Raw genomic sequence first — 276,789 nt, forward strand, 5'->3', positions numbered from 1 at the left:
ATAACAATGGGGTTTCTGGGGGTCATTTCACTGAGTGATCAAATATCTCCAGATGACCTTGCCTCAAACTTTAGCCCTGTGCTTTGAACTGGACCCCACACACTTTCTGTGACACATCATAACACAGCCCTTGCAGACTGTACCTCGCTCTTGCCAGGGCATTGGTCAGCAGGAAATGCAACATTTTGAAGTGGAAGTTGTCTCAATATTCCTGTTGGGAATGCCCGACCACACGCATGGTATCATTGAACATGCTGTGGAGGCCATCCATTGTGAAGGCCATGGTTGCATTGTTATGGTCTGGAGACAAAGGGGACTCAGGGGGTCCCGGCCTCTGCCACTCAGGTGCAGCCTTTACCCAAACCTCAGCAAACTTCTTGTTCTGCTCAAACTCAGAGCGGTTGAGGGCCGGCAATGCCACGGTCATGGCAGGGCCACAGCGGCGGTACTTGTCATCAAAGGAGTCGGGGGCCATGTCCAGGGGGATCACATTGACAGCTGTGGGGGCCATGGCCAATGCCAGCAGTGCCAGGGTTGTAGCCAGGGGGGCCATGGAGAGGAGAGGCTGCAGGGACCAGTGTGGACACTGGAGGACACAGAAGGGACATGGGGGAGACATGGGGAGGGTTCCTTAAGGAAGGAATGGACAGGGGAGTGGGGTCAGCAGAGGTGTGGGGTCAGGGGGAAGGGAGGCACTCCTGGCCAGCAGACCCCTGGACATGTTCAGGGTCCCTGAGCCCAAATCTTTGGGTTACTTATGCCTCCCCAATGTCCCCCAGCCCCGTGGGGACCTCAATCCCAATCCCACAGTATCATGGCCCCCCCCATAACCTAAATCCTACTCCCATGAATTCAAGTCCCCTCAGCCCCGGCAGAATCCCAACCCAAACCCTGGGGTCACTCCCTGAGCCCCCCAGTGTCATCCTTGGCCCATCCCCAGACTCCACTCGCCTTCTCCAATTTCTTTGGTGTCACCCCAGGACATCAACCCAAATCCAGGCATCACCCTCTGCCCCAAAGTGTCTGCCAGCACCCCCATGACCCCAATCCGCCCACATCATCCTGTGTCCCCCCTCATTTTCCCCCACCGCCCCCCATTACCCCAATCCCAGACTTGTGATTCCCCCAGTGTCCACCCATGTCCGCAATGCCAATCCCTCACTCCCGTGTGCCCCACAGAGTCCCCCATGAGTCCCCCCACCACAATACCAATATCGGCCGAAGTGAAGCTCCCTGATGGAAATGGAGATAGCAGAAATCTGAATTCTTAATCAGCTCTGACTCCCAGCGGATCTCTCCTGGTCCTGCACATCAGGGGGGACTTTGCCATGGGGTATTTATCCACCATATTTATAAATATTCATTAAAATGTGTCACTTATCTAATACAGAAACTGTACTTTTCCTGTAAATCATTTCCATTGTTCCACCTCCTCCTACAGGTCTTTTATTGTCCTGGAGAGTCATAAAAATGGGGCTTCTGGGGCTCTTTTTCACCAAATACTGTGACACCAAAGGGACTGTTCCTGGAACAATTTCTTTGCACAGATGCTGTTGTTTCCTGTTACAGAACTTGCCAAAACCCCACTGGAATTCCCTTTATCTGTTTCTCCATGGGTTCTAGCTGTGATTTTCATCTTGTGTGCTCACCTCTCCCTCCTTTTATCATTTCTGCCAGTTTGTCTTCAGGCTCTGTCCAGCACCTTCAGGGGAAGGGAAGATATCCATTCTCTCTGGTATTTGTCATTTTGTGACAGAAATGCTCCAGTCCTGTCATCATCCATGCTGCCTTCCAGGATCTCCAGGTCTTTCCTGTTCTGAGGAGCCCAGAATGGGCAAGAGCACTGGGCAGAGCTGCACATGACACTGAGGAGAACTGGACATGGCACTGGGCTGAACTAGACATGGCACTGCGCAGAGCTGGACATGGCACTGGACAGAACTAGAAATAGACCTGGGAAGAGGTCAACACAGCCATGAGCATAGCTGGAAATGGCTCTGGACAGAGTTGGGCACAACACTCCTGATGTGCCTCACTGGGCAGGGATAGGGACACGATCACTATCTGACTTCCTGGCCTCACTTATCTGAGTGTCCTCCAAATCCCACCTGGCCCCAGGCCATATGGCCAGCTCCATTGGTCACCCAGCAGCACCCTCAGGTCATTCCCCAGATCTGATCCAGCAGGTCACCACCAGCCAGGCAGGGCATGGTGCCAATTTGAGCTAAAAACCAGCCTTAACCCCCAGCCCCAAATTGACAACTGAGGCTGAAGTACTAGACCTGGGAATGGCCATCCATCACCTGACCCTGGCAATGCCCAGTCCCCTCTCAGACAGAAATTCTTCTCCTCTGTTCATACTTGGAATGAAATATGTGTGAAGTTCCTCCCTCAGGAAGGGGATGCTCCCCAGCAGTCCTCCTCAATGGTGCGAGAAAGAGACGTTCCCACAAGTGTTGGTATGGGGAGTGACAAGGAGCCCTGCTTAGGAATTGTCACTGTTGTCTGGCTCTATAAGAATCTTCATGGAATCATTTTGGTAGAATTATTTAATGGAGTTGTTTTGATAGAATCATTTAATAGATTTGATTTGACAGAATAATTTAATAGAATTTGAATTGACCAAAATGAAACTTCTGGCCACACTGTGCCAGGAACTGGACATCATGCACACCCGGAACATGAGGTGACACTGCCCATTCTGAGCATGCCTCAGTGTCACCAGTGCCTGGGTCAGCAGTAAATGTGGCGTTTTGAAGTGGAAGTTTTTCCGATATTCCTGGCTGAAGCGCCCGGCCACAATCACGGCTGCGTGGAAGTGCTTGTAAATGTCCTTTGTTGTGGACATCTTGACAGCAATGGCCTGGGGATGCCAGAGGGGACAAAGGGGACACAGGAGAGCCCTGCTTGTGCCATTCAGCCTCAACCTTCACCCAAGTCTGGGTGAAGAGAGGATTCACCTGGAACTCAGAGTGGCTGAGGTCCGGCAATGCCGCGATAATGGCAGGGCCGCAGCCCCAGTACTGGTCATTGAAGGAGTCCTGGGCCATGTAGTGGGATTGGGATTGGGTCCCCAGGGGGGTGGGAGATGTTGGAGAGGCGTAAGTAACCCCAGGATTTGGGATCAGGGACCCCAGACATGCCTAGGGGTCTGCAGGCCAGGAGTGCCTCCCTTCCCTCTGGGCTGACCCCACTCCCCTGCCCAGTCCCTCATTAAGGAATCCTCCCCATGTCCCCTCTGTGTCCCCTCTGTGTCCCCCAGTGTCCCACCCTGGTCCTTGTGGCCTTTCCTCTCCATGGCCCCCCTGGCTCAGACCCTGGCACTGCTGGCAATGGCCATGGCCACCACGGCTGTCAATGTGATCCCCCTGGACATGGCCCAAGACTACTTTGATGACCAGTACCGAGGCTGTGGCCCTGCCATGAAGGCAGCATTGCCGGCCCTCAACCGCTCTGAGTTTGAGCAGAACAAGAAGTTTGCTGAGGTTTGGGTAAAGGCTGCAGCCAAGGTGCAGAATCAGGGCCCCCTGAGTCCCCTCTGTCTCCAGACCAGGCCACTGCCATCATGGCCTTTGCAACATATAATCTGTCCAGCATGTTCAGTGAGGCCGTGCTTGTGGCTGGGGGTTCCAGCCAGGAATATTGAGACAACTTCCACTTCAAAACGCTGCATTTCCTGCTGACCGACGCTGTGGCCACACTGAGGGATGCTCAGAACGGGCAGTGTCGGGACGTGTTCCTGAAGGTGTGCGATACCTGGTTCGAGGCACAGAGTGGTGGGTATTTTTTGCAATACACGGGCAAAAGCAAGAAAAGGAGTGAGAAGTGTGGATACCCAAGATGAATGTGGATGGAATAATTCCTGGAGAAAGAGATAAAGGAGCTCCAGTGAGGGTCTTTCGCAACTTCTGGACCAAAGAAGGAGCAGTGCCTGCAAAAAGCAGAAGTTGCAGGAAAGGTCATCTGGCATATTGGGGCATTCAGTGAAAACCACACCCAGAAACCCCTTTGGGTGACCATCCAGTACCAAAAAAAGGACTTCCAGAAAGAGGCAGAACCATGCAAATTATTTCCAGAGAAAGTGATGGATCTGCATTATCTAAGAAGCCCCTTCTAATGAATATTTGTAATTGTGGTGGATGAATACCCCTTGTCAAAGTCCCCCCTGACCTGCAGGACCAGGAGAGATCTGTAGTGAGTGCCAGCTGAGAAAGAATTCTGGCTTTTTGATACCTGCAGTTCCTTCAGGGAGTTCGCTCTGGCTGATTTTGGTATCAGGAGCTGGGGGGACTCCAGGGGACACTTGGAGGGAGGGAGAGGGGACATTGACATGGGCCTGGGGCCCTGGGGGTTACTGGGGGGACCCTGGGGGAGAATGTGATGAGGGTTTGGAATCCTGGCGGAAGCTGGGGGACACTGGGGGACATGGGACTGGGGTTCACAGGGCTCTGGGGTACAGCAGAGGGGAACTGGAGGTGTGACTGGGCCATGGGAGGGCTAAAGGACACTGCAGGGGGCAGGGGGTGATCCCTGCATTTGGGTTGGGGTCCTGGGGTGTATCGTTTCCAACACTCCCAAAAGGGACACCAGACTTGGAATGGGATTGGGGTCTGGGGGTGGACTGAGAGGGACAAATAGGGTGTCAGGTGACCCCAGATTTGGGTTGGGGTCCTGGGGGGGCTGAGGGGACACCAGGGGAATTGCTCAAAACTCTGGGAGTGGAATTAAGGTCTCTGGGGCAACTGGAGGACACTGGAGCATCGAGGAGTGATCCCAGGATTTGGGATCAGGGTCCCAGGACATCTCCAGGGGTCTCCTGGCCAGGGCTGCCCTCGTCCCTGGGCTGACACCCCTGTCCCTCTCCAGTCCCTCCCCAGAGAAGCCTCCCCATGTCCCCCTATGTCCCTCAGCATCCCCTGTGTCCCCCCGTGTCCACCTGTCCTCTGTGTCCCCTCTGTGTCCCACAGTGTCCCACACTGGCCACTGTGGCCTCTCTTCTCCAGGGCCCCCCTGGCTCACACCCTGGCACTGCTGGCAATGACCGTGGCCACTGCGGCCATCAAGGTAGTGCCCCTGGACATGGCCCAGAACTCCTTTGATGACCAGTACCTCAACTGTGGCCCTGCCATGACTGAGGCCTTGCCAGCCCTCAATGACTCTGAGTTCAAGAACTCAGAGAACAAGGAGTTTTCCCAGGCCTGGGTGAAGGCCATGGCCGAGTAGCAGAAGCGGGGCTCCTCTTCATCCCCTCTGTCTCCAGCCCAGGCCTTCGCCCTCATGGCCTACAAAATGAAGGATGTGTATAGGGAGTTCAATGAAGCCCTGCGCACAGCTGGACGCTCCTGCCAGGAATGCCGGTACAACTTCCACTTCAAAACGCTGCATTTCCTGCTGACCCAGGCCCTCCAGAGGCTGAGATGCCCTAATAAATGTCTCGATGTGTTCCGTGGGGTGAGGACAGACCAGTTCAATGTGACACTTGGCGAGAAAGTCGGCTTCAGTCAATTCACTTTTTCGTCGCCGGACAGAACGGTGGCCCAGCATTATGGGACAGACACAATGTTTGAGGTGCACACGTGCCACGGCGCCGACATCCAGAAATTCTTCTTCAATCAAAGTGAGAAGGAGGTGCTGATCCCGCCCTTCAAGACCTTTGTGGTCACCAAAGTCACCAGGGAAGGGAAGAAGGTGCAGATTGAGCTTTGCTCCACCGGGAACTCCAGCAATTACAACTGCGAGTGGCTGCGAGGTGACATCTTGGGAACAACCTGGGGGCATGGGGACACTCAGTGAGGGTTGGGGACAAGGACACACAGTGCTGTGGACACCCATGACCTGGAGGGGACAGGGACACACACTGTGGCTGGGAGGCAGGACACCCAAAGCTGGGGACAAGTTCAGGGACAGCATTGTTTGGACACCAGGGTTGGGGACACCCAGTGCCAGGTGAGGGGGACAGGGATATCCAGTGCTGGGGCTGGGGGGACAAGGTATATGGTATATGGCTGGGTAGTGGCGAAATGGGCCTTGTTATGGCCCTCTCTGACACCACACCCTCAGGGTCCCCCACCACCTCTGTCCCTCCCGCCATGGCCCTCCTGATGCCCCTCTGACCCTCCCACCCCATGATCTCCCTGACCCCTCTCTTTGTCCCCACAGGTGGGAGCCTCCCCAGGAACTCCCCCCACCTTGGGGGTCTTCTCCTGGCCACCGTGGCCATGGCAGTGGCCATTGGAACCCTCTAAGCCACGAGGCCAGAAAGGTCACTGTGGTCCTGGGGGCCACTGTGGTCATCATGGTCACAAAGGCCACCAGGACCCCCAGAGAAATGAGGCCACCATGGTTACTGAGACCATTATGGCCACTCTGGTCACTTTGTCGACTGTGACCACTGTGGCCATGATTGCCACCATGGCCACCATGGTCACTGTAACAAGGCGTCCATCCAGGGGAAGGCCCTCCGAGAGCTGCCCAGCAAGGGAGCAATGCCAGGGCAGCAGGACCAGCATGAGGGGGGCTGCCTCACCTGATGCATCAATAAATTGCCACTTGCTCATCTGCTGTATAAAACATGTATCAAAAACTTGATCCTTGCTCTCCTGGCATATCAAATGTTTATCAGAAATTTGATCCTTGCTTGCCTGGTGTATTAAAAGTTTAACAAAATTTGCTGCTGGCTCGCCTGTATCCACTACAGGTCCTTTAATCCCTTTCCTGCAGGTCACCTCATTACCTAAAATAAAGCTGTCCCTGGAATTTTTGGTAGAGGCAACTTAAAGCTTTATTTTTCAAACTTTGATCTTCAAAGAGGTGCTGGAGAAATGTTCCTCCCTTTTTCCTGAAATGGGAAATGTTTCCCTTTTTCACTGCAGATGCTCAGAATGGACCTGGAGGGGCTGGAGCATGTCCAGGGAAGGGATGGAGCCGTGGAAGGGTCTAAAGCACCAGGAAGGGCTGAGAAAGCTGGTGAGAGCTGCTCAGTGCAATGTAAAAAGATGAATAATTAGTTTGGAGCCTGTTCCAAAGTTTCTGATTTGTGGTAACACTTCAGAAGAAGCATTGGGAGGAAACAAATAAAAACAAACAGAATGAAGAAGGATGAAAAATAAAATAGAGAATCGAGGACAGAGGAAACACCATCCATTTATTGATGAAAAAAACCTTGATGTTAGCTCAGGAAACTCTTTTTTCTTTCAAAGCATGGATTTTCCTTCTTTACTTGCTCATCTCCTGGAACTCGCTGCGCCGTTGTAGTTTGGGAATTGTCCACCGGAGGGCAGCAGCGAGCATGGGAAATCAGTGGCACTACACATGCGTCACCCCCAGCTGCAGTTCCGGGTGCCAACAGCAGGCAGCAGCACGAGCTGCTGGCTCTGCCAAGCGCCCACAGCTTCATCTCAGCCCCAGGGGCTCTGCAATGGTTTGGGATGGAGCAACCCTAACGTATTGACCCCACTCATTCCAACATCCCCTGGATCCCTCCTGGTCTTAGGCCACATGGCCAGCTCCACTGGTCACCCACCAGCACCCCCAGGTCCTTCTCCACAGCTGCTCCAGCAGGTCAGCCCCAGCCAGGACTGACACTGGGGACTGTCCCTACCCAGGGGCAGGATCTGCCCTTGCCCTCTTGAACCTTCCAAATTCCAGCCTTTAAGGTCCCTCTGAACTGGAGGATGTGACAGGATGCTCTGCCTGGAATGTGGCCAAGGGACAATGCCCCATTTGTGGCCATTGGGGCTGCATTGAGAGGGATCTTGTTCTGATTTTGGTGCTGAATTGGGCTAAAACCAGCCCAAATCACCGATCTCAAATTGACAAATGAGTGTAAACCTCCAGAGCTGGGCATGGCTGTCCATCATCGGACTCTGGGAATGTCCAGTCCCCTCTCAGACAGAGATTCTTCTCCCCTATTCCTGCTTGAAATTAAAGGTGCTTCTGGTTCCTCCCTCGGGAAGGGGATGCTCCTCAAAAGTCCTACTTGACACTGAGAGAAAGAGATGTGCCCATAAGTGTTGGTGTGGGGGGTGACATGGAGCCGTGCTTAGGAATTGACACTTTTTGCTGGCTTTGTCAGAATTCTTTAATGGAATTGCTATGATTGAATTATTTAATAGAATTGCTTTGCACAATGACCTTGGTGCACACAGTAGTCACAGTGGCTGTGGTAGCCTTGTTACAGGGAGTCTTGGTGATCGTGGAGGCCGTGGTCACCACAGTGACCATGGTGACCTCAGTGACCTTGGTGGCCTAGAGCTCAGAAGATCTCAGTGGCCTATGCCAGGTGTGTGATGGCCAGGAAGAATCCTCATTGGTGACAAGGTGCCCTGGGGACGTTCCCACCGGGGGGACAAAGAGGGATTTAATGGGAGATCATATGGGGAGTGAGGGGGTCAGGAATGGCCAAAATGGGGGGCTAGGGGTGGCAGGAGAGACGGGGACCATAAGATGACAGGTGACAGGATGTCGTGGGTAGGGGGGTAGAGAGGCTAGGTAGGTCAGCAGGGTCATGGTGGGCTTAGGGAGGAAAGGGGTCAGAGGTAGATAGGGGGTGCCATGGGGGTGACAGGGGTTCAGGGAGTGTTGTTCAGGGTCGTTGCCCACCTATGTCCAGCACACAGGGCTCATCCCAACAGCACTGTTTAGCAGGGAGGGACAGGGTTAGTACGTGCGGGGCCCAGTCTCTGCCCTCCCCTGGCAGGGGTGTTCCAGTCCTTGTCCCTTCCCAGAAGTGGGAATCCCCATCCCTGTGCCCTGTCATGGATGTTCTTGCCCTCATGCCCACAATGGCTGCCCCCAAATTTGATGTCACCAGGACTGGATGTCCTCCCCAGACACACAGTGGGGGCCCTTGTCCACCATACCCAGTCAGTATCATTGTCCCCTGAGCCTTATCATGGGTGGCCACAGTGGGTACCCCCATTACCCCAGGCTGTCCCCTGCGGTGTCAACTCACAGCCACGCGCAGTTGTATTTGCTGAAAATCCCGGCGGAGTCGAGACTGATCATTGTCTGCTGCCCATTCTGGATGACTTTGGTGACCTTGAAGATCTCGAATGGTGGGATCAGCACCTCTCTCTCCCTTGGATACAGGGAGAACTGCTGGATGTCCACACCATGGCATGTGCGCACTTCAAAAATTGTGACTCTCCCAAATCGCAGAGCAACCTCTTTACGCAGCGACGTTGATGTGAAGTGACCAAAACCGACCCTCTGGCCTTGCCGCGCTTGGAAACGAATGTCAGGTACACCCCGGAACACACGGTAACACTGCCAGTTCTGAGCCTGCCTCAGTGTCACCAGGGCCTGGTTCAGTAGGAAATGCAGAGTTTTGAAGTGGAAGTTGTTCCGGTATGCCTGGAGGGAGCGCCCGGCTGCACGCGTGGCTGCATTGAAGTCCTTGTAAATGTCACTCATTGAGTTGGCCATGACAGCAACGGCCTGGGCTGGGTCTGCCAGAGGGGACACATGGGAGCCCCGCTTGCGCCACTCAGCCCCAGCCTTCAACCAGCTCATGGCAAAGAGACGATTCTTCTGAAACTCAAATCTCTGGAGAGCCGGAAATTCCTTTGTCATGGCAGGGCCACAGCCCCGGTACTGGTCATCGAAGGAGTCCTGGGCCATATCCAGGGGAACCACCTTGATGGCCACAGTGGCCACGGTTGTTGCCAGCAGTGCCAGGGTGTGAGCCAGGAGGGCCATGGCAGCAAATGGCCACCAAGAGCACTGTGGGAAACTGGGGGACAAAGAGAGACACACTGAGGGGACACTGAGGTGGCACCAGGGTACATGGGAAATGTTCCTCTATGAGGGGCAGGGGAGGGGAACTGGGGTCAGCCTGGAGCAGGGCTGAGGGACAGCTCAGGCCAGAAGACCCGTGGACACATCCTGGACTGCTGATCCCAAATCCTGAGGTTATTCCTGGAATACCCAGTGTCCCTCAGAACCCCAAGACATCAATCCCACTCCCAAGGTCCCATGTCCCCTACAAGTGGTGTCCCCCTAATGACCCCCAGGAACTTGATCCAAATTCTTGGGTAACTCCCTGCCCACCCAGCAGTGTCCCCATGACCCCAATCCCACTCTGACAATGCACCCCCTGGACCTGACATTTATGTGCCCCGCAGTGTCATCCCTGTGTCCACACCCCACAACCCCACTCCCAGCCCCATCTCCCTTCCCCCCTAGTGTCACTCCAGACCCTCTGCAGTTCCTCAGCCCAAACCCGGGGAACCATCTCTGACATCCCCAGGGTCACCTCAGTGCTCCACCAGACCCCAGTCCGAATCCCAGTCCTGTGTTTAGCCTTCTGAGGTCCCCCCAGTGCTCCGAAGGAACTCAAGCCCTCTCCCACAGATCTTTACACCACTTCTGACCCCCAAGCACTCAGGAACCTCTCCCAAATTCCTAAAGCCACTCCCTCACCCACCCCAGCGTCCTCCTCAGCCCTCTGCCACACCCCAGTAAAGGTCCCAGTCCTGTGACAATTTTGGTGCCACCCCCGGACCCCAACCCAAATCTGGGGATCAACCCCTGTCTCCACAACCTTCCGCTGGAGCCCCCCATGGCCCCACTCTGCAACCCCAGTCCTGTGTCCCTTCCACAAGGTTTTGCTGGAGTCCCCCCAGTCCCTGATACCGAAATCAGCAAGAGTGAACTCCCTGATGGAACTGGAGGTATCAGAAAGCCGGAATTCTTGATCAGCTCGGACTCACAGCAGATCTCTCCTGGTCCGGCAGCTCAAGGACGACTTTACCATGGGGTATTTATCCACCACAATTATAAATATTAATTACAATCAGCTTCTTATCTCATACAGAAACAGCATTTTCTTAAGAAATAATTTGCATGGCTCCACCTTTCTCTGGAAGTTCTTTTATGGTACTGGAGGGCCATAAAAATGGGGTCTCTGGGGGCCATTTTCACTGAGTACCCCAATATGCCAGATGACCTCACCTGGAACATTTGCTTTTTGCAGGTGCTGCTCCTCTTGTGTTGCCGAAAAGCCCTCACTGGATTTCCCTTTACCTGTTTCTTCACGAGCTCCAGCTGCATTCACCCTCTGTATCCACCCATTTTCATCCTTTTCATGCTTTTGCCAGTCAGTCTTTAAGCTCTATCCAGTGCCTTCAGGGGCATTTTATTTCTATCAACTGACACTTCAGGTGACCTGTGGGGTGCTTTTCCAAACAACTCAATCAGGCACGATTGGCACAGCTGCTTGTGGGCCGGGGCAGAGACTGTGCTCCTCATTCAAGATGCCAGGAAATCCATTTTGGGCAAAAGTTTGTGGTAAATATTCTGCTCACCACAACTGCAAGAAGATGTGGAACAAGGGGTTGAGCTCGATGTGTTCCAAAAAGCTCTGGAATTGGCAGCAAGAAAAAGAGCAAACATTGGAACTCACTTGCCATCTGCTTTGAGCGTTGCTCATGCCCATGGAGCCATATGGGAAGAAAGAAGTCAATTAAAAGCACACCAATCTCCGATTAAATATAAGGAACAAATATTGTCCCTTCTTGATTCCATCTAGCTGCCCAAAGAAGTGGCTGTGCTACAATCCAGGGCACACCAGGTTGGGAATTGACAAATCCCTGTGGGAAATAGACTTGCATTAAACCTGCAAGAGATGTTCTGCAACAAATCACCCTGGTATTAATTCCTGAGAAAGGAATTTCCTCCCCAGAGGTGAGGCCTGGATAGAGTTGGGCAGATTGAAAATTGGCTTATTTAAAAGCCCAGTATAAAGAGGGTGGTTACCCCCCGTCACCTCCACATTTATTCTGCATGTCCACATGTTTACATAATTTTCTTGCTTTTGCCAATCAGTCATGAAACTCTACCCAGCACCTTCAGGGGAACTGAAACTTTCTATTCTTTCTGTTATTTCTCACTGGCCCAGCACCCTAATCCTGCTACCACTGTCCCACATGCCCCCACTGCCCACCAGTCCCACTCCCCACTGCTCACTGAGTTGCTGCCACACCTCAGATATCAATTGGTGTCCCCTACCAGATGACATCCCAGTAGACATCTTGAGCCTAGAGGTGATCTCTTGGGGATGATCACCTCTGTGACTTCCCTGGTCTTGTTGGTGTGACAGGAGAACTTCTGGACCCCCCAAGAAGGGATCCCCCAACACCAGGAGATACCTGACCCCATGTTGGCATGGTAGCTCAGAAATTTCATTTGCCAGTTATCATTGCCACCACTTTTAATGAAGAGATGGGATTTCCATTGGGCTAAGAAGGATTTATTGCTCAGATAACCATCAGTCTCAGAGACCATGGGATTTTAGAGGAGCAGGCAGTCAGCCATAACACAAAGTAGTCACAAGTTCTTTGTTGCAAGACACTATATACCTTTCTAATCTAAAGGACATTTATTTTGCTTTTCTAACCTATCACCTGTACTCATTTCCACTGCACTGCAGATATTTTTACCCACTGGGATTCTAACTCACATGCACACCTTTGCTATTACAACTCACAAACTCTTCACTTACTCTATGCAATCATATTTCTGTACTATAGATCCTTCACCATCTTACTCAATACAGTTTCTTACTTACTTAAGGAATATTCTAACTCACAACTATAGAAACATAAATTTAGGACTTTTCTACTTAATGCCTGTGTACTTTATTCTTACATCAATTCAAGCTCCTTACACGGCTGCAGATCAAATCCTCCTGAATGCGTGGAAGTTTCCATCTTTCCATTTCCCACAGCCAGTAATCCCTGGGAGTGTTTCCTTTTTCAGTGATGCCTGGAGTTGATGGTTTTGAATTCACAGGGTTCTTTTGAAAACATATTGAGCATTGCTCTGTAACAGACCTGAGAGTTTTGTCCTATGGGACACTGAGGATTTGAGGCCACAGACTGATCCCCATCACATCAATTCCCCAGAGCTTTGCTGGTACTTTTCTCCTTTACAAATTGCAGCATCAGTTGGGGAGGGCCAGAACTGCTTATGGGGAGTTACCTCTCACCCACCTAACCACCCAGCCTCCCTCTTTATTGTGGGCTTTCAGATAAGCAGCCAATTTTCCATCTGCCCAACTCTATCCAGGCCTCACCTCTGGCAGTGAAATTCCTTTCTCAGGAATTAACACCAGGATGCTTTGTCACAGAATCTCTTGTGTAGCTTTAATGCAAATCTATTTCCCACAGGAATTTGTCAATCCCCAAGCTGGCTTGCCCTGGATTGTAGTACGGCCACTTCTTTGGGCAGCTGAGTGGTATCAAGGAGGGACAATAATTCTTGTTTATATTTAATTGGAGATCTCTGTGCTGTTAATTGATTTCTTTCTTTCCATATGGCTCCATGGGCATAAGTAATGCTCAAAGCAGATGGCAAGTGAGTTTCTATGTTTGCTCTTTTTCTCACAATTCCAGAGCTCTTTGTAAGACACCGAGTTCCGCTCCTTGTTCCACATCTTCTTGCATGGTGAGCAGAGTATATACCATAAAATTTTGTCACAAGTTGGGTTTCCTCACATCTTGTATGAGGAGCACAGTCGCTGTTGCAGCCCACATTCATCTGGGCCAATCCTGGCTGATGTTGTTTTGAAAAGCACCCCACAGGTGCCCTGAAGTCTCCCCCACAAAGGAGGTCCCAGAATGATCTTTGATTTGGACTCCTGAGGAAGGACAGGCATTTGGTAACTCAAAGATGGCCCTGAGGTCAACATCTCTCATGTGATTTCCAGAATTTAACAAAACCCTTTGAGCTTTTTGTGCACCAACAACAGCACCAGGCCCTGAGAGTCCTGGCTCCAAAGGTGGGGGAGACTTCAAGAGACCTGTGTGGTGCTTTTACAAACAATTCAATATGAGCCAGGAGAGGCACAGATGCCTGTGAGCTGTAGAGGCAACTATTCTTCTCATCCAAGAGGCCAGGAAATCCAATTTGGGGCAAAAGTTTATGGGGGTCTCGAACTTCTCCTGCCACACCAACAATGCCACAGATGTCACCCAGGTACTCCCTCAAGAGATCATCACCAGGATCAAGGTACCTACCAGGATGCCTGTTAGTATCTGAGGTGTGACAACAACTCAGTGAGCAGTGGGGACTGGGACTGAGGGGAGCTGGGGGAAGGTGGGACATTGGGATTTGCGTCATGAAGGGTAAGCAATAAGAGGGAGAATAGAAAGTTTAAGTTCTGCTGAAGGTGCTGGATAAGCTTTAAAGATGAATGAGCAAAAAAACATAAAAGGATGTAGAAGTGTGTACACAGAAGAGCAAAACCTGTGGAGAAAGCGATAAGGGAACTGGAGTGAGGGATTTATGGCAAGTTCTGTAACACAGAAGGACCAATGCCAGCCTAAAGTGAAAGTCTGAGACAAGGTCATCTGAGATATTGGGGTGCTCAGGGAAAACCACACCTTGAAACCCCATTTTTATGACTCTCTGGCACAATAAAAATTATTTCCTAAAGGAGGCAGAGCCATGCAGATTATTTATGGGAAATGTGCTGGTTTCTGTATTAGCTAAGCAGCCCATTTTAATGAATATTCATAATTTTGCTGGATAAATTCCCTGTGGGAAATTCCCCCGTGGCCTGCAGGACCAGGAGAGATCTGCTGTGATTCTGAGCTGGAAAAGATATCCGGCTTTCTGACACCTCCATTTCCATCAGGGAGTTCACTCTTGCTGATTTTGGTATCAGGGGCTGGGGGACCTCTGGGGACACTTGGGTGGGGAAACAGGACTGTGGGATTGGGTTTGTGGTGCTTCGGGGATACTGGGGGAGTCACAGGACTGGGATTGGGGTCATGGGGTGCTCTGGGGGTAAGTAAGGGTAGGACACAAGATGGTGGGAGTGGGATTGGGGTGAAGGGGGGACTGGGAGGCACTGTGGGGGCAGGGGGTGATGCCTGGATTTGGGTTGAGGTCTTGGGGTGACACTGAATAAACTGGGGTCTGGGAGTGACATTTTGATCTGGGGACGAGCCAAGGAAGACACTAGGGGGCTCAGGGAGTGACCCCACGATTTGGATCAGGGCTGTGGGGGATGTTGAAGGGACTCGAAATCATAGGAGTCCAGTTGGTCTTCTGGTGGGGCAGGAGGACGTGGCACTGTAGGATTGGGATTGGGGTCCCGGGGGGTCTGGGGGGCATTGGGGAGGCCTAAGTAACCCAGAAGTTGGGATCAGGGACCCCAGACATGCCCAGGGGTCTGCTGGCAAGAAGTGCCTCCCTTCCTCCTGGGCTGACCCCACTTCCCTATGCCAGTCCCTCACGGATGAACCCTCCCCGTGTCTCCCCCATGTCCCCTCTGTGTCCCATAGTGTCCCAACTGGTCCCTGTGGCGTCTCCCATCCATGGTCCCTCTGGCTCACACCCTGGCACTCCTGGCAATGTCCATGGCCACCTTGGGTGTCACAGAGGTACCCATGGACATGGCCCCAAATTCCTTTGATGATCAGTAGAAGGACTGCAGCACTACCATGACCACAGAGTTGCCGGCCCTTAACAGCTCTGAATTCCAGAAGAATCAACTGTTTGCCCAGGTCTGGGTTAAGGCAGAAGCCGAGTGGCAGAGGCAGGGGTCCCTGGGTCCCCTCTGTTGTACCCACCCCAGGCCATTGCCCTCGTGGCCTACACAATGGATGACCTGTACAGCATGTTCAACAATGCCGTGCGCACAGCTGGAAGCTCCAGCCAGCAATACCGGAACAACTTTGACTTCAAAACAGTGCATTTCCTCCTGACCCACGCTATGGTGACCCTGAAGGGCACTCAGAGACCTCAGAGACAAAATTTTCCAGAGATACCTGGGCGGGTGTGGGGGGTTCATTTCATTGCACAGGAGGGCAACACCGTCTGATTCGGTCAATTCATGTCGACGTCGGTGAGCAGACCATGCTCCCAGTGCACGGAGAAGGGCACCATACTCTTGGCGAGCACGTGCCTCGGCATGGAAATCCAGGGATTGTCCTACTATCCTAGTCAAAATGATTTCCTGATCCCTCCATTCGAAACTTTCGAGGTCATTGGAGCTGCCTGGGACGGGAGTATGCGATCTACTGTGCTGGAACCCACTGGGACCAAAAGCAACTATGACTGCGAGTGGCTGAAAGGTGACATCACAGGGGACAGCCTGGGGGATAGGGATATCCACTGTGGGCATGGCGACAGCCATGATAAGGCACAGGGAATGATGAGATTCACTGGGGATGGAGGACAGCGACACTCACTGTGTGTCTGTGGGGAGGACACCCCATGCTGGGACATGAAATATGGGGACATCCATTGTGGGCACGGGGACAGGAATGCCAAAATCACAACACAGGGACGGGGACCCCCACATCTGGAAGGGGACAGGGACGTGGACACCCCTGCCAGGGGATGACAGGGAGAGGTACACAACCAGGAATCTCCCCATTCCGACCCTGTCTCTCCCCACCAAAGGCAGAGCTGTGGGGATGGGCCCAGTGTGATGTATTTGGGTGGGCTGGAACCCCTCATGGCAATCCCTGAAAACCCTGTCACCCCTTGCCACCCACCATAGCACCCCCTGACTCCCTCTGACCCCTGTTACCTCTAAGCTCACCATGACACCCCTGACCTCCCTGGTGCCTGTAGCCCCTTGTGCCCCCTCCAACACCCTGTCACCTGTCAACTCATGGCCCTCATCTCTCCTGTCACCCATAGCCCCCCATTGTCATCCCCCTGACCCCCTCACTCCCTCCATGATCCCCCTGATGTCCCTCTCTTTCTCCCTCAGGTGGAAGTGTCCCCAGGGCCACCTTCCACCTCAGAGGACTCCTCCTCGCCACCACAGCCCTGGCAGTGGCCACCAAGATCCCCTGAGCCACAAGCCCTTACCTTGGCTTTTAAGGTCACTGGTTTCACTGTGGCAAGCATGGCCACCATGGCACCAAGGTCACTGTCATCACTGTGGCCTCCCTGATTACCAAGACTACCAGGACCCCTAGAGAAACGAGGCCACCAAAGCTATGAAGGCCACCACAGCCACTCCGGCCACCATGGTCACAATAACCACCAAGGTCACTGTGGCCACCATGATCACCTAGAATCCTTCAGCCACGGGGCTACCACAGCCACCGTGGCTACCAATACCATTTTGCAATGCAATTGTATTTAAAAATTCAATCAAAAGAATTCTAAGAAATAAATCTAACAAAGCCAGCAAAAAGTGACAATTCTTAAGCAGGGCTTGATGTCACGCCCCACAACAACACTTGTGTCTCTTTCTCTCAACCTCGAGGAAAATCCTTAGGGAGCATCCCCTTCCTGAGGGAGGAACCTCACACACGTTTCATTCCAAGCAGGAATAGGGAAGAGGAATCCTTGTCTGAGAGGGGACTGGATGTTCCCAGGGTCAATGATGGATGGCCAGGCTCAGCTCTGACACTTCACCTTCAGTTGTCAATTCGTGGTTGGTGATTTGGGCTGGTTTTAGCCCAATTCAGCACCCAAATTAGAACAAAAACCCTCTCAGTGCAGCCCTGATAGCCACAAATGGGGCATTGTCCCTTGGCCACATTCCAGGCAAAGCATCCTGTCAGATCCTGCAGTTCAGGGAGACCTTAAAGGTTGGAAGCTGGGAGGTTCAAGAGTGAAGGGCAGGCCCTGTCCCTGAGGACAGTCCCAGGTTCCAGTCCAGGCTGGGGTTGACCTCCTGAAGCAGCTCTGGAGAAGGACATGAGGGTGCTGGTGAGTGACCCATGGAACTGGCTTGATGTCCTGGGGCCAGGAAGGATCCAGGGGGGCATCAGGAGGTGCGGGGCCAGGAGGTGAGAGAGTGTTTGTGCCCCTCTGCCCTGTCTAGGGCGGTACATCCAGAATGCTGTGTCCAGCTTTGTCCAGTGCTGTGTCCAACTCTGGGCTGCTCTGGACCCAATTCCGTGCTCAGGGATGACATTGCCTGAGCTGGGAGGGGGGCCCAGGCTCCCACTCTGGGTCCTTCCAGCCTCACCCATTCTGGGATTTTGGGATTCGGGCAGTTGTGGTTCAGGAATTGTCCACCGGAGGGCAGAAGCGAGCGCAGGAAATCAGCGGCACAGTGCATGCGCCGCTTCCAGCTGCAGTTCCAGGTGCCAACAGCAGGCGGCAGCACAAGCTGCTGGTGCTGCTGAGCGCCTGCCCCGCCCCATCCCAGCCCCGGGGGCTCTGCAATAGTTTGGGATGGAGCGCCCTGACGTATTGACCCCACTCTTTACTGCATCCCCTGGATCCCTCCTGGTCCCAGGCCACATGGCCAGCTCCACTGGTCACCCACCAACATCCTCAGGTCCTGCTCCACAGCTGCTCCAGCAGGTCAACCCCAGCTAGAGATGTCAGTGGGGACTGCCTCCTCTCAGACAGAGATTCCTCTCCCCTCTTCCTGCTTCAAATGAAATGTGTGTGAGGTTTCTCCCTCAGGAAGTGGATGCTCCCCAAAGATCCTCCTCGAGGCTGAGAGAAAGAGACATTCCCATGAGGGTTGTTGTGGGGAGTGACACTGAGCCCTGCATAAGAATTGTCAGTTTTTTGCTGGCTTTGTCAGAATTGTTTAATGGCATTGTTTTGATAGAATATTTTAATAGAATTGCTTTGCAAAATGGTATTGGTACCCACGGTGGCTGTGGTAGCCTTGAGGCTAAAGGATTCTAGATGATCATGGTGGTCACAGTGGCCTTGGTGGTTATAGTGACCATGGAGGCCAGAGTGGCTGTGGTGGCCGCAGTGCCACAGTGACAATGACCACAGTGACCTCATGGTGGCAATAGTGGCCAAGGTGGCCATAGTGGCAGTGGTGGCCTTGGCCTTGTTTCTCTAGGGGTCATGGTGGTCTTGGTGATCATGGTGACCACAGTGTTGACAGTGATCTTGGTGATCATAGTGGCCACGGTTGCCGCAGTGACCACATTGACCTTGGAGCCCGTGGTGGTTTCATGGCTCAGAGGATCCCAGTGGCTACTGCCAGGGCTGTGGTGGCCAGGAGGAGTCCTCCAAGTTGGAAGGAAGCCCTGGGGATGCTCTCACACATCAAAACTATGATCAATAACTTATCACCCTCTATCACAAATCCTCTTCTGAACCATAGTTGCTAACGTCCTCATCCTAACCTGAGTGGGCAGCCAACCAGTAGAACACCCATTCATCATTATCGGCCAGCAGCCTCATTCACCTACTTCACAATCTTTCTAGTTTTATTCCCCCTTGTGGCCGCCCTAGAAAACAAACTACTCACATTCCAATTAACTCTAACAATTTATAAAAACATTGGTCTTGTAAGCCAAAGATTGAAGAATAAACCCCTTCCTAGAGTAACCCTAATGTTACCCCACTACTTCAGGAAAAAGGACTCAAACCTTCATCTCCAATTCCCAAAGCTGGCATTTTAAGCCAAACTACATCCTGACCCCTCCGCTAAACAGCCCAATTGCCCCTCGAGATAACCCACACACAAGCTCCCAGCACCACAAACAAAGTCAACAACAACCCTCACCCCCCAATTAAAAACAATCCCACCCCTCTGAATAAACAGAGCCACCCCACTAAAATCCAACCAAATACACAACAGACTCCCATTATTCACCGTCCCTTTGTCCACTAATAGTCCCAACACATCCCCAATAGCAAGCCCCACCACAACAACCAAACCTATCCAAAAACTGAAACCAACAACCCCACAACCAGCTCAAACTTCAGGATAACAACACTGAATTAACCAACACCACAAACATCCCCCCTCAATAAACCATAACAAGCACCAAAGATACCAAAGAAACCCCCAAATTCACTAATTAACCCCACCCTGCAACAGCCGCTACAACCAACCCTAACACACCATAAGAAGGAGATGGATTAGACACAACCGCCAAACCCCCTAAAACAAAACATGGTGGCCAGAGTGTCTGTGGTGGCCTCAGTGCCATGGTGACAATGGTGGCCACAGTGACCTCATGGCAGCAACAGCTGCCAAGGTGGCCAGAGTGGCAGTGGTGGCCTTGGTAGCCTTGGTGGTCTTGTTTCTCTAGGGGTCATGGTGGTGTTGGTGATCGTGGTGGCCACAGTGTCCTTGGAGGCCGTGGTGGTCTCAAGGCTCAGAGAATCCCGGTGGCCACTGCCAAGGCAGTGGTAGCCAGGATGAGTCCTCCAAAGTTGAAGGGAGCCCTGGGCATGCTGCCACCTGGGGAACAAAGAGAGGGACATCAGGGGGATCATGGGGGAGTGAGGGGGTGGGGGAGGACCATAATGAGGGATTAGGGGTGACAGGAGAGATGGGGGCCATGAGGTGACAGGTGACAAGCTACCGGCACCAAGGAGGTCAGGGGAGTCATGGTGGGCTTAGGGATGACAGGGGTAAGGGAAGTCAGGGGATGCTGTGGGTGGTGACAGGGGGTGTCAGGGTGTTTAGTGTGTTTTCTTTATCTGTCATGTTCACTGTTTAATTTCTGGTTCTGTAATCCCTCTGTATTTTCCTCCCCCTGTCTTTAGAGTGACATAGACTTGCTTTTTCATCATTATTCAGTTTAGTTAAGTACCTAGCAAAAACTAACAGTAAGTTTAGGACTGTCTTTTGTCCTTGGGTGTGTGTGGCAGCCATCTCGACATCTTCATCCCCTTTGGGGGAGGCACAGGATCGGAATGGGGACATCCCTGTCTCTGTTTCTCTCCCTGTTGTCTCCTGGCTGGGGTTTCCCTGTCCCCTCCTAGATGTGGGGATCCCCATCCTGGTGCCCTGTCATGGGTGTTCCTGTCCCTGTGTCCACAATGGGTGTCCCCAAACTTGGTGTCCCCAGCACGGGGTGTTCCTGTCCTCAAACTCTCAGTGAGTGTCCCCACCCCCTGTGCCCCTGTCACGGGTGTCCCCTGTCCACAGTGGGACTCCCCAGCACTGGGTGTCACAGTCCCCCCACCCCCTGTGAGTGTCCCCAGCACTGGGTGTCCCTGTCCTTTTTCCCAGCAGTGGGTGCTCCTATTCCCACAAACACAGTGTCCCTGTCCCCCATTCCCAGTGAGTGTCATTGTCCCTGTGCCTTCTTATGGGCCACAGTGGGTGTCCCCATCACCCCAGGCTGTCACCTGTGGTGTCGCCGTTCACCCACTCGCAGTTGTATTTGCTGGTGAGATTTTTGGTGCGCAGATGAATCCTCGTCCTGTCTACTTCCTGCCAGACTTCAGTGACCTCGAAGCTCTCAAAGGGTGAGATCAGCACCTTCTTCTCGTCAGGATACTTGGAGAATTCCTTGATTCCCACCCCGTTGCACGTGTGCACCTGGAACACCGTGGCATTCCCAAATATCTTGTCTGTTGTTTCACTCTCTGACGCCGACATGAATTGACCGAAACGGACGATGTCACCGGGCTTTCCCTTGAACTGGTACCTGCTCACCCCCCAGTATATGACGTGACACTGTGGTCCTCTAATGACCCTCAGTGTCGTCCAGGCCTGGGTCAGCAGGAAATGCAGTGTTTTGAAGTGGAAATTGTCCCGGTATTCCTGGCGAGAGCGCCCGGCTCTACGCACGGCTGCGTTGAACTCTCTGTAGAGGTCATCCATTGTGAAGGCCATGATGGCGATGGCCTGGACTGGAGATGACAGAGGGGACAGGGGGCACCCCCGACTCTGCCACTCCGCTGTGGCCTTAGTCCAGGTCCGGGCAAAGAGAAGGTTCTTCTGAAACTCGGAGCTGTTGAGGGCCGGCAACTTTGCATTCATGGCAGGGACACAGTCCTTGTACTGGTCATCGAAGGAGTCCCAGGCCATGTCCAGGGTCACCACCTCAACAGCTGTGGTGGCCATGGCCATTGCCAGCAGTGCCAGGGTCTGAGCCAGGACAGCCATAGAGTGGAGAGGCCACAGGGACCAGGGTGGAACACTGGGGGACACAGAGGGGACACAGAGGAGACAAAGGGAGGGTTCCTTAGTGAGGGACTGGGGAGGGAAGTGGGGTCAACCCAGGGGGAAGGGAGACACTGCTGGCCAGCAGACCCCTGGGCATGTCTGGGGTCCCTGATCCCCAATCCCGTGGTTACTTATGCCTCCCCAATGTCCCCCAGACCCAGGGACACTCATTCCAATCCCACAGTACCATGTCCTCCTGGCCCCCCAGAAGCCCAATCCTACTCCCATGACTACAAGTCCCCTCAGCCCCAGCAGGACCCAAATCGTGGGGTCACTCCCTGAGACCCCCAGTGTCCCCCTCGGCTGGTCCCCAGACCCCAATCCCACTCCCATTCCCCAATTTCTTCAGTGTCACCCGAGAACATCAACCCAAATCCAGGCATCACTCCCTGCCCACACAGTGTCTCCCAGCTCCCCCCATGACCCCAATCCCTCTCCCACCATCCTGTGTCCCCCCTCATTTTCCCCCAGAGCCCCCCATTACCCCAATCCCAGACCTGTGACTCCCCAGTGTCCCCCCATGTGCGCAATCCCAATTGCTCAGTCCCACGTCCCCCCCAAGTGTCCCCAGGTGTCCCCTCAGCCCTGATACCAAAATCAGCCGGAGTGAACTCCCCGATGGAATTGCAGGTATCAAAAAGCTGGAATTCTTGATCAGCTCAGACTCACAGTGGATCTCTGCTGGTCCTGCAGGTCACGGGGGACTTTGCCACAGGGTCTTCATCCACCACAATTGCAAATGTTCGTTATAATGTGTCCCTCACCAAGTACAGAAACAGCAACTTTCCTAGCAATAATTTGCATGGCTCCACCTCTTTCTTGAATTCCTTTTATGGTCCTGGAGAGTCCTAAAAATGAGTTTTCTCAGTGTGGTTTTCACTGAGTGCCCCAATATGCCAGATGATCTCATCTTGATCTTTAATTTTCGGCAGGCACTGTTGCTCCTTCTGTGTTACAGAATTTGTCAAAAACCTTTCATTGTAGTGCCCTTTATCTCTTTCTCCACATTATAACATTCTCCCATTATAAGATGAGGTTCCTTTGCTCATCTGTGTACACACTTCTACATCAGTTTTTTTTTTTTTTGCTACTTCTTCTTTACGCCCTATGCAGCACTTTCAGGAGAACTGAAACTTTCTTTTCTCTCTCTTATTGCTCAGCCTCCATGACCCCAATCCCACAGTCCCATGTTCCTCCAGTTCTTCCCAGTCCCACTTCCCACTGCTCACTGAGTTGCTGTCACACCTCAGACACCAATTGGGGTTCCCTATCAGATGACATCCCTGTAGGCACCTTGAACTTGGGGATGATTTCTTGGGGCAGTGTCTGGGTGACTTTCCTGGCCTCGTTGTTGTGGCAGGAGAAGTTTTGGACGTCCAAAAAAGGGATGCACCAACACCAGGAGATACCTGAGCCCATGTTGGTGTGGTAGCTCAGAAAATCCATCTGCCAGTAATCTCCAGGAGTGTTTCCTCTTTCAGTGATGCCTGGAGGTGATGGTTTGGAATTCAAAGGAACCTCTCATGCAGTTTTAATGCAAGTCTATTTCCCACAGGGATTTGTCAATCCCCAAGCTGGTGTGCCCCATATTGTATTACAGCCACTTCTTTGGGCAGCTCAGCTCAGCTCAGTCACCCAGGCATTCCCCCAAGAGATCATCCCCAGGCTGAAGGTGCCTAAAGGGATGTCTGTTGAGGGATTGTTGCAGGAAAATGGACACTGTGCCCAATCCAGCCTTTAAGGGGTCTGAGTAGAACTTCACAGTGTCTCCGATAGCCCAAAAACAGGAAGAGGCTACTCAGGAGAAAAACAAGTCCAGGATGTGAGGCGCGCTAAGAAGACGGAGCAAAAAACCACAGCAGACTGCCTGAAGGCAAAACAATAAACCACAGTGAGATGCATGAAGAAAGAAGACTAACCAATCAGCTGAAGGCTTGAGACGCGTGCACAGATTGGCTGAACCAATCATGGATTAGCTTGAGGTGCGTGAACAGTAGAACAAAGCATAAATACAGTTTGTTCTTGTAATAAATTTGACTTCACTTGATCATATTGATCATGGCGTGATGTCCCATTGCTGATCCTCTGCTGATGTCATCTGATAAAGGACCCCAACTGGTATCTGAGGTGTGACTGCAACTCAGTGAGCAGTGGGGAGTGGGACTGGGGGCAAGGGGGGACATGGGATGGTGGGATTGGGGTCGTGGAGAGAGAATAGAAAGTTTTAGATGCCTTAATGGTGCTGGATAGAGCTCAAAGATGAACGGACAAAAACCAAAAAAGGATGCAGAAGTGTGGACATAGCAGGGCAAAGGTTGCTGGAACCTGTGGAGAAACAGATAAAGGGAACTCCACTGAGTGGTTTTTTGGCAAGTTCTGTAACACAGAAGGAGCAGCGCCTGCCCAAAGCAAAATTTTGAGGCAAGGTGATCTGGGATATTGGGGCACTCAGTGAAAACCACACTGAGAAAACCCCTTTTTTATTATTCTCCAGCACAATAAAAATTCTTTCTTAGAAGAGGCAGAGCCATGCAGATTATTTACGGGAAAAATGCTGGTTTCTATATTAGATAAAGGACACAATTTCAGGTATATTTATAATTATGATGGATACATACTCCATGGTAAGGTCCTCCCTGACCTGCAGGACCAGGAGAGCTCCCCTGTGAGTCCAAGCTGGGAAATAATTCTGGCTTTCTGATACCTCCGGTTCCATCAGGGAGCTTCACTCCGGCTGGATTTGGTGTCAAGGACTGGGGACCCTTGGGGAGGAACATGGGACTGAGGGATTGGGGTCTGGTGTGGCCCTGGGGGTGTCACAGGACAGGGACTGGGGTCCCTGGGGCTGTCCATGGGCCAGTGATGGGAGACACAGGACCATGGGAGTGGCAGTGGGGTACTGGGAGACACTTGGGGGGCACGTGGGACTGGATCAGGGTCCAGGGGTCACCAGGGTGGTCAAGGGACTGAGAGTGAGTTTTAGGTAAGGGGAGAAGGGGACAGGGACAAGTGGGACCCATTGGGGACCCTAAACCTTGGGCCAGGGTCCTGGGGCACATGGGGTCACTGGGAGGGGTACAAGGGATTGGGAGAGGGATTGGGGTAATGGAGGCACTGGGAAAGACCGGGAGGGGGGGCCACACAGTGCTATAGGAGTGGAACTGGGAGTCTGTGGGGTCACTGGGGTTACTGGGGAGAGCATCAGGAAGTGACCCCAGGATGTGAGTCAGGGTCCTGCAGGGAGGCTGACAAGACACCTTGAGGAGGGATATAGGACTGTGGGAGTGGGATTCGGAGCTGGGGGATCTGGGGGGCACTGGGCCATCCAGGAGTGACCCCAGGATTTGGAATCAGGTTTCAAAAAATGTGCAGGGGTCTCCTGGCCAGGGCTGCCCTCCATTCTCCCTGGGCTGATCCCACCGTCCCTCCCCAGCCACTCACCAAGGAAGCCACCCCATGTCCCACAGAGTCCCCTCTCTCTGTCCCATTAGTGTTCCCTCAGCATCCCCAGTGTCCTCCTTGTGTCATACAGTCTGTATTTTGTGTCCCCTCAATTTCCCGCAGTGTCCCACGCTGGTGCCTGTGGCCTCTCTTCTCCATGCCCCCCCGGCTCACACCCCGGCACTGCTGGCAATGGCCATGGCCATGGCGGACATGGCTGAGTACAGGGGAAATGGGCCTTGTTATGGCCCCCTCTGACACCACACCCTCAGGGTCCCCCACCACCTCTGTCCCTCCTGCCATGGCCCTCCTGATGCCCCCCTGACCCTCCCACTCCATGATCTCCCTGACCCCTCTCTTTGTCCCCACAGGTGGGAGCCTCCCCAGGAACTCCCCCCACCTTGGGGGTCTTCTCCTGGCCACTGTGGCCATGGCAGTGGCCATTGGAACCCTCTAAGCCACGAGGTCAGAAAGGTCACTGTGGTCTTGGGGGCCACTGTGGTCACCATGGTCACAAAGGCCACCAGGACCCCCAGAGAAATGAGGCCACCAAGGCTACTGAGGCCATTATGGCCACTCTGGTCACTTTGTCGACTGTGACCACTGTGGGCATGATTGCCACCGTAGCCACCATGGTCACTGTAACAAGGCGTCCATCCAGGGGAAGGCCCTCCGAGAGCTGCCCAGCAAGGGAGCAATGCCAGGGCAGCAGGACCGGCATGAGGGGGGCTGCCTCACCTGATGCATCAATAAATTGCCACTTGCTCATCTGCTGTATAAAATATGTATCAAAAACTTGATCCTTGCTCTCCTGGCATATCAAATGTTTATCAGAAATTTGATCCTTGCTTGCCTGGTGTATTAAAAGTTTAACAAAATTTGCTGCTGGCTCGCCTGTATCCACTACAGGTCCTTTAATCCCTTTCCTGCAGGTCACCTCATTACCTAAAATAAAGCTGTCCCTGGAATTTTTGGTAGAGGCAACTTAAAGCTTTATTTTTTAAACTTTGATCTTCAAAGAGGTGCTGGAGAAATGTTCCTCCCTTTTTTCTGAAATGGGAAATGTTTCGCTTTTTCACTGCAGATTCTCAGAATGGACCTGGAGGATCTGGAGCATGTCCAAGGAAGGGATAGAGGACCAGGAAGGGTCTAGAGCACCAGGAAGGGCTGAGAAAGCTGGTGAGAGCTGCTCAGTGCAATTGAAAAAGGATGAATAATTAGTTTGGAACCTGTTCCAAAGTTTCTGATTTGTGATAACACTTCAGAAGAAGCATTGGGAGGAAACAAATAAAAACAAACAGAATGAAGAAGGATGAAAAATAAAATAGAGAAACGGGGACGGCGGTAACACCATCCATTTATTGCTGAAAAAAACCTTGATGTTTCGCTCAGGAAACTCTTTTTTCTTTCAAATCAGGGGTTTTCGTTCTGCACTTGCTCATCTCCTGGAACTGGCCATGCAGTTGTAGTTTGGAAAATGTCCACCGGAGGGCAGCAGCGAGCGCGGGAAATCAGCGACCCTGCGCTGCTCCCAGCTGCAGTTCCAGGTGCCAACAGCAGGCGGCAGCACGAGCTGCTGCTGCTGCCGAGCGCCCGCCCCGCCCCATCCCGGCCCCAGGGGGCTCTGCAATGGTTTGGGATGGAGGGACCCTGGTGTATTGCCCCCACTCTTTCCAACATCCCCAGATCCCTCCTGGCCCCAGGCCACATGGCCAGCTGCACTGGTCACCCACCAGCATCCTCAGGTCCTTCTCCACAGGTGCTCCTGCAGGTCCCACCCAGCCTGGAGTGGCACTGGGGACTGTCCCTACCCAGGGGTAGGATCTGCCCTTGCCTTCTTGAACCTCCCAATTTCAAGCCTTAAGGCCCTCTGAACTGGAGGCTGTGACAGGATGCTCCATCTGGAATGCGGCCAAGGGACAATGCCCCATTTGTGGCCGTCAGGGCTGCATTGAGGGAGGTGCTGATTTTGGTGCTGAATTGGGCTAAAACCAGCCCAAATCACCAACCCAGAATTGATAACTAAGGCTGAAGCACCAGAGCTGGGCCTGGCCATCCATCAGCTGACTGTGGGAGTGTGCAGTCCCCTCTCAGACAGAGATTCCTCTCCCCACTTCCTGCTTAAAATGAAATATGTGTGACATTCCTCCCTCGGGAAGGGGATGCTCCCAAAGGATCCTCCTCAAGGCAGAGAGAAAGAGACATTCCCATAAGTGCTGGTGTGGGGAGTGACATTGAGCCTTGCCTAGGAATTGTCAGATTTTTGCTTGCTTTATCAGAATTCTTTAATGGCATTGTTTTGATTGAATATTGTAATAGAATGTCTTTGCAAAATGATATTGGTAGCCATGGTGGTTGTGGTTGCCTTACGGCTGAGAGATTCTAGGTGATCATGGTGGCCACAGTGGCCTTGGTGGTTATAGTGACCATGGAGGCCAGAGTGGCTGTGGTGGCCGCAGTGCCACAGTGATAATGACCACAATGACCTCATGGTGGCAATAGTGGCCAAGGTGGCCATAGTGGCAGTGGTGGCCTTGGTAGCCTTGGTGGTGTTGTTTCTCTAGGGGCCCTGGTAGCACTGGTGATCAGGGTGGCCACAGTGACCTTGGTGATCATGGTGGCCACGGTTGCCACAGTGACCACATTGACCTTGGAGCCCGTGGTGGTTTCATGGCTCAGAGGATCCCAGTGGCTACTGCCAGGGCTGTGGTGGCCAGGAGGAGTCCTCCAAGTTGGAAGGAAGCCCTGGGGATGCTCTCACACATCAAAACTATGATCAATAACTTATCACCCTCTATCACAAATCATATTCTGAACCCTAGTTGCTAACATCCTCATCCTAACCTGAGTGGGCAGCCAACCAGTAGAACACCCACTCATCATTATCGGCCCACAGCCTCATTCACCTACTTCACAATCTTTCTAGTTTTATTCCCCCTTGTGGCCGCCCTAGAAAACAAGCTACTCACACTCCAATTAACTCTAGCAATTTATAAAAACATTGGACTTGTAAGCCAAAGATTGAAGAATAAACCCCTTCCTAGAGTAACCCTAATGTTACCCCACTACTTCAGGAAAAAGGACTCAAACCTTCATCTCCACTTCCCAAAGCTGGCATTTTAAGCCAAACTACATCCTGACCCCTCCGCTAAACAGCCCAATTGCCCCTCGAGATAACCCACACAAGCTCCCAGCACCACAAACAAAGTCAACAACAACCCTCACCCCCCAATTAAAAACAATCCCACCCCTCTGAATAAACAGAGCCACCCCACTAAAATCCAACCAAATACACAACAGACCCCCATTATTCACCATCCCTTTGTCCACTAATAGTCCCAACACATCCCCAATAGCAAGCCCCACCACAACAACCAAACCTATCCAAAAACTGAAACCAACAACCCCACAACCAGCCCGAACTTCAGGATAACAACACTGAATAAACCAACACAACCAACATCCCCCCTCAATAAACCATAACAAGCACCAAAGATACCAAAGAAACCCCCAAATTCACTAATTAACCCCACCCTGCAACAGCCGCTACAACCGACCCTAACACCCCATAATAAGGAGATGGATTAGACACAACCGCCAACCCCCCTAAAACAAAACATGGTGGCCAGAGTGTCTGTGGTGGCCTCAGTGCCACAGTGACAATGGTGGCCACAGTGACCTCATGGCGGCAACAGCTGCCAAGGTGGCCAGAGTGGCAGTGGTGGCCTTGGTAGCCAATGGTGGTCTTGTTTCTCTAGGGGTCATGGTGGTCTTGGTGATCAAGGTGGCCACTTGGAGTGATCTTGGAGGCCGTGGTGGTCTCAAGGCTCAGAGGATCCCGGTGGCCACTGCCAGGGCTGTGGTGGCCAGGATGAGTCCTCCAAAGTTGAAGGGAGCCCTGGGCGTGCTGCCACCTGGGGAACAAAGAGAGGGACATCAGGGGGATCATGGGGGAGTGAGGGGGTGGGGGAGGACCATAATGAGGGATTAGGGGTGACAGGAGAGATGGGGGCCATGAGGTGACAGGTGACAAGCTACCGGCACCAGGGAGGTCAGGGGAGTCATGGTGGGCTTAGGGATGACAGGGGTAGGGGAAGTCAGGGGATGCTGTGGGTGGTGACAGGGGGTGTCAGGGTGTTGTAGTGTGTTTTCTTTATCTGTCATGTTCACTGTTTAATTTCTGGTTCTGTAATCCCTCTGTATTTTCCTCCCCCTGTCTTTAGAGTGACATAGACTTGCTTTTTCATCATTATTCAGTTTAGTTAAGTACCTAGCAAAAACTAACAGTAAGTTTAGGACTGTCTTTTGTCCTTGGGTGTGTGTGGCAGCCATCTCGACATCTTCATCCCCTCTGGTGGGGAGGCACAGGATCAGAATGGGGACATCCCTGTCTCTGTTTCTCTCCCTGTTGTCTCCTGGCTGGGGTTTCCCTGTCCCCTCCTAGATGTGGGGATCCCCATCCTGGTGCCCTGTCATGGGTGTTCATGTCCCTGTGTCCACAATGGGTGTCCCCAAACTTGGTGTCCCCAGCACGGGGTGTTCCTGTCCTCAAACTCTCAGTGAGTGTCCCCACCCCCTGTGCCCTGTCATGGGTGTCCCCTGTCCACAGTGGGACTCCCCAGCACTGGGTGTCACAGTCCCCCCAACCCCTGTGAGTGTCCCCAGCACTGGGTATCCCTGTCCTTGTTCCCAGCAGTGGGTGCTCCTATTCCCACAAACACAGTGTCCCTGTCCCCCATTCCCAGTGAGTGTCATTGTCCCTGTGCCTTCTTATGGGCCACAGTGGGTGTCCCCATCGCCCCAGGCTGTCACCTGTGGTGTCGCCGTTCACCCACTCGCAGTTGTATTTGCTGGTGAGATTTTTGGTGCGCAGATGAATCCTCGTCCTGTCTACTTCCTGCCAGACTTCAGTGACCTCGAAGCTCTCAAAGGGTGAGATCAGCACCTTCTTCTCGTCAGGATACTTGGAGAATTCCTTGATTCCCACCCCGTTGCACGTGTGCACCTGGAACACCGTGGCATTCCCAAATATCTTGTCTGTTGTTTCACTCTCTGACGCCGACATGAATTGACCGAAACGGACGATGTCACCGGGCTTTCCCTTGAACTGGTACCTGCTCACCCCCCAGTATATGACGTGACACTGTGGTCCTCTAATGACCCTCAGTGTCGTCCAGGCCTGGGTCAGCAGGAAATGCAGTGTTTTGAAGTGGAAATTGTCCCGGTATTCCTGGCGAGAGCGCCCGGCTCTACGCACAGCTGCGTTGAACTCTCTGTAGAGGTCATCCATTGTGAAGGCCATGATGGCGATGGCCTGGACTGGAGATGACAGAGGGGACAGGGGGCACCCCCGACTCTGCCACTCCGCTGTGGCCTTAGTCCAGGTCCGGGCAAAGAGAAGGTTCTTCTGAAACTCGGAGCTGTTGAGGGCCGGCAACTTTGCATTCATGGCAGGGACACAGTCCTTGTACTGGTCATCGAAGGAGTCCCAGGCCATGTCCAGGGTCACCACCTCAACAGCTGTGGTGGCCATGGCCATTGCCAGCAGTGCCAGGGTCTGAGCCAGGACAGCCATAGAGTGGAGAGGCCACAGGGACCAGGGTGGAACACTGGGGGACACAGAGGGGACACAGAGGAGACAAAGGGAGGGTTCCTTAGTGAGGGACTGGGGAGGGAAGTGGGGTCAACCCAGGGGGAAGGGAGACACTGCTGGCCAGCAGACCCCTGGGCATGTCTGGGGTCCCTGATCCCCAATCCCGTGGTTACTTATGCCTCCCCAATGTCCCCCAGACCCAGGGACGCTCATTCCAATCCCACAGTACCATGTCCTCCTGGCCCCCCAGAAGCCCAATCCTACTCCCATGACTACAAGTCCCCTCAGCCCCAGCAGGACCCAAATCGTGGGGTCACTCCCTGAGACCCCCAGTGTCCCCCTCGGCTGGTCCCCAGACCCCAATCCCACTCCCATTCCCCAATTTCTTCAGTGTCACCCGAGAACATCAACCCAAATCCAGGCATCACTCCCTGCCCACACAGTGTCTCCCAGCTCCCCCCATGACCCCAATCCCTCTCCCACCATCCTGTGTCCCCCCTCATTTTCCCCCAGAGCCCCCCATTACCCCAATCCCAGACTTGTGACTCCCCAGTGTCCCCCCATGTGCGCAATCCCAATTGCTCAGTCCCATGTCCCCCCCAAGTGTCCCCAGGTGTCCCCTCAGCCCTGATACCAAAATCAGCCGGAGTGAACTCCCCGATGGAATTGCAGGTATCAAAAAGCTGGAATTCTTGATCAGCTCAGACTCACAGTGGATCTCTGCTGGTCCTGCAGGTCACGGGGGACTTTGCCACAGGGTCTTCATCCACCACAATTGCAAATGTTCGTTATAATGTGTCCCTCACCAAGTACAGAAACAGCAACTTTCCTAGCAATAATTTGCATGGCTCCACCTCTTTCTTGAATTCCTTTTATGGTCCTGGAGAGTCCTAAAAATGAGTTTTCTCAGTGTGGTTTTCACTGAGTGCCCCAATATGCCAGATGATCTCATCTTGATCTTTAATTTTCGGCAGGCACTGTTGCTCCTTCTGTGTTACAGAATTTGTCAAAAACCTTTCATTGTAGTGCCCTTTATCTCTTTCTCCACATTATAACATTCTCCCATTATAAGATGAGGTTCCTTTGCTCATCTGTGTACACACTTCTACATCAGTTTTTTTTTTTTTTTGCTACTTCTTCTTTACGCCCTATGCAGCACTTTCAGGAGAACTGAAACTTTCTTTTCTCTCTCTTATTGCTCAGCCTCCATGACCCCAATCCCACAGTCCCATGTTCCTCCAGTTCTTCCCAGTCCCACTTCCCACTGCTCACTGAGTTGCTGTCACACCTCAGACACCAATTGGGGTTCCCTATCAGATGACATCCCTGTAGGCACCTTGAACTTGGGGATGATTTCTTGGGGCAGTGTCTGGGTGACTTTCCTGGCCTCGTTGTTGTGGCAGGAGAAGTTTTGGACGTCCAAAAAAGGGATGCACCAACACCAGGAGATACCTGAGCCCATGTTGGTGTGGTAGCTCAGAAAATACATCTGCCAGTAATCTCCAGGAGTGTTTCCTCTTTCAGTGATGCCTGGAGGTGATGGTTTGGAATTCAAAGGAACCTCTCATGCAGTTTTAATGCAAGTCTATTTCCCACAGGGATTTGTCAATCCCCAAGCTGGTGTGCCCCATATTGTATTACAGCCACTTCTTTGGGCAGCTCAGCTCAGCTCAGTCACCCAGGCACTGCCCCAAGAGATCATGCCCAGGCTGAAGGTGCTACAGGGATGTCTGTTGAGGGATTGTTGCAGGAAAACGGACACTGTGCCCAATCCAGCCTTTAAGGGGTCTGAGTAGAACTTCACAGTGTCTCCGATAGCTCAAAAACAGGAAGAGGCTACTCAGGAGAAAAACAAGTCCAGGATGTGAGGCGCGCTAAGAAGACGGAGCAAAAAACCACAGCAGACTGCCTGAAGGCAAAACAATAAACCACAGTGAGATGCATGAAGAAAGAAGACTAACCAATCAGCTGAAGGCTTGAGACGCGTGCACAGATAGGCTGAACCAATCATGGATTAGCTTGAGGTGCGTGAACAGTAGAACAAAGCATAAATACAGTTTGTTCTTGTAATAAATTTGACTTCACTTGATCATATTGATCATGGCGTGATGTCCCATTGCTGATCCTCTGCTGATGTCATCTGATAAAGGACCCCAGCTGGTATCTGAGCTGTGACTGCAACTCAGTGAGCAGTGGGGAGTGGGACTGGGGGCAAGGGGGGACATGGGATGGTGGGATTGGGGTCGTGGAGAGAGAATAGAAAGTTTTAGATGCCTTAATGGTGCTGGATAGAGCTCAAAGATGAACGGACAAAAACCAAAAAAGGATGTAGAAGTGTGGACATAGCAGGGCAAAGGTTGCTGGAACCTGTGGAGAAACAGATAAAGGGAACTCCACTGAGTGGTTTTTTGGCAAGTTCTGTAACACAGAAGGAGCAGCGCCTGCCCAAAGCAAAATTTTGAGGCAAGGTGATCTGGGATATTGCAGCACTCAGTGAAAACCACACTGAGAAAACCCCTTTTTTATTATTCTCCAGCACAATAAAAATTCTTTCTTAGAAGAGGCAGAGCCATGCAGATTATTTACGGGAAAAATGCTGGTTTCTATATTAGATAAAGGACACAATTTCAGGTATATTTATAATTATGATGGATACATACTCCATGGTAAGGTCCTCCCTGACCTGCAGGACCAGGAGAGCTCCCCTGTGAGTCCAAGCTGGGAAATAATTCTGGCTTTCTGATACCTCCGGTTCCATCAGGGAGCTTCACTCCGGCTGGATTTGGTGTCAAGGACTGGGGACCCTTGGGGAGGAACATGGGACTGAGGGATTGGGGTCTGGTGTGGCCCTGGGGGTGTCACAGGACAGGGACTGGGGTCCCTGGGGCTGTCCATGGGCCAGTGATGGGAGACACAGGACCATGGGAGTGGCAGTGGGGTACTGGGAGACACTTGGGGGGCACACGGGACTGGATCAGGGTCCAGGGGTCACCAGGGTGGTCAAGGGACTGAGAGTGAGTTTTAGGTAAGGGGAGAAGGGGACAGGGACAAGTGGGACCCATTGGGGACCCTAAACCTTGGGCCAGGGTCCTGGGGCACATGGGGTCACTGGGAGGGGTACAAGGGATTGGGAGAGGGATTGGGGTAATGGAGGCACTGGGAAAGACCGGGAGGGGGGGCCACACAGTGCTATAGGAGTGGAACTGGGAGTCTGTGGGGTCACTGGGGTTACTGGGGAGAGCATCAGGAAGTGACCCCAGGATGTGAGTCAGGGTCCTGCAGGGAGGCTGACAAGACACCTTGAGGAGGGATATAGGACTGTGGGAGTGGGATTCGGAGCTGGGGGGTCTGGGGGGCACTGGGCCATCCAGGAGTGACCCCAGGATTTGGAATCAGGTTTCAAAAAATGTGCAGGGGTCTCCTGGCCAGGGCTGCCCTCCATTCTCCCTGGGCTGATCCCACCGTCCCTCCCCAGCCACTCACCAAGGAAGCCACCCCATGTCCCACAGAGTCCCCTCTCTCTGTCCCATTAGTGTTCCCTCAGCATCCCCAGTGTCCTCCTTGTGTCATACAGTCTGTATTTTGTGTCCCCTCAATTTCCCGCAGTGTCCCACGCTGGTGCCTGTGGCCTCTCTTCTCCATGCCCCCCCCGGCTCACACCCTGGCACTGCTGGCAATGGCCATGGCCATGGCGGACATGGCTGAGTACAGGGGAAATGGGCCTTGTTATGGCCCCCTCTGACACTACACTCTCAGGGCCCCCCACCATCTCTGTCCCTCCCGCCATGGCCCTCCTGATGCCCCCCTGACCCTCTCATCCCATGATCCCCCTGACCCCTCTCTTTGTCCCCACAGGTGGGAGCCTCCCCAGGAACTCCCCCCACCTTGGGGGGCTTCTCCTGGCTACCGTGGCCATGGCAGTGGCCATTGGAACCCTCTAAGCCACGAGGCCAGCAAGGTCACTGTGTTCTTGGAAATCGCTGTGGAAAGCCACCAGGACGAAGGCCACCAGGACCCCCAGAGAAACAGAGGTCACCAAGACTACCGAGTACGTTACGGCCATTATGATCTCTTTCTTCATTGAGATCGCTGTGACTGATAATTTTACTAGGGTCATTTTGGCCACTTTGGTCATTATTGTCATTGCGGCCTCCGTGGTCAATGTACCAAGGCGTCGATCCAGGAAATGCCCCATCAAGAGGGAGCAATGACAGGGCAGCAGGCCCAGCATGAGGGGGCTGGAATATCCAGGACAGTGCGGGACAGCACAGACAGCAGAGATTGGGCAGCGCCTGGGGCCATTTGGGCACCTCCCGATAGAGGGGTTTGGGAGTGGCAATGTCAGGGCCACCTCCTAGCGCTCCTTGGCTGCCTTGCCTGATGTAGCATCAAATTGCTGCTTATTCACCTGGTGCATCAAAATGTATCAAAACCTTAATCCTTGCTCACCTGGTGCATCAAATGTTTATCATAAATTTGATCCTTGCTTGCATGGTGAATCAAAAGTTAACCAAAATTTGCTGCTGACTCACCTGGTGTATCTGCTACCAGCTCTTTAAACGCCTCTCCTGCAGGGTGCCTCATTTCCTAAAATAAAGCAGTTCCTGGAATTTTCATTACAGCTTTATTTTTCAAAGCTTGATCTACGAAGAGGTGCTGGAGAAATGTTCCTCCCTTTTTCCTTGTTCACTGTAGTCCCTCAGAAAGAACCTGGAGGGGCTGGAGCATGTCCAGGGAAGGGATGGAGCTGCGGAAATGTGTGGAGCACCAGGAAGGGCTGAGGGAGCTGGTGGGGGCTGCTCAGTGCAATTAAAAAAGGATGAACGATCAGTCTGGGGTCAGTTCCAAAGTTCCTGATTTGTGGTAACACTTCAGAGGAAGCATTGGGAGAAAAAAAAAAAAAAAGAAAACAGAATGAAGAAAGATGAAAAATAAAATGGAGAAATGGGGACAGAGGCAGCACCACCCATTTATTGATGGAAAAAACCCTGATGTTTCACTCAGGAAACTCTTTTTCCTTTCAAATCAGGGATTTTCCCTCTTTACCCGCTCATCCCCTGGAGTTGTGGTTCGGGAATTGTCCACAGGAGGGCAGCAGCGAGCGCGGGAAATCAGCAGCACTGCGCATGCGCTGCCCCCAGCTGCAGTTCCGGGTGCCAACAGCAGGCGGCAGCACGAGCTGCTGGCGCTGCCGAGCGCCCGCCCCATCCCGGCCCCGGGGGCTCTGCAATGGTTTGGGATGGAGCGACCTTAAAGTTCATCCGGTGCCAGCCCTGCCATGGGCAGGGACACCTTCCCCTGGGCCAGGCTGCTCCAGGACCTGCCCAGTCTGGCCTGGGACACGGCCAGGGATGAGGCAGCCAGAGCTTCTCTGGGCAGCCTGTGCCAGGGCATCACCACCATCACAGGGATAGATTCTTTCCCAATATCCCATCTTTCTCTGCCCTGTGGCACTGGGGAGCCATTCTCCCTTGTCCTGTCCCTCCATGCCCTTGTCCAAAGTCTGTCCCCAGCTCTCCTGGAGCTCCTTTAGCCAGTGGAAGAAGCTTTGGTGTTTTCATGGATACTTCTCCAGGCTGAACATTCCCAGCTGTCTCCACTGCAGAAGGGCTTCACCCCTCGAAGCACCTCCGTGGCCTCCTCTGGACTCACTTCAGCAGCTCCACATCTCCTCTGTGCTGTGGCCCAGAGCTGGCAGAGTGATCCGAGTGGGAACCTCTCAAGGGCTCAATGCCTGCCCCACTCCCACCCCAGAACCAACACCCCGCAGGGAAGCACCCGAAAGGCTCTTGGACTCTGGACTTGGCCTCTGGCAGCGTCACTGGCCCAGCAGCAGCTCCTGGCTGCAGCCCCAGTTCCTCCCCTGGCACCGTGGGCACGGGGCCAGCCAGGGCAGGAGGCAGCCCCGGGGCCAGTGGGACACAGAGCCAGTCAGGACACGGGACACCGGAACAAGGGGACAGCCAGGACAGCCCCGGGGCTGTGGGACACAGGGACAGCAAGGACAGCCCCGGGGACAGCAGGACATGGGGCCAGCCAGGACAGCCCCGGGGACAGCAGGACAAGGGGACAGCCAGAACAGGAGGCAGCCCTGGGGCCTGTGGGACATGGGGACAACCAGGGCAGCCCCGGGGACAGTAGGACATGGGGACAGCCAGGGCAGCCCCGGGGCTGTGAGACAGGGGGACACGGGGACAGCCAGAGCAGCCCCGGGGCTGTGGGACATGGGGACAACCAGGACAGGAGGCACACCCAGGGTTATGGGACACGGCGACAGCCAGGACAGCCCCGAGGCTGTGGGACAGGGGGACACGGGGACAGCCAGAGCAGCCCCGGGGCTGTGGGACATGGGGTCAACCAGGACAGGAGGCACACCCAGGGTTATGGGACACGGGGACAGCCAGGACAGCCCCAGGGCCGTGGGACACCGGGCCAGCCCCGGGGATCCTGTGTGTGACACTCACGTGGCCTCGGGGGTGGGACAGGGACAGCAGCAGCACGACAGGTGCTGGGGAGGGGCTTCCAGAAATAAACAAACCGCAGGGTGGATCCGGAGGGCAGCAGAGAGGAGAAGCTGCCAGGGCAGCTCTGCTCCGTCAGGGGCGGCCCAGAGCCAGAAAATCAGGAAGGCTCTGCTCTGGAAATCAGGGACAGGGGACAGAGAGGGACAGGAGACAGAGAGGGACAGGGAATGGAGAGGGAGCCCTGGGACAGGGACAGGGGACAGAGAGGGACAGGGGACAGGGAGGGAGCTGGGGAGCACCGGGAGAGGGACAGGGGACAGAGAGGGACAGGGGACAAAGAGGGAGCCCGGGAGAGGGACAGGGAACAGAGAGGGACAGGGGACAGAGAGGGACCTGGGGACAGAGAGGGACCTGGGCAGTCCTGGGAGAGGAACAGGGGACAGACAGGCAGCCCTGGGACAGGAAAGACTTGATCTGGACCCCCAGGAACAGAGCAGTGGGATGTGGAGTCCCAGGAACAGACAGGTGGGAGATGGATCTGGGGTGCTGCACCCCACACACTGCTCTGTGAGCTCAGAAATGCCATCAGTCCCCAACGAGCAGCACCTGCTTGCCAAGCTCCTCCCGAGCTTATCAGGAGCACAGTCTGCTCCCAGGAATTCCTGCTGCATGGATAACAAGCTCCTCCTTTAAAAAAACGGCCTTGGGAACTTATTTTTCTTGCCTGAACAACAACACAAGCGGAACATTTTCTCTGTGGAACTTCCAGAGATCTCCCGGCCTGAATTGCAGCCAAGATGGAAAACGGCCATGACCAAAGTCCACCCTCTCTCCTGTGACCTGCAAACGCTTCCTGGGAGCCTTGGAGCTCCTCTGCCCCTGGGCTGTGCCTGGCATTCCCTGGGAGAGGCCTCACCTTCGCTGAGCTGGGAGCCTGGGCTGCTCCCCCGGCCCTTGGGGCTCAGCCCTGCAGAGGAGCAGAGGCACCGACCCTTCCCTGAGCCCTTCCCTGAGCCCTTCCCGAGCTCCCAGGGCATTTCTCACAGGTGTAACCCTGTTCCTGCCCCTATGCATCCCCCATGTCCTTCCCAAGTTCCCAGGGCATTTCTCACAGGTGTGACCCTGTCCCTGTGCATCCCCTGAGCCCTTCCCAAGCTTCTGGGGCATTTCCCACAGTGTAACCCTGTCCCTGTGCCCTTCCCTGAGCTCCCAGGGCATTTCTCACAGTGTAACCCTGTCCCTGTGCCCTTCCCTGAGCTCCCAGGGCATTTCCCACAGTGTAACCCTGTCCCTGTGCCCTTCCCTGAGCTCCCGCGGCATTTCTCACAGTGTAACCCTGTCCCTGTGCATACCCCGTGCCCTCCTGTGCCCCTGCCTGCTGCCTGCTCCTCAGCTCTCTGTTTGGGCTGTGACTTCTGGGATGTTTCCCTGGGATCCTTCACCCTTTAGATCTAGGTGAGTCAGACCAGGGTGATTTTAGCTTTAGATTTTTGTCTCTGTGTGCTTTAACCACTGAGTGAGCTTTGCTCACAAACCTTGTCAGGCTTTTGCCTTTATTTCAAACCTCCTTTTGCTGGTGCCACCTTAAAACCCTTAAAAGCTGCTCTTAAAACTCTCAAACAGGAGAGGCCTGGGAGCAGCAGAGGAAGAGCAGGGAATGCTTCCCGAGGGAGAATGTGCAGACAGAAATACTGGCCAGGGCTGGAGCTGCCAAACAGAGTGCCAGGAGCTGCCAGGATGGACTGGGCATCAAGGAATCATGGAATGGTTGGGTTGGATGGAAAAGCCTCTGAGCCCAGCAGGTCCAGCACTGCTCATGGCACTGCCCAGGCCACCCCAGAGCATGTCCCCAAATGCCACATACACACATCTGTTAATCCCCCCAGGGATGGGGACTCCAGCCCTGCCTGGGGCAGCAGTGCCAGGGCTCCACAGCCCCTTCCAGGAAGGAATTTCCCCAGTATCCACCCTAAACCTCCCCTCAGCCTCAGGAAACAGGACCCAACCTCACCTGGCTGCCTCCTCTGGTCCTGCTGGGGTTCACCCTGAGCCTTCTGTCCCCAGGCTGTCCTCAGCCCTGGTGGCACCCGACCCCAGCTGGAACGTGGTGGGGACAGCAGGACACCCTGCGATGGAGCCAGAGCCGTGGGAGATGAACAAGACAATTTATTAACAGCAGGACCAGGATGGGGCCTCGGCCACGCGGGGAGGGCAGGGGGGGTCTGGGGGTGCCACAGGCGGGGCTGTGGCACGGGGGTGGGGACAGGCAGGTGGCAATGGGCAGGGCTGGTGGTTTGGGGGGTCTCAGAGTGTCTCCACATGAGGACAGTGGCTCAGAGCAGGAGGGTGCCACAGGCTCAGGGTCTGGGGACAGACAGGGACAGTGGCTCGAGGGGTTCTGGTGGTACACCCACGTGGGAACGGTGCCTCGGGGATGGCTGGAGGTGCCACAGGAATGTGGCACGGGGGGCCTGGGGTGGGGACAGGCAGGGACAGTGGCCCCGGGGGTCTGCAGTGCTGCTGGCACTGCCCCTGCCTGCGCAGCTGGAGTGGTGACAGGGAGGGGACAGGACAGGACAGAGGGGGTTCCAAAGTGCTTCCAGTCCGCGTTCAACGCAACGGGGTGGGGTAGGGGAGGAAAATCGTATTCACAGCAGGGAGGAGCAGGGGGCCGGGGGGGCCGTGGCAGCCCCGCACCAGCGAGCCCCCGCGGGGCAGGAACCGCCGGGGAACGCGATGAGAACGGCGACAAAACCGGCTACGGGGAGGGGATCCCGACCGGGGCGGGGCCGCGGCGAGCGGCGGGGCTGGGAGGGGGCGGCGGCTACTCCTTGGCCCTGCCGATGATGGCGAGGATGTAGAGGAAGATGTTGATGATGTCGGTGTAGAGGTTGAGCGCGGCGAAGATGTACTCCTCGGGGCTCAGCGCCAGCTGCTTGTTGCCCAGGATCAGCTGCGTGTCCACCGCCAGGAACTGCGGGACGGGGCACAACAGGTCCCATAAATCCCCCAATCCCAAACCAGCCAGGCACAGCCTGCACCCTCCACCCTGCGTGTCCACCATCAGGAACTGTGGGACGGGGCAGTGTGGGGCAGGAGGAACCAGTGGATCCCACAGGTGTCCTCCACCCCAAACCAGCCAGACACCCCAAGCACACCCTGAGTGTCCACTGCCAGGGACGGGGCAGTGTCAGGGGAGGGAGGAACAGACAGGTCCCATAAATCCCCTCCACCCCAAACCAGCCAGGTACCCCAAGCACACTCTGCGTGTCCACCGCCAGGAACTGCAGGACGGGGCAGTGTCAGGGGAGGGAGGAACCAGCAGGTCCCATAAATCCCCCAATCCCAAACCAGCCAGGCACACCCTGCACCATCCACCCCAAGGACACCCTGCGTGTCCACCTCCAGGAACAGCAGGATGGGGCAGTGTCAGGGGTGGGAGGAACCAACGGGTCCCATAAATACCCCAACCCTAAACCAGCCAAGCACACCCTGCACGCTTCACCCTGAGCACACCCTGTGTGTCCACCACCAGGGACTGTGGAACAGAGCACTGTGGGGAGCAAGAGGAACCACCAGGTCCTATAAATCCCTCCCACCACAAACCAGCCAAGCACACCCTGCTTGTCCACCTCCAGGAACTGCGGAATGGGGCAGTGTCAGGGGCAGGAGGAACCAACAAGTCCCATAAATCCCCCAATCCCAAATCAACCAGGCACCCCAAGCACACCCTGTGTGTCCCCACGGAGCCAGAGCACCCAGGGGTGCTGGTGGCACTGCCCCCCCCCAGCATCTGGGGGTCCCAGCCCCCCGACTCACGCAGGTGAAGAGCAGGGCCCCCAGCGAGGCGTAGACGATGTCCACGATGCGGTTCCGGATGAAGATGCAGAGGATGGAGAAGAGCACGAGCACCACCAGGCAGATGATGAGCACGCCCCGGCACGAGGTGAAGTCGTACTTGGTCTGTGGGGAGGGGGATTGGGGAGGGTCAGAGCCCGGGTGGAGCCCCCAGAGCCCGCAGGGAACTGGGGAGGGCTGTACACCCCATCTGGGGTCCAAAGGCCCATGAGAGGAGATCCCACAGCCCCCCAGGAGCCCAGAGAGAGTCACTGGGGTGCTTCCCCCCCAGTTTGGAGCCCCCCAGGCAGGAGCAGGGGCAGCCCTGGCGCTGACCTGCAGGGAGAAGATGACCACGGTGAAGCAGACGACGACGGTGATGCCGACAGCCATGATGACAGCCTCGGTGTCGTAGAAGCTGGCGATCATCCCCACCATGTAGGACAGGCTGACAGTCAGGATGGACTGGCAAGGCAAAGAGGGAACCCATCAGGCCTGTGTGCCCAGCCTGGCACCCACAAACATGCCATGTGCCCCTTGGGTCAGCATCCCCCAACCTTCTGTGTGCCCCTGGCTTGGAATCCCCAAATCTGCCCCAACACCTCCATGGAGCAGCACCCCAAATATGCCCCCTCATCCTGGCATCTCTAAACCTGCTGTGTGCTCCTGGCTCAGCACCCCTAAACCCACCCCATCGTGGCACCCCCAAACCTTCCATGTGCCCCCAACCCAGCATCCTTAAACCCTCTGTGTGCTCCTGGCTCAGAAACCCCAATGCCCCACTATGGCACCCCCAAACCTTCCCCGTGCCCCAATCCCAGCACCCTTAAACCCTCTGTGTGCTCCTGGCTCAGCACCCCCAAACCTGCCCTGTCACCCCACCAGCTCCAAATCTGCCCCAAAACCTCCATGGTGCAGCACCCCAAATCTGCCCCCTCAGCCTGGCACCTCCAAACCTGCCGTGTGCTCCCTGGCCTAGCACTCCCAAACCCATCCCACCAAGTGCCCCCACCATGGCACCCCCAAACCTTCCACGTGCCCCCTGACTCAGCGTCTCCCAACCCTTTGTGTGCCCCTCGCTCAGCACCCCTATACCCACCCCCACCATAGCACCCCAAACCTTCCATGTGCTCCCAACCCAGCACCCTTAAACCCTCTGTGTGTTCCTAGCTCAGCACCCCCAAACCTGCCCCACCAATTGCCCCCACTGTGGCACCCCTAAACCTTCCGTGGACCCCCAACCCAGCATCCTTAAACCCTCTGTGTGCTCCTGGCTCAGAAACCCCAATACCCCACTATGGCACCCCCAAACCTTCCCCGTGCCCCAATCCCAGCACCCTTAAACCTTCTGTGTGCCCCTGGCTCAGCATCCCCAAACCCACCATGGCACCCCCAAACCCTCCATGCGCCCCCAGCCCAGCACCCTTATCCCCTGCCATGCCGTGCCCCTGGCCCAGGATGCCCCCACTCCCCACGCCCATCCAGCCGTGCCCCCAGCCCACCAGGGACACGAGGTTCCAGGGGTGCTTGCGGCGGAAGTCGCCGCAGCAGCTGAGGACGATGAGGGAGATGAAGAACACGGCGTAGGACACGTAGTACGTCCACACGTTGCGCTGCACGAAGCCCCGCACGCCTTTGACGAAGGTGAAGACGGTCACGAAGGCGAAGGTGACGGTCAGCTGCAGCGTGAGCACCAGGAACACCTGGGGACAGGGGGCAGGGTCACGGGGGGGTCCCCCAATGCCCTGCACCCCGCCCCGAGCCCCCCGTGTCCCACCTTGCGGATGAAGGCCTGCCGGATGCTCTTGTCGTCCCAGTGCGCCGACGGGAAGTCCTGGTTGTCATAGTAGGAGGGGGGCCCGTCCTCGTGGTAGGTGCTGTGCAGGGGGGCTGTGGGGAGGGGGCACACTGCTTGGGAGGGTCCCAGGAGCCACGGGGAGTGTCCCCCAAAGCCAGGTGTCACAGCTGGCATGGCTCTGGGCAATGTCCCCCCTCCCAGGGTCACAGCCAGTGCTGTCCCCAGTGGGCACAGTTCCCCAGGATCTGTTGGGAAGGAGCCACAGGGAGTGGAGCTCTGTGTCCCCCAAAGCCAGCTGTCACAGCTGGCACGGCTCTGGGCATGCCAGCACCATCCCTGGTGGGCATGGTCCCCCAGGACATGTGGGACAGCAGCTAGGAGCTACAGGGAGTGCCCCACAAAGCCATGGGTCACAGCTGGCATGGCTCTGGGCAGTGTCACCCCCATCCCAGGGTCCATCCCCAGTGGGCACAGTCCCCCAGATTCTGTGGGACAGCAGCCAGGATGCATGGGGAGTGGAGCTCTGTGCCCCCCAACGCCAGGTGTCACAGCTGGCATGGCTCTGGGCAGTGTCCCCTCTCCCAGAGTCACTGTCCCTGGTGGGCACAGACCCCCAGCTGCCCCCCAGGACATGTGGGACAGCAGCCAGGAGCCACAGAGGGGTCCCTGCTGCCCCACTTGAGCCCCCTGAGCTGCCAGACCACCCCCCCCAAGTCTGCACTGCTCCCCATCCAAGAGAGCCCCCCAGGGATTCCCTCAGTGCCCAAACCCACAGGCTGCCCTGCACACCTGAACCCCCAGCCTCAGACAGGAGCCCAGGTGTGTCACACACCCCCGTGTGACAGCCAGGAGGGTCCCCCACCCAGGGGGACCAAACCCAGGGGCTGCCCTGCCCCCTGAACCCCCAGCCTCAGACAGGAGCCCAGGTGTGTCACACATCCCCGTGTGACAGCCGGGAGGGTCCCCCAGCCCATTTGCAGCCCCCCACCCCCCTTTTCCCGGTACTTACAGTCCTGGTCTCCGGGCACCATGGGCTGGGGCTGGGCATAGGGCGGCTGCCCATAGGGGCCCTGGGGGTAGGGCCCGGGCGGGGGGTACGGCCCGGGGGGGTACGGCCCGGCGGGGGGGTACGGCCCCGGTGGCGGGTACGGCCCCGGCCCCTGCGTGAAGCCCGGCTGCGGGTAGGGCGTGGGGCCAAACTGGGGCTGGGGGTACGGGGCCACAGGGTACGGGGGCTGCGGGTACGCTGGGGGGACCGCGGGCGGCTGCTGGCCCCCGAAACCGTCGTTCGTCACCAGGAAACTCTTCTCGTGGGACATGGTGGCGCGCAGGCTGCGGCCGCCTTGGTGCTGTGGGGGAGACAGGGGGTTAGAGATGGTGGCATCGTCCCCCATGGCTGTCACCCACCTCCTCATCACCCCTCACAGCCTTCGTCCCCTCATCTTCGTCCCCCCCAGTACAGCCATCAGCCCCTCATGGCTGTCCCCCCACAGCCATCACTCTGTCCTCAGTAGCCACACAGGGCCTCCTTCCTCATCACCCCTCCATGGCCATCATCGGCCCCCCATGGCCATCAAACCCCCCATGGCCATCACCCTCCCAACTGCTGTCACCCTGTTCCTCATCACCCCCATGGCCATCAGCCCCCCAAGGCCATCAAACCCCACATGGCCATCACCCCTCCATGGCCATCATCAGCCTGCCATGGCCATCACCCTCCACCCTGGGGGTCCCATGTGGAAGATGGCCTGGGATGGGGGTCTCTACTCAGGGACACCCAGGATGGGGGTCTCTCACTCGTGGGATGCTCCAGGATGGGGGTCCCTCACTCGGGGACACCTGGGATGGGGTTCCCTTCCTCGGGGGGTGCCTCAGATGGGGGTCCCTTACTCAGGGATGCCCAGGGATGGGGGTCCCTCACTTGGAAGATGCCTCAGGATGGGATTCCCACACTCGGGGGTTGCCCAGGATGGGGCTCTCTCACTCAGAAATGCCCCTGGGATGGGGGTCCCGCACTCAAAGATGCCTGGGATGGGGGTCCCTCACTCAGGGGATGCCCGGGGATGGGGGTCCCACACTCGGGGGATGCCCGGGGATGGGGGTCTCTCACTCAAGGTTGCCCTGGATTGGGGGTCCCTCACTCAGGGAATGCTCCAGTATTGGGGTGACCACTCAGGGGATGCTGGGGATGGGGGTCCCTCACTCGGGAGATGCCCTGGGATGGGGGTCCCTCACTCGGGGATGCCTCGGGGTGGGGGTCCCTCACTCAGGGATGCCCAGAATGGGGGTCCCCGCCATGGGGGGCTCCCATCCCGCTCCCCCCGCCCCCGTGCCCGCACAAGATGGCGGCGGTGAGGCCGTTGCCATGGCAACAGCCCCGGGGCTGGGATCGCTGTGCGGGACCGGGTGCGGGTCGGGGGCCGCGGGTCGGAGGCCGCGGGTCGGAGTGCGGGGCTGGGATCGCCATGCGGGACCAGTTCCCGCCGCGATTACCGGCAGCGGTGCGGGGGAGCCCCGGCGCTGCTTCACTGCCCCCTTGGGCCGTCACCGGGAGCGGCGGCGTCCTGCCAGGCCCGTACCCAGGCCGCGGCCCCACCGCATCGAGCCGGGCGGGCTCCACCGCAGCCCCGGGGCCGCCCCCGCTCCCGGAGCCCGGTTACAAAACCGGGCGGTGCGGGAGGGGCCGCTGCGCCCTACGCGGGGATCGCGCACTCGGCGGTGCGGTACCGGCACCGGTACCCGCGCGGGCTCGCTGCCGGTGCCGCAGCCTGGCAGGCGGCGGTGCCCAAGCGGTTCCGCCGCTGTTCCGGTGCCGCAGCGGCCCCGGCCCGGCCAACGGGCAGCGCCGGCCGGTGGCGCAACCACGGCGGCCGCGTGACGGCCCCGCGCCCCGGGCGGGCGGGCGGGCGACGGGACGGGGGGGGCCCGGCCCTGCGGCGCCGCGGGGGCGGCACCGACACCGGGCGGGGGGCGCATTTCGGGCCTCGGCATTCCTGGGGTGTATGGGGCACGGGATACTCCCTGAAAGGGGTCAGGGGCCGCGGCGCGCACCCCACACGGAGGCACGGGGGGCACCCCGAGCGGGGCTATGGGGTGCGGGCGCTGTGGGCTCGCAGGGTGCGGGGGGTGAACGCACCCGGATTGCGGGGATGCGGGGGGGCCGCATCACGGGGTGCGGGGGTGCCCGCAGCACGGCGTGCGGGGGACGCGGGGGAGCCGGCAGCACGGCGTGCGGGGGGCGCAGGGATGCCCACAGCCCGGCGGGCGGGGTTGCGGGGGTGCAGGTGCTCCCGCATCACGGGTTGCGGGGGTGCCGCCGCCCCCCCCGGTTCTCTCCGAGTCCCGTAAGCCGCTTTGCCCTGACGCTCGGTAAAGCCCCGGCGCGGCCTATTTACGGCAGCAGCGAGCCTAATCCCCGAGCGCTGCCGCGGGGGGAGCGGCCCGGAGACCCCCGCCGTGCCCGCGGCCGCGGGGTCCCGCTCGGCCCCGCTACCCCCGCCTCGCTACCCCCCCGCCTCGCACCGAACCCGTGCGCTGCGGACTGCGGCAGCGGGAAGCGGCGGAGGGAACCGCGCTCGGGGGCTCCTCCGGAGCCTCCGCACCCTCCGCTCGCCGCCGGTACCCCTCACCCGAGCCCCGGACCCCCCGATCCCTCCGCGCCCCCCGCTCACCGGCCGGGCCGAGCTGCGCGGGGTCCGCTCGCTGCGCGCCGGGCGGGGCGGGGCCTGCACGGGGCGGGGCTTTGCAGGGGGCGGGGACTGGGCGGGGCCCGGCCCGCTAATGCTGCGTAGGCCACAGAAGCTGATGAGGGGCGGGGCCTATTTGGGGGCGGGGCCATGGGGCCGTGCAGCAGAGCGCCCGCTGGTGGCGGCAGCGCGCACTCGGCGCGGGCGGCCCCGGCCCCGCCGCGTCACGCGTGGGGACGGTCACGCGCCCGCGGTGACGCGCAGGGGACGGCCACGTGTCACCCTCTCACCCCTGGGGATGGCCCGTGCGCCTATATCATTCTTGTGTACATCTTGGGGCTTATTCCGTGTCCCCTTATCGCTTCTGGGATCAGTCCCGTTTCCCCTGGTCACGCGTGGGGACGGTTACGCGCCCGCGGTGACACGCGAGGGGCGGCCACGTGTCCCCGTGTCCCCCTGGGGATGGCCCGTACGCCTACGTCATTCTCATGTACTTCTGTGGGGCTTATTCCGTGTCCCCTTGTCATGTCTGGGGTCAGTTCTGTGTCCCCTGGTCACTCGTGGGGCTGGTCACAAGTCCCCCAGTAACGCACAAGGGACAGCCAAGTGTCCCCCTGCCACCCTTGGGGCTGGCCCATGTGCCCACGTCATTCTCGTGTAACTCTGTGGGGCTTTTTTGGTGTCCCCTTGTCCCCTCTGGGGTCAGTTCTGTGCCCCCAGGTCACTCCTGGGGACGGTCACGTGCCCGCGGTGACACGTGAGGGACAGCCACATGTCCCCCTGTCACCCCTGGGGATGGCCCGTGCGCCTATGCCATTCTCGTGTACCTCTATGGGGCTTATTCCATGTCCCTTTGTTGCATCTGGGGTCAGTTCCGTGTCCCCTGGTCACTCGTGGGGACGGTCACGGATCCCTCGGTCAGGCATGAGGGACAGCCACGTGTCCCCCTGTCACCCCTGGGTATGGCCTGTGCACCTACGTCATTCTCATGTACTTCTGTGGGGCTTTTCTGGTGTCCCCTTGTCATGTCTGGGGTCAGTTCCATGTCCCCTGGTCACTCGTGGGGCTGCTCACGGATCCCTCGGTCACACACGAGGGACAGCCACATGTCCCCCTTTCACCCCTGGTCACTCAGGATGGCCAGTCACTTGTCCCCCTGTCACCCCTGGGGATGGCCCATGTGCCTACGCCATTCTTGTGTAACTCTGTGGGGGCTTATTCCGTGTCCCTTTGTTGCATCTGGGGTCAGTTCCGTGTCCCCTGGTCACTCGTGGGGACGGTCACGGATCCCTCGGTCAGGCATGAGGGACAGCCACGTGTCCTCCTGTCACCCTGAGGATGGCCCATGTGCCTACGTCATTCTCGTGTACCTCTGTGGGGCTTTTGCCGTGTTACCTTGTCACCTCTGGGGTCAGTTCCGTGTCCCCGGTCACTCGTGGGGCCTGTCACGCACAAGGAACAGTCACTTGTCACCCGTGGTGCTCCTCCCGTGTCCCGCGTGTGGCCAGTCCCGCAGTCGCCAGTCCCCCTCTGCAGGACGGCTCCGCGTCCCCGCGTCCCGCGTGGGGGCTGTCCCGTGTCCCCACCCCGGTCCCGCCCCCCGCCCTTCCCCTTCCCGTTTTGGTCCCGTTTCGGTTTCTGTTCTCGGCCGGGGCGGAGCCTCGCAGCGTCCGGTGCGTGGGGGGCCCTGCCCCGCGGGGTGTGGGGGGACCCTGCCGGGGGGTGTGGGACCTCCATGGGGCTGGGGGGTCCCGGGCGATCGGGGGGTCCCGATCCGGTGCGGGGTGTGGGGGGACCCTTCCGGGGGGTGTGGGACCCCCACGGGGCTGGGGAGGTGCGCGGCGATCGAGGGGTCCCGCCCTGGGGCGGGGGTCCCGGGGCTAAAGGGGGGTCCCGCCCCGGGGACGCGGGGCCGAGGGGACCCTCGCTCCGGGGAGGGGCACGAACGGGGAGTTTGGGGAGGGGGCTTGGGGTCACGGGGCGTCCCAGCGGGTTGGGGGGGGAGGGGGCGTAAAGGACCCCAGCCCCACACGTGTGTGTGGCCCAGGATGGCCGGGGGGGTGCTGGAGGTGAGGGGGGTGCCCCCCGACGCCCCCGAGGAGCTGCTGGTGCTGTACTTCGAGAGCCGGCGGCGCTCGGGCGGGGGGCCCGTGCAGAGCTGCCAGCGCCTCGGGCCCCTCCTCTTCCTCACCTTCGAAGACCCCCAGGGTAAGCTTGGGCAGGGGGGCGTGTCCCGGTTCAGCTGGGAGCTCTGGGGTGGGATTTGGGGGTCCCGGTCCCACAGGGAGCACTGGGGGGGGATTTGGGGGTCCCGGTCCCACAGGGAGCACTGGGGTGGGATTTGGAGGTCTCAGTTGCAATGGAAGCGCTGGGGTGGGATTTGGGGATCTCGGTTCCACTGGAAGCACTGGGATGGAGTGTGTAACCATCCCAGTCCTACTGGGAGCTCTGGGAGGGGATTTGGGGGTTTCAGTCCTCCTGGGATCATTGGGGTGGTATTTGGCGTTCCCAGTTGCACTGGGAGCACTGGGATAGGGTTCCCAGTTGCACTGGGAGCACTGGGATAGGGTTCCCAGCCCCACTGGGAGCACTGGGATGGGCTGTGGGGTTCCCAGCCCCACTGGGAGCATTGGGGTGGGGTGTGGGGGTTCCCAGCCCCGCTGGTATGGGGTGTGGGGGTTCCCAGCCCCACTGGGATAACATGTGGGGGTTCCCAGCCCCACTGGGATGGGGTGTTGGGGTTCCCAGCCCCACTGGGATAAGATGTGGGGGATCCCAGCCCTACTGAGATGGGCTGTGGGGGTTCCCAGTCCCACTGGGAGCACTGGGATAGGGTGTTGGGGTTCCCAGCCCCACTGGGATAACATGTGGGGGTTCCCAGCCCCACTGAGATGGGGTGTGGGGGTTCCCAGTCCCACTGGGATGGGCTGAGGGGTTCCCAGCCCCGCTGGGAGCACTGGTGAGCGGTGCTGTGCCCCCGGGGGTCGCAGGGGTGCTGGGTGAGCCCCCAGTGACCCTGCCTTCCCTCCCCAGACGCACAGAACGTGTTGGCCCACGGCAGCCACAGGCTCGGGGGGGCCGAGCTGGGGGTGCGCCCGGCCCCCCCCTGGGACCCCTCCCACCTGCTACTGCGGGGTCTGGAGCCCGGGACCCCCCCCGAGCACCTGGGGACCCTGCTGGGGGTGTCCCCTGGCACTGTCACCCTGTGCCAGGGCTCGGTGCCCGGCTGGAGCCTGCTGCGGCTGCAGGAGCCCCTGAGCCCCCCAGGTGGGACTGGGGACACTGGGGGGCACCAGGGTGGCATTTTGGGGTGCAGGTTCTGCTGGGTGTCCTGGTGCCAGGGGTGGGAGTGTTGGGGGGCTTGAATGCTAATGGGCTGGGGGGTCTGTGGGACACACCAGGGTGGCATTTTGGGGCATGGGTTCTGCTGGGCGCCCTGGTGCCAGGGATGGGAGTATTGGGGGCAGGGGGCTGATGGGCTGGGGGGTCTGGGGGTGACACCGGGGTGGTGTTTTGGGGTATGGGATCTGCCAGGTGCCCTGGTGCCAGGGGTGGGAGTGTTGAGTGGGCTGATGATCTTGGGGGGACACCAGGATGGCATTTTGGGGCGCGGGTTCTGCCAGGTGCCCAAACTCTGGGCATGACAGCACCATGGGGGCGGTGGCCCGGCCATGGTGGCGGGGGTGGCACAGCCATGGTGGGAGTGGTGACACGGCCATGGTGGGGGAGGTGGCATGGCCATGGTGGGGGCAGTAGCCCAGCAATGGTGATGGCAGTGGCAGGGCCATATTGGGGGCGGTGGCGCAGCCATGGTGGGGGCAGTGACATGGCCATGGTGGGGGCGGTGGCACAGCCATGGAGATGCGGTAGCATGGCCATAGTGGGGGCGGTGGCACAGCCACGGTGAGGGCAGTGGCACGGCCATGGTGGGGATGGTGGCAGGGCCATGGTGGGGGCGGTGGCACGGCCATGGTGCAAGCGGTGGCACGGCTGTGGTGGGGGTGGTGGCACAGCCGTGGTGGGAGCAGTGACATGGCCATGGGGATGCGGTGGCACAGCCATGGTGGGGGCGATGGCATGGCCATGGCAGGGACAGTGGCATGGCCACGGTTGAGGCAGTGACATGGCCATGGGGGCGCGGTGGCACAGCCATGGTGGGGGCGATGGCATAGCCACAGTGGGGGCATGGTGTCACGGCCATGGGGACGCGGTGGCACAGCCATGGTGTGGGCGATGACATGGCCACGGTGGGGGCGGTGGCACGGCCATGGTGGAGGTGGTGACATGGCCATGGGGATGCAGTGGCACAGCCACGGTGGGAGCAGTGGCAGGGCCATGGTGGGGGCACGGTGGCACGGCCATGGAGACGCGGTGGCACGGCCATGGTGGGGGCGATGGCACGGCCATGGGGATGCGGTGCCAGCGCTGCCCGTGCCCCAGAGTTGGCATCGGCGGAGCAGCGGGCACGGCGGCAGGGACTGGCATTGCTGCGGGTACCACGGAGCCCCGCGGTGCGGGTGAGGGCATTGGGGACGGTGCTGGGCCGGGACCTGCTCGAGCTCTACTTTGAGAACCGGCGCAGCGACGGCGGCCGCGTCAGCGACGTGCGGGTGCTGCCAGGGGGGCACGGGGCCATCGTCACCTTCCAGGAGCCGGCAGGTGAGGGCATGGTGCCAGGGAGCCAGGGCTGATTGCACAGGGACAGGGTGATCATGGGCGCATGGAAATGGGGTGCCAAGGTGCCTTTGGTGCGGGAACAGGGTGGTGAGGTGGGCACACTGGCACACTGCACAGGAGCAGGGTGATAATGGGTGCATGGGAATGAGGTGCCAAGGTGGGCACAGTGCTCTCAGTATGGAATGGGGTGGTGAGGGGGCATGGTGCCCTTGGTGTGGGAACAGGGTAGTGAGGTGGGCATGGTGCCATTTGCACAGGAACAGGTGATCATGGATGCATGGGAATGGGGTGCCAAGGTGGGCACGATGCCCTTGGTGTGGAAAGAGATGGTGAGGTGGGCACAGTGCCCTTGGTGCAGTAATGGGGTGCCAAGGTGGGCATGGTGTTCGTCGTGTGGGAACAGAGTGGTGAGATGGGCACGGTGCCATTTGCACAGGAACTGGGTGATGGTGGGGGCATGGGAATGGGGTGCCAAGGTGGGCATGGTGCCATTGGTCTAGGAACAGGATGGTGAGGTGGGTACAGTACCCTTGATGTGGAATGGGATGGTGAGGTGGGCACAGTGCTGTTTGCTCAGGAGCAGGGTGATCATGGGTGGATGGGAATGGTGTGCCAAAGTGGGCATGGTGCCCTCAGTGTGAAATGGGGTGCCAAGGTGGGCACAGTGCTCTCAGTGCTGGAACAGGGTGGTGAGGTGGGTACGGTGCCATTTTCCCAGGAACAGGGTGATCATGCGTGTATGGGAATGGGATGCCAAGGTGGGCACATTGCCCTCAGTGTGGAAAGGGTTGGTGAGGTGGGCATGGTGCCCTTGGTATGGAATGGGGTGGTGAGGTGGGCATGGTGCCATTTGCTCACGGACAGGGTGATCATGTGTGCATGGGAATGGGGTGGTGCCAAGGTGCTCGTGGTGCCCTTGGTGCGGGAACAGAGTCCCAAGGTGGGCACGGTGCCCTTGGTGCAGGAACAGCGTGGTGAAGTGGTCACAGTGCCATTTGCAAAGGAACAGGGTGATCATGGGTGGATGGGAATGGGATGCCAAGGTGGGCACGGTGCCCTTGGTGTGGAGTGGGGTGCCAAGGAGGGCACGGTGCCATTTTCACAGAAACAGGGTGATCATGGGGACATGGGAATGGGGTGCCAAGGTGGGCACAGTGCTCTTGGTGAGGGAACAGAGTGGTGAGGTGGGCATGGTGCCATTTGCACAGGAACAGGGTGATCGTGGGGACATGGGAAGGGGGTGCCAAGGTGGGCACAGTGCCATTTGCACAGGAACAGGGTGATGGGTACGTGGGAAAGGGGTGCCAAGGTGGGCACGGTGCCATTTGCAGAGGAACAGGGTGATCATGGGGACATGGTAACGGGGTGCCAAGGTTGGCATGGTGCCATTTGCACAGGAACAGGGTGATCATGGGGACATGGTAAAGGGGTGCCAAGGTGGGCACGGCGCCATTTGCACAGGAATGGGGTGATCATGGGGACATGGGAAGGGGGTGCCAAGGTGGGCACAGTGCCATTTGCAGAGGAACAGGGTTATCATGGGGACATGGGAAGGGGGTGCCAAGGTGGGCACAGCGCCATTTGCACAGGAACGGGGTGATCACAGGAGCACAGGGAGCCGCTCTGTGCCACCAGCTGCCCGTCCCTTTGTCCCCGCAGCCGCAGAGCGGGTGCTGCAGAGGCCACACTGCCTGCAGGACACGGTGCTGGAGCTCACCCCCCACTTTCCCTTCCTGGAGCTGCTGGAGGAGAACACGGACGTGCCCCCGGACGCTGTCCCTGCTCCGGACAGAGCCTCTCCTCCTGACACGGAGCCCCTGCTGGTCAGGGAGCCCTTGCTGGACACAGATTGCCCGCCGGACTCAGTGCCAACCTCAGACCCTGCTGTGGCACACACGAACCCCACACCGGACACAGCGCCAGCGCCAACAGTGCCAACGTCACACCCGGCGCCGGGGCAGCCCCCAGCCACCTTCCCCAGCAGGGACAAGGACACAGAGGGGCTCGGGGCCGTGCCCAGCCAGGCCCGGCCCCCCAGGCCCGTGTCGGTGGTGGTGCCAGAGCCGGTGTCAGCAGTGTCGGTGCAGGACGAGGCACTGGTGCCAGCGGAGCCGGGAGCCGTGCGCTACCTGCAGCAGCACTACCAGGACGTGCTCAGCAGCGTCCCCGAAGTGTCCCTGCTGCCACTGGAGGGGGGGGACATCTCTGGCTTCCGGGTGAGCTGCAGGCAGGAGCAGGAGAAGTTGTGGAATTCACAGAATGACTAGGTTGGAAGAGACCTTAAAGAGCATCGAGTGCAGGGGTGTGGGCAGGTACAGGCAGGTGAAGGTGGGTACAGGCAAGTGCAGACAGGTGTGGGCAGGTACAGGCATTTGTGGGCAGGTACAGGCAGGTGCAGACATGTGTGGGCAGGTACAGGTAGGTGAAGGCAGGTACAGGCAAGTGCAGACAGGTGTGGGCAGGTACAGGCAGGTGCAGACATGTGTGGGCAGGTACAGGTAGGTGCAGGGAGATGTGGGCAGGTGCAGGCAGCAGTGCATGGAGGTGTGGGTAGGTACAGGCAGGTGAAGGCAGGTACAGGCAAGTGCAGACAGGTGTGGGCAGGTACAGGCAGGTGTGGGCAGGTACAGACAGGTGCAGGGAGATGTGGCCAGGTGCAGACAGCAGTACAGGGAGGTGCAGGTAGGTGTGGGCAGGTACAGGTAGGTGAAGGCAGGTACAGGCAGGTGCAGACAGGTGTGGGCAGGTACAGGCAGGTGCAGACATGTGTGGGCAGGTACAGGTAGGTGTGGGCAGGTGCAGGCAGGTGTAGGCAGAGGTGTGAGCAGGTGCAAGCAGGTGCGGGCAGCAGTGCAGGGAGGTACAGGTAGGTGCAGGCAGGTACAGGTGCAGACAGGGGTGTGGGCAGGTGCCGGCAGCAGTTCAAGGAGGTGCAGGCAGGTACAGACAGGTGCAGGCAGGTGTGGGCAGTGCAGGCAGGTGCAGACCAGTGTGGGCAGGTGCAGGCAGCAGAGCAGGGAGGTACAGGTAGGTGCAGGCAGGTATAGACAGGTGCAGGCAGGTGTGGGCAGGTGCAGACAGGTGCAGGCAGCAGTGCAGGCAGGTGCGGGCAGGTGCAGGCAAATATGGGCAGGGGTCTCTACTGCACCCCCACCTCCTCATGCTCACAACACATCCTTGTGCCAACGGCTGCCAGCCCCGTGGTGCTGCCCACACCGCCTGCAGGTGAGTGGGGAGCTGGGCAGGCCCTGGTGCCCAGGTGCCGACCCTTTGCCCCTCTGCTGACAGGTGAGCGGGGAGCTTGGCCGGTGCCAGGCCATGGCGGATTTCCTGCAGAGCCTGCTGGACTCTGTGGCCTCGCACCCCACAACCCTGCGCTTTCCCGGCGTTGCCCGCTTCCTGCGGGACCCGGCTGGGCAGAGCCTGCTGCAGCAGCTGGAGAGCCGCTTCCAGTGCGTCATCCAGCTGGACAGTGAACCCTGGAGCCCTCCAGATCCCCAGGTGCAGCCTCGTGGGGAGGGAGGGGTCTGGCAAGTGGGTGCCGTTGTGCTGGTCCCTGCTGTGCCACAGCAGCGTTGGCGATGCCACCCTTGATCCCCACAGCTGCAGCTGGAGGAGCTGCTGCCCCCAAGCAGGGAGCCTTGGCCACGCTCCTGGCACCAGGACCTGCCTGAGGGCCACAATGCCGCTGCTGATGGCGATGGGGATGGGGGTGACCATGGCTTCCATTCCAGCGCAGGTGAGGGGCGAGGGTGACACTTTGGTGCCCGCTCTGCGGGTGCTGCGGTGGGATGAGGAGGCCACAGGTGCTGCTCCTCCCCAGGACATGGTGGTGGGGCCTCATGGCTGACACCCCGCTGCTCCCACAGAGGAGATCAAGGAGTTGCTGGCAGCACTGCGCCCGAGCGACACCGATGGCCGTGGCAGCCCCGGCCCGTGGCCTGACACCCTCCCTGGTGACGAGTGGGATCCCAACGCCGCGTTCATCTGTGCAGCCGGTGGTGATGGTGCCAAGGAGCTGCTGTCGGACCCCGGCGTGGAGGAGGAGGAGGAGGAAGAGGAGGTGCAGATGGCCCTGGCCATCCAGTTCTCCATGGACCACGCGAGGCACGAGCAGGAGGAGCTGGCGCGCGCCACCGCTCTGTCCCTGAGCTCCTACAGCCGTGAGCAGGAGCAGGAGCAGGCCCAGGAGGATGCCAGCCTGCTGGCCGCACGGGAGGCCTCGCTGGAGGAGGCGCTGCTGGCGGCGGACACGGCACGGGTGACGCTGTTCTGCTCCTCCGAGCAGGACGCCTCGGCGGTGGCACGGGAGCTGGAGCGGGCACTGGCGGGGCGGCTGCGGGCGCAGGACGTGGCGAGCGAGCGGCTGCGGGCGCTGCCAGCTGCCGGGCGCTGCGCGCTGGCGCTGCTGCGGTGCCGGCACACCGTGCAGCTCAGTCTGCGCGGTGACACCGCCACGCTGCGCGGCTTCGCCGAGTACACGGCCCTGGCTGCCCAAGAGCTCGCCTTGCTGCTCCACCGTCTGCCACCGCCGGGGCACGGTGCCACCGCTGACCCCACTGCCGCCGCTGCTGCCGCGCACTGGGTGCGCTGGGACCCCTCTGGCACCGCTGTCCCCTATGCCCCCGAGGCAGCAGCGCTGCTGGAGCAGGCCTGGTCGCGCCAGGAGCGCCGGCTGGATCTGGTGCTGGATGGGCGGCCCTTCACTGTGGATTTGGAGCGCATGGAGGAGTTTGACATCGGCAGCGCCCGCGCCGTGCCCGTCTGCCGCAGCCAGCCCCCGCTGGACAGCGCCTTCTTCCTGCTCGGTGCGTGTGGGTGCCATGGGGCCAGCCGTGCCTCTCGCTGTGCCCACACTCACCAGGGCTTTATCCGTGTATGGCAGGGCCAGAGGTGGCTGGGCTGGAGGAGGAGGTGCGGCTGATGGTGCTGGCTGAGGACTCGGAGGAGTTCGCCGACACGGTGCGCCACTTCTGCAGCACTCTGGAGGAGCTGCACAGCCAGATCAGCATCGTGCAGGTGGGGCTGGGCACGGGGGACCCCCAGGGTGTCCCCGTGGCGCAGCAGTGACACGGTGGTGCCCAACAGGTGCAGAAGCTGATCCATCCAGTGCTGTACAAGCAGTACCAGCTGAAGAAGGGCAGCGTGAAGCGCGCCTGTGCCGCCGGCACCGTCGTGGAGCGCGTCCTCTTCCACGGCACCACCAAGGCCTCCAGCTGCGAGATCTGCCTGCACGGCTTCAACCGCAGCTTCTGCGGGAAGAATGGTGAGCGCCAGGCACATGGGGGGTGACCAAGGGTGCCCTTGGTGCGGGAACAGGGCACCAAGGGGGGGCATGGTGTCATTGGCATGGGAACAGGGCACCAAGGCAGGGCATGGTGCCATCAGCATGGGAACAGGGCACCAAGGGGGGACATGGTGTCATTGGCATGGGAACAGGGCACCAAGGAGGGGCATGGTGCCATCAGCATGGGAACAGGGCACCAAGGGGGGCACGGTGTCATTGGCATGGGAACAGGGCACCAAGGGGGGTCATGGTGCCATCAGCATGGGAGCAGGGCACTAAGGGGGGACATGGTGTCATTGGCATGGCAACAGGGCACCAAGGCAGGGCATGGTGCCATCAGCATGGGAACAGGGCACCAAGGGGGGGCACGATGTCATTGGCATGGGAACAGGGCACCAAGGCAGGGCATGGTGCCATCAGCATGGGAACAGGGCACCAAGGGGGGACATGGTGTCATTGGCATGGGAACAGGGCACCAAGGGGGGCACGGTGTCATATTGGCATGGGTACAGGGTGTCCATGTGGGCATGATGCTGACAGCACCATGAGAACAGGGCACTGGGTGCCATTGGCATGGGAGTGGGGTGCCAAGGTGGGCACGGTGCCATTGGTGTAGGAACGGGGTGGAGAGGTGGGCACAGTGCCATTTGCACAAGAACAGGGTGATAATGGGTGCGTGGGAAGGGGGTGGTGGCCAAGGTGGTGGTGCCAAGGTGGGCATGGTGCCATTTGCACGGGAACAGGGTGCTCATGGGTACATGGGAATGGGATGCCAAGGTATGCACGGTGCCATTGGTGTAGGAATGGGATGGTGAAATGGGCACATTTGCACAGGAACAGGGTGATCACAGGGTGATCACAGGTGCATGGGAATGGGGTGCCAAGGTGGGTATGGCACCCTTGGTGTGGAATGGGTGGTGAGATGGGCACAGTGCCATTTGCATTGTAACAGGGTGATCATGGGGGCATGGGAATGGGGTGCCAAGTTGGGCACGGTGCCCTCAGTGTGGAATGGGGTGGTGAGGTGGGCACAGTGCCCTTGGCGTGGAATGGGGTGGTGGGGTGAGCACAGTGCCATTTGCACAGGAACAGGGTGATCACAGGTGCATGGGAAGGGGTTTCCAAGGTGGGCACGGTGCCCTCAGTGCGGAATAGGGTGCCAATGTGGCCCCAGGGTGCCGATGTGCTCCCAGTGCCACCGGCACACCCCCCGTGCCCCAGCTGATGCCCGTCCTGCAGCCACGCTCTACGGCCGCGGCGTTTACTTCGCGGTGCGCGCGGCGATCTCGGCGCGGGACCGCTACTCCCCGCCCAGCGCCGGCGGCACCAAGTTCATCTTCATGGCCAAGGTGCTGACCGGGGAGTTCACGGCCGGGCGGCGGGGGCTGCGGGCACCCCCTCCGCGCGAGGGCTCCGGGGCGCCCCAGCGCTACCACAGCGTGGTGGATGACCCGCGGCAGCCCGACATCTTCGTCATCTTCAACGACACCCAGGCCTACCCGCAGTACCTCATCACCTGCCGCAGCCGCCACGGGGGCCCCCTCTGAGCCCCCCGGCAGGGGCTCTGCTGCAACGACCCCTTTTTATCCTCTCGGCGTCCCCTGGCACTGGTGCCAAGGTGGGGGTTACGGTGTCTGGGGGCTCAAGGTGTGCAGGGATGTTCCTGCCCTGTCCAGGAGCTCACAGTGGGGGGATCCTCACTTGGGGACACTCCTGGGCACCCTCGTGCCAGGGCAGCAGGTGGGCAGGAGGACTTTGGGTCACCTGTGTGACACCAGTGAAATTTAGAATAAAACTGAAAATAAAATTTGGAATTTTTAATCAATTGGAGTCTTTTGCATGGCTGGGATTGAGGGGGGACTGGGAGAGAGGAGGGGAAGTTCCAGACCCAACTGGGAGCATTGGAATAGGGGGAATGTCTCAGTCCCAACTGGGAGCACTGGCATTGGGGTGGATGGGGTCCCAGATCCAACTGGGAGCACTGGGAGTGGGGTCAGGCAGGAGCCTGGCTGTGTGTGGGTGCTGTGTCCCCCAGTGAGGTGGCTGTGCGGGGTGGTGGCTCTGGGCCACCCCAGGGCTGGACCTGGCCACTCCCGCACCTCTGCCTGTTCCCTGCACCCTTCTTGCTCCTCACCTGCTCCCTGCCTGCACCTACCTGTATCCTGCTCCCCACCTGCACCTCTGCCTGTTCCCTGCACCCTGCCTGCTCCTCACCTGCTCCCTGCTTCCTCCCTCCTCCCTGCCTCTTTCCTACCTGCTCCCTGCTCCCCACCTGCACCTCTCCCTGTTCCCTGCACCCTTCCTGTTCCCCACCTGCCCCCTGCCTCCTCTCTACCTGCATCCTGCTCCTCACCTGCTCCCTGCCTGCTCCCCACACCTGCATCCTGCTCCCTGCCTGCTCCCTGCTTCCTCCCTGCTCCCTGCTCCTCACCTGCACCTCTGCCTGTTCCCTGCACCCTTCCTGCTTCCCACCTGCACCCTGCCCCCTCCCCACCTGCTCCCCACCTTCCTTACCGCCTCTCTACCTGCATCGTGCTCCCTGCTTCCTCCCTGCTCCCCACCTGCTTCCTACCTGCATCCATCCTGCTCCTCACCTGCTCTCTCCCTGCTCCCTGCCTGTTCCTCTGTCCCCCTGCACCCCAAGCTGTGCTGGGGGGACCCCGGTGCCCACTCTGTGGATTTGGGCAGAGCCCCCGCCGTGGGCAGTGCTGCCAGCACTGCTGCCCACCGGGTAAGACCCTCCAGCAGGCAGCGGCAGGGTGAGGCGGGCGTGCCCAGTGTGCCCTGTTGCCCTCTGAGATGCCCCAGGTGGGTGAGGGCAGGGCTGGGGGTCTTGGTGACCCCCGCGCCCCTTTGGGGACCCCACACGGGCTGGGCACAAGGTTGACACCAGCGGCACAAGGGAGTGGACACAAGGGTGACACCAGCGGCACAAAAGAGTGGGCACAAGGGTGACACCGGCGGCACAAAAGAGTGGGCACAAGGGTGACACCAGCGGCCCCGGGCCCGCGGGCACAGGCGGCTCCCGGGCAGGGTGCGGTGGCACCGCGCCGGCGTGTGCCAGCCCCGCTGACGTGTGCCAGCGCTGGGATCCCGGCGGGCACCGTGCCAGCCGTGCCAGCCCCGCGCACGTGGCGCCAGCCCCGCTCCCCGCGGAGCGCTGGCGGATGGAGGTGAGAGCCCGGAGGGTCGGGGGTGCGGGAGGGGTCCTCGCCGCACGCCCACCCCCTCTGCAGAGTCCGGTGCCCCGCGCCCCGCGGGTGCCCCGGGCGGGGAGTGCCCGGCGCTGCCGGTGCCAAGCGTGCCGGACCTTTGTCCCCTGACGCCGAGGGGCCCGCGGGGCCCAGCGCGGCTGAAAAGGGCCCTTTGTCCGGCTCTGGCCGGGGGATTCGCTCCCTGCGCCCGTGCCGGCACCGGCACATGACCGCGGAAGGAGCGGCTGCGCCAGCACCGGATCCGGACGGACGGAGCGAGCGGCAGCCCCGGTACGGCCGCAGCGGGAGCGGGCGGGGGTCTGAGCCTTGTCCCCCTCACGGCAGGTACCACGGAGGGGACAGAGGGACCGGGACAGGATCCCGACCTCGGCGCTGCCCCGGTGTCGGATCCCGGGGGTCCTCACGCCTCCCCGCTCCGGGGGGCTCGGGGGTCTCTGAGCCCCGTGGGGTGGGTGCGGTGGTGCTGGGGTTGTCGGGGTCAGTTCGGCACGCGATGGCCCCGATGGGGCTGGGGGTCGGGGGGGCTGTGCACGCCAGCAACTGGATGTGGCAGGGGGCACCGGGGGTCTCTGTAGCTCCCGAGGCCCCCCTAGTGCATATGTGTGTGTGTTTGTGCACAGGTGTGTTCTCTGTGCACACTGCGGTGCTTGAACCTGGGCGTGACTGCAGCCGCCGGGGCTGGACACACCCGTGTCCACCCGTGTCCACCACACCCTGGTGTGCTCACGCACTGGGGGGCTGCACACACGCCTGCTCTCCGCTCCAGCTCCTTTTCCCGGTAGCGGCTCCGGTTCCTGGCACCAGCTCCTGGTACCAGCTCCTGCTCCTGGTTCCAGCTCCAGCCCCTGGTTCCAGCTCCTTTTTCTGGTTCCAGCGCCTTTTTCTGGTACCAGCTCCTGTTCCTGGTTCCAGCTCCAGCTCTCGGCACCAGCTCCGGGACCTGGCAACAGCTCTGGCTCCCAGCACCAGCTCTGGATCAAGGCACCGGTTCCCAGCCCCGGTTCCCAGCGCTGATCCCCGTCCCTAATCCCATCTCCCCACAGAGGATCCGCAGCTCCCCAGCCTCCCCAGCCATCCTGCTGCAGCGCTGGAGGCTGGAGCCGCGCTCTGTTGTCCGGCCAGAAGAGAGGCTGCTGGCCGGCAGGGTGTGAGCACCGTGCCAGGGCCGTGCCAGAACCGTGCCAGGGCCGTGCCAAGGCTCCCATCTCAGCCCTCCGGCACCGCGCTCCCCTGGGCTCTGAATGCGGCAGCCGGCCGCCGTCAGACGTGCCGCTGATGGGCCAGCGCTGTGCCGGGGATGCGGCCGCGCTGTGCCAGTGCTGGGCCGGTTCTGGGCCTGTTCTGGGCAGGTGTTGAGCCGGTTCTGGGCCGGTGCTGGGCCGGTTCTGGGCAGGTGTTGAGCCGGTTCTGGGCCGGTGCTGGGCAGGTGCTGGGCCGGTGTTGAGCCGGTGCTGGGCCAGTGCCGGGCCAGTGCTGGGCCCACAGTTGAGCGCCCAGCGGGCCGGGCGGTGCCGAGCGGCTGCGGGACTTCCCTGCGGGAGCGCGGGGCGGGACCGGCTCGGCCGGGAGCGCTGGGCGGGGTTCGCCCTCTCCACACTGGTTGCGGCGGTGAGGGTTAACCCTCTCCGCATTCGGTGTGCTGGTCACAGCCACCCTCTCCGGACTGGGTGTACTGGGTGTACTGGTCAGTTAACCCCTGCCTGCCCGGGGAACTGGGAGCGCTGGTCGGGGTTAACCCGCTCCATTCTGGATGTACTGGGGAGAGTTAATCCTCTGCGGATTCGGTGTGCAGGGGAGGGTTAACCTGCTCCGTACGGAGTGTACTGGGTGCGCTGGTCACAGTTAACCCGTGCCATGCTGGCTGTACTGGGTGCGCTGGTCACAGTTAACCCGTGCCATACTGGCTGTACTGGGAGCGCTGGTCACAATTAACCCGTGCTGTGCTGGCTATACTGGGAGCACTGGTCACAGTGAACCCGTGCCGTGCTGGCTGTACTGGGAACGCTGGTCAGGGTTAGCCCCCAGCTCTGGCTGTACTGGGAGCACTGGTCAGGGTTAGCTCCAGGTTCTGGTTGTACTGGGAGCACTGGTCAGGGTCAGCCCCTGGTTCTGTCTGTACTGGGAGCACTGGTCATGGGTGGTCCTTGGTTCTGGCTGTACTGGAAGCACTGGCCGGTGCTGTCCCCTGGTTCTGGCTGAACTGGGAGCACTGGTCGGGGTTGGCGCCCGGTGCTGGCTGTACTGGGAGCACTGGTGAGAATTGCCGCCTGGCTCTGGCTGTACTGGGAGCACTGGCCGGTGCTGTCCCCTGGTTCTGGCTGTACTGGGAGCACTGGCCGGGGTTGGTCCTCCATTCTGGCTGTACTGGGAGCACTGGTCGGCGTTAATCCGTCCCGCGCCGGGTGCCGGGGGTGCCTCCCCCGCGGGGTGCACGGCTGTGGAGGGTGGGGCGCTGCGATAAGGCGCCCCCCGCTGCCCGCCCCCCGCTCCGCCCCTGCCGCGAAGCCGGAGCCGGAGCCGGTGCCGGCGCGGGCGGAGCCCCCGGGGCCATTTTCCCCCGGAGCCCCCGCGCTACCGGTGCCGGTGCTCCCCGCCGGTGCCGCACCCCCTCCGGAGCCCTCCCGGTGCCGGCGCCGTTTCCCCCCCCCCCCCGGTCATGCTCCCCCGGCGCGTCTTGGCGGAGATCGTGGCGCTCGGTGAGTCCCCGCGCGTGGGACCCTCTCGCCCACTCCCCCGTGGGGCCGGGAGCGGCGGGGGTGAGGGGGGATTGCGGGATGCTGCGGGGCTGACGCAGGGCTGGAGGGGAGGGGGGCTGCGGCGTGGAGGGTGGTGCGGGAGGGCTGTGCTGGGGGCTCGAGGGGTGTTTGGGTGCTCAGACCCGAGTCTGGGGGCGCGGGGGTCCCTGTGATCCCCCTGCAGTGCGGGGAGGCGGCGCCAGGCCTGGGGTGGAGGGGCTGCTCGGGGGATGTGGGCGATGGAGCCGCTGACTCAGGCTTGGCACCGCGCTGTGCCCCACGCCCGCCCCCGCGTGCTCCCCCTCACTTTGCCCCCTACGCCCGCCCCACAGCTCTTCCCCACGCCCACCCCACTGCCGGGGGTGCCGGTGACGTCCGTGGATCTGGGGGTGTCGGTGATGCCCGATGGGTCTGGGGGTGCCGGTGATGCCGGTGGGTCTGGGTGCGCCGGTGATACCCATGAGTCTGGGAGTGCCGGCGATGTCGGTGGGTCTGGGGGTGCCGCTGATGCCCGTGGATCTGGGGGTGCCGCTGATGCCCGATGGGTCTGGGGGTTCCGATGATGCCCGTGGGTCTGGGGGGTGCCCATGATGCCCCATGGGTCTGGGGGCGCCGGTGATGCCGAGGGTCTGGGGGTGCCGGTGATGCCCTGGGTCTGGCGGTGCTAGGGATGCTGTGGGTCTGGGGGCGCCGGTGATGTCGGTCACTCCGGGGTCCCAGGGCGCCGGGAGGGCCGAGCGCTGTGGTGTCGGTGATGCCGGTAGGTCCCGGTGCTGGGCCCGGTGGTGCCAGGCCCGGTGACTTTCCGGGGTTCGGAGCTTCTGCAAATGGCGCCTGGGCCGCGGCAAACGCCCGGTGCTGCCGTGCTCCCCCGGGGAACGAGCCCGAGCCGGTGCCGGGGCTGCGGCGGCGCCGGGGCTGCGGTGGCATAGCGGAGGCGCCGGGATCGCGGAGGTGTCGGGATGCTGGGGGCAGGATCACGGAGATGCCGGCGGAGCGGAGGCAGCGGGATGGCGGAGGTGCCGGGATGGCGGGGGCGGGATCACGGAGGTGCCGGGATGATGGAGGCGGGATGGCGGAGGTGCCGGCATGGAGGGGGCAGGATCACGGAGGTGCCGGCATCACGGAGCCATCGCTGCCGGCAGCCTCCGTCCGCTCTCCTGGGAGCGCTCCCGGCACCGAGGGGCTGCAGCTGGTACCGACCCCGCGGGCCGCCCGAACCGCGGCCGAGCCCCGGCCGAACCCCGCAGCCGCTCTGAGACACGGAGCCGGCCTGGCCCGGTGCACCGGTGCGGTCTCGTCTCCCACGCCTTCGGTCCGGCTGCTCTACCCGTGTGCGCCCCGGCTGCGGCGGCACCGCGGGCGGTTCTACGGGCGAGTTCCCGGTGCCGAGCCAGCCATCGCCGCCGCTCCCTGCCCATCCCTTCGCCGCGGTGGCCCCGTGGGGACCGTGTCCTTAGCGACAGCGCCCTGCACGGCCCGGCTTGGCACGGACCCCTCTTCCCCGGGGCTGTCCCGAGGGGTTCCGGTGATTCCACCGGGCGCTGCACCGGGAGCCGCCGGTGCTGCGGTTCCGGTGTCCCTAGCACCGCCTCTCTACCGCAGAAGCCGGAGTCGGCGGTGCCGGGGGTCTCTGAAGCGAGAGGGGAGCGGTGACGATGCCGGGGGTCCCTGGTGCCCGGTGCCCGGGGTCTCTGAAGGGAGAGAGGGAAGAATGACGATGCTGGGGGTCCGTGGTGCCCGGTGCCGGGGGTCCCTGAAGGGAGAAGGAAGGAGGTGGCAATGCCGAGGGTCCCTGGTGCCCGGTACCGGGGGTCCCTGAAGGGAGAAGGAAGGAGGTGGTGATGCCGAGGGTCTCTGGTGCTCTGGTACTGGGGGTCCCTGAAGCCAGAGAGGGGGCAGTGGCAGTGTGGGGGCCCCTGGTGCCCGGTGCCAGGGGTCCCTCAGCGAGAGAGGGGGGCAGTGGTGATGCCGGGGGTCCCTGGTGCTCTTGTGCTGGGGGTCCCTGAAGCGAGAAGGGGGGCCAGTGGTAATGCCAGAGGTCCCTGGTGCCCGGTGCCGGGGGCCCCTGAAGCGAGAGGGAAAGAGGTGGACGTGCAGGGAGTCCCTGAAGCAAGAAAGGAGGTGGCAATGCCGGGGGTCCCTGGTGCTCTGGTACCGGGGGTCCCTGAAGCGAGAGAGGGGGGCAGTGGCAGTGTGGGGGCCCCTGGTGCCTGGTACCGGGGGTCCCTGAAAGGAGAAGGAAGGAGGTGGAAGTTCCGAGCGTCCCTGGTGCCCGGTACCGGGGGCTCCTGAAGGGAGAAGGGGGGGTAGTGATGACGCCGGGGGTCCCTGAAGCGAGAGGGAAAGAGGTGGACGTGCCGGGGGTCCCTGGTGCCCGGTGCCGAGGGATCCCGGAAAGGAGAAGGAAGGAGGTGGCGGTACCGGGGGTCCCTGAAACGAGAGGGGACAGTGGCGATACCGGGGGTCCCTGGTGCCCCGGTACCAGGGATCCCTGAAGGGAGAGGAGAGCGGTGGCGATGCCAGGGGTCCCTGGTGCCCGGTGCCCGGAGGTCCCTGAAGCAAGATGTAAGGAAGTGGCAATGCCGGGGGTCCCTGGTGCCCCGGTACCGGGGGTCCCTGGAGCGAGAGGGAAAGAGATGACAGTGCCAGAGGTCCCTGGTGCCCTGGTACCGGGGGTCCCTAGCGTAAGAAGGTGGTGGTGCCGGGGGTCCCTAGGGTTTGAAGGCGGTGGTTCCGGTACTGGGGGTCCCTGAAGCGAGAGGGCAGTGGCGATGCCAGGGCTCCCTGGTGCCCAGTGCTGGGGGTCCCCAGCATACGAAAGTGGCCGTCCCGGTACCGGGGCTCCCTAGCGTTCGAAGGCGGTGGTCCCGCTACCAGGGTTCCCTGGTGCCCGGTGCCGGGGGTCCCTAGCATACGAATGCGGTGGTCTCGGTGCCAGGGTGCCCGGTGCCGGGGGTCCGTAGCGTCCGAACGCCGTGGTCCCAGTACCAGGGGTCTCTGACGCCGTCCCTCTGTCGCAGGAGCCGGGGTCGGCGGCGATGGCGGAGGAGAGCTCGAGTGGCAGCAGCGGCTCGCCCGGCGCCGGGGACACGCTGCCCTGGAACCTGGGCAAGCACCAGCGCTCCCAGCGCGCCAAGGCGGCCGCGGGCAACGGGACGGTGCTGGACCCCGCCGAGAGAGCCGTCATCCGCATCGCAGGTACGGCCCGGGGGCGGGAGCGCGTCCGGGGGGCCGGGGCGTGTCGAGGGGGTCGGGCCGTGTCGGGGGGCTCGGAACGAGCCGCTGTGGGGGGCCGGGGGGAGGGATGTGTCCGGGTCTCTGGGACGTGACCCGGTGCTCAGCGGGATGGAGGGGTCGGCCGTGTTTGGAGGCCCGTGGGGGTCCCACGGGGGTCCGGCCGTGTCGAGGGGGGCTCGGAATGAGCCGCTGAGCTGGGGGGTGAGGGTCGGGATGTGTCCCGACTCTGGGACGTGAGCCGGTGCTCAGGGGGATGGAGGGGTCGGCGGTGTCTGGAGGCCCGGGGGGCGATGCCGTGGGGGTCCCACGGGGGTCGGGCCGTGTCGGGGGGCTCGGAATGAGCCGCTGTGGGGTGGTGGGGGTCGGGATGTGTCCGGGGCTTTGGGACGTGACCCGGTGCTCAGGGGGATGGAGGGGTCGGCGGTGTCTGGAGGCCCGGGGGGCGATGCCGTGGGGGTCCCACGGGGGTCGGGACATCGAGGGGTGACACAACGCTGGGAGCTGTGCTGAGGTCGGGGCAGTGAAGCCGCGATGGGGGATGCCGTGCCGAGCTGTGCCGTGCGTGCCGAGCTGTGCCGTGCCGTGCCGGGCCGTCCCCGTACAGCTGCCAGCGCATCCCCATAAAATGCTCAGCGTTTCCCTCCCATAGAGCGCTCAGCCCCCCCGCGGCACAGAGCCCTCCCCCCGGCTATTTCCGTTCCACCTCCCTGTCCTTCCCCGCCTCCCTCCCTCCCCGCCCCCCCCCCCCCACCCCCCCGCGCTGTCCCCGCTCGAGTTTCGGGGCATTAATGTCTATTTTTAGGGATGACGATGCCCCGTCCCATGGGGCCGGTGTGTGTGTCCCCCCCGCCTCAGCTCGCCCACGGCCGGGATTGAGCTCCGAGGGGGGCGGGGGGTGTTGGGGGCCGCGGTGGGGCCGTACCCCTCAGGTGGCACTGGGACACGGAGCTTTGAAAATCCCTCGGTTTTTAAAAATCCGGGGGCCGTGATGTCCCTGTCCCCGCCAGCCGGAGGGGACGCGGGGGTCTCTGAGAGGGGCTGAGCTTTCAGCAGGGGAGGGGGCGCCGGGTTTGCCCCATGAGCGAGGGTGGGGAGGTCGGGATGAGAATCGGGGGGGTCCCTGTGCCGGCTGTGGGGTGCACCGGGTACCCCCAGCCCATCCTTCACCACCTGTGAACCCAGCCCCACATTGTTCCCTATCACCTGCGACCCCAGCCCCACACTGTCCCCTATCACCTGCGACCCCTGTCCCTTATCACCTGCCACCCCTGTCCCTTATCACCGACCCCTCGCGCTCCTCTGGGCACCCGTGGGTGTCCCACGAACGGGGTCAGCACTATCGGGGTTCGGGCAGTGCCACATCCCCAGCACCGAGTGACCCTTTTGGGGGGCTTGGGGGACTTTCCTTTCCCCGTGCCCCGTGGGGTGCCCTGGCCCGTGGGGTGCCCTGCCCCACGGTGCCGTGCCCGTGGGTCGGTGCCGTGTCCGTGGGTCGGTGCCGTGCCCGTGGGCGCCGTTTCCGCGCTTCGGGGCGGTGTCCGGCGGTTCCTTTAAAGGGCTGGGCGGGGGCACGCCCCGTCCCCAGTCCCGTCCCCTGTGCCGTCCCCTGTGCCGTCCCCTGTCCCGTGCCCCTGCCCGGCCGCGGGGTGCGGGGCCGCCGAGCCGCCGGACACGCCGGACACCCCGGGCACGCCGGACCCCGGCCGCGGCCCCCGCCCTCGCCCCCCCCAAATCCGCCCCCCGCCGCCATGGCCGCCGCCGGGCCCCCTCCCGAGCCCGAGGAGCAGGACTTCATCCAGGCCTACGAGGACGTGCGGGAGCGCTACAAGGGTACGGGACCCCCGCCCCAGTCGGGCCGGCCGGGGGGCGCCGCGGGGCGCCGGCCGCGGGAGGGGCCCCGGGGCAGCGCGGCCGCTCATTCCCATAATTGGGCACGGCGGGCACCGCCAGCCCCGGCACGGCCGGGGGGGCCGGCCCGGGGGGGCTGGGGGGGCCGGGGGACACGGCCCGGCAGCGCCGACCCCACGGGGACCCCCCGGTCACTGCCCTCGCCGGGGCTCGGGGGGCTGGGGGGGCTCTGCCCGCGACCCCCGGAGCGACCGGAGGGGGTCGGGGGCGGCGTGGAGGGGCGGGGGGTCCGTCGGAATGTTCTGGGGACAGAGGGGCTGCCGGGGGGCTGGGGGGGCGCGGAAGGGATACTCAGGGTGGTCGGGGTGCGGAGGCGAGGGGCACGCCGGTGATTGGTGGTGGCATCGGTGACATCGGTGGCATCGGTGGCATTGGTGGCACTGGTGACATCGGTGGCATCTCGGGGTGCGAGCCCCGCGCCGGGAGGTGGCTCTGGCCCCGGCCGTGCCCCCGGTGCCTGCCCGTGGCCGAGGGCGCCCCGGTGTCGCGGCGTGGGGCGGCAGCGGCCGCGGCCATGCCCTTACATGGGAGCGGTGCTGCGTGCGGGGGGAGCCCCCCCGGGCCGAGCCGGGGGTCCCAGCTGTCCCCGCTGCGGGGTCCCGGCCATAGGGGGGTCTGGCTGCTCCCCCAGAGGGGCATCCCGGTGTTGGGGTGCTGGGAACGGCCTGCGGTCCCTGTCTGTGTCACCAGCAGCTGTGGCACTGTCCCGATGTCCCCCGGCTGAGGGACCCTGGGGCACTTGGTGCTGTCAGGAGCGGCTCGGCGCGTCCGAGCCTGGCAGATCTCAGCACGGCCCGGGTGCCACCGGCAGGGGTGGCACAGGGTTTGGCAGCTGCTGGCAGGGGTTTATTGTCACCATGCAGTCCCACCTCCCTGGGCAGGTGTTCACTGTCACCGTGCTGTGCCACCTCTCCAGGTGCTGGCAGGTGTTCATTGTCACCGTGCTGTGCCACCTCTCCAGGTGCTGGCAGGTGTTCATTGTCACCGTGCTGTGCCACCTCTCCAGGTGCTGGCAGGTGTTCATTGTCACCGTGCTGTCCCATCTCTCCAGGTGCTGGCAGGTGTTCATTGTCACCGTGCTGTGCCACCTCAATGGGTGCTGGAAGGTTCAGTGCTGTAGGTCCTGGGCCAGGTGTTTGCTGTCACCGTGTCACCTCACCTTGCCAGGTGCTGGGTAGTTTGATATCACTGTGTGACCCCACCTTGCTCAGTGGTGGGGTTTGGACATGGCTGGAGTTGGTGTCGCTCCTCAGTGAGTGCCAGAGGGTTTGGTGTCACTGCACAGAGGATTTGGTGTCACTGAACAGTGTCACCTCACTGGGTGCCATCAGGGCACCTAGATTGGGGGTCCCTGTGCCCCCTTGCCAGCTGCTGGTAGGTTTGGTGTCACCGTGTGAACCCACCTTGCTCTGTGCCAGGTTTTGGACACGGGCTGGGCTTGATGTCACCATGCAGTCACTCCTCAGAGAGTGGCAGAGGGTTTGGTGTCACCGTGTGACCCCACCTTGCTTGGTGCCAGGGTTTGGTGCTGTTGTACACGAGCTGTGCTCAGTGTCACTCCTCAGAGGGTGGCAGAGGGCTTGGCATCACTGCACAGAGGGTTTGGTGTCACTGCACTGTCCCACCTCACTGGGTACCAGCAGGGGACCAAGATTGGGGGTCCCTGTGCCTCCTTGCCAGGTGCTGGCAGGTTTGTTGCCCTGGCCAGGGCTGGCCGCGGATGCCCGATGGCTCAGTGGCCCGAGGGCAGTTTGTCTGCAGGGCGGGTGATGTCAGGGCTGAGCCAGCACAGCCGGGCAGGGTGACGCAGCGGCGGTGACACAGCGGGGTGGGCACGGAGCCCATCGGGGCTGCTGATCCCTGCCAGCGGCTGGCACGTGCCATCCCCGAGGCCCAGAGCCCAGGGGACCCAGCAGCCGCGCTGCCAGGGACTCTGCCACGCGTGGGGCAGGGCTGGAGGAGCTGTGGTGGCCCAGGCGTGGGGCTGGGGGCACCGAGGGTGCTGGGATCCCAAAGTGAAATGGGTGCCAAGCACCTCGTGCCCCCTTTATTGGAGCCATTAATGTGGCACAGGGCCTGGTGGGCACTGAAGCCAGGCTGGAGGACCCTGTCTCCACTGCCATCATCACCACTGTCATTGTCACGTTGTCACGTTGTCACATTGTCACCAGGCCTGGCACGGTGTTCATGCACTGTCACCTGTGAGGGACAGCTGGGCCCTGGGACCCCCCGGCCCTTCACCAGGGTTTGGGGTGGGGACCATGCCAGGGTGCCTGGGATGGCTGGGGGTCACAGGGGCCATGCCACAGTGCAGTGGCCGTGCCACAGTCCTTCCCAGTGTCCCTGGGAGTGACAGTGGCCCAGTGGCAGCACTATGGTGACCATGCCACAGTCCCTCCTGATGTCCCTGGGGCTTGGATGCTTGCCAGTGTCCTCAGTGTGATGGCCACAGTGTGGTGGCCATGCCACAGCCCCTCCAGGTGTCCCCGGGGCTGGCTGGTGGCCACAGCGTGGTGGCCATGCCACAGTCCTTGGTGTCCCCTGGACTGGCTGGTGACCACAGTGTGATCACTGTGCTGGGTTCCTCCCCATGTCCCCAGGGATTGCCGGTGGCCACAGTGTGGTGGCCATGCCACAGCCCCTTTTGATGTCCCCAGGGCTGGCTGGTGGCCACACTGTGGTGGCTGGGCTGGGTCCCTTCTGATGTCCCCAGGGCTGGCTGGTGGCCACAGTGTGGTGGCCATGCCACAGTCCTTGGTGTCCCCAGGGCTGGCTGGTGGTCACGATGTGGTGGCTGTGCCACAGCCCCTTTTGATGTCCCCAGGGCTGGCTGGTGGCCACAGTGTGGTGGCCATACCACAGTCCTTGGTGTCCCCAGGGCTGGCTGGTGGCCACAGTGTGGTGGCCATACCACAGTCCTTGGTGTCCCCAGGGCTGGCTGGTGGCCACAGTGTGGTGGCCATACCACAGTCCTTGGTGTCCCCAGGGCTGGCTGGTGGCCACAGTGTGGTGGCCATACCACAGTCCTTGGTGTCCCCAGGGCTGGCTGGTGGCCACAGTGTGGTGGCCATACCACAGTCCCTCCTGGTGTCCCCAGGGCTGGCTGGTGGCCACAGTGTGGTGGCCATACCACAGTCCTTGGTGTCCTCAGGGCTGGCTGGTGGCCACAGTGTGGTGGCCATGCCACAGCCCCTCCTGGTGTCCCCAGGGCTGGCTGGTGTCCCCAGTGCAGTGGCCATTCCTGGCTGGCTTTGGGGCTGGTGTGGTCATGCAGAGCTGAGCCTGAGGCCTGGCTGGCCCTGGACCGTGGTGCCAGTGCCAGCTGGGGAGGTCCCCTGACCCCTCAGGGACAGACCCCCACCCAACACTGCTGGTAGGGCTGGACTGAGACCCCCCCACACCTCGGGGATGGCCCCACTCGGGGGGAACTGGGGGGCTGTACTGGGGCTGGGCATGGGGGGCACAGTGTGTGCTGGGTGGGAGGGGGTCTGTGCTGTGCTGTGGGGGGGATCTAGGGGGTGGGAACACACTGGTGTGGAGGGGGGTTTGTGCTGGGGGGGTCTGGGAGGTCGGAGCACACTGGTGGGGAGGGGTCTGTGCTGTGCTGAGGGGGGGTCTGTGCCGTGCTTGTGGGAGTCAGGGGGCTGTGCTGAGGGGGCTGTGCTGATGAGAGGGGGGGTCTCTGCTGTGCTGGGGGGGTCAGGGGTCTGTGCTGGGGGGGGGCTGTGCTGATGAGAGGGGGGTCTCTGCTGTGCTGGGGGGGTCAGGGGTCTGTGCTGGGGGGGGGGCTGTGCTGATGAGAGGGGGGGTCTCTGCTGTGCTGGGGGGGTCAGGGGTCTGTGCTGGGGGGGGCTGTGCTGTTATTGATGGGGAGGGTCTCTGCCGTGCCGTGCCGAGGGGGCCGCGCTGCCGGGACTCCGTGCCGTGCCGTGCCGCGCCGCGCCCGGGGGGCTGCGGGGCCGGTCCCATCCGCCGGAGGGGGGGGGCGGTGTCGGTGCCGCAGGGGCGGGGGGCTGCGGCGGCGGGGCGGGGCGGGGCGGGGCCGCGGCCGGGGGGGCGGGACGGACCCGCCCCGGGGCTGCGGGACCGGCCGGCAGCGTGCGGGAGTGCGGGCGGCCATGGAGGGGGCGCGGGGCATCCACCACGAGATCGCCTCCCTCAAAGGTACCGGCAAAGGGGGCACCGGGAGCGCTCCCGGGCCAGGCCCGCGGGCACCGGCGGCGATTCGGCGTCCCGGGGAGGGCTCCGCGTCCCGCGGGGGTGGGGGCCGCGTCCCGGGGAGCTCCGCATCCCTCCCGTGCCAATGGCGCAGCGCGGGCAGGAGGGCGGGGGTCAGCGGGGACGCCCCGGCATCGCCGGCACCGCTCGGAGTTCCTCGGTGCCGCCGGGCCCCTGGCCGAGTTACCGAGCCGCGCTGCGGAGCCGGAGCGCTGGGCCGTGAGTAACGGGCACCGGCGGGTGCCGGTCACGGGGCCGCTGCGGCCGCCGGGCCCCGTGGCACCGCAGCAGCGGGCACAGAGCCACCGCCGCCAGCCGCCGAACGGAGCCCGGCCAGGGTGGGCATGGACCCGGCCAGAGATGGGATGGAGGCCGGGAAAGTCGCCATGGAGCCCGGCAGCCTCGGGGTGAAGTCGGGGAGGGTCGGACACCGGCGGGGGTCGTGATGGATCTCGGGTGGGTGGGGTTGGGATGGATCTCGGCCGGGTGGGGACGATCCCGGCAAGGCTCGGGATGGACCCCGGCGGGCTCAGGGCGCCCAGCCGCTGTGGCGATGCCGCAGGGCCCAGAGAAAGGATCCCGGGTCGTGTCCCCTCCGGCAGAGCCCGGGCTGCGGCCAGGCTGATTTACGGTGGGAAGCGTCCCAGGGATCCCCGCTGGCGCCGGGACCCCCGCCGGCACCGGCCTCATTATGAGCCGGCCGCTGGCCGCGCTGCCCTCCGCAAACAGCCGCCGCTTTGTTCCGCTGGGCACGGGGAGCCCGGCGGCCCCGCCAGACCCCGGCACTGGCACCGGCACCGCCGCTGGCACCGGCACCGGGACGGCAGCGCCGGGCCCGTGGCCAGAAGCCGCTGCCGCAAGCGCTGCCCGCCCCACATTTGGGGAACTGCCCGAGGCTTCCATGGGGTAGGGGTGAGGAGCACATGGGGCGCGCAGGAGCGGGACTGTGGGGTGCCCCAGCCCCCCGTGCTGACCCCGAGCTGCGAGGCGGCGAGCGCAGCTGCGGGGCCGATGCGGGACGGCTCCTCCCGGTGGGTGCGGGGTTCGGCGCGCCCTGCCCGGCGCGGGGACAGCGGCGGGACGCTGGCGGTGGCCCCGCTGTCACATCGCGTTGGATCACGGCGGGCGGCGGGCGCTGACGCGGCACTTCCCGGAGGGAGGCAGGCGGGGAGCCGCCGGCGCGGCCGTGACCCCGCTGCGGGCCGGGGGTGCGGGGCCGCGCCTGGGGGGGACACGCTCCTGCTGTCCCCGTCACTTCCCTAGAGATGCCCCCAGTGCTTCCTCCATCGCAGGCGCCAGCACTCCCCCATTGCTGCTCCCCATCATTTCTCATCTCTGCCCCCTTTATCCCCATCTCCGCCCCCATCACTTCCCTAGAGATGCACCCAGTGCTTCCTCCATTGCAGGCATCACCACTCCCCCATTGCTGCTCCCCATTTCTCCTGTCTGCCCTGCTTTGTCCCCATCCCTTTCCCCCTTTATCCCCATCCCTGCCTCCAGCATTCCCCTAGAGATGCCTCCAGTGCCTCCCCCATCGCAGGAGCCAGCACTCCCCCACTGCTGCTCCCAATAATTTCTCATCTCTGCTCCCCTTTATCCCCACCCCTGTCCTCCATCACTCCCCTATTGCTGCGCCTCATTTCTCCTGTCTGCCCCCCTTTGTCCCCATCCCTTTCCCCCTTTATCCCCATCCCTGCCTCCAGCATTCCCCTAGAGATGCCTCCAGTGCCTCCCCCATCGCAAGAGCCAGCACTCCCCCATTGCTGCCCCCCGTAATTTCTCATCTCTGCCCCCCTTTATCCCCATCCTTGTCCCCGTCACTTCCCTATAAATGCCCCCAGTGCCTCCCCCATCTCAGGCACCACCACTGCCCCATTGCTGCTCCCCATAATTTCTCATCTTTGCCCCCCTTTATCCCCATCCCTGCCCACATCACTCCCACATCGCTGGTCCCCATTTCTCCTCTCTGCCCCCCTTTATCCCCATCCCTGCCCCCCATCACTCCCTCTCACTCCATCCTCCTCGCCCCTGACATCAATCCCACCCCACCGGGGTTCCGGGGTGCTGTGGGCCTCTTTGGGTGGAGCAAGCGGAGGTGGGGCTCAGGCCACTGATGCTCTCCCAAGGGGTTCCCTTTGAGGGGCTCTGGGCACCCCAGTGCTCCCAGTGCTCCCAGTGCTCCCAGTGCCGCTGCACCAGCTGTGCTGGGGCCCCGGTGATGGGGGCTCTCGCAATGCCCAGCTCTGCCACCCGGCTCTGCCCTCGGGCATGGGGAAGTTGTGCAAGTCCTGGTGGGGCCCCCGGAGATGCCAGTGCGTGCACATCAGCCCAGCGGGTTTGGGATCCCCGGGGCAGCTCTGGGGCGGGCACCCCGCAGGCAGCAGCCCCCCATGCCTGGGTCGCTGCTCCCCACCAGTGAATCCCAGTAAATCCCAGTGAATCCCATCAGCACGGACCAAGGTGCTGTGGGGGTGTCCCTCCATCCCCCAAAGCTGCAGCCCCCCATGCCTGGGTCGCTGCTCCCCACCAGTGAATCCCAGTAAATCCCAGTGAATCCCATCAGCACGGACCAAGGTGCTGTGGGGGTGTCCCTCCATCCCCCAAAGCTGCAGCCCCCCATGCCTGGGTCGCTGCTCCCCACCAGTGAATCCCAGTAAATCCCAGTGAATCCCAGTGAATCCCGTCGGCAGGGACAGGGGTGCCGTGGGGGTGTCCCTCCATCCCCCCAAGGCTGCCGGGGGGCTCCTGCTGCAGCCTCGCAGCATCATCCCTGTGCCCCGACCTCTCTCTGCCTGTCCAGGGGTGCTGAGGGATCCCGTGGGGGGTTTCTCCCCTTTTGGGGTCTGTGAGCCTGGGACCCCCCGGCGTGGGGGACAGCCTGGCACCCCAGTTCCTCCTGCTCTGCGATGGGGGTGCCACCCCACACCCCCTCACACAGAACCCGGAGAGGAGAGGTCTCCGGTGCCCTCCCACCCCCACGGCGGTGCTGGGGGTCCCGCTGCCGTGCCGGGGTCCCGCTGCCGTGCCGGTGGCCGTGCCGGTGGCCGTGCTGGTGTCCCCGCCGCGCCGGTGCGGGTTGTCGGGCGGTGCTCGGTGCCGGGGGGCTCGGGGGAGTGGCAGCTGCCTCTCGTTCGTCCCCACCTGCCACCCGGAGGGCGTGGCGCGGCGCAGCTGTGCCACCGCCGGGGCTGTGCCACTGCTGGGGCTGTGTCACTGCCGGGGGGTCCCCCTGGGGAAGCCGGGACAAACAGGGGCAGGAGCGGAGCAAATATTGACGTGGCAGGATGTGGCTGCCGAGCCCTGCCCGTGCCCGTGCCCGCGCCCCTGCCCGCACCCCACCCGTGCCCGTGCACCTGCTCGTCCCCCTGCAGCCCGTGGCTGTGCCCGCAGCCCGTGGTTCTCCCTGCAGCCCGGGATGCTCGGAGGGGCCGTGCCCGGCCCAGAGCCTCCCTCCTCCCAGGGACCCCGGCTCTCGGTCCTCTTCGAGCTCGGGAGCCCCCGGGCTCAGGGAGCCCCTCCCGAGCTCAGAGACCCCCGCATCTCGGTGTCCCCCTCCCTCTGCAGGATCCCCCCGGCTCAGGGACACCCCCCGGCTCGGTGTCCCCCTCCCGGTTCAGGGTCCCCCGGGCACTCCCCGGGGCCGGTCCCGGGGCGGGGGCGGGGCGGAACCCGCGGGGGTTCCCACGCAGGAACCGGCCCGGTGGGTCGGGGCGGGGGGGGGAAGGGGGAGGCGGCTCCGGCCGTGCCCCCCCCGGGAGGGAGCCGGGGCCGGGGAGGGGCCGCTGGTGAGTCAGGGCTGGGCCTGGGGCCCCCCCCGACCCCCCCGGCCGGGGGTGGAGCCGCAGCCGCTCCCGCCGCGCCGGCAGCCAGCGCCGCTCCGTGTCGGATCGCGCCGGGACGTGCCGGGCCATACGGGGCTGTACCGGACCGCGCTGGGCCGTGCCGGGCCGTACCGGGCCGAACCGGACCGTGCCGGGCTGGGCTGGAGCACCTGAGCCGTGTGGGACCGTGCTGGGCCGTACCGGACCATAGTGAGCTGGGCCGTGCCGGGCCATACCGGGCTGTGCCGGGCCGTACTGGGCTGTGCTGGGGCAGCGTGGGCTGTGCCATACGGAGCGGTGCTGAGCTGTGACCGAGCCCTGCGGGCCGTGCCCCGCGCCGCGCTGCCCGGCCATGGTGGCGGGGATGCTGATGCCGCTGGAGCGGCTCCGCTCCATCCTGGAGCTGCTGTTTCGCGAGGGTGTCCTGGTCGGGGAGCGGGACGGCTGCCCCCGGCGCACCCACCCGCAGCTGCCCGGCGTGGCCAACGTGGAGGTGCGGCGCGCCATGGCCTCGCTGCGCTCCCGCGGCCTCGTGCGACAGACGGCGGCCTGGCGACACCTCTACTGGTACCTGACGGACGCCGGGGTGGCCCACCTGCGCCAGTACCTGCGGCTGCCGCCGGACGTGGTGCCGCGCTCGCTGCAGCGCGTTCCGCGCCCCGCCGCCCCCCGGCCCGAGCCCCGGCGCGCCGCTGCCCCGGCCGGCGCTGGCACCCCCCGGGCGCGTCCTGCCGCCGGTGACCGCCTCTACCGCAGGAAGGACGAGGCCCAGGGGCACGTGGAAGCCGCCGCCGTCACCGCGGGGCAGGGGCTGTGCCAGCCGCCCCCCCAGCCCGGCCCGGCCGCAGGTACCAATCAGTGCCCCGGGATGCGCTCGTGGGTGGGGGGCACTCGAGCCCCGCTGCTGCCAGGGGGGTCTGGGACAAGGACAAGTCCTTAAGGTGCCCTAAACCCCCCCAGTTCCGAGCCGAGGATGGGGTGGGGGTACCTGCAGGCCCCTGCTCTGTCTGGGGAGGGAGGAGGGCACTGGGGGATCCTCGCCGTGCCCCTCTGACCCCTCGGGGATGCTCTGGGCAGGAGTGGTCGCTGGGGCATCACGAGGGCTGGGGTGCAGTGAGGTGGCTTCCCGGGGTCCCCAGAGGCCGGTGGAGTGGCAGGACCCGGGGTGCTGCAGAGGTGGCATTGCTGCCGCCCGGGGTGCTGCAGGGGTGGCATTGCTGCCGCCCTCCCTGGCTCCACCACGGTGGGGAGGCCGCTGTGCTGGGGGGGGGGGATCCGTGCCGTCGGGTGTCCGTGCCGTGGGGAGCAGCGCTTCAGGGAGGCCATGGCGAGGGGGAGACATTCCGTGGGGATTTTGCTCCCCACGGGGCCTGGGGTGGGTCGGACAGACGGCGGCAGCTGGGGCGGGCAGTGCTGCTGGGGAGGGGGCTGCCACTGCCGGGAGGGGTCCCCAGCCCCTCCTCCTTGGCGACACGCGATCCCGACACACGATCGGCGGCAGCTGGACCGGCGGGGGTGCGAGGCGTCCGGTGTCCCACCCCCCCCCGGGCGGGGCAGCTGCGGTGTCGCTCCGAGGCGGCGGCGAGGGGCCCCCCCGATCCCCCCGGGCTGTGAGTCAGCCCGTGGCCGTGGGCAGCCGCCTCCGGTCCAAGTTTCCAGCCTGGAGGCGCCGAGCCCGGGCCCTGCCAGCGCCGTGAGTCACCGGCCGGCGGGGGGGCCGGGCCCGGGCGCTGCTGCCCCGTGGGTGCGGGTCCTGCGCGGGCGGCACCCACGGCCCGTGGGCACGGGAGGGGTTCCCCGGAGCTCTGCTCAGGGTTGGGGTCGCACATCGCGCCGGGCTCGGGGGCTGCGGTGTCCCCCGACCCTCCCGTGGGACGCGATCGCGGCGCCCCGCCCCTCCCGTCCAGTCCCGCCGTGCCAGTGGATCCGGCTCCAGGCTTTGCCTCCGCCCCGGGAGCCGCTGCCGGAAAATCTGGCCTGGATTCCCGGCTTGCGGGGACGGGGTCGCGCCGGCGGCCGGGATTGCGGGGTCCCCGCGGGGCGCAGGGGTCCCGGGAGCACCCATATGCCCCATTTTCCCCCCTGCTCGGGGGGCGGCCTCCTTCAGCGGCGGGGCCGTACCGGGGCTCTTAGTCTTGATGCCACAGCGACCCCCGAGGTGACGGTCCCCACCCGCCCCGCTGCCGGGGGGTCCTGGGGCGCCGCCGCGGTCGCCCCGTCCCGCCCCCGCCCGTGTCATGTTCTAACTCGGGCTCGGTGACGGGCCCCGGTTATTTATATCGACACCCGCGCCCTGCCCGCCCCCCCCCAGCCCCCGCCGCCACCGGCGGAGCCGCGCTGCGCCCTCGCTCACGCTCCGCACCTGTCCGCACCCTGCCCGCACCTGCCCGCACCCTGCCTGCCCATGAAGGTCGTACCGGGTGGGTGAGACCGGTGGGGCTGCGGAAAGGACGGGAACGGGGGGGGGGCTGGCGCCGCCAGGGCGCCTTGTCCCGGGATATAAAAAGCCGGGAAGAAGGGGACACTTCGCGGGGGGGGGGCGAAGACGCGGAACGGGGGGGACACGGGGGGGCCCTGCCGGTGCGGCGGGCAGGAGGCGTCTCCAGGCGCGGTTCGGGAGGGGTTAAGGCGGAGAGGGCGCTGCCCCGTGGGGGCGGGCGCTGGTTCGTCCCTGACCCGCCGAGCCCGGCCGGTGCCGAGCCGCGCCGTGCCCCTCATGGAGGACAGCGGGTCCCTGTTCCCATCGCTGGTGGCGGCGGGGCACGCTGCATCCCTCGCCCTGGTCTGGTACTGGCGGCGGCAGCGGGACGAGCCGGGGGGCACCGGTGAGTTGGGCCCCGCTCGGCCCCCCCGCGCCGCGCTCGGCTCGGCCCCTCGCCCCGCCCACCGGTCCGGGCACGGGCACGAGCACGGGGGGAGCCACACGATACCCGCACCCCGCCGGGTCCCGGGTGGGTGGGGGGTCCTGCGGGGATCCGGGGGGTTCGCACCCACGGTGGGATGGGGGACAAGGGGAGCAACGCGCTGCCCTGGGCTTTGGGGGGCGTCACCTGCCGCGGGGCAGCATCCCGGGGGGAGCGGTACCCAGTCGGGGAGGGGGTGACGGTACCCAGGGATGACTCAGCACGGACAGAGTGTGCCCTCCCCCGGTGCCACGGCCCGTGCCCACCCCTGTGCACTCTGGCGCTTTTTGTGGTGGGGGTCCCGCCAGGAGCTGCCCAAACCCTCCCGCAGCATCCCCATCCCGAGGCACGGAGGTGCCAAATGCTTTTGGGGGCAGATATCCGGTGACAGAGGGGTCCGGGAAGGGCCGAGAGGGTGCCGCTGTCTGGGGGTCCTGTGAGACCCCCCCCGCACCCCCGGAGCCGCCTGCACCCGAGCTGCCGGGGCTCTGCCCGCGGCCCCGGCCCTCCCTCCCCCCTGGCACTTTCCAGGGCGTTGGCCGCGGCTTCCGTCGGTCTGTGTGTGGCACCGGGCACCGTCACGCGGCCGCCGCCGCTCCGGGATGGCTCCGCTCCCGCGGCCGCCGCGCTGGGAACGCGCCGAGCCCGCGGCCGGTGCGATCCGCGGCCGCCGCTGCCGCTGCCGGTGCCGGTGCCAGATAAGGCGGGCAGGGCACCTTGGGCGGCCCGGAGCCCCCGCCGGGGGAGACACCGGGGCTGGGCCGCTATCCCTGGCGCGGCTCCAGCCCGAAGGACACCCCCAAGGTCGCACCTGCCGGGGCCCATCACTGCGAGCTGCGAGCGCCCGGGGGGCTCCGGCAGCATCGGCTGCGCTGGGCGGTGCTGAGGGCGCAGCTCTCCCGTCCCGCGGGGCTCGGGGGTGCTCCCGGTGGTGCTCGGTGGTCCCGGAGGTGCCCGGTGCCCCCGGTGATGCCCTGTAACCCCCAGTGGTGCCCTGTGCCCTCGGTGGTGCCCGGCGCCCCTGGTGGTGCCCTGTGCCCCCTATGGTGCCCGGTGCTCCCCGTGGTGCCCGCGCTCCGCTGTGCCACGGCGGGGCAGGGGGTTAAGTTTAGAGCGCTGATCGTGAAACCCTCGTGCGGGGAAAGGGGCGCTGCTCGCTGCCAACAAGGGGGTGCCGGTGCCCACAAGGGGCTACCCGGTGCCCTCAGGGGGCTGCCTGGTACCAACAAGGGGCTTCCCGGTGTTCGTGGTGGGTTTCTCTGTGCCCACGAAGGGGCTTCCCGGTGCCAACAAGGGGTTTCCCGGTGCCCACAAGGGGCCGCCCGGTACCCAAAAAGGAACTTGGTACCAACAAGGGGCTTCCCGGTGCCCACAAAGGGTCTTCCCGGTGCCCATGAAGGGGCTGCCCGCAGGGGGCTTCACGGTGCCCACAAAGGGGCTGCCCGGTGTCCGCGGTGGGTTTCCCGGTTCCCCCAAAGGGGCTGCCTGGTGCCCACGAAGGGCTGTACCAGCTGCGCTCCGGGTCACTCCTGGCACAGTTCCAAGGCAGGTGTTTTCGGGGAACCGAAAAGCTCAGCCGGAACTCCCGTCCGGGTCCGCATGGCCATGCCCGCGGGGCTGCGAGGCAGAGCGCTGCAGGGCAGAGGGCTGAGGAAGCTCGGGCGGGCGAGGCAGAGCTTGGCAGCCTGGCGGCGGCGCCGGCTGCTTTTGGCAGCAGGATGCCGCTGTTTGTTTGGCTCCGCTCCGGTTTCCAAGGCTGCCAGAGACGTGGCGGCAGCGGGCGCGTGGGGGCCCCAGAAGTTTGGGAACCCCCCCCGTGTCCCCCTTTCCGCTCCACTCAGCTTTTCCACCGCGCTGGCGGCTCTGGCTGTGCCAGGCCGGGAGCGTTGCTGGATGTTGCTTCTGGCCGCAGCGGTGACTCACCGGCCTCGAGGGGCCGTGGCTGGCAACCACCGGCATCCCCATCTCGGCCCCCCCGGCACGGCCTCCGCCCCCCGGCGCTGCCTCTGGCGGCCATGGGGAAGCTCTTCCCGCCGCTGTCCCACGTCCTGCGCGGTGCCGCCGTGGGAAGCGTCCCGGAGCCGTGGGAAGCGTCCCGGGGCCGTGGGAAGCGTGGCGGGGACCTGGAAGCGTGCGGGAAGCGTGGCGGGCGTGGCGGGCGCATCCCACGGGACGCGTGTCCCGTTCCAGGCGGCGTTCCCCGTTCGCAGGCTGCTATCGGCCCGGCTCGGCCCCCCCGCCCCCCCGGCTCCTTATCTCCGCAGCACAGATGCGGCGCTGCCGCTGCCGTGGGGCTGAGCCGTGCCTCGGCGCCGTGCCATGCCGTGCCGTGCCGTGCCGTGCCCAGCCCCCACTCCCGGGCCTTGCTGCTGGCCTGGTTCATCCTGCCTGGCTTGTGCCATGTTGGGGTTTAACGCTAGACCCCCCTCAAGCCCCCCGAGACCCCCCGAGACCCCCATGGGATGGGCCTTGCTCCAGCAGCCCTCTCAGTACCCAGGGTGCTGGCACGGGCTGCAGCCACCTCAAACCACTCCTGACCGGAGGTCCTGTGCCATGCCGTGCCGTGCCATGCCATGCCACGCAATGCCATGCCTGTGCCCATGCCTGTGCCTATGCCTGGTGGTTCCAGCCCCTCCAGCTGTGTGCCAGCTGCCCGCTGCGCTCTGCCCGCAGCCCTGCGGGGCCGGGGGGTCCCAGCAGAGCGGCCGGGGCTGAGCTGCGCTGCCCGGGAGCAGGAGGAGCCGGGCTGGCGGGGGCCGTGGGCTGTGTGAGTCACTGGCCGCGCTCTGGCCGCGCTCCGGGCGCGGATTCCGATGCGCTCCCACCAGACGCGATCGGACGCCGAGCGGGGCGGGGGGCGCCGGGCCGGGCCGCGCCATGGGCTTCTCTCTCTGCTGCTGCTGCTGCTGCGGGCCTGCAGAAGGTGACCTGTGGGGGCCGGGGGGTTGCGGGACACCGGGATGCTGCGGCATCCCCCAGGACCCCCGTCCCCGCAGCAAACCCCTTCCCAGCACAAACAGATCCCGCCCTGAGGTGCTGCCGGGCTCGTCCGACCGCGGGGTGGGGGCACTGGGGGTCCCGGCAGGTTGGGGGGGCGTCGGTGGGGAAAAGCCCCCCGGGAAACGCGCTGAGGGCTGCCCTTGGCACAGGGACCCCCGTGGGGAGAGGAAGCCGGGAGGAATGATAGGAATGGGAGGAGTGGGTGCTGGAGTCAGCGGTTTGTGCTGGGGGGGCACAGGCTGCCCCCACCCCCGGAGCTCTGTGTGTGTGGAGGGGTCGGGCCGCGGGGCTGGAGGTGTCGGGGAGCCCCGTGACCGCGGTACCGGGTGGTCCTGGGGGCTCCGTGCGGGGGGACAGGGGAGCGCAGGGTCCCGGGTGTGTGTGTGGGGTGCAGGGTCCCAGCACGGGGGTCCCGAGTGCGGGAGGGGGGGTCCCGTCCGGACCGCGCCCCGGGGGTGGGATGGAGTTTCCCCCGCGCTGCAGGGACGGGGTGTTCCCCCGGATCCCTCCGGTTTCCCCGGGTGCCGCGGGCGGTGGCGCAGCCGGGGCCGCTGAGGGGAGGGCGGGGCGGAGCGGGGCGGGTCCCGCCCGTTTCCCCCCCCACCCGCCCGTCCCGTCCCGTCCGCCCGGTGCCGCGGGTCGGTCCCGGCCGTGGGTCCGTCCGTCGGTCGGTGCATGGTGGGTCCCGTCCGGCGGAGCCATGTCGGGTCCCGGGGGGGACTGGCTGAGCGGCGGCTCCGGGCCCGAGAGGCGGCGGTACCTGAGCGCCCGGCTCTGCTGCACCGGTGACCGAGGGGAGCGGGACCGGGGGGGCGCGGGGCGGCGAGCGGGGGGGTCCCGGGGCGGGAGGGGAGCGCGGGGGGGGTCTCGGAGCGGGGGTGCGGGAGCGGCGGGACGGGGGGAGAGCCGGGAGCGGCGGGAGGGCGGGGGGACACCGGGAAGGGCGGAGTGAGCGCGGATCCCCCCCCCCCCCGCTCCGATCAACGCCCCCTCTGTGACCCCGCCCTGAGGCCAGGCTGGGCTGCGCTGTTTGGGGCGGGCTCTGCCAGGAAAGGGTGATTGTGTAAATGTGTGTTTGTGCGTGTTTTTGTGTGTGTTTCTGTGTGTTTATGTGTGGCTCTGTGTGTGTTTGTGTGCTTTTGTGTGTGCCTCTGTGTGTTTATGTGTGTCTCTGTGCATGTGTGCATGCTGTGTATGTGCATGTCTGTGTGCACGTCTGCGTGTGCATGTCTGTGTGTGTGTGCACACACGTGTCTGTGCCTGTGTGCACATGTGTGAGAGCATGTGCACACCTGTGCAGCCAGTGCAGGTGTGTCTCAGTGTGCACGTGTGTGTGTGTGTGTGTGTGAACAGGTGTCTTGGTGCATGTCTGTGTACGAATGTGTTACACACAGTGGCACACAGATGTGTTCTCTGTGTGTGTGTGTGTGTGTGTGTGTGTATGTGTGTGTGCACGGGTGTCCTGGGGTGTGTCTATGTGTGTACAAATGTGTTACACACAGTGGCATACAGATGTGTTCTCTGTGTTTGTGTGTGTCTGCACACCCTAATGTGTGTGTGTGTCTGCACATGCGTGCACATAGACACACAGACAGACCTACAGACACACAGCATGCACACCCTGTGTGTACGTGCTGGTGTCTGTCTGTGTGTTTGTGTGTCTGCATGTGTGTCTGTGGGTCTGTGTGTGTGTCTGTGTGTGCACACCGTGTGTCCATGTGTCCATGTGTCCATGTGTCCGTGTGTCTGTGTGTCTCTGTCTCTGTGCCTGTGTATGCGTTCTGTGTATCTGTGTGTCTTGTGTATCCGTGTGTCTGTGTATCTGTGTCCCTGTGTGTCTGTGTCCCTGTGTGTGTCTGTGTGCACGCCGTGTATCTGTGTGTCTGTGTGTCTGTGTCTGTGTGTCTATCTGTGTGTGCACACCATGTGTCTGTGTGTGCATGCCGTGTGGCCGTGTGTCTGTGTGTGCATGCTGTGTGTCTGTGTGTCTGTGTATCTGTGTGTCCTTATGTGCAGGCCGTGTGTCTGTCCCAGCTCATCTCCCCGTACCCACCCACCCTGCCCTGCTCCCACACCTTGGGGAGCCGCTGCCCTCAGTGCCCCGTGTGCCCATCCTGCTGTGCCAGGTCCCCCAGGTCCTCCTCTGTGTGCCACCACTGTGACCCCCTGGCACTGACCCCCTCCCGATGTTGTCCCCTGGGCCCTGACACCTCCCCGGTGCCAATCCCCACTAGCAACTGACACCCTCAGACCCTGGCACCTCCTGGCACTCCCTGGCCTGGGGCCCGATGTCTCCCCCAGCCCCGGTGCTTTGCTGCCGCGTTGTCCCAGCCTGGTGCGTGGCGGTGTCATCCTGGTGTCACCACGGCACTGGCACAGCCCCGGTGTTGTCAGCGCCCGTTCCGTGCCTGGCACAGGTGCCCGGCTCGGTGTCGAGGTGGGGGCGGCTTGGTGGCTCCCAGGGGGTTCCCCCGGAGCCCCGAGGGTGGGAGACGCCGTGGGAGGGAGCCGGGCCGGCCCGGTGGCGTCGGCACCCGCGGGCGAGACTGGGGCGCTCCTGCCCGGCCGGCCCGGCTGGCCCGGGAGCCGCCGGAGCCGGGAGCTGCCAGGGCCGGGAGCCGGGCGCCGCCTGCCCCGGGAGCCGCCGGGGACGGTGCCAGGAGCCGCCCCGGCAGGTCTTCAAAGCGCCCGCCCTGACGCCGCCGTGTCCTCCCGGCCGGTACCTGCGGGAGCCGGGGGGTGCCGGTGCCGGGGGTGCCGGTCCTGGGGGTGCCGGTTCTGGGGGTGCTGTGATGGGGGTGCCGGTCCTGGGGGTGCCAGTGCCTGGGGTGCTGTTTTGGGGGTGCCGTGCTGGGGGTGCCGGTTCTGGAGGCGCCGGTGCTGATGGTGCCGCTTCTGGGGGTGCCGTTCTGCCCGTCGCCCCGCAGCGATCCTGTCGGAACCCAGGACATTCCCCTGGCTGCCCTGAAGGTCTCTGAACCCCCTGTCAGGGTTCCGAGTCCTCCAGTGCAGCCAGAGGAATTTCCTGGGTTCCGAACGATCCCAGGCTCTCGGTCCAGGCTCAGAACCCGCCCGGCCCCAGTGCCGAGGTTCGGCCCGTGTGAGCGCGGTGCCGGAACGCAGCGCTGCCAGCCCTGTGACCGCCCTGGCGGTGTCACCTCCGTGTCCCTCCCTCACTCCCTCTCAGCTCCGGTGGCACCTTCGGCCGTGTCGCGGTAGCCACGGCTCCGGGGTGTCCCTGCCTCCCCCGACGTGCGTCAGCAGGGCTCCCACCGCGCTCCGGGCGCCAGATGTGCCTGTGCCAGATGTGCCCGTGCCAGATGTGCCTGTGCCAGATGTGCCCGTGCCAGATGCGCTCTCGGCGGAAAAATGTGCGTGCCGGGGCCGGGGCCGGGCCGGTGCCGCCCGCATTCCGCGGCGGCCGCGCTGGCTCCGTCCCAGCGGGCATCGGCCCGGCCACGGCTGCCGCTCCCCGACGGGCCCCCGCACCCACAGCGTGTCACGGGTGGGTGTCGGGCCGCGTATCACGGGTGGGCGGCGGCCGGCGGGGCTCCCGGGGCGCCGCCGGTGCGCGGTTGGACCGTGAGTCACGGCACGACGAGGCCGCGGCCCCGCGTCCTTTGGACTCCGCACCGGGGACGGGCAGCGCCCGCCGCTGCACAACGGGGGTGCAGACACGGATATTGGGGTGCAGACATGGATATTGGGGTGCAGGCATGGGTTTGGGGCGCAGGCATGGGTTTGGGGTGCAGACATGAATGTTGGGGTGCAGACACGGGTGTTGGAGTGCAGACATGGATATTGTGGTGTAGACATGGATATTGGTGTGCAGACATGGATATTGGGGTGCAGGCACGGATATTGGGGTGCAGACATGGCTGTTGGGGTGCAGAGATGGATATTGGGGTTCAGACAAGAATATTGGGGTGCAGACATTGGTGTTGTGGTGCAGACATGGGTATTGGGGTGCAGACATGGACATTGGGGTGCAGACATGGATATTGGGGTGCAGACACGGATGTTGGGGTGCAGACATGGATATGGGGGTTCAGACAAGGGTATTGTGGTGCAGACATGGGTAATTGGGTGCAAACATGGATTTTGGGGTGCAGACATGGATATTGGAGTGCAGAAATGGATATTGGGGTGCAGAGATGGATACTGGGATGCAGACATGGGTATTGGGGTGCAGGATGTGGGCCTTAGTGCCCTGATATGTGTGTTGTGGTGCAGACATGGGTATTGTGCAAACATGGCTGTTGGGGTGCAGATATGGGTATTGCGGTGCAGACATGGATATTGGGATGCAGACATGGCTTTTGGGGTGCAGACATGGGTATTGTGGTGCAGACATGGCTTTTGGGGTGCAGACATGGATATTGGGGTGCAGACACGGATTTTGGGGTGCAGACATGGGTGTTGGGGTGCAGACATGGATATTGGGGTGCAGACATGGATATTGTGGTACAGACATGGTTGTTGGGGTGCAGACATGGAGGTTGATGCACAGACATGGATATTGGGGTGCAGACATGGACGCTGGGGTGCAGGAAGTGGGCCTTAGGGCCCTGACGTGTGTTGGGGTGCAGACATAGATATTGGGGTGCAGACCTAGGCATTGGGGTGTTGGCTATGCCAGGCTGGCAGCGCCCAGGGCACCCACGGCTGCCCTTTCCCCAGCAGCTGCCACCACCCCTGCCGCGGATGACGTGGGTGATGTTGGTGACGTTGGTGACATGGGTGCTGCCCTGGGCAGGGCTGGCAGCTCTGTGTCACCCCAAGGGCTGGGGGTTCTGAGCCACCCTGGGGGTCCCCGGGCAGGGACGTCCCGGGGGGATGCAGCCCCCAGAGGGGCGCAAGCCCTGGATTTACCCTGTGGTCCCCTCAGCTGACGTTGTCACCCATTGTGGGAGGGCGGTGGGCGATGAATCCATGGGGAGGGGGGTTCATACCCTGCTGGCAATGCCCCCACCCCATATGAGAGCCCGTGGTTGCTGTGGAGCACAGGGCAGGGTGTGGGGTGCTGTCCTGGAGTGCTGCTGCTGGGGCTGGTGTGTGCATGGGGGCACCCGGGGGAGTCTGTGGGGCTCAGTCCCCCATCCTGGGGATCCTCCAGCCCTGAGGGTTGTGACCCTGAACCCTGAGGGGTCTGAGCCCCTCAAATGTGGGACCTGAGGCTGATGAACCTGGGGGCTTGAGCTCCACCTTGAGCCTCACGTGGGGGGAGCAGGGGTCCTACAGCTCCAGGGCATGTGCTGGGGGTCCTGGTGTGGTCCCTGGGCTGTGGGACCGGGCGGTGCCAAAACCCCCACAGGAAATGAAGGTCCCATCTGGGGCCTGAGGTGCTGGGGAGCTCCTGACCATGAGGCCAGAAGGTTTCTAGGAACCCTCTGTGAGGGGCAAGGAGGGTCTTGACCTGGAAACCTGAGGGACCTGAGGCTCCAGAGCTTGGAAACCTGGTGGTGCTGAGGTGTGGTGACTGGGGGGCTCCAACAGCCCCAGGCTGTGGGTCCCACCCCCCACAGATTTGTGCTCCTGAGGGTTTCAATGCCCCGAGGTGTGGGGCAGGAGTCTGGCTGCCCTGGGTGAGGGCCGAGGGGTTTCTGAGCACCCCGATCTTCAGGAAGAGGGCCCCACTCCCCGCGCTTGCAGATCCAGGGTTCTCAGGCCCCGTGTGTGGGGCTGGGGGTGCCGGTTCCCCGTGGCTGCTCCGTGGGTCCCATCCCGCCTGCAGGCGCAGCGAGGGAAGGGTTAAAGCTCAGGAGTTTCCTGTGGGCAGGGTCGGGGCGTGGGGCGGGGGGAGAGAGCCCCGTCTCCTCCCCGGGCCGCCCCACTCGCGGCGGGACGGGCGGTGGAGCGGGAGGGCAGAGCAGCAGCGTCGGGCTCAGCCGTGTCGGGGCTCACTCAGCATGTCCCGCCCGCGCCGCACCTCGGACGAGGCTCCGGCCCGAACGGGCTCCGAGGACAACCTGTACCTGGCCGTGCTGCGGGCGGCCGAGGGCCGCAAAGGTACCGAGCGTGGGGGGGCCGCCCGCCATCGCATCACCACCCGGGGCAGCCTGCGGGACAGAGCCCACACCGGGCCGGGGTCCCTGGGGCGGACCCCCACACCGGGCCGGGGTCCCTGGAGCAGAGCCCCACACCGGGCCGGGGTCCCTGGGGCAGAGCCCCACACCGGGCCGGGGTCCCTGGGGGGACACCCCCATGCTGGGTCCTTGTTCCCGGGGCTGTGGGTCCCCAGGCAGGCTGTGGGGCCACCCCCACACCGGAGCGGTGTCCCCCATACTTGGGCGGTGTCCCAGGTTGGTGTACCCAGGGCGGGCTGTGGGTCAGACCCCGGCTCTGGGGCGGTGTCTGCGGGCCGGGCTGTGGGGCAGACCCCCACGCCGGGGCTATGGGGCAGAGCGCTGCAGACCCCCCGGCCGCCGCCCAGCTCCATCCCGGTGCCCTCGTTCTCTTCCTGCCACGCCCTGCTCGGCCGCCCCGGCCTGGCCGCGCTGTCCTTGTGCCGCCGCCGGGGGGTGGGCGCCGCTCCGGGGACCCCTCGGGTGTCAGCGCGGTGTGCGCGGGTGCCGGGGATGGTGTCGGTGCCCCCCGCTCGGCGCGCACTGCGCCCCACGTTTCCTTCCTTCCTTCCTTCCTCTCTCTTGTATACCGCGGCCGCTCCTGGCCCGGCACGCCCTGGCCGTGCCGCTGAGCGCCCGCGGGGCTCCTGGGGCTGTGCAGCATCCCGGGGCGCTCCGCCGGCGGGGAGCGCTGCCTCTGGGCGCTGGGTGCCGCGTGGGCAGATCCCGGCACGCCGCGGCGGGGCAAGACCCGGCACGCAGCGCCCGGCTCGCCACGGCAGGGCAGGGGGGCGGCGCGGCTGCCGAGGCTGCGGTGGCATCGCCCCGTGTGTGAATGGGGGGGCGCTTGTGCCCTCCGAGCCCCTCTGGGGCAGCGGGCTGGGTACGGCACTGGTGGTGACACTGGGGACGCAGGGGACAGGAGAGCGGGTGCTGGCAGTGGGGTATGGGGCACTGTGGGGTTAGCGGGGTGCTGGGGGATATGGGGTGCTGGCAGTGGGGTATGGGGGGTTAGCGGGTGCTGTGGGGTGGGTCCTGTGGAATCCCGGGTTCCCATCCCATGCGTCAGCGTTCCCATGCCATCCCCTAATGACAGGGCAGCGGGCAGGGAGCGCCGTGACTCACTGCAGCCCTGCTTGGCACTGTGCCCACACAGAAGGGTATCCTGGGGGTGTGGGGATGTCCTGGGGTGTCCCAGGGCTCTGGCAGTGCAGACGGTGCGTGGGCTCACCTTGATCCCGTGCGTGCCCCACCAGAGCCCTGCCTCTGGGGCTGGGGCTGTGCCAGGACAAGCAGCCCATGTCCCTGTGTCCGTGCCATGCCCAAACCATTCAGTCCGTGCCCACCAAGCCCAGGGCAGGGCTGGGACTGTGCCAGGACAAGCACCCCATGGCCTCTTGTCCGTGCCATGCCCAAACCGTTCAGTCTGTGCCCACCAAGCCCAGGGCAGGGCTGGGACTGTGCCAGGACAAGCACCCCATGGCCTCTTGTCCGTGCCATGCCCAAACCGTTCAGTCTGTGCCCACCAAGCCCAGGGCAGGGCTGGGACTGTGCCAGGACAAGCACCCATTGTCCCTGTGTCCGTGCCATGCCCAAACCGCTCAGTCAGTGCCCACTGAGCCCAGAGCAGGGCTGGGGCTCCTCACAGCAGTGCAGCGGGCTTTGGGCTGGGTGGGCATCTCCTGCTCCCTGCAGTCACAGGGGCACAGAATATCCTGAGTTGAAAGGAGCTCCACAAGGATCACCAAGTCCAACCCTTAATTTACCCGTACTGAGGTGGAACCTGCACCCTCGGCGTTATTAGCACCGCGCTCTGGCCAACTGATCTAATCTCAGTGTTGAGGTGCTGGTGGGTGCTGGCTGGTGCTGGCACGCCGGGGCCGGTCCCCGTTAGCTGTTTCCTCTCCCCACACCCCCGTGAGTCACCGTGCTTCCCCACAGCAGTTGGCTCATCGCTTCCTGCGCCAGCCGTGCCCTGCGGTGCCACCGCCGGGGCCTGGTTTTGCTGTGCCAAGACCCCGCTGCTGCTGGCTCACCCGTGCCTCTCCTCTCTTGCAGATGAGCGAGATCGTGTCCAGAAGAAAACCTTCACCAAATGGGTCAACAAACACCTTATCAAGGTATGGGCACTGCCAGTCCAGCGGGCACCACTGCCCCAGTGTCCCCTGCCCCAAATCGCCCCCAGCCACAGCCCTCTGTGCTGGTACAGCTGAGGACGTGGCCATGGAGGGTCCCTGGTGCTGGTGCTCCTGTGCCACACCTCTGGCCAAGGCCTCTCAACTGTCCTCCAGCTGGGATCTGCCCTCCAGCTGGGATCTGCCCTCCTGCTGCCCTCCCTGTATGCCAGAAGGGAACGGTGCTCTTGGCACCTGGAGATGTGCCCTGTGCTCTGATGCCCTCAGTCCTGTCCCACCCCTCCAGCCCCCATTCCCTGCCACAGGCAGAGCCCCACCTTGGTGCCTGGCACGCCCTGGGACACGGCCCAGCCCCCCCAATATGTCTCCACACGTCCCTGACCCTGCAGTGCCATCGTGGTGCCACCATGCTCTGCCCATGCTGGGTCCCCTCTCAGCTCTCTCCTAACTGCTCTCTTCTCTCTGCCCTGCGCAGCACTGGCGACCAGAGGTAGGTTCTTCCTCTCTTTTTCTGTCTGTCTGTCCCACTGCGCTCTTCCTCTTTGCACACCCTGGGGCTGCCACTGTGGTAGGCAGCGGGTCTGACCCCTTCACGGTGGGCGGGGGGTCTGAGCCCTTCACGGCGGGTTTCTGCATGCCAGAGTGATGCCAGAGTGATGCCAGAGGGATGCCAGATCCATCCTGGCACAGGGGGAGCTGCTGTGTGTGTTTTTGGGGATCGTGGCACTGGGGGCACCAGCTGCACTTGGGGCTGTGTGTGAGCACCCGCTGCACTGGGGGGTCACTGGGCACCCACTGGGGTGTTGGCTGGGTGGGGGGGATGTTCAGCTGTCCCCAGCCCCCCTGACATGCCCCTGTCACTGTCCCCACAGGCGCAGCGCCATGTCAACGACCTGTACGAGGACCTGCGGGACGGGCACAACCTCATCTCGCTGCTGGAGGTGCTGTCGGGTGACACCCTGGTAGGTGCCACTCTGCCCTGCCCCACGCTGTCCCCACCTCGTGCTGGCACCCCTCCGCCGGCCGTCCTCGTTCCTCATCCTCGTCCTCCCCCTCGCTGCCTGCCTCTGTTCCCTCTCTTCCTGCTTGGCCGTCGGTCCGTCCGTCCCGGTGCCCGCGGAGTGCCCGCGCCCCCCGCCTCTAACCTCTCTTTGCTTTGGTGCCCTCTCTGCTTCCTGGCGCCGGCCCACCGCCGCCTTTGCCTCCTCCTCCTCCTTCTTCCTCTCTCTGCTCCTCTCCGCTCGGCTTGGCCGGGGCAGCCCCGGGAGCGCGACGTCCTGCGGACCTTGCGGTTGGTGAGTGGTTCAGCTCTCGGCACGGCCCCGCACGGCACGGAGCTGTGACAGCGGTGCCCAGCATGTCCCAGGACGGTGTGCATGCCCGTGCCCTGTGCCGTGCCTGTCCCGGTGCCGCCCCTGGGCTCTGCTGCATGCTCTGCCTTGTCCTGGTGCCCCCCCGATGCCCAGAGCTGTTGGGGTGGGTTTCCCTGGGCCACAATTCAGTGGCAGCAGCAAGAGGCAAAAGTCATCTTCCACCAGCAGCATCCCTGGGAGCGATCCCACCCTGCTGGAGCTGGACTCGCTCCTGGCACCACAGCTGGATGTGCTGCTGGCTCCGTGGGGTGGCTGGCAAGAGGGTGGCACATGGCCACCAACTCCTGGGTTCTCACCCTAGGGCTGGCCCTGGCCGTGACTAGCTCTGGGTCCATGGTGGCCCTTTTTCTGTGGGACAGGAGTGACCCTGCTCCGTTGCAGAGTGGGGTCCATGGTGGCCCCTTTCTGTGGGACAGGAGTGACCCTGCTCCGTGGCTGAGTGGCACCAGGGGGCTCATGGAGTCCCCAGCTCTCCCTGCAGCCAAAGCTGCGCTCAGCTGGTGGAATTTGGCATTGCCGTGGGGCAGGAACATGTGGGGCAGCACTCAGGACCTCAGGACCCACAAGTATGGGGTCTCACCCCTCTTGCCAGCTCCTGGTCCTGCTGGGGGGACACTGGAGCGTGCTGGGGAGCTGCATGGCGAGGCACCACCGTGGCCGTGGGGCAGCCGCGCTGTCAGCACCGTCATGTGCTGGCACTGAGGCCAGTCCCGCCCGGGCAGTGCCTGCCGTGCCACTGGGACACTCAGCTCCCCCCGGGACGGCTCCGCTGGTCCCGGTGCCGCCGGGCGGTGCGTGGGAACAGCCGGTGCCGCCGGGTCCGCGGGGGGAGCATGGGGAGCGTCCCCACCGCAAGGGGCAAAGTGCGAGGGCGGTGCCGTGGGTGGGTGCCATCGGCATGTGCGGCGCTGCTGGGACGGGCCGGGTGGCGCCGGGCTGAGGGCAGGACGGGGTGGTGGCACCGTGTCCTGGTGTCACAGGAGGGCCGCGGTGGCAGGACACGGCAGGGGTGTGTGGCTGCACTCACCGCCTCCCTCTCCCTCCCCTCCTCAGCCCCGGGAGAAGGGCCGGATGCGCTTCCACAAACTGCAGAATGTCCAGATTGCCCTCAACTACCTGAAGCACCGGCAGGTGAGGAGGGGAAGGGACCCCCAGGATGCCCACAATCCCCGGGGCTGTGCCGTGCCAGGCTGTCTCGTGCCTGACCTGCGTGTGCCCTGTGCTGCAGGTGAAGCTGGTGAACATCCGCAACGATGACATCGCCGACGGCAACCCCAAACTGACACTGGGGCTCATCTGGACCATCATCCTGCACTTCCAGGTGAGCCTGGCGGGGTGGGGATGGGACAGTGGGACCAAGGGGCCAGGATTTGTGGGGCTGGGGGCCTCTCTGGGCCGGTCTGGTCCCCAATGGGGCAGCAGCGGTGTCACTGTGGCCATGCAGCGAGTGTCACCGTGCCAGTGCCAGTTTCCAGAGTAGCAGCTGTGTCCTGGCAGATCTCAGACATCCAGAATTTGTGGGGCTGGGGGCCTCCGCTGGTCCCCAGTGGGGCAGCAGTGGTGTCACTGTGGCCATGCAGCGAGTGTCACCGTGCCAGTTTCCAGACTAACAGCTGTGTCCTGGCAGATCTCAGACATCCAGGTGACCGGGCAGTCGGAGGACATGACAGCCAAGGAGAAGCTGCTGCTGTGGTCCCAGCGGATGGTGGAGGATTACCAGGGCCTGCGCTGCGACAACTTCACCACCAGTTGGCGGGACGGGCGCCTCTTCAACGCCATCATCCACCGGCACAGGTGGGTGCCATGGTGGTGCCTGTGATCCGTGTGTGTGACCCACACCATGGGCAGGCGTGTGCTCATGGGGCAGCCATGACAGCTGCTTATGGGGCAGCTGTGCTGCCTGTAATCCATGTGTGTGACCCACACCATGGGCAGGCGTGTGCTCATGGGGCAGCTCTGCCAATCCCATGCTCGTGGGGCAGCTGCGCTGATCCTATTTGGGCCAATATGAGCACGTGCTCCTGACGAGTCCCAGCCCATCAGCCATGCTGGCAGTGCCGTTCCCGCTGCTGGCGCGCTGGGGCGGTGGCAGGCAGGTCCCCACGGGTCCTGCTGGGACCTCTGCATGCTTTTGGGGAGTGCAAATATGTGCAGGGCTGTGCCGGATGGGGGGAGGCCCCTGCACTGTGCCAGGTGCCAGCTGTGCTATGTGCCAGGTGTGCCATGAGCCAGCTGTGCTGTGTCACAGCTGTGCCATGCTCTGCCCCACGGCACTGCCACACTGAGCTTGGCCCCACCATAGACCCCCAAGGGGAGCCCAAGGTGTCAGCCCTATAGGGGACTGGGGTGTCAACCCCACATAGGATTGGGGTGCCGGCCCCACATGGGACTGGGGTGTCAGCCCCACATGGGACTGGGGTGCCAGCCCTACATTGGATTGGGGTGTCAGCCCCACATGGGACTGGGGTGTCAGCCCCACAGGAGATTAGGGGATCAGCCCCACATGGGGCTGGGGTGTCAGCCCCACGTGGAATTGGGGTGTCAGCCCCACAGGGGATAGGGGTGCCAGCCTCATGCAGGGTTGGGGTGCCCAGTTCCCAGGACATGGGGGCTCTGACTGTTTTGGTGTTCCCACTGGGGGCTGCGTGTATCCCCAGCCCCTCCTGTCCCTGTGCTGGCTCTGGGGTCCTCCCCTGCCGCCAGTGCCCCTGGTGTGGGGTGTGGGCTGGCCAGGCAGGAGTACAGGCAGATGAGGCACCCCCAGAAAAGGGGGGACCTGCTCTCCTCAGGGTTTTGGGGTCCCCACAGCCCCAGTGACCCCCGCTGCCCCCCACCCACAGGCCAATGCTGATCGACATGAGCCGGGTGTACCGCCAGAACAACCTGGAGAACCTAGACCAGGCCTTCACCGTGGCCGAGAGGGAACTGGGGGTGACGCGGCTGCTGGACCCCGAAGGTATGGGCTGGGGTGAGGGGTTTTGGGGGACAGGGGGTGGGTTCCAAGGAGATGATGGTCCTGAAGGGTTGGGGGCTCTGGGTGGGTCCCAAGGGAATGGTGGTCCCAGGGATGTGGATCCCAGGGTGTCAGGGGTCTCGGGGATGTGGGGATGTGTCCCAAGGCAATGATGGTCCCAGGGTTCCGGGGGTCTTGGGGTGTTGGGGGTCTTGGGAGAAATGGGGTGGGTCCCAAGGGGATGATGATCCTGCAGGGTTGGGGGGCTCTGGGTGGGTCCCGAGAGGATGATGGTCCCAGGGGCTGTGGGTCCCAAGGGGATGACAGTCCCAAGGTGCCGGGGGTCCCGGGGTCGCAGGGGTCTTGGGGGATATGGGGTCGGTCCTGAGAGGATGATGGTCCCAGTCCTGTGGGTCCCGGGGTGTCAGAGCCCCTTCCCTCCCCTCACCTGACCCCCTCTCTCCCCACAGACGTGGATGTGGCGCAGCCCGACGAGAAGTCCATCATCACCTACGTGTCCTCGCTGTACGACGCCATGCCGCGCGTGCCCGAGGTGCAGGACGGCGTCAAGGCCAACGTGAGTTTGGGGTGCCGGGGGTGTCACCCCTCTGCTGCCACCCCCTGGCGTGTCACAGCCGGCCCCACACGTGTCCCCCTGCGCAGGAGCTGCAGCTGCGCTGGCAGGAGTACTACGAGGTGGTGACGGGGCTGCTGCAGTGGAGCCGGCAGCACTCGGCGCTCTTCGAGGAGCGGCGCCTCCCTGCCAGCTACGAGGAGATCGAGGTGAGGCTGCTGGAGAGAGGAGCAGGGCTGCTGGCCTGGCATGGGCACAGGGATGGGCACAGTGCCAGGAACAGTGCTGCTGGCCTGGCATGGGCATGGGGATGGGCACAGGGACGGTGCTGCTGCCTGGCATGGGCACAGGGATGGGCACAGGGACAGGGACAGGGATGGTGCTGCTGACCTGGCATGGGCACAGTGATGGGCACAGAGAGAAGGATGGTGCTGCTGCCTGGCATGGGCACGAGGATGGGCACAGGGACAGGGATGGTGCTGCTGGCCTGGCATGGGCACAGGGATAGGCACAGGGACGGTGCTGCTGCCTGGCATGGGCACAGGGATGGGCACAGGGACAGGGACAGGGACAGGGACAGGGATGGTGCTGCTGACCTGGCATGGGCACAGTGATGGGCACAGAGAGAAGGATGGTGCTGCTGGCCTGGCATGGGCACGAGGATGGGCACAGGGACAGGGACAGTGCTGCTGGCCTGGCATGGGGACAGGGACAGTGCTGCTGCCTGGCATGGGCACGGGGATGGGCACAGAGACAGGGATGGTGCTGCTGGTCCTGGGAGCCACTGGTATTTGGGGCAGTGGGTGGCAGAATCCTACAATGGCCCCACCAAGGGTGGCTCATGCCCAGTGAGGGGTACCAGCTGACCACAGCCCCACCATGAGTGGTTCGTGCCCAGTGAGGGGTGCCAGCTGGCCAGCAGACCCACTTGGGTGGCTCATGTCCAGTTTGGCAGCTCCCGTGCCAGCACAGGGCCAGCTGTGCCATGCCATGAGTCGCCCCGATGTGACCTGGGTGTGGCTGTGGCACGGAGCCCCCTCTGGTGCCAGCGTGGGGGTCTGCAGGGTTTGGGGATCCGAGCCCGGACAGAGCCGGGTGCCCCATGAAGGGGGGAGCCCTGTGACTCACCCTGCCTGGCTGTGCCGTGAGTCACCGCTGGCAAAGCCCAGCGCGGCCACTTCCTTCCCGCGGCTCTGCACACATGGAAAATTGCAGCTGGGCAGGGCGGGTGCTTGGGGAGGGGGCAGCAGCTGGGGCTGGGGGTCCCCACTCAGCTGTGCCCCCCACCCCATTCCCGGCAGATCCTCTGGCGCCAGTTCCTCAAGTTCAAGGAGACGGAGCTGCCGGCTCGGGAGGCCGACAAGAACCGCTCCAAAGCCATCTTCCAGGCGCTGGAGGTACGGCCAAGGGCTGCGGCGGGGCTTCCAGGGGCTCTAGGGAGGCGGTCATGGCTGCTCGGGGTCCCAAGGGGATGGGGGGCCTGAGGGGGACGCCCTGGAGATCTCGGGTCCTGAGGGGTGGGGATCCTCTTACCCAGGGGTCCCGAGGAGCTGGGGATGTGTCCCAAGGGGATGGTGGTCCTGAAGGGTTGGGGGCCTCTGGGTGGGTCCCAAGGGGATGGTGGTCCTGCGGGGCTGTGGTGCCCTGGGTGGGTCCCAAGAGGATGACAGTCCCGGGGTGCCGGGGGTCCCAAGGGGTCACAGTCCCGCAGTCCCGGGGGTCCCGCGGCAGTGTCTGGCTTGCCCCTTCGGGCCGTGTGTGACACTCGGGCCGTGCAGGGCGCGGTGCAGTCGGGCCAGCTGAAGGTGCCCCCCGGGTACCACCCCCTGGACGTGGAGAAGGAGTGGGGGCGGCTGCACGTGGCCGTGCTGGAGCGGGAGAAGCTGCTGCGGGCTGAGTTCGAGAGGCGAGTTCGGGGGGGCCAGGGGAGCGGGCAGGGCCGCGCTGGCATCCACACCCCCCTGCCGCTGCCAAACCGCGGGGCTGGGCCCGGGTGGGGTGTCCCGGCCCCCCCGAGGGGGAACCGCAGGGCTGTGAGTCACCGCTCCTGCTGGGAAACCTCTGCGGCCGGCCTGGAGCGCGGCTCGGCACGGCACGGCTCTGCACGGCACGGCAGCGCAGGGATGGGGGCAGCAGCGGGGACAGCGGGGATGGGGCTGAGGGCGATTGGGGTGGGATGGGATGGGGGTGAGATGGGGGGCAGGATGGGGATTGAAATGAGATGGGATGAGGGGGATTGGTACTGAAGTTGGAAGTGGGATGGGAATAAGGATGGGAAAAGGAAGATGGGGATGTGGGGCATTGGGGTTGAGGTTGGAAGTGGGATGGGAATAGGGATGGGAAAAGGAAGATGAGGATGGGGGGGATTAGGGTTGAGGTTGGAAGTGGAATGGGGATGGGAAGATGGGGATATGGGGGCATTGGGAGCGGGATGGGGAGCAGGATAGCAAGATGCAGCATGGACCCATGCCATGCACAGCCAGGACAGCTGCCCCTTTGGCAGGACTCGATCCGTGCTGACCGTGTCCCCCTGTGCGTCCCCGCAGGCTGGAGCGGCTGCAGCGCGTGGTCACCAAGCTGCAGATGGAGTCGGGGCTCTGTGAGGAGCAGCTGAACCAGGCGGATGCTCTGCTGCAGGCGGTGAGTGCCGGCGGCCCCGAGGCAGGGGGACAGCCCCGGCCGTGCCCCTCCCGTGGTGGCCTCACGGTCCCTGCCCCTCCCGCAGGACGTGCGGCTGCTGGCGGCCGGGAAGGTGCCGCAGAAGGCGGCAGAGGTGGAGAGGGACCTGGACAAGGCGGATGCCATGATCCGGCTGCTCTTCAACGACGTGCAGACCCTCAAGGACGGGCGGCACCCGCAGGGCGAGCAGATGTACCGTCGGTACGGGCTCGTCCCCGTGGCCCTGTGCCCCCGGAGCCCTCCTTGTCCTTCTGTGTCCCCCATGTCTCCTGTGTCCTCCATGCTGCCCATGTCCCCCATGCTCCCTGCACCCCCAGCCATCCCTATGTCCCCCAAAACCCTGCAAAGCCTCCTGTGACCCCCATGCCCCCCATGTCCCCCATGTCCCCTGTACCCGTCAAAGCCCCCCATACTCTCCCCAAAAGCTCTCTCTGACCTCTGTGCACCTCAAAGATCCTCATGCCCCCAAACTCCCCGTGTTTACTGTACACCCCTGCAATCTCTGTGCACCCCAAACTCCTCATGTTCCCGGTACCCCCCAAAACCCCTGTGTGCCCCAAATTCCCCATGTTCCCTCCACACCCCTGCACCCCCTGTGCACCCCAAACCCACTCATATGCCCAAACTCCCCACGTTCCCCGTAGCCCCTTACAACCCCTATACCCCCCAAAGCTCCTCATGCCCCCAAAGCCTCTTGTGTTCCCAAACTCCCCATGTTCCCTCCACCCCCTGCAAACCCTGTACGCCCCAAAGCTCCTCATGCCCCCAAACTCCACATATTTGCTGCACCCCCTGCAACCCCTGTACACCCCAAAGCTCCTCATATCCCCAAACCCTCTCATGTCCCCAAACTCCTCATGTTTGCTGTATCTTCTTAAAATCCCTGTGCACCCCAAAGCTGCTCACACCCCCAAAGCTCCTCGTGCTCCCAAAGCCTCTCATATCCCCAAACCCCCCATGTTCCCTGTACCCCCTTACAGCCCCTGTACACCTCAAAGCTCCTCATGCCCCCACACTCCCCATATTCCTTGTACCCCCTTGACACCCCTGTGTGCCCCAAAGCTTTTTATGTCCCCAAACCCTCTCATGTTCACTCTTCCCTGTGCAACCCCTGTGCACCCCAAAGCTCCTCATGCCCTTAAACCCTCTCATATCCCCAAACTTCTCAGGTTCCCTGTACCCCCTTAAAATCCCTGTGCACCCCAAATCTCCTCATGTCCCCAAACTCCCCATGTTCCCTGCACCCCCTTGAAACCCCTGTGCACCCCAATCTCCCCCTGCCCCCTGAGCCCCCCACGGCCCCTGTGCCCCACCAACGCCTCCCTCCCCGCAGCGTGTACCGCCTGCACGAGCGCCTGGTGTCCATCCGCACCGAGTACAACCTGCGGCTCAAGTCGGGGGCGCCGGTGACAGCGGTGACACCCGTGGCGGTGACAGCGGCGCAGCAGCAGCGGCGGCCGGAGCCCGACGACGCTCCCCTGCGCTACCTGCAGGAGCTGCTGGCCTGGGTGGAGGAGAACCAGCGGCGGGTGGCCACAGCCGAGTGGGGCGCCGACCTGCCCACCGTGGAGACACACCTGGGCGCCCACCGCGGGCTGCACCGCGCCATCGAGGAGTTCCGCGCCAAGGTGGAGCGGGCACGGGCTGATGAGGTGAGACCGGGATGCTGGGGGTGACAGGGTGAGACCCCTGAGTGCTGGGGACACCCTGGTGCTGGAGGTGACAGGGTGAGACCCCTGAGTGCTGGGGACACCCTGGTGCTGGGGGTGACAGGGTGAGACCCCTGAGTGCTGGGGACACCCTGGTGCTGGGGGTGACAGGGTGAGACCCCTGGGTGTTGGGGACACCCAGGTCCCAGGGGTGACAGGGTGAGACCCTGCAGGGTGCTGTGGATCCCCCAAGTCCTGGAGGTGACAGGGTGAGACCCCTGGGTGCTGGAGGTGACAGGGTGAGACCCCTGGGTTCTGGGGACACCCTGGTTCTGGGGGTCCTCTGGGGCTGTCCCCACTCTGCCTCAAGGGGTCCCCCCAGTGCTGTTGTTCCCTCTCCTGCTCCTGAGCATTTCCTGGGGCTACCTTTGCTCTGTGCCTCGGGGTCCCTGAAGCTCTGGAGCCCCCCAGGTCCCCGGGTACCCCACAAGGGTGGGGGGCACCGTGACCAGAGTGCATCCCCCAGCCCCTGCACCCTGGTGCCCTGCCCTCCCCTCGAGTCCCCTCTGTCACTCCCTTTGTGGGGTGCAGGGGGTGTCTGGGGTGGGGTTCCTGAGCTGATGGTGTCCCCTGCAGAGTCAGCTGTCTCCTGGCCCCAGCGGCGCCTACCGGGAGTGCCTGGGCAAGCTGGAGCTGCAGTACGCCAAGCTGCTGGTGAGCCCCAAGGGCTGCGCAGGGATGGGGCAGGCGTGGGGGCGTGTAGGACATGGGGGGTCATGGGGGTGTGTGACACGGGGGGACAATGCTGGGGATGTGTGGCCAGGGGGGTCATGGGGGTATGTGACATGGGGGGACAATACTGGGGGATCAGGGGGGGTGTGGGACATGAGGGGACAATGCTGGTGTATCAGGGGGGTGTGTGACATGGGGGGACCTGCTGGGGACGTGTGGCCTGGGGGGGGTCATGGGGGGTCTGTGATGTGAGAGGGCCTGCTGGGGGATCAGGGGGTGTGTGTGACATAGGGGATCAGGGGGTGTGTGTGACATAGGGGGTCAGGGGGGTGTGTGGCCTGGGGGGTCATGGGTGGGTGTATGGCCTGGGGGGGTCAGGGGGTGGTGGCAGATATGGGAGGACCTGCTGGGGAGGGGATGTGATCCATGAGGGGGTGACAAGGTGAGATCCCCTGGCCCTGCTGATGGGGTGTGAGATGGGGGGGGGGGGGGGGGGGGACCTGGCAGGGGAGTGTGACCTGATGGAGGAGAGTGTGACAGGAGGGGGGACAATGGTGGGGGTGTTGTGCTGGGCATGATTGTGGAGAGGAAGACGCAGGACGTGGGAGGAAGTGGGGAGGAGAATGAGGGAAGACAGAGGGTGTGCAGGGGGCAGCCCTGTGGGGTGAGGCCACGCAGGGTGAGGATGCAGCTACAAACCACCCCCTGTGCCCCCCAGAACTCCTCCAAGTCGCGGCTGCGGCACCTGGAGAGCCTCCACGGCTTCGTCAGCGCCGCCACCAAGGAGCTGCTGTGGCTGAGCGAGCGCGAGGAGGAGGAGGTGGCCTTCGACTGGAGCCACAACAACCCTGCCATGGCGGCCAAGAAGGAGAGCTACTCGGTACGGGCACGGCGGGTGATGCGTGGGCACAGGCACAGGGATGAGGATGCGCACAGACACGGACATGGGGACGGGCACCGACACAACACAGGCATGGGCATGGACATGGACACGGGAATGGGCACAGACACAAACATGGGCACAGGGATGGGCATGGAAATGGACACAGGGATGGGCATGGACACATGCATGGACACTGGGATGGACGTGGACACGGACACAGTGATGGGCACAAGGATGGGAACGAACATGGACGTGGACATGGGGATGGGCATGGACATGACATGGGTTCAGGGAAGGGCATGGACACGCACACAGGGATGGGCACAGAGATGGGCATGGACACAGGCATGGACATGGGGATGGGCATGGACATGACATAGGCACAGGGATGGGCACAGACAGACGTGGACATGGGAATGGGCATGGACATGGCATGGGTATAGGAATGAGCACGGACACGGGGATGGGCATGGACACGATATGGGCAGAGGGATGGGCATGGACATGGATACAGAGATAGGCATGGCAGACACGCATGGAGGACACAGCTGCTCCATGTGGACACACCCATGGACACACACACACACACACACACGTGTGCCATCCCCACACATGGACACGCACATGGCTGTGTCCTGTGGTCCCCTCCCTGCTCTGCAGCACTGAGCCCCCATGTGCCCCCCCAACCAGAGCCCCCATAACCCTCTGAGCACCCCCAGAGCCCCCCTTGCACACACAGCCCCAGGTGTAACCATACACACAGAGCTGTGCACACGTGTGTGAGCCCTGACCCCCCTCCCTGCCCCCTGGCGCAACACATGTGTGTGAACCCTGAACCCCCCCATTCTCCCTGGTGTTACACACGAGTGTGAGCCCTGACTGAACCCCCTGGCCGTGTGTGAGCCCTGCCCCCATGGCCCCCTGCCCCCCCAGCCCTGCACACGAGCGTGAGCCCTGACTGAATCCCTGGCTTTACACACGAGTGTGAGCCCCGACCCAACCCCCCGGCTGTGCTCACGAGTGTGAGCCCTGCCCTCCGGCCCTGCTCACGAGTGTGAGCCCTGCCCCCTGGCCGTGCACACGAGTGTGAGCCCTGCCCCCACCGCAGGCGCTGATGCGGGAACTGGAGCTGCGGGAGCGGCGGATCCAGGAGCTGCGGACCTCGGGGGAGCGGCTGCTGCGGGAGGAGCACCCCGGGGCACAGACCCTGGAGGTGGGTGTGTGGCTGGGGGCGAATGGGGGCGCTGAGGGGCAGTAGGGGCTGGGGGCAAATGCGGGGCGTGAGAGGGGCTGGGAGCAAATGGGGGGCGTGAGAGGGGCTGGGGGTGAATGCTGGGCATGAGAGGGGCTGGGGGCAAATGGGGGAGTGCAGTTGTCACTGGGGGTCAGCCGTGGGAGGTGCAGTGGGCACTGGGGGTCAGCAGTGTGGGGTGCAGTGGTGACTGGCAGTCCCTGGTGTGGGGTGCAGCAGGTACTGGGGGTCGCTGGTGTGGGTTGCAGTGCTCACTCGGGGTCTCTGGTGCGGCTGCCCGTAGCAGTGCGGGCGCAGGTGTGGCTGTAGGTCACGTGTGGGTGCAGGTGTGGCTGCAGGTCAAGTGTGGGTGCAGGTGTGGGTGCAGTTCAGGTGTGGGTGCAGGTGAGGCTAGAGCTGTGGGTGCAGGTCGGGTGTGGGTGCAGGTGTGGCTGCAGGTCAGGTGAGGGTGCCAGCCCCCGTAGTGGTGCAGGTGCCCTCGGTGCCAGCCCCGGTGTCCCCCCTGCTCCCCCCAGGCGTTCCTGGCAGCGCTGCAGACCCAGTGGAGCTGGATGCTCCAGCTCTGCTGCTGCATCGAGACCCACCTGAAGGAGAACACCAACTACTTCCAGGTACGGGGGGATGCCAGGGTGGGGCTGGGAGTGGGAGGGAAGGCGTGACCCCCAATTCTGACCCCTGGCCCCTCCAGTTCTTTGCTGAGGTGCGGGAGGCCGAGGAGCTGCTGCGCAAGACGGAGGAGATGATGCGGCGCAAGTTCAGCTGCGACCGCGGCACCACGGCCACGCGCCTCGAGGACCTGCTGCAGGACCTGGCGGTGAGGGCACCCCCGAGGCCCCCGGGGGGACCCCCAGACCCTGGGGAGACCCCCAGCGAGACCCCCAGACCCGGGGGGGACCCTTAGGATGACCCTCCCCAGATCTGCAGGGTGACCCTGCTGCATGACCTTGTATTGAGGGCAGGTGGGAGCCCAGGGGCTGCCCAAGTGGATCCCCCCAAGATCCTCAGGGTGACACCTCCAGGGTGACCCCAGCCCCATGGCAGCCCCAGGGTGACCCCACGTGCAGGGTGACCCCAGCCCCTGGCGACTCTGAAGTGGCAGCCCCCAAAATCAGAGTCCCACAGCAGCCCCTGGGGTGTCCAGCTGCAGAGTGCTGGGTCGTGACAGTGTTCACAGGGCTCTGAGGATGAGGGAAGAGATGAGGATTTGACTCCATGTTTCAGAAGGCTGATTTATTATTTTATTATATATATTACATTAAAACTATACTAAAAGAATAGAAGAAAGGATTTCATCAGAAGGCCAGCTAAGAATGGAATAGAAAGCAATGATAACAAAGGTTTGTGGCTCGGACTCTCTGTCCGAGCCAGATGGACTGTGATTGGCCATTAATCACAAACATCTAACGTGGGCCGATCAAAGATCTACCTGTTGCATCCCACAGCAGCAGATAATCATTGTTTACGTTTTGTTCCTGAGGCCTCTCAGCTTCTCAGGAGAAAAAAATCCGAAGAAAAGGATTTTTCATAAAAGATGTCTGTGACATTGGGGTGCCCACCCCACTGCAGACCCTGGGGTGACCCCAACATGTCCATTGCTGCAACAGACTGGGGTGACCCCCCCACCTCATATTGACCCCTCCCCAAACTCCCAGAACACCCCCAAAATCCCAAGAGCTCCCAAACCCTTTGGGACCTCCTGATATTTCTGAGCTGTCTCAAAAAAAACTGGTACCTCCCTAAAGTTCTGATGCCCCTCCACACCATGGGGCACTCCAAATCCTGAGGTGTCCCAAACCTGCCCCACAGGAGCAGAAGGAGCAGCTGGCGGAGCTGGGGACGCAGCTGGGGGCTCTGTCCCGCCGTGCCAGGACCATCGTGCAGCTGAAGCCACGCAGCCCCTCGACGCCCCTGCAGGGCCGGCCCCCCATCCAGGCCGTCTGTGACTACAAGCAAATGGAGGTGAGGGGGACACGAGGCTGGGATTGGGGTTGGTCCCCCTGGGGAGGACATGGGGGGATGTGGGGGGACGTGGTGGGTCCAGCATCCCGCTCTGATGCTGCCCCAGCCCCATGGGGGGCACACAGGAGGACCCCCCCAGTCTGGTCAGACAGCACCCTTGGGGACAAGGGCACGCATGGGGGACCTCCCACCCTTCTCTAACACTGCCCCAGCCCCATGGAGGAAACACAAGGGGGGACACAAAGGGCCCCCCACCCAGAGTGAGACCGCACCAGGCCCATGGGGGAATGTGGGGGGACCCTGGGGAATATCGGGGGACCCTGGGGAATATGGGGGCACACTGGGGAATATCGGGGAACCCTGGGGAATATCGGGGGGCACACTGGGGAATATCGGGGGGCACACTGGGGAATATCAGGGGGCGCACTGGGGAATATCGGGGAACCCTGGGGAATATCGGGGGGCACACTGGGGAATATCGGGGAACCCTGGGGAATATCGGGGGGCACACTGGGGAATATGGGGGCACACTAGGGAATATGGGGGTGCACTGGGGAATATCGGGGGGCACACTGGGGAATGTGGGGGCACACTGGGAATATGGGGGCGCACTGGGGAATATCGGGGGGCACACTGGGGAATATCGGGGGACCCTGGGGAATATGGGGGCACACTGGGGAATATGGGGGCGCACTGGGGAATATCGGGGAACCCTGGGGAATATTGGGGGGCACACTGGGGAATATTGGGGCGCACTGGGGAATATGGGGGTGCACTGGGGAATATCAGGGGGCGCACTGGGGAATGTGGGGGCGCACTGGGGAATATCGGGGGACCCTGGGGAATATCGGGGGGCACACTGGGGAATATCGGGGGGCACACTGGGGAATATGGGGGCGCACTGGGGAATATCGGGGGACACTGAGGAATATGGGGGCACACTGGGGAATATCGGGGGGCACACTGGGGAATATCGGGGGACACTGGGGAATATGGGGGTGCACTGGGGAATATCGGGGGGCACACTGGGGAATATTGGGGGCCACACTGGGGAATATCGGGGGGCACACTGGGGAATGTGGGGGCACACTGGGAATATCGGGGGGCGCACTGGGGAATATCGGGGGGCACACTGGGGAATATGGGGTGACCCTGGGGAATATCGGGGGGCACACTGGGGAATATGGGGGCGCACTGGGGAATATCGGGGGACCCTGGGGAATATGGGGGTACACTGGGGAATATGGGGGCACACTGCAGAATATGGGGGCGCACTGGGGAATATCGGGGGGCACACTGGGGAATGTGGGGGCACACTGGGAATATGGGGGCGCACTGGGGAATATCGGGGGGCACACTGGGGAATATCGGGGGACCCTGGGGAATATGGGGGCACACTGGGGAATATGGGGGCGCACTGGGGAATATCGGGGGGCACACTGGGGAATGTGGGGGCACACTGGGAATATGGGGGCGCACTGGGGAATGTGGGGGCACACTGGGAATATGGGGGCGCACTGGGGAATATCGGGGGGCGCACTGGGGAATATCGGGGGCACACTGGGGAATATGGGGGCACACTGGGGAATATGGGGGCGCACAGGGGAATATCGGGGGGCACACTGGGGAATATGGGGGCACACTGGGGAATATCGGGGGGCACACTGGGGAATATGAGGGCGCACTGGGGAATATCAGGGGGCGCACTGGGGAATATTGGGGGGCACACTGGGGAATATGGGGGTGCACTGGGGAATATCGGGGGACCCTGGGGAATATCGGGGGGCACACTGGGGAATATGGGGGCACACTGGGGAATGTGGGGGCACACTGGGGAATATGGGGGCGCACTGGGGAATATCGGGGGGCACACTGGGGAATATCAGGGGGCACACTGGGGAATATTGGGGGGCACACTGGGGAATATCGGGGGCCACACTGGGGAATATGGGGGCACACTGGGGAATATGGGGGCGCACTGGGGAATATCGGGGGGCACACTGGGGAATATCGGGGGGCACACTGCAGAATATGGGGGCGCACTGGGGAATATCGGGGAACCCTGGGGAATATCGGGGGGCGCACTGGGGAATATCAGGGGGCACACTGGGGAATATGGGGGCACACTGGGGAATATCGGGGGACCCTGGGGAATATCGGGGGGCGCACTGGGGAATATCAGGGGGCACACTGGGGAATATCGGGGGGCACACTGGGGAATATCGGGGGACCCTGGGGAATATCGGGGGGCGCACTGGGGAATATCAGGGGGCACACTGGGGAATATGGGGGCGCACTGGGGAATATGGGGGCACACTGGGGAATGTGGGGCACACTGGGGAATATCGGGGGGCGCACTGGGGAATGTGGGGGCACACTGGGGAATATGGGGGCGCACTGGGGAATGTGGGGGCACACTGGGGAATATCGGGGGACCCTGGGGAATATGGGGGCACACTGGGGAATGTGGGGGCACACTGGGGAATATGGGGGCACACTGGGGAATATCGGGGGGCACACTGGGGAATATGGGGGCACACTGGGGAATATCGGGGGACCCTGGGGAATATGGGGGCACACTGGGGAATATGGGGGCGCACTGGGGAATATTGGGGGACACTGAGGAATATGGGGGCACACTGGGGAATATCGGGGGGCACACTGGGGAATATCGGGGGACACTGGGGAATATGGGGGTGCACTGGGGAATATGGGGGCACACTGGGGAATATCGGGGGGCACACTGGGGAATATGGGGGCACACTGGGGAATATCGGGGGACCCTGGGGAATATGGGGGCACACTGGGGAATATGGGGGAGGCACAGATGGACACAAGACCCACACCCCACCCTGTCCCCCTGCCCCGCAGGTGACCGTGCACAAGAACGACACCTGTGCCCTGGTGAACCACGCGCAGCCGCAGCAGTGGCGGGTGCTGAGCGCCGCGGGCAGCGAGGCCGTCGTGCCCTCGGTCTGCTTCCTCCTGCCACCCCCTAACAAGGAGGCTCTGGATGCCGTGCACAGGTGGGGACGGTGACCCTGCACCCCCCCGGGTGTCCCCGCTGCGTGCCCCCCTCTAACTCCACATCCCCACAGGCTGGAGGGCACCCACCAGCAGCTGCTGGGGCTGTGGCAGCAGCTGCACCAGGACCTGCGCAGCCTCCGCGCCTGGCAGTACCTGATGCGGGACATCCAGCAGATCCACTCCTGGACGCAGGTCACGGTGAGTTCCCGGGGGTCTCGGAGCCCCGTGGGGGTCCCGGGGGTCCCAGCAAGGGCTGATGGGGCCGTATCCCCCCCAGTTCCGCACGCTGCCGGCCGAGGAGGTGCGCCAGGTGCTGTCCAGCCTGGAGAGGCACTACCAGGAGTTCCTGCGGGACAGCCAGGACTCGCAGAGCTTCCAGCCCGACGACCGGCTGCAGGTGGAGCGCGACTACAACGCCTGCACTCACAAGTACGAGCTGCTGCTGCGGAGCCAGGAGAAAGGTGGGTGTGCCCTCTCTGCCTCTCTGAAAGGTGGGGGTGCCCAGGGTTTCCCCGGCTCCTTGGGGTGACCTGCAGGTCCTTGTGGTGTCCCTGGGGTGACCTGCAGGTCCTTGTGGTGTCTCTGGCGTATTGCCATGGTGCTGAGCTGTCCCAGTCTCCCCCGTCCTAACGTTGTGGGGTGTCCCCAGGGTGCTGAGCCATCCCTGCATCCTCCGTTCCCACCATGGGTCCCCAGGGTGTCCCCACAGTCTGAGCCATCCGTGTGTCCCCTCCCCCTGCTGTGGGTCCTTGGAGTGTCCCCAGGGTGCTGAGCCATCCCTGTGTCACTGTGAGTCCCCAGGGTGCCCCCATGGTGCTGAGCCATCCCTGTCCCTGCTGTGGGTCCCCAGGGTGTGCCCAGGGCACTCAGCCATCTGTGTCCCCTCTCCCTACTGTGGGTCCCTGTGGTGTCCCCAGGGTCCTGAGCCATCCCTGTGTCTCCTCTCCCTACTGTGGGTCCCTGTGTTGTCCCCATGGTGCTGAGCCATTCTCGTGTCACTGTGGGTCCCCACGGTGTCCCCGCAGTGTCCCAGGGCACTCAGCCATCTGTGTCCCCTCCCCCTACTGTGGGTCCCCAGGGTGTCCCCAGGTCACTGAGCCATCCCTGTGTCACTGTGGGTCTCTGCGGTGTCCCCATGGTGTCCCAGGTCACTGAGCCATCCCCGCTGTCCCCACAGGAGAGCAGGATGAGTCTCTGTGCAAGAGCTACATCTCGCAGCTGAAGGACATCCGGCTGCAGCTGGAGAGCTGTGAGAGCCGCACCGTGCACCGCCTGCGCCTGCCCCTCAAGGCCGACCCCCTGCGCGAGTGCGCCCAGCGCCAGGCGGAGCAGCAGGTGTGGGACACGTCTGGGACATGTGTGGGAGCCTGGGGAACTACCCCAGTGCATCCCCCATGTGTGGGAGCCCAGGGAACTGCCCCAGTGCATCCCCCATGTGTGGGAGCCTGGGGAACTACCCCAGTGCATCCCCCCCCCATGTGGGAGCCCAGGGAACTGCCCCAGTGCATCCCCCCCATGTGGGAGCCCAGGGGAACTGCCCCAGTGCATCCGCCACATGTGGGAGCCCAGGGAACTGCCCCAGTGCATCCCCCACATGTGGGAGCCTAGGCAACTGTTCCAGTGCATCCCCCACATGTGGGAGCCGAGGCAACTGCCCCAGTGCATTCCCCCACACATGGGAGCCCAGGGAAGTGCCCCAGTGCATCCCCCCCATGTGGGAGCCGAGGCAACTGCCCCAGTGCATCCGCCACATGTGGGAGCCCAGGGAACTGCCCCAGTGCATCCCCCCCATGTGGGAGCCCAGGGAACTGCCCCAATGCATCCCCCCCATGTGGGAGCCCAGGGAACTGCCCCAGTGCATCCCCCATGTGTGGGAGCCCAGGGAACTACCCCAGTGCATTCCCCCACATGTGGGAGCCCAGGGAACTGCCCCAGTGCATCCCCCACATGTGGGAGCCCAGGGAACTGCCCCAGTGCATTCCCCCACACATGGGAGCCCAGGGAACTGCCCCAGTGCTTCCCCCCAAGATCCTTAGGGTGACACCCCCAGGGTGACGCCAGGGTGACCCCAGCCCTGTTACATGTGTGTGACACGTGTAGTGTGCACAAATGGCCACCTCAGTGCCAGGATGGGCCTGGTGCAATGGTTTGGGTTGGAAAAGCCCTCAGAGCCCATTGAGTCCACCCAAGGCCACCCCTGAGCATGTCCCCAAGTGAGCCACAGGGCTGTAAAGTCTCCCCAGGGGTGGCACTCCAGCCCTGCCCTGGGCAGCTGTGCCAGGGCTGGAGAGCCCCTCCAGGAGGAGTTTTCCCCATATCCCTCCTCAACCTCCCCTGTCCACCTTCACTGATGGGCTACAGAGCCTTCCCCTGCTCTGCTCCTCCTGGGATCCAAGAGGAGGGGAGCATTCAGTCAGGGTTGGGACTGAGGGACTCTTTCTCTGCAGCAAACACACCTGGAGCTGGAGGGCATCCAGAAGAACCTGGCCAAGGTCAGCGAGAAGACGGAGCAGGTGCTGGCACAGCCGGAGCAGGCGGGCTCGGCCCCCGTGCTGCGCTCCGAGCTGGAGGTCACCCTGCGCAAGATGGAGCAGGTCTACAGCCTGTCCAGCATCTACCTGGAGAAGTGAGTCAGCCCTGGCACCTGGAAACGAGCCTGGGCACCTGGAGGCCGTGGGGAGTCTGGGGAGAGCCAGCATGCTTTTCCCTTTCTTTTCCTTCCCTCTCCTCTTCTTCCTTTTGTTTCTCTTTTGCCTTTTTTCTCTTTTCCTTTTTTCCCTTTTTCCCCTTTTTCCTTTTTTTTCTTTTTCCCTTTTCCCCTATTTTTCCCTTTGCTGCTTTTTGCCTTTCCCCCCTTTTTCCTGTTCTCTTTTATTTCCTTTTTCCCTTTTCTTCCAATTTCCCCTTTTCCCCTTTTTCCCCTTTTTTCCTTTTCCCCTTTCTTCCTTTTCCCTTTTCTTTCCTTTTCCTCTTTTTTTCCTCCTTTTCCCTGTTTTCCCTTTTTTCTTTTTCCCCTTTTTTTCCTTTTCCCTTTTTTCCCTTTTTTCCTTTTCCCTTTTTCCCTTTTTCCCTTTTTCCCTTTTCCCCATTTTTTCCATTTTCCCCTTTTTCCCTTTTTTCCCTTTTATTCCTTTCCCCCTTTTCCCCGTTTTTTCATTTTCCCCCTTTCCCCCCTTTTGCCCCCTTTTCCCCCTTTCCCCCCTTTTTCCTTTTCTCCTTTTATGGTTTCCCCTTTTTTTATTTTCCTCTTTTTTTCCTTTTCCCCACTTCCCCTTTTTCCCTTTTTCCCCCTTTCTCACTTTTCTCCCTTTTCCCTTTTTCCCCCTTTTTTTCCTTTTCCATTTTTTCCCTTTTTTCCTTTTCCCTTTTCCCCTTTTCCCCCTTTTCCCCCTTTTCCCCCTTTTTCCCCTTTTTCCCCTTTTTCCCCTTTTTCTCCTTTTTCTCCTTTTTCTCCTTTTTCCCCTTTTCCCCATTTTTTCCCTTTTCCCCCTTTTTTCCATTTTCCCCTTTATCCCTTTTTTTTCCCTTTTATTCCTTTCCCCCTTTTCCCCGTTTTTTCATTTTCCCCCTTTCCCCCCTTTTGCCCCCTTTTCCCCCTTTCCCCCCTTTTTCCTTTTCTCCTTTTATGGTTTCCCCTTTTTTTATTTTCCTCTTTTTTTCCTTTTCCCCACTTCCCCTTTTTCCCTTTTTCCCCCTTTCTCACTTTTCTCCCTTTTCCCTTTTTCCCCCTTTTTTTCCTTTTCCATTTTTTCCCTTTTTTCCCTTTTTTCCTTTTCCCTTTTCCCCTTTTTCCCCTTTTTCCCCTTTTTCCCCTTTTTCCCCTTTTTCCCCTTTTTCCCCTTTTTCCCCTTTTTCCCCTTTTTCCCCTTTTCCCCCTTTTCCCCCTTTTCCCCCTTTTTCCCCTTTTTCTCCTTTTTCTCCTTTTTCTCCTTTTTCCCCTTTTCCCCCTTTTTCCCTTTTCCCCCTTTTTTCCATTTTCCCCTTTATCCCTTTTTTTCCCTTTTATTCCTTTCCCCCTTTGCCCCGTTTTTTCATTTTCCCCTTTTCCCCCCTTTTGCCCCCTTTTCCCCCTTTCCCCCCTTTTTCCTTTTCTCCTTTTATGGTTTCCGCTTTTTTTATTTTCCTCTTTTTTTCCTTTTCCCCACTTCCCCTTTTTCCCTTTTTCCCCCTTTCTCACTTTTCTCCCTTTTCCCTTTTTCCCCCTTTTTTTCCTTTTCCCCTTTTTTTCCTTTTCCCCTTTTTTTCCTTTTCCCCCTTTTTTTCCTTTTCCCCTTTTTCTTCTTTCCCCCTTTTTTCCTTTTCCCATTTTCCTTCCCTCCTGGGTCTGCAGTGCTGCTCTTCCTGTGCTGCCCGCTCCCATCCTGATCCCAGCTGATCCATCCCACTCCCATCCCGCTCCCGGCTGCTCCCACTGATTCCACCCCTGTGCCGCAGGCTGAAGACCATCGGGCTGGTGATCCGGAGCACGCAGGGGGCTGAGGAGCTGCTCCGCAAGTACGAGGAGCAGCTGAAGGACGTGCAGGCAGTGCCGGCCGACCTGGCTGAGCTGGAGGCCAGCAAGGCTGAGCTTAAGGTACCGGGACTCTGAGGGTGCCAAGGGGACCTGGGGGGTGCCTTGGGGACACCGCAGCCGGCCCTGACCGCTGCCCATCTGCCACAGCGGCTGCGGGCACAGGCCGAGGGGCACCAGCCCTTCTTCAGCACGCTGGAGACCGACCTGGGCAAGGCCAAGGATGTCAACGAGCGGATGGTGCGCGGGCACAGCGAGCGGGACGTGGACCTGGAGCGGTACCGGGAGCGGGTGCAGCAGCTGCTGGAGCGCTGGCAGGCCGTGCTGGGCCAGGCCGACCTGCGGCAGCGCGAGCTGGACCAGCTGGGCCGCCAGCTGGGCTACTACCGGCAGAGCTGCGACGCGCTGCGCCAGTGGATCCGCGACGCCCGGCAGCGCCAGGAGGCCATCCAGGCCGTGCCCATCACCGACAGCCAGGCCGTGCGCGAGCAGCTGCTGCAGGAGAAGGTAGGGCTGGCCATGGGGGAAGGCAGGGCTGGCCGTGGGGCAAGGTAGGGCTAGTTGTGGGGCAAGGTAGGGCTGGCCGTGGGGCAAGGTAGGGCTGGCCGTGGGGCAAGGTAGGGCTGGCCGTAGGGCAAGGTAGGGCTGGCCATGGAGGCAAGGGGTGCTCCCGGGCATCCCCAATGGGGCAAGGGGTGCTCCTGGCCATCCCCAGCAGGGTGAGGGGTGTGCTTGGGCATCCCAAATGGAGCAAGGGGCACTCCTGAGCATCCCCAGCGGGGCAAGGAGTGCTCCTGGGCATCCCCAGCAGGGTGAGGGGTGCTCCTGAGCATCCCCAGCAGGGTAAGGGGTGCTTCTGGCCATCCCCAGTGGGGCTAGGGGTGCTCCTGGGAATTCCACAGCAGGACGAGGGGTGATCTCAGCTATCCCTGGCCATGGTGTTGCAAGGGATTCCCCTGGCCATCCCAAGCAGAGTGCAGATGTGTGCCCATCTCTGTCTGTGGCAGAGTGAGGGGAGTGCCCAGCCATCTCCAGCCATGGCATGTTGTGTTACTCTTGGGTGGCTGCAGCAGGAATGGGACCATCCCTGGCCATGGCACGTGGTGGGTGGGTGCTCTCAGCCATCCCCAGTGGGATGGGCGATGCTCCCGACCATTTTTGGCTGCAGCAGGGTGAGGGATGCTCCTGACCATTCCCAGCCAAGTCAGGCCAAGGGGTGCTCTTGGCCATCCCTGGCCACGTTGGGGTGAGGTGTGCTTTTGGGTGGCCGTGGGGTGCCCAGGCTCACCCACATGTGTCTCGCCAGAAACTGCTGGAGGAATGTGAGCAGCACAAGGAGAAGGTGGAGGAGTGCCAGCGCTATGCCAAGCAGTATATCGACGCCATCAAGGTGGGCCTGGGGAGGCAGCGCCGTGTCCTGCAGGGGGTGGGCTCAGGGGTGGCAGAGCCTTGATCACTCTCTCCTCATCAGGACTACGAGCTGCAGCTGGTGAGCTTCAAGGCACAGGTGGAGCCAGTGGCATCGCCGGCCAAGAAGCCCAAAGTGCAGTCGGCATCTGACAGCATCATCCAGGAGGTGAGGAGGGGTCTCACTGCCACTGGCTGGGGGTGCCCTGCAGCTCCTGGGGCATGGCTGCTCACTGAAGGGGTGGATTTGGGACTGTGGCACGTGGTCGTGCAGCCCCATCATTGCTGGGGTACTGGTGGGTAAGCTCCCCTCTCTCGTGCTGACCCCCTGTCTCCACAGTACGTGGACCTGCGGACGCAGTACAGTGAGCTGACCACGCTCACCACCCAGTACATCAAGTTCATCACCGAGACACTGCGGCGGCTGGAGGACGAGGAGGTAGGGAGTGGTGCAGTGCAGCATGGCCAGCTGTGTGACCAAAAGGAGCGCAGTTCACGGGGTCCCTGGCCCCATCACTAACAGCAGCCCATGGTTGTGGCTCCAGCCCTGGCCCCATCACTAACATCAGCCCACAGCCATGACTCCAGCCCTTTCACTGGTGGTAGCTCACATCCATGACTCTGGTACCACCACTAATGCCAGCCCATGGCTGTGATTCCAGCCCCATCGTTAACACCAGCTCACAGCCGTGACTCCAGCCCTTTCACTGGTGGTAGCTTATGTCCATGACTCTGGCCCCACACTAATGCCAGCCTATGGCTGTGACGCCAGCCCCATAACTAACACTGGCCCATGGCTGTGATTCCAGCCCTGGCCCCATCACTAACAGCAGCCCCAGCCCATGGCTGTGGCTCCAGACCCATGACTAATACTGGCCCATGGCCATGACTCCGGCCCTATCACTAACACTGGCCCATGGCCATGACTCCGGCCCTATCACTAACACTGGCCCGTGGCCTCTAACTCCTGCTCCCTGCTGGGCTCCTGGGAGCAAGGCTGCTGGCTCTGCGTACAGGGGGTCTTTGAGCCAAGCTGGCTCTGGGCACTGGGGACTCTGGTGTGACTGGTGGTAGGAGGCACTTCCCAGATACACGTAGTGCAGTCAGCACCTGCCTGCGCATGCTGCTGTGCTGGGCGCTGACCCGTGGGGTCTGGCGCGGGGTAACCTCTCTAACTCTTGGTTTCTGCCCTTGGAGCCGCTTTGCCAGTGCTTTTTCTTGGGGAATTTTTGTGTTGGTGGGGATCTAATGGAGGGTAAAAAACCAGGATGACTCTGGCAGCCGTGCACCAGGTACTCACTCTGCGCATGCCCTCTCCCCGTGGCACCCTCTGCCTGCCCCACAGCTCACCCTCTCCTCCTTGCCCTCCTCCACGTCTGTGCTGCTCCGGGACCATGGGTCTGGTGTGGGGTCTGGCTCCCCTGCATGTGCTGCCTGTGCCCGGGCCCTGTGGAGCGTGCGGCTGCCTCGCTCACGGTGCATGTGGTGCGCCAGCTGCGTTGGCCCTTTGGCAGACCCTGCTCCCAGTTGCCTGGAGAGGGCTGGGAGAGGTTTGAACCAGCTGAACTGCTCTCTCCTGTTGAGGCTTTCCCGGCAGGGAAGGCTCTGCTGGCACCACCCTCGCACCGCTCCCCTCTCTTCTGCTCCCAGTGCTCCGGCCGTCTCTCTTCTTTCCCCACGGCAGGGGCTGTCTGTGCCAGCCCCCTCGCAGGGGGAGCCAGGGTGGTGATGTGCACACTGCTCGCATCGTCTTCATCGCTTGGGCTCCGCTCGCTCTCTGTCTGTTCTCTCTGGAGCGTGGCTTCCTGCGCTGCTGTCTGGCTCCTGTTGCCTGTCTGCCTGTGCTGTCGTGTGTCCCCTGTCGTGCCACATATCTTCTGGAAGCTGGCGTCACCGGCTCGTGCGGTGGCCCAGGGGCCGAAGCCATTCCACGCGCATCTGCCACCCCTCCGCTGTCTCGGCAGTGTGCAGCTGGGCCAGCATCGATTCCACGGCGCGATCGCATCCCTTGTGATTTGTCTCTCTCTCCCCTCTCTGTCCCCTGCACCCTCTTTCCCCTCCAGAAAGCCGCCGAGAAGCTGAAAGAGGAGGAGAGGAAGCGGCTGGCGGAGGTGGAGGCGCAGCTGGAGAAGCAGCGGCAGCTGGCCGAGGCCCACGCCAAAGCCAAGGCACAGGCGGAGGCGGAGGCACGGGAGCTGCAGCTCCGCATGCAGGAGGAGGTCACCCGGCGGGAGGTGGTGGCCGTGGATGCCGAGCAGCAGAAGCAGAACATCCAGCAGGAGCTGATGCAGCTACGGCAGAACTCGGACCACCAGATCAAGTCCAAGGTGAAGCTGATCGAGGAGGCTGAATACAACCGCAAGAAGGTGGAGGAGGAGATCCGCCTCATCCGCCTGCAGCTGGAGAGCACCGAGAAGCAGCGGGAGAGCGCAGAGACAGAGCTGCAGGAGCTGCGGGCGCGTGCCGAAGATGCCGAGCGGCAGAAGCGGCAGGCGCAGGAGGAGGCCGAGCGCCTGCGCCGGCAGGTGAAGGAGGAGAGCCAGAAGAAGCGCGAGGCGGAGGAGGAGCTGAAGCGCAAGGTGCAGGCTGAGCGCGAAGCGGCTCGGGAGAAGCAGAAGGCAGTGGCAGACCTGGAGCAGCTGCGGCTGCAGGCGGAGGAGGCTGAGCGACGCATGCGGCAGGCAGAGGCCGAGAAGGACCGGCAGATCCAGGTGGCCCAGGAGGTGGCCCAGCGCAGCGCTGAGGCCGAGCTGCAGAGCAAGAGGCTCTCTTTCGCCGAGAAGACAGCGCAGCTGGAGCTGTCGCTGCAGCAGGAGCACGATGTGGTGGCCCAGCTGCAGGAGGAGGCCGAGCGGCTGAAGAAGCAGCAGCTGGAGGCTGAGCGCTCACGGGAGGAGGCTGAGAAGGAGCTGGAGCGCTGGCGGCAGAAAGCCAACGAGGCGCTGCGCCTGCGGCTGCAGGCCGAAGAGGTGGCCCACAAAAAGTCGCTGGCACAGGAGGAGGCCGAGAAGCAGAAGGAGGATGCAGAGCGCGAGGCCCGCAAGCGCGCCAAGGCAGAGGAGGTGGCCGTGCGGCAGAAGGAGCTGGCAGAGGAAGAGCTGGAAAAGCAGAGGGAGCTGGCAGAGGGCACAGCCCAGCAGAAGCTGGCGGCAGAGCAGGAACTGATCCGGCTGAAGGCGGAGATGGAGAACGGGGAGCAGCAGCGCCTGCTCCTGGAGGAAGAGCTCTCGCGGTTGAAGGGCGAGGTGAACGAGGCCATCCAGAGGAGGAAAGAGCTGGAGGAGGAACTGGCCAAGCTGCGGGCAGAGATGGAGGTCCTGCTGGAGAGCAAGGCCAAGACAGAGGAGGAGTCACGCTCCAGCAGCGAGAAGTCCAAGCAGCGGCTGGAGGCGGAGGCCAACAAGCTGCGGGAGCTGGCCGAGGAGGCCGCCCGCCTGCGCGCCCTCTCTGAAGAGGCCAAGCGGCAGCGGCAGCTGGCAGAGGACGAGGCCACCCGGCAGCGGGCCGAGGCCGAGCGCATCCTGAAGGAGAAGCTGGCGGCCATCAACGAGGCCTCACGGCTGAAGGCGGAGGCGGAGATTGCGCTGAAGGAGAAGGAGGCGGAGAATGAGCGGCTGCGGCGGCTGGCGGAGGACGAGGCCTACCAGCGCAAGCTGCTGGAGGAGCAGGCGGCCCAACACAAGCAGGACATCGAGGAGAAGATTGCCCTGCTGAAGCGCTCCTCAGAGAGCGAGCTGGAGAGGCAGAAGGGGCTCGTGGAGGATACGCTGCGGCAGCGGCGGCAGGTGGAGGAGGAGATCCGTGCCCTCAAGGCCAGCTTCGAGAGGGCCTCAGCTGGCAAGAGCGAGCTGGAGCGGGAGCTGAACCGCATCCGTGGGGAGGCAGAGGAGGTGCAGCGCAGCCGGGAGCAGGCAGAGCGGGAGGCTGAGCGGCAGCGGGCCCTGGCGCTGGAGGAGGAGGGCCGCCGGCGTGAGGCCGAAGAGAAGGTGCAGGCCATCCTGGCGGCCGAGGAGGAGGCCGGGCGGCAGCGGCGGCTGGCCCTGGAGGAAGTGGAGCGGCTGCGGGCCATGGTGGAGGAGGCGCGGCGGCAGAAGGAACTGGCAGAGAAGGAGTCGGAGCGGCAGATCCAGCTGGCACGGGAGGCGGCGCAGAAGCGGATTGCAGCAGAGGAGAAGGCGCACCTGGCTGCCGTGCAGCAGAAGGAGCAGGAGCTGCTGCAGACACGCCAGCAGGAGCAGAGCCTCCTGGACCGGCTGCGCGAGGAGGCTGACCGGGCCCGGCGGGCAGCTGAGGAGGCCGAGTTTGCCCGTGGCAAGGCCGAGCAGGACGCCAGCTTGTCCCGGCAGCGCGTGGAGGAGGCTGAGCGGCTGAAGCAGCGGGCAGAGGAGGAGGCGCAGGCCAAGGCACAGGCGCAGGCGGATGCAGAGAAGCTGCGGAAGGAGGCTGAGCTGGAGGCAGTGAAACGGGCGCAGGCAGAGCAGGCTGCCCTGAGGCAGAAGCAGCTGGCCGATGCCGAGATGGAGAAACACAAGAAGTTTGCCGAGCAGACACTGCGGCAGAAGGCGCAGGTGGAGCAGGAGCTGACCAAGGTGAAGTTGCAGCTGGATGAGACAGATCACCAGAAGGGCATCCTGGATGAGGAGCTGCAGCGGCTGAAGGAGGAGGTGACAGACGCTGTCCGGCAGAAGGCCCAGGTGGAGGAGGAACTCTTCAAGGTCCGGGTGCAGATGGAAGAGCTGGCCAAGCTGAAGAGCCGCATCGAGGAGGAGAACAAGGCGCTGATCCTCAAGGACAAGGACAACACGCAGAAGTTCCTGGCGGAGGAGGCAGAGAAGATGAAGCAGGTGGCAGAGGAGGTGGCCCGGCTGAGCGTGGAGGCGCAGGAGGCCGCCCGCATGCGGCAGCTGGCTGAGGATGACCTGGCACAGCAGCGAGCCCTGGCAGAGAAGATGCTGAAGGAGAAGATGCAGGCAGTGCAGGAGGCCACGCGGCTGCGGGCCGAGGCTGAAATGCTGCAGAAGCAGAAAGATCTGGCGCAGGAACACGCCAAGAAGCTGCAGGAGGACAAGGAGCAGATGCAGCAGCGCCTGGCTGAGGAGACCGAAGGCTTCCAGAAGACACTGGAGGCTGAGCGCCGGCGGCAGCTGGACATCACGGCTGAGGCCGAGCGCCTCAAGCTTCAGGTGGCAGAGATGAGCATGGCCCAGGCCAAGGCTGAGGAGGAAGCCAAGCGGTTCAAAAAGCAGGCAGAGGAGATCAGTGAGAGGCTGCATGAGACTGAGCTGGCTACACAGGAGAAGATGACAATGGTGCACACCCTGGAGATCCAGAGACACCAGAGCGATGAGGATGCCGAAAAGCTGCGGAAGGCCATCGCTGATCTGGAGAAGGAGAAGGAGAAGCTGAAACAGGAGGCAGCGCTGCTGCAGCAGAAGGCAGAGGAGGTACTGGGCTGCGGGTCCTCCTTAGTGGTGGTGGTACACAGGGAGGCTGTCCCTCTTCCCAGCCAGCCCACACCATCCCTGGGCCGGTCCCCAGGGACCATCACTGGGGATGGTGGGGCTGGACCCCTGGGCAGGTCAGGGATGTGCACAGAGTTGTAGGTGGTGGAGCAAACCCCTCAGGCACTGTTGGAGCAGGACCCTGAACCCTTGGAGCCATAGAGGTGGGATACCCACTGCCTGGGCTTGTCTTCCACCCCATGGCACGTCCTGCTGCGTTCCTCTCTGTGCCCAGCTCCCAGCCTGAGTGCTGGGGGTTCCCTTGTGTCCTTCCCCTGGTCATCCTGCCTCATGTTGTGTGTGGCTCCCTAACCCCGGCTCTGCTCCTTAGATCTTACATGTTGTAGAGAGTGTGTGGGTGACTCTGTGCCTCCGTGCCACCCCTGCTGCCCGTCCCCCTGCCTCAGCCCACCCTCAGTGCCCCACTGCCCTCCTGGGTCTGACCGCACTGTTCTCTCTCCCACCCCAGATGCAGGTGGCCCAGCAGGCTCAGCTCCGTCAGGAGACGCAGCTCCTGCAGCAGAGCTTCCTGACGGAGAAAGATGCCCTGCTGCAGAAGGAGAAGTTCATTGAGGAGGAGAAATCGAAGCTGGAGAAGCTCTTCAAGGATGAGGTGAACAAAGCCCAGAATCTGAAGGCAGAGCAGGAGCGGCAGCAGCGGGAGATGGAGCAGGAGAAGCAGCAGTTGAAAGCTATGTTGGACGAAGCCAAGAAGCATCAGAAGGAAGCTGAGGAAAACGTCCGGCACAAGCAGGAGGAGCTACAGCAGCTGGAGAAGCAGCGACAGCAGCAGGAGAAACTTCTGGAAGAAGAGAACCAGAAGCTGAGGGAGAGGCTCGAGCAGATGCAGGAGGAGTACAAGGCTGCCCTGGCTCAGAGGCGGGAGATCATGATCCAGACAGATGACCTGCCTGGGGAGGCGGTTACAACAACCCAGCTGCTGGACGTCAAGGCTGTGCCCAATGGCCGGGATGCAATGGACGGCTTAGCCCAGAATGGGGAGCCGGAGTTCGCCTTTGACGGCATCCGGCAGAAGGTGTCAGCAGAGAAGCTGGCTGATGCTGGAATTCTGAGCAGGGAGAACTTGGACAAGTTGGCAAAGGGTGTTGTGAGTGTGGATGAGCTCTCTCAGAGGGAGGATGTCAAGAAGTACCTGCAGGGCAAGAGCAGCATTGCCGGTTTGCTGATCAAACCCTCCAACCAGAAGATGAGCATCTACGAAGCCATGAAGAAGAAGCTGCTCAGCCCAGGCACAGCGCTGGTGCTCCTGGAGGCACAGGCTGCTTCTGGCTTCATCATTGACCCTGTGAGGAATGCAAGGCTCTCGGTGAACGAGGCGGTGCGAGAGGGGGTGATCGGGCCTGAGCTGCACAACAAGATGCTGTCAGCTGAGCGAGCTGTCACCGGCTATAAGGATCCGTACACAGGTGACAAGATCTCCCTGTTCCAAGCCATGCAGAAGGATCTCATCGTCAGGGACCATGGCATCCGCCTGCTCGAGGCCCAGATCGCCACCGGTGGCATCATCGATCCTGTCAACAGCCACCGCCTGCCTGTGGAAGCCGCCTACAAGCGTGGCTACTTCGATGAGGAGATGAATCAGGTCCTGTCTGACCCCACTGATGACACCAAGGGCTTCTTCGACCCCAACACTCAGGAGAACCTCACCTACCTGCAGCTCATGGAGCGGTGTGTGACTGACCCGGACACAGGGCTTTGCCTCCTGCCGCTCACTGACCAAGCAACCAAGGCCAGAGAGCTGGTCTACACTGACAAGGAAGCCAAGGATGTCTTCAAGAAGGCCACAGTGACAGCACCATTTGGCAAGTTCCAAGGGAAGACGATGACCATCTGGGAGCTCATCAACTCTGAATACTTCACTGAAGACCAAAGGCGGGACCTGATCCAGCAGTACAGGACTGGCAAGATCACAGTGGAGAAGATCATCAAGATTGTCATCACGGTTGTGGAGGAAAGTGAGAAGAAGAGCCAGATGTGCTTTGAAGGCCTGCGGGGCCCCGTGCCTGCTGCCGAGCTGCTGGAGAGCAAGATCATCAACAAGGACCTCTACAACCAGCTGCACCAGGGCAAGAAGTCCGTAAAGGATGTGGCAGAGATGGAGTCCGTACGGCAGTACCTGAAGGGCACAGATGCCATCGCTGGTGTCCTGGTGGAATCTACGGGTCAGAAGCTCACCTTCTATGAGGCCCTGAAGAGAAACCTGCTGAGGCCAGAGGTTGCCCTGTCCCTGCTGGAGGCACAAGCTGCCACCGGCTACATCATTGACCCTGTGGGTAACAAGCTCTTCTCTGTGGATGAGGCAGTGAAGGCTGAAGTGGTGGGGCCAGAGTTCCACGAGAAGCTGCTGTCGGCAGAGAAGGCGGTGACTGGCTACAAGGATCCCTACACGGGTCAGACGGTTTCCCTCTACCAAGCACTCCAGAAGGGCCTCATCCCCAGCGACACTGGGCTCCGGCTGCTGGACGTCCAGCTTGCCACTGGTGGCATCATTGACCCCGTCAACAGCCACCGGCTCCCGCTTGAGGTCGCCTACAAGCGTGGCTACTTCGACCCAGAGATAAACAAGGCTCTGACTGAGTTCCAAGATGACGCCAAGGCTTTCTACTGTCCCAACACCCAGGAACACCTCACCTATGCCCAGCTGCAGAAGAGCTGCCACCGTGACAAGCAGACTGGCCTGTGCCTGCTGCCCCTGTCCGACGAGGCAATCCAGTCACAGCAGGAGGAGATCTACACCGACAGCCAGGCCAAGGAGTGCTTTGACAAAGCAACCATCGAGGTCCCAGTGGGCAGCATGAAGGGCCAGACAATGACCATCTGGGAACTGATCCACTCTGAATACTTCACAGAGGAGCACAGGCGGGAGCTCCTCCGACAGTACAAGACTGGCAAAGTGACAATTGAGAAGATCATCAAGATTGTGATCACCATCATCGAGGAGGCAGAGACCAAAAAGCAGGAGAAACTGACATTCAGTGGTCTGCGGGCTCCGGTGCCAGCCAGCGAGCTGCTGGAGTCCTGCATCATCAGCAAAACCCAGTATGAGCAGCTGAAGGAAGGCAAGAAATCAGTGAAGGACCTCTCGGAGACAGATGCAGTGAGGAGATTCCTGCATGGCAGCGACTGCATTGCCGGTGTCTATGTGGAGGCCACCAAAGAGAAGCTGAACATCTATGAGGCCATGAGGAGGAACCTGCTGAGACCCAGCACTGCCGTGGTCCTCCTGGAGGCCCAGGCAGCCACTGGGTTCTTGATCGACCCTGTGAAGAACCGTAAACTGTACGTCAACGAGGCCGTGAAGGCTGGCATTGTCGGGCCTGAGCTGCACGAGAAGCTGCTGTCGGCTGAGAAGGCTGTCACGGGCTACAAGGATCCCTACTCAGGCGATACCATCTCCCTGTTCCAAGCCATGAAGAAAGGGCTGATTGTCAAGGAGCACGGCATCCGCCTGCTGGAGGCCCAGATCGCCACCGGCGGCATCATCGACCCCGTGCACAGCCACCGCCTGCCTGTGGAGGTGGCCTACAAGCGTGGCTACTTCGATGAGGAGATGAACCGGACCCTCTCCGACCCCACTGATGACACCAAGGGCTTCTTCGACCCCAACACTCAGGAGAACCTCACCTACGTGCAGCTGAAGGAGAGGTGCATCGAGGATCCCGAGACGGGCCTGTACCTGCTGCCTCTGCGGGAGCCTGAGAAGCCAAAAGTGGTGGAAACCACTCATGTGTACACAGAAGCAGAGACACGGAAGGTGTTTGAGGAGACACAGGTGGACATCCCTGTGGGCAGCCGGGCAGGCTCCACCATGTCTCTGTGGGATGTCATGCACTCAGACCTGCTGCCCGAGGAGCAGCGTAAACATCTCATGGAGGAGTTCCAGTCAGGCCGCGTGTCCAAGGAGCGCATGATCATCATTATCATCGAGATCATCGAGAAGACTGAGATCATCCGTCAGCAGAATCTCACGTCCTATGACTACGTCCGGCGCCGCATCACAGCTGAGGACCTCTACGAGGCCAAGATCATCACACAGGACATCTACAATCTGCTGAAACAGGGCTCCAAAACCTTCCGGGAGCTCCTGGATGTGGAGACTGTCTGGAAGTACCTTTATGGGTCGGGCTGTGTGGCTGGCATCTACATCCCCTCCTCCAAGCAGACTCTCAGTGTCTACCAGGCGCTGAAGAAGGGGCTGATCAATTCTGAAGTGGCCCGCTCCCTCCTGGAGGCCCAGGCAGCCACTGGCTTCATGATCGACCCCACAAAGAACGAAATGCTGACTGTTGATGAGGCGGTCAGGAAGGGCGTGGTGGGGCCAGAGATCCACGACCGGCTCCTGTCAGCAGAGAGGGCTGTGACCGGCTACAGAGACCCCTACAGTGAACAGAAGATTTCCCTCTTCCAGGCCATGAAGAAGGATCTCATTCCCAGCGAAGAGGCCCTCAAGCTCCTAGATGCCCAGATCGCCACCGGCGGCATCATTGACCCACACTTGGGCTTCCACCTGCCCTTGGAGGTGGCTCTCCAGCGGGGCTTCATCAACAAGGAGACGTATGACATGCTGTCGGAGCCCAGCGAGGTGCGCAGCTACGTGGACCCCTCCACAGATGAGAAGCTCAGCTACACGCAGCTGCTGAAGCGGTGCCGCAAGGACGAGAACTCCCGGCTCCTCCTGCTCCCGCTCTGTGACACACGGAAGCTCACCTTCCGGGGCCTGAGGAAGCAGATCACAGTGGAGGAGCTGGTTCTTTCGAAGGTGATGGATGAAGCCACAGCCCAGCGCCTCCAGGAGGGTCTCACCTCTGTCGAGGAGGTCTCTAAGAACTTGAAGAAGTTCCTGGAAGGCACCAGCTGCATCGCTGGTGTCTTTGTGGACTCCACAAAGGAGCGTCTATCCATCTACCAGGCCATGAAGAAGGGGATCATCCGGCCCGGCACTGCCTTCGAGCTCCTGGAGGCACAGGCAGCCACAGGCTACGTGATTGACCCCATCAAGGGCCTCAAACTGACAGTGGAGGAAGCTGTGCGCATGGGCATTGTGGGCCCTGAGTTCAAGGACAAGCTGCTCTCTGCCGAGCGGGCCGTCACTGGCTACCGGGACCCCTACACTGGAAAGCTCATCTCCCTCTTCCAGGCTATGAAGAAGGGTCTGATCCTGAAGGACCATGGGATCCGCCTGCTGGAGGCACAGATCGCCACGGGAGGCATCATTGACCCTGAGGAGAGCCACCGCCTGCCTGTGGAGGTGGCCTACAAGAGGGGCCTCTTTGACGAGGAGATGAATGAGATCCTGCTGGACCCTAGTGATGACACCAAGGGCTTCTTCGACCCCAACACAGAGGAGAACCTCACCTACCTGCAGCTCATGGAGCGGTGCATCACAGACCCAGAGACCGGCCTCTGCCTCCTGCCTCTGAAGGAGAAGAAGCGGGAGAGGAAGACGTCCTCCAAGTCCTCCGTCCGCAAGCGCCGGGTGGTGATTGTTGACCCAGAGACAGGCAAGGAGATGTCTGTGTACGAAGCCTATCGCAAAGGCCTCATTGACCACCAGACTTACCTGGAGCTGTCAGAGCAGGAGTGCGAGTGGGAGGAGATCACCACCTCCTCCTCCGATGGCGTGGTGAAGTCAATGATCATCGACAGGCGCTCGGGGCGCCAGTATGACATCGACGATGCCATTGGAAAGGGTCTGATTGACCAGTCAGCCCTGGACCAGTACCGCTCGGGCACCCTCTCCATCACCGAGTTTGCCGACATGCTCTCTGGCAACATGGGTGGCTTCCGGTCACGGTCATCCTCGGTTGGATCCTCCTCCTCCTACACCGCCAGCCCAGCCCTGTCACGGACCCAGATCTCCATGTGGACTGACCCAACTGAAGAGACTGGGCCAGTGGCAGGCATCCTGGACACGGACACTCTGGAGAAGGTGTCCATCACGGAGGCGATGCGCCGTAACCTGGTGGACAACATCACAGGGCAGCGGCTGCTGGAAGCCCAGGCCTGCACCGGGGGCATCATCGACCCCAACACTGGTGACAAATGCACCGTTGCCGATGCGGTCGCCAAGGGCCTGGTTGACAAGATCATGGTGGACCGCATCAACCTGGCGCAGAAGGCCTTCTACGGCTTTGAGGACCCGCGGACCAAGACGAAGATGTCGGCGGCACAGGCCCTGAAGAAGGGCTGGCTCTACTACGAGGCTGGGCAGCGGTTCCTGGAGGTGCAGTACTTGACAGGGGGCCTGATTGAGCCCGATGCCCCAGGCCGTGTCTCCCTGGATGACGCGCTGCAGAAGGGCACTATTGATGCGCGGACTGCCCAGAAGCTGCGGGATGTCAACACCTACTCCAAGTACCTCACCTGCCCCAAGACCAAGCTCAAGATCTCCTACAAGGACGCCATGGACCGGAGCATGATCGAGGATGGGACCGGCCTGCGGCTGCTGGAGGCCTCATCCCAATCCAGCAAGGGCTACTATAGCCCCTACAACATCAGCAGCGCCGGCTCCACCTCTGGATCGCGCTCGGGCTCTCGCACCGGCTCCCGCTCAGGCTCCCGGCGCGGCAGTTTTGACGCCACTGGCTCCAGCTTCTCCATGACCTTCTCTTCCTCCTCCTACTCCTCCTCAAGTTTCGGGCGCAGATACACGGGGGGTACCCAGGGCACCGTGGAGGAGGCTGCCCTTGCCCTCGCCCTGGCCGCATCCAGAAGCTGCGGGTGGGAGGCGAGCAGGGAGTGCCCCGGGGTGTCTGGGCCCCTGCTCCACGTGGCCTGAGACCTGCCAGCCCCCCGAGGTGCCGCCTCACCCGCTCCGCATGTGGCAACGCTGCTGGCTAATCACTAGTATTTTTTTTAATTTTGAACCTCCACTCTTCTCCCAAAGCAGTGCCTCAAGTTTAACCAAAAAGACAAGACTAATAAATTAATATATGCGAATGTGCTGACAGTGTTTGTATATTAAGAGACAAGAGAGAATACACACTACCCTCCCCACCCTGTGCCCCGGGAACCGGACATTGTTCCTGCTCCTGGCCGCGCCAATCCCGCCGCTGCTCGCACACGGCGTGGCCGAGCCGGACACCAAGAAAACAGTTCCCTGTTTGGATCTAACCACTTAGCACTCTTTTGTAATTAACCTGCCGGCTTCAGCCCCTGCACCCCAAAGGAGGAGACTGCCTTGGCCCTGTGGTGCACCCCACTGCAACCAATGTGCCAGAGGAGGACATCACCAGCTCCTTGGCACTGGACAGCCAGACACACCACACCAGCCCTGAAGCTGCTGCCTGGACCCCTTCCACGCGCCCCCAGTGCAGCGAGGAGGGGGCTTGGCACCCCAGCCCCCCGAGCTGCCCCATCTCCCTGCCTCAGCCTCCCGGCACGTCCCCACCACCACGCTGCAGAGCCGGTGCTCTGACCGTAAGTGCCGCGCTGGCGCTGCCCGGTGCTTCCGTGCCCTGCGGGGGGACCTGCCTCCGCTCGCCACTTCGCCCGCCGAGGGGCTTCGCTGCGTGCCCGCCTCCGCCAGCCCACCCGCTCACCTGTCCTCCGGGACGCGCCCGCCGCGGTCGGCCGGTCTGTCTGTCAGTCTCTCCGTGTATCTGGGAAGTGCTTCTGCTCGAGGTTGATTTCCTCACACTCATGTGGCTCCCTGACCCGTTGGCAGGTGTCTGCCAGAGCCCGCGCCCCAACCTGGGTCTGCGCAGCTCCTGCCCCCAGAACCCCCCAGAGCCGTGGGGGTTTTCCTGACCCTCACTAAGGGTATGAGGGCCATGGGACCCCTGCAGCACAGGGTGGGCCGCGGGATGCTGTAGCAGCCTGGCACACACTCATGTTAGAATAGGCAGATTTCTGTGAAAACAGCCTCCTTTTCCGTCTTCGCGGTAATTCCATCCCCCCGGTTCATCCCCATGCTGGCGCTAATGCGCTCTCTCTCTGGCAGACGTCTTTTTCCAGTCCCAACAAAGACCTCCCAGTGCCACTGGGCGAGCTCCTGAGCTGGGTCTCTGACATCAGCAGGTCGTGGACGGGCTCGAGGGGAGCCCCGGAGGCGGCAGCTGCTCGGCTGTGCCCACCTGCACAGGTAACATTGACCTCCCCCGTCTGTCCCGGTCCCACAGCAGGTGCGCAGCGCTGACGGCCGGGCTTGGTGGCTTCATTTCATGGATTGTTCTCCCTGTCTCATCCCATCTTTTCTGTTCGCTTTGTTGTAGTGTGGCTGGATGTCCATACCACTTCCCCTCATCGCCGCCATGGAGCCCGTCCCCCACCCTGAGGCCGGTGGGACTGCACCTGAGGACATGGGGACGTTCTCCCTCACCTTTTGCACTTGCCAGAGTCCCCTGCCAGAGACTGGGGCCATGGTGCCCAAGCTGCCAATGGCCCAAGAAGCACCCGCAGGGTCACCCGGCCCCCACTCGCCCCACACACTCCCTCCTCTCTGGGGATGGCCCCCTGGTGTGGTGTCGGGCTCACTGCGGATCTCCAAAACATCTCCCCACCCGCTCTCATCTGCCACCTGTAAATCCTGTCATGTTACCCTCCGCCTCTGGTGTCATTATTGCTCTCATGACCCCCTTCGGCTTTGCATGAGGTGCCCCTGCACGCAGCTCCAGGGCAGTCCCCACTCCCGGGGCCCCCCAGACCCCAGCCATCACTCATGGGGACACTGGGGGTCCATGGATTACCCAAACACATCTCTTTTTGGGGGCAAAACACTAAACTTGTACATACCACTAAGTGTCTGTAAAAGGAGCAGTGCGGGCCCAGGGCTCCCCTGCAAGGGCAGTAAAGGAGAATCCTCTGAAACCAGCTGGCAGCTCTGTGTGATCTGTTCACCCCCTGGCCATGCCACTGTGGCCATGGGCTCCCATTGCCTCCTGCAGCTTTGTGCCATGGGCTGTATGGGCTGCTGCAGGTCATGGTGAAGCGTGTCAGGGTGCCGGGGGTCTAAGCAGCTCCTGGGCCTGGATGTACCCATGGTGCTGCCAGGCACAGAGCAGGGCCACGGGGTCGTTCGCAGAGCTGATGGCACAGCTGACACTGCTGGGAGGTCAATGTGGGTGCAGCATTCGACCCCTGGTTTTGGGGAGTGGGTGCTGCTGGTGCTGTGGGGGCTTCTGAGCATTGCTTGTATGAGGACAGACCTGTCCCTTCATCAGTGGGGCTCTGGGCTGGGCAGGGACACTGTCCTCCATGGCACTGTTCCCATGATTGCTGCTACCACTGCCGGTGCCATGGCCTCTGCCTGGTGTGGGCTGTGCTGTGGGTGCTCTCTTTGGGCGGTGGGGGCTGCTGGGGTGGATGGCAGTGGTCAGCTGTGGGGCTGAGGGGCTTTAGGGGGTTCAGGATGTGATGGCCTGGCACCCACTGGTAGGACAGCAGCATTCAGAAGGGAAAGCCTGGCAAACCTGGAGACATCAGTGCAGCCATGGCACAGGTGGTTCGAGGGGTCTGTCCAGCCCAGTGAGGCAGGTGCAACCCAGGCTGGGACCTGCGCACAAGGGTCATCCCACAGCAGTACCAGGAGCCCCAGGCATTGTGCCAGGAGTGCTAGAGCTGTCAGGACCTTGCAGGACCCCTGCAATGTCCAGGGGTCTCAACTGTGCCAGGACCAGCCAAGCATGTCAGCAGCCCGGGGTGGGGCTGGCCGGGACAGATGGCGGTGGCTGGGCAGGACGTTAATTGCATTGTCCATCAGCAATTAACCGCAGCGTCCGTCTGTCCCCACCAGCAGTGGGATGAGGCTGTTAGGCACAACTGGGCCGGGGGGACTCAGGGGGGCTGCAGGCTGCTGCAGCCATTGGGGGGACCAGGACAGGCCCCAGAACAGCAAGACATTCCCACAAGCTGCTCGGGGCCCTGCCCCACGTCACTGGCCCCCCAGATATTTCCTTGTGTCTCCCAGATGTTCCCTGCACCTCCAGATATTCCTTGCTTACCTCCCAACTTCCTGACTCCTCCCCCATGGTGAGTAACCTCTCCTAAAGCTCATGAGACCACCAAGAGCCCCCTGACCCATGGCCCAGTCCCATGTCATGGCCTTGAAGCCCCTCACACCCCCCCACCCCCAACACTGGCAGGGTCTAGCTCAGTTTCCTGGTGAGAAACGCCCCTGCTCCCAGGCCCAGCCTTGGGACTCACATCCATTTGCCAGGGAGGAAACCTTTCCCCCACACCCCTTTGACCCCATGCCAGGGACCCTCGCTGGTGTCCCTGGGGCAGTGGGATCCCCCGCAGTGGCTGGCAAAGGAGGATGAGGAGGGTGGAATGCCCTGAGATCCACGCTGATTGCTTCTGGGGTGAGCCAGCCTCTTGCCCCACACAGCCCACTGTTCCCTGCCCACGGACACTCCTCATCATCTCGTGTTGCTCCATGTCACCCTCCTGCCCCACCGACACCTCCCACAGTCCCTTCAGCACCGAGCGCCGGCAGTGACCCGGCCAAACTCGTCACCATGGAGAACTCCACGATTTCCCCCATTTTAATGCCCTGCATGTCACCCTGCCCTGCTGCTGCGGAGGCTGGAGCGAACCCTCCCCGCTGCCCCGAGTTAAACCATCCCTCAGAACCGCGGTGGCACAGGAGACACCGAGCGCCTCCCCGGCCGTGCAGGGGTCCCTCGCCCCCCGCCCGCGTTCACCCACCGCCCTTCGGGGTGTGAGTGGCAGCACCGCCCTGTCCTGGCTGGGACCCGTGGCCGCTGTCCCAAGCGTGGCCGTGGCCACCGGCTCGGCCCTGCTGGCACGGAGCGGCTGCCAGCTCGCTGTGCCCACCGCCCCGGGCGCTGCTGGCTCGGCCCCCGCCGCGCCGGGAACGCTCTGTTCAGCTCCTCCACAAAGCCCGGCCGGCCTCTCCCACGCCCCCCCCCGAGCAGGGGCGCTGAACCTCCCCATGGCCAGGGACCCCCGGACCCCCCCGGCCGTGCCGCTGAGGCTCGGAGCCCGGGTGAGCCGGCCAAGGGCTGCTGCGCCCCGTGCGAAGCGCTGCTGCTCCGTGCGCTGAGCCGGGGCCGCAGTTGGCTGGGGTCGTGAATCCCCCCGTGCCCGGTGCGAGCGGGGATGGTGCTGCCCCAGCGCTGCTGCTCTGTGCCCCTGAGCCGGGGCCGCAGTTGGCTGGAGCGGTGAATCCCCCCCGTTCCCGGTGCGAGCGGAGATGATGCTGCCCCACGGCTGCAGCCGCCACGTCCTGCCGGGCACCGGGCAGCCCCCAGGGCCAGCCGGACACGGTGGTGCGATACGGGCACGTCCTGCCGGGCACCGGGCAGCCCCCAGGGCCAGCCGGACGCGGTGGTGCGGTGCGGGCAGCGCTGTGCGGGACCGGGAGCAGCTCTCAGGCAGCTCCAGAGCTGTTTGCTCCGGCTGTCACGGGCAGCCCGCGGTGTCCGGTGCCCGAGCCGGGGCAGGGGGCAGCTCTGGGACACTCACAGGGACCCAGCGGGTCCCAGCACCAGTTTGGGGTTTGCTGCTCCTCGCTGTCCCGTGTCTCTTGGCACGTCCCGACTGGAGCAGCCGGAGCAGCCGGTGCTGGCACCGTGTCTGGGGCAGGCTGGCAGCGATCATCGGAGCTCCAGCCCTAAACCAGCCCCAGCTCCAGCTCCAGCCCCAGCTCCAGCAGCCCCGGCTGAGTTTGGGCTGGAACAGCTTTTGCCAATGCACACACTGCTATCCGATTGCCTGTGCCCAACCCCGGGCAGCAGTGCTGGCATTGTCACACTGCAGTCCTGCCCTGGGATGGGAGCACACGGGATCAGGGACCACCAGCGTGGGGCAGGAGGGCTGTGGGACCGCCTGTGACTGCACTGGAGCTGCCACAACCCATGGTGGCCCCGGCTGTGCCATCCTGCTCCCTCCCTGCACACTGACCTGGCCCTGGCAGGGGAAGTGGGGCACTGCTGTGGCTTTTCCAGCTGGTGGGTGGCACTGGTGCCTGTGCTGGGGCAGGTGCCACACTGTGGGGGCGTGGGTTGGTTGGGGCCCTGCAGATGGCATTGTGACAGCAATGAGCTGGGAGCACACATCCCCAGAGTGTCCCCAATGGGACTGAGCCCTGCTGGTGTTCCAACCACGAAGAACTACTGTGGCACCAGCACCCAGCACCTGCCTGGTGCCTCTTCCCCTCCTCCAGGGAATTCTGGTGGTGCTCCTGACCAGACCCTGGCTGGGGTTCCTCCTGCAGCAGACACATCCCAGCCCCTTCCAGCCCCCAATGCTGCAGCTCCTGCTCAGCTGCCTTATGTCACCTTCCCCGGGTCCCTCCATGGCAGCAGTGCCACATCCCTCCTGCACCACGGGGGTTTTATCTCCATTTATCCAGCCCACTCTCCCTGGCTGTTTCCCCTGGTACAATATTTTGGAGATGTGGTCGTGTCCTTGCCGAGGTGTTGGGCTCATCACCATCACTGTGGCTCTGCCCTGTTTCCCTCACAGTGCTGTCTCCCCCTCCTTGTGCTCAGCCAGGTGACCTGGCTTAATTAATCAGGGTTAACGACCAGTTAATTACAGCGCTGTGGGAGCAGCATCACCCTCAGCCTCAGGGTGCAGGCTTGGTGTGATCCCTCCTGCCAGTCCAGCTCTCCACTGGGGCATGAAGGAACTGCTGCCTGTTCATGCCCCGTGCCTGTGCCAGGGCATTGCTGGTTGTAGATTTCAGTGTTTGCCTGGCATCTTCTCCCATGTGTTGTGGCAAAGTAGCTGCACTGGCAGCATCTGAGGAGCACCTGGTCTGAGACACCACTGCTCCATGACAGAGCAGGGGCTTTTCCATGGGCCAGTTGGAAATTTTTTGCTGAGAGTCAGTTTGCTGAGGGTCAATTTGGGCTCAGCCAGCAGCTCTGCAGTGCACAGACCAGGTGAAGGGACACTGGGGACCAGATGTACCTCCAGAGGCAGCAGGGTGAGATCTGGGAGCGACCCAGCTGAAAAAGGTTTGGAAATTGAGGTGCACCGCAGGAATGCAGAGGAGCTGGAGCCAAGCCAAACCTGCAGGTACTGGTGGTGGCTGGAGCACAGGACAGACAGGGGATCCTGGCCAGGGGAGCTCTGTCCCAGCTGGTGGGGATGGGCTGTCCCTGGGGAGACACAGAAATGCTCCAAACCTCCTCACTGTGGAGCTTTGTCCCTCTGCCAGGACTTGGTGTGCCGTGCCCACCGTCCCTCTGCTCTCCCCGCAGGTGCACCATGCTGCAGGGGACACCGGAGATGGTGTGGAGGGCTCGCCGTGGGACAGGGAGGAGCTGGAGAGGTACGGGGAGTGCTGGGTGCTGCCAGGGGCACTGCTGGGCACTGCCAGATGGGCCGTGCCAGCCATGCCCAGGTGTCCACACCCTGACAGGGAAGCTGTTGAACCCTTCACGGGGCTCTGGGGCAGGGAGGGTGTGGGATGGCTGTGCTGGGGCCAGCAGGGTGTGAGCAAGCTCAGGTGTTGTCCTGGTTCAGAGCAAATTTGGGAGAGGATCCCCAAAGGGGTTCCTGTAGGAAAACAGATTCAATTGGCCCCTCCTCCCAACCGGTCTGGGAGAAAATACCTCCTTGGAGAAAAGTGGAAAAAACTGTTTATTAAACAATAAAACCTAAACGATATTGAACAATAAAACCCCTTGCTGCTCCAAAAGAGATGACAAACTGACAAAACCACGTCCCCGGGTTGCAGTCCAGCTCACTCAGTCTCTGATCAGTCCCTCTGGTGCTGGAAATGCCATGGCCCAGGCCCGGCCCGGTGGCCGCAGGTGCAGCTGCCGGTGCTCTGCTGGGTGTTCAGTCCAGAGCAGGTTTCAAGAGGTCCAAAGAAAAAGGAAAAAAACCCACAGTCCAGGGAACTTCTTTGCCTCAGCTAGCTAAAACTAACTAAAAGCAAAGGAGAGCTCTGTCCTGCAGTCTGTCCATCTGCAGACAACACAGTCAGGAGCAGGAATGTGGAGGAGTGAGTGCAGTGTCTGAAAACAAACTGCGCCCTTCTTCTCTCCCCCCTTCGCTCTCTGGAACAAGTCTTAAAGGTGCAACACTTATTATTCAGCATAAACAGAACGGGACGATTGGGGATAAAAGCATCATAAAGTTAACCCAGGACAGGTGTGGCTGTAGCCAGCAGGGTGGGAGTGAACTCACGTGTGTCTGGAGCACACCTGGTGCAGGTGGGCAGCGAGCCCAGAGTTCAGGGCAGTGCAGGGACAGGGGACAGCGGCCGTGTCCTCACAGCCCCGTGTGTCTGTGCTCTCTCCCCAGAGCCTGCCTGCGCTCCGAGCAGAGGCTGGAGGTGCAGGAGCAGCTGCTCGCCCTGCGGCACTGGCTGGACGCCGTGGAGAAGCGGCTGCTGGCGCTGCCAGAGCCTGGCACGGCCCTGCAGGTAACGCCTGGCCCCGGGTCGTGCAGAGCCGGGCAGGACCAGCCCACATCTGCACCGAGGCTGCTGAGGTCTTGGTCCTCGCAAGGGAGGAAGGCACCTGGCCACAGCTGGCTGGGAGAGCCTGCAGCACAGCCCTGCAGCCGTCCAGGGTTGGGTCTCCTGCGTCCGGCTCCCTGTCCCCAGCCCAAGATTGCTGTTGGCTTGGAGGGAGCCCCATGGCCCTGGTAGTGCTCAGAGTACCATGGCCTTGGAGGCCTGCTGGCCACAGGGCCACCTCCTGCACTGGTGGCACTGTCACAGCTGGTGGCACTGTCACCTGGGCACTGGAGAGTGGCTGAACAGCAGGGGTGCACAGCTGGGCAGAGGCAGTGTGAGGGGTGCACAGCTGGGCACAAGAGGTGTACGCCTCACAGGCTGTGCACAGGAGGTACAGCCAGGCACAGGGGTGTGCAGCTGGGCACAGGGGGGGTGAGGCTGTGTGAGGGGCATCCATCCAGGCACAGGAGGTGTGTGGCTTTGTGAGAGGTGTACAGCCAGGCACAGGGAATGAGTGGCTGTATGAGAGGTGTACAGCCAGGCACAGGGATGTGAGACTGTGCGAGAGGGGTACAGCCAGGCACAGGGAGTGTGTGGCTGTGCACAGGGGGGTGTACAGTCAGGCGCAGGGAATGAGTGGCTGTATGAGGGGTGTACAGTCGGGCACAGGAGGTGTGTGGCTTTGTGAGAGGTGTACAGCTGGGCACAGGGGGTGTACAGCCAGGCACAGGAGGTGTACAGCTGGGCATAGGAGATGTGCCCTTGTCATGCCAGGTCAGATGTGTGCCCCCACACTGCCTGCAGAGCCGTGTGCTGCTGTGCCCCCTGCCCAGGCACAGGGGGTGTGAGACTGTGCACAGGGGGTGTCCAGTCGGGCACACGGGGTTTCCAGTCAGGCACAGGAGGTGTGTCCCTGTCAGGTCAGGTCGGATATGTGCTCAGCACTGCCTGCAGAGCTGTGTGCTGCTGTGCCCCCTGCCTAGGCACAGGAGGTGTGAGGCTGTGTGAGGGGTGTACAGCTGGGAACAGGGGGTGTACAGCCAGGGAGAGGGGGTGTGTGGCTGTGCTCAGGAGGCGTGTAGCTTTGTGAGGGTGTCCAGCCGGGCACAGGAGGTGTGCCCCTGTCAGGTCAGGTCAGATATCTGCCCAGCACTGCCTGCAGAGCCGTGTGCTGCTGTGCCCCTGCCCAGGCGCGGAGCCGCAGCGGCAGCAGCGCAGTGGGGGCTGCCGGCCGCCTCCTCCTCGCCGCCCCTCGCCGGCTCCTTTTGTTGGAGGCCTGGCCGGCACACGGGCTCCCTCGGCACACATGACGGCACAAACTGAAAGGGCCATTCATCGCGGCCCCAGAGCAGACAAAGCCGAGGCCGCACAGAAACCCACCCGGCTCCCGGGATCTGAGGCTGTGCATTCCAGCCGCCCGCTCCCGCCCGGTGCCCCGCGCCGGGCTCCGCTGCCCGGGGCGCCCGTGCCACCCCGAGCCCGGTACCTGGGGCTGCGGAGCGTGCCGGGCGAGCTGCCGGCGGCCGCGGGGGACGGGGGTGGCGAGAGGCTCCGAGCTGCATCCTCACCCCCTGCCCAGCTTCTGCCTGGCATGTCCCGGCCGGGCTCTGTGGGTGCTGTGGGGTGCCCGGAGTACCTTGGGGTCAGACCCCGCTGGGTGCCCAGCCCCTCGGTGCCAGCAGCACAAAGCTCCGGAGCCGTGCGGGGAGGAGGAGGATGCCGAGCTGCTGCAGGACGCTGCGGAGCCGCCGAGGCCCTGGCAGATGCTAATTCCCGGCAGCGTCTCTGGCAGCAGACAAAGCCCCCGGCCCCGCCGCCCGCCGCTCCCAGGAGACCCCAGGGAGCCCCATCCATCAGCGTGGCCGACGCGCCTGCAGCGGCCCCCCGGCTCCCGGGGCCCAGCGAGGGGCACCCGTGCGGCTCTGGGGGGCAGCATCCAGTCCTGGGGGGCTCTCAGGGGCTGGGAGGCCGGGCTAGGGCAGGGTGGGGATGGGGCTCACGCCAGGGGCAGGAGAAGCCTGGGCTGGGCGCCTCCGGCTGCCCCCTGCTCCCTCCAGCACGCCGGGTGGCAGGGAGGGGTTCTGGAGAGCCAGGCCCGCAGCACCCTGGCTCTCAGGGTGAGATTCAGTTTAGCATCTTAACAGCCCGGCCTGACCCCCGTCAAACGCAGCCCTGCTCCACTGAGCCCCCTGGGCCTCTGGCTGAGGGGTCCGTGCACCCAAAGAGCCCCAGGGAGTGGGGCCAAGCCCCTCAGGGAGCGCAGCAGCCACTGCCTGAGGGGCCAGAGCCAGGGTGGGGTCTGCAGCCCCATAACGGGAGGAGCTGTGGGGCGGTGTGACCATGGGGCCGTGACACTGGGGTGGTGGCACCGTGGGGCCGTGACACCGTGGGCTGTGCTGTGCTGGGGCTCATGGTGAGGCAGCACAGCCTGGGCTGGTTCTGGGGCAGGTGCCGGTGTGGTTACCGGTACCAGAGCAGTTGCTGGTGCCAGCACAGTGCCAGAGCAGGTGCCGGTGTTAGTGCTGGTGCCGGTGTCGGTACAGGTGCCGGTGAGAGCACAGTGCCGGGTGTTAGTGCTGGTGCTGGTTCCAGTGCTGGTGTCGGTACAGGTGCTGGAGCAGGCTCCGGTGTTAGTGCTGGTGCCGGTGCCGGTACAGGTGCTGAGGCAGGTCCAGGGGCAGCAGCAGGCGCAGGTGTTAGTGCCGATGCCGGTGCTGGTGTCGGAGCAGGTGCCGGTGTCGGTACAGGTGCCGGTGTTAGTGCCGGTGGGAGCGCGGTGCCGGGGCAGATGCTGATGCTGGTGTCGGTACAGGTGCCGGGGCAGGTGCCGGTGTTGTGCCGGTGTCGGTGCAGGTGCCGGGGCAGCGCGGGGTGCGGGCTCTCGCCCCCCCGGGCGGCGCGGGGCGGGCGGAGGGCCGGCACCGCCCCTCCCCCGCGGGATGGCTGCGGGGCCCCGGGGGTTTCCCCGGTAACGGCGGCGATCGGCTCCCGGAGGGTTAACGGGGGCGGTGTGCTGTGTCCGGGGTCAGACCAGCCCCGCCGAGCCCGGCGCTGCCGGTGCCAGGGTCTCCGCCCGGTGCCCCCGCGCTCCCCCCGCGCCGCGGGCGCGGCGCACAAAGGCGGCGGGGCCGGGGCGGCGGTAACGGGGACCGAGTCTCCCCCCGTCGCCTCCGCCCCGCTCCCCCGCGCGGGCCGGGCCCCCCCGGAGCGGTAACGGCGGCGGCGGCGCCCCCGGCCCGGCCCCATGGACGCCCGAAGCAGCCGAGGGGTGAGTGCGGGGCGGGGGCTCCGGGACCGCGGCGTGCGCGGGGCCGGGCGGGGTCGGTGTCCCGCGTGTCCCGAGGGTCGGGGTCTCCCCGGGTCACCCCGCGCACCCGCGCAGCCCCCGGACACGCGGGGGTTGCGGTGGGGTGGGAGTGCGGTGACCCGCGGGGCTGCACCCACCGGGACCGTGCCGTGGATGTGGGTGCGTGTGCAGTGACCGCGCCGTGGGTGTGTGTGTGTCGTGACCGCGCACGGGGGTCGCGCCCGTGCCGTGGGTGTGGGTGTGTGTGCCGTGACCGCGCACAGGGGTCGCGCCCGTGGCGTGCCCCACGGCGGGTTGGGCCGAGCGGGGGGCTCAGGGTACCCCGGCACCCACGGCAGGGGCACGGCCAGGGTGGGTGCGTGTGGGCACCGTGTTCTCCCCAAGCGTGTATGGGGCTGCCACAGGTGTGTCTCATGTCACGGCTGATGCAGGAGTGGTGGTCCCATCGCTGAACTCCCCCCAGCCCCGAGCAGGGGTGCGAGCGTGGGGTCTGCCTGTTGGGGAGTGTGTGCACACGGGTTGGAGTGAGTGTGTGTGGTGAGTGTGTGCGTGTGTTTGCATACGTGTGGTGTGTGCGTGTTTCTTTGCACACGTGTGTGTTATGTGCGTGTGTTTGCACACGCTTGTGATGAGTGTGCGTGCGTTTGCACACGTGTGTTTGTGTGTACACACGTGCACAGGGGCGTGTGCCCAGGGCCGGGGGCAGCAGCACTGCGGCTGCGGCGGGGGGGCTGCCGGGGGAGGGTCCTGCCGGGTCACGCCGGGGATTTATGGCTGCGGCAGGGCTCGCAGGCTGGGGAGGCCACCTGCCCGTCCCCGCTCGGTGCCCCCAACCCCGTTCCCCGGGCAGATGCTCCTCTCTGGCTGCTCCTCGTTAATCCAACGGCGCGGGGCGATGCCGGGCGGGAGCATCTGCCTCTCCCCTGCTGCCACTGCCGCGTCCCCTGCCCAGACGCGTGGGACGGGCACGCTGGGCACCGCCTCGGGGTCCCTTCCCTCCAGCCGTGTCCCCTCTGCCTGTCCCGGTACGCTGGCTCTTGACAGCCCTTTGCTGGGGGACCCTCAAGACCGGAGGGTGAGGTCAGGCAGCGCCGTGGAGTGAGGGGTCGAGCCGAGCGCAGCCCGGCGGCACCTGCGGGTCCCGCGGTGGTCCCGGTAACGCGCACCCCTGGCTCGTTGCAGGCCGGGATTTGAGGCGGGGGCCCGGCGCCCGCGCCATGGGGAACTCGGTGAGCCGGCCCAGCTGCCTGGGCGAGAAGAGCCGGCGGCCGGAGGAGCTCCTGCGGGAGCCGGGGCTGGACGCGGGGCAGCCACCCGCAGGAGGCGTCGCGGAGGCCTGGCCGGTGCTGCTGGAGAAGGCGGCGGTGCCGGTGGAGAATGGCTGGAGCCCGGGGCCCGGTGTCGCCCGGAGCCGGCCGGGCAGCCCGGTGCTGAGGCGCAGCCAGTCCGAGGTGGCCGTGCAGAACGGGGGTGCGGCTGCAGTGCGGGGGCAGGTGGGGGGCGCGACCTGGACCCCCCCCCGGGCTGGCGCTCCCCGCAGCACCTGGTCCTGGAAGCCCGTCACCACCCGGGAGGTGACCGAGGTGACGGAGGTGACCGAGACCATCGTGACGGAGATCGTGGAGGTGACCGAGTACCCGGCAGGTGACAAGGGTGGCGAGCCCGTGGTCACCCGCACGGTCACCGTGCTGACGGAATGCGTGGGGGAGCTCGCTGCTGCTGCTGGACACACGGATGGCACCGAGGTGACCGACGGACAGAGAACCTTGCTGGGAGGACGCTGTGCCAGGCTCTGTGCCACAGCGCTGCCCTCCAGCGGGGTTTTCTCCTGGCCTTGGGCTCGTGTGGACTTGCTGTCTGTGCCCTGGTGTAGGCAGGGCTGGTGGCACCGCTCGTGCTGGGCACCCAGCCTGGTGCTGGAGGACAGGGAGCTCCCTTCCCTCAGCTCTGGCTGGAGGGGCCATGCATCTGGAGGGTTCCAAACGGCACCAGGTGTGCAGCCCCTGCTTTGGGGAGCCCTGTGAGGGATTTCAGGGAGGACCCCACGGGCTGGACAGGGTCCCACTGTCACCAGTATCACCTCGGAGAGAGTGCACGGTGTGGGGGCTGCTGCCCAGCCCCATGGCTGCCCTCCACGTGCCCACACGGGCAGCTCAGCCACCTCTCCCCACAGGTGTCCTCACGGGCTGTGCCCGTCCCAGAGGAGGCAGCAGAGAGGGGCCAGGAGACGCTGGAGCGGCTGCTGGCCTGGGTGGCAGACATGGAGGAGCTGGTGAGCAACCAGAAGCCACCGTCGGCGGAGGCCAAGGTGGTGAAGGCGCAGCTGGAGGAGCAGAAGGTCAGCCGGCGTGTCCCGCCCACGCGTGTCCGTGCGGGGATTAGGGGGCCAGGGCTTCAGCCCAGGGCTGTGCTGGGTTGGGAGGGGTGCACAGGAGTGCCCAGCACAGTGTCCCCGGTTCCTGCATCTCCCTGGGTTCCAGCCTAGTGCTGTGCTGGGGTTCGAGGGGTGCACAGGAGTCCCCAGCACGGTGTCCCCTGTCCCTGCAGCTCCTGAAGCGCCTGCTGGAGGAGCGGAGGCCACGTGTGGAGCTTGTCCTGCAGGACAGACTGACGGCACCCGAGGGCAGCACCGGCCTCTTCAGCCTCGGGGAGAGGTGGGACAAGCTGATGCAGGAGGCTGAAGCCAGGTGGGTCAGGGGCCAGGTCCTCATCACTGGGCTGGCATCCACGTCCTGCTGGCACAGGCTCTGCCCTCTGGTGTCCCCCACACGGGGTCTCTGTGACACCCTGATGTCCCTGTGCTCTGCCCCGCTGGCACTGGGGCCACCATGATGGAGGGACTGTCCCCATCACATGTGCTGGGGCTGCGCAGGAGTAGCGGCTCCAGGGCTACATGGACAGTTTGTCACACAGCCCTTCCCCCTGGTCCCTCTGTGGGACACTGTTCCCCTCTGTGGGGACATTGGCGTTGCTGTGTCCCTCACTTCAGGGCAGCACAGGGCATGGACATGCTGGTGATGGGGAGAGGGGGCTTTGCTGGCCCGGACACTGTCACTGCCTACCTCACCAGCCCTCCTGGTGCAGGTATGGCTGCCTGGAGCGGATCCTGCCGGCAGCCCAGGGCTTCCAGGAGGCTGTGGATGCCTTCCAGGAGTGGCTGGGTGCCACAGAGAGGCAGCTGGCCCAGCTCTGGCGTGCTGATGGCTGTGTGGGCCGCGTGCAGGACGCCCACCAGCAGACCCAGGTGGGCACAGGTTGGGCGCGGGGTGGGCACAGGGTGGGCACGGGCACCTGTGTCATCACTGGTCACTGCTACAGGCCCTCTGTGAGGAGATCCGCGGGCGGCTGGGGGAGCTGGATGGAGCCCTGGAGTGCGGGCAGCGCGTCCTGGAGCTGGTGACAGGCGAGTGGCAATGGCTGGGAGTGGTGGCCACAGGGACTTGGGATGGGACGAGAACAGACAGAGGCAGCCCAGGCCAGCAAGGGGGCCCCGGGCACTGGGGGTCTTTGGGGTGTGCTGATCACCACCAGAAGCTGTGCTGTGGTGTGAGGGGCAATAGCACCTCAGGGGATGCAGAGGGGACAGGGTAGAGAACTTGGGTCAGAGCTGGGGTGGGACAGGGTTCAGTGTCGAGGTGGGACAGGGTTCAGTGGTGAGGTGGATCTTGCTGGCAGTGAGATGAGGGGCCAGAGCTGGATGTGGGAGCAGGAGGAGCAGGGGTAGGAGAGGGAAAAGTCAGGACAGAGTGATTGCCAAGTGGCTGGAAGCTGTCGGTGTGGCCAGTTCCATGTCCAAGGATGCCAGTGTGGTGGCACTGATGCCAGTGTGGTGGCACTGATGGCAGTGTCACAGTGGCACTGATGGCGGTGTTGCGGTGCCACAGGGGAGGAGGCCCAGCTGACGCAGGAGAAGATGGAGTCACTGAGGATGCGCTACCTCATCGTGGGCCAGAGCAGCGCTGACACTGCTCACCGGCTGGGGCAGACCCTGGAGGCCTCGTCTCGCCTGGGCACGGCCCCTGAGGACCTGGCACTGTGGCTGAGCCGCATGGAGAAGGAGCTGGGCGAGCAGGAGAGCCAGCAGGATGGCCAGGAGCCCCCGGTCACTGCCAGTGACAGGGAGAAGGTTTGGCACACTGGGCTCCCCGAGCCCCTCACCATTCCCAACGTCAGTCCTGGTGCATTCACACCCTCCCTGGCTGACGTCTGCCCCTCCGCTGCAGTTTGAGCAGGTCCTGGAGTCCCAGCTCAGCCGTGTGGCCGAGCTGGGTGAGCGGCTGGAGGAGATTGGCCGGGTGCAGCTGGATGCTGAGGCTCTCCGCTCGCAGCTCTCCGAGCAGAAGGTGGGTCTGCAGCAGTGCCCAGGGGTACAGGGGGCACTGGGCTTGGCATCACCATCCCTGCCAGGACCTGGCATCCACCTGTGGCTCCATTCCAGCTGCTCTCTGCCGAGATCCTGCACTGCCGGGGCCTCATTGAGCGTCTGCTGGGCTTCTCGGAGCCGCTGCTGCGCTGCTGCCCTGAGCCCCTGCAGCAGCGCCTTCAGGTGAGCTGCGAGGGTGCCAGGGGACATTACCAGCGCCCAGGGATGGCTGTGCCCTGTGTGGTAACTCCCTGTCTCCACAGCCGTCGGTGCAGGCGCTGCGGGAGCGCACGGAGCAGCTGTCCCTGCGCAGCGGCGCCTGTGCCATGCAGCTGGAGCACGCCCAGTCCCTGCTCACCCAGTTCTCTGAGGCCCTCGAGGAGCTTCTGCCCTGGCTGGAGGAGACGCAGGCCCTGGGGGTGCAGCTCTCGCCCAACGCCATCAGCTACGAGGCCTTCAAGGAGCAGCAGGCACTGCTGCAGGTGTGGGCAGGGCAGGGGCAAAAGGGACTCGCTTGGCCACCCTGCAGGTGGGAGCGGTGATGGGATGGGGGTGGCACCGCCATGGGCACCATTGGGCTGGGACACCCAGTGAGCAGGAGCCCTCTGGGAGCAGCACCGGGTGCAGCAGCACATCCCTGTGGGGCGAATCATATGGGGCACATCCCACCCCAATGCGCCCCCACGGCTCTTCCCCGCTGCCAGAGCCTGCGGGAGGCCATCGCCGAGCACCGGCCGCTGGTGGGGAAGCTGCAGCGTGTGTCAGCGCAGCTGCTGGACCTGAGCCCCAAGCAGGGAGCCCCGTTCCAGCAGCGCTGGCAGGAGCTGGAGGAGCAGTATGGCCACATCCGCGAACGTGTGCGCCAGGCGGCGACTCTGCTGGAGGATGCCCTGCCGCGATACAGCCAGGTATGCCCACCGCTGCCCTGGTGGGGCGCATCCCCGGGGCCATACCTTCGAGTCACTGGGCTGGTCCGCAGCTGTCAGAGCGCATGGACCTGCTGCTGGAGTGCCTGGAGCGGCTGCAGAGCCGGCTGCAGAGCCAGCCCCCCATCCGTGGCGATGCGGCCCATCTGAGGGAGCAGATCCGGGAGAACAGCCTGGCCCTGGGCGAGCTGGAGAAGCTCGGGGTGGCCCTGGAGGGGATCCGAGCACAGGGCGAGGAGCTGCTGGCCACCGTGCAGGCGGTCAGCTCCGACGCTGCGGACAGAGGTACCGGCATGGAGGGGTGGGCACGGCATGGCCGGCAGGAGATCCGTGTCCCTGTCAGGGCCTGTGTGGGTGCTGGGGCCCTCGCGGCACCCCGATCCCTGACCCGCTGTGCCCTGTAGGGATCCAGGAGCGCACCGAGCAGCTGCTGTCACTGTGGGGCTGCCTGCACAGCCGCTGCCAGGAGCGGGAGCGGTGGCTTCGGGAGCTGCTGGCACTGGCTGAGCGCTTCTGGCATGGCCTGTCTGAGCTGGCTGTGGCACTCAGTGACACCCAGCAGCTCGTGCTGGGCCTAGAGGAGGCTGGTGGTGAGCCCGAGGCCATCCGCACGCGGCTGCGCACCATGCAGGTATGGCTGGGTGGGGGCTTGCTGGGCAGTGCCATGACATGGGCAGCCCCTGGTGTGGGCAGCCCTGAGCAGCCCTGTGCCCTGCGCAGGCTCTGCGGGAGGACATTGATGCGCTGCAGGGCGAGCTGGACACGCTGGGCAGCCTGGGCGTGGAGCTGATGGCATCCTGTGGGGACCCTGACAAACCTGATGTCACCAAGAGCTTGGACGATGTGAGTGTCCTTGGGGCTGGGTTCAGGGAGGGACATCCTGGGGGTGTGAGGATGCTGCTTGTGGGGGTGGCGTGTCCCCGATGCCCAGCAGTTCCACTGACCCCCACAGTGCTCCCCACTGACCCCCACACAGCTCCTGTGCCCCGGAACTCTTGTGGTGTCTCCAGACCTAGATGTCCATGTGGTGCCGCCCCTGTGCCCCTGGCCCTTGTGACGCCTACACCCTGTCCCCCCGAGGCACTGCTGACCCCTGTGCCCTGTCCACCTTGTCCTCCACATCTGGCCCCCCCGTGCCCCAGCCCCACTGTGTCAACACTGACCACTGTGCCCTGTCCACTCTGTCTCCCTGTGCCCTGTCCACCCTGTCCCCCACATCCTGTCCCCCGGCATCCCAGCCCCACTGTGGCACCACTGACCCCCATGCCCTGTCCACCCTGTCCCCCATGCCCCGGCCCCCCTGTGGCACCGCTGACCCCTGTGCCCTGTCCATGCTGTCCCCCCGCTCCCTGACCCCACTGTGGCACCACTGACCCCTGTGCCCTGTCCATGCTGACCCCACATCCTGTCTCCCTGTGCCCTGGCCAAGCTGTGGCACCACTGACCCTCGTGCCTTGTCCACCCTGTGCCCCCGTGCCCTGGCCCTGTTGTGCCCCCACTGACCCCTGTGCCCTGTCCACCCTGTCCCCCATGTCCCGTCCCCCTGTGCTCCGGCCCCGCTGTGGCACCACTGACCTCCGTGCCCTGTCCCACTGTCCCCCTGTGCCCTGTCCCTGGGTTGGCACCACTGACCCCTGTGCCCTGTCCACCCTGTGCCCCCTGTGCCCCAGCCCTGCTGTGGCACCACTGACTCCTGTGCCCTGTCCGCCCTGTCCCCCATGTCCCGTCCCCCTGTGCCCCAGCCCTGCTGTGGCACCACTGACCCCTGTGCCCTGTCCACCCTGTCCCCCATGTCCCGTCCCCCTGTGCCCCAGCCCTGCTGTGGCACCACTGACCCCTGTGCCCTGTCCCTGGGTTGGCACCACTGACCCCTGTGCCCTGTCCACCCTGTGCCCCCTGTGCTCCGGCCCCGCTGTGGCACCACTGACCCCCGTGCCCTGTCCACACTGTCCCCCCGTGCCCGGCCCCACTGTGCCCGCACTGACCCCCGTGCCCGGCGCAGCTCTACTCCTCCTGGCACAGCCTGAGCCGGGTGTGGACGGAGCGGAACGGGCGCCTCGAGGAGCAGCTCCAGGCCGCCCTCAGCTACCAGGACACCATGCAGGTGGGTTTGGGGGCAGATCCCCCATGGAGGTGGCAGTGTCACCCTCCTGTCCCCACTCAGGGGTCTGAGGGACCGTGGGGTCACCACGGGTCCCCAACCCCGCGTGTTTCCTGTCCCCAGCGGCTGCTGGAGTGGCTGGACGCGGCCGAGCTGCGCATCGCCGAGGAGTTCCTGGTGGGCGGCGACCTGGACATGGTGCAGCAGCAGCTGGCCGAGCTCAAGGTGATGAGATGTTCCGTGCCGGGCTGGGCTGGGCTGTGCCAAACTGTGCTGTGCCACTCCTGGCTGAGCTGTGCTGTGCCAAACTGTGCTGTGCCGTGCTAAACGGTGCTGTGCCACACTGAGCTGTGCTGTGCCAAACCGTACTGTGTCATGCCAAACTGTACTGTGCCATGCTAAACAGTGCTGTGCCATGCCAAATTGTTCTGTGCTGCACTAAACCATGCCGTGCCGGGCTGTGCTGTGCCATGCTGGGCTGTGCTGTGCCATGCCAAACCATGCTGGGCCAAGCTGGGCTGTGCTGTGCCACACCATGCTGTGCCGAGCCAGGCTGTGCTGTGCCAGACAGTGCTGTGCCACGCTTGACCATGCTGTGCCACACCAAATCGTGCTGGGCCATGCTGTGCCACACTAAACTGTTCTGTGCCAAGCTTGGCCGTGCTGTGCCATGCCAGGCCATGCTGTGCTGCGCCAAACTGTGCCGCACCACACCGGGCCATGCCGTGCCATGCCAAAATGTGCTGTGCTGCCCTGGGCCATGCTATGCTGCACTAAACTGTGCTGTGCCACACCGGGTCGCACTGTGCCATTCCAAACCATGCTGTGCCACACTAAACTGTGCTGTGCCACGCCAAACCATGCTGGGCTATGCTGTGCCATGCCGTGCCACATCATGCCCTGATCCCTGGGGGTTGGCAGGGGCAGGGAGGGCAGCGGGTGCTCCAGGCAGAGGTTGGATGGATTGGGATGGCACCTTGGACAGTGCCCAGGCCCCAGTGCACAGGGTGGCCAAGTCCTGCCTGGGGTGGCCCCCATGAGTCCCTGAGGTGCTTGGGCACCCCCAGAGGAGCAGCTCAGGGCCCGGAGCCTGTGCTGTGACATGTGTGTGGTGCCCTGGGGTCGGGCTGACCCTGTCACCAACCGGTGCCACCTGCCAGGAGTTCAAGCGGGAGCTGTACCAGTGCAAGGTGGACGTGGAGAGCCTGCGGCACCAGGGGGGCACAGGGCAGGGGGACCCCCCGGCCACACTCTGCGACTTCCGCCAGCGCTGGGACCACCTGGAGGAGGAGATTGTCAGCAGACAGGTGGGCAGGGGGCACAGGGGGCACAAGGCAGGACTGGCAGGACAGGGGGGTGCTGTGAATGTGCTGGCTGGGCATGTCCTGTGGGTGCTGGGGGGCACGGGGCTGGGTCAGCGTGGGGGGCTGCAAGTGGGCACTGGGTGGGTGCTGGGTGGGTGCCCATGGCTGGGTGGGCACTGGGCGGATGCCTAGGGTCAAGTGGGCACTGATTGAGCACTGTGTGGGCACTGGTTGGGCACTGGGTGGCTGCCCAGGGCCAGGTGGGCACTGGGTGGGTGCCCAGGGATGAGTGGGCACTGGCTGGGCGCTAGGTGGGCACTGGTTGGTTGCCCAGGGTCGTGTGGGTGCTCTGTGGGCACTGGGTGAGCACTGGATGGGTGCCAGGTGCTCTGTGGGCACTGGGTGGCTCTCCAGGGCCATATGGGCACTGGGTGTGTGATGGGTGCTCCGTGGGGACTGGGTGGGCACTCAGTGGGTGTTCAGGACTGTATGGGCACAGGATGGGTGCCCAGGACCGTGTGGGCATTGGGTGAGCAGTGGGTGGGCACTGGATGGGTGCTCAGAGCCAGGCGGGCACTGGGTGTGTGCTGGGTGCTCTGTGGGTGCCCAGGGCCATGTGGACACTGGGTGAGCACTGTGTGTGTGCCGGGTGTTCTGTGGGCACTGGGTGGGTGCCCAGGGCCAGGTGGGCGCTGGGTATGTGCCAGGTGTTCTGTGGGTGCCCAGGGCCATGTGGACACTGGGTGAGCACTGGGTGTGTGCCGGGTGTTCTGTGGGCACTGGGTGGGTGCTCAGAGCCAGGTGGGCACTGGTTGGGCACTGGGTGGCTCTCTAGGGCTATATGGGCACTGTGTGTGTTCTCAGGGCCAGGTGGGCACTGTGTGGGCACCGGGTGTGTGCCAGAAGCTCTGTGGGCACCCAGGGCCGTGTGGGCTGCCCTTCCCTCCCCTGACCCCACGTTTCCCTCCCGCAGCACCAGCTGGAGGCGGCCCTGCTGGGGCTGGGGCAGTTCCACACGCAGCTGGCCGAGCTGCTGCAGTGGCTGAGCCGCACCGGGGAGCAGCTACGCGGCCCCGCACCCCTGCGGCCCGACCTGCAGAGCTGCGAGATCGAGCTGGCCAAGCACAAGGTGAGCCTGCACCGGGGCCGGGGGACACACGAGCACAGCCATGGTCACACTGCTGGCGTGGGGGTCCTGGGGGTCCTGGATGTGGTGCCGCCCCCAGGGTGGGTGTCCTGGTCAGGGTGGGTGTCCTGGGTGTCCTGGTCATGATAACACATCAGAGTGTGTGCCCTGGCTGTGGTGGCACCGCCAGGGTGGGTGTCCTGGTCAGGATGGGTGTCCTGGCTGTGGTTGTACCCCAGGGTGGGTGTCCTGGTCAGAGTGAGTGTCCCGGTCATGGTGGCACCCCCTGGGTGTGTGTCCTGGCTGTGGTGGCACCCCCAGGGTGGGCGTCTTGGTCGTGGTGGCACTCCCAGGTTGGGTGTTCTGGCTGTGCTGGCACCACCAGGTTGAATGTCCTGGCCATGGTGGCACCCCAGGGTGGGTGTCCTGGCCAGGATGGGTGTCCTGGCTTTGGTGGCACTCCAGGGTATGTGTCCTGGTCAGGGTGGGTGTCTTGACCCTGGTGACACCCCCGGGCTGGGTGTCCTGGCTGTAATGGCACCCCAGGCTGGGTGTCCTGGCCCCAGGGCGCTGCCTGGCCCCCCCCCCCCCCTCGGATGCAGCAGCAGCTGGGCCGGGCAGGCTGCAGCACAGGACGCGTCCCCTCCCTCGGTGACAGCACGGGAGGAATGAGCTGTCCCAGGGCCGGCCCCGTGCCACAGCCCTGTGCCCGGGCATGCTCCTTACGTGCCTGACATGGGCGAGGCTGCGAGGCCCAGGCTGTCCCTGCTCCAGGGAGGCCGTGAAAGGGGTACCTGTCCCTTTTGCCCCTGTCTCATTTGCCTCTGTCTCCTCTGCCCCTGTCCCGCTGCCCCTGTCCTGCTGCCCCTGTCCTCTCTGCCCCGTCCCCTCTGCCCCTATCCCTGCCGCTCTGCTGCCATGAATTGGCAAATCCTGTGCCTCGGCCCTGCTTATCACCCTGGCACCAGCCTGGAGGCACCCATGGGTGCCATCCCTGCCCAGCGTGGCACTGTCTCACCCCAGGGCTGCGGTGGCAGCAGTGCTGGGGGCAGCAGAGCTGTTTTGGGGCGAGGGGCTTTAGGAATGCAGGTGTGGGTGTGACTACCAGGTTTAGGGGCTTTAGGAATGGGGGTGTGGGGTGCCCCTGTCTCTCTGTCCCAGCTGTGACCCTGCCACTCCCTCCCCAGTGGCAGCAGTGTTGGGGGCAGCAGAGGTGTCTCGGGGCCAGGGGCTTTAGGAATGCGGGTGTGGGTGTCCCTGTCCCAGCCGTCACTCTGCCACTCCCTCCCCAGTGGTGCTGGGGGCAGCAGAGGTGTGTCAGGGGCTTTAGTAATGCAGGGTGTGGGTGCCCCGTCCCAGCGGTAACCCCGCTGCTCCCTCCCCAGATGCTGGAGGCAGCAGAGGTGTTTTGGGGTGAGGAGCTTTAGGAATGGGGGTGTGGGTGTCCCTGCCCGTCCCCAGCCATAACCCTGCTGCTCCCTGCCCAGTGGCAGCGGTGCTGGGGCAGCAGAGGTGTCTCGGAGGCTTTAGAAATGGGGGTGTGGGTGCCCCTGTCCCAGCCATAACCCTGCTGCTCCCTCCCCAGTGGCAGCAGTGCTGGGGACAGCAGAGCTGTCTCAGGGCCAGGGGCTTTAGGAATGTGGGGTGTGGGTGTCCATGCCGGGTTTAGGGGCTTTAGAAATGGGGCTGTCCCTGCCCGGCCCCAGCCGTGACCCCGCCATTCCCTCCCCAGTCGTGCTGGGGGCAGCAGAGCTGTCTCGGGGCCACGGGATTTAGGAATGCAGGGTGTGGGTGTCCTTGCCGGGTTTAGGGGATTTAGGAATGCAGGGTGTGGGGGCCCCTGTCCCAGCTGTGACCCCACCGCTCCCTCCCCAGCAAGGCTGGGGGCAGCAGTTTCAGACTGAGGGGCTTTAGGAATGGGGGTGTGGGTGCCCCTGTCCAGCCCCAGCCGTGACCCCGCCGCTTCCTCCCCAGCAGTGCGGGGGGCAGCAGCGGTGTCTTGGGGCCAGAGGCTTTAGGAATGTGGGGTGTGGGTGGCCCTCATGGGTTTAGGGGTTTTAGGGGCTTTAGGAATGCTGGTGTGGGTGTCCCTGCCCCTGTCCCAGCCTTGACCCCACCATCTCCTTCCCAGTGGTGCTGGGGGCAGCAGATCTGTTCTGGGGCCAAGGGCTTTAGAAATGGAGTGTCCCTACCGCTGCCCCACACCGTGACCCCACTGGTCCCTCCCCAGGTGCTGCGCACCGATGTGATGTCGCACGCCCGCACGGTGCAGTCGGTGACCGAGGCCGGGCAGGGGCTGCTGCTCTCCAGCCTGGGTGAGAGCGTGGAGGGGCTGCAGCGCAGCCTGCAGCAGCTGGAGCAGCACTGGGAGCTGGTGCGCAGTGAGACCGAGAGCCGGCAGCTGGAGCTGGAGAACAACCTCAGCCAGGTACAGCTGCGGTGCCCCACGTTGGGCGCCAATATATTGGGATTAAATACCGATATAGCGGATGGAACGGGCCGGGGCTGGTCTGGCCCTTGCTGCTTGACCAGAGATGGCAGCTGTGGTGGTTTCACCTCAGAGACACCTTTGGCTAAGCTGGATGCTGCAGCTGGGTGCTTGGGACAAGTCCAGACATGCAGGAGCTCAGGTTTACCTCTGGTGGAAAGGCTTTAAGCGAGGTGAAGGAAAATGAGTTGGTTCTGCTGGAGGGTTTTGATCCAGAGCTTTATTCCTGGCACACAGGCCTCTGAATCCAGCAACAGCTCCAACAGAACCAATGAACCGCGTGGTTGCTGTTCCTTTTAACCCCAGGGAGAGGGGGAGGGAAGGGGTAGGGATCCCACCATCCAGGTAAGGGGGGGGAATTCTCAGGGGACAAATGACACCTGGATGGCCCAATGTCTCCCAGGGTTGAGTGGCATCTTTTGAACTTCACCAATCACATGATACCCTTTCTGGAATGCCAGGATTGATGGACAGCGCTCAGCAGGGGCAAGGGAGGGGAAGGGAGAGGGTATTGGCATACCTGGGGAAAGAAGCGGGATGACTGAAACAGGCTACAACCTGAGCCCCGCCTCGCCCCCAGGTGCAGGACATCACGCTGGAGATCACGGAGTTGCTGCACTGGCTGGAGCAGGTGGAGCTGCAGCTCTTCTGCTCCAAGCCGGCCTGGGGCCACCCGGATGCCACCAAAGAGAAGCTGAACGCACACCTGGTGAGAGCCAGAGGCAGCCTGGGCCCTGATGGAGGACCGGCCCCTGCAGTCTGTTGGTCTCCTGGGGGGATGTGTGACCCAGGTCCACTCTTCTCCACACTGCTGGGCCAGGATCCTTCTCTGCTGCCTCCTCCCCTCAGCCAGGCAGAGCCTGGTGCCCCTCCCTCAGCTGCTCCAGCTCAGAGCAGGAGCCAACTTTGTCCTTGTCCTGAACCTGTTCCTGTCCCTGTCCACATTCCTCTCTTCATCCCCTCCCCCTGTTCAGTGTGGCTGTCTCCCTTGTCCCCGTCCTCTGTACCCATCCCTGTCCACTGTCTGCTTTACCTAACCCCTCCACATCCCCATGCCTGTTCCCATCCCTGTTCCTATGCCTCTTCCCATCCCCATCCCCATTTTCATCCCTGTTCCCATCCCCATCCCTGTTCCCAGCCCCATTCCCATCCCCATCCTTGTGCCCCCTTTCATCCCCATCCCTGTTCCCATCCCCAGCCTCATTCCCATTCCCATCTCCATCCCTGTACCTGTCACCCTGCCTGCCCCATCCCCATTCCCATTCCCATCCCTGTCCCCACCCCCATTCCCATCCCCATTCCCAACACCATCCCCATTGCCATCTCTGTTCCCAGCTTCATCCCTGTACCTATCACCCTGCCTGCCCCATTCTCATCCCCACCCCTGTTCCCATTCTCATCCCCATCCCTGTTCCCAACACCATCCCTGTTCCCATCCCTGTTGTCAGCCCCGTTCCCATCCCCATCCCTGTCTCCAGCCCCATTCCCATCCACATCCCTATACCCGTCACCCTGCCTGCCCCATCCACATCCCCATCCCTGTCCCCAGCCCCATTCCCATCCCTGTTCCCATCCCCATCCCTGTACCCATCACCCTGCCGGCCCCATTCTCATCCCCACCCCTGTTTCCATTCCCATCCCCATCCCCTGTCCCCAGCCCTGTTCCCAGCCCCACTCTCATTCCCATCCCTGTTCCCATCCCCATCCTTGTTCCCAACCCCATTCCAATCCCTATCCCCGTTCCCATCCCTATTCCCAGCCTTGTTCCCATCCCCATCCTTGTTCCCTGTCTGCTTTACCTGATCCCTCCCCGTTCCCATCCCCATCTCTGTCCCCTGTATACTTTACCTGACCCCTCCACATCCCCATCTCTGTTCCCATTCCCATCCCCATTCCCATTCCTGCTCCTGTTCCCAACACCACCCCCGTGCCCATCTCCATCCCTGTACCCGTCACCCTGCCTGCCCCGTGCCCATCTCCATCCCTGTACCCGTCACCCTGCCTGCCCCGTGCCCATCTCCAACCCTTTACCCGTCACCCTGCCTGCCCCATCCACATCTCCATCCCCATCCCACTCCCTGTCCCTTCCTCCCCCTGCCCTTTGTCCCGCCGCTGATGCCGCTTCCGCACTATCCCACTGTCCCTCTGTTGACGCCACTGTCCCGCTGTCCCGGTGCTGACTCCGCTATCCCGGCAGGAGCTGTGCCGGGAGCTGGAGGCGCGGGCCGGTTCCTACCGGGGGCTGCGGGAGCGGCTGCAGCGGCTGCTGGACTCGTGCCGCGCCGGCCGGCCCTGCAGCACTGAACACAGCCTGCGCCTGCTGGAGCAGAAGTGGGACAGCGTCCAGGCCGAGGCCCAGGAGAGGAAGGTGTGCGGGGGGCTCTGACCCGCGGGGGGCTCCCCCTGAGCAGACCGGGTCAGGAGCAGGGCAGCCGGTGCCCAGCAGTGCCTGCCGTGCCCACCGGTGCACACCATGCCCGCAGGAGCGCCTGGCCGAGGGGCTGACGGTCAGCACCGAGTTCCACGGCTCGGCGCAGGAGCTGCTGCGCTGGGTGGCCCACGCCGAGGAGCTGCTGGGGTCCCCTGCGCCCCCCAGCTTCGTCCTGGACACCGTCACCGCGCAGATCCAGGAGCACAAGGCAAGAGCGGTGCCCTCAGAGCTGGTTGGTGGGGCAGCGGTCTGCCTCAGGGGTGCCCAGGGCAAGTGGCATGTGTGTCCCTGTGGCACCACGACCCAGGAGCACATGGCAAGAGCGGTGCCCTGGGGGCCAGTTTGTGGGGCTGGGGTGTGCCCCAGGGGTGCCCGGGGTAAGTGGCACCTGCAGGGTGCCCAAGGCGAGTGGCACGCGTGTCCCTGTGGCACTATGATCCAGGAGAAAAAGGCAAGAGCGGTGCCCTCCGGGTCGGTTTTTGGGGCTGGGGTCTGCCCCAGGGGTGCCCAGGGTGAATGGCACGCTTGTCCCTGTGGCAATACGGTTTGTGGCGCAGGGGTCTGCCCCAAGAGTGCTGTGTGGCACCTGTGGGGTGCCTGGAGGAGTGGCACGTGTCCCTGTGGCAATACGATCCAGGAACACAAGGCAAGAGAGACACCCTCGGGGTCAGTTCATGAGGCTGGGGTCTGCCCCAGGGGTGCCCAGGGCGAGTGGCACGTGTGTCCCTGCCACCATATGGCACAAAATGAATGATGCTCACAGACTGAGATGTCCGAGGCAAAAAAGGGTGTGTTTACTTCTGCACCTTGATATTTATAGAATTCCAAAAGTCACCAGGGATTGGAGGATGGAATTGTCGCCTCTCCAACCGCACTGGTCAAACCAACAGCCCGTCAATTCTCTCCTCCTCCAGAACGGGATGCAAAACAATCATTATTTACATGAAAAGCACATGAGAAACAAAAATGTAAACATCAGAATACTTGGAAGAACTTTAGAAGAACAGGGCACCATGTCCCCACCACAGCAGAGCGAGCAAGCTCTGTTACTGGAATTTACCAGTGTTGCAGATGGGACATGCCTTGGCCCTTGATGCTGAACCTAATGGGGGCAACTGTGGTGTTTCACCCCACAGACACTTTTGGCTGGCGGGGTGTGTGGTGTTTCACCCCACAGACACTTTTGGCTCTGGGTGTGTGGTGTTTCACCCCACAGACACTTTGGGCTGGCTGGGTGTGTGGTGTTTCACCCCACAGACACTTTGGGCTGGCTGGGTGTGTGGTGTTTCACCCCACAGACACTTTGGGCTGGTGGGTGTGTGGTGTTTCACCCCACAGACACTTTTGGCTGTGGGTGTGTGGTGTTTCACCCCACAGACACTTTGGGCCGGCTGGGTGTGTGGTGTTTCACCCCACAGACACTTTTGGCTGTGGGTGTGTGGTGTTTCACCCCACAGACACTTTGGGCTGGCTGGGTGTGTGGTGTTTCACCCCACAGACACTTTTGGCTGGCTGGGTGCTGCAGCTGGGCCCATGGGGACAAGTCCAGGGCTGCAGGAGCTCTGGTGGTGCTGGGATGGAGCTGCCCCCCATAACAGGGGCTGCTCCTCAGGTTTCCCTCTGTGGAGAAGCTTTGAGGCCATGGTGAAGGAAAGGAGTCGGTTCTGATGGAGGGTTTGGATCCAGAGCTTCATTCTGGCCCACAGGCCTCTGAATCCAGCAACTCCTCCAACAGAACGCCCTGAGCCTGCGCTGTTCCTTTGAACCCCAGGGAGAGGGGAGGGAAGGGGTCGGGTGCCACCAACCAGGGACAGGAGGGGAGGGACAAAGGGACAAAGGACACCTGGATGGCCCAATGCCCCCACGGGTAGAGGGCATCCTTTGAATCTGCCAATCACTCGAGGCCCTTCTGGAATTCCAGGACTGACAGACAGTGCTGGGAGGGAAAAGGAGAGGTGACTGACACACCTGGCAGGCAATTATCAGTGAAGGGACCCAAGTTCTGGGGTAAACCCTGAAATAACACTGCAACACTCTGTGCCCCATCCCAGCCCGTGCCTGGTGCTCCGTGTCCCCTCCTGGCACGGGCTGTGTCTGGGGGCTCCTCACCCGCCCCAGGACCCCCACCCTGAGCTGCCCCCTCCCCGCAGGCCCTGGTGAAGGAAGCGAACGCGCACGGGGAGAAGCTGGGTGGCCTGGAGGCCGTGGCCGCGCGCCTCAAGGATTTCAGTCGGAAACAGGACGGGGCCGTCATCCAGAACCTGGTGCTGGCAGCCCGGGAAAGGCTGGGCAAGGTCCTGCAGCGGGCAGCAGAGAGGGGAGCCGTGCTGGAGGAGGCCCGGAAACGCAGCAAGCAGGTACCGGGACACAGCCTGGGCTGGGGAGGGGTCTCTGCACGTTGGCTGCCTTGGGACACGGGCCTGGAGGGACAGGACAAGGTGCCAGAGGGCAGGGATGGATGGGATATGGGGAAGAAGTTCTTCCCTTGAGGGGGGTTTCCAGGAGAAGCTGTGTCTGCCCCATGCTCAAGTGTCCAAGGCCAGGTTGGATGGGGCTTGGAGCAACCTGGGCTAGTGGAAGGTGTGGCAAGGGGGTGGAACCGGATGGGTTTGAGTTCCTTCCAGCCCAAACCATCCCGGGACTGTTGATTCCATGTCATGGGTCCTGCTGGGAGCTGGCCCAGGAGGGGACCTGATGGCTCTGGTGCTGTCACTGTGCTGTCCCGGCCCAATAATTTCTTCCCATGATCTTGGGAAGAAATTCTTCCCTTGAGGGGGGTTTCCTGGAGAAGCTGTGTCTGCCCCATCCTCAGAAGTGTCCAAGGCCAGGTTGGACAGGGCTTGGAGCAGCCTGGGACGGTGAAAGGTGTCCCTGCCATGGCAGGAGGGTGGAACTGGATGGGCTTTGAGATCCTTCCAGCCCAAACCATCCCGGGACTGTTGATTCCATGTCATGGGTCCTGTTGGGAGCTGGCCCAGGAGGGGACCTGATGGCTCTGGTGCTGTCACTGTGCCGTCCTGGCCCAGGAAGGGACCCCATGGCTCTGGTGCTGTCACTGTGCTGTCCTGGTCCATGATTTGCCCCGTGGTGGTGGCCAGGCCGTGTCACTCCCTTGTGTGGCCTCATGGCTCCTGTTTCGGTGGCCTCACATCCACTTTGCTGCTGGATCCCCCCCGAGCCCCCTGCAGCCCCCTGAGCCCTGCCCTGCCCTGCAGTTCAGCGAGTCCCGGCGGCTGCTCCTGGACTGGATGGACGAGGTGGAGCAGAGCCTGGAGGAGCCTCAGGACGTGGCCACCAGCCAGGAGGAGATCAAGTGCCAGCTGGCTGAGCACAAGGTGGGGCTGCCCCTCGTGCTCCTCGGCACGGGGGGTGCAGAACTGAGCTTCTGGGGGGTCCCCAGCTCCTGGGGGGGTTGGACAATACCCCAGGGTCTCAGGTTGCTGTTGATAATTGCTGCCCTGAGATGTGCAGGATGTCTCTGCTTCGGCCCGCGCGGCTGAAGAACGAGTCTGGACTCTTCACTTTTCAGTCTTGAGGTTGTTTATTAATTCTTATCTCTAAAATTTTCTTTCTGCCCAGCCGAGATCTGCTCAGCAGGGCAGCCACAGGCACTCTGACCGCCCCTGAGGTGGTGTTATCCTTTTATACTACAAACTACATATAACATATTTACACTTAATTCCCAATACCCATCACCTATGTCAGACAGTGAGCTTCTACTCTAAACCGATCCCAAAGTGCCAGCATCACAGCAGAAAATGGAGAACAAGAAGAAGGAAAAAGGCTGGACATGTCCAGATTCCTCTATCTTGTCCCCATACCAAAAATCCTAAAATCTACATTTTCACCCTGTGATCATTTTATTATTACACCATTGAAACCTGTGTGACTTTCAGGTCCTCATGCAAAGTTGGCAACTTGCTCCAGGGGTCAAAATCAAATCCCCAGGTGTTGTGGGCTACGTGCCAGGATCTCTGAGCCCCCGGCAGAGTCCTCGGCAACTCTGGACACCCAGAGGGATGTGCTGAGCTCTGACACCAGGGCCATCCTGCAGTGCTTGGAGACCTTGGGGGAGTGCTGGGCTGAGGGGTGTTGGGCATTTAGGGCATCCCAACCACCCCACAGCCCCTGGGGGAGCAGGGAGTGTCCTTCTCCAGCCAGGGGACCCAGCACCCGGGGGAACACCCAGTGCCAAGGGGGTCAGGGAGCACCCTAGGGCCATCCTGCAGTGCTGGGAGACCTTGGGGGAGTGCTGGGCTGAGAGGCGTTGGGTTTGTAGGGCACCCCAACCACCCCAGAGCCCTTGGGGGAGCAGGGAGTGTCCCCCCACACATCTGGGGGAGTCCTGGGCCCAGGGATGTTGGGCATTTAGGGCATCCCAACTGCCCCACAGCCCCTGGGGGAGCAGGGAGTGTCCTTCTCCAGCTGGGGGACCCAGCCCTTGGGGGAACACCCAGCACCAGGGGGTTCGGACAACACCCTAGGGCCATCCTGCAGTGCTGGGAGACCTTGGGGGAGCGCTGGGCTGAGGGGTGTTGGGTTTGTAGGGCACCCCAACCGCCCCAGAGCCCTCGAGGGAGCAGGGAGTGTCCTTCTCCAGCTGGGGGACCCAGCCCTGCCCACTCTGTGTGGTGGCTCTGGGATGTCCCTGGGTGCCCACACTGCCTGTGCCCCTGCAGGCGTTCCAGAAGGTGCTGCGGGCCAAGCGCCCGGTGTACGAGGCCACGCTGCGGAGCGGGCGGGCGCTGCGGGAGGGGGCGCGGCTGCCCCAGGACCTGCAGCCGCTGGAGGAGCTGCTGGGGGAGCTGAAGGAGCGCTGGGACGCGCTGTGCAGCCACGCCGCGGAGAGGTGGGGGCGGCGCCGGAGGGGTGGGGGTGAGGTATGGGTGGGGTAGGATGGGTTGGGATGGGGATGGAACGGGGAAGGGGTTGGGATGCAGGTGGGATGGGGATGGGAGAGGGAAGGGGTTGGGATGGGGATAGGATAGGGAAAGGGGCTGGGATTCGGATGGGACAAGGAAGGGGTTGGGATAGGGAAGGGGTTGGGATGCAGGTGGGATGGGGATGGGACAGGGAAGGGGTTGGGATGGGGATGGGATGGGAATAGGGATGGAAATGGTGCCCACAGCATTTCTGGGAGGGTTTGGGGTGCAGAGGAACCTTGTGAAGGTTTGGGGTGCCCGGTAACCCTGTGCCCACTGCTGTGAGGGTTTGGGGTGCAGGGGAGCCCTGTGAGGGTTTGGGGTGCAGGGAAACCCTGTGCTCACTGCTGTGAGGGTTTGGGGTGCAGGGGACCCCTGTGGCCACTGCTGTGAGGGTTTGGGGTGCATAGGAACCCTGTGCTCACTGCTGTGAGGGTTTGGGGTGCAGGGGACCCCTGTGGCCACTGCGAGGGACTGTTGGTTTCTTTGATGTGGCCTTTCTGTAATTGTTCATTGACCAGATTTGAGAGAACTCAGTTTCTTCTTCTCCAGGGGCCATTGACTCACCCAGAGAGGATTGTTGGTTTTCCATGACAGCTTAAGGGTGACCGGTGCCATCATGGCCCCTTTCCAAAATCCACTCCCAGCTGTGACACGATCTGTTCTCTGCTCGCTCTGAGGGTCCCAGGCGGGCACGTGGAACTGCCCTTCCTCCCTGGGCATCCTCCTCTGGGACCCTATTCCCAGCATTGCTGGGCTCTGCCCTTGGGCTGCAGCTGGGCCCCATCCATGTCCACAATGGCACTGCCAGGACCTGTCCCTGTCTATAATGGCACCGCCAGGACCTGTCTCTGTCCATAATGGCATTGCCAGGATCTGTCCCTGTCCTTAATGGCACTGCCAGGACCTGTCCCTGTCTATAATGGCACCGCCAGGACCTGTCTCTGTCCATAATGGCATTGCCAGGATCTGTCCCTGTCCTTAATGGCACTGCCAGGACCTGTCCCTGTCTATAATGGCACCGCCAGGACCTGTTCCAGTCCATAATGGCATTTCCAGGACCTGTCCCTGTCCTAAATGGCACTGCAAGGACCAATCTGTGTCCATAAGGACACAGCCACGACCTGTTCCTGTCCATAATAGTGCTTCCAGGACCGGTTCTTGTCCATAACAGCCCTGCCAGGACCTGTTCCAGTCCATAACGGCACAGCCAGGACCTGTCCCTCTCCATAATGACACCACCAGGGCCCATCCCTGTCCATAATGGCACTGCCAGGACCTGTCCCTGTCCATAAGGACACAGCCACGACCTGTTCCTGTCCATAATGGCGCTGCCAGGACCTGTTCTAGTCCATAATGGCACCTCCAGGAACTTACCCAGTCCATAATGGCACTGCCAGGACCTGTCTCTGTCCTTAATGACACCACCAGGACCTGTTCCTGTCCATAATGGTGCCACCAGGGCCTGTCTCTGTCCATTATGGTGCTGCCAGGACCCATCCCAGTCCATAGCAGTCCCACCAGGACCTGTCCCAGTCCATAATGGCACTGCCAGCTCCCTGTGGCAGCCCTGGGGTTCCTCTTTGGGGTGCCCTCGGGTTCTGAGCGTGCCCTGTGCCCGCAGGTAGCAAAAGCTGGAGGAGAACCTGCTCAAGACCCATCCCTGTCCATAATGGCACCACCATGACCCATCTTTGTCCATAACGGCCCTGCCAGCTCTGTGGTGGCTCTAGAGTGCCCCCCCAGGTGCCCACACTGCCCTGTGCCCCTGGCAGGCAGCACAAGCTGGAGGAGAACCTGCTTAGGACCCATCCATTCCCATAGCAGCCCTGCCCTCTCTGTGTGGTGGCTCTGTGGTGACCCCAGCGGTGCCCACACTGCCCTGTGCCCGCAGGCAGCACAAGCTGGATGAGAACCTGTTCAGGATCCAGCCCAGTCCATAATAGCCCTGCCAGGACCCTGTGGTGGTTCTGGGGTTCCTCTTTGGGGCACCCACACTGCCCTGTGCCCCTGGCAGGCAGCACAAGCTGGAGGAGAACCTGCACAGGACCCATCCCTGTCCATAATGACAATGCCACCACCCTGTAGTGGCTCTGGGGTGACCCCACAGGATGCCCTCAGGTGCCCACGCTGCCCTGTGCCCCTGGCAGGCAGCACAAGCTGGAGGAGAACACGCTCAGGATCCATCCCTGTCCATAATGACAATGCCAGCACCTCTTTGGGGTGCCCCCAGGTTCTGAGCGTGCCCTGTGCCCCTGGCAGGCAGCACAAGCTGGAGGAGACCCTGCTCAGGATCCAACCCAATCCATAATGGCCCTGCCAGGACCCTGTGGTGCCTCTGGGGCTCCTCTTTGGGGTTCTGAGCGTGCCCTGTGCCCCACAGGCAGCACAAGCTGGAGGAGAACGTGCTCAGGACCCATCCCAGTCCATAATGGCACTGCCAGGATCCATCCCTGCCCATAACAGCCCTGCCAGCTCTCTGTGGCAGCTCTGGGGCTCCTCTTTGGGGTTCTGAGCGTGCCCTGTGCCCCACAGGCAGCACAAGCTGGAGGAGAACCTGCTCTTCTCGGGCAAGTTCACGGACGCGCTGCAGGCGCTCATGGACTGGCTGTACCGCGCCGAGCCGCAGCTCAGCGAGGATGCCCCCGTCGGGGGGGACCGCGACCTGGTCGGGGACCTCATGGACAAGCACAAGGTGGGTGGCCCTGGGGAGGGGTCTGCAGGGACCCCCGGGTTGTGCCCACCCTCGCTGTGGGGCAGGAAGGGGCACTGCCTGCTGGGGAGACCCCAGTGTGACCCCGGTTTGGGGTGCCCTCGACCTGGTATGGGAGCACCGTGTGCCCCAGAGATGGGAAGGGGTTGGGGGGCAGGGAAACCCTGTGAGGGTTTGGGGTGCACAGGAACTGTGAGGGTTTGGGGTGCAGGAGAGCCCTGTGAAGGTTCAGGGTGTACAGGAACCCTGAGCTCACTGCTGCGAGGGTTTGGGGTGCAGGAAAACTCTGTGAGGGTTTGAGGTGCCCAGGAACCCTATTCCCGCTTCTGTGGGGATTGGGGTGCACGGGAGCCCTGTCAGGGTTTGGGGTGCTGGGGAACTCTGTGAGGGTTTGGGATGTAGGGGAGCCCTGTGAGGGTTTGGGGTGCAGGAAAACCCTGTGCCCACTGCTGTGAGGGTTTGGGGTGCAGGAGAACTGTGTGCCCTTTTCTGTTAGGGTTTGGGGTGCACAGCAACCCTATGCCCATTTTTGTGATTTTGGGGGTGCACAGGAACCCTGTGCTCACTTCTATGAGGGTTTGGGTTGCAAGGCAACTCTGTGAGGGTTTGGGGTGCAGGAAAACCCTGTGACCACTGCAGTGAGGGTTTAGGGCGCAGAGTAACCCTGTTCCCACTGCAGTGAGGGTTTGGGGTGCACAGGAGCCCTGTGCCCGCTTCTGTGAGGGTTTGGGGTGCAGGAGAGCCCCATTCCCATTGCTGAGAGGGTTTGGACTGCACAGGAACCCTATGCTCACTGCTGCGAGGTTTTGGGGTGCACAGGAGCCCCGCACCCACTGCCGTGAGGTTTTGGGGTGCACAGGAGCCCTGTACCCACTGCTGCGAGAATTTGGGGCGCAGAGGAACCCCATGGGCACTGCTGCGAGGTTTTGGGGTGCAAGGCACCCCTGCCCAGCAGCGGGGTCCCCGTCCCACGGTCCCGCCGCCCCCCAGGTTTTCCAGAAGGAGCTGGGCAAGCGCGCCAGCTGCATCAAGACGCTGAAGCGCTCGGTGCGGGACCTGACGCGGGGCAGCAGCAGCGTGGACTCGCAGTGGCTGCAGCGGCAGGTGGAGGAGCTCAGCACCCGCTGGGACCTGGTCTGCAAACTCTCCCTGGCCAAGCAGGCCCGGCTGGAGGCGGCGCTGCGGCAGGTGAGGGCTGGGGGGCAGTGGGGGAGCCCAAGGGGTTGGGGGGGCAGCGGGGCAACCCCTGGGATTGGGGGGCAATGGGGGAGCCCAGGGGTTGGGGGACAGCAGGGGAGCCCCTGGGGTTGGGGGCAGCGGGGGAGCCCAAGGGGTTGGGGGGCAATGGGGGAGCCCAGGGGTTGGGGGACAGCAGGGGAACCCCATGGGGTTGGGGGGCAGCGGGGGAACCTCAGGGTTGGGGTCTGTAGTGGAGGAACCTCCGGGGTTGGGGTCTGCAGCAGGGGAACCCCGGGGTGGGGGCAGTGGGGGAACTCCCAGAGTGGGGTCTGCAACAGGGGAGGCTCCAGGTTGGGATCTGCATCAGAGGAATCCCCGGGGCTGAGGTCTGCAGCGGGGGAGACCCCAGAGGTGCTCTGGGGGGGTGCTTGGGTGGGAGCTGTCCATGCTTTGAGGGGTGCTTGGCTGGTGGGTGGCTGTGCTTTAGGGGTTCTCTGTGAGGTGCTCAGTTGGTGGGTGGTCGTGCTTTGGAGGGTGCTCCGTGGAGTGCTCAGGTGGTGGATGGCCATGTTTTGGAGAGAGTTTGGGTGATGTGTGGCTGTGTTTTGGGGGTGCTCAGATGGTGCATGGCTATGCTTTGGGGTCTCTGTGGGGTGCTTGGCTACTGGGTGGCTGCATTTCCAGGGCGCTGCAGGCATGGTGGGTGGCTGTGCTTTGGGGAGGTATCCCAGGCTCCCTGGGTGGTGTTGGGGCTGTGCCTTTGGGGTTCTCTGTGGGGTGCCCAGCTCGGGGCGTGGCACTGCGTGGGGCTCTGAGGTTCTGTCTCAAGGTCCATGGCCAGGTGCCAGGCCAGGTGCCTCTTACAGGTGTGAATGTGTGCACAGTGCCCGGGGCAGGCAGCTGGGTGGCACAGGGAGGCTCAGAGGAAATTGTGTCCCGCTTTAGAGCTGGCTGTAGGGTCTCCCTCCATTCCTCTGTGGGGCTGGAGCGGGGCTGGCAGCAGCTCTCCCTTGGCACAGCGTGCACCCAGTGCCTGTGCCAGGGGTTGGTCCATGCCCAGCAGGGCTCAGGGGGCTGGTCAGGAGGTTCAGAGGGCTCAGGGGCTGCAGGGTGGGTGCTGAGCAGGTCCCCACTGTGGTGGCAGGCGGAGGAGTTCCACACCCTGGTGCACTCCTTCCTGGGGCGCCTGACGGAGTCGGAGAAGACGCTCAAGTACGGAGTGTTCCCCGAGGAGGAGGCGGCCGTGCACGAGTGCCAGGCCCAGCTGCAGGTGGGTGCCAGCCCCCATTGGCCCCCATTGGCCATCACTGCCCCCCATTGGCCCCCACTGATGTCCACTGCCTTCCATTGGCCTCCATTGACCCCCATTGGCCCCCACTGGTGTCCAATGGCCTCCATTGGCCTCCACTGGCCCCCATTGGCCCTCACTGGCCCCCACTGGCCCCCATTGGCCTTCACTGGCCCCCATTGGCCCCCATTGGCCTTCACTGGCCCCCATTGGCCCCCATTGGCCTCCATTGCCCCCACTGGCCCCCATTGGCCCTCATTGGCGCCCACTGGCCCCCATTGGCCCCCATTGGCCCTCATTGGCCCCCATTGGCCCCCATTGGCCCCCATTGGCCTTCACTGGCCCCCATTGGCCCCCAGCAGCCCCAGCTTTGCCCCAGGAGCTCCATCACTGGGCTCAGCCAGCCCAGCTGGGCTGTGGGATCCCCACAGGGATGTTGGGTGCCTGTCGGTATAGGACACAAAAGAACATGAGCGCACATCCCTGTTTTCAAGGTGAAGAGAAAAGGGAAGTTTATTTTCTGACTCCAACATTGATAGTTTTCCAAAAGTGACAGTGGATTGGAGGGTGACAGTGCCACCTCTCCAGTGACACTGGACAAACCAAAAGTCCATCAAATTTCTTCTCCTCCATGAAGGAATGCAAACCAATGAGTTATTTACAGAAAGTGTGTGAGAAAGTTCACTACAAGAGTGTCAACATCAGAAGGCTTAGAAAATCTTAAAAAACCAGCGTGACAGGTGCCACCACTGAGAGATTTGGGATGTTGAATCCCACCACACCAAAACCATGGGGTTTGGGGCCCCAAATGCCCTGAGGTGGGGAGATTTGGGTACCCCCACCCCAATTCCACAATCCTGGTGGTGTCTGGAGGGCTGAGGCCTCACAGTGCCATGTCCCTGTGCCCCCAGGAGCTGATGCAGTCCCTGCAGTGCCAGCAGCTGGAGCTGGAGTGCATCACCTCGCTGGGGGAGGAGATCCTCAGCACCTGCCACCCCGACTCCGTCATCACCATCAAATCCTGGGTCACGGTCGCCAAGAGCCGCTTCCAGGAGGTGAGACAGGGACCCCAGCCCTGCCTGGGGGGGCAGAGTGGCACCCACACCTGGGGAAAGCACGGCCCCACACCTGCCCCACACCTGGGGAAAGCATGGCCCCATACCTATCCCACTGCCCCACACCTGTCCCACTGCCCCATACCTGGGGAAAGCACGGCCCCACACCTGCCCCACACCTGGGGAAAGCACGGCCCCACACCTGTCCCACCGCCCCACACCTGGGGAAAGCATGGCCCCACACCTGTCCCAGTGCCCCACACCTGTCCCAGTGCCCCACACCTGTCCCACAGCCCCACACCTGTCCCATTCCCCACACCTGTCCCAGTGCCCCACACCTGTCCCCCTGCCCCACGCCTCTCCCAGCACCAGGGACTGCCAGGTGCAGCCCCCCCAACCAGAGCACTGCAGGATCTGGGGGTGCTCAGCCCTTGGGGGTCTTGGCCTTGCCAGTGTCACCCCATGGTCCCCCACCCTGTGGCCTCATGGGGTCACCTGGGGCCCCCACAGCCCCCTGGGAGGGTGGTGGCTCATTCCTGTGCAATGTGGCCACCACAGAGCTGAGGCAGGGAAAGGTGGGAGCGGTGTCCTGGGACCCCCACCCCAGATCAGGCTCCACAGTGGCCCAGAGCCGCCCTGGGCTGCTCTGAATTTGCAGGTGAGAGGCTCTGGCGCTCCTGGGACTGGTCTGGCCAGTTCAGCCGATCCCACACAAAGCCTTTATTGAGCACAGAGCTGCAGGATCCGCTCTGGATCTGCCCTGGGGCTGCCCCCCTCACCCCACGCACCCCAAAATGGGAGAGCAGCCGGCATGGCCACACAGCACAGACCTGGGGACCCTCAGAACGTGGGGGGACCACCCCCAGCTCTGCCCCTGCTGCCCAGCAGGAGCCTGGTGCTGCCCCATGTCCCAGTCCCATGTCCCTTTCTCATATCCCAGACCCATGTCCCTGCCCCGTGTCCCAGGCGGGGGACATTGGGGTGTGCAGTGGGTGCCATCCCTGCCGAGTGTCTCTGCCCCATATCCCTGCCCCATGTCCCAGCCCCATATCCCTGCCCCTGTGATGCAGACCCATGTTCCAGCCCCATATCTTTGTCCCTGCCCCATGTCCTTGCCCCATATCCCTGCTCCATGTCCCTGCCATATATCCCTGTCCAGTGTCCCTGCCCCACACCTCTGCCCCATATCCCAGCCCTATATCCCAGCCAGGGGATGTTGGGGTGCGCAGTGGGTGCCCTCCCCATGTCCGGTGTCCCATGTCCCAGCTGGGGCACCTTGGGGCGCACACTGGGGTGCCCTCCCCATGTCCCCCATATCCCTGCCCTATATCCCAGCCCCATGCCCCAGCCCGAGGACCCTGGGGGGCACACTGGGGTGCCCTTCCCGTGTTCCCATGTCCCAGCCCCATGTCCCTGCCCCATGTCCCTGCCCCATATCCCAGCCCCATATCCCAGCCGGGGGACCTCAGGGTGCGCAGTGGGGTGCCCTCCCAGTGTCCCCATATCCCTGCCCCATATCCAGCCCTACCTATATCCCAGTCGGGGTCCTTGGGGTACACAGTGAGTCCCCTCCCCATGTCCCCCATGTCCCAGCCCCATGTCCCTGCCCCATATCCCTGCCCCATATCCCAGCCCTATATCCCAGCCCAGGGACCTCGAGGTGCACACTGGGGTGCCCTCCCCGTGTCCCTGCCCCATATCCCAGCCAGGGACCTTGGGGTGCATTGTGGGGCCCCCCTCGTGTCCCCCGTGTCCCAGCCCCATATCCCAGCCCCATGTCCCAGCTGGAGACCTTGAGATGTGCACTGGGGTGCCCTCCCCGCGTCCCCTGTGTCGCTGCCCCGTGTCCCTGCCCCGTATCCCAGCCCGGGGACCCCGGGGCGCACACTGGGTGCCCTCCCCGTGTCCCCCGTGTCGCTGCCCCGTGTCCCAGCCCTATATCCCATCTGGGTGACCTCGGGGCGCACACTAGTGTGCCCTCCCCGTGCCCCGCTCGCCCCACCGCCCCGGCCGCCCCGCAGGTGCTGAGCTGGGCGCAGCAGCAGGGCGAGCGGCTGCGGGCGCAGGCGGCGGCGCTGGCGGCCGAGCGGGAGGACACGGAGCAGCTGCTGGAGTGGATCACGGCGGCCGAGGAGGCGCTGGGGCTGCGCGACCAGGAGCCGCTGCCCGAGGAGGCCGAGCCGCTGGAGGAGCTCAGCGCGCAGCACGCGGTGAGAGACCCCGAACTGGCTGGTATTGGGGACAGCGGGACCCCGAAACCGGCTGGGCACGGGGACAGCGGGACCCCGAAACCGGCTGGGCATGGGGACAGCGGAACCCCGAACTGGCTGGTATTGGGGACAGCGGGACCCCGAAACCGGCTGGGCATGGGGACAGTGGGACCCGAAACCGGCTGGGCATGGGGACAGCGGGACCCCGAAACCGGCTGGGCACGGGGACAGCGGGACCCCGAAACCGGCTGGCACTGGGGACAGTGGGACCTGAAACTGGCTGGGCATGGGGACAGCGGGACCCCGAAACCGGCTGGGCATGGGGACAGTGGGACCTGAAACCGGCTGGCATTGGGGACAATGGGACCCGAAACCGGCTGGGCATGGGGACAGGGAGACCCCCCCGGCTGGCCTTGGGGACAGCAGGACCCCGAAACCGGCTGGGCATGGTGACAGCGGGACCCCGAAACCGGCTGGCACTGGGGACAGTGGGACCCGAAACCGGCTGGGCATGGGGACAGGGGGACCCCGAAACCGGCTGGGCACGGGGACAGGGGGACCCCAAAAACTGGCTGGTATTGGGGACAGGGGGACCCCGAAACCGGCTGGGCATGGGAACAGCGGGACCCCGAAACCGGCTGGGCATGGGGACAGCAGGACCCCGAAACTGGCTGGGCATGGGGACCTGACACACCCCGCCTGGCCATGGGAAGAGGGGGACCCCGAAAACTGGCTGGTATTGGGGGCAGGGGGACCCCGAAACCGGCTGGGCATGGTGACAGGGGGACCCCGAAACCGGCTGGGCATGGGGACAGCAGGACCCCGAAACTGGCTGGGCATGGGGACCTGACACACCCCGCCTGGCCATGGGAACAGGGGGACCCCGAAAACTGGCTGGTATTGGGGACAGGGGACCCTGAAACCGGCTGGCATTTGGGGCAGCAGGATCCCGAAACCGGCTGGGCATGGGGACAGGGGGAGCCACCGATGCACCCCGGCTGGGCATGGGGACAGCAGGACCCCGAAACTGGCTGGCATTGGGGACAGGGGGACCTCGAAACCGGCTGGACATGGGGACAGGGTGACCCCCTCTGGCTTGCCTTGAGGACAGTGGGACCCCCCCCGGATGGCCTTGGGGACAGTGGGACCCCCCTGGCACCCCGACCAGCCCTGGGCCAGCAGAGGGCCTGACCGAGGGCCTTGGGGGGCATGGGGCCTTGGGGGGCATGGGGCTCGGGGGTGGTGTTGCTTTGGCACAGGGGGCTGTGGAGTATAGGGGGCATGTGGGAGGCTGTGGAATGTGGCGGGGGCTATGTGGCGGGGCTATGGAGCACAGGGAACTGGGGGGCTCTGGACCACGGGGGAATGGGGAGAACGGGGGGCTGGGGAACACGAGGAGGGCTGTGGAATATGGGGGGCTGTAGAATATGGGGGGCTGGGGAGCACAGGGGGCTGTGAAACACAGGGAACTAGGGGGCTGGGGGGCTGTGGAGCACGGGGTGCTGTGGAGAATGGGGGGCTGTGGGGCACAGGGGGCTTTTGGAACACAAGGAACTGTGGGCTCTGGAGCACGGGGGGCGGTGGAGCCCTTGGGGGGGTTCTGGAGCACAGGGGGCTGTGGAACACAGGGAGCTGGGGGGCTCTGGAGCACAGGGGGCGGTGGAGCACTTGGGGGGTTCTGGAGCACAGGGGTCTTTGGAACACAAGGAGCTGGGGGGCTCTGGAGCACAGCGGCGGTGGAGCACTTGGGGGGGCTCTGGAGCACAGGGCGCGGTGGAACACAGGGAGCTGGGGGGCTCTGGAGCACGGGGGGCGGTGGAGTCCTTGGGGGGGTTCTGGAGCACAGGGGGCTGTGGAACACAGGGAACTGGGGGGCTCTGGAGCACGGGGGGCTCTGGAGCACGGGGGGCTGTGGAACACAGGGAACTGGGGGGCTCTGGAGCACGGGGGGCGGTGGAGCACTTGGGGGGGCTCTGGAGCACGGGGGGCTGTGGAACACAGGGAGCTGGGGGGCTCTGGAGCACAGGGGGCGGTGGAGCCCTTGGGGGGGCTCTGGAGCACAGGGGGCGGTGGAACACAGGGAGCGGCGGGACTCTGGAGCACAAGGGGCTGCCCCAGCCCGTGCTCAGCACAGCGCTCCTCCCCAGGTGTTCATGGAGGAGCTGAACCGCAAGCAGCCTGACGTGGAGAAGGTGACCAAGAGCTGCAAGCGGAAGCTGGCGGTGGACCTGGGCCCCCCGGCCACCCGCCGACTGGCCACACGTAAGGAGCCCCATCATCGCCCCCCTCCCACGGCCCGGGACCCCCGGCCGCCCCCTGACCCGCTGTCCGCAGGTCGCCGCAGCGGCGGGAAGGCGCAGGGCACGGCGGCGGCGCCGCTCGGGGCGCTGGAGCCCCAGACGCCGCTGATGGCGCAGCTCCTGCACCGCTGGCAGCAGCTCTGGCTGCTGGCCCTGGACCGGCAGTACCGGCTGGAGACGGCCCTGCAGCGCCTGCGGGAGGTACGGCTGGCACTGGGGGTCCCCCTGTCCTGGGGGTCCCGGTGAGCTCCTCTCATCTTCTGACCATGCCCCCCCCCCCCCGGCCAGGTCATGGGGATGGGGTCAGCAGCCCCAGCCCCTGTCCCTGCAGGGCTCTGTCCCCTGTCCCTGTCCCCTGTCCCTCCCTCCCCTGTCCCGTGCCCTGTCCCCTGTCCCTGTCTCTCCCATGGGTGCACCCTGATGACCCAAAGGGGCTGCTGGAGCCCCCTGCACCACAGAGTGGGGGTCCTGGGCAGAGACCCCACCCTTGCAGCTGTGGTAGAGCCAGGGCTGGGAGCAGCCAGGCTGTGGAGCTGAGGCTGCCCGTGGGCACAACATCGTGAATCAGGTTGGGGCAAGGGGCATGAGGGGGGCATGAGAGGGTCCTGCTCATCCCCTCCATGCCCCTCCCAGCTGGAGGAGTTCGCGCACTTTGACTTTGGGGTGTGGAGGAAGCGCTACATGCAGTGGATCAGCCAGATGAAGTCGCGCGTCCTGGACGTGTTCCGCGGCATCGACAGGGACCAGGACGGGCGCATCAGCCAGCGCGAGTTCATCGAGAGCGTCCTGGCCTCCAGTGCGTGCCGTGGGGGGCTGGAGGGGGCTGAGGGGCTGGAATTGGGGGCTGATGGTCTCTGTCCCCCCCCAGAGTTCCCCACCAACGTGCTGGAGATGAACGCTGTGGCCACCATCTTCGACATGAACGGCGACGGCTTCATCGACTACTACGAGTTCGTCAGCGCCCTGCACCCCAACCGGGACCCGCTGCGCCGCTCTGGTGATGCTGATCAGATCCAGGACGAGGTGTGGGGCGGGGCAGTGGGGCTGGGGGGCGGCTGAAAGGGTGGGGGTCCCGCCTGGGACTGAGCTGAGAGTGCCCCCACAGGTGAACCGGCAAGTGGCCCAGTGCAACTGCGCCAAGCGCTTCCAGGTGGAGCAGATCAGCGCCAACAGGTACCGGGTAAGTGCCAAGCTGGGCTCTGACACCTGTGCCAGCCCCATGCCCTGTGCAGTGCCCATGTGCCAGGACAGGGAGGGGGCACATCCCCATACAGGGCTCCTGCAGTGCCCGTGTGCCAGGGCAGCGAGGGGGCACATCCCCATGCCCATACAGGGCTCCTGCAGTGCTCGTGTTCCAGGGCAGGGACGGGGCACATCCCCATGCCCGTGTGCCAAGGCAGGGAGGGGGCACATCCCCATGCAGGGCTCCTGCAGTGCCCCTGTGCCAGGGTGGGCAGGGGGCACATCCCCATGCCCTGAGGAGCCCTGGCCCCTGTGGGAGGGTGTAGAATTTTCAGGCAACTCCAACAAGGGAAAAGACAAGAATCTTGACTCCATGTTTCAGAAGGCTGATTTATTATTTTATGATATATATTATATTAAAAGAAAATTGTATACTAAAACTATACTAAAGAAAGAGAAAGGAGGCGTCAAAAGGCTAGAAAAGAATGGAATGAATAAAAAAAATCTTGACTGATCACAGCCTCAACACAGCTGGCTGTCATTGATCATCAAGTAAAAACAATTCACACACTGGGTAAACAATTCTCCAAATCACATTCCAAACCAGCAAAACGTGAAGAAGCTGAAGCTTCTCAGCTTCTCAGGAGAAAAGATCCTAAGGAAAGGATTTTCTATGAAATATGTCAGTGACAGGAGGACAGTGCAGTGGGGCTGGAGGGGCGGCAGGGAGGGGCAAGTCTGGGTGCTGCTGCCTGCTCTGGCGCCCCTTCCCCACGCCCAGCCCTGCCCCAGCGTCCCTCTCCCCGCAGTTCGGGGAGTCCCAGCAGCTGCGGATGGTGCGGATCCTGCGCAGCACCCTCATGGTGCGGGTGGGCGGCGGCTGGATCGCCCTCGACGAGTTCCTGGTGAAAAACGACCCCTGCAGAGGTGGGTGCGGGGGTCCCACACTGGGCTCTGGTGCGGTGGGGTCCCACGGGGGCCATGGGGGGCAATGGAGGGTGTGACCGTGTTCGCAGGGGTCCCAGGATGAGGGAAGAGACAAGGACCTGACTCCATGTTTCAGAAAGCTGATTTATTATTTTATGATATATATTACATTAAAACTATACTAAAAGAACAGAAGAAAAGGTTCTCATCAGAAGGCTGGTTAAGAATAGAAAAAGAAAGAATGATAACAAAAGCTTCTGTCTCGGACAGAGAGTGCAAGCCAGCTGACTGTGATTGGCCATTAATTACAAACAACCACATGAAACCAATCACAGATGCACCTGTTGCATTCCACAGCAGCAGATAACCATTGTTCACATTTTGTTCCTGAGGCCTCCCAGCTTCTCAGGAGGAAAAATCCTAAAGAAAGGGTTTTTCGTGAAAGATGTCTGCGACAGGGGGGCACAGCACTCCCCACGGTCTCGCAGTGCTGGCGCCTCATCACTCACCCCCTCCGTTATCCCCAGTGAAGGGAAGGACCAACCTGAAGATCAACGAGAAGTACCTGTCCTCGGACGTGTTCGGAGCCGCCGCCAGGTGCGCCGGGACCCAGTCGGCCGCCTCCTCCAAAGTGCTGTCCCCGAGCCGCTCCAACTCCAGCCTCAGCCTCTACAGCAGCGCCTCGGCCCCCAGCAGCCCCCTGGCCAGGAAGGTACGGGCCGAGAAGCCCCCCCTGCAGTCCCGAGCCCCCCAACCCGCCCTCCGCGGGCTCTGACCCTCAATCTCACCCTCATCCTCCCCCTCCTCAGTCGGTGCTGCGGAGGACGCGCTCCGGGGACCGCTGTCCGCGCTCCCGGGGCTCGGGGCTGCCCGACGGAGCCGAGCTGCAGTTCAGCGCGGCTGAGGAGAGCCTGCCTGTGGCACCGCCAGGTTAGTGCCGTGCGGCTGGGGGGCACCGGGGAGCCGGGCTGTGGCACCCCCAGGCTGGGGGGCCTCGGGGAGCCGGGCTGGGTGCGCTCTGTGCTCAGGGCGGCGGGGCTGGGGGGCACCGAGGAGGCGGGCTGTGGCACCCCCAGGTGAGCGCCGTGGGGCTGGGGGGCACCGGGGAGCCGGGCTGGGTGCGCTCTGTGCTCAGGGCGGCGGGGCTGGGGGGCACCGGGGGCCGGACTGGGTGCGCTCTGTGCTCAGGGCGGCGGGGCTGGGGGGCACCGGGGGCCGGGCTGTCCCGTAGGGCAGCGGGGCTGTCCCCCCGTCCCTCGCAGCGCTGCAGCCGGGGTCGGCCGAGCTCCGCGCTCCATCCATCCCCTCCGTGTCCCCGCAGAGCCGCCCGAAGGGTCCCCTCCGGAGCGCTGCAGCCCCTGCCGCTGAGCCCCGCGCCCGCCCTGCGCCCAGCACCCTCGGCCGGCCCCACTCAGGACCCTCCTGCACGGGGCCGCGCCCCCCGCGGGTCTCCGGCCCGGCGCTGCGGCCCCCCGAGCGGGGCTGAGCTGGACGGCCGGCACCGACCGCGCCGCCGGGGCCCGTTCCAGAGGATATGCAAGCATCGCCTCCCGACGCCCAGCGAGCCCCCGGGCTCCGCTCCGAGCGCCCGGGGCTGCGGGACCAGCCGGGCTTCCCCCGCCCTCCTCCCGTGCCGCCGGTACCCCCGGCACCGGGCATTGCTCGCGGGGGTGCCCACGGTGCCTCCCCCGCCCCGGCGGGAGGCGGCCGGGCTCGGTACCCGGCACCGGGAGCCCCCATTCTGGTGCTAACCCTCACCCCTCGGCCTTGGGGGTGCTCCGGCCGCCCCCTGCCCCGGGGGTCCCGTCCCGTCCCGTCCCGTCCCGTCCCGCCGGCGGCAGCGGGGGCAGCGGGACCCCCGCCCCGCCGCCGCATGCCCGCGCCACCCCCGCTAACCGGAGAGCAGTAGAGCTGAATGTAACCCCGGCCGGGCGCGCCCGCCGCCACAATAAACTGTAGTGAGGTTCCTTTTTCTACCGGCGCCCCGTCTGTCCGTCCGTCCGTCCGTCCGTCCCTCTGCGCGGGGAGGGGCTCCGCGCCATCCCTCTGCCGAAAGAGGGGTCCGTCGGTCTGTCTGTCCATCTGCTAAGGGAGAGGGGCTGCAGTCTGTCTGGTTTGTGTGCTCACCCCACTGTCAGGATGGGGAGGTGCAGTCTGTCCGTCTATCCATCTGGCCAGGACAAGGGGCTGCAGTCAGTCTGTCTGCCTGTCTGTCTGGACAAGGGGCTATAGTCCGCCTGTCCATCTTACCAGGATGAGGGACTGCAGTCCATCTGTCTCTGCATCTGGACAAGCGGCTGCAGTCCATCAGTCTGTCCATCTGACCAGGACAAGGCTGCAGTCTCTCTGTCCATCTGCTCAGAACAAGGAGCTGCAGTCTGTCAGTCAGTCTGTCTGTCTGGATAAGGAGCTGTAGTCCATCAGTCTGTCTATCTGACCAGGACAAGCTGCTGCAGTATGTCAGTCTGTCTGCCTGTCTGTCTGTCTGGACAAGGAGCTGCAGTCTGTCTGTCTGTCCATCTGCTCAGGACAAGGAGCTGCAGTCTGTCTGCCCATCTTACCAGGACAAGGGGCTGCAGTCCATCTGTCTCTGCATCTGCACAAGCGGCTGCAGTCGATCAGTCTGTCCATCTGACCAGGACAAGGGGCTGCAGTCCGTTAGTCTGTCCACTACTCACTCTGCTGTCAGGGCAGGAAGTGTCCCCTCACCACAGCAGGTGCCCACCCGCGTGGTGTCACCCGGTGGCCGGGCAGGGCTGGGTGTGCCCCAGCCAGTGGCACAGGAGCCCCGGGCGCTGCAGCGGTGCCAGCACCACGTCCCCTCCTTTCCATGGAAGGCATTGCTGCCATTCCTGGTGGCATTCCAGCTGGCACCAGCACCCACCGTGGGCAGCACGGGGCGAGGCCAGACCCTGTCCTAGCTGCTGGCGGCTCTCTGGGCACCCACAGCCCTGAGGGCACCGGGAATGTCCCCATCCAGCGTGGTCCTGGCAGCTGTGCATCCATCCCCTGCGTGTCCCCATGCAGCACGGTCCTGGCAGCTGTGCATCCATCCCCTGTGTGTCCCCATCCAGCAGGGTCCTGGCAGCTGTGCATCCATCCCCTGTCTGTCCCCATGTTCAGCATAATCCTGGCAGCTGTGCATCCATCCCCTGTGTGTCCCCATCCAGCAGGGTCCTGGCAGCTGTGCATCCATCCCCTGTGTGTCCTGTCCCCTTTGGGATGGGCCCAGCTGCCTGTTGGGGTGGGATGGGGTGTCTGGAGGCTCTGGTTGTGTCCCCACTCTGAGATGTGGGGGACACCTTGAGCATGGCGACCGTCCTCAGGCATTGCAGCACCACGACCCTGGCCTGGCATCTCCCCAATTTACAGGAGTCTCAGACCCCACACACTCTTTGATCCCCCACCAGCACTGCCTGGCTCTCCCTTCCCAATCCCCTTGGTCACCTGGCCATGCCCTCATGGCTTCCAGCTCTGTTTTTGCACTGTTTCACCCTAAAATCCTCTCCCCACTATTTATTTTCTGAATAAGCACAGAGCCAAAGTGTCCAGGAGTGGAACTGTGCCTGTGCTGGGCATGGAGAAGCCCCTGGCACAGGTCAGGACCCTTTGCCAGAGACCCCCAGAAGTAGGGGCTGAGTCCAGGGTTCTCGGTGCCACATCTGCCAACACATCCTCAGCTGGAACTCCCAACACGAATTGAGTTGCACGTTCCTGTGCCCGTGGAAATCTCAGCCACATTCTTGTGCCCATGGAAATCTCAGCCACATTCCTGTGCCCATGGAAATCTCAATCTCAGCCACATTCCTGTGCCATGGAGATCTCAGCCACATTCCTGTGCCCATGGAAATCTCAGCCACCACTCCCAGCTGGGGCTGGTCCCTGGCACCACTGGCACCACCGGCCCCACGGCCGGTGCCAGGCGCATCCCCAGCCCCAGGCAGCGGCGCTGGCTCAGCAAGCACGGGCAGCAGGCGCGGCGTGGCGGGGCCCACACCAAACTGCTCGGTGTTTTCGCTGTGGCACAGCCCCAGGCAGGAGACACAAGCTGCTGGCAGCTGGCAGCGAGGCTGGCAGGGATTCCATGGACGGGCACACCCACACGGAGCACGGGAATGGGCACACGGGAACTCCACTGCTTGGACATTCAATGTGCTCAGGGAGAGGGGTGGGGAGAGGGGGTGTCCTGGGAGAGCCTCCAGGGCTCTCCGGGGTTGGTGCCGAGTTTAAGGGATCGCACTGCCAGGGCAGCAGGTGAGCGGGTGGGGAGTCCAGGTGGGACCATCAGCCTCAGGTTGGGCCATCAGCCCCAGATGGGACCATCAGCACCATGGTGGGACCATTAGCTCCAGATTGAACCATCAGCCCCATGGTGAGACCATCAGCCCTATGGTGGGACTATCAGCCCCATGTGGGGCCATCAACCGCCCCAGGTGAGACCATCAGCGCCAGGTGGGACCATCAGCCCCATGGTGGGACCATCAGACCCACACAAGACCATCCTGCCCCATAGAAGACACCATCCTGCCCTGCCCCATGGAAACCGTTGTCCTGCCCCATGGAAACCCCATCCTGCCCCACGGAAACACCATCCTGCCCCATGGAAACACCATCCTGCCCCACAGAAACCCCATCTTGCCCCATGGAAACCACCATCCTGCCCCACGGATACCCCATCCTGCCCCATGGAAACCCCATCCTGCCCCGTGGAAACCCCATCTTGCCCCATGCAAACCACCATCCTGCCCTGCCCCACAGAAATGCCGTCCTGCCCCATAGAGACCCCATCCTGCCCCAAGGAAACCCCATCCTGTCCCATGGAAACCACATCCTGCCCCATGGAGACCCCGTCCTGCCCCATAGAAACCCCATCCTGCCCCACAGAAGCCCCATCCTGCCCCACAGAAACCCCATCCTGCCCCCCGTTCTCAGTTCACTTGGAGAAAGAACAGAGATAATTTCTCCCATTGGAGAGAATAATTTTGAATCCAAGAAAGAACAGAGATAATTTCTCCCATTGGAGAGAATAATTTTGAATCAAAGAAAGAACAGAGATAATCTCTCCCACTGGATGGATTGGGATGAGCCTGGGAACCTTAGAGAAGAAGACTTCAAACAATAGAGAAGAAGACTTCAAACAATTATTATCTCTCGTTGTGTAGCCATTGTTTATATTTATGGTTCTCCACAGTGTGTTATTCACAGTCGGTGTGAGATGTTCCTCCTTTGAGACCAATCGAGTCTCACCTCAGCGAGTCACACCATAAAAAGTTCCGCTACTCTCATTAAAAGCTTTCACCCTCTGATCCACCTGGAGCCTTTCTTTGCATCCCTGACTCAGCAGCGTCAGCCCCGAGGGGTGGCGAGGGTGGCGAGGGTGGCTGTGCACACCTGACCTGGCCTGGCCCCCAGCGCTGCCACCAGAGCCCCCCAGAGCCCCCCAGAAATGGGGTCTGTGCACTCTGCTGCTTGTCCTTGGGCTGTCTGAGCCTGCACTGACAGCACTGGGACAGACGGACACAGCACAGGAGGTGGCAGTGTTTGAGGATGGGGGAATAGATGAGAATCTTGACTCTGTTTCAGAAGGCTGATACTATATATTACATTACATTACATTACATTACATTATATTAAAATGTATAATATTATATAATGTAATATAATATAATGGAATGTAATATATTGTTATGTAACATATTGTAATACTATTATATTATATTATATTATATTATATTATATTATATTATATTATATTATATTATATTATATTATATTATATTATATTATATTATATTATATTATATTGTAATATAATGTAATATATTACACTATATTACAATGCAATGTAATATAATGTAATATTATATGTATATAATATTATATGTAATATAATGTAATATTTAGTATAGCATATTCCATCACATATGCTATACTAAAACTATACTAAAGAAAAAAGAAAATATTTCATCAGAAGGCTGGAAAAGAGTGATAACAAAATCTCGTAGCAGACTCAAGAGAGTCCAACACATCTGGCTGTGATTGGCCATTAATTAAAGACAATTCTCATGCAACCGATCAAAGATGCACCTGTTGGTAAAACACCTCCAGACCACATTCCATCAGATAGTTATTGTTTACATTTATTTTCTGAGGCTTCTCAGCTCCTCGGGAGAAAAATCCTAGCGAAAGGGTTTTTAAATAATAAAATATTTATTATTTAAATAAATAATAAGTGACACCAGGGGGCTTGTGCTGCCTGATGGGCAGTGAGGGTCTGCACTGGGGGCACTGGGAAAAATCCTAGTGAAAGGGTTTTTAAATAATAAAATATGTCAGTGACACCAGGGGCTTGTGCTGCCTGCTGGGCACCCACCCTGGCATGTGGCATGGCACCCACACTGGCACGGCACCCACCCTGGCATGGCACCCACCTTGGCATGGCAACTGTGCCAGGGAGCCCATGGCACTGGCCTTGGCATGGCACCCACCCTGGCACAGCATCCACCCTGGCATGGCACCCATCCCACCCAGGCAGGGTTCCTGCATCAGGACAGCTCCTCCAGCACAGTGTGACCCCATCCCAGCCCCTATGGGCTCCCTTTGACCACAGCCCCACAGCTGTGACCCCACAGCTCGGCTGGCATGGCACAGGTGCCACCGAGGCCCCGCAGCTTGGCTGGCACAGCACGGGTGCCACCAAGGGTGTTACCAAGGCCTCTCAGCTTGGCTGGCACGGCTCAGCATGGGTGCCACAGAGGGTGTCACCGAGCTCCGTCAGCCGGAGCCAGGGGAGAGGTGCCCAGGCTGGTCGCTCCCCATCCTTGCCAGCAGCCCAGGAGCTTTGATGAAGCCGCCCGTGCTTGGGTTGGATTTGCCTGAATGGCAGCTGCTCATTAATTACGGGTAATTAACGCCACAGCCCCTTGGCGGCTCTCGGGCAGCAGCAGCAGCCACCCTGCACGGGGCAGGGGGAGCGTGACAGGCTCAGTATGGCCCGGTATGGCCCAGAACAACACAGCATGGCCCGGAATAGCCCAGTATGGCCCAGAGCAACACAGCATGGCCCGGAATAGCCCAGTATGGCCCAGAGCAACACAGCATGGCCCGGAATAGCCCAGTATGGCCCAGAACAGCTCAGCACGGCCTGGTACAGCCCTGAACAGACCAGTATGGCCCAGAACAGCTCAGCACGGCCTGGTACGGCCCTGAACAGCCCAGTATGGCCCAGTATGGCCCAGAACAACCCAGCATGGCCCGGTATGGCCCAGAACAGCCCCATATGGCCTGGTATGTCCCAGAACAACCCAGTATGGCCTGGTACGGCCCAGAACAACCCAGTATGGCCCAGAACAACCCAGCACGGCCCGGTATGGCCCAGAACAACCCAGCACAGCCTGGTACGGCCCAGTATGGCCCAGTACGGCCCAGAACAGCCCAGTATGGCCCAGTACGGCCCAGAACAACCCAGCATGGCCCAGTACGGCCCAGAACAACCCAGCATGGCCCGGTACGGCACAGAACAACCCCGACACCAGCGCACTCCCGACACCTACTTTTGGAGATGGAGGCAAGTTTAAACAGACTCATCTTTGCACAGTGAAGAGAAGGGAATCATCCAAACCAGCTTCGCAGTGTGTGGCTGGACTTGTGCAAAGGAGCCACAGCCAGGATGAACAATTTGGCCTCACTTTGGAAGCTGAGTAATGGAGAAGTACGTGTGTGCCTGGTGGCCCAGTTTATAGGAGCCGATACATGAAACACAACACATGAAAAATCCCCAGCCCCTTCCCTCTCTTCAGTCCTCGGTTCACGAGCAGAACCCTGCAGGTTCAGAGAGACTTCAAATGATTGAATCCCTTACAAACTCACATTCAGGTGCCTTTCCCTCCGCAAGAGCCAGCTCCCTGCTCAGCCTTTTCTTTTAGGAAGATGCAGGGTTGTCCTGCACCTCAGCTTCTTCACTCAGGTGCCTGCAAGTTGGAGAGGGGAGGTACAGAGCCTCCCAAGTGAGGAGCTGTACTCAGCCAGCAGCTACTGAACTTCCCTAGCAGGACCTGACACTTACAGACATACAACATTGAACCCAGCTTCATCTGAAGTCTTAAAAATACTTTACAAAACTGTATGCATATTACTCGGCCCAGCGCAATGCACTGGGTGCTGTGTGCCCCAACAGGGAGCTGGGATCCCCTCCTGCCTGTCCCTACAGCCTGGCAGGGTGGCTGTGCCCACACTGTGCCATCCGCCTGGTCATCGGCCGTGCCCACACCATGTCCATCTGCCTGGTCATCAGCCACGCCCCACTGGCCGTGCCCCCACCAGCCGTGCCCATCTGCCCGGTGCCCGCCACCACGTCCATGCCCAGTGCCAGTGCAGCCCCGGGGTTGTCTGAATGCCCAGCGTGGGTCACAGGGCCCCGAGGTGCAGCAGGAAGCTCTGTGGGGCTGCCATCACCCAGCTCTCATCCCTGTTTGCCCATGGATTAAGGCTCTCAGCACCTCCTGTGAGTGACACCTCGGCCAACACCCGGGCACAGAAAGTTGTGCTGGTTTGCGGGGCACGGCTGCCATCCCTGTAGGATGGGGATGGGGTCTGCAGCCACCACCCTGGCAGGTAATGCAGCCTTTGGCCCTCTCACTGCCCCACTGGGGCTGCCCCTGCTCAGGCATCGCCCCTCGAGTCCCCAGGGCATCGTGCCAGCCAGTGCCTCTGCTGAATCTGCAGCTCTGGGTGACGCTGCCCAGGTTCTTCTCTCAGATCTGCAGATCCAGGCGACCCTGCCTAGGTTCCTCTCTCAAATCTCAGGGTGCTCTGGGTGACCCTGCCCAGGTTCCCCTCTCAAATCTCAGGGTGCTCCAGGTGACCCTACCCTGGTTCCTCTCTCAGATCTGCGCCTCTGGGTGACCCTGCCCTGGTTCCTCTCTCAGATCTGCAGCTCTGGGTGACCTTGCCCAAGTTCATCTGCCCTTCTGGACCACCAGCGTGGAACTGTCCCAGCAGCAGGCACAGGGTGCCCACCCTGCCCAGATGTTCAGTGCCCACCCTGCCCGGGTGTTCAGTGCCACCCTGCCCAGGTGTTCAGTGCCCACCTTGCACAGCTGTTCAGTGCCACCCTGCTCAGCTGTTCAGTGCCATTCCGATGGGAAGGGATGGCACTGCCAGGGCTGCCCGCACCCAGTGCAGGCTCCAGGGCTCCGTGCCCGTGGGCTCAGCCAGCCCGCCCGTGCCTGGATACCGGCAGCTCTCCAGACAACACACTCCCACGCCCCATAAACACCTTGCCCAAGCGCCGCATCCTCCCCGAAGCGCCTCGCCCCGAGGGTGTTGTGGCACAGCCCCCCTGCCCCAGTGACCCCAAAGCCTCTTTGCCCCTCTCTGTGGTACCCGCTGCTCTTACAGCACCCACCGAGCCGCTGTGGCTCAGGGAGAGTGCTGGGGGTGCTCGGGGGGCAGCAGGAGCAGCTGTGGGGCTGGTGCAGGGTCTGGAGAGAGGGTGTGGAACTGCTGATGGAGGCAGGGCAAGGATGTTTGGGTGACTCAAGCAGCAACAGGATGGTTTGGGCATGTTTTGGGCAATTCAGGCTTTCTGCACATCCAGGGGCGTGGGCAAGGCTGGGGGAGCAGGGCAGGGTCCCCCTCTCCACCCCAGGTGCCAGGGTTAGTCCTACACTGAGGTTTTATCAGCCCTGCACCTGCAGCCCAGGTCCAGTCACTGCCGCGGGGCACAGGGGCACTGCTGGCAGCAGGGAGGGTTTGGGGGGTGATGGAGACAAGGATGAGGAGCTGCTGGGGATGAAGGCAGCGCTGTCCCTGGGGTGGGAGATCTCTGCCCTTCGTTCTCACCCCCTCTGTGGAGGGCACAGCCCCCCGGGACGGGGCCACCCCCTTTTGGGAACCCCTCAAGGAGGGACCCCATCTCCGAAAGGGAGCCGTGGGGAGGGCCGGCCCGCGAGTTTCTGCAAGGGCTGGGCCGCTGTGTCATCCCCAGGGGCGGGGAAGGGCCGGGGTTTAAACGCGCTCCGCTCCCGGGCAGGAAGCAGAGCGGTGAACGCCGGGCACCTGCCAGGGCAGCCCCAGGTGTGAGCACCGTGCGCAGGTAGGAGACCTCGGCGGGCGAGCGGGCAGAGTCCTGCCTGGGCACCGCGGGCAGTGCCAGGGGCTGCGGGGCACAGAGAGCTCTGGCCATGCCCGCAATGGAATGGCAGGAATGCGGCAGCGCTCCCGGGCCGGGCTGGGACCGCGGGCACAGGGCAGCGGTGCACGGGGCTGGGGCATCCTGGGCACTGCCGGGGCACAGCGCAGGAGCTGTGGCACCCTGGGCACTGCCGGGGCACAGCACACTGGGCTGTGGCATCCTGGGCACTGCCGGGGCACAGCGCAGGGGCTGGGGCACCCTGGGCACTGCCGGGGCACAGCGCAGGAGCTGTGGCACCCTGGACACTACCGGAGCACAGCACACTGGGCTGGGGCATCCTGGGCACTGCCGGGGCACAGCGCAGGGGCTGGGGCACCCTGGACACTACTGGAGCACAGCGCAGAGGCTGTGGCATCCTGGGCACTGCCGGGGCACAGCACACTGGGCTGGGGCATCCTGGGCACTGCCGGGGCACAGCACACTGGGCTGGGGCACCCTGGACACTACCGGAGCACAGCGCAGGGGCTGGGGCATCCTGGGCACTGCCGGGGCACAGCGCAGGGGCTGGGGCACTCTGGGCACCGCCTGGGGCACAGCGCAGGGGCTGGGACACCCTGGGCACTGCTGGGGCACAACGCACGGAACTGTAGCACTTGGGCACTTCCATGGCCACAGCGGGAGGATGGTCGTCCCAGCACGCCCCAGGAGCAGGGCAGGATGATGCCCGGGCAGGATGGCTCCGGGAAAAGCGGTGATGCCTCAAGGCTCCGATGGCACGGGCGCTGAGGAGGGGTTGGGTAGTGGGACAGGGCAGGGGGAGGACTGGCAGCCCCCTCCCACCATACCCGGTGAGGTGGGGCTGTCCTGATGAGAGAGTGCGAGTTCATCCTAGAGCAGCACCCTTCGGGCACCGGGCAGGACCCTGGCACTGCGGACCCTATGCCGGAGCGGCCGGGCGTGCAGCACTGCCTGGGGAGGGGTCCCGAGCTGCCCCCAGCCCGCTCAGAGCAGGGCCCCCCGGCTGCCCTCCCTGTTCCCATCACCCTCCGTCCCTGCCCCAGAAAATTCCCTGCTGCTCTCCGTGCCCCGGAACAGCCCCGGCCCCAGCCTGCCTGACGGACACCACCCTGCAGCACTCCCGCCCCCGGCCCCAGCCTCTCCCAGCGCTCTGCAGTCCCTGTCCCAGCAAACAACTCCCCCGACACCGCGTCCCGCACTCTGCCAGTAAAACCTGTCCCTGCTCCCGGTCCCTCCCCGGGGCCCTCCTCCCCCGCCGGGGCCGGTGCCGGGGTCCGGGGGCTCCCTGCGGGTGCGGAGGCGCGGGATGTCCCACGGGGCTCCCGTGGGTGCTCGATGGCTCCCGTGGGTGCTCACAGCGGTGCCAGCGCATTCCCTGACGCAGCCGGGAGGGAAAGCCGCGGAGCAGCGGCTGCGGCTGCCAGGGAGCGCTGCCCGCGTCGGGGAGAGACCGTGGCCCCAGGGAGGGCGGCAGGTGCCAACACCTCTGCCAGGAATCTCGCTGCCTTCGTCGGCACAGTCGGTTACTCAAAGTTTCCGATGACGAAAGGGAGCGGAGCCCTTCCCTTGCTGCGCGCCCACCGCCTCCCCTGCCCGGGGGGCAGCGCCTTTGCTTCCCCAGCGCCTTCGCTTCCCCAGCCGCTTTCACCCTTCCCCAGGTGTGGGGTGGCAGTGCCCACATTCCCTCTGCCCTGCGGTGCCGGTGTCACGTTCGGTTCTGGGAACGTGCGGGGACCTGCCTGGGGCTCTCCGGATGCTGGAACCGCTCCGGTGCCGGTGTCCGCCGCCGCCCCAGCTCCGGGACCTGCAGGGACCTGCCCGGGGCTCTCCAGACACCGGAGCCACCCCGGCGCTGCCGTGCCCGCGTCACGGCGGGGCTGAGCTCAGCTGCTTCCGAGGGCAGCACAGCCGGTGCCATCCAGCCTTGCCAGGACGGGGCTGCGGGGCCAGCCACACCTCCCGGGATCAGCCACAGCCTTCCCGGGGCCAGCCCCAGCCCTCCCGGGCCGGGAGCGGGCGGCAGAGCCCGTGGGAGGTGCTGCGGGCCCCGCAGGTGTTTTGCATGAGCCTGGCACCGGGATCTCCGTGTGGGCGTGGGCATTGGGTTGAGCCCGTGGGGCAGAGGGGAGAGCGCTGCGAGCCGGGGAAATGCCCTGGCTGGCAGCACGCAGCGCTGTCCCGGCTCTCAGCCGGCAGCTGCGCCCCTCGCCCTCCCCTGGCCCCCAGGCAGGGACCCCCGGGTCCTCCTGCCCTTCCCGGGGGCCGGGGCAGCGCCGGGGCCGTCCGCAGCTCCGGGCGCGATCGCGATCCTGATCCTGCAAACACAAACACAAACAGCGCTGCCTGGGCAGGTCCGAGCCGCGCTGACATCACCGGGCGGAGGGAGCCGGCTCCTGCCGGGACCTCTCCCCGGGCCGGGCAGCGAGCCCGGAGCGCGGCTGGGGCGCAGCAGCACGCGTAGGGAGAAGGTGCTGGAGTGCCCGGGGCAGAGGAACACGCGTAGGGAGAAGGTGCTGGAGTGTGACCGTGTTCACAGGGATCTGAGGATGAGGGGAGAGACGAGGATCTGACTCCGTGTTTCAGAAGGCTTGATTTATTATTTTATTATATATATTAAGACTATACTAAAAGAATAGAAGAAAGGATTTCATCAGAAGGCTAGCTAAGAATAGAAAAAGAAAGAATGATAACAAAGGTTTGTGGCTCAGACTCTCTGTCAGAGCCAGCTGACTGTGATTGGCCATTAATTAGAAACAACCACATGAGACCAATCACAGATGCACCTGTTGCATTCCACAGCAGCAGATAATCATTGTTTACATTTTGTTCCTGAGGCCTTTCAGCTTCTCAGGAGGAATGATCTTAAGGAAAAGATTTTTCATGGAAGATGTCTGCGATGCTGGTGTGCCCGAGGGGCACAGAGGGAGCTGGGGGACCTGTGGGGACAAAGCTGGGTGCATGGAGCCCCTTTGGGAGGCTGCTCCTGGGCTGGACACAGCACCTTCAGCACCTTCAGGGTGCTTTTCGCTCCCAGCTCTCGTTTGCACGGGTGGAGCCAGGAGGAGATGGGTCTGTGAGCTCCAGGCAATGAGGCAGAGCTGCTCTGTGCTGTCCCCACTCGATGTGACCTCTGCGGGGGCACAGAACTGGGGTTCTGTGTGAGGACACCTCGAGGAGATGGCTCTGTGAGCTCCAGGCAATGCGGCAGAGCAGCTCCGGGCTGTCCCCACTCAAAGTGACCTCCGCAGGAGGGTCAGTGTGGCACAGAACTGGGGTTCTGTGTGGGGCACACCTCGAGGGGATGGCTCTGTGAGCTCCAGGCAATGTGGCAGAGCTGCTCCGCGCTGTCCCCACTCGATGTGGCCTCTGCGGGAGGCACAGAACCCTGGTGTTCTGTGTGGGGACACCTCAGGGCAGCCCTGCCCTGCATGTGTCCTTGCAGACATCCTGGTGGGCAGCACCGTGACCCCTGCCCGGCTGCAGGAGCCGCTCCTTGGTGCCCGCAGCGCTCGGTGCTCGGCCCGTGGGACCAGTCCAGCCCTGACAGACCCCTCTGGGCACCGGGGGATGGAGTTCCCGAGGGAATCATCCATCCCACCCGCGCTCCCGCTCCTCCAGCCCGCTCCAGCCCCGCTGGCCGCTCTCCCGCCGGCTGTTGGCACAGGGAGTGCGGGCAGGGAGGCTCCCGAGCCGCCCAGTGACCGCAGGGGCCGGGGCTGACCGCAGCTCCCAGCGCTCGGCACGCCCCAGCTCCGCTCCTACCTGCCGGTGCTCCCGGCGCCGCGGCTGGGGCAGATCCAGCGGTCAGGACCCAGTTATTGAGGCTATTAGGAATGCCTCTGCCCGAATTCAGGCGCAAACGAAACCCTGTGCCGAAGTCAATAGCATGGGTTTTATCTGACAGCAAACATGTGGGAAAGAGAGGGGAGAAAGAAATGGAAAATAGAAAAGGGAGTGACAGAAGCGGAATAAAGAAAAATAAAGAAAATATAGAATAAAATATAAAGAAAATATAGAATGAAATATAGAATAAAGAAAATATAGAATAAAATATAAAGAAAATATAGAATAAAATATAAAATAGAGAAAATATAGAATGAAATGCAGAATAAAGAAAATATAGAATAAAATATTTTATATTTAGAATAATAAAGAAATAGCTATTTTCTTAAAAAAGAAAATATCACCATCCCTGGAGCCCAGCGATGCTCTGCTGATCCCCTCTCCAGCTGGTTTGGTGGTGAAGGTCCCCCTGGAAATCTCAGGTGGGTTAATGCACTCAGGCCAGGTAGGAACCCCCTGTGGGCAGTGCCATTGTTCCTTACAACACTCCGGGTGTGTCACCTGTGCTGCAAGGGAGTGTGGGGTCTCTGATGGATGAAGGCACCCCTCAGCTTCCTTTGGGCTCACTGCCCCGAGCAGAGGTGACAACGCACCGAAATTCCTGCCCTCCCCTGGGCTGGGGATGAATCTGCGCAAACCTGCTCCCAGCACAGGCAGCCTCACCCACCCCAAAGCCAGCCAGAGATGGTTCTCAGCACGGCTGCTGGGCTCAGCTTGCATTCTTTTCCCTGTTTACTTGTTTACTTCTCCCCTGGGGAATGGGTTTCCCTTTATCTAATCTTGGCTTTCAGTCCAAAGTTCCAGCCAGGCATTCCTGAGGGAGGGGTGGGTTTCGTGAGCGAAACTTTACAGCAGCACAAACTGCTTCAGTCTCTGACACAAGGGCGTCCCACAGCTTTGTCAGCTCCTGAGGGATTTGGACTGGCTGCAATCTCCCCCTGAGGCAGCCCTGGAGGCAGCCCTGGAGGCAGCCGTGGTGGCCACTGCTCGCTGAGATGGAGCCTCTGCTTTCCTGGCATTGCTTGGGCAGGGTGAGAATGGGGGGACAATGGAGGGACAGGGGGGTTTGTGCAGCAGCCCTGTGGGAGCCCATGGACCTGCATGCCAGCACCCCCAGAGTCACAGAATCATGGAGGGGTTTGGGTGGGGAGGGAGCTCAGAGCCCATCCAGTCCCACCCTGTCCTGTGAGCAGGGACACCTCCCACTGTCCCAGGCTGCTCCAAGTTCCCTCCAGCCTGGCCTGGAAAACTTGCAGGGATCCAGGGGCAGCCGCAGCTGTGCTGGGCACCCTGTGCCAGGGCCAAACCACCCTCACAGGGAAGGATTTCTTTCCAAAATCCCCTATCCCATCCAGCCCTGCCTTCTGGCAGTGGGGAGACATTCCCCTTGTCCTGTCACTCTGGCCCCTTGTCCCATATCCTTTCCCAGCTCACTTGGAGTCCCTTTAGGCCCTAGAAGGGGCTCTGAGCTCTCCCTGGAGCCTTCTCCTCTCCAAGTGAGCACTCCCAGCTCTGCCAGCCTGGCTCCAGCCCTGCAGCAGCTCCGTGGCTCCTCTGGGCTCTCCCCAGCAGCTCCAGGTGCTGCTGCTGTGTCCCCAGGGCTGGGGCAGCTCAGCAGGTGAGATCTCACCTGGGCAGAAGAGCAGAATCCCCCTCTCCTTTCCTGCTGCCCCCACTGGGGATCAGCCCAGGGGTTTTGGGGTTCCAGTGCACGTGGCCGGGGCATGCGGAGTTCTCACCCACTGACTCCCTGAGTTTGGCCGTAACCCCTCAGGGTGGCACACCAGGTTTGGACATGCCCAGCCTTTGGCTGTCACTTCCTCCTGCCTGAGGGTGTTTATGTTTCTGATTTCCCGGTATTTGACATGCAAACCATGAAGAAGTTTGTCACAGACTTCTTTTATGAAAAATCATTTCCTTAGGATTTTTCTTCCTGAGAAGCTGAAAGGCCTCAGGAACAAAATGTAAACAATGATTATCTGCTGCTGTGGAATGTAACAAGAAGATCTTTGATTAGCCCATGTTGGGGTGTTTCTAATTAATGGCCAAGCACAGTCAGCTGGCTGGGACTCTCTGTCCGAGCCACAAGCCTTTGTTATCATTCTTCTTTTTCTATTCTTAGCTGGCCTTCTGATGAAATCCTTCTATTCTTTTAGTATAGTTTTAATATAATATATATCGTAAAATAATAAATCAGCCTTCTGAAACACAGAGTCAGATCCTCATAACTTCCCTCATCCTTGGACCCCTGTAAACACAGTCACAGAAGTTGATTTCTCACCAAGCTTTCCCTCTCTCTGCAGAGTCCTGGGAGCTGTGGGAGGTGCGCAGCAGCAGCAGGATGGAGAGCAAGCCAGCAATGAATGGCCGGGCTGTCCCTGGTGAAGTTGTGTCAGGGACAAACCACTTGTGCCAGGACGTGATGCCACGCAAGCAGCAAAAGGCAGCTGGCAGGGACGTGGGGCCGGATGCTCCTGGGGAGCCCTCGGAGACAGCTGGCAGCATTGCAGGCGTGTATGTAGAGGCTTCAAAGAAGATAATGAGCTTCTATGAGGCCACCAGAGAGCATCTGCTGAGCCTGGATTCGGCCCTGAGCCTCCTGGAGGCGCAGGCAGCCACGGGCTCCATCTCCGACCCACTGAGGAGCCGCTGTGTGCCCGTGGCAGAGGCCGTGAGGATGGGGCTGGTGGGGCTGGAGCTGAAGGAGAGGCTGCTCTCGGCTGACAGGGCTGCTACCGGCTTCCTGGACCCCTACACAGAGGAGAAAATCTCGCTCTACCAGGCCATGCAGAAGGAGCTGGTGGGGAGGGAGCAGGGCATCCGCCTGCTCCAGGCCCAGGTGGCGACCGGAGGCGTCATCGACCCGGCCACCGGCGCCCGGCTCCCGGCTCATGTGGCCTGTGAGAGGGGGTACCTGGATGAGGAGATGAGCCAGCTCGCCTCTGACCCCGGCACTGAGGACAGCAGGGTATTCCTTGACCCCAGCACCATGGAGAAGGTCACTTACTCGGAGCTGAGGAAGAGGTGCACCGTGGATCCGGCCTCAGGCTTTCTCCTCCTGCCGCTGCAGATCACATTCCCGGGGATGGGAGGGAGGGTGAGCATCAGGGACCTGATGGACTCTGGCATCATCAGCCCCGACGTGTTCCGAGGCCTCGAGGAGGGAGGAATCTCTCCCCAGGAGGTGGCAGAGAATGAGATTGTTCAGCACTTCCTACGTGGGACCAGGAGCGTGGCTGGGGTTGTCCTGCCTTCTGGGGAGCAGAAGAGCCTTTACCAGGCACTGAGGGAGCATCTCCTGGTGCCTGGGGCTGCTCTCATGCTCCTGCAAGTCCAGGCCTCCACCGGCAGCCTGACAGACCCCCTGAAGAACAAGAACTACTCTGTGGACGAGGCTGTCAGGGTTGGTCTCATTGGCCCAGAGCTTTACGAGAAGCTGTCCTCAGCTGAGAAAGCCGTCACTGGGTACAGGGACCCGTCCACCGGAGAAATGCTCTCCCTGTTCCAAGCCATCAGGAAGGGCTTTGTTCCCAGGGACCATGGCCTCTGCCTCCTGGAGGCTCAGCTGGCCACGGGGGGTGTCATCGCCCCAGGCAGGCACCTGCGTGTCCCCATGGAGACAGCCCACGAGTGGGGGTACCTGGACGAGGCCACCAGGCAGCTCCTGTCCAGCCCAAATGATGACACAAAGGGGTTCTTTGACCCCAGCTCCAAGGAGAAGCTGAGTTATGCAGAGCTGCTCCAGCGCTGTGTCACCGACCCCAGCACGGGGCTCCTGCTGCTGCCACTCCCTGGGGACAGCAGCGGAGGGTCCCAGGGCACACTCGGCTTCTTTGACCACAGGACCCAGACAGCTCTGGAAAACACACAGGTGCCTGTGTCTGTGGGGAAATTCAAGGGCAAGCCGGTGTCCCTGTGGAAACTGCTCTTCTCTGACTACATCCAGGGTGAGCAAAGAGCTGCGCTGGCTCAGCAGTTCCTGGCAGGAGTGCTCTCCCTGCAAGGCTTGGGAGAGGCCGTCAGAGCCGCCGTTGAGGAAAATGCTGCCACCGCCAATGTCACCTTCAAGGGCCTGAGGGAGCAGGTGACAGCTGACCAGCTCCTGAGCTCAGAAATCATCAACAAAGACTTATTCAAGAAACTCAAGGAGGGAGAAACGTCAGCCAAAGAGGTGGTGGGCATGGACACCGTCAGGAAGTACCTGCAGGGCACGGGCAGCATCGGGGGGCTGCTGCTCCCTGACTCCCAGGAGAAGATCAGCATCTACCAGGCGAAGCGCAAGGGGCTCCTCAGGCCAGGCACGTCTCTGATCCTCCTGGAGGCCCAGGCTGCCACGGGGTTCGTCATCGATCCTGCTGCCAACAAGAGGTACTCTGTGGACGAGGCTTTGCGAGCAAACGTCATCGGCCCGGACGTGTACGACAAGCTGCTGGCTGCAGAGAAATCTGTCACTGGCTACCGAGATCCTTACTCGGGGGACAAGATCTCCCTGTTCCAGGCCATGCAGAAGGAGCTGATCGTCAGGGACCATGGCATCCGCCTGCTGGAGGCCCAGATCGCCACTGGTGGCATCATCGACCCCGTCAACAGCCACCGCATCCCTGTGGAAGTGGCCTACAAGCGTGGCTACTTCGACAAGAAGATGAATTTAATCCTCTCCGACCCCAGCGACGACACCAAGGGCTTCTTTGACCCCAACACCCATGAGAACCTGACCTACCTGCAGCTCAAGGAGAAATGCATCACCGAGCCCTCCACGGGGCTCTGCCTCCTCCCTCTGAACAGCAAGAAGAGGCAGTTCGTGGACGAGGCCACCAGGCAGGTGTTCAGGAGCTCCTGGCTGCCCGTCAGGTTTGGGCGCTTGCGGGGGGAGAAGGTCTCCATGTGGGACCTGCTGAACTCTGAGTACTTCAGCGAGGGGAGACGCCGGGAGATTTTCAACCACTTCCAGCTGAGGAAGCTCAGCCTGGAGCAAATCCGGCTCATGCTGGAGGAGGAGATGAAGAAATGGGCCCCCATCAAGTTCCCAGCCATGAGAGGCAATGTCAGCGCTTACCACCTGATGGAAACCGGAGTCATCGACAGGGCCCTGTTTGAGCAGGTGCTGGAGGGCTCCGTCACCCCAGAACAAGTCCTGCACATGGACTCTGTCAGGAAGTACCTCTACGGCTCAGGCAGCATCGGGGGGATCGTGCTCCAGCCATCGAACCAGAGAATGAGCATTTATGAGGCCATGAAGCAGAACATCGTGGTGCCAGGAGTGGCCCTGCCCCTGCTGGAGGCCCAAGCTGCCACGGGCTTCATTATTGACCCCGTGAACAACCAGAAGCTCTGCGTGGATGAGGCCGTCAAGGAGGGAGTCATTGGGCCAGATGTGCACGAGAAGCTGCAGCAGGCGGAAGGGGCCGTGACGGGCTATAAAGATCCTTTCACGGGCAAGAAGATCCCCCTTTTCCAGGCCATGAAGAAGGGCCTGATCGCGGACAAGCAGGCCATGCAGCTGATGGAGGTGCAGATGGCCACAGGAGGCATCATCGACCCAACGTGCGGCCACCACATCCCGCTGGAGTCGGCCCAGCAGCGAGGCTGCCTGGATGAGGACACCAGCAAGGCCCTCTCCAAGCCCAGCGATGACCACAGAGTGTTCTGCCTGCCGGACAGCAAAGAGAGCGTGACCTACGCCGAGCTGATCCAGCACTGCCACAAGGACGACGTCTCTGGCTTCCACTTGCTGCCTCTGGCACAGGCAGCTGCTCCTGCCTACACCGACGAGCAAATCCAACGGATCTTCAAGGAAACCATGGTGAAGGAAAAAGGAGTGTCCCTCTGGGAGCTCATGCACTCGGGGTATTTCACCAAGGAGCAGAGGAGCGACTTCGTGGAGAAGTTCCGATCAGAGGAGCTGTCGCTGGAGCAGCTGGTGGCTCTGGTGCTCAGGCTGGTGGGGGAGATGGAGATGAAAGCCAGGACACAGATCTCCCTGGAAGGCCTGAGGGGCAGTGTCCCTGTGGTCTGGTTGCTGGACACGGGCATCATTTCCCAGAAGACGTTTGAAGAACTGGCTCAGGGTGTAAGAACTCCCGAGGAAGTGGCTGAAATGGAGAGCGTAAAGAGGTACTTGAAGGGCACAGGCAGCATTGCCGGGGTCTTCATGGAGGCATCCAAACAGAAGATGAGCTTCTATGACGCCATGAAAAACAACCTCCTCCTCCCTGGTGCTGCTCTGAGGCTGCTCGAGGCTCAGGCAGCCACAGGGTACCTGACTGACCCTGCCACGAACCGGAGGCTCAGCGTGAGGGATGCCGTGAGAGCGGCCGTTGTTGGAGAGGAGCTGTCTGAGAAACTCCTTCAGGCTGAGAGGGCTGTGACAGGCTACACAGACCCCTACACCGGGGGCTCCATCTCCCTGTGCCAGGCGCTCAGGAAGGAGCTCATCCCCCTGGCAGAGGCCGTGCCCTTGCTGGAGGCCCAGCTGGCCACGGGAGGGGTGGTTGATCCCACCCACCACCTCCACCTGCCGCTCCAGGCTGCCTACAAGTACGGCTTCTATGACGAGGAGCTGAACCAAACCCTCTCGCAGCTGGATGACAGCACCAAGAGCTTTTTTGACCCAAACAACAAGGAGAACGTGACCTACCAGCAGCTGAAGGACCGGTGCATTCGCGATGCCGAGTCGGGTCTGTGGCTCCTCCCTCTGTCAGAAAACGCCATGTTCTGCGTGGATGAACAGACCATGAATGTGCTGAAATCTGTGACTGTTTGTGTCAACGTGGGGCGGTTCAAAGGACAGACCGTGTCTGTCTGGGACCTCCTCAACTCTGAATACTTCTCAGACAGCCAGAGAAGAGAGCTGGTGCAAAAGTACAAGGATGAGAAGGCTGAGGTGCTGCAGGAAATCACCACAATTATCACCACAATCATCCAAGAGACTGAGGCACAGGGCAAGAAGTTCGCATTCAAGGGCCTGAGGAAAAGAGTTTCTGCCAGCGACCTCTTCCAGTCCCAGCTGATTGACAAAAAAACTCTCGACGAGCTCAACCAGGGGAAGAAAACAGTCAAAGAAGTGACTGAAATGGAGTCTGTCCGCAGGTACCTGGAGGGCACTAATTTCATAGCAGGTGTCCTTATCCAGCCAAGCAATGAGAAGATGAGCATCTACCAGGCCATGTGGAAGGGCATCCTGAGGCCAGGGACCGCCCTGGTGCTGCTGGAGGCACAGGCAGCCACCGGCTACATCATCGACCCTGAGAAAAACAAGAAGTTTTCAGTGGAGGAAGCGTTGGAGGTGGGTCTGATTGGAGGGGAGATTTTTGAAAAGCTGCTCTGTGCGGAGAGAGCCGTGACGGGCTACACGGACCCCTACACCAAAGCCCCCATGTCCCTGTTTGAAGCCATGAACCAAGGGCTGATTGTGAAGAGCCACGGCATCCGCCTGCTGGAGGCCCAGATCGCCACCGGCGGCATCATCGACCCCGTGCACAGCCACCGTGTCCCTGTGGAGGTGGCCTACAAGCGTGGCTACTTCAACCAGGAGATGAACCAGATCCTCTCCGACCCCAGTGATGACACCAAGGGCTTCTTTGACCCAAACACCCATGAGAACCTCACGTATATGCAGCTCCTGGAGAGATGTGTCCAAGACCCGGACACGGGGCTGTACATGCTGCAGGTTGTAAAGGAGGGAGGAAAATATTTCTACATTGATGAGTCCACAAAGCAGGCTTTGCGCTCAAAGCCCCTTCAGGTGAAAGTTGGAAAGTTTAAGGACCAAAACGTTTCTGTCTGGGAAGTCCTGTGCTCTCACTACTTCTCAGAGCAGAAGAGGAAAGAGCTGGTGATGCAGTACAAAAGCAAAAACCTAGCGTTGGAAGAGCTGATATCCCTCATCTTAAAAATCATTGAGGACACAGAGCGAAGAGGAGAAGCCCTCAAGGTCAAAGGACTGCGGGGCGAGGTGTCGGTGTCAGAGTTGTTCAACTCTGAGATAATTAACAAGAAAACTCTGGATCAGCTGCAGGACGGGAGTCTCACCCTTGCCAGACTCACAAAGAGGGACACCATCCAAAGGTACCTGGACGGCACTGGGTGCATCGCCGGGGTTCTCCTCCCACTGAGGAAAGAGGTGATGAGCATCTACCAGGCGCTGAAAAAAGGACTCCTCACAGAGCAGTGTGCCCTGGGGCTGCTGGAGGCACAAGCGGCCACCGGCTTCCTGGTGGACCCCCGGAGCCACCAGAAGCTCTCTGTGGATGAAGCCGTGTCCTCTGGACTGGTGGGCAGCGAGCTGCGCGAGCAGCTGCTGTCGGCAGAGAAAGCCGTGACGGGATACACGGACCCTCAGACAGGGAATAAAATATCTCTGTTCCAGGCTGTGAGGCAGAAGGTAATAGTCAGGGATCAGGGCATCCGCCTGCTGGAGGCCCAGATCACCACTGGTGGCATCATTGACCCCTGGTATGGCCACCGCCTGCCCCTGGAGGTGGCCTACAAGCGTGGGCACCTGGATGAGGACATGTTCCTCCTGCTTTCAGACCCAGACCACGGCAGCAAAGGCTTCATAGATCCCAACACTCACGAGAAGATCAGTTACAGCCAGCTCCTGCAGAGGTGTGCCAAAGACAGGGAGAGCGGCTTCTACCTGCTGCAGGTGCTGGAAAAGGAAGGCGACTATTTCTACATTGATGAGCAAACCAAAAACGCCCTGTTGTGCACCAAGGTCCAGGTGCCCGTGGGAAAATACAAGGGACAGGTGTTATCGCTGTGGGAGCTCCTCTGCTCCGAGTACATCACAGAGGAGAAGAGAAAAGAGCTGGTGAAAAAGTACAAAGCAGAATCCCAGCACATTGTGCAAGGAATCATTGAGACAATACTGAAGATCATCAGGGAAAAAGAAGAGGACAGAAGTGATGTGTGGTTCCAGGGACTCCGACAGCAAATCACAGCATCAGAACTGCTCAGTGCACAAATAATTACAGAGGAAACAATAGAAAAACTCCAAAAAGGAAAAGAGACAGCGCAAGAGATAGCAAAAATGGAGAGTGTGAGGAGGTACCTTGAGGGAACTGGAAGCATCGCCGGCGTGCTGGTGCCCTCCAAGGCCGAGCCGGGTAAGATGGAGAAGATGAGCATCTACCAGGCCATGTGGAAGGGTATCCTGAGGCAGGGCACAGCGCTGGTGCTGCTGGAAGCACAGGCAGCCACAGGTTTCATCGTTGATCCAGTGAAGAATCAAAAGCTCTCAGTGGATGAGGCTGTGTCCTCTGGGGTGGTGGGGAGTGAACTGAAGAACAAACTTCTAAGTGCTGAGAGAGCCGTGACGGGCTACACCCACCCCTACACAGGACAAAAGATGTCCTTGTTCCAGGCCATGAAACAGGATCTGATCGTCAGGGACCACGGCATCCGCCTGCTGGAGGCCCAGATCGCCACCGGCGGCATCATCGACCCTGTGCACAGCCACCGCCTGCCCGTGGAGGTGGCCTACAAACGAGGCTACTTCGACCAGGAGATGAGCCAGATCCTCTCTGACCCCGGCGACGACACCAAAGGCTTCTTTGACCCCAACACCCACGAGAACCTGACCTACCTGCAGCTGCTGCGCCGCTGCGTGCCCGACCCGGAGACGGGGCTGCTGATGCTGCAGCTGATGGACAAGGGCTCCGTGCTCTACCAGCTGAGCGAGGATGCCCGCAGAGCCCTGCAGGCCGCCCGCACCACGCTGGCTGTGGGGCTCTTCCAGGGCCAGAGCATCACCGTCTGGGAGCTCCTCTTCTCCCGCTACGTCCCCGAGCACCGGCGCCAGGAGCTCCTGTGCCAGTACAAGGCTGGGACAGTCACCATTGCACAGATGATCGACATCCTCGTGCAAATCATCACCAGGGCTGAGGGCCACGGTGAAAATGGAGTCCCCAAGGGCACAGAAAAGGAGGTCCTGCCTGAACCCATCCAGAATGGCAGTGCCTCAAAGTCCCAGAAGGAAGAGAAACAGAAACAGGAGCAGGAGGAGGAGCTGGAGCGGTCCCTCAAGTCCCACACGGTGGAGGTCTCAGCAGGCGGCTTCCACGGCAGGAAGGTGTCCCTGTGGGAGCTGCTCTTCTCCAAGTTCGTGTCCGAGGCCAAGCGCCAGGAGCTGCTTGGGCGGCTGCGGGCTGGGAGCCTGGCGCTGGCCGAGCTGGCCACGCTGCTCACCCTGCTGGTGGAGGAGGCGGCGCAGCGCGGCAGCAGCGTGAAGTTCACAGGCCTCAGGAGGCAGGTGAGCGCCTCGGACCTGCTGGACTCGGGCATCATCGACACGGGCACGCTGGCCGAGCTGGTGCAGGGCGCCAGGACTGTGCAGGAGGTGACGCAGATGGCCTCGGTCAAGCGCTACCTGGACGGCACGGGCGTCATCGCCGGCGTGCTGGTGCCCTCCAAGGCCGACCCGAGCAAATTGGAGAAGATGAGCATCTACCAGGCCATGTGGAAGGGCATCCTGAGGCAGGGCACGGCGCTGGTGCTGCTGGAGGCCCAGGCGGCCACCGGCTTCCTGGTGGATCCAGTCAAGAACCAGAAGCTCTCAGTGGACAAGGCCGTGTCCTCTGGGCTGGTGGGCAGCGAGCTGCATGAGAAGCTGCTGTCGGCAGAGCGGGCCGTGACGGGCTACTCTGACCCCTACACAGGGGAAAAGATCTCCTTGTTCCAGGCCATGAAGAAGGAGCTGATTGTCAGAGACCACGGCATCCGCCTGCTGGAGGCCCAGATCGCCACCGGCGGCATCATCGACCCTGTGCACAGCCACCGCCTCCCCGTGGAGGTGGCCTACAAACGTGGCTATTTCGACCAGGAGATGAGCCAGATCCTCTCTGACCCCGGCGACGACACCAAGGGCTTCTTTGACCCCAACACTCACGAGAACCTGACCTACCTGCAGCTGCTGCGCCGCTGCGTGCCCGACCCGGAGACGGGACTGCTGATGCTGCAGCTGATGGACAAGGGCTCCGTGCTCTACCAGCTGAGCGAGGATGCCCGCAGAGCCCTGCAGGCCGCCCGCACCACGCTGGCTGTGGGGCTCTTCCAGGGCCAGAGCATCACCGTCTGGGAGCTCCTCTTCTCCCGCTACGTCCCCGAGCACCGGCGCCAGGAGCTCCTGCGCCAGTACAAGGCGGGGACAGTCACCATTGCACAGATGATCGACATCCTCGTGCAAATCATCACCAGGGCTGAGGGCCACGGTGAAAATGGAGTCCCCAAGGGCACAGAAAGGGAGGTCCTGCCTGAACCCATCCAGAATGGCAGTGCCTCAAAGTCCCAGAAGGAAGAGAAACAGAAACAGGAGCAGGAGGAGGAGCTGGAGCGGTCCCTCAAGTCCCACACGGTGGAGGTCTCGGCAGGCGGCTTCCACGGCAGGAAGGTGTCCCTGTGGGAGCTGCTCTTCTCCAAGTTCGTGTCCGAGGCCAAGCGCCAGGAGCTGCTGGGGCGGCTGCGGGCTGGGAGCCTGGCGCTGGCCGAGCTGGCCACGCTGCTCACCCTGCTGGTGGAGGAGGCGGCGCAGCGCGGCAGCAGCGTGAAGTTCACAGGCCTCAGGAGGCAGGTGAGCGCCTCGGACCTGCTGGACTCGGGCATCATCGACACGGGCACGCTGGCCGAGCTGGTGCAGGGCGCCAGGACCGTGCAGGAGGTGACGCAGATGGCCTCGGTCAAGCGCTACCTGGATGGCACAGGCGTCATCGCCGGCGTGCTGGTGCCCTCCAAGGCCGACCCGAGCAAAATGGAGAAGATGAGCATCTACCAGGCCATGTGGAAGGGCATCCTGAGGCAGGGCACGGCGCTGGTGCTGCTGGAGGCCCAGGCGGCCACCGGCTTCCTGGTGGATCCAGTCAAGAACCAGAAGCTCTCAGTGGACGAGGCCGTGTCCTCTGGGCTGGTGGGCAGCGAGCTGCATGAGAAGCTGCTGTCGGCAGAGCGGGCCGTGACGGGCTACTCTGACCCCTACACAGGGGAAAAGATCTCCTTGTTCCAGGCCATGAAGAAGGAGCTGATTGTCAGAGACCACGGCATCCGCCTGCTGGAGGCCCAGATCGCCACCGGCGGCATCATCGACCCTGTGCACAGCCACCGCCTGCCCGTGGAGGTGGCCTACAAACGTGGCTACTTCGACCAGGAGATGAACCAGATCCTCTCTGACCCCGGCGACGACACCAAGGGCTTCTTTGACCCCAACACTCACGAGAACCTGACCTACCTGCAGCTGCTGCGCCGCTGCGTGCCCGACCCGGAGACGGGGCTTTATTTCCTCAATAGTGTTAGAAAATAATTGGAAAACCTCTTTATTTTTTTCCCTGTTTTTGCCTTGGGGAAGAATGTTGCTATTGTGTATAATTCTTTTGATTCTGGTGTTTGTCTTTCTTTTTCTAAATATTTTTTTATCATTTATGATCTCAGTGTGGGAATTTCCTTCGTGATCTCTTTTCTTTGCCATCACCCACCCACATCATGTGCAGCTTTGAAGTGACTCCCCCTGAGCAATGTTTCTGCACTGCATTGTTCATCCTTCCTAGGTTGCCTTTGAGGAACAGAGGAGGCAGGCTGGGTTATCTCAGGGCATTTTGGTGATGTGTGTCATCCTCATTTTCCTCACACAGGTTTAACTGCAGGTCTTTGTTCCGTATGGGTGCTGCCGCGAGTGGTATTTTTATTCTCTGCCTCTTTTTCCTGCATATGCCAGCTATTTTCCCCAGAAGCTTTGCAGGATTACATTCAGGTGCAAGTTTTCAAGCCAGGACAGCGTGCAGAGCAGATTCCTGCGTGGGCAGGATGCCAGGCTTGCATTGGGTGTCACTGGCGTGGGACACATCATGTGTTTGCTCTCCATGCCCCAGCCTGTCCTGCCTTTCCAGAGGTGTCTGGAGCACAAACCATGGTTTGCTCTCTCGCTGTGCTTTCCCTCCCTCTGTGAATCCTCCATGGGGATGGATCCTCACCGGAGCTGGAGTGGATCTGGCTGTGCTGTACTTTCTGTCTGTCCATCCATGGTGGAGCCTCCTTTCCCTCCTGCTCCTTTTGCCCTCCTGTGTCCTGAGCTGACTCAGCCACGTGCTGGAGCACAGGAACAGCCCTGGAGCCACTCTCCCGTGCAGTTCAGGGATGAATAATTCTACTGCTGTTTAATGGGAAGAAACTTAGCCTGCTTAAATGTGCTGCCTTGGGGTGTTTGCCTTAATTAACCTGTTAATGTCCTGGAAAATGGACTTTTGGCCACAGGCTTGTGCAGCTGATACCTGGGAACAAAGGTAGAGGAGCTGTGGGGCCCAGAGAATTGCAGGGGCTCAGAAAATGAGGCAATAAATTAATGGGAGAGAAGTCACAGAACCATGGAATGGTTTGAGTGGGAAGGAGTCTCCTCGTGCCACCCCCTGCCATGGGCAGGGACACTTTCCACTGTCCCAGGCTGCTCCAAGCCCTGTCCAGCCTGGCCTTGGGCACTGCCAGGGATCCAGGGGCAGCCGCAGCTGCTCTGGGCACCTGTGCCAGGGCCTCACACCCTCACAGGGGACAACTCCTTCCAATAGCTAACCCACATCTACGTTATTCCAATTTGAAGCCATTCCCTGATGCTGTTCAGCCAGGGATGGAAAGAAAGGCTCCAGGCTTCAGGTAGATCAGAAGGCTCAAGAAAAATCTCTGTTAGCAAGAAGCAGTGAGTTTAATAGACTCACACACTAAGTGGGACCGGATTGGTGTCAAAGTAGAAAAATTCTCACCTTCTTGGTGACAATGAATAGCACACTGTGAGGAACCATAACCATAAACAATAGTTACAGAAAGAGAGATAATAATTGTTTGAATTCTTTCATCTAAGATTCCCAGGCTCAGCCTAGGATAAATGGTTTCTCTTCTTTTTTTGACTGAACTGAGAATCTCCACAATTCCCCCTTGTCCTGGAACCCCAGGCCTTCATCCCTCTCCAGCTGCCTTATAGCCCCCCTTTAGCTGCGTGAAACAAACAATAACATCTCCCAGGAGTTTTCTCATCCTGGAAATCCAATTCTCCCTTCCACGGAGGCAAACAGGAGCAGGGAGTGCTGAGTCCCTGGGGTGTGTCTGTAACGTCCCACTGTGCTGGTGCCAGCGTGGTGTCCCCACAGCTGCTGCACTGGGACACAGTCTGGACAAGGGCAGGGCCAGCACAATGTCCCCATGGCTGCTGCACTGGGACATGGTTTGGGACACTCTGAAGGGCAATGCCAGCATGGTGTCGCCGTGGCTGCTGCGCTGGGACACGGTTTGGGACAGTCTCAATGGCAGGGCCAGCACGGTGTCCCCACGGCTGCTGCACTGACTCGTGGTTCCTGGGAAAAAGGGATGGGCCAGGCTCTTCCTGGTGCTCAGGGCACCTGGCCTGTGGCATGGTGTGGGAGGGAGAGAATCTGGGGGGGCTGGGGTGGTGCCAGGGCTGCAGGGATGGTGCCAGGGTCACTGTGGCTGCTGCACTGGGACATGGTTTAGGACACTCTCAGGGCAGGGCCAGCATGGTGTTCCCATGGCTGCAGCCCTGGCACCACCCAAATGACCCTGGCACCATCCCTGCAGCTCTGACACCACCTCAGTGACTCTGGCACCATCTCTGCAGCTCTGGCACCACCACACTGACCCTGGCACTACCACAGTGACCCTGGCACCATCCCTGCAGCCCTGGCACCATCCCTGCAGCTCTACCACCCCCTCAGTGACCCTGGCACCATCCCTGCAGCCCTGGCACCACCCAAATGACCCTGGCACCATCCCTGCAGCTCTGACACCACCTCAGTGACCCTGGCACTACCCCAGTGACCCTGGCACCATCTCTGCAGCTCTGGTGGCACCACCCTGCAGCCCTGGCACTACCCCAGTGACCCTGGCACCCTCCCTGCAGGCCTGGTGCCACCACAGAGGCCCTGGCACCATCCCTGCAGCTCTGGCACCACCACAGTGACCCTGGCACCATCCCTGCAGGTCTGGTGCTGCCCCAGTGACCCTGGCACCATCCCTGCAGCCCTGGCACCATCCCAGTGTCCCTGGCACCATCTCTGCAGCTCTGGCACCACCACAGTGACCCTGGCACCATCCCAGTGACCCTGGCACCATCCCTGCATCCCTGGCACCACCCCAGCCCCCCCAGATTCTTTCCCTCCCGGGCCCTGCCACAGGCCAGGTGTCCTGAGCACCAGGAAAAGCCTGGCCCATCCCTTTTTCCCAGGAACCACGAGTCAGGCACAGGATACCTGATAACACCTTTCCCACAGAGATCAGGGTTGTGCAATCTCTCCCAGCCGCAATAAAGAGCATTTTTGTCCGAGCCCGTGTCTGCCCGTGCCCGTCCCCTGGGCGCGGGGATGGGCCGACTCCAAGTGGCTTTTCAAAGGGAACTTTGTTATTTTTGTTATTCTTTCCTGAGCAAGGCGCCGGTGCGGGCGGGAGGGTAGAGGCGGAGCAGGGGCGGCGGCCGCCGGTACCTGCCGGGCAGGTGACATCAGTGCCTCGGTACCTGCCTAGCAGGGGACAGAAATGCCACCGGTACCTGCCCGGCAGGTGACAGAAACACCGCCACTACCTGCCCAGCAGGGGACACAAACACCACCGGTACCTGCCCTGCAGGGGACAGGAACACCGCCGGTACCTGCCTTGCAGGTGACAGCAGTGCCCTGGTTCTCGGGAGTTTAGCTGTTAATCGCAGCCCCGAGATTTTTGAAAAGTCTCTGTTTCGGGTGAAAAGTCTCTGTTTAGGCCCACACGTTCACAGAACGAGTCAGAGTTCTTCAGTTCTCAGTCTCAGAGCTGTTTATTGTATGTTATCTATAAAATTTTTCTCCTGTCCAGCTGAGGTCCGCTCAGCAGGACAGACAGAGGCACTCTGCCTGCCTCCGGGGCGGTGTTACCTCTTTATACCACAAACTACATGTACAATGTTTACAATTACTTTCCAATACCTATCACCTATGTTAGACAGTGAATTTCTATTCTAAACCACTCCCAAAATGCCAACATTGCAGCAGAAGATGGAGGTAGAGAAGAAGAAGAAAGGCTGGACATGCCCAAATCCCTCCATCTTGTCCCCAAACCTCCCATTCTAAAAACACCAAAATCTACTTATTCACCTAGTGATAATTTTATAATTACACTATTTAAACTTCTTTCAGGTCTTCATACAAAGCTGGCAATTTGCTCCACGGGTCATAATCAAACCCACAGGTGTTCTGGGCTGTGTGCCAGGGTCTCCGAGCCCCCCGGGAGGGGTCCCGGCAACTCTGGAAACCCAGAGGGATGTGCTGAGTTCCAACACCTGGTACCTGCCCAGCAGGTGACACAAACACCGCCAGTACCTGCCCGGCAGGTGACAGCAGCGCCCTGGCACCTGCCCGGCAGGGGACAGCAGTGACACCGGTACCTGCCCGGCAGGTGACACAAACACCGCCGGTACCTGCCCGGCAGGTGACACAAACACCGCCGGTACCTGCCCTGCAGGTGACAGCAGCGCCGCCCGGAGTCCGGCCCTGCCGAGGGTCAAACCCCGCCTAAGATAAAACCCTGTAACCCTGCCCAGGGTCTCGCCCTGCCGAGGGACCGTTCGCCTCGGGTCCAGACCCCCATTATCTACTTTTCTTGCTTGCTTGCTTGCTTGCTTGCTTTCTCACTCTCTCGCTTTCCTTATCACTCCCTCACTTCCTTCCTTCCTTCCTTCCTTCCTTCCTTCCTTCCTTCCTTCCTTCCTTCCTTCCTTCCTTCCTTCCTTCCTTCCTTCCTTCCTTCCTTCCTTCCTTCCTTCCTTCCTTCCTTCCTTCCTTCCTTCCTTCCTTCCTTCCTTCCTTCCTTCCTTCCTTCCTTCCTTCCTTCCTTCCTTCCTTCCTTCCTTCCTTCCTTCCTTCCTTCCTTCCTTCCTTCCTTCCTTCCTTCCTTCCTTCCTTCCTTCCTTCCTTCCTTCCTTCCTTCCTTCCTTCCTTCCTTCCTTCCTTCCTTCCTTCCTTCCTTCCTTCCTTCCTTCCTTCCTTCCTTCCTTCCTTCCTTCCTTCCTTCCTTCCTTCCTTCCTTCCTTCCTTCCTTCCTTCCTTCCTTCCTCCCTCCCTCCCTCCCTCCCTCCCTTCCTCCCTTCCTCCCTTCCTCCCTTCCTCCCTTCCTCCCTTCCTCCCTTCCTCCCTTCCTTTCCCTCCTTTCCCTCCTTTCCTTCCTTTCCTTCTTTCTTTTCTCCTTATATATTTTCTTAAGCAATATGGACTTCTATATTTTTATAGACAATAACAGAGACAGTCACATCCTTCCTTGGCACTTAAATTAAATTTAATTTTATTTTATGGAATAAAACAATCGCATTGTTTTAAAACCACCCTGTTCATATACCCAGGGGTCATTCACTGTCATTTTGCTCTGGCACACCCTGAGGGTGGATTAACCAGAGCTCTGCCATGCTCTACCTGTGCTCAGGTATTTCCAGGGGCAGGGGCTGCCACCCCCAGGGCAGGCAGGGCTCTGTGCATCCCCCTCCTCAGGAAAACGCCTCAGCAGCCACAGGGGCTCAGGGACCTGTGCTCCAGTGATGCCTTGTGAAGGCTGGCCTAGAACAGAAACCAGACACAGCTGAATAATAAAGCTGGGATTTTTTAAGGGGCCACAATGGATCCACCTTGGGCAGCACAACCCAAAATGGCCACAAAAATGGACAACAGCTCATGGGGGTCTCACATTTTATAAGTTCTGCTCCATTAGCATATTGGAGCTATTTGTCCCATTACAGCTTTAGCACATGCAGTCCCATCCGTCTTGTTTTTCTCTCTCCAGCCCATGTTGTTTGTGCTCTTGGGGTGTCGCAGACATCTTTTCATTAAAATCCTTTCTTAGGATTTTTTCCTGCTGAAGCTGAGAAGTTTCAGCAACAAAGTGTAAACAATGGTTATCTGCTGCTGTGGAATGCAACAGGTGGATCCGTGATTGGTCTCCTGTGGATGTTTGGATTTACTGACCACTCACGGCAGAGCTGCTCTTGCTCTCTGCCGAGAGACAGATCTTTGTTATTCATTGCTTTTCTATTCCATTCTTAGCTTAGCTAGCCTTCTGAGAACTTCTCCTTTCTATTCCTTTTAGTATAGTCATAATGTAGAATATATATCATAAAATAATAAATCAAGCCTTCTGAACATGACGTCAACATTCTCGCCTCTCTCTCACCCTGAAAACCCTTGTGACCACTGTCACACTTGGGGCTGAGATTTGGATCCAAAATGGCTACAAAAATGGACAACAGCACATGGGGTCTCACACTTTCATAAGTTTTGGTCCATTTGTATATTGGAGCTAATTGTCCAATTACAGCTTTAGCCCATGAAGTCCCATCCTTCTTGTTTTTCTCTCTCCTGCCCACGGTGTTTGTGCTCTTGGACCTGAAATTTGGGTCATTTTGTCCTTGGTCCCCAGCTAGAGCAGGAATTGTTTTTCTCCCTACTCTGTGCAGAGAGCTCACCATCTCCTAATATGAAGCCCAGACCCACAGAAAAGCAGCACAGAATGTGAAAAATAGAAAAGCCAAAACCTGAGGCATCCCCAGCCCCAGCTGGAAGGGATTCGGTGGCAGTGTCAGCACCTGAGCTCCGCCCCTGGAGGTTTCCCAAATCAATCACTGCAGGAAAACCCTCCCCAGACGCCCCAGCGCTGAACCATCCCTGGGAAAGGCATCTCCCAGCCTCTGATGTGGCTCCGACGTGCTCCAGCCACCACTCCCACACCTTCCGGCAGGTGAGGCCGCAGGGCTGGCAGTGCCCGGGCCCAGGTGTGTCTGTGCCAGGCTCCCGGGCAGCTGCAGGGGAGCCAGGGAGCCCGGGGGCATCCCGGGGGTGAAAAACGCAAATTTTATTATTGGCTTTTGGGAAATATTAAATACAATGTTATATGTGTTATGTTAGAAAGTGATGCTGTGTTAATTTTCTTAAGTAGCGTGTTGAATACGGTTTTAGGTTATGACATAATGTTAAAATAGAAACTATGCTATGTAAGATACTTTTTTAAAAGAGAGGGCTCGCACCAGAGAGCAGCCACAGGACATCTAAATCTTTCAGAGAAAAATAATTTATTGCTCCATCATCAGAACAAACGAACTTCTTCCTGCCTCACTCAGCCCTGAAGAGCCGTCAGGATTCAGAGGAAGCAGCTGACACTGCCCAGACAGAATCCTGTGTTTGAATGCAATTTATGCATCATAGATGAGGTGTATGAATATGCAACAGGCTGTTGCTTTTAAGGGTTAATCCTCTGTTAACGTCGGTCCTTTTTCGGGCTTATTTTTCCCAGAAAGAGGTACCCAGACTGTCCCTAACTCTTTGTTTTTATTGTCTCATATTATCCTAAATCCTAATTGTCCAAATTATTATTATTTTAATTATATTACTATTTTTATAACCATTTTATTACTATTAAACTTTTGAAATTCTAAAAACAAGTGATTGGCGTTTTTCACCCCAGGGCTCTGTGACCCTCTCTGTGCCCTCTACCAGAAATATCCCAATATCCCCAAATGCCCAAATATATTCCCAATATCCCAATGTAATCCAAAAGAGTGAAATAGATTATAGAGAGCAGTGTAGGTGTATCACTTGCTGAGAAATTGAGGTTTTGGGATTTTTAGTGTGCTGAGGATGGAAGCAAGATGGAGGGCACAGGGTGTCGTCCTGGGTTTCTTCCTCATGGGTTTGGGTGGTATTTTGTAATTGGGCAGAAAAGTCCGCATTGTGGGCTCTGCGGGATCAGTTATTGGGTTGAAAGGGAAATAATCCAGGTGTCAGTTCTTAATTGGATAGTTTAGTCTTAAAAGGCCTTGTACCAAGAGATTGTTGGCCATTTTGTGCCGTCTAATGACAGGCTGCTGAAATCACGGTTGTGAGACCGTTTTACTGGTAAGAAATAATAAACACCTGAGTCTGAACATGGATTACTGTCTCAGGTGCCTTCAATCCAGACCCAGAGAAACCCACAACTGGGACCCCCACAACTGGGACCCCCACAACTGGGACCCCCACAACTGGTGCCCCGTGTGAGGAACCTCAGGGGTCCAAGCCCCATCCAACCTGGCCTTGGTCACTTCCAGGGATGGGGCAGCCACAGGTGGTTCAGGCAATTTCTGCCAGGGCCTGCCCACCCTCACAGGGAAGGATTTTTTCCCAATATCTCCTCTAAATAAATCCCCTTTTTCAGTTAAAAACTGCCCCGCCCCTTGTCCTGTCGCTCTCTGCCCATGACAAGAGAAATGCAATTAGTGAAGTTCCAGTTATGCTGCAATTATGGCTACAAAAGATTTAAGAAGCCTTGTTGTTTTCTGACCTAGAGCTGCTGTTTTTTAATTAATACAAAAGATATATCCCTTCTATTTACCTATCTTCTTTTTATTAAAAAATATGTAGTGGAAATAGTTTTTCCTAGCTCAGAGTAAAAACTGTTGGCAAATATTTCACCTAGAACTCAGTTGTGTCAAATTTACATATGAAGATCAAACAATTTAAATTTTATTTAGCAGAAAAATCCAAATAAATTCTTTTATGAAAATGAATACAAAAAGCTCTATCACTTCTGTTTACATTTCTTCTCTTGATTGTAAAAATATGTAGTTGGAAATAGCTCAGAGTAAAAAGGGTTGGCAAATATTTCACCTAGAACTCAGTTATGTCATTTATATATGAAGATATAACAATTTAAATTTAATTTATCAGAAAAACCCAAATAAGTTATTTCATGAAAATGCTTCATCTTCTTCTGAGTGAAACATTTAAAATTTTGCCCAGAAACATGCTCATTCTTAACATTTTCCTGACGATCTAACAATTTAAATTTTATTTAGCGGAAAAACCCAAATAAGGAAAATGCTTCAGCTCCTTCTGAGCAAAACATTTAAAATTTTGCTCAGAAACATTTTCCTGAGAGAATTTCCTGAGCTGGGAGCAGATGTCAGCCTGGGAAGGGCTCCAGAGTGGGGAGCAAAGCCTCAGGAGTGGGTCCTGGAGCCACCTCCCCATGGGGACAGCACAGGGTACCTGGGCCAGGTGCGTCCTGGAGCCATCACCCCCCAGGACAGCACGGGGTACCTGGGCCAGGTGCGCTTCCTGCCAGGTCCTGGCGTTGCCTTCCCCCACCCAAGACAGCACAGGGTACCTGGGCCAGGTGCCCTCCCCGCAGGGTCCCGGAGCCACCACCCCCTCAGGACAGGGTACCTGGGCCAGGTGCGCTCCCCGCAGCCGAGCCCCCTCCCGGTGAGTCACAGGGAGAAGCTCTCGGGAGCCGCTCAGCCGGTCTGGGGAGCGCCCACGCCGGCAGGAATGCGCTCCGGAGCAGGACAGACAGACAGGCAGGACTGGGGCACGCAGCCCCTCCTGCCACCGGGGCAGGCACCGAGCCATGAGCCATGCAGGACACGGGCACACCTGGGTGAGGGCAGCTTTCCGTGTGTCACCTGTGTCCCCCGGGGCAGGCACCGAGCCACGCGGGACACGGGCACACCTGGGTGTGAGCGGCTTTCCGTGTGTCACCTGTGTCCCCACGCACGGGGAGCCACCCATGACTCACACGTACATTGTCCTGTGTGTCCAGGCTCATGGGACAGTCACAGGAGAGTCACCTGCATGGAGAGTCACAGCAGGGACCTGCACAAGGTCACACAGTGACACACAGGGTCACACGGTCACACATAAGGTCACACTGTCACAGCAGGGACCTGCACAGGGTCACACCACAGCCACAGTCACACGCAGGGTCACACAGGACCCTGTTCCAGGTGCGTGGAATCACACAGGAGCCCACAGGGGCAGTCACACACACAGGGTCAGACACACACACACACAGAGTCACACACAGGGTCACACAGGACCCTGTTCCAGGTGCGTGGAATCACACAGGAGCCCACAGGGGCAGTCACACATAGCGAGGCACAGACACCTGTTGTTGAGGTTGACAGGACTTCTACTTTATGTTTACAGCTAATGATTGGAGAGAAGGTGATCCTCCAAAGCACAATGCTACTCCCCAATATTTTGCATACAGAAATTTAAGTTTTTGGTGTAATTACTCAAACAGCTGGGATGTGCTTTCCGAGGCTGACCACAACAATTGCCAAAGGGATAATGGCTCATTTGTGGAGACAGGGTTTGTCAGGACATTCCATCACACCCTGAAGGTGGCCCGTGTGGCGTGGGAACGCTCACTGTGACAGCACCTGCCGCTAAAGCAGGCATTAGAAGAGCTGGGGGGCTCCGTGGCCAGTCCAGGTCAGTTTTCCAGCTCTGCTCCCTTGTGCCAGCCCAGGGCAGGGCCACCCAGCACGGGGCAGGGCTCCCTGCCGTCCCCAGGGGCAGGGAAGGGCAGGATTTAAATCGGGCACCTGCGCCTCCGCTCACCTGGCTGGGAGCCGGCGGGAGGAGGAGGAGGAGGAGGAGGATCAGGATCAGGATCAGGATCAGGATCAGGATCAGGATCATCATCATCGGAGCCTGCCGGCCATCCAGCTGCTCTGGATTCACGGCCAGGAGGTAGGACAGAGGACAGAGCCCACCTGGGGTCACCGAGGCCACACAGGGGACCTGCACGGGGAGCGGGGACCTCGCCCCGGTCCCAAACTCCGGGCAGAGCTGCTGAAACTCCCGGGATCGGTGAGCGGGAGATCTCCGGGCAGAAACTGGTCCTTTTTGGGAAAGGACAAAGTGACCGAGTGGCACCAGGGCTGGCGGGAGCTGCTGCTCTGCGTGACGCGTTTTGTGTCGCCGGTGCTTCAGCAGAGCTGGGGTGCGGGAGGGAAACAGAGGGAGCTGCGGGACCAACCCGGGACTGCGGCTGGAACGGTGGAGATCGCTGGGATCCAGGGCTGGAGCAGTGGGAATCACTGGAGCAATGGGAATCACTGGGATCCGGGGCTGGGGCAATGGGAATCACTGGAGCAATGAGAATCACTGGGATCCGGGGCTGGGGCAATGGGAATCACTGGGATCCGGGGCTGGGGCAATGGGAATCACTGGAGCAATGGGAATCACTGGGATCCGGGGCTGGAGCAGTGGAAATCACTGGAGCAATGGGAATCACTGGGATCCGGGGCTGGAGCAGTGGGGCTTGGCCAGGAGCCTGGAGAGAAGGCAGTGGGCAGGAGCTGGGCTGTACTGGGGGCACTGGTGTGATTTCCCTCCTCAGTGGTGTACTGGGGGGCACTGGTGTGATTTCTGTCCCCAGGATGGGCTGTACTGGGAGCACTGGTGTGATTTCTGTCCCCAGCGCTGTACTGGGGGCACTGGTGTGATTTCTGTCCCCAGCGCTGTACTGGGGGCACTGGTGTGATTTCTGTCCCTGTGTCAGTGCTGTACTGGGGGCACTGGTGTGATTTCCCTCCCTGTGTCAATGCTGTACTGGGGGTACTGGTGTGATTTCTGTCCCCGGGGCAGTTATAGGCTGGGGACCCCTTGTTTTGGGGCCACCCCGGCTGGCCCCGGCTATAAACCGCTCCCACCGGAGCCTCCTGGCCGAGCCAGCCCCGGGAGCTGCGAGTGCAGCCCAGCCCCGGCCCCGGAGGCTGATTAGAGAGCTGCTAATGAGAGCTGCTAATGACAGGCTGCGGTTGGGAAACGGGCTGGCGGTGCCGGATGTTCACACGACAGCCGTGTCCTACAAAGGTGTCACTGGATCCAGGGGGAATCGCTGGGATCCAGGGCTGGAGCAGTGGGAATCACTGGGATCCAGGGTTCAGAGCAGTTGGAATCGCTGGAGCAGTGGGAATCACTGGATCCAGTGCTGGATCAGTGGGAATCAGTGGGATCCAGGGCTGGAGCAGTGGGAATCACTGGATCCAGGGCTGGAGCAGTGGGAATCACTGGAGCAGTGGGAATCACTGGATCCAGGGCTGGAGCAGTGGGAATCACTGGAGCAGTGGGAATCACTGGATCCAGGGCTGGAGCAGTGGGAGTCACTGGATCACTGACACCACGCTCCAGTGGGCAGTGCCACCCCGGCAGGCAGCACAGCCAGCCCATCACCTCCCTCTGCACCAGGGGGTGACATCGCTCTCCAGGACCCAGTGCTACTCTGGCAGGTGGCACAGCCAGCCCATCACCTCCCCTGCACCCTCGGAGCTGGGCAGGGATGGACAGGAGTGGGACAGAGCCAGGGGAGGGTCCCTGGACGTTGCAGTGTGATGTAATAGCCTGTCTCAGTATCCCGGTTCTTTCCCCAGGTGTGCCAATACCCTCTCCCTTCCCCTCCCTTGCCCCTGCTGAGTGCTGTCCGTCAATCTTGGCATTCCAGCAAGGGCGTCGTGTGATTGGCAGAGTTCAAAAGATGCCTCTCAGCCCTGGGGACATTGGGCCATCCAGGTGTCATTTGTCCCCTGAAACTTCTCCCTCCTTACCTGATTGGTAAATCGGTTCCTCTGCTTCAGGCGGGTCACTGTTTTCCACTGAGGCTTCCATGTCATCCATTGGAGCACGGAGGGCTTCCAAATGGTAGACTTCAGGAGGGGGAGATGGGCTTGAAATTAACTTGAGAACCATGCGTTTGATTAGCCCGAAAACAATGCTAACAACGACAATAACAATGACTAGAATAAACAATACTAAAATCGCAGTTTTCAGAACAGATCCCAACCAGCCCGAGTCCCCAGCCTTTGAACAGTCCTCTCAGCCAGCTGTCAGTTTCTCTCTTGATGTCATTCACCATGGTTTTCATCTTGTCTGTGGAGAGACAGATGTGGTCTTGTCCAAGGGCTTTGGCCAAGGTAGTCCATAGGTTGCTTTGGGCTGAGGGACTATCCAGGAGACCGCTGGTGGAATGATGGTGAGTAGGATGACCCGGACAGCAGGGGCTGGGCTGGGGCTGTGGGTGAATCTCAGCCCCACCGCGGTGCCTCCGCCCCAGCATCAATCCAGGATTCAATGGATCAAAGCAGTGACTCAGAGACATCCCCAGTGCTCAGCAAACAGCCAGGGACTGGAGCTGTGACTCTGATAACGTGTCATTAGTGTCACTCAGAGGAGTTTACGGGCCATGGGTGTTCCCCAGGAGATCCTCTGGGTTTCGATTCTGCTGCTTTTACGAGGCTGTGGCCTCATCGCTGCTGCACCATGCTGGAGATGCTGGGAGTGTGTTTACAGGGGACCAGGTGACAACGCGAGACATCCTGGGAGTGGGTGGCATCCCTGCCTGTGGCAGGGGCTGGGACCAGATGGGTTTTAAGGCCTCTTCCCACCCAGATTATCCTGGGATTCCATGATGCATCTGTGATTTCTTCATTAAATAACACAGCCTGGTTTTGTAGGACAGGAGGGTGACAGGACGGGGTTTCGGGATCTGTGATGGTGTTCACAGGGGTTCTTGGATGAGGGAAGAGATGAGGATCTGACTCCATGTTTCAGAAGGCTTGATTTATTATTTTATGATATATATTACATTAAAACTATACTAACGGAATAGAAGAAAGGACTTCTTCAGAAGGCTAGCTAAGAAGAGAATAGCAAAAAATTATAATCAAGGTTTGTGGCTCGGCTGTCTTTCTGAGCCAGCTGGGCTGTGATTGGTCATTAATTAGAAACATCTAACATGGGCCAATCAAAGATTTACCTGTTGCATTCCACATCAGCAGATAATCAATGTTTACATCTTGTTCCTGAGGCCTCACAGCTTCTCAGGAGGAAGAAATCCTAAAGAAAGTATTTTCCATAAAAGATGTCTGTGACAGGGGTCTCTACCTGCACAGTGGCCTTGGAAAAAGCAGAGACCCGGAGAACCCAGAGAGAGAGCCCAGAGCCAGGGGAAAGCTCTCCCTCAGCTCCTGCTGCTGCCCCCAGGTCTGAACAGCCTCTCATCCATCCCTAAGACCATTCCCGTGCCCTGTGGAGTGCCAGGGTGGTGTGGGATCACACAGCCCCCAGGAGCATCCACACACACACCCGGGCTGTGCCCTGTGTCCCACCATCCCCAGGACAGAGGCCAGACTGGGTTAAATAAAGCAGGTTTTTATTAAAGGGCCTTCAAAGGACACACCTTGGGCAGTGCCAGAGCCCAGCCGTGGCTACACCCCAGGTGGATGATGGGTCATGACTTTTCACTCTTTTATAAGTTTGGGTTCGTTTGCATATCGGGGCTAATTGTCCAATTACAGCTCCAATTACAGGTTATGCAGCCACATCCTCCCAGCTTGCTCTCCTCAATTCGCTTTTGTTTGCACTTTTTGGGCCTGAGGCTGTGAGGGTGTCCTTGGTTGTGCGGCTGGAAAAGGATTGTTGTGTGTGACTGAGCTGTGAGGAGTGTGGTCACAAGGGTTTTCTGTTGAAGGAAGAGACGAGGATTTGACTCTATGTTTCAGAAGGCTTGATTTATTATTTTATTTTATATATATTACATTAAAACTATGCTAAAAGAATAGAAGAAAAGGTTTCATCTCAGAAGGCTAGCTAAGCTAAGAATAGAATAGAATAGAATAGAATAGAATAGAATAGAATAGAATAGAATAGAATAGAATAGAAAGAATGGTAACAAAGGTTTGTGGCTCGGACACTGTGTTTAAGCCAGCTGGCTGTGATTTGCCTTAAATTCTTAACATCTACATGAGACCAGTCACAGATGCACCTGTTGCATTCCACAGCAGCAGATAATCATTGTTTACATTTTGTTCCCGAGGCCTCCCAGCTTCTCAGGAGGAAAAATCCTAAGGAAAGGATTTTCATAAAAAGATGTCTGGGACAGAGGAGAACTTGCTGACATTTATGCGGAGCTCAGAGTTACCAATGCAGTACAGAGTCTGGAGAATAGGAAAGTTAAAACTCCAGGAAAATATGAGAGTTAAAACTCAAGGCAAGGTCCTGAATCTGCTGGCACCAGCCCAAAGGGAAGCGGTGGTTGTGTCCCCCAGGAACAGGAGAGGAGAGGGGCTGAGGGCACAGGTGTGGGGCTCCGGGGGAGCAGGGGGTCCCTGGGGGGCTGCAGGGTGCCCCTGCTGCTGAGATGGTGATTCTCTGTGCGCTGTGTGTCTGTCGCCAACCCGTGCGCTGCCCTCAGAGGTCTCTGCCCACCCCAGCTGCACCCTGGGCTGCTCTGAGGGGGCAGCAAAGGCCCCGATGCCCCTCCCTGCTTCTCCTGGGCTCCCTCCAGGGAGGGGCTTCCCCCACCCTGAGCCCCCCCAGAGCCGCCTCAATAAACACTGCTGTGCTCCCCTGTTCCAATTTAGGGAGGGGGCAATGTGAATTTGGGGGTCCCAGAAAAGCCAGAGTGACCCCCACATCCCCCAAGGGTCTCTCTGGCCCTCCTGGGGACCCCAAAATCTCTCCCAAGCCCTTCCCCACCCTTGGGGAGCCCACAATAAATGCTGCTGGTCCCCAAATAGTCAGGGGTTCAGATTTGGGGAGGGGGACACAGGAAATTTGGGGATCCCCAGCAAAGTCAGAGGGACCCTCACATTTCCCAAGATCCCCTCTTGGCTGTGGGGACCCCACTGTGAAACCCACACAGGGATTTGTGACTTACCAGGGACTCTCTCTGTTCCTCCTGATTTATTAAAAAATATAGATACTGATCCAGTACCGATATCCAAAACCTCTCCCAGTTTAGAGTTAGAAAGTGTGTGTTTACTGTGGGATAGCTCCCAAATATACATTGCAATTTACAGGTGATTACAGAGCCCTTTTATCTGTACAAGTGTTAATTTACAGGTGATTAAAGAGTCCTTTTATCTGTACAAGTACTGAATACCCAAAATACAAATACACATTCATGACTTTGGTACCTCCCGTTCCCAGTATGGATATTGATCTATGGATTTTGATATCCAAAAACTCTCTGAAAGCTTATAGTTAGAAAGTGTTTGTTTATTGTGGGATAGCTCCCAAATACACACATCTCAATTTACAGGTGATTACAGAGCCCTTTTATCTATACAAGTACTGAATACCCAAAATACAAATACATATTCATGACCCATTCCCCGCTTCCTATGCTAATTAGTTCAAAAGGTATTAATCATGGTAATTAGTTCAAAAGCCATTAAGCATGCACAGTTTGTTCCTTGAAATGAGTCGGTAGTCCCTTTCATGGGGAGGGGTCCCGAAATGAGGAAATAAATTAAGTCTTCCTTGTTCTGACCTTTCTACCTTTTCAACGCAAATCTGACAAATGAACCCTTGGTAGAACTCCCATTCCCCATCTTCAACTGGTTTCAGAACAGGGGAGGCCACAATTATCTTATGTTCTAAAAGTTATTTATCAGTTTCTATATTCTTCATTATAAACCCAGCTAACCAAACATTGCATTGACAAACAATCAGTTATTAGTTAACTACTAACTCTTAACTTCATCAAGGCCTACCCATTTATTTTAATCAACTCCAATAAATCTTATCTTTAACTAAAATCTTAGCTCCTCTAAAATCTATAAATTACTTAAAGTTTATGTCTCACTCCCTCCCCAGACACGCCCAGCACGCCACAGGAGCAGGATTCCATGCCAGAGACAATGAGGAAGATGAGTGGATGCTCCAAAAACAACGAGCAGAGCAGCCCAGGTGAGCACAAGGAGATGGACGGGGACAGCGGCGGCAGCTTCATCGCCGGAGTCTTCATGCAGGCCAAGGGGAAGAAGCTGAGCATCCACGAGGCCATGGTGAGGGGCATGCTGAGCCCGGGCACGGCGCTGGTGCTGCTGGAGGCGCAGGCGGCCTCGGGCCTGCTCACGGACCCGGGCAGCGCCACGCGGCTCTCGGTGACAGAGGCGCTGGCTCGGGGCCTTGTGGGCCATGACTTCTATGAGAAGCTGCTGTCGGCTGAGGGAGCCGTGACCGGGTACACAGAGCCCTACACGGGACAAAAGATGTCCTTGTTCCAGGCCATGCAGAAGGGGCTGATCGTCAGGGACCACGGCATCCGCCTGCTGCAGGCCCAGATCGCCACCGGCGGCATCATCGACCCCACAAGCGGCCACCGTGTCCCCGTGGAGGTGGCCTACAAACGTGGCTACTTCGATGAAGAGATGAACCAGATCCTTTCCAACCCCGAGAATCAAACGAGGACTTGCTTTGACCCCAACACCCATGAGAACCTGACCTACCTGCAGCTGCTGCGCCGCTGCGTGCCCGACCCGGAGACGGGGCTGCTGATGCTGCAGCTGATGGACAAGGGCTCCGTGCTCTACCAGCTGAGCGAGGATGCCCGCAGAGCCCTGCAGGCCGCCCGCACCACGCTGGCTGTGGGGCTCTTCCAGGGCCAGAGCGTCACCGTCTGGGAGCTCCTCTTCTCCCGCTACGTCCCCGAGCACCAGAGAGAGAAGCTGCTCAGGAGATACAAGGCGGGGGCAGTGAGCATTGCACAGATGATCGAGGTCCTCACCGCCACCATCACGGCAGCAGAAAGGGACAGCGGGGCTCTGGGCTCACCCACCGCCAAGCCCAACAATGAGGCGAGGGCGTCACCCCCAGCTCAGGACACACAGGTCCAGGAGCAGCAGCTGAGGAAGTCCCTCAAGTCCATGACGGTCCGTGTTACTGCTGGGGAGTTCCGGGGGCAAAACGTGTCTGTGCTGGACCTGCTCTTCTCCAGATACGTCCCTCAGGACAAGCGTCAGGAGCTGCTGGAGCTGTACAGGGCAGGGATACTGAGCACGGAGCAGGTGGGTGCCGTGGTGACCACCATGGTGAACCGGACAGAGGCCGCGAACGCCGCGCGGGTGGTGAACACCAGGGGCATAAACAGGGCAGTGCCAGCGGCTGGGGAGGGTGGAAAGGATTGTTCAGAACACCTGGATGAGGCCCTGAGGTGCACCACCATCAGTGTGCCGGCTGGGGAGCTGCAGGGACAGCAGGTGTCCCTGTGGGACCTGATCTTCTCTGATTACATCCCCGAGGAGAAGAGGGAGGAGCTGCTGGACCTGTACCATGAGAGGTTATTAACTCTGGAGCAGATGACAACTGTTGTCAGCACTCTGATTAGGAAAAAAGAATCTGCAGGCAGGAAATTGCACATTACAGTCAAGAGTTCCAGCAAGGACCCCGTGACAGCAGCAGGAGAGGAGGGTGATGACAAACCTCCCAGAGAGGAAGCCTGGAAAACAACCCTGAAAACCACAATGGTCCACGTGGAGGCTCCAGAGTTCCAGGGCAGGCAGGTGTCCCTGTGGGACCTGCTGCACTCCCGCTACATCCCCCAGGAGAACAGGAGGGAGCTGCTGGAGCTCTACGAGGCAGGAGAGCTGAGCCTGGAGCAGGTGAGGACCGTTGTCACCACCATTGTCACCAGGACAGCAGCAGAAGAGAGAGCAGAGACAGCAGCACCTGTGGGTGGTCCCAGGGCAGAGCCGGTGGCCACAGAGGCTGAACCCACGGCCCTGGATGGGGATAGAACCTGGGAGGAGACCCTGAAGGCCACCAGAGCCGAGGTGTCAGTGGGGGAGTTCCAGGATGGACAGACTTCCTTGTGGGACCTGCTCTTCTCTGAGCACATCCCTGAGGAGAAGCGGCAGGAGCTGCTGGAGCTGTACCGTGGGGGGACACTGCCCTTGGAGCAGTTAATCCTTGTTGTCACCACTCTCATCAAGAAAAATGAATCTGCAGGCAGGAAATTCCAAATTTCAGTCAAGAGTTCCAGCAATGATCCTGTGACAGCAGCAGGACAGGAAAGTGACCACCATCCCAAAGAGGAAGCCTGGAAAACAACCCTAAAAACCACAATGGTCCACGTGGAGGCTCCAGAGTTCCAGGGCAGGCAGGTGTCCCTGTGGAACCTGCTGCACTCCCATTACATCCCCCAGGAGAACAGGAGGGAGCTGCTGGAGCTCTACGAGGCAGGAGAGCTGAGCCTGGAGCAGGTGAGGACCGTTGTCACCACCATTGTCACCAGGACAGCAGCAGAAGAGAGAGCAGAGACAGCAGCACCTGTGGGTGGTCCCAGGGCTGAGCCGGTGGCCACAGAGGCTGAACCCACGGCCCTGGATGGGGATGGGGCCTGGGAGGAGACCCTGAAGGCCACCAGAGCCGAGGTGGCAGTGGGGGAGTTCCAGGGCACACAGACCTCCCTGTGGGACCTGCTCTTCTCTGAGCACATCCCCGAGGAGAAGCGTCAGGAGCTTCTGGAGCTGTACCGTGGTGGGACCCTCCCCATCCAGGAGCTGCTCAGCACCACCAGCAGCCTGGCCAGCCAGAGCCTGGAGCAGCACCTCAGGGCCCTCCCCGCGCACACCATGGACCTGCTGCGCTCCGAGGGCTCCTATATCACCTGTGACCCGGCCCAGGAGCGCCGGGTGTCCGTGTGGGAGCTGCTCTCCTCCAAGCAGGTGTCCGAGTACAAACGGGAGGCGTGTCTGGACACCTACCCCTCGGGAGGGCTGATGGTGAACAGGATCACCATCACCACCACCATCACCACCGGGCCCCGGCTGGAGCAGAGCCAGCCCCGGCACCACTGACCGAGATCCCAGCACAGCAGGGTCCTGGGCACCCATGGGACTTCGTTCCTTGGGTCCCTCCATGTGTCCCACCACTGACCCAGCCACAGCACAGCAGGGTCCTGGGCACTCGTGGGACTTTGTTCCTTGTGTCCCTCCGTGTGTCCCACCACTGACCTGGCCCCAGCACAGGAGCGTCCTGGGATCCGGTGGGACTTTGTTCCTTGGGTCCCTCCATGTGTCCCACCACTGAACGTGATCCCGGCACAGCAGGGTCCTGGGCACCCATGGGACTTTGTTCCTCAGACTCCTCTGTGTGTCCCACCACTGACCCAGCCCCGGCGCAGCAGGGTCCTGAGATCCAGTGGGACTTTGCTCCTCATGTCCCTCCATGTGTCCCACCACTGACCGTGATCCTGGCACAGCAGGGTCCTGGGTACTCGTGGGGCTTTGCTCCTCGGATCCCTCCGTGTATCTCTGTGGTGACAAACCCATGTGTGGGGCGGGGTGGGGCTCGGAAAAACTCCTGCTGTCTCACCTGGCTGTGCTGGATGTGGGATGTGCTGGATGTGGGGCTGGGATAAACTCCTGTTGTCCCACCCCTGGATGTGCTGATGTGGGATGTGCTGATGTGGAGCTCGGATAAACTCCTGCTGTTTCATCTCTGGCTGTGCTGAGATTTCTTTTGCCCGGCAGAGCTTTCCCAGAGGGGATTGGGGGGTGTCCGGGAGCCTTGGGACTGTGACCCCCGTGTCACTGCCCCGAGGGTGGCGCAGATGGTGGCACTGCAGCCTCCATGTCACTGCCCCGAGGGTGACACTGCAGCCCCCCTGTCACTGACCCGAGGGTGGCACTGTGGTCCCCATGTCACTGCCCCGAGGGTGGCACTGCGGCCCTCGTGTCACTGCCCCGGTGGTGGCACTGCAGCCCCCGTGTCACTGCCCCGAGGGTGGCACTGTGGTCCCCATGTCACTGCCCCGGTGGTGGCACTGCAGCCCCCGTGTCACTGCCCTGAGGGTGACACTGCAGCCACTGTGTCACTGCCCCGGTGGTGGCACTGCAGCCCCCGTGTCACTGCCCTGAGGGTGACACTGCAGCCACTGTGTCGCTGCCCCGATGGTGGCACTGCAACCACTGTGTCACTGCCCTGAGGGTGACACTGCAGCCCCCGTGTCACTGCCCCGAAGATGACACTGCAGCCACTGTGTCACTGCTCTGAGGGTGGCACAGATGGAGACACTGCGGTCCCTGCGTCACTGCCCTGAGGGTGGCATTGCGGTCCTCATGTCACCGCTCCGAGAGTGGCACAGATGGTGGCACTGCAGCCCCCGTGTCACTGCCTCAAGGGCGGCACAGATGGTGACACTGCAGCCACTGTGTCGCTGTTCCAAGGGTGACACTGTGGCCCTCGTGTCACTGCCCTGAGGGTGGCACTGTGGTCCCCGTGTCGCTGCCCCCAGGGTGACACAGACGGTGACATTGTGGCCCCCGTGTGACCGCTCTGAGGGTGTCACTGCAGCCCCCGCGTCATCGCTCCTGGCACGGACAGGGCGCTGCGGGCTCCAGGACACGCGGGGGGCTGCGGGATGCAGACGGGGGGCTCAAAACCAGGGCGGGGAGGGATCTGCAGGGACCCGGTGCCACTGCAGCCTGTCCGGGGCTGGCAGGGTTCCGGAGACTAGGTGCCACCTGAGGGAGGCTGGCAGAGCTCCTGATGGCTCCGGGGACTCTGTGCCACTCCTGCCCGGGGCTGGCACAGCTCCGGATGGCTCTGTAGGGACACGATGCCACTCGAGGTTGGCAGGGCTCCGGGTGCCTCTGCAGGGACCCGGTGCCACCCCAGCCCGAGGCTGGCACAGCTCCGGGTGGCTGCGGATGGCTCCGGATGGCTCCGGATGGCTCCGGGGACTCGGGCTGCTCTCCCACAGGAAGCGCTGCATTTCCAAAAAAAGCGGCTGAAAGAAAACAGGAGGTTTTGAGAGCCGGGAGCTGAAAGCAAACAGGAGGTTTTGAGAGCCGGGAGCTGAAGAAAAACAGGAGGTTGTGCGAGCCGGGAGCGGAATACATTTGCATAGTTACGAGCTCGTTGCATAACGGGAGGGATGGAGCGGCTCCGAACGCTGCCGGGGCACGGGGAGGTCGGACAGGGACCCCCATCCCATGGGAATGCGGCACCGACCCCATCCCACGGGAATGCGGCACCGACCCCATCCCTTGGGAATGCGGCACTGACCCCATCCCATGGGAATGCGGCACCGACCCCATCCCATGGGAATGTGGCACTGCAGGGACCCCCATCCCTGCGGGAATGTGGCACCGACCCCATCCCTGCGGGAATGTGGCACTGCAGGGACCCCATCCCACGGGAATGCGGCACTGACCCCATCCCTGCGGGAATGCGGCACCGACCCCATCTCACGGGAATGTGGCACCGACCCCATCCCTGCGGGAATGCGGCACCGACCCCATCCCATGGGAATGTGGCACCGACCCCATCCCACGGGAATGTGGCACTGACCCCATCCCTGCGGGAATGTGGCACTGCAGGGACCCCATCCCATGGGAATGTGGCACTGCAGGGACCCCATCCCACGGGAATGCGGCACTGACCCCATCCCTGCGGGAATGTGGCACTGCAGGGACCCCATCCCACGGGAATGCGGCACTGACCCCATCCCTGCGGGAATGTGGCACCGACCCCATCCCATGGGAATGTGGCACTGACCCCATCCCACGGCAATGCGGCACTGACCCCATCCCTGCGGGAATGTGGCACCGACCCCATCCCATGGGAATGTGGCACTGCAGGGACCCCATCCCACGGGAATGCGGCACTGACCCCATCCCCTTGGAATGTGGCACTGCAGGGACCCCATCCCCTGGGAATGCAGCACTGACCCCATCCCTGCGGGAATGTGGCACCAGAAAACGCCTTGGCTCCGTGGTACGGGGGGGGGGGGTGACAGAGAAAGCTCCAGGACGGGACCTGAGCTGCTGGAAAAGGAACGGGAAAGCAGCAAATCCCAAACCGTGCCCACGGGCACGGTGGGACAGCAGAGGGAGTGCCCACAGCGGCTCTGCCTGCAGAATGATCAGAGTCATGGAGCCATGGAAGGGTTTGGCAGGGCCGGCAGGGCCCTGCCAGACCAGCAGGGCACTCCTGGGGCCACCAAGACGCTCCCAGACCCACCAGGGCACTCCCAGGCCAGCCCTGCCCTCCTTTTCCTGCAGCCCCCAACGTTCCTGTGTGTCCCAGCCCGTTTTCTCACGTGCCAACCCCTCCATCAGCCCGAGCAGAGCCACTCCTGTCCCTGATAAGGCTGCCCTGGGCGGTTTTATCTCCCTGCACATCTGTCCTGAGCAGCTGCTCCTGCTCTGCTCCTCCCTCAGCTCTGCCTCTGCCCCTGCTCCACAGCTGGGGCACACAGAGCCCTGCCTGGCACCCTCTGCCCCTCTGGAAATGCCTCCAGGGGCAGGAGAGCAGCCAGGTGCTGGGGAAGATGAAACAGGGAAGCCTTATAAATATGATTGTCTGGCAAAAGATTTTGAGAATATGGAAACCATCAGCGAGATTGAAATGAAAGCAAGCTTTGAGATCCCTTAGTTACTGAACAATGGGAAAACAACGGTGTAGCTGGCTGAAGGTAATCCCCTTTTGATGGAACAACACCCTCTGCTTGCAGGCAGCTCCAGGGGTCAGAGCACACCCTACAGCTTGGAAGAAGGGGCCCAAAGAGGAGTTTTTAGGGTTTAAAATGTAACACAGTATGGTAATGTAGTGATTCCTATAAGCTGTATGTAAATGCTATAGGATTTGTGTATTGTACTGGATTGGTTAGTGAGAATCAGAATATTCAACACAGAAGAAGATTTATTGTATTGTAACAGGAACCTCGCTCGCTTAGCTCTTGCCTTTTACTCTCTTTCCCCTTTTACCCTCTTACCCTCTCATCCTCTCTCCCCCTCTCTTCTCTCAGGCCTGCTCTGGGCTGTGGCTGCAGCTCCCAGCAGGGCCCTGCACCCAGGCCCTTTGCAATAAACCCCAAGTTCCAAGACCAGAAGAAGATTTATTCTATTGTAACGGGAACCTTGCCCTCTGATCCCCCCTTTTATTCTCCCATTCTCTCTTTACCATGCTCTTGCCTTCTCTCTCTTTATCTCTCTCTGCCTCTTTGGGGCCTGCTCTGAGCTGTGGCTGGCAGCTCCCAGCAGGGCCCTGCACCCAGGCCCTTTGCAATAAACCCCAAATCCCAGTAGGGCTCTTCACCCAGGCCCTCTGCAATGAACCCCAAATCCCAGCAGGGCCCTGCACCCAGGCCCTTTGCAATAAACCCCAAATCCCAGCAGGGCCCTGCACCCAGGCCCTGTGCAATAAACCCCAAATCCCAGCAGGGCTCTTCACCCAGGCCCTGTGCAATAAACCCCAAATCTCAGCAGGGCCCTGCACCCAGGCCCTTTGCAATAAACCCCAAATCCCAGCAGGGCCCTGCACCCAGGCCCTGTGCAATAAACCCCAAATCCCAGCAGGGCCCTGCACCCAGGCCCTTTGCAATAAACCCCAAATCCCAGCAGGGCCCTGCCCCCAGGCCCTTTGCAATAAACCCCAAATCCCAGCAGGGCCCTGCACCCAGGCCCTTTGCAATAAACCCCAAATCCCAGCAGGGCCCTGCCCCCAGGCCCTGTGCAATAAACCCCAAATCCCAGCAGGGCCCTGCACCCAGGCCCTTTGCAATAAACCCCAAATCCCAGCAGGGCCCTGCCCCCAGGCCCTGTGCAATAAACCCCAAATCCCAGCAGGCCCTGCACCCAGGCCCTGTGCAATGAACCCCAAATCCCAGCAGGGCCCTGCACCCAGGCCCTGTGCAATAAACCCCAAATCCCAGCAGGGCCCTGCACCCAGGCCCTTTGCAATAAACCCCAAGTTCCTGACCTGGCTGCAGAGATCTTTCATCTCCGTCTGTCCCGACTGTCCTACCCCCCGTGAATCCTACAGCCAGGACCCCATTCCCCTGATCCCACATCCCCCTGGGGCTGCTAAGCCCACCCAGCCTGTCCCTCCTGGTCACCCCCATGCCACGGGCTCCGTGCTCAGCTGTTTGTCCAGGGGCTGTGTGTGCAAACCCAGGGCACACAGGGAATATTTCTGTGTCTGTTTTGGGGCATCCTGACCCCCAGGGCAGCACTGACTTTTGTTGGGAAGGGTGAAAGTTTGACAAGAAAGTCTCACAGATATGTGTGCTTAGCAGAAAGATATTTAAATGTTGAGTCTGATGAAGGAATAGAGGTGGAAGCAAGTTTTGATATAGAAAAGAATTGCTGAGCCAGTCTTACTGGCTAACCAAGGAGGCAAAGGGTGTGTTAGTTAGAAGGGGTTTTTATGCCTTAGAGCAAAGGATAAACCCACCTCAAACAAGAAGATGTTTTTAGCAAACAGGAAGATAGCACAGGCAAACAAGTCAGCAAAGTTGCAAGTAGAAAAAAGGTCTCAGAATTTTCCACTGCAAGAAAACTGAAAAACAAGTTCTAGCTTAAACTATAATGTACTAATTTTTAGTGACTGGAGAACAGTAACATGAATATGGTAATTACAGTAGTTATGATAGACTGTAGATAAAAATTAAGGTATAGGTTGGTTCTACTGTACTAAAATGCTCAGCAAAGAAAAGTATATAATGCATTGTAACCAAAAGAAAAGTCTATAATGCATTGTGACCTAAACCGAAGGGTCTCCAGGCCTGCCTGCAGCTGGAGCTGACAGCTGTGGGCACAGCTGTTGCCCACAACACTGGGCTGCTGTGACACCTTGGATGGAATAAACTGCATTTTGTATACAATAAACTGCATTTTGCATGCAATAAACTGCATTTTGTATACAATAAACTGCATTTTGTATGCAATAAACTGCATTTTGGAGAGCTGCCTGGAGTCCCGCATCTCTCATTTCGACTCTTACAGACTTTCACCCTCATTCCTGGAGAAAGTCTCCTGGACCTCAAGATAGACTGGAATCCACAAAAATGTGAAATAGATTATAGAGAGCAGTGTAGGTGTATCACTTGCGGAGAAATTGAGGTTTTGGGATTTTTAGTGTGTTTGGGTGGAAGTAAGATGGAGGGCACAGGGTGTCATCCTGAGTTTCTTCTTCATGCTTCTTCCTTCTTCTCCATGGGTTTGGGTGGTATTTTGTAATTGGGCAGAAAAGTCCCCATTGTGGGCTCTGTGGGATCAGTTATTGGATTATAAGGGAAAATAATCCAGGTGTCAGTTCTTAATTGGACACTTTAGTCTTAAAAGCCCTTGTACCAAGAGATTGTTGGCCATTTTGTGCCTTCTAATGAAAAGCTGCCAAACTCACAGCAGTGAGACTGTTTTACTGATAGGAAATAATAAACACCTGAGTCTGAACATGGATTACTGTCTCAGGTGCCTTCAATCCAGCCCCAGAGAAGCCACGGCTGGTACTGGCACAGCTGAGGGCATGACTGTGCATTCGGGCTGCCCCTGATGGTGCCGTGACTTCCTGCAGCCTCAATGTCACCCGGGCCAGCCCTCTGCTCCCCTGCTATTTATTGACAGAGCAGTTGATAAAATATTCCATTCGTTTGGCCCTGAGAGCCCACGTGCTCCCTTGGAGCTCCCCTTCCAGCCAGGGGAACAGAAATTTCCTTTTTGGCTTTGCTGCTGCTGCTGCTGGGATCTGGTTGTCGCAAATTGTCCTGGTTTGTCCCAAATTGTCCTGGTTTGTCCCAGCAGCACAAAGAGAGGTCTCAGCAGAGGAGCCCTGGGATCTCCAGCACCTTTCCCCAGCCCCAGAGGTCACACCTGCCCCCAGGTGTGACCCCAGGTCTGTCTGCTGCATCTCTCTCCATGAAAGGTTTGACCTGGAACAAAGATAAAAAGGAACAAACCAGGCCAGGTTATGAGGAACCTTTGTCCGGTTTTACACTGAGCTGGTTCCACGTCTTCATCTTAATCAGAGCTCAGGAAGGTGTTAAAGGTTGTTGGGACAGGAATTGCTGGGATGTGAGAGCCCAGAGTCCTCTCTGCGTGACAGCCAGGAGAGGCTCCTGCAGCCCAGAGTCCTCAGGCTGGGGGTCCCGGTGTCCTTGCTGCTCATCCTCCATGGGTGGGAGAGGTTCTGACAAAGGGGTGGCAGGGATTGTCCCCTCCTCAGCTCCCCAGAGCTGCCCGTCCCATCCCATTATCCCATCATCCCATCCCATCCCATCAGCCCATCCCATGGATCCCATCCAATCCCATTATCCCATCATCCCATCCCATTATTCCATCCCATCCCATCCCATCCCATCCCATCCCATCCCATCCCATCCCATCCCATTATTCCCATCCCATCCCATCCCATCCCATCCCATCCCATCCCATCCCATTATTCCCATCCCATCCCATCCCATCCCATCCCATCCCATCCCATCCCATCCCATTATCCCATCATCCCATCCCATCCCATCCCATCCCATCCCATTATTCCCATCCTATCCCATCCCATTATCCCATCATCCCATCCCATCCCATCTCATCCCATCCCGTCCCATTCCCATCCCATCCCATCCCATCCCATCCCATCCCATCCCATCCCATCCCATCCCGTCCCATTCCCATCCCATCATCCCATCCCATCCCATCTCATCCCATCCCGTCCCATTCCCATCCCATCCCATCCCATCCCATTCCCATCCCATCCCATTATTCCATCCCACCCCATCCCATCCCATCCCATCCCATCCCATCCCATCCCATCCCATCCCATTATCCCATCCCATCCCATCCCATTATCCCATCCCATCCATCAGAGCTCTGTGGAGCACAGGGAATCCTCCCAGGGAATGCTCTCAGGGAATGTTCCCAGTGAAGGATCCCAGCAGCTGCAGAGGGCCGGCGGTGGCAGCAGGAGCTGACACAAACCAGGTGTTGTCCTTTGTGCGTGACAGCCACAGGCAACGGGCACAGTCCGACAGCTGTGCACAAAATGCAGGCATTCTGTTCCAAATTCCAGCAGCTGCACCCAAAACCCAGCCAGTCTGCCCCAAAATCCAGCCAGTCTCCTCCAAAGCCTGGCCAGCCTGCTCCAAATTCCAGCAGCTGCACCCAAAACCCAGCCAGTCTGCCCCAAAATCCAGCCAGTCTCCTCCAAAGCCTGGCCAGCCTGCTCCAAATTCCAACGGCTGCGCCCAAAATCCAGCCAGTCTGCTCCAAAATCCAACCATCTGTCCTGTAATGATGGTCCCCAGGTGTCCCTCAGCCCATGGTGGTGGTCACCTGATGTTCCCTCAGTGGTGCCCTGCTCGTGGTCTGTCCCTGCCCTGCCCACGCTCTGTCCGTGTTCTGTCTGTGTTCTGTCTGTGTTCTGTCCGTGCTCTGTCCGTGTTCTGTCCGTGTTCTGTCCGTGTTCTGTCCATGCCCATCCCATGCCCCACTCCTGGCACAGCCTCCCCATGAGCTGCCCTCAGCTGCCCCTGCTTGTGCCCCCCTCCGGGGCCAGCCGAGCCTCTCTCCCTCCCTTCCTGATTTTGGCCACCCCTTTTTTGGCCACCTCCAGCCTGTGAATAACGTCAATTACTTGTTTTTAAAATTTTAGAAGTGGTTATAAAAATAGCAATATAATTAGAGTAGTAATAATTTGGACAATTTGGATTAGGACAATATGAGAGAATAAAAACAAAGAGTTACAGACAGTCTGGTTACCTCTTTCTGGACCCCCGTTAACAGAGGATTAACCCTTAAAAGCAACAGCCTGTTGCATATTCATACACCTCATCCATGATGCATAAATTCCATTCAAATACAGGATTCTGTCTGGTCAGTGTCAGCTTCTTCCTCTGGATCCCGACGGCGTCTCCAGGGCTGCGTGAGGCAGGAAGAATTTCATTTCTTCTGATAATGGAGCAATAAATTCTCTTTCTCTGAAAGATTCAGGTGTCCTGTGGCTGCTATCTCAGTGTGAGTCCTGTCTTAAAAAATGTATCTGACATAGCATAGTTTCTATTTTAACGTTTTTTAATACATTTTTATAATTTTTTTTTATAACCTACAACTATATTTAACACACTACTTAAGAGAATTAACACAGTACAACTTTCTAACACAGCACATATAACATTTATTTTTAATATTTGCCAAAAGCCAATGATGAAATCCGCATTTTCCGCAGTCCGCTGTCCCCGTCCCCCGGCTCCCAGCCTCACCCCCGGCACACCTGGCTGCCGTCCCGCGGCTCGCAGCGCTCCGGGAGGAGCTGCGGACGCCTTTCCTGCCCGGGGCAGGGCTGGACGAACAGACGGATGGCTCTCTGAAAAATGCGCATTGAATGATTGGTTTTTTTGAAAATATTCAAATTATTATTGTTTGTGTTATCTTAAAAAGTTATGCTGCGTTAATTCTCTTAAGTAGTGTGTTAAATATAGTTTTATGTTATAACAAAATGTTAAAATAGAAACTATGCTGTGTAAGATACGTTTTTTTAAAGAGAGGACTCTCACTGAGATAACAGCCACAGGACACCTAAATATTTCAGAGAAAGAGAATTTATTGCTCCCTTATTGAGTTCTTCCTGCCTCGCTCAGCCCTGAGGAGCCATCAGGATCCAGAGGAAGCAGCTGACACTGCCCAGACAGAATCCTGTGTTTGAATGCAATTTATGCATCATGGATGAGGTGTATGAATATGCAACAGGCTGTTGCTTTTAAGGGTTAATCCTCTGTTAACGGGGGTCCTTTTTCGGGCTTATTTTGCCCAGAAAGAGGCACCAGGATGTCCGTACTTCTTTGTTTTTATTGCCTCGTATTTTCCTAATCCAAACTGTCCACATTTTTATTACTCCAATTATATTCCTATTTTTACACACATTTTATTACTATTAAACTTCTAACATTTTAAAAATGAGTTATTGGCGTTTTTCCCAGCTCTGATCCCGGTGCTGGGTTCCCACTGACCTGCACCTCCAAATCCGCACACCTCAGTCACCTGCTTACAGGAATGTGCCCCTTGGTGACGGAGTGGCAAAATTATCTTTTGTCCCCTTCAAAAGGAAAGAAGCCCAGAAGTTTCTCTCCTCAATCAGGTGAAAAAGCAATCTCTTTTGTCCCCTTAAAAAGGAAATACACCCAGAAGTTTCTCTTCATTAGGTGAAAAGGCATCTCATAGGCCTGAGGGACTTCACCTCAAACTCAAGAACAGCCAATTGGGCAGGAGCCAAAAGGTCCCGCCTGGGCAATTTCCTAGAAAAATAATAGAACAAAGAAAATAATCACTTTTGTGAGGTGTTTTACCAGGGGCAAGGAACTCTTGTGTGACTGTGTTCACAGGGGTCCCAGGATGAGGGAAGAGACGAGGATCTGACTCCATGTTTCAGAGGGCTGATTTATTATTTTATGGTATATATTATATTAAAACTATACTAAAAGAATAGAAGGAAGGATTTCATCAGAAGGCCAGCTAAGAATAGAAAAAGAAAGAATGATAACAAAGGTTTGTGGCTTGGACAGAGAGACCCAGCCAGCTGACTGTGATTGGCCATTAATTAGAAACAACCACACGAGACCAATCACAGATGCACCTGTTGCATTCCACAGCAGCAGATAACCATTGTTTACATTTTGTTCCTGAGGCCTCCCAGCTTCTCAGGAGGAACAATCCTAAGGAAAGGATTTTCATAAAACACGTCTGTGACACTCTTGCACCTGGCTCAGTTTTTCTCTGTTTGTTATTTTGCCTTTTACTATAACCTTTTTGTTTCCAGCACTGCCACAAAAGCTATTCTGCCGATTCTATACCTCCAAAAATTCTGCTGATTTTCTGCCTCCAAAGGTAGCTGAGCTATCTCAGGTGTGAAATAGATCTCCAAAAGCTTGTGAGACCTGGCTGGAGGAGGCTCCTGTGTCACCTGGTGGCACCTGCTGGCTCCAGGTGATGCTGGAGGTGAGTAGCTGCGGGCAGGGCAATCACAGCTCAGGGAGCTCAGCCACACAAACCAATCCCTCAAGAAATAAACAAGGCAGGAGACTTTTTCTCCTTTTAATGCCTTTATTAAGAGTGACCAGCTCAAGGTTGGGAAGCTCAACGGGTCTGCAGTTTCTCTGTCGATCCCAGGGTGACTCAGAGGAGGTGGAATGTGCAGCTTTGTCCACTAAAGGGCTGAACTGGGGATCCCATCCTCACAAGAGTGGTGGGGATATACCCCATGTTACCACTGTTGGCTTTTGCAGTCTCGTGGTCTTGGTTCCAGCTGAGGTCTCTGCTCAGGGCGAGGGGCAACAAAGGTTCTCAGCATCTCTGCAGGGTCGGTACTTTGTTCCTCATGTCCAGACATCACTCTGATCTCTTAATTCTGTGTTGGCTCGTTGTTTCGGGGTCTTTTCGGTGAGTTTGGTGGGGTGCCTTCCCATGGCATGCTGGTTTCGAGGTTATTTTGCATGCCCTCTGATGCAAAACCATGTCCCCTCTGTCCGAGGAGAAGGGCTACCAGCTTTAGGCAGGGCCTTACTGATAAAAAATGAGCAATTACTGAAAATGACCAGTGATTACAATAACATACAGGCAGAACTCCACCTTGGCAGCCACTCGTTTAATTGGTTCACACTGCAACCTTTTTACAAAAAAAAATGGGTAGCCTTTTTTTACTCATAACGCCTCAGAGTGCCCGGACAGACAGACGGAGCAGCAGCAGGACGCTTGCCATGTCCACAGAGCCGCTTTGGCACCCAAACCTGGCACCTCGGCGCAGAGCGGGCTGTGCAGCAGCAGCTGCAGCACATGACAGCCCCGCAGCCCGGCCCCATCATCAAACACGGATAAAAATAAGCACGAACCGAGAGGGGCCCCGGGCTGCGAGAGGGGAACAGAGGCACGGGAGATTCCCCCTGGGCCGGCTGCTCCTGGCCTCGCGGAGCCAGCTCAGGAAAGGGCTGGGGGTCCTGTTCTGCTGCTCCTGGAGTGCTGAGACCACCGTGCCAGCTGGGGCTGGGGGCTCCTGATTCTCCTGGAGTGCTGAGACCACCGTACCAGCTGGGGCTGGGGACTCCTGATTCTCCTGGAGTGCTGAGACCACCGTGCCAGCTGGGGCTGGGGGCTCCTGATTCTCCTGGAGTGGTGGGACCACCGTGCCAGGGGCTCCTGCTACTCCCAGAGTGATGGTCCTCTTACGAGCAGAAAGGTTGTCCATTTTTTAAAGGTTGCAGAGTTCACAAGCTAAGCCAATTGCTGCCAAGTTGGAGTTCTATTTGTTGTTAGTAATGTCATGTTGTGATCCCCTCTTGTTGACGGTTTTCCTTTAATTGCCTGTTCCTGATGGTTGGAAATTCCCCTTTGTGGGGTATCCCCCTGCTGCTTCCTGGAAGGTGGCACCCGGGACTGTGAGGAGGAGGTGACATCGGGGTGCAAATGAGGAAACCCCTCACCAAATCTAGCAGGAAAAACCCTTAAAAACAATCAGCCACCGTGGAATTAGGAGATCGAAATGATGTCTAGATGTGAGGAACGGAATCCAGTGTCGCTAAGACCCTTTTTACCCCTCACCCTAACCTAAAAGATGTCGGCTGGACAGAGGACTTTGAATGTCAAACCAAAAAATGAGGAATCTCCTGGTGCTCTCGTGAGGATGGAAGCCCCAGCTCTGCCTGCAGACCAGCAGACAAAGCTGCATTTTTCCTCCTCCTCTGTGCCGTTCCTGGGAGCAGCTGTGACGTGAGCACGACCCCATCGGTTCTCCCCACCCAAGCTGATTTTTAATAAAGGCATTAAAAGGAGAAAGATCTCCTACCCTGTTTATTTCAGGACCACCGTGCCAGGCAGGGCTGGGGGGGTCCCACCGTACCGGGCTGTTCCCCCCAACCCCAGGGTCTGCAGAGGTGCCAGGAGGGGTAAAACAAAGTGACCTGGGAGAGGCTGGGGAGTGGCCACGGGCTGTGCCAGCTCAGGGCACGTTCAGGGGGATCCCCAGCTGGGACCTCTGCTAAATAACGAGGAGTTATTACAACCCTTGTTAAATAATGAGGAGTTATTATAAACCCCGTTAAATAGTGAGGAGTTATTATAACCCTCATTAAATAACGCCAGGAATTATTATAACCCCCATTAAATAACGGCAGGAGCTGCAGGGTGGCTGCATAGCCCTGTGGGGTCACCCCTGCTCACCCCAGGTGTGGGGTTTCGGAGCACCTGCACAGCCCAGGTGTGGGATCACACTGCTCACCCCAGGTGTGGGGTTTTGGAGCCCCTGCACAGCCCAGGTGTGGGATCACACTGCTCACCCCAGGTGTGGGGTTTCGGAGCCCCTGCACAGCCCAGGTGTGGGATCACACTGCTCACCCCAGGTGTGGGGTTTCGGAGCCCCTGCACCGTGCAGCCCTGCAGGGTCAGCAGCACTGGGAGCTCCAGAGGTCCCCAAACCTGGAGGGATCCGTGCCCAGGGCACCTGGGGACAGGGGAACAGGGTGACAGGAGGACAGAGGGACAGGGAGACAGGGTGACAGGAGCCCCAGCTCCACCCTCCGAGGGGTGACAGGGGTAACAGGGGTGACAGGGGGACAGGGGGACAGGGGGACAGGGGGACAGGGTGACAGGAGCCCCAGCTCCACTCTCCGAGGGGTGACAAGGGGACAGGGTGACAGGGTGACAGACATGGCAGGGTGGTGAGAGTGACAGATGTGACAGGAGTGACAGGAGCCCTGGCTCCACCCTCCGAGTGCCCCCTGCCCCTGCCTTGCAGACAGAACTTGCCCCCAGCAGCAAATTCCAAATCCCAAATCCCAAATCCCAAATCCTGCCCGGCCTCCCACGTGCCCCAGCCCTGGATGGAAACCAAAACCTGGAACTTTAAACCCATAATCCCTGTGCTGAGATCCCCCAGCTCCTCAGGCAGGAGCTCCAGCCTGCTCCTGTGCTCGGGGCAGCCAGGCAGGAGCTGGCTGTGAAAAATGTGGATTTTATTACTGGCTTTTTCAAACACTAAAATGAATGTTATATGTGTTATGTTAAAAAGTTATGCTGTGTTAATTTCTGTAAGTAGTGTGTTAAATATAGTTTTAGGTTATGCAAAATGTTAAAATAGAAACTATGTGTGTGGGATATTTTTTAAAGAAAGGAGTGAGGTACTCACACCAGATAGCAGCCACAGCACACCTGAAGCTTTCAGAGAAAAAGAATTTATTCCTCCCTAATCAGAAGAAATGAACTTCTTCCTGCCTTGCTCAGCCCTGGAGACGCCGTCAGGATTCAGAGGAAGCAGCTGACACTGCCCAGACAGAATCCTGTGTTTGAATGGAATTTATACATCATGGATGAGGTGTATGAATATGCAACAGGCTGTTGCTTTTAAGGGTTAATCCTCTGTTAACGGGGGTCCTTTTTCGGGCTTATTTTGCCCAGAAAGAGGTACCCGGACTGTCCGTAACTCTTTGCCTCTATTGTGTCATATTGTCCTAATTCAAATTGTCCAAATTATTATTACTCTAATTGTATTACTATTTTTCAACCACTTTATTACGATTAAACTTTTACCATTTTAAAAATTAGTTATTGCTGTTTTCCACGCTGGGGACAGGAGGGGTTGGGGGCAGCAGGGGCAGCCCCTGAGCTCCCCTGGCAGCAGCATTCCCGGCTGGAGCCCTGACCCACAGATGTCCCTGACTGGGAACCGTGGTGGCAGAAGGTGACCCTGGGCAGGGGGACAGCCCGAGAGAGGCTGGCGGGGGCACAGGGCAGAGTCTGGCACTAAAGGTGCCCCAAACCAGGGGATTCCCAATGGAAATGGCCTGGGAGGGGCTGGTGAAATGTCACAGACACGTTTTATGAAAAATACCATATTTTATGAAAAATCCTTTTGCTAGGATTTTTTTCTCCTGAGAAGCCGAGAGGCCTCAGAAACAAAATGTAAACAATAATTAACATTATAATAATTAGTAAAACAATGGTTATCTGCTGCTGTGGAATGCAACAGGTGCATCAGTGATTGGTCTCAGGTGGTTGTTTCTAATTAATGGCCAATCACAGTCAGCTGGCTCGGACTCTCTGGTAAGTCACAAGATTTTATTACCATTCCATTCCTTTCTATTCCTTGCAAGCCTTCTAATGAAATCATTTTCTCTATTCTTTAGCATAGTTTTAATAGGTAATTTTCTTATAATATAATATATATAATAAAATAATATATCATAAAATGTGATATAAATTTGTATTAAAAATAGTGTATCATAAAATATATAATAAAATCATAAATCAGCCTTCTGAAACATGGAGTCAAGATTCTCATCTTTTCCCTTGTCCTGAGACTCCTGTGACCACCACCACACTTGGTGACCCTGAGTGAAGAAGAATTACACATTTGATGACCTTGAGTAAAGAAGAATTCCAGATTTGATGGTCCCAAGTGAAGAATTCCAGATTTGGTGAACCTGAGTGAAGGAAAATTCCACATTTGATGACCCTGAGTGAAGAAGAATTCCACATTTGGTGACCCTTGAGTGAGGATGAATTCCACATTTGGTGGCCCTGAGTGAGGAAGAATTCTATAACTGGTGACCTCAAGTGAAGAATTCCACATTTGGTGATCCTGAGTGAAGAAGAATTCCACTTTTTTTTTTTTTTTTTTTATGGCCCTGAGTGAGGAAGAATTGCACATTTGGTGACCGTGAGTGAAGAATTCCACATTTGGTGACCCTGAGTGAGGAATTCCACATTTGATGACCCCCAGTGAGGAAGAACTCTACATTTGGTGCCCCTGAGTGAAGAATTTCACATTTGGTGCTCCCGATTGAAGAATTCCACATTTGGTGCCCCTGAGTGAAGAATTCCACATTTGATGACCCCCAGTGAGGAAGAACTCTACATTTGGTGCCCCTGAGTGAAGAATTCCACATTTGGTGCTCCCGATTGAAGAATTCCACACTTGGTGCCCCTGAGTGAAGAATTCCACATTTGGTGACCCCCAATGAGGAAGAACTCCACACTTGGTGCCCCTGAGTGAAGAACTCCACATTTGGTGACCCCCAATGAGGAAGAACTCCACACTTGGTGCCCCTGAGTGAAGAACTCCACATTTGGTGACCCCCAATGAGGAAGAACTCCACACTTGGTGCCCCTGAGTGAAGAATTCCACATTTGGTGCTCCCGATTGAAGAATTCCACACTTGGTGCCCCTGAGTGAAGAATTCCACATTTGGTGACCCCCAATGAGGAAGAACTCCACATTTGGTGACCCTGAGTGAAGAATTCCACATTTGGTGACCCCCAATGAGGAAGAACTCCACACTTGGTGCCCCTGAGTGAAGAATTCCACATTTGGTGCTCCCGATTGAAGAATTCCACACTTGGTGCCCCTGAGTGAAGAATTCCACATTTGGTGACCCCCAATGAGGAAGAACTCCACATTTGGTGACCCTGAGTGAAGAATTCCACATTTGGTGACCCTGAGTGAGGAATTCCACATTTGATGACCCCCAATGAGGAAGAACTCCACACTTGGTGCCCCTGAGTGAAGAATTCCACATTTGGTGACCCAAATGAGTGAGGAACGCTGCCACAGTGAAGGAAATGCAGCACCTCCAGGGCACGGGAGCCATGGAATGGTTTGGGCTGGAAAATCCCCCGATCCCATCGTGCCAAGCTGTCCTCAGGCCACCCCTGACCCTGTCCCCACGTGCCACATCCCCAGGGCTGGTAAATCCCCCCAGGAATGGGCACTGCCCCCTGCCCTGGGCGGCTGTGCCAGGGCTGCCCAGCCCTTTCCAGCAAGGAATTTTCCCAAAATCCCTCCCAAACCTGGCACAGCCTGAGACCGTTCCCTCATTCCTGTCCTGCTCCCTGGAGCAGATCCCGACCCCCGGCTGTCCCCTCCTGTCAGGGCGTTTGGGGGTGAGGAGGTCTCTCCTTCCCCACTGTGAAAAATGCGCATTTTATCATTGGCTTTTCGCAAATATTCAAGTGAATATTAGATGTGTTGTGTTAGAAAGTTATGCTGTATTAATTCTCTTAACTACTGTGTTAAATATGGTTTTAGGTTATGACAAAATGTTAAAATAGAAACTATGCTGTATAAGGTACTTTTTTTTAAAGAAAGGATTCACAGCAAAACAGCAGCCACAGGACACCTGAAGCTTTCAGAGAAAAAGAATTTATTGCTCTCGTATCAGATTAAACAAACTTCTTCCCACCTCTAAGGCACTGTCAGAATTCAGAGGAAGCAGCTGACACTGCCCAGACAGAATCCTGTGTTTGAATGCAATTTATGCATCATGGATGAGGTGTATGAATATGCAACAGGCTGCTGCTTTTAAGGGTTAATCCTCTGTTAATGTGGGTCCCTTTTCATACCCTAACCCTAACCTTAACCCTTATTTTGCCCAGAAAGAGGTGCCCAGACCGTCCATAACTCTTTTTCTTATTGCCTCATCCAATTGTCCAAATTTTTATTACTCTAATTATATTACTACTTTTATAACCATTTCATTACTATTATTAAACTTTTTAAAATTTTAAAAATAAGTGATTGGAGTTTTTCAAAACACTGCCCAGACAGAATCCTGTGTTTGAATGGAATTTATGCATCATGGATGAGGTGTATGAATATGCAACAGGCTGTTGCTTTTAAGGGTTAATCCTCTGTTAACGTGCGTCCTTTTTTGGGCTTATTTTGCCCAGAAAAGGTACCCGGACTGTCTGTAACTCTTTGTTTTTATTGTCTCGTATTGTCCTAATCCAAATTGTCCAAATTTTTATTACTCTAATAGTATTCCTATTTTTATAACCATTTTATTACTATTTAACTTTTAAAACTTTAAACCCCAGCTCCGCTCCTGCCCCTGGAGCTGCTCCAGCCCTTCCGTGCCCTTCTCCTCACGAGGGAGAGGCACAAACCTGTCCCGGGGCTGGAGGTGCCTCAGCAGGGCCAGCACAGGGGGTTATTGCACTGTGGATGGGACAAGGCAGGGGCTGCGGCTCACCTGGGCACGCCTGGGCACAGCTGGGCTCAGCTGGGAACACCTGGGCTCACCTGGGCACACCTGGGCACACCTGGGCACACCCGGGCTCAGCTGGGCTCACCTGAGCCACATCTGGGCACACCTGGGAACACCTGGGCTCAGCTGGGAACACCTGGGCACACCTGGGCTCACCTGGGCACAGCTGGGCACACCTGGGCTCTCCTAGGCACACCTGGGCTCTCCTAGGCACACCTGGACACACCTGGGCTCAGCTGGGAACACCTGGGCTCACCTGGGCACACCTAGGCACACCTGGGCACAGCTGGGCACACCTGAGCTCACCTGAGCCACATCTGGGCACACCTGGGCTCACCTGGGCACACCTGGGCTCAGCTGGGTTCACCTGAGCCACATCTGGGCACACGTGGGCTCACCTAGGCACATCTGGGCACACCTGGGAACACCTGGGCTCAGCTGGGCTCAGCTGGGAACACCTGGGCCCACCTGGGCACAGCTGGGCACACCTGGGCTCACCTAGGCACACCTGGGCTCACCTCGGAACACCTGGGCTCACCTGGGAACACCTGGGCCCACCTGGGCACACCTGGGCTCAGCTAGGCACACCTGGGCACACCTGGGCTCAGCTGGGCACACCTGGGCGCTCTGTTGTGGAACTTCCAGCTCCAGGCAGGCACACCTGGGGCTCGAGCCCACCCTGCCCGCCCTGCCCGGGCCCTGCTCCCTCTCAGTGACAGTAAAATAATTTAAAATCACAAAATCCGGAGATCTAGAAGGAAAGTCAGGCTTATCAGGCCCTGGGAAATGTTAAAGGTGGGCCCTGGGGAATGTCAGACCTTTGCTGGGTCATGTGAAGCTGCACCTGTGAAGCCAGTAAATGATAAATGAGATAATTGCGAGGCGTGATTAGATATAATTATTGCTTAAAGAATCATGAGGAACTGTGTCAGGGGTTTGAAGGGGATCACAAGGAACCCATGCTCGGATGAAATCAATGTGTACAACAGAACAATGCAAGTTTAATAATTAATATGTAATTATATAATGATAAGGGTATAAAAATGTGTTCATCCCAAACCCATGGCGGGTCAGATTTTGGTCTGTGCACCCCTGACACCCAGAGCTCTCCAATAAAATATCCATAAAGTATTAATTTACAGGTGATTACAGAGCCCTTTTATCTGAACAAGTACTGAATACCCAAAATAGAAATACGTATTGATAACCTTGGTACATCCCATTCCCAATATGGATATTGATCTATGGATTTTGATATCCAAAAACTCTCTTACAGTTTAAAGTTAGAAAGTGTGTGTTTATTGTGGGATAGCTCCCAAATACACACATCTCAATTTACAGGTGATTACAGAGCCCTTTTATCTATACAAGTACTGAATACCCAAAATACAAATACATATTCATGACTTTGGTACATCCCATTCCCCGCTTCCCATGCTAATTAGTTCAAAAAGTATTAATCATGGCAATTAGTTCAAAAGCCATTAAGCATGCGCAGTTTGTTCCTTGAAATGGGTCGGGGGTCCCTTTCATGGGGAGGGGTCCCGAAATGAGAAGTAAATGAAGTCTTCTTCGTTCTGGCCTTTCTACCTTTTCAATGCAAATCTGACAAATGAACCCTTGGTAGAACTCCCATTCCCCATGTTCAATTGTTGTCAGAACAGAGGAGGCCACAATTGTCTTACGTTCCTGTGAAAAATGCGTATTTTATGATTGGCTTTTCGCAAATATTAAAATGAATATTATATGTGTTGTGTTAGAAAGTAACGCTGTATTAATTCTCTTAAGTAGTGTGTTAAATATAGTTTTAGGTTATAAAAATTGTTAAAATAGAAACGATGCTATGTAAGATACTTTGTTTAAAAGAAAGGACTCGCAGCGAGATAGCAGCCACAAGACACCTAAATCTTTCAGAGAAAAAGAATTTATTGCTCCATTATCAGAAGAAATGAACTTCTTCCCACCTCGAAGGCGCTGTGAGGATCTAGAGGAAGCAGCTGACACTGCCCAGACAGAATCCTGTGTTTGAATGGAATTTATGCATCATGGATGAGGTGTATGAATATGCAACAGGCTGTTGCTTTTAAGGGTTAATCCTCTGTTAACGGGGGTCCTTTTTCAGGCTCATGCTGCTCAGAAAAGGGTACCTGGACTGTCTGTAACTCTTTGGTTTTGGTGTCTCATATTGTCCTAATTCAAATTGTCAAAATTATTATTACTCTAATTGTATTATTTTTATAACCATTTTATTACTATTAAACGTTTAAAACTTTTTAAAAACAAGTGATCGGCGTTTTTCACAGGAGCAGCACAAGGAGCCGAGCAGGGAACAGGCTGTGCTCCAGCTCCTGGCAATGCACAGAGAGGAGCCCCTGGAGCCAGAGGCTGCATCTGCGTCTCCACTTAATGGCCCTCAATCAATTTCCCTGCCGCAAATTTGCCTAATGGCTTTTTAAAATGCCTTTAAAATCAGCTGCGAGCGCCCTGTGGCAACGAATTCCGCTGCTATCACACGGAGCACCCACACCAGGGAAAAGCCAGAGATTTCCCTGCTCCCAGCACTCACCTGCAGGCACGGCCAGAGATTTCCCTGCTCCCAGCGCTCACCTGCGGGCACAGCCAGAGATTTCCCTGCTCCCAGCGCTCACCTGCGGGCACAGCCAGAGATTTCCCTGCTGTGAGCACTCACCTGCGGGCACAGCCAGAGATTTCCCTGCTTGAGCACTCACCTGCAGGCACAGCCAGAGATCTCCCTGCTCCCAGCGCTCACCTGCGGGCACAGCCAGAGATTTCCCTGCTCCCAGCACTCACCTGCGGGCACAGCCAGAGATTTCCCTGCTCCCAGCACTCACCTGCGGGCACAGCCAGAGATTTCCCTGCTCCCAGCGCTCACCTGCGGGCACAGCCAGAGATTTCCCTGCTCCCAGCGCTCACCTGCAGGCACAGCCAGAGATTTCCCTGCTCCCTCTGCTCCACAGCTCCATGGGGCTCCCTGCTGCCTCCCTGTGTGGAGTGACACACCTGGAGGGGGCAGGTAGGACAGGTGAGCTCACCTGTGCAGCCCAGCGAGCAAGGAGGGAGCTGCAGAGGGGAGGACAGGTCTGGGACACTGAGGAGCCTCTCCCTGTACCCTCCCCGTGCCCTCCCTGTGCCCTCCCCGGGCTCCAGCCCTGCCCGGCCCCAGCCCAGATGCTGTCCCAGCTCAGGAACTGGTTTCACCTGTCCACACCTGTGCCACCCCTCCCTGTGCCACCAGAGCCAGCACTGCAGCCCAGCCACCCAGAAACTTTAGTGGATCAGCAAACCCTGCCAGAGCATTGCTTATCTGCTTATCCCTTTTGGGGATGCTGGAGGTGGTGAAAGGCAGGTCCAGGGGTCAGCCACGGCCAGGAGGGGCCCACAGGGGTGCCACTGAGTCAGACACAGCCAGGAGGGGTCACAAGGGTGCCATCAAGGCTGGGAGAGGGTCACAGGGGTGGCACCATGGAGAGTTGGAGGCAGACGCGGCCAGGAGGGGGTCACAGAGGCGGCAGTGGGAACTGGAGTGGGCCACAGCCGGGAGATGGTCACAGGGGTGCCGCTGGGAGCTGGACAAGCTGCAGCAGGAGGGGTCACAGGGCTGCCATCGGGGCTGGGCGGTGGCCCCGGGGGTGCCACCGGGAGCTAGCAGAGGCCAGGAGGTGGCCCCAGGGTGCTGCAGGGCTCTGGGGATGGGGACGGTGCCTGGGCGTGGAGCTCAGTTTGTGTTTGGTGACAACATTTCCATCCCTGGTCCTTGAACTCATTCCCAGAGTCTGCCGTGATAACAACCAGGGGCTGGCACCCCTTCCAGCCCTGCCTGGCACGCAGGGGACAAGGTGACCCATCCTGGGAGCCCCTGGCACACAGGGGACACGGTGACCCACCCTGGCACACAGGGGACAAGGTGACCAACCCTGGGAGCCCCACCTGGCACACAGGGGACACGGTGACCCAGGGACAGCTTCTGGCACACAGGGGACATGGTGAACCACCCTGGCAGCCCCGCCTGGCACACAGGGGACAAGGTGACCAACCCTGGCAGCTCCGGGCACACAGGGGACACGGTGACCCATCCTGGGAGCCCCTGGCACATAGGGGACAAGGTGACCCATCCTGGGAGCCCCTGGCACACAGGGGACACGGGGACCCATCCTGGGAGCCCCTGGCACATAGGGGACAAGGTGACCCACCCTGGCACACAGGGGACAAGGTGATCCAGGGGCAGCTCCTGGCACACAGGGGACAAGGTGACCCACCCTGGCACGCAGGGGACAAGGTGACCCAGAGGGAGCTCCTGGCACCGGGCACCGGGCTGGAACAGGGGCTGGGGGGAACAGAGGGACCTGGTGGGGGCCCAGCGGTACCTGGTGGTGGCCCTGCAGGACATGGTGGTGACCCAGGGGGACCTGGTGGTGATTCAGAAGGACATGGTGGTGACCCAGGGGGACGTGGTGGTGGCCAGCAGGACCTGGTGATGACTCAGAGGGACATGGTGGTGGCCCCCACCAGGACACACCTCGTGGTCCCTTGTCCCGTGCCAGGCCGGGATGCTGCGGCCATACCTGCCGTGCCCTTCCCGTGTGCCCCCCTGGCCCCTCGGTCACCCGGAGCAGCCGCAGCCCGCAGGGGGAGGACGAGCCCGAGCCCGCCAGGCGCCAGCGCAGCGCGGAGAAAGGGTGGGACGAGGGCTAAAAGTAACTGGAGACGGCCAGAAAAAGAAAAAACAAACAAACAAACAAAAAAATCTAACGAGCCAGAGAGTTCCCGGTGGAACGAAAACATCTGCTGGGCGCCGAGTGGGGGCTGGTGCGGAGCTCTGGGTGCCCGGGGCCCGGCCAGGGGGTCCCGCAGAGCCCCCGGTACCGGAGCGGGAGCGGCTCGGGAAGGGGCCCTGGCAGGGAGGGACCCCCGAGATGGGGGCGGCGCCGGGGGGAGCCCGGGCAAGGCAGCCCCAGGGGCACGGGACGGGAACGGGGCTGCGAGATGGGGAACGGGAGTCCGAGGGTGGGACGGGAAAGGGAACGGGGCTGCGAGGGGGGGACGGGAACGGGAATGGGGCTCCGAGCGGGGGGACGGGAACGGGGTCCGAGGGTAGGATGGGAACGGGAACGGGGCTCCGAGAGTGGAACGGGAACGGGAACAGGGCTGCGAGGCGGGGACGGGAACGGGGATCCGAGGGGGGAACGGGAACGGGTCTCCGAGGGTGGGGACGAGCCCCCGGGCCCCGGAAGGGAGCAACCGGCGGCTGCTGGCGGGGCAGGACACGGACACGAACCGGACGGCCCCGGGGCGGGTCGAGCCCGGTGCGGGGTGCGGGGACTATCGGGGGTGCGGGAGCCCCTCCGGGGATGCCGGAGCCGCTGCCGGGGGTGCCGGGGGTGCCGGGGGTGCCGGGGGTGCGGGAGCTGCTGCCGGCGGTGCGGGAGCCCCTCCCGGCGGGGCGGGGCGTGCGCGGCCGCACGTCCGGAGCGGGGCGGGACGAGCCCGGGCCGGCCCCGCACGGCACCGGCAGAGCGCGGCGGGGCTCGGGGCGCTGCGGTGCCGCTCGGCTCGGCTCGGCTCGGCTCCGGTTCGCCCCCTTCGGCTTGGTTCCGTTCGGTTCGGTTCGGCGCGCATCAGCTCGGCTCGAGGTGGTTCAGAGTGGATCGGTTCGGGTCGGATTGGATCGGATCTAAGCGGATCGGGTCGGTTCGGATCTAAGCGGATCGGGTCGGACTAGAGCCCAGCACAGCCCGCAGGGCGCGGATCGCGGCGGGGATGGCCGTGCCCGAGCCGGACGCGCGGCTGGCGCAGGAGAAGGAGGAGGAGAGCGAGGAGGAGAGCGAGGTGCTGGAGGAGAGTCCCTGCGGCCGCTGGCAGAAGCGCCGCGAGCAGGTGGGACCGCGGAACGCCGGGCGGGGGGAGGCCGGGGAGGGGACGGGGGTGCCGGGGATGGGGATCCCGGGGATGGGGATGGGGCCACCGGGCAGTGCGGGGCACGGCGAGGGCCGCGGCCGGAGGGCGATGTGGGGGACAGTCCCCGGGGACAGCCGGAGGAGCGGGGAGCCGAGCTCGGTCGTGCCCGACTCGGGCTGTGCCGGTGAGGAAAGCCGAGCTCGCCATGCCACAGCGATTCGTGTCTCGGTATGAGGAGCCGAGCCCGCCGTGTCTCGGTGTGGAAAGCGGAGCCCGCCGTGTCTGGGTGCGGGCTGTACCGGTTTTGGAAGCCGAGCCCGCCGTGTCTCGGTGTGTTGGAAGCCGAGCCCGCCGTGTCTCGGTGCGGGTTGTGCCGGTGCGGGGAGCCGATCTCACGGTGCCCAGGGAGCCGATCTCGCCGTGCCCAGGGAGCCGATCCCCCCGTGCCTGCCGTGGGGAGCCGATCCCCCCGTGCCCCGGTGCGGCTGCTGGTGCGGGCTGCAAGGGCTCACGTTTCACCGTGCCCTGCTCTGGGGTGTCTGGGGCAGGAGTCGGGCTCACCGTGTCCCGGTACCGGAGGCCGAGCTGGGCTCGCCGTGTCCCGGTGCCGGGTTCCGGATGCCGGGCTCGCTGTGTGAGGACCCGGAGCTGGGCTCGCCGTGCCCCGGTGTGGAGAGCCCCGGGTCAGTCCAGGCCCGTCCCGCGGCCCCGGTTCCGGTGGGACCGGCCGTGCTGGGCAGCCGGTGACCGCCCTGCGGGGCCGCTGGAGGCTACCGGAGGGTTCTGCTGGTCTGGGTCCCGGAGCTGTGCCCGGTGCCAGCCCCGCAGGTGGCAGCACGGTGACCCCGGAGCTCCTGCGGGAGCCGGTCACCGGTGCTGGGTCGGGGCTGCCCTCAGAGCCCACCCCGGGGCTGGAGAGCGCCGTTCCTCCTCTCCAGAGAACGGCTCAGCTCATCTTCCTGTGCCAGGCTGCAGTACCAGGAGTGACTCCCAAAAATGGGGCTGGAGCCACCCTGTGCCTGTCAGGGCCCCCAAAACAGGGAGCAGAGCCGGAGGTGAATCCTGGCCCCAGGCAGGGGCTGGGTGATGGACACGGGGCTGGGGGACAGACACGGGGCTAGGGGACAGACGCTGGGCTGGGAGATGGACACGGGGCTGGGGGACAGACACTCTGCTGGGGGATGGACAGACCACAGACACTGCCGGAGCCCAGAGGGAAAAGGCCCATGCAAGGCCGAACCCTTTATCTGCCCCTTATCTCCCCTGTCCCCGAGGCCAGACCTTTTATCTGCCCGTTATCTCCCCTGTCTCCAAGGCCGGACCCTTTATCTGCCCCTTATCACCCTTGTCCCCAGGGCCAAACCCTTTATCTGCCCCTTATCTCTCCTGTCCCGGGTAAGGACCCGGCCTCAGCGCTCAGCCCAGGGCTGCATTTCCCGGCCTGAATTCCCAGGCTGGGCTTTGCTGAGGTACTGATCCCTGCTTCTGGCTGATATCTCCACTCCTCCTGGCTGATCCCTGGGGCTGATCCCTGCTCTGGGGGCTGATCCCTGGGGCTGATCCCTGCTCCTGGGGCTGATCCCTGCTCCTGGGGCTGATCCCTGCTCCTGATCCCTGCCCCTGGGTCTGATCCCTGCCCCTGGGTCTGATCCCTGCTCCTGGGGTTGATCCCTGCCCCTGGGGCTGATCCCTGCTCCTGATCCCTGTTCCTGGGGCTGATCCCTGCTCCTGGGGCTGATCCCTGCTCCTGGGGCTGATCCCTGCTCCTGGGGCTGATCCCTGCTCCTGGGGCTGATCTCTGCCCCTGGGGCTGATCCCTGGGGCTGATCCCTGCCCCTGGGGCTGATCCCTGCTCCTGAGGCTGATCCCTGCTCCTGAGGCTGATCCCTGCTCCTGAGGCTGATCCCTGCTCCTGGGGCTGATCCCTGCTCCTGGGGCTGATCCCTGCTCCTGAGGCTGATCCCTGCTCCTGAGGCTGATCCCTGCTCCTGGGGCTGATCTCTGCCCCTGGGGCTGATCCCTGGGGCTGATCCCTGCCCCTGGGGCTGATCCCTGCCCCTGGGGCTGATCCCTGCTCCTGATCCCTGCTCCTGATCCCTGCTCCTGGGGCTGATCCCTGCTCCTGGGGCTGATCCCTGCTCCTGATCCCTGCCCCTGGGGCTGATCCCTGCCCCTGGGGCTGATCCCTGCCCCTGGGGCTGATCTCTGCCCCTGGGGCTGATCCCTGGGGCTGATCGCTGCTGCTGGGGCTGATCCCTGCTCCTGGGGCTGATCCCTGCTCCTGAGGCTGATCCCTGCTCCTGGGGCTGATCCCTGGGGCTGATCCCTGCCCCTGGGGCTGATCCCTGCTCCTGATCCCTGCCCCTGGGGCTGATCTCTGCCCCTGGGGCTGATCCCTGGGGCTGATCGCTGCTGCTGGGGCTGATCCCTGCTCCTGGCTGATCACTCCTGGTTGATAACTCCTCCTGGCTGATCAGCTGCTCTATCCCTCAGCACTGCCAGGTGCTTCCACACCCCCTTCCCCTGCTCCTGCTCCCTCCTCCTCTCTGTAAAACGCCTTCCCCACACCGAGGGCTTGACCCTGACCCTCGTGAAATGAAGAATATCGAGGAGCTGGAGAGAGCTCAGGGACAGGAATGGAGCTGGGAAGGTCTGGAGGAGCTGGGCAGGGGCTCAGCCCGGAGAAAAGGAGGCTCGGGGGGATCTTGTGGCTCTGCACAACTCCTGACAGGAGGGCACAGCCGGGGGGATTTGGGATCTGATCCCAGGAACAGGGACAGGAGGAGAGGGAATGGCCTCAGGCTGGGCCAGGGGAGGTTTAGCAGGGATATTGTGAAAATTCCTTCAGTCTGTTCTGGCCAAACAGCGATGGGTAAAGGTGAGGATTTCAATGCCAGTGGTGTTTATTGGTGAGAATTTCAATGCCATTGATGTTTATTGGTGAGGATTTCATTGTCAGTGGTGTTTATTGGTGAGGATTTCAATGCCATTGATATTTAATGGTGAGGATTTCAATGCCACTGAAGTTTCATGGTGAGGATTTCAATGCCAAACAGTGACATTTACTGGTGAGAATTTCACTGCAAGCCGTGTTTAATGGTGAGGATTTCAATGCCAAACAAACTGATGTTTCATGGTGAGGATTTCAATGCCAAACAGACATGTTTATTGGTGAGGATTTCAATGTCAGTGGTGTTTAGTGGTGAGGATTTCATTGCCAAACAGTGACTTTTATTGGTGAGGATTTCAATGTTAATGGTGAGGATTTCAATGCCAGTGGTGTTTCATGGTGAGAGTTTCAGTGCCAGGGATGTTTAATGGTGAGGATTTCAATGCCGAACAGTGATCTTTCATGGTGAGGATTTCAATAGCTGTGATGTTTTATGCTGAGGATTTCAGTACCAAAACAAATAGTGATATTTAATGGTGAAGATTTCAATGCCAAAGTGATATTTAATGGTGAGGATCTCAATGCCAAGCAAACAGTTTGGCATTTATTGGTGAGGATTTCAATGCCAGTGATGTTTAATGGTGAGGGTTTCAATGCCAAACAGTGACACTTATTGGTGAGGATTTCAATGCCAGTGATGTTTAATGAGGATTTCAATGCCATACAACCAGTGGTGTTTAATGGTGAGGATTTCAATGCCAAATAAACAGTGACATTTATTGGTGAGGATTTCAATGCCAAACAGTGATGTTTCATGGTGATGTTTATTGAGGATTTCCATGCTGATTTATGCAGGACCTTTCTGGAGCGGCGCTGCCATGCCCAGACCTGGCCCAGGGGGGATTCCTCCACCTGTGCAGATGTGGGACAGGTGGGAACCCCCAGAGCCATCTCCACAAAGTGCTTCGGGTTCTGGTGCTCTCCATCCCCGGGGATTTTCCAGCTGGAGCAGGGAAGGGTGGGCTGGCCTTCCCTAGGCAGCACAGCTGCTCCAGGACAGCCAGAGCAGCAGGAATGCTCCTGATTGCCGGCTGGAGGAAGTTTGTGCTGGTGTTTGTGCAGATACCCAGGTGTTTGTGCAGGTTCCCAGATGTTTGTGCAGATTCACAGGTGTTTGTTTGTGCAGGTTCCCGGCTGTTTGTGCACATTCCCAGGTGTTTGTGCAGGTTCACGGATGTTTGTGCAGATTCACAGGTGTTTGTGCAGGTTCACGGATGTTTGTGCAGATGCCCAGGTGTTTTTTTGTGCAGATTCCCAGATGTTTGTGCAGGTTCCCAGGTGTTTGTGTGATTCCCAGATGTTTGTGCAGGTTCCCAGATGTTTCGTCTGTGCAGATTCCCAGATCTTTCTTTGTGCAGATTCACAGATGCTTGTACAAATTCACAGATGTTTGATTGTGCAGGTTCACAGGTGTTTGTGCACATTCCCGGGTGTTTGTGCAGGTTCATGGATGTTTGTGAAGATTCCAGGTGCTTGTTTGTGCACATTCCCAGGTGTTTGTGCAGATTCCCAGGTGTTTGTGTGCAGGTTCACAGGAGTTTGTGCGGGCTCCCAGATGTTTGTGACCTGCAGGAAGGAGTCGGACGCTGCAGATCCACCCTCGGCTCTGCTGGGCTTTGTCCCCACAGGGAGCTCCTGCTGGAGCCCCACTGCCATTATTTATTTCCCCAATCAGTTTCCGGGGGGGTCCAGCCCTGTGTGGGACCCTCAGAGCTGGGGTTTGGAGGGCAGGGCCATCGGAGTCCCGGTGGGCAGAGCTTGGGGTGCTGGTGGAGTGTCACAGACAACTTTTATGGAAAATCCTTTCCTTAGGGTTTTTTCTCCTGAGAAGCTGGGAGGCCTCAGGAACAAAATGTAAACAATGGTTATCTGCTGCTGTGGAATGCAACAGGTGCATCTGTGATTGGTCTCATGTGGTTGTTTCTAATTAATGGCCAATCACAGTCAGCTGGCTCGGACTCTCTTTCTGAGCCACAAGCCTTTTTTATCATTCTTTAATATTCTATTCTTAGCTGGCCTTCTGATGAAACCTTTCCATCTATTCTTTTAGTATAGTTTAATATAATATATACCATAAAATAATAAATCAGCCTTCTGAAACACGGAGTCAGATCCTCGTCCCTTTGCTCATGCTGGGACCCCTGTGAACACCCATGACAGAGGAGCAGCCCCGTGTCCCTGGCAGCGTCCCAGCCCTGCCCTGCCCCTGTCAGAGCTCTGCTGCTGGTTGGGAACTGCTGCTACCACACCATTTCCCACCTGGGAGCACCGGGGCTCCCTCAGCCTTGATCCATGACCTCTTTGCTTTTCCCGCTGTTATAAATGATCAAAATTTTCAAAAATTTAGCAAAGATTTATTAATTTGTCTGCGAGACTGACGTTCGGTCTTTGAAACCACCACAGCAAAAGAGTCAACGTCGAGCCCGGGGTCAGCCCTGGGTGAACACGGACCTGACCCGAGTGTCAGAGTGTCTCCAGTTCACAAATGCTGCTTCTTGCAGCAAGGTTTTATGCAGTTTATTCTGCCCGAGGCAGAGATGACCGAATGTTCTTTGTGTCTCTTCACATGCATCGTTGTTGATTTCCATGTGCAGAGCTGGACAAAGGTCCAGTCCAGATGTCTCGATGTTGTCAGTCGACACCGGAGAAGCCATGTATTCACGTGGATCAGGATGGCACCATTGGTTATCTCGACAGATGTAATCAGCAGGGCGATAATCCCTTCCAAGGCGGACCCGACAACTCGGGAAACCAACGATTATCGACCTGGAAGCCGCTATTCTTACGTTAAAAATCCCGATGTTATCTCAACAAAGTCCGGGAACTGGATGTATATGAATAAGACACTGCTCCCGGCCAGGATGGTCAAAAGACATAGTTTGGATTTTATACATTAATAGCATGAATTTTCCCTTCCATATACTGCAGCTGCTGGTTGGGAACTGCTGCTGGCACACCATTTCCCACCTGGGAGCACCGGGGCTCCCTCAGCCTTGCCTCCGTGACTTCCTTTGCTTTCCCCACCCACCCCGGAGATTATGAGCAGAAGGGAGAATAAATGTGGCTTTCTGCTTTTTCTGGGAGGTTTTGTGCCTCTGTTGGTGTGGGCAGGGCTGTGGTGAGCCTGGTTTATCAGTCTGGTTTATCCCTGCTGCTTTGGGGTCCCAAACCCCCAGTTTGCCCGGGAAAGGGGGCTGTGACCAGCAGGAGTTTGCTGCTCCCACCACATCTGTCTGTCTGTCTGTCCCATTTCCTGGGCTCAGGCTGTGATTTCCACCCCCTCCCCATCCCCACCTGTCAGTTCTGCCCCTCTGGTGCTGCTCTGGACAGGTCTGGGCTCCTGCAGCCCTTCCCTGGGGTGGGAGTGCTCAGATGGGGCTCATGGATGGAAATTTAAAATTGTTCCTGTGATTTATTCCTCTGAGTCAGCCTGGAACTGGCCCCTGCTCGTGGTTCTGCTGCTGCTTCAGTGTGGGATTTGCTTTGGGATTTTAGGATTAATTTCCAAGAATTTAGGGTTAATATCCAAGAATTCAGGATGATATCCAAAAATTTAGGGTTAATAGCAAAGAATTCAAGATGACATCTAAGAATTTGGGGTTAATATTCAAGAATTCAGGGTGATATCTGAGAAATTAGGGTTAATATCCGAGAATTTAGATTATATCCGAAAATTTAGGTTTAATATCCAAGAATTCAGGATGATATAAAAAATTTAGGGTAATAGGGTTAATAGGCTTGGGATAGAGTGAGGGAAGGGATGGGGCACCCAGAGGGACCGGGATGGGATGGGCTTCTGATTTTCAGCACCAAATCCTGTGGGGTGCACATCTGGGGGGTTCAAGGGAAAAACTGAGCTCTGGGGAGATCCTGGAGCCCTTACAGGGCCTGAAGGGCCTCCAGGAGAGCTGGAGAGGGACTGGGGACAGGAGGGAGAGGACACAAGGAATTGCTCCCAGTGCCAGAGGGCAGGGCTGGATGGGAGACTGGGAATGAGGAATTGTTCCCTGGCAGGGTGGGGAGGGGCTGGGATGGGATTCCCAGAGCAGCTGAGGCTGCCCCTGGATCCCTGCAGGTTTTCCAGGCCAGGCTGGACACCGGGGTTTGGAGGAACCTGGACAGTGGGAGGTGTCCCTGGTCCCATGGAAGGTGTCCTTGCCTATGGAAGGTATCCCTGATCCCATGGAAGGTGTCCCTGATCCCATGGAAGGTGTCCCTGATCCCGTGGAAGGTGTCCCTGGTCCCATGGAAGGTGTCCTTGCCTATGGAAGGTGTCCCTGGCACTATGGAAGGTGTCCCTGGTCCCATGGAAGGTGACTGTGGCTGTCCCTGGTCCCATGGAAGGTGTCCCTACCCATGGAAGGTTTCCCTGGTCCCATAGAAGGTGACTGTGGCTGTCCCTGGCACTATGGAAGGTGTCCCTGGTCCCATGGAAGGTATCCCTGATCCCATGGAAGGTGTCTCTGGTCCCATGGAAGGTGTCCCTGGCACTATGGTATTACAGCGTCCTGCGTGGGTCGCTGAGGGTGAGAGATGGACGGTGAATCTTGTTTCTTGATCAGAAGGCTGGATTTATTGATATATGATATATAATACATTATGACTATACTAAATAGAATAAAGAGAGAGAAGTTGCAGAGGCTTCCTAAGCTAAGAATAGAAAGAAAGAATCTATAACAAAGTTGTGTCCAGGGACTCTGTCCCCAGCTTACTCCTGTGATTGGCTTTTAATTATAAACATGGGAACATGAGCCAATCAAGGTGCATCCCATTGCATTTCACAGCAGCTGATAACAATTGTTTACATTCTCTTTCTGGGGGCCCTCAGCTTCCCAGAAAATGCAGAAATCTGAAAGAAAGGATTTCTGTGAAAAAATGTCTGCGACACTATGGAAGGTGTCCCTGATCCCATGGAAGGTGTCCCTGATCCCATGGAAGGTGTCCCTGGTCCATGGAAGGTGTCCTTGCCCATGGAAGGTGTCCCTGCCCATGGAAGGTGTCCCTGCCATGTCACAGGGTGGCACTGGGGGTGTTGCAGACCCCTCCCCACCCAAACCATCCTGGGGCTCCCCAGCTCTGAGCTCTGACTCCTCCAGGAGGGTGAGAGGAGGGAAAAAGAGAAACCAGCAGCAGAAAACCCGGGGCAGAAACACTAAGGCAGCGTTTAATGAACATAAAATGCTGTTAAAAACCAGCCAGAGGCAGGGGGGAGGTTCAAGGTGGGAAAAGGAAAACAAAGCATGGAAAAGCAGCGCTGGGAGGGAGGGAGGGAGGGAGGGAGGGAGGGAGGGAGGGAGGGAGGGAGGGAGGGAGGGAGGGAGGGAGGGAGGGAGGGAGGGAGGGAGGGAGGGCTGGAATCCCGGCAGTGCGGGGGTTCCCATTTTTAGGCATGGATGAGGTTGCACTTGGCAGCAGATCCCGGCTCCACGCTGGGGAAGGCTTTGGGAAGGCTCCAGCCCTGCAATTCCTGCCACGGGGTTATTTTTGAAAGCTGCTCTGCTGCCAGCTGTCCCCAGGGAGCCGTGAGGAGATGTGAGGAGATGTGAGGAGCTATAAGGAGCCTTTCCAGCACAGGGGAATCAGCTGCAGGGCTTGGTTCCTTCCCTCCCTGCCATTCCTGCCTCCTCCTCCCATCCCTGGTTTCTGTTTGCCCCGGGGGAACCTTGCAGGGCAAGTTTGGGGTGACCCTGCCCAGCTCAGCTCATCTCGCAGGGGAGCTGCCAAGAGTTTGGGGTTAATAGCCGAGAATTTAGGGGTGATATCTATAAATTTAGGGGTAATATCCATGAATTTAGGATGGTATCTAAGAATTTAAGCGTTAATATCCAAGAATTTAGAATGGTATCTAAGAATTTAGGGGTAATATCCAAGAATTCATGTACATGAATTTAGGGTCAATATCAAAGAATTCAGGATGATATCCAAAAATTTAGGGTTAATATACAAGAATTTAGGGTGATATTCAAGAATTTAGGCCTAATAGCCAATAATTTAGGGGTAATATCCAAGAATTTTGGCTAATATCCAGGACTTTAGGGTTAATAGCCAAGAAGTTAGGATGATATCCATGAATTTAGAGTTAATAGCCAATAATTTAGGATGCTATCTAAGAATTTAGGGCTAATAGGGTTTAGGACTTTAGGGTTAATAGCCAAGACTTCAGGGTTGATATCCAAGAATTTCAGCTGATAGTCAGGACTTTAGGGTTAATATCCAAGATTTTATGCTTAATAGCCATATCCAGGACTTTAGGGTTAGTAGCCAAGAATCTAGGGTTAATATCCAGGAGTTTAGGGTTAATAGCCAAGACTTTAATGTTAATATCCAAGAATTTAGGACATCTAAGGGTTTAGGGCTAATATTCAAGAATTTGGGCTAATATCCAAGACTTTAGGGTTAATATCCAAGAATTATGGCTAATACCCAGGACTTTAGGGTTAATATTCAAGACTTTAGGGTTAATATCCAAGACTTTAGGACAGTGAAGGTTTCACCCTGGCTGTGCTCTGAACGGGGGTTCTGGGATACCCCAGTTGAGGGTGAACCAGAGGGAAATGGAATTCCAGAGCTCACCAGTGGATAAATGTCACTTGGAGCAGAGAGTGCAGCTCTGTCCCCAGCACGGGTCTGGCACGGATCAAGCCCGGGCTGTGCTGGGTTTGGAACCCTCCCCATCACCTTCTGTGGGCGAAGGGGGGAGGGATGGATGGACGGATGGATGACGGATGGATGGATGGTTGGATGAACGGATGATGGATGGTGGGTGAAGGGGGGATGGATGGATGGATCCATGGATGGATCCATGGATGATGGATGGATGGACGGATGGATGATGGATGGACGGATGGATGGACGGATGGATGGACGGACAGATGGATGGATGGATGGTGAGCGAAGGGGGGATGGATGGATGGATGGGTCCATGGATGATGGATGGATGGACGGATGGATGACGGATGGACGGATGGTTGGATGGACGGATGATGGACGGATGAGGGATGGATGGACGGATGGATGGATGGATGGATGGATGGATGGATGGATGGATGGACGGATGGATCCATGGATGATGGAGGGATGGATGGATGATGGATGGACAGATGGATGATGGATGACGGATGGACGGATGAGGGATGGATGAGGGATGGATGAGGGACGGATGGACGGATGGACGGATGGATGGATGATGGATGGATGGACGGATGGATCCATGGATGGACGGATGGATGGATGGATGATGGATGGATGAGGGATGGATGGCTGAGGGATGGATGGATGGATGGATGGATGGACGGATGGATCCATGGATGGATGGATGGACAGATGGATGATGGATGGATAGATGGATGGATGATGAATGGATCCATGGATGATGGATGGATGGATGGATGGATGGATGGATGGATGGATGGATGGATGATGGACGGACAGACGGATGGATGGACGGAGCCCCAGGGCTGCTCTTGCCGTGCCGTGCTCTGCATTTCACCGAGCCTTTAATCCTCGGGGAGCTCTCCCGGGCCGAAACAATCCCGAGCCTTGTTCTGGCTGCTGGGGAGGGGCTGACGTCAGCCTGCCGAGAGGATTCAGAGCAGGAATTGTGGTTTTTTCATGCAGGAACACGCTCCTCAATCCCCGTCTGTGCTCTGAAAGGAGTGCCTGGCTGCAGCTCCTTAATCCTGTTCATTTTCTCCATGGGAATTCCAGGCTGCAGCTCCTCAATCCTGTACATATTCCAGGCTGCAACTCCTTTATCCCATCCCTGTTTTTCACAGAAATTCCAGGCTGCAGCTCCTTTATCCCATCCATGTTTTTCACAGGAATTCCAGGCTGCAGCTCCTTTATCCCATCCATGTTTTTCACAGGGATTCCAGGCTGCAGCTCCTTTATCCCATCCCTGTTTTTCACAGGGATTCCAGGCTGCAGCTTCTTTACCCCCAGCTCTCAGCCCGTCCCCTCTGTGCTCCTCCCTCCCACCGCGTTACAATTCCTGCCATTTTCCCTGTTTTTTTCCCTTTCCTGCCTTTATCCGCGCTGGTTTTTGGCCCTTTCCCTCTCTTTCCCAGGGGGATGGGTTTGTTTGAGCTGCAGCTGGCTCCAGCCCCCTCCGTGCCCCTTCCTGCGTTTCCTGCGCTGTAACCCGAGCCCTCGGCTGTCCCGGGGGTTTGGTTCCTGTTCTGTGCCGGGCAGGGCTGTCCCGGGCTGGGTGAAGCTTCTGGAATGCGGCTCAGCTCTGCCCTGAGTGTTTGTCTGGGTTTGAACACAGAGGTGTGTGCTGAGGAAGGCAGGAGCCTCCCCTGAAATGGAGAATGTAAAACCTCCCCACTCTGAATTGTTATAATTTTTAATTTTAGAGGCTCTTGGGCAAAAAATATGGGAACAGGAATAACAGTTCTTTAATAGGGAAGAAAACAAAAAGATAAACAATGCAGTACACTAGAACACCACTGACAGTCAGAACCCAACTTGACACCCTGTGGGTCAGGGTGTTGGTGGCAGTCCCATTGGAATTGTGGCTGCAGCCCTCCTGCAGTGGCAGGTGTAATGCTGTTGGATCAGGGATCCTGTAGAAATCCAATTGAAATTGTGACTGCTGGAGTGTCAGGCGTGGTTCTGTTGGATCAGGGATCCCGTAGAAGTTCAATTGGAGATGTGGCTACAGTTTTTTGGAGTGCCAGGTGAGGTTCTGCTGGAGCAAGGATCCTATAGAAGTCCCATTGGAATTGTGGCTGCAGTTGTTTTGGAGTGTCAAATGTGGTTCTGCTGGGTCAGGGATCCTGTAAAAGTCCAATTGGAATTGTGGCTGCTGGAGTGTCAGGGGTGGTTCTGCTGGAGCAGGGATCCTATAGCAGTCCCATTGGAATTGTGTCTGCAGTTTTTTGGAGTGCCAGCTATGGTTCTGTTGGAGCAGGAATCCTGTAGAAAGGTGCAGTCTCTTCCTCTGAAGATCCAGTGGAAGAGGCAGCTGCTGTTCCTCTGGGAAATCCAGTGGAGAAGCCGTGCTGGTGTTCCAGAATCTCCACATTATATCCAGTTGGGAATGCTCGGCTCTCCCCTGGCCTCACATCTCCCAATGGGATGCTGTAGCTCTTATCAGCCATGCAGGGACATTCAATGGCCTCTTATCAGAAAGTGTCTCCCAGGTTGTGGAGGAGATAAGGAAAACTGCCCACTGAACAGAAGAAAACTGCCATCCAGAGGGCAAATACAGTTTGCTTGGCAATCCAGGCTGCATGGCAAACCTGGCTGAGCTCCTGCAGGGTTGGCACTGCTCACTGAGGGGTTCTGAGGGGTTCCTGCCTCTCCTGGAGCTGCTCTGCTCAGGGCTCAGCTGCTCAGCAGGGCAGGAACATGGAAATCTGAGCGAGTTCCTCCCAGCTGGGCTGGCTCCTGCTGGCCCCTGCTCCTCCCTCAGAGCCTGCCAGGCTGGGATGCTCTCCCAGCAGGGATGCGTGTCCTGGAGCTCTCCCTGGGATGCTCTCCAGCAGGGATGTGTGTCCTGGAGCTCCCTGGGATGCCCTTCCAGCAGGGATGTGTGTCCTGGAGCTCCCTGGGCTGCTCTCCAGCAGGGATGTGTGTCCTGGAGCTCCCTGGGCTGCTCTCCAGCAGGGATGTGTGTCCTGGAGCTCCCTGGGATGCCCTTCCAGCAGGGATGTGTGTCCTGGAGCTCTGCAGGGCTGCTCTCCCAGCAGGGATGTGTGTCCTGGAGCTCTGCAGGGCTGCTCTCCCAGCAGGGATGTGTGTCCTGGAGCTCTGCAGGGCTGCTCTTCAGCAGGGATGTGTGTCCTGGAGCTCCCTGGGATGCTCTCCCAGCAGGGATGTGTGTCCTGGAGCTCTGCAGGGCTGCTCTCCCAGCAGGGATGTGTGTCCTGGAGCTCCCTGGGATGCCCTTCCAGCAGGGATGTGTGTCCTGGAGCTCCCTGGGCTGCCCTTCCAGCAGGAATGTGTGTCCTGGAACTCCCTGGGCTGCTCTCCAGCAGGGATGTGTGTCCTGGAGCTCCCTGGGATGCCCTTCCAGCAGGGATGTGTGTCCTGGAGCTCTGCAGGGCTGCTCTCCCAGCAGGGATGTGTGTCCTGGAGCTCCCTGGGCTGCCCTTCCAACAGGGATGTGTGTCCTGGAGCTCCCTGGGATGCCCTTCCAACAGGGATGTGTGTCCTGGAGCTCTGCAGGGCTGCTCTCCCAGCAGGGATGTGTGTCCTGGAGCTCCCTGGGCTGCTCTCCAGCAGGGATGTGTGTCCTGGAGCTCCCTGGGCTGCCCTTCCAGCAGGAATGTGTGTCCTGGAGCTCCCTGGGCTGCTCTCCAGCAGGGATGTGTGTCCTGGAGCTCCCTGGGATGCCCTTCCAGCAGGGATGTGTGTCCTGGAGCTCTGCAGGGCTGCTCTCCCAGCAGGGATGTGTGTCCTGGAGCTCTGCAGGGCTGCTCTTCAGCAGGGATGTGTGTCCTGGAGCTCCCTGGGATGCCCTTCCAACAGGGATGTGTGTCCTGGAGCTCCCTGGGATGCCCTTCCAGCAGGGATGTGTGTCCTGGAGCTCTGCAGGATTCCCTGGGCTGCTCTTGTCCGCGAGCCCAGGCCTGTGCCCCCTCCCAGGGCTGCCATGGGGTGACCCCAGGGTGGTGTCACCTCCCAGGGCAGTGCTGGCATGACCCCAGGCTCGTGTCACCTCCCCAGGCTGGGCTGAGGTGTCACCACGCTCATGTCTCCTCTGGGGCCAAGCAGGGCCAGGGGGTAAAGCAAACATCGCTGCTGGCTCGGGCTGCAGGCGAGGGCAGGGAGCCAGGAAATAAACGCCAGCCCTGCTGCTGACCCTGCTGCTGCCCCTGCTGCTGCTGCCCCTGCAGGAGCTGCCCTGGTGTGGGCAGGGAGCAGCAGGAAATGCCAACCCTGCTGCTGCTGCTGCCCCTGCAGGAGCTGTCCTGGCATACACCAAGCCTGCTGTCCCTGCTGCTGCCCCTGCTGCTGCTGGCCCTGCAGGAGCTGCCCTGGCATGGGCAGGGAGCTGGGAAATAAACACCAACCCTGCTGCTGCTGCTGCTGCCCCTGCAGGAGCTGTGCTGGCACGGGCAGGGAGCAGCAGGAAATGCCAACCCTGCTGCTGCCCCTGCAGGAGCTGCCCTGGCTCTGCTCAGGCCAGTGGAAAAGTACTCGGGTGTCCCCTTGCCGGAGAACAGGGATGAGAACAGGGAGGGCAGTGTTTGCTGGGCAGCGGGGAAGGGCAGCCGTGGGCACACGGGGAAGCAGAGGCTGCCAGCCCTCCCACGGGGAGCAGTGCTGGGTATGGGATGGGATTGGGGAAGAGATTCCTGCCTGTCAGGGTGGTGGGGTGTTGGAATGGGAGCAGGATGGGATTGGGGAAGGGATTCCTGCCTGTCAGGGTGGTGGGGTGTTGGAATGAGAGCAGTGCTCGATATGGGATGGGATTTTGGGATGGGATTTTTGAGAAGGAATTCCTCCCTGTCAAGGTGGTGAGATGTTGCAGTGGGAGCAGTGTTAGATACTGTGATGGGATTTGGGAAGGAACTCCTGCCTGTGAGAGTGGTGAGGTGTTGGAATGAGAGAAGGATGGGATTTTGGGAAGGAATTCCTCCCTGTCAGAGTGGTGGGGTGTCGGAATGGGAGCAGTGATAGATTTGGGATGGGATTTTGGGAAGGAATTCCTCCCTGTCAGGGTGGTGAGATGTTGCAGTGGGAGCAGTGTTAGATACTGTGATGGGATTTGGGAAGGAATTCCTGCCCATGAGGATGGTGAGGTGTTGCAATGGGAGCAGTGATACATATTGGGATGGATGGGATTTTGGGAAGGGATTCTTCCCCATGAGGATGTTAGGGTGTTGCAATGGAATTCCCAGAGCAGCTGTGGCTGCCCCTAGATCCCTGGACGTGCCCAAGGCCATGCTGGATGGGGCTTGGGGTGATCTGGGCTGGTGGGAGATGTCCCTGACAGGACAGGGTTAAACGAGGTGACCTCTGAGGTCCCTTCCCACCCACAGCACCCCGGACTTTGATGGTTCTGTCACAGGGAGGGTCCCTGGAGAAGGGCTGGGTGCTGTGGGTGCCCCTCCTGCCCTGGTGGGGCAGCTCTGGCACTGCCCACCCCGGTGGGCTGTCCCTGACTCAGTTTCCCTGCCCGCTCTCCAGGCCTGGGCACAGCCACACATTGGGGTGTGATTTGTGGAAACAAACAAACAAACTCCACAACTTTTGTGCCGTTGTAAAGCTGGTATGTTTATTACCGCCCTGGACGCGTGTGGGAATCATATTTTAAAATGACGTGTACTTCTGACAACTTCAGATTATTTTAAATCTCTTTCTCAAATACATATGTATGCAATTTCACAATAGGTTCATACATATTCATTCTACTGATTTTGAGTGACACTTGCTGCTAATTCTTCTTTATCAGAAAGAGCTCTTGAGTCAGGTTGCTTTGCTTTGACTGCTTCTTTTCTCCTCCCTTATCTCTTGTCCTTCAGCTGAAGCAGTTTCTCTGAGCACAGGTTTTCTGTGAGACCAGGCAGTCAGACTAAACAGCAAGCTACAGATTTAACTCAAAATGTGCATTTCACCTAGATTAAAATAGATTTCTACTCTGGAAAATTTCTACTTTGCTTCAGGTGCTTCTCCTGGGTGACAGGGCAGCCCTGCTGCTCTCTGCCTCAGCTCTGCTGGTTCTCCATGGCCCAGGATGGCCTGAGGGGGCAGCAGTGCCTGAGGGGCACACGGTTGTGCCCCCCTGTGCCCCCCTGTGCCCCCTGTGCCTGGCTGGGTTCGTGCTGAGCTCACAGCTTCGTGGCAGACAGGATCAAATGCTTCACTGGAATCCAAATATTTTCCGTCCACTGCCTTGCCCTCACCTGCTGGTTGTGTAACAGGATGGCAGGGACAGAACAGGTTTGTCTGGCACCACGGATCCCTTGGCACCGCCGCGGGGCTGAGCTGTGCCCAGCCCTGGGCACGGCTACTGCCAGTGAGGGATGGCATCTGTGCTGGCCTGGTGCTGCTGCCGGTGCCCTCGCTGGGCACAGAGGGGCGCAGGTGCCACTCTGGGGTTGGATGGGGCCTGGAGCAGGAGCTGGAGCCTGGAGCAGGAGCTGGAGCCTGGAGCTTTCTCCCAATCTAAGACAGGGGTGTGACAGCCCCTTACCACGGGCACAGTGTTGGATGGAGCCCTTGGAGCAGGAGCTGGAGCCTGGGACAGGATGTGTGACAGCCCCTTACCAGGCACGGTGTTGGATGGAGCCCTTGGAGCAGGAGCTGGAGCCTGGAGCTTTCTCCCAATCTAAGACAGGGGTGTGACAGCCCCTTACCAGGCACGGTGTTGGATGGAGCCCTTGGAGCAGGAGCTGGAGCCTGGAGCAGGGGCTGGGAGCCTGGGACAGGGGTGTGACAGCCCCTTCCCTTGGGCACAGTGTTGGATGGGCCCTGGAGCAGGATCTGGAGCCTGGAGCGCGCTGTCACCTGGGACAGGGGTGTGACAGCCCCTTCCCTCGGGCAGTGTTGTTGTCGAGGCAGTCACGACACAAAGTAGAGACTACAAGCAGTTTCAGTTGGCAACTCTTAATTATTGAACATGGCTGACTTTTATACACTTTCTAATTGTTTATGCTTTTTCTGCTCTAACTATTGGCTACAATAAGTCAACATAATAGTATTGGTGAAAAGTTATAGTGACTTTAACTAACTTTCTAAAACTACTTCATCTAGCTGCAAGGTTCTCTTTTCTTTCTTCTCTCGGTCTCTTTGGTTACAGCTTTGGAGAGAGCTATTTATCAGCTTCTTACTTCTCGGCTTCTTGCTCTTTTAGCTAACAGGCCCGCTGTTAGCCCCTTCTACAGGGCAGGCCACAGGGGGTTGGTGACCCTCCATCTCCGGGCCGTGGGCTCTGCCCGTGCTGCCACTCCCCATCCCTGACCCTTGGGGACGTGCAGGACACAGCTCAGGTGTCCCTGACCCTCGGGGACATGCAGGACACAGCTCAGGTGTCCCTGACCCTTGGGGACGTGCAGGACAGGTCTCAGGTGTCCCTGACCCTTGGGGACGTGCAGGACACAGCTCAGGTGTCCCTGACCCTTGGGGACGTGCAGGACACAGCTCAGGTGTCCCTGACCCTTGGGGACGTGCAGGACACAGCTCAGGTGTCCCTGACCCTTGGGGACATGCAGGACGTTGCTTAGGTGTCCCTGCCTGGGGCCTCAGCACTCCCAGCTCGGTGTTTTTGCTTTCCTGTGTTTTCTGAAGCGGTTTCTGTGTTGCAACAGCCGCGCCTGCCCTGCCTGGGGCCACAGACGGGGACAGCCTCAGTCAGGGCAGGGGATGCAGGGTTTGGGGGACAAGGGTGGCCCAGGGGACATGAGATTTAGGGGCACAGTTGGGGCTCCCCCTGTCCCTGCTGCCTGTGGGGTGTCCCTGTGTCCCACCAGGAGCCAGACACAGTCCAGGGTGTCCCACCAGGAGCAGGACACACTCCCAGGTGTTCCCCTGTCCCACCAGGAGCGGGAGACACTCCCGGGTGTCCCTGTGTCCCACCAGGAGTTGGACACACTCCCGGGTGTCTCCATGTCCCAACGGGAGCGGGACACACTCCTGGTGTCCCCGTGTCCTGGGACAGCAGGGTGGACATGGGGCTGGCATTTCCTGCGCAGGGTTTTTCCAGGCACGCCACGTTCACCCTTTGGCCCCGTGCTCCCCCAAATCCCAAATGCCATGGGGGTACAAAGGGCTGGGACAATCGCTGCACACCGTGAGGGGAGAACCATGGAGTGGTTCAGGTGGGAAGGGACCTCGCAGCCCCCCCACCATGGGGGCAAAACCTCCTCTCCTCGTTATTCCTGGCCCCATCCCTTGGCTGCTGCCCCAGGCCCGGAGCTCCAGCCCCAAGCCCATTCCCGGGCCTGGCTCAGCCCCATCCCCCGGCTGCTCCCCCAGCCCCGGAGCTCCAGTCCTGAGCCGTTCCCGGGCCTGGCTCAGCCCCATCCCCCGGCCCCAGAGCTCCATCCCTGAGCCTGTTCCCGGGCCTGGCTCAGCCCCATCCCCATCCCCATCCCCCAGCTGCTCCCCCGGCCCCAGAGCTCCATCCCTGAGCCGTTCCCGGGCCTGGCTCAGCGCTCGCTGACGAGAAAGGCTCAGGAGGGAGCGATTGCTTGGAAGCTGCAACCCAATCTTTGCTGAACCGGCGCTGAACCGGCGCTGAACCGGCCCTGCCCCGTCCCCAGTGGCTGCTCCGGGCGCCGGCCGAGCGCTCCCGGAACGGCGCCGAGCAGCGCACGGAGCTGCTGGGAGCGGGATAAACCATGGGGATGAACCACTGGGGATCAACCACAGGGATAAACCATCGGGATAAACTGTGGTGGATAAGCCATGGGGGTTAAACCCCGGGGGATAAACCACAGGGATAAACCATGGAGATAAACCATGGGGGATAAAGCACGGGGATGAACCACAGGGATAAACCACGGGGATAAACCAGGGGGATGAGCCACGGGAGATAAACCACGGGGAATAGACCACAGAGAATGAACCATGGGGATAAACCAGGGGGATAAACCATGGGGCTAAACCATCAGGGATAAACCATGGGGAATGAACCATGGGAGATAAACCACGGGGGATAAACCATGGGGGATAAACCACTGGAGATAGAGCACGGGGATAAACCATGGGGATAAAGCACTGGGGATTGATCACAGGGATAAATCACAGGGAATACACCACAATGATAAGTCATGGGGATAAACCGTGGCAGATAAACCATGGGGGATGAACCACGGGGAATAAACCATGGGAATAAACCATGGGGGATGAACCACAGGGGATAAACCACGGGGGATGAACCATGGGGAATAAACCCTAGGGATAAACCACAGGGAATAAACCACAGGGCATAAACCCTGGAGACCTGCGTCGCTGCCTTTCGTCAGGCTGTGTGGAAAATGCCGCGCTTGTTTATTTATTTATGGAGGCCGGGCCGGAGCTCAGAGCGGGAGCAGCTGGTGATGATCACCAGCTCTGTTCTCACTCAGCACAAGGCGGAGCACGTTCGTGTCCACACGCAGCCGGGAAGGGTCCGGCCTGACACGTTCCAGAGCTTCCTGGATCCCGGCAGGTCCTGGCACTGGTCCCACTGCTGGGGCTCATCCCACTCAGGGAGTTCATCCTACTGAGATCCCAGATCCTGGCAGATCCTGGCACTGATCCCACTGCTGGGGCTCATCTCACTGCTGGGGTTGAGATCCTGGATCCCGGCAGGTCCTGGCACTGATCCCACTGCTGGGACTCATCCCACTGCTGGGGCTCATCCGCTGCTCAGGTTTGGGGCTCACCCCCTTGCTGGGGCTTGTCCAACTGCTGGGGTTCATCTTATTCCTGGGATTCATCCCACTCCTGGAGCTCATCCATTCCTGGGGATTATCCCATTCCTGGAGCTCATCCCACTGCTTGGGTTGAGATCCTGGCAGATGCTGGCACTGGTCCCACTGCTCAGGTTGAGATCCTGGATCCCGGCAGATCCCAGCATTGATCCCGCTCCTGGGGCTGAGATCCTGGATCCCAGCAGATCCTGGCACTGGTCCCACTACTTGAGCTGAGATCCCGGATCCCAGCAGATCCTCTGCCCCAGTCCTGAGCGCCAGGATGGTCCTGGGGCCCGGAAAGAGCTTTTTTGGAGCTGGGAGGGACCAGGACCAGCTAGGCTTTAAGGTCCCCCCAGTCCAAAACTGTGATTCCAAGACAATTCTGCGGTTCCCACTCTGGCTGTGCACTGGGATCACTGGGGTCACTGGAGTTACTGGGATCACCGGGATCGCTGGGGTCATTGGGATCACTGGAATCGCTGGGATCACTGGGGTCACTGGAGTTACTGGGGTCACTGGAGTCACTGGGAGCACTGGGATCACTGGGAAGGCTGTGCCCGTGTCTCTCCCGTCCCTGCCGGGCTCTGAGCGGAGCCCGTGCCGGGCGGGAGGTGGAACAGAGGTGGAGGAGGAACAGAGGTGCTTTGTGTGGCTACAACATGAACCGTGAACTGCCTGGGCGTGCCCTGCTAACGAGCCGGGGGTGCTGGGCGCCACGGCTGCCCCGAGCCCCGCGGGGCCCAGCCCTGGCTGCAGGATCAGCCCCGAACCCGGGCAGTAGATGAACCCCAAACCCTGCCAGTGGGATAAACCCCAAACCTGGCCGGTGGCATGAACCCCCGCAGCGGGGCCAGCCCTGGCTGCAGGACCAGCCCTGAACCCAGGTAGTGGGATGAACCCCAGCAGTGGCATGAACCCCAAACCCAGCCAGTGGGATGAACCCCAAACCTGGCCAGTGGATGAACCCCAGTGGCAGAAGGAGCCCCCTGGCACTGGAATCAGTCCTAGGGTGCACAGACCCCCCCTGGAGTGCCCCCAGCCCCACAGGAAGGGCAGGAGTGGGTGGGGGCTGCAGTCCCAATCCCACTGGGATGCTTTGGGGTCGCTGGGATGCTTTGAGGGCACCTCTGCTTCTACCATGAGCCTGTCGTGGGCTGGGGTTTGAGCCAGGTGCCTCGGGGGTTTTACCTGGACTGGAGATGGGTCCTGGTGGCTGTGGCTGGTCTGGGGAGCAGAAGGGTCCATGCAGGATGTCACCTGTGGAGGTGACACCTGTGAAGGTGACACCTGAGGAAGTGACACCTGCAGAGTTCATACCTGCAGAGGTCACACTTTCAGAGGTCACACCTGCAGAGGTGACACCTATGGAGGTCACACCTGCAGAGCTGCCCCTGGGGTGGGGATCTGTGGCCCCTGGATATGGGAAGCTCCTGGACAGGTTCTGGGGCTCCTCAGGATGCTCACAGGTGATGTGGTGGCTTTGCTTTGCCCACGCCTGATTTTCTATGGCTTTCCTCACACCTGAATTTCTCTGCTTTCCCCGCCCCTGATTTTCTCTGATTTGCCCAGCCCTGATGTTCCCTGGGCAGTGCAGGTGTGGGTAGCTCTGGGACAGGTGTGCAGGGCTGGGGACAGGACTGTCACAGTCCCTGCCACCCCCCTGAGGAGTCGCAGGGCCAGCTCAGCACCAGCTCCAGGTTATTTCCTCTTTTTTAATACATTTGCTTCCTTTGACTTGCTGAGATTTTTTCATGGCACACTGACTGCCCTCAGGGCGCTGTTATCTTTTTATACTAAAAACCACATGTATTTTATTAACAATAATTTTCTAATACGTTTACTTATGTTAGACAGTCTGTCTCTACACTAAACCAATCCAAAAATGCCACCATCACAGCAGGAGATGGAGGCTAAGAAGAAGGAGAAAGACAGAACATGCTTAGATTCTTTTAAGAAGTTTTTTGAACTTTTTCTAAAATCTTTTAAAATTCTACTTTTTCTCCCTGTGATAAATTCACTAACGTTCTGCTTGAACCCTCGTGGCTTGTAAATCCTCACACAAAGTTGGTAATTGTTTCCATGGGTTAAAATCGAAGGCCCAGGTGGTTTTGACCGGGTGCCAAGGTCTCTGAGCCCCCTGCCAGGGTCTCAGGGCAGTCAGAGGAATTTCCTGGGTTCCAACTCTTCAGAGGAAATTCCCGAGTTTGACACTGAGTTCCTGACACTTCTGCTGCTGCCTCCTGGCCCACAGCACTGGCTGGAGATCGGCTCCAGCTCCAGTTCCCAGCCAGAGCCTCTCCAGAGACCTTCACCCCAAAAAGGCTGTGTTTCTAAATCTGTGACTGTGGCAGGGAGTGCTGTAAGAGCATGGGGACCCTGTTGTTCCTGGGCAGGAATCAGGTTCAGGCTCATTGGTTATTTTTGTGTATTTATTTGTGCATTTGCTGTGGGAGGTGTTGGTGTCAGTGACTGTGGGAGCACTCAGTGCTGTGCCAGTGCCATGGAGGTGATTGCAGGGGGTTCCTGCAGGTTCATTTATTAATTTTTATGTATTTATTTATGTGTTTATTTGTGCATTTGCTGTGGGAAGTCTCGGCATCAGTGGTTGTAGGAGCACTCACAGCGTCACAGAGGTGACTGCAGTGAGCTCTGCTCACAGTGCACCTCCCAAACCAGGGGGTTCTGCAAGTCCATTTATTATTTTTGTATATTTATTTATGTAATTATTTGTGCATTTGCTATGGGAAGTGTGGATGTCAGTGATTGTGGGAGCACTCAGTGCTCTACCAGTGACACAGAGGTGATTGCAATGAGCTCTGCTCACAGTTCACCTAACAGGGTGGGGGTTCCTGCAGGTTCATTTATTATTTTTTGTGCATTTATTTACATATTTATTTATTATTTGTGCATTTGCTGTGGGAAGTGTTGGTGTCAGTGACTGTGGAAACACAGTGACACAGAGGTGATTGCAGTGAGCTCTGCTCACAGTGCACCTCCCAGAGCAGGGGCTCCTGTTCCTGCTGGTTCATTTATTATTTTTATGTATTTATTTATGTTTTTATGTATTTATTTGTGCATTTGCTGTGGGAGGTGTCTGTGTCAGTGACTGTGGGAGCACTCACAGTGACACAGAGGTGACTGCAGTGAGCTCTGCTCACAGTGCACCTCCTGCTGGTTCATTTATTATTTTTTGTGTATTTAGTTGTGTATTTATTTGTGCATTTGCTGTGGGAAGTGTCAGTGTCAGTGACTGTGAGAGAACTCATAGTGACACAGAGGTGACTGCAATGAGCTCTGCTCACAGCGCACCTCCCAGAGCAGGGTGTTCCTGCCAGTCCATTTATAATTTTTAATGTATTTTATTTATTTATTTATTTATTTATTTATTTATTTATTTATTTATAATTTTGTTTATTTGTTTGTTTATTTGTTTGTTTATTTTATTTTATTTTATTTGAGCATTTGCTGTGGGAAGTGTCTGTGTCAGTGATTGTGGGAGCACTCAGTGACACAGAGGTGACTGCAATGAGCTCTGCTCACAGTGCACCTCCTGCTGGTTCATTTATTATTTTTTGTGTATTTATTTGTGTTTTTATGTATTTGTGCATTTGCTGTGCAGGGCGGTGACTGCAATGAGCTCAGACCTCCAAGACCAGGGGGTTCCTGTTCCTGCCAGTCCATTTATCACTTTTAATGTATTTGTTTATGTATTTATTTGTGCATTTGCTGTGCACAGAGGTGACTGCAGTGAGCTCTGCTCACAGTGCACCTCCCAAACCAGGGGGTTCCTGCTGGATCATTTATTATTTTTGATGTAATTATTTGTGTATTTATTTGTGCATTCACTGTCAGTGACTGTGGGAGCACTCAGTGCTGTGCCAGTGCCATGGAGGTGACTGCAGGGGGGTCCTGCTGGTCCATTTAGTATTTTTGGTGTCTTTATTTATGTTTTTATGTATTTATTTGTGCATTTGCTGTGGAAAGTGTCGTTGTCAGTGACTGTGGGAGCGCTCAGTGCTCTGCCAGTGACACAGAGGTGATTGCAGAAATTTGGTATTTTTGGGGTCTGTTCCTGATCAGGCCATTCCTGAACAGAAATTTGATATTTTTGGGGCCTGTTTCTGATCAGGCCATTGCTGAACAGAAGTTTGGTATTTTTGGGGTCTGTTTCTGATCATGCCGTTCCTGAACAGAAATTTGGTATTTTTGGGGTGCCTGTTCCTGATCAGGCCGTTCCTGAACAGAAGTTTGGTATTTTTGGGGGTGCCCGCGCAGCAGGCGGTGCCAGCCTGGCCTGACCCCCCCTGTGCCCCCAGGTGAACCAGGGGAACATGCCTGGCATCCAGAGCACCTTCCTGGCCATGGACACCGAGGAGGGCGTGGAGGTGGTGTGGAACGAGCTGCTCTTCACTGACAGGAAGGCCTTCAAAGCTCACGAGGTGAGGACACGGCCTGGAACAGCCTGGCATGGCCTGGCACGGCCTGGCACGGCCTGGCATGGCCTGGCATGGCCTGGTACAGCCTGGCAGGGCTCTGCCCCGTGGCACGGCCTGGTATGGCCTGGTATGGCCTGGCACAGCCTGGAACGGCCTGGCACAACCTGGCTCAGCCTGCTACGGCCTGGCACGGCTTGGCACAGCTCTGTCCCCTAGCACAGCCTGGCATGGCCTGGCACAGCCTGGCAGGATCCATGGCTGCTTCCAGAGAGCCCAGAGCAGGCCCTGGGGCATCCCCAGAGCTTGGGGTGCCCTGCCCATGCCAGGAGCTCCCCCTCATCTGTGCTGCCCATGCCAGCCCCTCACCTGTGCCCTGTGCACCCAGACGCTCCCACCTCACCTGCCCTGCCCATGCCAGGAGCTTCTGTGTGTCAGGAGCTTCCACCTCATCTGTCTTGCCTGTGCCAGCCCCTCACCTGTGCCCTGTGCCCCTCCCCTGTGCCCCTCCCCTGTGCCCCTCCCCTGCCCCCAGGAGAAGATCCAGACCATGCCAGCCCCTCACCTGTGCCCCTCACCTGTGCCCTCCCTCACCTGTGCCCTGTACCCCCAGCCCCTCACCTGTGCCCCCCTTTCCTGTGCCAGCCCCTCACGTGTGCCCTGTGCCCCTCCCCTGTGCCCCCAGGAGAAGATCCAGACCATGTTTGAGCAGCTGGTGCTGGTGGATCACCCCAACATCGTCAAACTGCACAAGTACTGGCTGGACGTCAGGGACAGCAAGGCCCGGGTACGGCTGGGGGGGCTTTGGGGGTCTAGGGGGGCACTAAGGGTCACTGGGGGTCACTGGGGGGTCTGGGGGAGCTCGGGCTCGGGGTCTGGGAGGCACTGGGGGGGTCTGGAGGCCTCTGGGGGACCTCAGGGGGCTCTGGGGGCTCTGGGGGGTCTGGGGGGTATGGGGGCGTCTGAGGGGTGTGGGGTCCTTTAGGGGGCACTGAGGGGCACTGGGAGACTGGGGGGGTCTGGGGGGCCATGGGTGGGATCTGAGGGGCCTCTGGGGTGCTCTGGAGGCAGCTGACCCCCCCCTCCCCCATGCCCCCCCAGGTCATTTTCATCACAGAGTACGTGTCCTCGGGGAGCCTCAAGCAGTTCCTGAAGAAAACCAAGAAGAACCACAAGGCCATGAACGCCCGGGTGAGCCCTGGGGACACCACGGTCCCTCTGGGGAGGGGGCTCTGAGTGTCCCTGGCCCTGGGAGGGGCTGGCAGGGCACAGGGGGCTCTCCCTGTCCCTGTCCCCATGACACAGCCATGTCCCCCTGTCCCCTCCCCAGGCCTGGAAGCGCTGGTGCACCCAAATCCTCTCAGCTCTCAGGTGAGGCTCCTGCAGCTCCTGCAGCTCCAAACCCTGCCCTGAGGGCTGCGGGGCTGCGGGCAGAGCTCAGCACACTCTGTGCCCCCCATGTGTGCCCCTGTGTGCCCCCTGTACCACGTGTGCCCCCTGTGTGCCTCCCCTGTGCCCCCCATGCCCCCCCTGTGCCTCCCCAGTTTCCTGCACTCCTGTGACCCCCCCTGTGACCCCCCTTGTACCCCCCTCTGCCCCTGTGCCCCCCTGCCCCCTGTGACCCCCCTGTGCCCCCCCATGTGCCCTATGCCCCCCATGCCCACCTATGACCCCCCCATGCCCCCTGTGCCCCCCAGTTTCCTGCACTCCTGTGATCCCCCCATCATCCACGGGAACCTGACCAGTGACACCGTGTTCATCCAGCACAACGGGCTCGTCAAGATCGGCTCCGGTGCGCCCGGGGGGCACAGGGGGGCACCGGGGGGGGCACGGGGGCTGGGGGGCACAGGGGATGGGGGGTCTGGGGGCGCACAGAGGGCTGGGGGGGTCACAGGGATCTGGGGGGCTGTGGGGGAGTCTGGGGTGTCACAGGGTTCATAGGGGACTGGGGGGTGTCACAGGGGGGTGGGAGGTCACATGGGTCTGGGAGCCTGAGGGGGGCACAGGGGTCTGGGGGGTTGGGGGGCCTGGGGGATCCAAGGGGGTCCGAGGGGTCTGAAGGGTCAAAGGGGGGTTGGCAGGAGGAAGGGGGTGGGGGGGGTCCTGGAGGGGGTCCTGGGCAGACAGGGGCAGGGTCCCTTTTTGGGGTGCCAACCTCGCTGTGCCCTTTCCTTTCCCCCCGACCTGTCTTGCCCCGGCAGTTTGGCACCGGGTGTTTGCCAACGGTGAGTGACCCCCGCTTCGGCCACCCCCTGCCCTGGGGGCACCCCTGCAGCCCCCAGACCCACCAGGAACACGGGGGGTGGGCTGTCTGGGGAGGGGGCACCAGGCACGAAGCATGGCTGTGGGGTCCGTGGGGAGGGGGCCCCTCCATTCCACCGGGAACGGCTGCTGGGTGGGAGCAGAGGGGGCTCCTGGCACGGGGTGGGCAGGGGCACAGATCCCCCCTCATACCCCACAGGTGGGCACACACAGAGACCCCCAGAGGTGGGCAGGGGCACAGACCCCCTCAGACCCCATGGGTGGGCACACGCTGATCCCAGTGGTGGGCACACTCATGGCTGGGCACTCTCCCAGGTGGGCACTCTCATGGGTGGGCACTCACAGACCCCCACAGATGGGCACACTGACAGATGGGCACTCCCAGGGTGGGCGCTCTCAGGTGGGCACTGTCCTGGGTTGGCACACTCAGGTGGGCACTCCCAGGGTGGGCACACTCAGGGTGGGCACTCTCAGCCCCTCAGCCCGTGCCCCTCTCTCTCTCCCCAGCGCTCCCGGACGATCTGCGCAGCCCCATGAGGATCGAGCGCGAGGAGCAGCGGAACCTGCACTTCTTCCCTCCGGAATACGGCCGTGAGTGGGGAACGGGGAAATGGGAATGGGGAAATGGGAACGGGAATGGGAACAGGGGAATGGGGAATGGGAGCAGCGGAACCTGCACTTCTTCCCTCCGGAATACGGCTGTGAGTGGGGAATGGGGAAATGGGAATGGGGGAAATGGGGGAATGGGGAAATGGGAACGGGAATGGGAACAGGGGAATGGGGAATGGGAGAAGCGGAACCTGCATGTCTTCCCTCCAGAATATGGCCGTGAGTGGGGAATGGGAATGGGGAAATGGGAATGGGAACAGGGGAAATGGGAATGGGGAAATGGGAACGGGGAAATGGGAACGGGAATGGGAACAGGGGAATGGGGAATGGGAGCAGCGGAACCTGCACTTCTTCCCTCTGGAATATGGCCGTGAGTGGGGAATGGGAATGGGGAAATGGGAATGGGGAATGGGGAAATGGGAATGGAGAAATGGGAACGGGGAAATGGGAACGGGAATGGGAACAGGGGAATGGGGAATGGGAGCAGCGGAACCTGCACTTCTTCCCTCCGGAATATGGCCGTGAGTGGGGAATGGGAATGGGGAAATGGGAATGGGAACAGGGGAAATGGGAATGGGGAAATGGGAACGGGGAAATGGGAACGGGAATGGGAACAGGGGAATGGGGAATGGGAGCTGCAGAACCTGCACTTCTTCCCTCCGGAATATGGCCGTGAATGTGAAAATGGGAATGGAGAAATGGGAATGGGGAAATGGGAATGGGAATGGGAATGGGAATGGGAATGGGAACAGGGGAATGGGGAATGGGAGCTGCGGAACCTGCACTTCTTCCCCCCGGAATACGGCTGTGAGTGGGGACTGGAGTGAATAGGACACAGGGACGGGGAACAGGGAATGGGAATGGGAATGGGGATGGGGATGGGAATGGGAATCGGGAATGGGGAACAGGAACGGGGATGGGAATGGGAGTAGGGATGGGAATGGGGAACGGGAACAGGAACAGGAATGGGGAATGGGAACAGTAATGGGAATGGGACCGGGAACCGGGAGCAGCAACGGCAACAGAGAATGGGAACAGGAACGGGAACAGGGAATGGCCATGGGAACAGGTATGGGAACGGGAACAGGAATGGGCACAGGAACGGGAATGGGGAACGGGAATGGGCACAGGAAATGGGGATGGGAACGGGGAATGGGGAATGGGAACGGGAACAGGAATGGAACGGGAAAGGGCACGGGCACAGGCACAGGAACAGAGAATTGGAATGGGAATGGGAACAGGGAATGGGCACAGGAACGGGCACAGGCACAGGGAATGGGAACACGAAATGGGAACAGGAACAGGGAATGGGGAATGGGGCACTGGGAGGCTGCACGGGGAGCGGGCACGGGGAAGGGGAACAGGAATGGGCACAGGGGCTGCACAGCCAAGGATGGCAGGGGAGGGGAGGGGACACAGGTGGGAACAGGTGAGGGCAGGGGAGAACAGGTGGGAACAGGTGAGGGCAGTAGTGTCTGCCCACGGGGATGGGATGTCCCAAGGGTATCTAAGTGGGGATGGGTTGAGGGTATCCAGGTGGGGATGGGGTGAGGGTGCCCAGGTGTGGCTGCCCAGGTGGGCTGCCCTGGTGCGCTCTAGCCCTGAGCTCTGCCCCACGTCCCTCTCCTCCCCAGAGAAGGCAGACGGGACGGCCGTGGACATCTTCTCCTTCGGGATGTGCGCGCTGGAGGTGCGGGAAGGGGCCTGGGAACCCTGGGAGCCTGTCAGGAGGTGTCACCGGCTGGGCATGTCCTCTGTCCCTGTGCTGTCCCTGTCCTCTGGAGCCCCCCTGCCCTGTCCCTGTCCACTGGAGCTCCCCCAGATGTCCCTGTCCCTGCTGGGTCCTGTCCCCGTCCCCTGTCCCTGGAGCCCCCCCAGGACTGTCCCGTGTCCCTGTCTCCTGTCAAATGGCGATGTCCCTGTCACCCCCCAGCCTGTCCCTGTCCCTGGAGCCCCCCAGACTACCATGTCCCTGTCCCTGTCAGATGTCCCTATCCCTGTCCCTGTAACCTCCCAGCCTGTCCCTGTCCCTGTCAGATGGCCATGTCCCCTGTCCCTGTCCCTGTAAACCCCCGTCCCTGTCCCTGTTCCTGTCCCTGTCCCTGTAACCCCCCATCCCTGTCCCTGTCAGATGGCCATGTCCCCTGTCCCTGTCCCTGTAACCCCCCATCCCTGTCCCTGTCAGATGGCCGTGTCCCTGTTGCTGTCCCTGTCCCTGTTACCCACCGTCCCTGTCCCTGTTCCTGTAACCCCCCGTCCCTGTCCCTGTTAGATGGCCGTGTCCCTGTTGCTGTCCCTGTCCTTGTCACCCCCCAGCCTGTCCCTGTTCCTGTCCCTGTCCCTGTAACCCCCCGTTCCTGTCCCTGTCCCTGTCAGATGGCCATGTCCCTGTCCCTGTCACCCCCCAGCCTGTCCCTGTTCCTGTCCCTGTCAGATGGCCGTGTCCCTGTCCCTGTTCCTGTCCCTGTTCCTGTCCCTGTAACCCCCCATCCCTGTCCCTGTCAGATGGCCATGTCCCTGTCCCTGTCACCCCCCAGCCTGTCCCTGTCCCTGTTCCTGTCCCTGTAACCCCCCGTTCCTGTCCCTGTGCCTGTCAGATGGCCGTGCTGGAGATCCAGACCAACGGGGACACGCGGGTGTCGGAGGAGGCGATTGCGCGGGCCCGGCACTCCCTGGATGACCCCAACATGAGGGTGAGGGGGCTTGGGGACCTGAGGGGACAGACCCTGTCCTGTGTGACCCCTGGGGACAATCCCTGTCCTGGGTCACTTCTGGGGACAAATCTGTGTCCTGTGTCATTGCTGGGGACAGTCCCTGTCCTGAGTCACTGCTGGGGCTGAATCCCTGTCCTGTGTCACCCCTGGGTGCAAATCCCCTCCTGCCAGCTCCCAGTGGGTGCAGGTGGGCTCTGGCCCTGTCCCTGCTGTCCCTGCCCCTGTCCCTGAGTGTCCTGGGGCTCCTGCTCCCTTTGGGTGCATCTCCTGGGGAATGGGGTCCAAGCCAGTCCCAGGGCAGTGCCCCCTGTGCTGGCACTGCTGGGGCACCTCCGGTCCTGGGGCAGGTCTGGGGTGCCCAGGTGGGGACATGGAGGGGCTGGAATGTGCCCAGGGGAGGGAACAAGGCTGGGGAAGGGTCTGGGGGAACTGGGGAGGGGCTCAGGGTGGAGAAAAGGGGGATCAGGGGGGCCCTTGTGGCTCTGCACAGCTCCTGCCAGGAGGGGACTGTGGTGGTGTTCACAGGGCTCTGAGGATGAGGGAAGAGACGAGGATCTGACTCCATGTTTCAGAAGGCTGATTTATTATTTTATGATATATATTACATTAAAACTATACTAAAAGAATAGAAGAAAGGATTTCCTCAGAAGGCCAGCTAAGAATAGAATAAGAAGGAATGATAACAAAGGCTTGTGGCTCGGGCTCTGTGTCCAAGCCAGCTGACTGTGATTGGCCATTAATTAGAAACAACCACATGAGACCAATCACAGATGCACCTGTTGCATTCCAGAGCAGCAGATAACCATTGTTTGCATTTTGTTCCTGAGGCCTTTCAGCTTCTCAGGAGGGAAAATCCTAAGAAAATGATTTTTCATGAAAGATGTCTGTGACAGGGGACAGCCAGGGGGGATCTGTGATTTATCCCAGGGAATGGGGACAGGAGGAGAGGGAATGGCCAGGGGAGCTCAAGGGGGACACAGCAGGAATTTCCCCATGGAAAGGGGGTCAGGAGCTGCCCAGGGAAGGTTGGAGAGTCCAAGGGGTGAATGGGCACTGAGAGCTGGGGACAGGGCCGGGATGGGGCACGGGGGCAGCTCCGTGAGCTCTGTCCCAGTGACGCCAGGATCCCTGTGTGAGCAGCAGGGCACTGCCCAGCCCTGCTGACCCCCTGGCCCTGCTGTGCCCCAGGAGTTCATCCTGTCCTGCCTGACCCTGAACCCCGACCGGCGCCCCAGCGCCAACAGCCTCCTGTTCCACCGCGTGCTCTTCGAGGTGCACTCGCTGAAGCTGCTGGCAGCTCACTGCTTCATCAACCACCAGTGTGAGTGCTGGGGCTGAGCCTGGGCCCTGGCAGCTGGGGAGGGATGGGAAGGGTCAGGGTGGAGCAGAGAGCCAGGGGCAGAGCTGGGAATGGTCAGAATGGGGAACAGAGCTGGGAATGGTCAGAATGGGGAACAGAGCTGGGAATGGTCAGGATGGAGAACAGAGCTGGGAATGGTCAGGATGGGGAAGGGACTGCAGGACCCTCATTCCCCCTGTGCCTGTGCCCCAGATCTGATGCCCGAGAACGTGGTGGAGGAGAAGATCAAGGAGCTGGACCTGAACATGGTGATGGCCGAGATCCGCAGGGAGGGGCGGCCCGCGGTGCAGTGGAGGTGAGGAGGGAGGACCCCCCAGCCCTGAGACCCCTACAGAACCTGGAGACCCCCAGGGCCTGGAGACTCCCCAGCCTAGAGACCCCCCCCCACCCTGGAGTCCCCAGAGCCTGGAGACCCCCAAGCCTGGAGAGCCCCCAGCTTTGAGACCCCCCCAGAGCTTGGAGAGCCCCCCCAGTCTGGAGACCCCAGCCCAGAGACCCCCCCCCCCCCAGAGCCTGGAGACCCCCAAGCCTGGAGAGCCCCCAGCTTTGAGACCCCCCCAGAGCTTGGAGACCCCCCCCCAGTCTGGAGACCCCAGCCCAGAGACCCCCCCCCCCCCCAGAGCCTGGAGACCCCCCTGCCATGGGCAGCAGCCCCCTGGAGCCGCCCTGACCCTCCTGGACCCCTCTGCACCCCCCTGATCCCCCTGACTCCCCATACCTGTTCCCTGCCCAGGTACTCCGAAGTTTCCTTCCTGGAGCTGGACAAGTTCTTGGAGGACGTCAGGTGGGTGTGAGAGCCGCCCCCCGGCTGTGGCGTTGGGATGGGGACCTGGGGGTGTCCTGCTGCCCCCTGGTGTCCCCAGCCCTGCCAGGGGACGTCATCCTCCTCGTGTCCCCTCGGTGTCTCCCCAGGAACGGGATTTACCCCCTGATGAACTTTGCCGCCTCCCGGCCCCACGCGCTGCCCCGAGCCCTGTCCCAGCCCCCGGAGGACCCACAGAAAGCCAAAACCCCCACGCCAGAGCCCTTCGACGTGGAGACCAGGAAGGTGAGAAAAAGGAAAAAGGAAAGGAAAAGGAAAAGGAGGAAAAGGGAAAATGGAAAAAGGAAAGCGAACAGGAAAGGGGAACAGGAAAGGAAAAAGGAAACAGGAAAGGAAAAAGGAAGGGAAAAGGAATGATAATAAAATCTTGTGACTGACCAGAGAGTCTGACACAGCTGACTGTGATTGGCCACTAATCAGAAACAACCACATGAGACCAATCACAGATGCACCTGTTGCATTCCACAGCAGCAGATAATAATTGTTTACATTTTGTTTCTGAGGCCTCGCAGCTTCTCAGGAGGAAAAATCCAAAGGAAAGGATTTTCAATAAAACACAAAGGATTTTTCATAAAACACGTCAGTGACAGTGAGGGAGCTCCAGGGCAGCTGCAGGTGGGGACAGACCTGCCCTGCTGCCACCCCTGCCACAGGGACACCTCTCCTGTCAGCCCAGGGAGAGCTGGGATGGGAATTTGGGGCTCCTGTAGGAATTTGGGGTTCCTGTAGGAATTCCAAAGGGCTGTCCACAGGCAGAGAGAGCCAGGACAGGAATTTGGGGTTACTGTAGGAATTTGGGGTTCCTGTAGGAATTCCAAAGGGCTGTCCACAGGCAGAGAGAGCCAGGACAGGAATTTGGGGTTGCTGTAGGAATTTGGGGTTCCTGTAGGAATTCCAAAGGGCTGTCCACAGGCAGAGAGAGCCAGGACAGGAATTTGGGGCTCCTGTAGGAATTTGGGGTTCCTGTAGGAATTCCAAAGGGCTGCCAGGGGCACAGGGGCCGTGCCCAGCCTGATCCCAGCTGGGCTCTTGCAGGTGGTGCAGATGCAGTGCAACATGGAGCTGAACGAGGACAAGAGCCAGTGGCACGTGAGTGACTGCTCATCCCACTGGGAATGGGGCTGGGAATGGGAATGGGAAATGGCACTGGAAAATCTGCCAGTGGCACGTGAGTGCCTGGGTCCTGCCCTGATCCCTGCTCATCCTGCTGGGAACGGGGCTGGGAATGGGAAATGGGAATAGAAATGGGATTGGGAGTGGGAAATGGGACTGGGAAATCTGCCAGTGGCACGTGAGTGCCTGGGTCCTGCTCATCCTACTGGGAACGGGGAAATGGGATTGGGAAATGGGACTGGGAAATGGGAAAGGGAATGAGACTGGGAATCTGCCAGTGGCAAGTGAGTGACTGGGTCCTGCCCTGATCCCTGCTCATCCTGCTGGGAATGGGAAATGGGGAATGGGAGTGGGAAATGAGATTGGGAATGGCACTGGGAAATGGGAAAGGGAACGGGAAATGGGGCTGGGAATGAGAAATCTGCCAGTGGCACATGAGTGTCTGGGTCTTGCTCATCCCACTGGGAATGGGAAATGGGAATGGGACTGGGAATGGGGAATGGGAAATGGGAAATGGGATTAGGAAATGGGAATGGGAAATGGGAAAGGGAATGGGACAGGGAAATCTGCCAGTGGCACATGAGTGCCAGGGTCCTGCCCATGCCCCTGGGAATGGGAAATGGGAATGGAACTGGGGATGGGAATGGGAAATGGGACTGGGAATGGAAATGGGACTGGGGAATCTGCCAGTGGCACGTGAATGGCTGGATCCTGCCCCTCTCCCTGCTCATCCTGCTGGTAATGGGACTGGGACTGGGAAATGGGACTGGGAAATGGGAAATGGGAATTGGGACTGGGAATGGAACTGGGAATCGGAAATAGGACTAGGAATGGGAAATGAGGCTGGGAATGGGAAATGGGACTGGCAATAGGAAATGGGACTGGGAATTGGGAATGGGACTGGGAAGTCTGGCTGGGGAAGCCCTCAGCCAGTTTCTGTGGTACCCAAAGAGCTCACTGCTGTCCTGGGCAATGAAAGAATTCCCAAAGAAGCCACAAATTCCCCCAAAGCTCTCAGTTCCCCCAGAGCTCCCAGTCCCAGTTCCCCCAGAGCTCCCATTCCAGCAGTGCCCAGCCCTCCCAGTTCCTGCCCACCCTCCCAGTTCATGCCCAGCCCTCCCAGTGCCCCCAGTCCCCCCAGTCCCTCAGGGCTGCCTGAGCACTCTCTGGTGTCCCTGCAGCTCACGCTCCTGCTGATCCTGGAGGACAAGCTGCACCGCCAGCTCAGCTACGACCTGCTGCCCAGTACGTGTGCAGGGAGGGAGGGTGGGCACCCTCCTCTGGGGGGCTGGGGGAGCCCCTGGTGGGCATGGAGCGTGCCACCTTCCAGACAGCTTCCTTTCCTTTCCTTTCCTTTCCTTTCCTTTCCTTTCCTTTCCTTTCCCTTTTTCCTTTTTTCCTTTTTTCCTTTTTTCCTTTTTTCCTTTTTCCTTTCCTTTTTCCTTTTCCCTGACTTTTTCCTTTCATTTTTCCTTTTTCCTTTCCTTTTCCCTTTTTCCTTTCCTGGAACTTGCCTTTCCTCAGAGAGCTGGGGAATGGAGCCTGGGAGCTGCTCCTGCCCCAGGCTCTGTCCTGCTCAGCCACACCAAGCCTTTCCCTATGGCACATTGTCTGGAGCTGTGTTTTGGGACCTTGCTCCCCATTTCCTCATGCACATTGTCCAGTGCTGTGTTTTGGGAGCTCAGGAACCTTGTTCCCCATTTCCTGGTGGCACAATGTCCAGAGTTGTGTTTTGGGACCTTGCTCCCCATTTCCTGGTGCCACATTGTTCAAATCTGTGTTTTGGAGCTCTCAGGAGCCTCGTTCCCCCTCCCTGCCTCATTTCCAGCTCTCCCTGGTTCGGGAGCTCCCCGGGCTGAATCCATGCTCCTGTTCTCCTGTTCTCCTGTTCTCCTTGTCTCTGCAGCTGACAACTCCAAGGATTTGGCCACAGAGCTGGTGCATTACGGGTTCATCCACGAGGTGAGTTCCCCAGAGCTCCTACAGCCCCTCAGGATTTCTGGGATTTCTGGGATCTCTGCTGCCTCCAGGAGCTGTTCCAGGGGGACCTGCCCGCTGTGGCACGTGCTAATTAGCTGGAGCTGAAATAATTCTGAGTGGGAGCACCAGGGCAGCTCCCAGGGAGGGAGGCTGATTCCTCACCTGAGGAATCACAGAGCCATTCCTTTGGGAAAAGACCTACAAGATTAACGACTCCATTCCCTTCCCAGCTCCCTCAGGAATTCTCCATCCCCTCCCCAGCTCCCTCAGCCCCTCCTGGGGCTCCAATCCCAGCACGTGAATTGTTTTTAATTAATGGCTGTGGTGGTGTTCACAGGGGTCCCAGGATGAAGGAAGAGATGGGAATCTTGGCTCCATGTTTCAGAGGGCTGATTTGTTATTTTATATTTTATTTTATATACATATATATATATATATGTATATACAATATTTTATGATATAATATTTTATTATATATATTATATTAAAAGAAAATTATATACTAAAACTATACTAAAGAATAGAAGAAAGGATTTAGTCAGAAGTCTTGCAAGGAATAGAAAGGAATGGAATGATAATAAAATCTTGTGACTGACCAGAGAGTCCGAGCCAGCTGACTGTGATTGGCCATTAATTAGAAACAACCACATGAGACCAATCACAGATGCACCTGTTGCATTCCACAGCAGCAGATAACCATTGTTTACATTTTGTTCCTGAGGCCTCCCAGCTTCTCAGGAGGAACAATCCTAAGGAAAGGATTTTCTATGAAACACATCTGTGACCAAAGGGGTTTCCAGCCCATTTCTCTGTTACCAAAGGGTTTTTCAGCCCATTTCTCTGTGACCAAAGGGGTTTTCAGCCCATTTCTCTGTGACCAAAGGGGTTTCCAGCCCATTTCTCTGTGACCAAAGGGGATTCCAGCCCATTTCTTGTTGAAGTGAGGGGAGAACGACCATCCTATAATGCATCGAACTCACCTTTATTGATCGATCAGCCAGTTTAAATAATAGTGCTAATGAACTTCATGCATATTCCAAAATCCAGGTATATGATAGGCTAACAGAGAAAACTCTAACCACTCCTTTTGTTTTACAATACCGTTGATTGTTTACACAAAATAAAACCAGTGTTCCCACTGTGATATGAACGGTTCCCAAAACTTCCATATCTGTTCCCAGGGTGCCATCTTTTCCCAGAGAGGGTGTTTCACTTGTTATGGGAAGACTGCCTGTGAACCTTATTGTTTATACAATGATGCCTGAGAGAGACTAATTGTTTATAGAAGTCAGGCTGGGAACTGCTTTGGAACTGCTTCACAGCTACCTGTTACTTTTCTCTCAATTTCATGGCTTCATGGCCTTTTTCCTCAAGCCATGCCTGAACTAAACTCTCCACAATTTCTCTATGACCAAAGGGGTTTTCACCCCATTTCTCTGTGACCAAAGGGGTTTTCAGCCCATGTTTCTGTGACCAAAGGGGTTTCCAGCCCATTTCTCTGTGACCAAAGGGTTTCCAGCCCATTTCTCTGTGACCAAAGGGTTTCCAGCCCATTTCTCTGTGCTTGCAGGACGACTGCGAGAAGCTGGCCGCGTTCCTGGAGAGCGCCTTCCACAAGCACCGCTCCCAAGCCCTCTGAGCCCAGCCCAGGGGACTGAGGCGCCCCGGGAGGACCCCAAAGGGCTCCCCAGCCCCAGCCAGCCCAGCAGGACCCGCCGGGCCCACGGGGACTCACCCAGGCCGTGCTCAGGGCTCGGCCAAGCCCAGGAGTTCATCCTGGGCCCTGCTCTGGTCCCTGCTCCGAGGGGAGCACCCTCGGCAGGGCCTTGCCAGGGGGTTTGGGAGCTGCTGCAGGAGCCCCCAGCCAGATCCATGTCCCTCTGGGGAGGACCAGCCCCTCTCCTGCAGCTCCCACAGCTGATTCCTGCCCCTTTGCCATCCGGAGCGCTCCTTGCTGAGGGGAGGGAGGGGAGGAGCAGGCTTGGAGAGCCCCGTGGAGCTTCCCATGTGCCACATTCCGCTCTGGAGCCCGGAATTCTCCAGGTCTGGGGTCTGCAGGGTGCTGCCTGTGCTCAGAGCCCTCCCTGTGAGCTGGACGTGAGAAGGAATCCCTGACCCACCACCAGGAACATCGCTGATGCTCCACAGAACCCTTGGCATGGCCCAGCTCCCCCTGCAGCCTTCCACAATCTCTCAGAGAGAGCCCTGGAGCTGTTCCTGCCCGGCCTGGAGATGGGGCACTGCCCCTGGCACCGCCCCAGGGCTGCCCGTTGCCAGGGGCACACAGGGAGAGAACTGCAGACAGAAATGTCCCTGTGCAAGGGCTGTGTGGGGCTGCTCCAGCTGTGCCAGGCAGAGCTGGCCCTGAAATCCTGCCCTGAAATCCTGCTGTGCCAGGGAGAGCTGGCCCTGAAGTCCTGCTGCTGCTGTGCCAGTGCTGCTCCTGCTGCTCCTGCTGTGCCAGGGAAAGCTGGCCCTGAAATCCTGCTCTGTGCTGTGCCAGGAAAAACTGCTCTGAAACCCCGCTCTGTGCTGCTGCTGCTGTGCCAAGGAAACTGCTCTGAAATCCTGCTCTGTGCTGGTGCTGCTCCTGCTGTGCCATCAGAAACAGGCTCTGGAATCCTGCTCTGTGCTGTGCCAGTGTTGCTCCTGCTGTGCCATAGGAAACTGGCTCTGGCGCCCTGGGCCATGCTGCTCTGTGCCAGAGTTTGTGCCAGTGCTGCTCCTGCTGCTCCTACCAGGGAGATCTGCCCCTGGCACCCTGCTCTGTGCTGTGCTGGTCCTGTTCCCACTGTGGCAAGGAAAACTGGCTCTGGCATCCTGCTCTGTTCTGTGCTGATGCTGCTCCTGCTGTGCCAGGGAAAACCACCTCTGGCATCTTGCTCTATGCTGGTGCTGCTCCTGCTGTGCCATCAGAAACAGGCTCTGAAATCCTGCTCTGTACCAGGGTTTGTGCCAGTGTTGCTTCTGCTGTACCAGGGAAAACCACCTCTGGCCTCCTGCTCTGTGCTGGTGCTGCTCCTGCTGTGCTGGGGACATCCAGCTCTGGCTCTGTCCTGGTGATCTGCACCATGCTGGTGTTCCATGACAGTGCCCTGTGCTGTGCCAGTGCTGCTCCTGTTGTGCCATAGGAATCCATCTCCGGCATCCTGTGCTGTGCCAGTGCTCTGTGCTGCTCCTGCTGTGCCAGGGAAAGCTGCCACTGGCACCCTGCTCTGTGCTGGTGCTGCTCCTGCTGTGCCAGGGAAATCTGCCCCTGGCCTCCTGCTCTGTGCTGTGCTGAGCCAGTGCTGCTGCTGCTCCTGCTGTGCAGGGGAAACTGGCTCTGGCACCCTGCTGGTGTTCTGTGCCAGGGCTGCTCCTGCTGTGCCAGTGGAATCCGGCTCTGGTATCCTCTGCTGTGCCAGTGCTCTGTGCTGCTCCTGCTGTGCCAGGGAAATCTGCCCCTGGCACCCTGTGCTGTGCCAGTGCTGCTCCTGCTGTGCCAGGGAAATCTGCCCCTGGCACTCTGCTCTGCACTGGTGCTGCCCCTGCTGCTCCTGCTGTGCTGGGGGAATCAGCTCTTCAGCTCTGGTGCTGTCCTGGTGATCTGCACCACACTGGTATTCCATGCCAGTTCCCTTTGCCAGTGCTGCTCCTGCTGTGCCAGGGAAATCTGCCCCTGGCACCCTGCTGGTGTTCTGTGCTGGTGCTGCCCCTGCTGCTCCTGCTGTGCTGGGGGAATCAGCTCTTCAGCTCTGGTGCTGTCCTGGTGATCTGCACCATGCTGGTGTTCCATGCCAGTGCCCTGTGCCAGTGCTGCTCCTGCTGTACCAGAGGAATCCATCTCTGGCATCCTGTGCTGTGCCAGTGCTCTGTGCTCCTCCTGATGTGCCAGGGAAATCTGCCCCTGGCATCCTGTGCTGTGCTGGTGCTGCTCCTGCTGTCCTGGGGGAATCAGCTCTGGTGCTGTCCTGGTGATGTGCACCATGCTGGTGTTCCATGCCAGTGCCCTGTGCCAGTGCTGCTGCTGTGCAGGGAAATCTGCCCCTGGCACCCTGCTCTGTGCCAGTGCTGTGCCAGTGCTCTGTGCTGCTCCTGCTGTGCCAGGGAAATCTGCCCCTGGCATCCTGTGCTGTGCCAGTGCTGCTCCTGCTGTGCAGGGAAATCTGCCCCTGGCACCCTGCTCTGCACTGCTCCGTGCTGGTGCTGCTCCTGCTGTGCCAGGGAAAGCTGCTCTGAAATCCTGCTCTGTGCTGCTCCTGCTGTGCCAGGGAGAGCTGCCCCTGGCACCCTGCTCTGTGCTGTGCTGTGCCAGTGCTCTGTGCTCCACCTGCTGTGCCAG

General features: G+C 60.3%; 9 protein-coding genes, 1 long non-coding RNA gene and 1 pseudogene across 17 annotated transcripts in view; 7 read left to right on the forward strand and 4 right to left on the reverse strand.

Moving 5' to 3' along the window:
* The first annotated feature begins 3,338 nt into the window (after positions 1-3,338).
* On the forward strand, positions 3,339-6,245 carry LOC131564079 (GPI-linked NAD(P)(+)--arginine ADP-ribosyltransferase 1-like; annotated as a pseudogene).
* A 2,704-nt stretch (positions 6,246-8,949) lies between these two features.
* Positions 8,950-9,699, reverse strand: LOC131564160 (NAD(P)(+)--arginine ADP-ribosyltransferase 2-like). Its single transcript, XM_058814492.1, has one exon. It carries the CDS (start codon positions 9,697-9,699, stop codon positions 8,950-8,952), a length of 750 nt encoding a protein of 249 aa, XP_058670475.1.
* Positions 9,700-19,585: 9,886 nt separating this feature from the next.
* On the reverse strand, positions 19,586-22,620 carry LOC131566807 (erythroblast NAD(P)(+)--arginine ADP-ribosyltransferase-like). The gene is made up of 3 exons (XM_058818221.1): positions 22,532-22,620; positions 21,040-21,836; positions 19,586-20,143 (listed from the first exon to the last, which is right to left on the reverse strand). Exons 2-3 carry the CDS (start codon positions 21,800-21,802, stop codon positions 20,058-20,060), a joined length of 849 nt encoding a protein of 282 aa, XP_058674204.1. The 5' UTR covers positions 21,803-21,836; positions 22,532-22,620; the 3' UTR covers positions 19,586-20,057.
* Positions 22,621-29,131: 6,511 nt separating this feature from the next.
* On the reverse strand, positions 29,132-31,696 carry LOC131564233 (erythroblast NAD(P)(+)--arginine ADP-ribosyltransferase-like). The gene is made up of 3 exons (XM_058814619.1): positions 31,608-31,696; positions 30,116-30,912; positions 29,132-29,217 (listed from the first exon to the last, which is right to left on the reverse strand). The coding sequence occupies exons 2-3, from the start codon at positions 30,876-30,878 to the stop codon at positions 29,132-29,134; spliced, it is 849 nt and encodes a 282-aa protein (XP_058670602.1). The 5' UTR covers positions 30,879-30,912; positions 31,608-31,696.
* A 1,287-nt stretch (positions 31,697-32,983) lies between these two features.
* LOC131567145 (uncharacterized) lies at positions 32,984-35,512 on the forward strand. Its single transcript, XR_009275627.1, has 2 exons — positions 32,984-33,081; positions 34,752-35,512. It is a non-coding gene; the product is annotated as an uncharacterized LOC131567145 (long non-coding RNA).
* Positions 35,513-39,513: 4,001 nt separating this feature from the next.
* On the reverse strand, positions 39,514-48,251 carry GRINA (glutamate ionotropic receptor NMDA type subunit associated protein 1). 4 transcript variants are annotated; one of them, XM_058808498.1, is made up of 7 exons: positions 48,077-48,251; positions 44,005-44,344; positions 42,975-43,087; positions 42,700-42,900; positions 41,534-41,662; positions 41,180-41,323; positions 39,514-40,334 (listed from the first exon to the last, which is right to left on the reverse strand). In XM_058808498.1, the coding sequence occupies exons 2-7, from the start codon at positions 44,312-44,314 to the stop codon at positions 40,185-40,187; spliced, it is 1,047 nt and encodes a 348-aa protein (XP_058664481.1). In that variant the 5' UTR covers positions 44,315-44,344; positions 48,077-48,251; the 3' UTR covers positions 39,514-40,184. The 4 variants fall into 4 exon arrangements, with proteins under 4 accessions (XP_058664481.1, XP_058664490.1, XP_058664499.1 ...); XM_058808507.1 differs by lacking the exon at positions 48,077-48,251 and adding an exon at positions 46,667-46,710; XM_058808516.1 differs by lacking the exon at positions 48,077-48,251 and adding an exon at positions 46,518-46,644.
* PARP10 (poly(ADP-ribose) polymerase family member 10) lies at positions 46,242-58,435 on the forward strand. Its single transcript, XM_058814743.1, has 14 exons — positions 46,242-46,296; positions 46,396-46,986; positions 47,056-47,150; positions 48,218-48,354; positions 48,729-48,889; positions 49,715-49,948; positions 51,122-51,340; positions 53,018-53,574; positions 54,647-54,859; positions 54,962-55,097; positions 55,228-56,166; positions 56,244-56,377; positions 56,447-56,624; positions 57,867-58,435. Exons 1-14 carry the CDS (start codon positions 46,242-46,244, stop codon positions 58,190-58,192), a joined length of 3,975 nt encoding a protein of 1,324 aa, XP_058670726.1. The 3' UTR covers positions 58,193-58,435.
* Positions 58,436-76,134: 17,699 nt separating this feature from the next.
* On the forward strand, positions 76,135-126,721 carry PLEC (plectin). 5 transcript variants are annotated; one of them, XM_058816114.1, is made up of 36 exons: positions 76,135-76,630; positions 89,809-89,870; positions 90,361-90,375; positions 90,758-90,847; positions 91,145-91,180; positions 92,312-92,389; positions 92,487-92,579; positions 92,886-93,052; positions 94,099-94,214; positions 94,682-94,788; positions 94,875-94,994; positions 96,087-96,182; positions 96,564-96,691; positions 97,332-97,425; positions 97,511-97,665; positions 98,798-99,116; positions 99,750-99,827; positions 100,564-100,725; positions 101,837-101,941; positions 102,496-102,591; positions 102,669-102,794; positions 103,787-103,939; positions 106,811-106,965; positions 107,038-107,164; positions 107,244-107,427; positions 108,144-108,301; positions 109,414-109,592; positions 111,401-111,539; positions 111,627-111,983; positions 112,783-112,866; positions 112,948-113,052; positions 113,224-113,322; positions 114,947-118,327; positions 118,854-125,824; positions 126,348-126,488; positions 126,619-126,672. In XM_058816114.1, exons 1-34 carry the CDS (start codon positions 76,135-76,137, stop codon positions 125,181-125,183), a joined length of 14,190 nt encoding a protein of 4,729 aa, XP_058672097.1. In that variant the 3' UTR covers positions 125,184-125,824; positions 126,348-126,488; positions 126,619-126,672. The 5 variants fall into 5 exon arrangements, with proteins under 5 accessions (XP_058672097.1, XP_058672105.1, XP_058672114.1 ...); XM_058816122.1 differs by lacking the exon at positions 91,145-91,180 and having other exon boundaries at positions 118,854-126,488; positions 126,619-126,721; XM_058816131.1 differs by lacking the exons at positions 90,361-90,375; positions 91,145-91,180 and having other exon boundaries at positions 118,854-126,488; positions 126,619-126,721.
* A 2,839-nt stretch (positions 126,722-129,560) lies between these two features.
* Positions 129,561-170,358, forward strand: LOC131564393 (microtubule-actin cross-linking factor 1, isoforms 6/7-like). The gene is made up of 39 exons (XM_058814866.1): positions 129,561-129,857; positions 131,578-131,648; positions 132,629-132,749; positions 138,266-138,430; positions 138,640-138,779; positions 139,177-139,336; positions 139,411-139,495; positions 139,977-140,218; positions 140,316-140,435; positions 140,531-140,638; positions 140,719-140,937; positions 141,160-141,363; positions 141,435-141,666; positions 141,786-142,012; positions 142,102-142,224; positions 143,384-143,485; positions 143,606-143,707; positions 144,643-144,789; positions 145,760-145,915; positions 148,143-148,340; positions 148,981-149,109; positions 150,598-150,768; positions 150,884-151,039; positions 152,982-153,188; positions 154,047-154,166; positions 155,511-155,680; positions 158,289-158,448; positions 159,457-159,654; positions 160,790-160,915; positions 161,845-161,988; positions 164,010-164,198; positions 166,346-166,699; positions 167,132-167,294; positions 167,367-167,521; positions 167,604-167,678; positions 168,490-168,607; positions 169,135-169,319; positions 169,417-169,537; positions 169,796-170,358. Exons 1-39 carry the CDS (start codon positions 129,561-129,563, stop codon positions 170,356-170,358), a joined length of 6,723 nt encoding a protein of 2,240 aa, XP_058670849.1.
* A 14,667-nt stretch (positions 170,359-185,025) lies between these two features.
* EPPK1 (epiplakin 1) lies at positions 185,026-214,008 on the forward strand. Its single transcript, XM_058814974.1, has 6 exons — positions 185,026-194,887; positions 203,517-203,702; positions 203,769-203,842; positions 205,112-205,367; positions 211,025-213,680; positions 213,741-214,008. The coding sequence occupies exons 1-6, from the start codon at positions 185,026-185,028 to the stop codon at positions 214,006-214,008; spliced, it is 13,302 nt and encodes a 4,433-aa protein (XP_058670957.1).
* A 23,494-nt stretch (positions 214,009-237,502) lies between these two features.
* NRBP2 (nuclear receptor binding protein 2) overlaps positions 237,503-276,789 on the forward strand; it is a 39,793-nt gene continuing 506 nt past the window's right edge. The window contains exons 1-18 of the mRNA XM_058825368.1: positions 237,503-237,851; positions 261,488-261,610; positions 262,290-262,391; positions 262,706-262,795; positions 262,935-262,975; positions 263,302-263,396; positions 263,806-263,829; positions 264,374-264,457; positions 266,110-266,165; positions 267,073-267,168; positions 268,378-268,510; positions 268,742-268,844; positions 269,283-269,333; positions 269,462-269,597; positions 270,408-270,461; positions 271,667-271,730; positions 272,392-272,447; positions 274,036-276,789. The exon at positions 274,036-276,789 is cut by the window's right edge and continues 506 nt beyond it. Coding sequence (XP_058681351.1) covers positions 237,735-237,851; positions 261,488-261,610; positions 262,290-262,391; positions 262,706-262,795; positions 262,935-262,975; positions 263,302-263,396; positions 263,806-263,829; positions 264,374-264,457; positions 266,110-266,165; positions 267,073-267,168; positions 268,378-268,510; positions 268,742-268,844; positions 269,283-269,333; positions 269,462-269,597; positions 270,408-270,461; positions 271,667-271,730; positions 272,392-272,447; positions 274,036-274,104 — 1,494 coding nt within the window. The 5' untranslated portion in view covers positions 237,503-237,734 and the 3' untranslated portion in view covers positions 274,105-276,789. The remainder of the gene's footprint in view (positions 237,852-261,487; positions 261,611-262,289; positions 262,392-262,705; positions 262,796-262,934; positions 262,976-263,301; positions 263,397-263,805; positions 263,830-264,373; positions 264,458-266,109; positions 266,166-267,072; positions 267,169-268,377; positions 268,511-268,741; positions 268,845-269,282; positions 269,334-269,461; positions 269,598-270,407; positions 270,462-271,666; positions 271,731-272,391; positions 272,448-274,035) is intronic.

Source organism: Ammospiza caudacuta, chromosome 1 (assembly GCF_027887145.1).
Source record: "Ammospiza caudacuta isolate bAmmCau1 chromosome 1, bAmmCau1.pri, whole genome shotgun sequence".
In the NCBI taxonomy this organism is placed as follows: Eukaryota; Metazoa; Chordata; class Aves; order Passeriformes; family Passerellidae; genus Ammospiza; species Ammospiza caudacuta.

Coding starts and splice junctions, on each gene's coding strand:
- LOC131564160 (XM_058814492.1), bottom strand. CDS start 9,699: ATGGCCCTCCTGGCTCACACCCTGGCACTGCTGGCAACAACCGTGGCC.
- LOC131566807 (XM_058818221.1), bottom strand. CDS start 21,802: ATGGCTGTCCTGGCTCAGACCCTGGCACTGCTGGCAATGGCCATGGCC. Junction 20,144..21,039: donor GGTGAACGGCGACACCACAG/GTGACAGCCTGG, acceptor TTTGTTCCCCAG/GTGGCAGCATGCCCAGGGCT.
- LOC131564233 (XM_058814619.1), bottom strand. CDS start 30,878: ATGGCTGTCCTGGCTCAGACCCTGGCACTGCTGGCAATGGCCATGGCC. Junction 29,218..30,115: donor GGTGAACGGCGACACCACAG/GTGACAGCCTGG, acceptor TTTGTTCCCCAG/GTGGCAGCACGCCCAGGGCT.
- GRINA (XM_058808488.1), bottom strand. CDS start 46,161: ATGCGGCCCCCCCGCATCCCCGCAATCCGG. Junction 44,345..46,131: donor CCCGCATCCCCGCAATCCGG/GTGCGTTCACCC, acceptor TCTCCCCCACAG/CACCAAGGCGGCCGCAGCCT. Junction 41,324..41,533: donor TGGTCATCTTCTCCCTGCAG/GTCAGCGCCAGG, acceptor CCCTCCCCACAG/ACCAAGTACGACTTCACCTC.
- PARP10 (XM_058814743.1), top strand. CDS start 46,242: ATGCCCACAGCCCGGCGGGCGGGGTTGCGGGGGTGCAGGTGCTCCCGC. Junction 47,151..48,217: donor TGTCCCCCTGGGGATGGCCC/GTACGCCTACGT, acceptor CCCCCTCTGCAG/GACGGCTCCGCGTCCCCGCG. Junction 56,378..56,446: donor GCCAGATCAGCATCGTGCAG/GTGGGGCTGGGC, acceptor GGTGCCCAACAG/GTGCAGAAGCTGATCCATCC.
- PLEC (XM_058816114.1), top strand. CDS start 76,135: ATGGTGGCGGGGATGCTGATGCCGCTGGAGCGGCTCCGCTCCATCCTG. Junction 92,390..92,486: donor ACTACCTGAAGCACCGGCAG/GTGAGGAGGGGA, acceptor CCTGTGCTGCAG/GTGAAGCTGGTGAACATCCG. Junction 111,984..112,782: donor AGCAGCTGCTGCAGGAGAAG/GTAGGGCTGGCC, acceptor GTGTCTCGCCAG/AAACTGCTGGAGGAATGTGA.
- LOC131564393 (XM_058814866.1), top strand. CDS start 129,561: ATGATGCTGCCCCACGGCTGCAGCCGCCACGTCCTGCCGGGCACCGGG. Junction 138,780..139,176: donor ATGCAGGAGGCTGAAGCCAG/GTGGGTCAGGGG, acceptor CTCCTGGTGCAG/GTATGGCTGCCTGGAGCGGA. Junction 167,295..167,366: donor CGAGAGCGTCCTGGCCTCCA/GTGCGTGCCGTG, acceptor GTCCCCCCCCAG/AGTTCCCCACCAACGTGCTG.
- EPPK1 (XM_058814974.1), top strand. CDS start 185,026: ATGCCACGCAAGCAGCAAAAGGCAGCTGGCAGGGACGTGGGGCCGGAT. Junction 203,703..203,768: donor CCAGGTGCGCTTCCTGCCAG/GTCCTGGCGTTG, acceptor CCCTCCCCGCAG/GGTCCCGGAGCCACCACCCC. Junction 203,843..205,111: donor CGCAGCCGAGCCCCCTCCCG/GTGAGTCACAGG, acceptor ATTCACGGCCAG/GAGGTAGGACAGAGGACAGA.